The sequence below is a fragment of the Alosa pseudoharengus genome, unplaced genomic scaffold (genome assembly GCF_046254945.1).
Source record: "Alosa pseudoharengus isolate Yale_2024_CS ecotype anadromous, Long Island Sound unplaced genomic scaffold, YU_APseudo_1.1 YU_APseudo_1.1_scf_14, whole genome shotgun sequence".
Lineage (NCBI taxonomy): Eukaryota > Metazoa > Chordata > Actinopteri > Clupeiformes > Clupeidae > Alosa > Alosa pseudoharengus.
In genome coordinates, this window is record NW_027468609.1 from 37,631,092 (window position 1) to 37,907,582 (window position 276,491).

Sequence of the window (276,491 nt, forward strand, 5' to 3'; positions counted from 1 at the left end):
ACACACACACAGGCACCCACATACTATCGGTATTAGAACGGCCGATACATAATTACAAATTCAGTAGGATTAAAAGAAAGCCAAAATAAATATTCATCATCATCATCATGGCTGCATTTCCAGTATTGGCGATAAGTAGTCGTTTGTCCACTAGATGGCGCATCGTTGCAGTGAGACGTAATTTTGTTGGAAGTTAATCTTAAATGGGTTGGAAAGACACTATGCTTCCTACAAGGACAAGACTGTAGGCTACAGTAGTTTACCGCAGAGAACGTCTAAGGGTAGGATGATTTCTGCATGACATGTAATTCCCATTTCCTATTGAAGCCGAAATAAATCTGAGAATGTTTATCGGACTTGCTTGTTTTTTACTGCAGGTAGGCTGCGTTAATCCTATCAATAGCAGAACGTAGGTAAAATAATGTTACCGTTAGCATGGTTGAGTGATGGAGGCCAATTTGATTATTGATGTATTTGTAGAAAACCATAAATGCGTTTATAAGCTACCAAGCAAATCGATAACAGCACTAATTGTATCTTTCGACTGTCATCTCATTTGCTTATGACCATAACCTAGGCTACTAACAGGAGCTAAGTGAGTTAGCCACAACACGTTCGCTACGTGATGGTTTTTTAATGGAAAATATATAGGCTACCTGAAAGATAACCTGTCTATGATCCTGTGATGATCTACAATCTCCATTTAAACCAGATGTTTTAGAGCGCACGTTGAGATGTATTCAGGGCAGGGCTGTACCTACACATATTTGTTACACGTGCTACAAAAATCATTCTTTGCGATGAATGATTTAGTACCAACGTTACAAGGGTCAGATACAGTTTTGCCTATGGCTATTCCGTGAGACTGAGGCGCTTTTTGTTTGTTCGAAGTGCGTGTTTAGGGTGTGAGAGGGGAGTCGATGTGCTTTGATTCCAGCTTGGTAGTTGTAGTCTATGCGATTAAAAAACACGTGTGTGTGAAGTATCCAAACAATGATAACGCTTTCATTATGGCTGCTTTAGCCACAGACCTTGAGCTACTGTACAGTGGGTTGGGTTCCGTTTAGAAGTGTCCACTTCATTCGCCCTTTCCGTGATTCACAGCTACGTGAAATGTATTACTACTGATATGCAAAACTATTAACTTTTTCGCCAAGAGGTGGCAGCTTGATACTGTAAGGTGTAAGCCATTGGTTCCAACGGAGATTTTATTTGGGTCGCCAGCATAGCCTAGCGACAATTTGTGTTGTGTAATAGGCCTAGCATAGGGCCTACCTTATATAGCTTATAGTTTGTTAACAGTCACGGTTTTGTCATAACTCCCTCTATGCATTTTTGCATTTAGAATAGCTCTAAAACCGGGGGGCGAACACGTCGCAGGGGGGGCGCCAGTGCGTGGATATCTCAATCGCAAAATTAAACAATATTTCTATCGGGCGCCTACCATGGACTAGGCTGGGTGAAAATCAAAAGATTGCGTCAAAAGATTGAGCTTAACCATTGACCTCATGGTTGCAAAATGCAAGGGAACATGAATCAGCATATTATTTGCACAAACAATAACGGAGAGTAGCTCTTCAACTTTGCCCGTTAAAATGTGTATGAACAGTCTCGCAACGCATTTCATGAAGGCCCTTTGGACATGTCAGCTAGTTATTTGCACCACTGGGAAAAACGGCATTTTGTTTTAGACTACTGGTATTTCATTTGTGCATTGACAATAAAGCTGAATATCATTTGAACTAGATGACTAAACTTATGCATATGTAGAAGAAGAAACATTCACAAAAATCCATGACATGACCTCTCTTCTTGATAGCTGTTGAAAACTGCATGGAACTGACAGGGATTGTTTTGTTTAATAATAAATAAATAAATACATTATGCTGCTACCTTCTGCTTTTCCCAAATACAATGTAGCCTACAGGTGTACCTTTCATCAGTCCAGTTGCAATGGATGGACTGTGATGAACTGCCCTAATTGTGATTGTTTAGAGATTTTAAAGGTTTTATAACAATGTTACAGATTTTTTGGCCCAGAAACAAATCTATTCACCTTTGCAGCGCCAGTAGGCTACTTTGTGTGCGGAATGTGTGCAAACACACATTTCAAACAAGCATACACAAAAGTTTCAAGAGTGGGGAATGGAGTAGAAGATGGAGACAAATTCATTAATATGATTTATTTTCGCGGAATGGATGTGCAGGACTGAGCGGCGGTCATATTTTGTACCGCTACGCGGTACATCTAGTTATTGATATTCTCCTTAATGTAGTCTTACCATGTTATTGTTATTATTGATTGAATGGGCATTATTATTTATTATTGCTTTCCCCCCTCATTTTCATTGTTTATTTCATTAGGCTATTGATTGATCCCTGTTTTAAGTATTATATTGTTTTCTATTTGTTAAGGGTAACCATAACCATCATCATCATAATGTGGTATTTTCTTATGCACTTTAAACAAAGAATAAAAATGTTTCTTTAAACGTAGTACCACTTTAAACACATCACACACTAAACAGCAAAGTAGCTTCCTGATTATGTGTAAAATGTTTACAGAGTATCCTGATGTAGTAGGTCCATGTTCTCATATTTTTACGTCTACGGGAGGATTTACACATCACTGGCAAGACCTGATCAAACCATACCAATGCAAAATGCTTCTCCAGCAGTGCAATCGCAGGTAACAACGATACCTTAACGCATTTTCAGATACCGCTGTTCTGAGCATACTAAGCAAATTGCCCATTTGTAACTTTGAATCCCTCCTCACGTTAAGCTATGGTCCAATAATGTGTTCACTAAAACACAAGTAACGTTATTTGTCGGGCTGATTTATAAATGGGCATACCGAGGTTGTCGACCTAGCAGGCTAGGTGGCGTTTATTGCCATTCGCAAAACTAAGCAAGAGTTAACGTTAATGAAACTTAACATCGCCTTCTCCAGTGACTTAAGTGTATTCAAATGAAGTTGCAACGATGATGGCGGCAATCACTGGTTACGTTAAACCATTTGAAACAAGTAGGACTGTAAATGATGGTGACTATGGCTAATGTCACTTCGGGTCAATATAGCAGAGCCCTTTTACTTTACCTATCAACTGGCTAATGCTAGCATGATTTAGCATGCTATGAGCTAATATACTTAGCATCTACGAAAGAACAGCACATATCTTTTTTCACAAAGAATCTGTCACAACTAACAACGATGTCTCTTACAAACAACTACACAATGTATGACTATCAATATGTATTTAGTCATACTGTGATAACCTAATGATAATAACAGCAACACTTATTTAGGTTAGATTATGTGTCGAAATCAGGTGTCGTTAAAATAAGTGAGCGATGACGTGGTAGTGTCTGCAGCCTAGACGGTAAAACATAATGGACAAAGTGTCGTGTCTGCAGCCAGCCAGCTGTCAATCATAGGTGTAAACGATTTTTTAACGATTTGTTAATATAACATTAAAAAAAATAATTTCAGCGAGAAAAGAAAAACTGTGTGTATTGAAGCATCTTGAAAACTATTTTTTTGAATAAAAAGTTGTTGATACAAAAATTGTTTTAGGTGAGAAAAGTGACACGGAAAGTTGGCTACTTGGCCATTGAAATACATGGGGATGGGCGGAGTTACACATTGTACTGCAGCCAGCCACCAGGGGGCTCTGGACTAACACTCGCATCACTCTTAACAGACGGCACACTGTCCAGTTCTATATATACAGTCTATGGGTTAACACGATGACACAAAACATACAATGCTGCAAAACATAACACGTTGAAAACAGCAGCAAACAAAGACGAACGAGCAATGTGCTAGCTGGTAAATTACAAACTTGGCAAAATCGGAATATAACAAAGCCCTACAAGTGAAAGGACTTAAGGTTAAACCTCAAACCCTTGCATTACAACCACTAGGCCCATCATGAAACTGTAACATATTTCACTTACCTTTTCGTGAGATCGAATTCAAAACGTGTGTAATCCATTCAAGACTTCTTCCAGCGGTGTTCAAACAGAGTTGTGTAGTGCTGTGTGGTTGTGCATTGTTACTCTTTTTTTAATGAAAAGGCAGACATTAATATAAATGTTGTCTTTACGATAAATTTGCTCTTGTTATTGGGAAAATGTCATATTCATAAACTGGGGGGGAGGGAAACCTTGTTTTGCAGCCTTCAAAAACGAAGTCAAATTCTACATGGACACTATTGTTGGACTCAACAGCCGAAAAGCTGACAGAACTATATGTATATGTTCTGATATTATGTCCTCTTTGTGTTGAATTCTTGTACCCCTATTTGTTATAATTTGTATGGTGATTTTTGTATGTAATAAAAAAAAAAGGTGTTCAAACAGAGCACAACAGAGTCAGGACAAGACTTCAATCGATCACCTAAAAGCAGGCGCTGTTTTCCCCCTACTGGCGTGGGGGTAGGCCTACGTGTAAGGGTTAGAGCCTGTCTGATTGAACTGATAAGTCAAATGTGAAATGAAAGAAGTGAATTTTCTTAGTTGTGAAAAGTGTTCTATTGATAGATTCTTGTTTAAAGGTTTTTCACCTAATACGGTAAAAAAAGCACAATTTTTTTTTTTTATATTTAGTAAAATTGATATTAGCCTAAAATAAATATTATCTTGATATGATGTTTAGGCCTACGTTACTTAGATTTTATAAGACCAATAATTTGAGTGGATCTAAATCAAGTGACTGCAAACATTTGATATGTTACTTTAAAAAATGAAATGGAGCTTGTTTAAATAAACATTTCAAAACCGCACTCAGAACAACCAAAAAACAACCAAAGACAACCAAACGGGAACTTTGTGTGGAGGTACAGTGCAACCACAGGAGAACGTTTCAGTTGGTTGGTTCTCTTAACGTTTAGGGAACGTTATAACCTTTAGGGAACGTTCCCTAACCGTTAGTTTTTGGTTTGGTTCGAACTAACCTTTAGATAACCATAAACAAACGTTCCCTAAATGTTCTGTGTTAGTGGGGCAGTAGCCTAACCTGGTAGGCTAAATGTCTCCAAGAAGAGGAGGACGAGGGAAAAGGGAAGAATTCAAGAAGTCCGAAACCAAACCAGGACAGAAATGAATATAGGCTACACTAGACATTTCACTTTTTTTTTAAATTATTGTTGAAGTACAACCATTAACACATTCTCTGAAATAGGCCTACCAAGATTTGTCTATTAATATGCATTTATTAAGGCAATGGTTTTTTGTGGCAGTATAGGCGTTAGTCACACTACAGTGTAGGCCTATACTGTTTAATTCACCTTGCAAACAGCTACTATACATGGATTTCTATGCAACGTCACGAAAACATGCGTGCGCAACCAAGAGGCAGAAAGCACCATAGAACAGCATAGAGCAATGCAAAAGAGCACAAGAATAAAATGATATTTTGTGCTGAAAACTGCACCAATTCGAAAGAGAATGTTAAATATGTTCAATATCCTTAACGGATTGCATGTCTTCGCCAAAAATGACAAAATACGATGTTATATTAATAATGCAAATAAACGGCAAACTTTGAAATATAGTCTGAATTGAGATGTTATTATCATTGAGACAACAGGGGTATACAAAGCAATCCGATTGTAGCTTACAGCAGCCGACTATTTAGGTTAAGTTTATAACGTTGTGGACGGCCACCAAGCGTCTTCTGCCCCATGGCTGCGCGCGCATCTAGTTTTGTTGGTAAACGGGAAACCCGTGTATTGAATGCAACTCGACACTGAATGTAATTGACCATTCGCAAAACCCCGCCCATCGAACGCAGATGAGCCAATGGCAGTCCAGTAGCTTCCTGCAGGCAGACATGGCCCGTCAACTTCACCTTACGGCTCCATAGAAGCATTTTATGGGATTTTATAGTGATATGAGTTGAAAAGGACAGTCAAATGACATATGTGGGATTAACACAACACCGATACACAGAAAAATGCCTTTCAATCTTGATTACATTTTCTGTAATTATGTTAAATTAGATTAAATTATCTCGCCCCAGATCTCGACTATTTTAAAGCAAAGGGTTACTCCTTAGCAAACCATAACAAAACAGTGCTCCATCACATCTGTGGATTAAGCCACACAGTCAACTCAATGTAAGTAAGATAAATAAGTATGTTAATTATGACCGCCGCGCAGCGAACATGACCAAATTTCCGTCAAGGATTCCCGGGACATTGAAAGACCGGGGTAGACGAAACTTGGTGGGCATGTAACCCCATATGGATAGCATGGAACCATCGTTTTTCGTTTTGATCTGTAGCCCCCCCGCTGGACTGCACCCACCGAAAGGAGGGTAGGGCAGACACAGTTTTCTGTGAATATCTCGAGAACCGTAAGGTTTAGGAGGACCATTTTTTTTGTATGTTGATCTCAAGGGGCCATGTCAACCCATTCCATAACCACTCATTTCATGTATAGCGCCACCTAGTTAAACACAAAAAAGTAAAAATGAGGTGTTGTAATCGCAGGTATCTGTGACCTAACATAGTCAAAACTGCACGAAATTGGAAGTGTAGGATTCATTGCCATGGCGCCGCCGCGTTCGGACGCCTTTTTGGTTGCTCCGCCTAATTTGTGCTTATATTTACTCTTTTACCTTTTATTAACCCCTAATTTTTTGCACTTTTCCACTGCACTGATTACGTATGATGGCGTTACACTCAGAAACATCGGAAATGAATTGCCTTTTTTGTTTCGGGGTGTTTTAATTGACGATTCTACCTGGCCGACTGAGATTCTCCGAGATGCATCAGGGAACCATGGAGACGCATCTCGGCGCAGAAGGAAAAAACACCGAGGAAAACGAGCCGGGGCCCGTAACAGATTGAGGAATAGAGCTCATAGGCCTCCACTGCCTAGCATTCTCCTAGCCAATGTCCAGTCTCTTGTTAACAAGATGGATGAACTAAGAGCGAGGATACAGTTTCAAAGAGACATCAGGGACTGTAACATTCTATGCTTTACTGAGACATGGCTAACTGAACTTGTACCGGACTGTGCCATCACTCCGGTGGAGTTTTTCTCTGCTGCTCGCTCTGACAGGACTGAGGAATCTGGGAAATCGAAAGGTGGCGGTGTTTGCATCATGACGAACAGCAAGTGGTGTGATCCTAGAAATGTCACCGTTCTCTCAAAGTCCTGCTCGCCTCATCTAGAACATCTAGCGGTCGTCTGTCGACCCTTCTACCTGCCCCGTGAGTTTACTTCGGTAATATTCAACGCTGTCTACATTCCTCCACAAGCCAACACAGATGCTGCGGTTTCAGAATTGCAAGAAGTGTTAAATAGACAACAACACACGCACCCTGAAGCTGCGCTTATTGTGGCCGGTGATTTCAATCAAGTACATCTGAACCGGTCCATGCCTGAATTTATTCAACACATTCACTTCCCTACACGTGGTGACAACACACTGGATCACTGCTACACACAGTTCAAGAACAGTTACAAAGCTAAGTCTCTACCAGCTTTCGGAAAATCAGACCATGCCGCTGTTTTCCTTCTGCCTATGTACAAGCAGAGAAGTCAGACGGACCCCCCAGTGACGAAGGAGGTCAAGCGCTGGACTGACCAATCGGAAGCCAGGCTACAGGACGCCCTTAGCAACGTTGACTGGGAGATGTTCAAGACGAACTCTGCTGACATCAATGAGTTTACGGAAGTATCATTGAGTTACATCAATATGCTAACTGATTCCATCATCCCAACTGTAAAGATCCGAAGCTTCCCTAACCAGAAGCCATGGGTGGATAGAGAAGTGAGAACGGCATTAAAGACACGCACCATGACTTATAATGCTGGGCTTATTTCAGGGGATATGACGGATTACAAAGCAGCATCTTATAGTTTACGTAGAGCTATTAAAGATGCTAAGCGGCGCTATAGAGACAAAGTTGAAGCTGATTTCTTGGAGGGTGATCCAGCACGAGTGTGGAAAGGACTCTGAACCATCACTGGCTTTGAAAGAAAGTCCCCTCCTATGATGAATGTGAGTAAAGACCTCCCTGATGAACTTAATGCTTTTTATGCTCGCTTTGACATGAAAAACACAGACTATCTTGCACTAGCTGCAGCATGTGAAGCAAATGAGGATGCACCTTTCTGTGTCTCTGAGGTCGATGTGAGCAATGCCTTTAGGAGGGTTAATTGTAGAAAAGCTGCTGGACCGGATGGAATTTCTAACAGGATTTTGAAATCCTGCGCTGCTCAGTTAGCTCCTGTGTTCACTTATATCTTTAACACATCATTGACTCAAGAGACAGTTCCTACTTGCCTCAAGCAGTCTGTTATTGTTCCAGTACCGAAAAACAAAAGTCCATCATGTCTGAATGACTACCGCCCAGTAGCCCTGACGTCTACAGTGATGAAGTGTTTTGAGAAGCTTGTGAAAAACATTATCTGCTCATCCCTCCCTGCCTCCTTCGACCCCCTCCAATTTGCTTACAGAGCCAACAGGTCTACAGAGGATGCCATCTCAAACCTCATGCACACCACCTTAACTCACCTGGAGGAGGGGAATGGGAATTATGTGAGGATGCTGTTCATTGACTTTAGTTCAGCATTCAACACGATAGTACCTCTCACCTTGGTCACAAAGATGAAGGCCTTAGGACTGAACACCACCCTGTGTCACTGGATATTTGACTTCCTCACCAACCGTTCACAAGTGGTTAGAGTGGGGGGTCTGACATCTGACTCATTAACCATCAGCACTGGTGCTCCCCAAGGCTGTGTTTTGAGTCCACTGCTGTACAACATCTACACACATGACTGCAAAGCCAACAGTAGTCATACCTCCATCATCAAGTTTGCAGATGACACAGTGATCTTGGGCCTGATTAGTAACAACAATGAACAGCTCTACTTGGATCAGGTTGATGAGGTGGCACAGTGGTGTCAATCTAACAGCTTGACACTGAATATCAATAAAACCAAGGAAATGGTAGTGGATTACAGAAGGAAGCAGCAGAACTACAGTTACACCCCACTAATGATCAGCGGGCAACCTGTAGAGAGAGTCACAAGTTTTAAATACCTTGGTGTCCACATTACTGAAGACTTAACATGGACTGTTAACACTCAACATGTTCTGAAGAAGTCCAGACAACGACTCTACTTCCTTCGTCAGCTAAGGAAATTCAAAGTTTCTACATCCATCATGAAGGCCTTCTACACTTCAGCGGTTGAGAGTGTTCTAACTGGTAGCATCATCACCTGGTATGGGAACTCCACAGTTAGAGATTGTAGTACTCTGCAGAGAGTAGTGCGCTCAGCTGAACGTACTATAAGAACTCAACTCCCTGCTCTACAAGAAATCTATTCCAGAAGAGTACTCCTAAGAGCCCAAAAGATTCTGAAGGACTCTTCTCATCCTAACAATGGATTATTCCTACCGCTGAAATCAAGAAGACGCCTATGTAGTCACAAAGCCAGAACTGAGAGACTCAGGAGAAGTTTTTATCCCCAGGCCATCCGAACTCTGAACTCACACTATACTGACTTTGCACACATTCACTCCTCAGCACTCTCAAACATTTCCCAACTCTGAACTCACACTATACTGACTTTGCACTCATCCACTCCTCAGCACTCATGACCCCCCCCCCCACACACACACACACACACCTACATGACTTTTAGCACTTTTACATCCCTCTCCCTATGCTGCAGACCTTTTATTTATTTTCTTATTCATCACACGTCAAAACACACACACACACACACACACACACACACACACACACACACACACACACATATCTGACTTTCTCCAACTTTTGCACATCTCTATAGAACTTTTTATTTATTATTTTTGATTTCTCCTCCATCTATCTACCCATGTCCTTGATTGCCTAGCCTTTCTGTCCCCCCCCCCCCCCCCCCATCCCCAACACACACACACACAAAAAAAAAACACACACTCTTACATCATCACTGTCATCACCTCACATACATACAGCACACTGCTTGCTACAGTAAGCCTCCTCTACATACTTGCTGCACACTGCCCCCCCCCTCCCTACATACACAGCACATTGTCTTCAGGATCTTCTCCAACACACATCCTCTACTTACTTACAGCATACTGCCCCCACCTACCCACACACACACTATACACACACACACACACACAGTCACTGCTTCACTCCCCTCCCGCCCACACACACATCTTCACTGTCATCACTCACATACATCATACTTGCAGTACACTGCCCCCCCCCTCTCCCCTACATACACAGCACATTATTTCATCAGGAAGCTTCTCCAACACACATCCCCAACATACTTACAGCACACTGCCCCCCCCCCCCCCCCACATACACAGCACATTGTCTTCAGGATCTTCTCCAACACACATCCTCTACATACTTACAGCATACTGCCCCCACATACCCACACACACACTACACACACACACACACAGTCACTGCTCCACTCCCCTCCCGCCCACACACACATCTTCACTGTCATCACTCACATACATCATACTTGCAGTACACTGCCCCCCCCCCCCTCTCCCCTACATACACAGCACATTATTTCATCAGGAAGCTTCTCCAACACACATCCCCAACATACTTACAGCACACTGCCCCGGCCCCCCATTACACAGCACATTGTCTCATGAGGAAGCTTCTCCAACACACATATTGCACACTGCCCTCTCCCCACATACACAGCACACTATCCCATCTCCCTTGTCATCCCCCCAACACACACACCAAGACCCTTGGCAGTTGGGTTAGCCCCTTGAGCCGTGGATATGCCCAAGGTTTCTTCCTTGGTAAGGGAGTTTTTCCTTGCCCCTGTTGCTCTTGGGTGCTCCTTGTTGGTGCCCCCCCCCCCCAACCGCAATCCTCCCCCACCTTTCTTATGCAGCCCTTGCCACTTAATCTACTAAACCCCTCTTCTACTGCACTTTTTACCCCCCCATAAATGCACAAATAGGCTGACACCATACTTAATTTCACTGCATTTCTTACTTCCAGTAACTATATGCATGTGACAATAAACTTCCTTGTATCCTTGTATCCTTGTATTATGACACCCTCTGAATGCACGCCAAGTTTCGTGGAATTCCGTTCATGGGGGGCCACACAATAAATTAATTTATGTTACTATACACCAACTGGCCTGTAGGTGGCCGGAGACAGTTTTCTGTGAATATCTCGAGAACCGTAGGGAGGTCCACCTTTTTTTGTATGTTGGTCTTAAGGGGGCATGTCAACCCACCATCCCATTACCACTTATTTCATGTATAGCGCCACCTAGTTAAAAATTAAAAAGCAAAAAATTAGGTGTTTTCATCGCAATATCTCTGGCTGACATGGTCAAAACTGCACGAAATTGAAAGTGTAGGATCATTATGACACCCTCTGAATGCATGCCAAGTTTTGTGAACTTTCGTTCATGGGGGGCCTTACAATAAAATAATTTATGTGTACATTTAGTGACTGTACACCAACAAGAATTCCCGGGACACTGAAAGACCGGGGTACATGAAACTTGGTGGGCATGTAACCCCACATGGAAAGCATGGAACCATCGTTTTTCGTTTTGATCTGTAGCCCCCCCGCTGTACTGGACCCCCTGAAAGGAGGGTAGGGCAGACACAGTTTTCTGTGAATATCTTGAGAACCGTAGGGCATAGGATGACCAATTTTTTACGGATGTTTGCCTCCAGGGGTCATGTTAACCCATTCCATGTGCACACATGTGCATAAACAGATACACACGCACACACATACACTCACAGTAATCATACGTATGACACATACTCACACAGTAGACATATGTACGCATGCATGCACATGCACAAACACACATACGCAGGCAAACACACAAGCACGCACACACACACACACACACACCCACACACATAAACATAAATGTGTACCCACACACATGCACACAATTCAAGAATTTCTCAGAATTATGAACGGGCAAGATGGGGGTGGGGTTGTATAAAATGAATTTTACATGTGAAATCTATGAACTAATCATGTTTGGGTACTTGTTGTCTAGCAGATACCAGTGAGAATTGAGTGTGGATAATGCAATTTAGTGAGACCGTTAGAATCATATAGGCCTTTCAGCGTGATTTATTTTTGTGGAAAAAATGTGCTGGACTGGGCGGCGGTCATATTTTGTACCGCTCTGCGGTACATCTAGTTGTTTTCAGCATTGCCAGCATTGTATATAAAAGGAGTGTCACTTAGAGGAGACTTGTAGATAACTAACGTTAGCATAGTTGGCTAACCACTGCTAATAACGTGCTAGCTTCGTCACGTCAGAGAAGCATGGGGCTGTTATAGATCAGTGGGCTGTGCACAGTAGTGTAACATTTATTCACCATATAATAATAAAGTTGAAGTGGCTCTGCAATGTAGGCTATGTTTCCATTTTTTGGCAGCACCATGTTCCTTACATGACATGGCCCAGTGTCCTTGTGATATGCATGCAAGTCTATCTAGCACAGTAAGATTTTTGAGTTTGTCACCCAAAAAAGCTAGATATGAGTTTGTATACATGTGTCTCCATGTCATACTGCAATCTGTAAATTATTGTAAATATATATTTGGGTCTGTGGCTCTCTAAAAGAGCCTCTTGTGCTGTAACTTTTACAGAGTCTTAACAGCTACTGTACCATTGAATTTCCAGACAACTCGTTCTGAGTTTGACGGGCGTAGTAACAATAACTAGGGGGCGTGGCTTTTGCGAACGGTCAATACGTTAGACCGGCACATCTCAAACAACCCCTCTCATTAACTCCAGTCTCCCGAGTACGAAGACAACCCCACTCAGTGGCCAGAAGTGTCATACCCGGACATTTACTCGTATCTCATCGAGTCTCCAGGTAATAAATTGTTTTCCTGTATTTTTAATGTAGTGTAGTTGACTCACAGGCTTAGATGTAAAGTATGTTAGTTAGATAATTCCAAGATGTGATCATTTCTGTCATAGCCATTAAGTGTTTTAGATTTCTGTTTTCTTTGGTCTGATTCATTTTTGGTGTAACGTTAGTTGTTTGTCTTTTGAAGACTAATAAACGATATTATAATTTCATAAAGATTTAATAACTAGGCTAATATTTATTTTGCAGCAAAGCTGTAGCCTAACCCACCTGGATTAAGGTGCAGCAAGCATAACAAACTTACCAGGCTTAGCCTAGGCTACTATATTTGCTCAAATGTTTTATTTTGACATTACAGGAATTTACACAGCAAGCAGAATGAAGAATTTTAGATCTCTTGAGGCACACATATTTTTCACTGATGGATGGGTGCAGACAATCTATCATAATAAACCTGATGAATCAGATTGCACCATCTTTAAGACCCAAGTCAAGCCATCTTATAAAGTTACTGAAAAGTGTCACAACACCTGGGTTGCTGTCAGAAGTGACGGGAATATCCTTGCCGCCCATTGTGACTGCATGGCAGGGTGAGTGATAGAGGAAGAGTGATAGAGAAAGAGCAGTTTGGGGTCTTAGTAGAGGTAAAAAGCCTAAGGGCGAATGTATTTGATCAATAAACCTAATTATGATTGCTTTTTCAGACTTGGAGAAACCTGCTCACATGTTGGGGCAGTACTTTGTTGGAAGCCTGTGTCCGCCTGGGATACAACAAAGTTGCATGTACCAGTGTTGCCTGTGCCTGGAATGGTGTCTCAACCAAAACAATTGAGCCTGCAATGATTAAGGACATTGAATTCTACAGTGAGCAAGTCAAAAAAAAAGAAATGTTAAAAAAAGAAGACCCATTCCAAAAGCCTCAGCCGCACAGCAAAATCAATTCTTGCAAATGCTTTGTAACACCAAGGAGCTTCCCATTGGTCTCAGCTCTTTTAAAAGCTATGCTGATGTCTTTGCCCCTATACCCTGGTACAACTTACAAGGTTACAAGGTTACAAGGAAGTTTATTGTCACATGCATATAGTTACTGGAAGTAAGAAATGTAGTGAAATTATGTCTGGTGTCAGCCTATTTGTGCATTTATGGGGGGGGGGGGGTTAGTAGATTAAGTGGCAAGGGCTGCATAAGAAAGGTGGGGGAGGATTGGGATGGGGGGGGCACCAACAAGGAGCACCTAAGAGCAACAGGGGCAAGAAAGGCTAGGCAATCAAGGACATGGGTAGATGGAGGAGAAATCAAAAATAATAAATACAAAGTTCTATGGAGATGTGCAAAAGTTGGAGAAAGTCAGATATGTGTGTGTGTGTGTGTGTGTGTTTTGACGTGTGATGAAATAAGACAATAAATAAAAGGTCTGTAGCATAGGGAGAGGGATGTAAAAGTGCTAAGTCTTGTAGGTGTGTGTGTGTGTGTGGGGGGGGGGGGGGTGGTCATGAGTGCTGAGGAGTGAATGAGTGCAAAGTCAGTATAGTGTGAGTTCAGAGTTGGGAAATGTTTGAGAGTGCTGAGGAGTGAATGTGTGCAAAGTCAGTATAGTGTGAGTTCAGAATTCGGATGGCCTGGGGATAAAAACTTCTCCTGAGTCTCTCAGTTCTGGCTTTGTGACTACATAGGCGTCTTCTTGATTTCAGCGGTAGGAATAATCCATTGTTAGGATGAGAAGAGTCCTTCAGAATCTTTTGGGCTCTTAGGAGTACTCTTCTGGAATAGATATCTTATAGTACAGGGATTCCCAAACTGTGGTACGCGTACCCACGGTGGTACGCGAGCTGCTTCTAGGGGGTACGCGAGATGAAAAGGTCTATGGCGGACAGGTGTAAAATGAAAATTTGAAATCTTTTGTAATTCATGAATAAATACATAATTTCGAATCAGGTCATAATGATATGGAAACATGAAATTAAAGGATATCATTTATAAACTCTGTATGTGTTCATCAAAAAAAGGGCAGCTTATTAAACATGACGCCTGGAATAGCTAATAGAATGCGTTACTTTTGAATGCGTTGGATGGTCCGTGGTCCGTGGTGGGAAAGTTTTGCGGATATAACAGGTTTTTGAAAAAAACAAAAACAGAAAGGAGGGAAGGAGCAAAGCTAGGAGTTATTTCAGATGGGCAAGAAAGGTAACATTAAGCTAGGCTTTACATTTAACAAACTAAAGGTAGCCTAAGTTTAGCCTTTCTAGTCTGTATAGCCTAATGTCCAAATGAATACATCCTTGTCAGGCGTTGTTGTAGGCCTATTATAAGATATTGTATGTGGATGTAGTTAGGCTACTATGCAGGCTACTTTTCATAACTTTTTAACTGACCAAATGCACACACCTAAAACCGGGAAACGGACAAATATTGTCAACGCGGGGGGGATATAGAATGCATTACGTTTTTATGTGTTTATGTGTCGGATGGTGGGGGTACGCGAGCCGAGTCGGAATGTAGCCGGTGGTACGCGGGGGAAAAGTTTGGGAACCGCTGTTATAGTACGTTCAGCTGAGCGCACTACTCTCTGCAGAGTACTACAATCTCTAACTGTGGAGTTCCCATACCAGGTGATGATGCTACCAGTTAGAACACTCTCAACCGCTGAAGTGTAGAAGGCCTTCATGATGGATGTAGAAACTTTGAATTTCCTTAGCTGACGAAGGAAGTAGAGTCGCTGTCTGGACTTCTTCAGAACATATTGAGTGTTAACAGTCCATGTTAAGTCTTCAGTAATGTGGAGACCAAGGTATTTAAAACTTGTGACTCTACAGGTTGCCCGCTGATCATTAGTGGGGTGTAACTGTAGTTCTGCTGCTGCCTTCTGTAATCCACTACCATTTCCTTGGTTTTATTGATATTCAGTGTCAAGCTGTTAGATTGACACCACTGTGCCACCTCATCAACCTGATCCAAGTAGAGCTGTTCATTGTTGTTACTAATCAGGCCCAAGATCACTGTGTCATCTGCAAACTTGATGATGGAGGTATGACTACTGTTGGCTTTGCAGTCATGTGTGTAGATGTTGTACAGCAGTGGACTCAAAACACAGCCTTGGGTTGAGTCAGATGTCAGACCCCCCACTCTAACCACTTGTGAACGGTTGGTGAGGAAGTCAAATATCCAGTGACACAGGGTGGTGTTCAGTCCTAAGGCCTTCATCTTTGTGACCAAGGTGAGAGGTACTATCGTGTTGAATGCTGAACTAAAGTCAATGAACAGCATCCTCACATAATTCCCATTCCCCTCCTCCAGGTGAGTTAAGGTGGTGTGCAAGAGGTTTGAGATGGCATCCTCTGTAGACCTGTTGGCTCTGTAAGCAAATTGGAGGGGGTCGAAGGAGGCAGGGAGGGATGAGCAGATAATGTTTTTCACAAGCTTCTCAAAAAACTTCATCACTGTAGACGTCAGGGCTACTGGGCGGTAGTCATTCAGACATGATGGACTTTTTTCGGTACTGGAACAATAACAGACTGCTTGAGGCAAGTAGGAACTGTCTCTTGAGCCAATGATGTGTTAAAGATATAAGTGAACACAGGAGCTAACTGAGCAGCGCAGGATTTCAAAACCCTGTTAGAAATTCCATCCGGTCCAGTAGCTTTTCTACAATTAACCCTCCTAAAGGCATTGCTCACATCGACCTCAGAGACACAGAAAGGTGGATCCTCATTTGCTTCACATGCTGCAGCTAGTGCAAGATAGTTTGTGTTTTTCATGTCAAAGCGAGCATAAAAAGCATTAAGTTCATCAGGGAGGGCTTTATTCACATTCATCATAGGAGGAGACTTTCTTTCAAAGCCAGTGATGGTTCGGAGTCCTTTCCACACTCGTGCTGGATCACCCTCCAAGAAATCAGCTTCAACTCTGTCTCTATAGCGCCGCTTAGCATCTTTAATAGCTCTACGTAAACTATAAGATGCTGCTTTGTAATCCGTCATATCCCCTGAAATAAGCCCAAGTCATGGTGTGTGTCTTTAATGCCGTTCTCACTTCTCTATCCACCCATGGCTTCTGGTTAGGGAAGCTTCGGATCTTTACAGTTGGGATGATCAGGGCCGGATTAAGGTGGCTAGGGGCCCCTAGGCTATACAGTTATTGTGGGCCCCCCCAACGCCCAACCCCCATACACACCACCACTACCACACCCCACTGACTTCGCAACAATTCCATATAAAAATACACAGCAGCAATTGAACCAACCAGAATACTCATTTACTTGCACAACACAACAGCAACAACTACATACAAAAGAGGCCACAAATTAGACAGGTGCTAGCAAGTATGAACACCCCATGCTTGCACAGAGGCAACTGAACTACTCCACCAAATCAAATTAAATGTATATGGAAAACGGGGCTACTACCTGAGTCTTAAGCATTCAGATGTAAATAGAGTGGGGAGAGAGGAGAGGACAGGAGGGGAGGAGAGGGGAGGAGAGGAGAGGACAGGAGAGGGGAGGAGAGGAGAGGAGGGAGAAGAGGAGAGGGGAGGGGAGGAGAGGAGAGGAGGAGGGGGGAGGAGAGGAGGGGGGAGGAGAGGGAAAACAGGGAATAACAGAATGCTGGAGTGAGGGGCTCGATAGGCATCAGGCGTGTGTATTTGTGGAGCGTGTGTGTGTGTGTGTGTGTGGAGCGGGTGTGTGGAGGCATCAGGCGTGTGTGTGTGGAGCAACAACTACATACAAAAGAGGCCACAAATTAGACAGGTGCTAGCAGGTATGAACACCCCATGCTTGCACAGAGGCAACTGAACTACTCCACAAAATCAAATTAAATCTAATTAAATTAAACCAACATATAACCTTGTGTCCATAATAAAACAAATGTCATTTGATACAGCAGTAGATCATAATAAACATCAATGCAATAATGCAACAACAATCATAAACACTGTTAGATTCATTCAGAAGTCCTTCTTTCTGGCTTTTCTGACAGAGAAGTCATTGATAACACTTGAAAAATCCAATTGCCGCAGGACATCACTCTCAAGGGACATCATAGTTAGGTGATTCAACCTGGTTTGGCCTGTAGTGGATCTGAGCTTATTCTTAACCAGTCCCAGTTTCGAAAAAGAGCGCTCTCCGCTGGCATTGGTAACTGGAAGCGTCAAAAAGAGTCGCAGCGCAATGTCAACATTTGGAAACACTGACTGCAGTTTCCTTCCTCTCAACACCTGCAGGAGAGACCTTGCAGAGGTATCCTGGTCATCATGGATTTCCTTAACAAACTCTCTGAATTGCACAAGTTCTTCCACAAAATCTGCCTCAAGATCACCCGCATATTTTTCCTGGAAATGTGCAGCTTCGCTACGAAGATCTTGCAACGGCATGGATGCCATATTGTTCAAAAACCCAAAGGTTTGCTGAATGTTGTTGTAGGAGTGATCCAGTTCTGCAACGAGCCGATCAATTATAGCAATAAACACTGTTGCTCTAAATGTGTCTCGCCCTGATCGCTCATAGTCTGGTTCTGTTGATTCGTCTGCTCGTGTTGTTCTTTTTTTCTGTCTCTGTGTGTCTGCTTTGTAATTTTGAGAGACAGTTGGAGACATGTTTTTTGCACTACTCTCAAATTTGCCAAAATCATCCCTAAGGCTGGCCACATAACCCCTCAATGAGCTGACCAAGTTGATAGCATTGCATAAATCCAGTTCCACTGCCTGCAGAACAGCACTAGTTCTGTGAAAACGTTGCAATATGTTGTTCCATAGGTTACACAGCAAAGCGTTTTCTAATTGATCCATCTTTGAGCTAAGTGTTGTAGCTTCACGTTGTGTCGTAACATTTTGCTTGGGGTCAACACTCAATTCTAATAGCGACGCCTGAATGTTTGCATAGTTTTGGTGAAGCGCTTTCGTTGCTAGTGCGTGTGCTGACCATCTTGTATCAGAGAGACTTTTAAGAGTCTCTATCCTTTGGTTTTCATTAGGCTCCAACCCAGCTGTAATCGTCTGCCAGCGAGATGTGGATTTGGAAGCAAAATTAAAAAGCGTTTGCACAAAACTGAAAAATTCATCAGTTTCAAAGCAGCAGTTGACACTGTTGATCCCGACTAAATTGAGAGTGTGCGCAGCGCACGGTACCCATTCAACCAAGGGGTTAATTTGTCTGATTCGTGCTTGCAGGCCACTGTAAGTACCGGACATGTTTGCAGCATTGTCATAACACTGGCCTCGACAGTTATTAATATCAAGCTGCATATCATGCAATACACCAAGAACAGCCTGGAAAAGTGACTCTCCCGTATGACTCTGAATTGGCAAAAATTTCACAAAACGATTTGTGATGCGCCCATTCGTTGACACATATCGTATGATGAATGTAAGCTGGTCTGTGTGTGTAACGTCAGGAGTAGAATCTACACTGATGGAAAAATACTTAGCCATTTTTATCTGACTGATTATTTCAGCAAGGACCTGCTCTCCCATCACTTCGATAAACTCTTGACACGTCTGTGACGAGAGGTATGAAGGTGTTCCCTTGCCAGCATTGCCATTGTTCTTAATATGCGTTTCAAGGAATGCATCAAATTCGCTGATAACTTCCAGCGTTCCCATAAAGTTACCATTATCAGGTCGCCCAAAGATTTCAGTTTGTCCCCTGAACGGCAGTCCTCGCTCAGATAAATGCCTGATCACAACCACCACTCTCTTTAGAACGTCCCTCCAGTATGCACATTCATTATCAAACTGTCTTCTCAGTTCTGAGTCAATGCATCCAGCATCCACACGTCTAAGATAAGTCATCATTGCTTCTCTGTGGCACTCTGACCCTTCATGGTCTGACAAGCGCACACATGCATTTTTCCAATCACTGTATCCCGACGTCAATGCACTTTGACTATTTCTCCCGAATAATTTGCAGGCAAAACAAAAGACTGTACCCTTTGAGGGAGAGTAGAGTAACCACTCCCTTTGCACAAGTTCACCATTGCCTAGTTTCCTCATGAATAAAGATTTTGAAAAATACCTTTTCTGTTGCTTATGTTGCCTTTCTGATGCATCGACATTCAAGTCCTTATTACGGCATTTGTCTGGCCCGATTTTTATCCAGTATTTCCTCGTATTTTCATCAATTTCACCCCAACAACCAGGATCCGAATTCACATTAGCATCGACCTGGCTAGAAGGACGTTCTTGAGTCCCATCATCGGAGGCAGTAGGTGGGTGCGAGAGGTTAGCATTGGTAGAGCTTGAACATTCGGGAGTCCCTTCAAAAACAGTGGGTGACGTTAGATCCGAGAGGTTGCAGGACAATGTAGTGGTTGGAAGGCCATCATCATCATGGCTAATGTTAAAGTTGTCATTGACTGACACGCTGGTGGTGGCAGTGGCACATGATCTCCCAGTTGTTTGAGATGGTCCTTCCTCAGAGCTAGCTGCAGCCCCAGATAGCATAGTGGCGCTATCATCATCGTTATTGTTAACGTCTCTAATGGGTTCGACAGGCTTAAAAAATTCTGCTAATTTGGGGATTTTTTTCAGGAGAGTTTGATCCCTTTTCTCTTTAGATTTTATAGCCTTGCGTTTTTGAGCGCCGCTCTGGTACTTTCTTTCCGACATTTTGAACTGTAACGTGAATGAGGTTTGAAAACAAACTTGACCTTATGAACTCTGCCATGTTTACCCAATCAGCGTCTTACTACTACTTTAAATATTTATTTTGGACCAATGACGTTTAATGTTCATTCTTTTATGCAAATTTTAATAAAAAAAAAACAATTATGTCCAATAGGGGGCCCTCTGACACGTGGGGCCCCTAGGCTGCAGCCATATCTAGCCTATGCGTTGATCCGGGCCTGGGGATGATGGAATCAGTTAGCATATTGATGTAATTCAATGATACTTCCGTAAACTACTTAAAATACCGTAAAATACTTCCGATTGGTCAGTCCAGCGCTTGACCTCCTTCGTCACTGGGGGGTCCGTCTGACTTCTCTGTTTGTACATAGGCAGTAGGAAAACAGCGGCATGATCTGATTTTCCGAAAGCTGGTAGAGACTTAGCTTTGTAACTGTTCTTGAACTGTGTGTAGCAGTGATCCAGTGTGTTGTCACCACGTGTAGGGAAGTGAATGTGTTGAATAAATTCAGGCATGGACCGGTTCAGATGTACTACTCAGATTGAAATCACCGGCCACAATAAGCGCAGCTTCAGGGTACGTGTGTTGTTGTCTATTTAACACTTCTTGCAATTCTGAAACCGCAGCATCTGTGTTGGCTTGTGGAGGAATGTAGACAGCGTTGAATATTACCGAAGTAAACTCACGGGGCAGGTAGAAGGGTCGACAGACGATCGCTAGATGTTCTAGATGAAGCGAGCAGGACTTTGAGAGAACGGTGACATTTCTAGGATCACACCACTTGCTGTTCGTCATGATGCAAACACCGCCACCTTTCGATTTTCCAGATTCCTCAGTCCAGTCAGAGTGAGCAGCAGAGAAAAACTCCACCGGAGTGATGGCACAGTCCGGTACAAGTTCAGTTAGCCATGTCTCAATAAAGCATAGAATGTTACAGTCCCTGATGTCTCTTTGAAACTGTATCCTCGCTCTTAGTTCATCCATCTTGTTCACAAGAGACTGGACATTGGCTAGGAGAATGCTAGGCAGTGGAGGCCTATGAGCTCTATTCCTCAATCTGTTACGGGCCCCGGCTCGTTTTCCTCTGTGTTTTTTCCTTCTGCGCCGAGATGCGTCTCCATGGTTCCCTGATGCATCTCGGAGAATCTCAGTCGGCCAGGTAGAATCGTCGATTAAAACATCCCGAAACAAAAAAGGCAATTCATTTCCGATGTTTCTGAGTGTAACGCCATCATACGTAATCAGTGCAGTGGAAAAGTGCAAAAAATAAGGGGTTAATAAAAGGTAAAAAATATAGGCCTAAGCACAAATTAGGCGGAGCAACCAAAAAGGTGTCCGAATGCGGCGGCGCCATGGACTTGGAAGGTTTCACAGAAGAGCAGTGTTCTTTTGTGGAAGAAGAGACAAAAGGACAAGCAGCTTGGCATCGGCATCGCGTGGGCCGGATCACAGGTTCAACTGCACATAGGGTTTTACACACATCCCTTGACAGGCCATCAAAAGCACTAATTAATGACATCTGTAGTTGCTCATCCATCGTTCTTGGCATTCTGTCTTTGCAGTGGGGCAAGGACCATGAGGTGGATGCCATTAATACCTATAAATATGTTCTCGGTCTGTGCAGTGCTACACCCAACACGTCACCTTGCATCATTGTTTCATAGGACATTTCAAAACCCCACAATAACCTAAAGGTAGACACAGCTGGGTTTAGAATATCTCAGGAGAGGCCTTACATCGGGGTGTCATGTGATGGATATGTCTCATGTGAGTGCTGTGGAAATGGCGTGGTGGAAGCCAAGTGTCCCTTTAAGTGGGCAAATGAGGGTTCTACCAACTGGAAAGAGTGCCATCTGGACACATTGATCTCTTTTTAAAAAAATCATACATACTATACACAGGTACATTTGAAACTATGTTTTATCTGTTACACAGGTACATTTTAAACTTTGATCCTATGTGCTATGTCTAACAGTGGTTCACAGAGAAATGTAATTTATCTTACAGGTCCAGATGCAGATGTTCACCTGCCATGCAAAATATGCAGATTTTATAACATGGACCCCACAGCAGAGCAGTATCTTCCGTGTTGCCAGAGATGAGGATTTCATCGTGAAAAGCCTAGATGTAATAAGCAGGTCCTGGGCTGGACATATATACCCACGTCTGACAGGAGCCTCATCCACCACAATGGACCAGGAAGTAGTTTGATTTAAAAAAGGTAAAAGGTCCATTTATTTCCTTTTATAAGCAATTAATCAAGATATACAGTATTAAGAAAATAAGAAAACACTACTTCTAGGCAATTGATCTATATGGCTTTTATTGTGCTGATTCTGCATCCCCAACTCTGTCATGGTTGAACACCACGCTTGGTGACGTTTAATAAGGCAGCACAAACATGTACAATTGTATCAATTGTTGCAACCTCTTTGTTCTCCATTTCATCTCGCAGGGACTTCACGAACTGGACAGGAAGTGGGCCATCAAGAACATGGAACCTATTCTTCAGTGCACCAATGACGCGTTCTACAAGTAAAACAACATAGATGAAACCATGCTTGCATTCGAAATGTGTAGTGTTTGTACAGGAGTATGGGTATTTTGCAGTGTGTGTGTTGGTGGGGGCAGAAGGGTGGTGGATGGGTGGTAGAGAGGAATGTTGGGGTAGTGGGGGATGTATGAAGTGCTGAAAGTTAAGTGCGTGCATGTTAGGGGTGGGCGATATATATCGTCTGCGATAATATCGTGATTGTTGTTTTAACGATGTGCAAATTTACATTATCGAGTATTTAAATTACTTATGCTGAAAAAACACTCGAAATCACGCATTGAAACCCCATACATTAACTAAATCCAGGAGGTGTATGCAAGAGAAGCCCCATTGCAGCAGAGCAAGTGTCACATGATCGCTAGTGGGTCCACGTTGTCACACGCACACAAGATGAGCCTACTTGGGATTTTGTGCAGCTACTTCTGTTCACGTAGCATTGTCACATTTTTTCCTACATGGTATTATATGGAGAGAAAATATTTGCCTTTGAGTATTTTAATAGTGAGTTGTAAACAAAGAACTCTTCTCATGTAACCCTTTTGTAAATGGACTGAAGTTCGCTCTAAATATCTACGTGTATCGATTATGCTAACCGTTATCATATCTATGGGATTTCTCATATACATTAGCCATAAGCTAACGCATTAGTTTCTATTCTGTAACTTGGAATGCTAGCCTACATGATTTCTTTTAAACAAAACATTGAAGGAAATAACTGAGACGTACTCTGTTGGTCTGCTTAGTTTTACAGTGAATCCTACGTAAAGGAGCTTCAGACTTTCTCTTGGGAAACTGTTAGGCCTAGTCATCTTCTCTAATGTAGCTGGCTAGACCATGTCATTGCCACACACACAAGTGGGGGCAAAATTGGAAATGTGTCAAAGTGAATGCATTGTTGATTTGGTTAAAAAGTCACAGGTTAATGGTTATTATTGTATTGATGCTATTCATAAATAATGAGCTGTAAAGTAACTCAGACTTTTACCATTTTTTTAAAGGATATCGACTAATTATCGTTATCGTGAAAATCACAAAAAATATCGAGATATTATTTTTTGTCCATATCGCCCACCCCTAGTGCATGTGTATGTGCGCGCAGTGCATTGTGCTGATGATGTATGTGAGTGTGCAAAGTAGTGTGTGTTTAAATGAAAATGTCTTAGCGTGATGATCTTTACGTTTATTTATGATACGTCCAAAAAATACTGTATAAGTTAAACCCATGATATTGCACTATATCCTAATGTGTTGTTCCTTTATAGTTTGAAAAAAAAAGAAAACATTGTGAACAACTTACCGATATGAATCCGCACATTGGATTTCAGTCTGGATTCTTCCACTTCTCTTCCTGACAGCTGTTTCCTCCCCTTTGTAAATGCTGGAGTAATGAGATGTGCACCTAACAATGCAAAGTCCTCTTGAAGTGTAAAACCTCGATCAGCTAAGATCTGGAACAGGGCAGTTCTACCTATCCTCATTTTCTTCACTTCTGCAATGTGTTTAGATTGAATAGTGTACATTACCTGATCTCCAGGTTGGTGGTACAGGTGGGATATGAATCCTGACTGTCTAACAATCTTGACATCAGATGCTCTGCCACCCCATCCCTTCGATAAAAACGTGACACTCCCAGCTGGGCTACAAGCAATGAAGTACTTCACCGTAGCCCACTTCTTGTAGTGAGAGTACGTCTTTGCTCTGTGTAGAAGTAAAAAAAAAAAGTTTTTCATTACAAATCAATCAGTAAAGTTATGGTGCATTGTTTAACAATAAATACAACTGAAATACTGTTCACAATATTTATATTTACCTTGCCTTCAATTTCCTTGAATATTCGATGCGTATCTCAAAACAGTCAATGATAGATGTTAGCTGTGGGAATTTCCCTAACAGGAGGCATCGCAGTAAAGTACATTCCGTGTCTGGCCAATGAATGAGAAATGTTATTTTGGAATGCATGATATTGATCCATCTGGTTAGCATGTCAGTCACGGTCGAGGTTTTCATATCCAGGACATGACAGAGAAGGGAGATTGATGGGTTTTGTCGAAGTTTGAGCAATGTTATAAATAGTTGGTCTTGTGTAAGCTTCTTCCTTTTATAAACTGGAGTAAAAAATCGTGTAAACACACAAACACTGTCCAGCTGAGACCTGTCATAGCTTTGCATTTACGAGCACATAAGCGTTCTTGGGTGATGTTCTGGCACTCATCTCTGGCCTGGGGCCTCATTTATAAAAGGGTTGCGTAGAAACCATCCTTCATTTGATCTTAGATCATTTCTGAAATGATCGTACGTGTGATTCAGAGAAAACGAACGTACGCACAAAAAAACGTGCGTACACCATCCTTCCAGATGTGCCGATTATAAATCACAAATGAACGTCAACTTGTGCGCAGCCGGATGGTTTTAGGTCTCCGCCTTGTAAACACCCCCTCATCAATATCATTAGCATATGTTTTAATGATATCAATGGCCTAAAAGCTGTAGCCTATGTAAAATTATATATAAACACTGTATAGGCCTATGCCATCTGATGTTAACTAGCCCAGTGTTTCTCAAAGTGTGGTCCGGGGACCACTGGTGGTCCGCAAGCTATCCCAAGTGGTCCGCGAACAGACGTGGTAAAACATAATATAGATGAGTTGTTTGCAATATTGAACCAACTTGTATGTAAATCCAAACAGTTCTGCAACACTGCCTATGTAAGCTATGCCAATTTAAATCATATGAATCCTCTGACACAGTAAGCAAGGTGCAAAGACAATTAGCAAGGCGGTTCAGTGAGTAGGCCTATTGTGTCTATTAGATAGATAGATAGATACTTTATTGATCCCCAGGGGAAATTCAAGGTCTCAGTAGCATACAGACAATACACACACATTCACTAACAGCAGAAAAAGTAATTAAAAGTATATAATATAAACAACACAACTAAGCAATAAGTACAGTAGAAGATAAAGAATATAATACATACTAAAGTACAAATTATACTAACTAACACTTAATCTAAATCAATTCTAAAAACAGTATCCACATAGTGGGTGATAAATCAATCAAGAGGTGCTTGCAATGACTGAGGCAGGGACTGAGCCTGTGATTCTCTGTGCATAGTAAGGTAAGTTAAGGTGCTCTGTGTGAGTGAGTGTCATGGTGATAGTGCAAATGAGTAAATCCAACAGTGCAACAGTAACTATATTAAGAAAAGGTATAAGTGTGGCCACAGTTCGGCTGTGGCATGGAGGGAGGGGTTATGAATATGTGCTAATGTGCTAATATAGCACGCAAACAGTGAGGCAGAAAGACAGTGGTAAAAAGTGGCTAGTGGACAGACAGTATCCAAACATGGAGGGGGTGAAGAGGCAGACAGACTATGCAGAGAAGTCTATCTCTCCTCTTCCCTTAAGTGAAGCATTGAACAGTTCAATGGCCCTGGGGACAAATTACTTCCTCAGTCTGTCTGTTGTGCAAGACAGTGAGCGAAGTCTCCAGCTGATCAACTACAGTAGCTAGGTGGTCCGTGAGGTTTTTTTTACTGGTTAAGTGGTCCTTGGTCTGAAAAAGTTTGAGAAACACTGAACTAGCCTATATGCGTCAGTTCGAATAGCTTAACTAATTATGTTTTTTCCAGCAAAGCTTTCTGTCTATGTCCATTGTCCTCTGCTCGCTTTCATTCCTTTTGCTTGCAGTAATGTGAATAATCAGCATTTATGTTTAGGCCTACTCTGATTTAGCCTACAAAACAGAGGACTAAATTATAAGCGTGATATGTCATGTAGGCTTAACGTTTCTTTTAGGATAGGCTATGTTTTGCTGAAAAAGTAGCCTAGTTCGCCGGTCATTATTCATTCATTCTGCATATCTTTGCATATCGTTTTCTTTCAATAATGTCCAAAGGCTTAAACATTGTCCTTTATTGTTGCTTTAGGCCTACCTTTATATTTTAGCCTACATTATTCAACTCCCGTATTGTCATCTGATCTTGGGCACTGCCAGTCAAAAAAACAAACAGGTGCGCGCTCTGCACCTCTTTACGCAACTCCGATGCAACACTAAATATGAAGATGCCCTGCTTTCAGAGGATAACTTCCGTCCCTTGGTTGTGTAGGCTATATATGATATAAAATATCTATAGCCTACATTGTATAGCTTACAGTCAAATATTACCTTTCTGTTACGAAGCTGGGAATAGGCCTATGATCGCAAATTAGGACGTAGTGGAGGCTAAACGCGAGTAAACGCAGTTTATCCACCTCTGAAATTTCAGAAATAGAGTTTAGGCCTACCCACCTCTTATTAGAGTTTATCCACCTCAAAAAAGTTTATTCACTTTTAACATTCAAAACTGTATGATCAAATACTATCCTATATTCCCAATACTGCACAATAACCTCCAACATTATCAAACTGTTCGAATGCCTTTTTGAATGACTTCCTCTCCTAAACGAGAGCAATTGGACATTTGATGGTCAATATTAGATTGGTGAGAACACTAAATATACTAGATCACCTGTAAGAATGTTTCAATTATTCTATCGTAGGTCTTGGTGTTTTTTTTTTTTGATATTGTGAAATAAGTAAGCTAAAGGCTACGTCTTTTCACTTTCTTAAGTGGGCTATAGTTCTCATTAGCAGTTTTTTACCAAACCATGAAACATTAAGCTGCGTCCAAAAACGTCTTTAAAAATCTTCTGATATTAATCAGAAAGACATGATATCGTTGGTCTTGGAATTTTGAAAATGCATCGCACTTAGACCTCAGATTACTTGCAGTACCCCGGCATTACCACAAGGAAATGGTCGTATGTCAAGTTTGAACCTGACGTGGAGATAAGCACTTTTCCACGTCAAAGACGGTTTTTATAAATCTGAGCGTTGGCATGGATTTGAGCGTACGCACGGTCTAAGATCAAATCTGTGGGTAAGAACGCTTTATAAATGAGGCCCCTGGTCTCTCTCTCGTCTTAAAAGGTCGATCTCCGCCATCATTTGTGCCCTCTCGCTCTCCACCAGGGGCTTCGCGAAACCAGTTTCATTCACGCCATCACCATCACTGCATTCGGGTTCCCCAGGTGCATCGGATGAAAGAGACACCGCCACCGAGACACCGCCGTCACATGATGTTAGCTCACTGTTTTTCTGCTTAACACTCTTCTTTGGTCCCTGGGCTGCACGTTTCATGGCACTTTGGAAACGTTTAACTTTTGTCACCACAGAAACAGCCTGTCTCCGGTGGGGAAACATCGAGGGCACATAATCTGGGTGTAGGTGGTCGTTCACTTGTGACCCTGCATGCAGTAACGTTAAACGTTAACGTCAGCTAGCTAGGTCTAGTCATGGTAGTTAAGTGTATAGCTGTGTCAAGAATACATCACGATGGGCCTAATTTAAACGAGTAGTTTATATTGTTTAGCTATGCCATTTACACATCGCTAGCAGTAGCATAGGTTATGTTTTATAAATTAACCTACCAGTTACAAAGTGTTCTCCACACACATAAGTATGTGGTGATGCAGGGTCCCACAACGATCTTCTCTTCTTATGGCTTGTAGCCATAATTTTCTTCTGTCAGGATTTTTTTGAGGACATGGCAGGCAAAATAAACTCAGGGAGGGGTTGTTAGCTTTGTGGTTGGTAAACCCAACCACACAGCAACATTTCGGCATGTCTACCGGTTCACTTTGGCTTGTTCTGAGGGAATGTTTTCCCCTCAAAAGAGGCGTGGCGCAAACAACCTGCTCTGTGTGACCCAGGTCCGGTTGTAAGTATTACATGTAGTAATATTGTTACACGCATTGTTGAATAACACACTTGTTTTCCTTAAAAAAATAGACGTATTAGACGTCAACATACCACAGTAAGGACTTAAGGAGCATCAAAGAACAAAAATATAAAACTAAGACTTTTATAGGCTATAACAACATTCAGCAAACCACAGTCTAGATCAATAGGCTTTTATTGGGGAAGCAGAGGATACAGACAATGACAAGGGAAAGACAAGGGTAAGCACAATCATACACACAATACATTCATCCATTCATTCAACCTTTATTTATTCTCGGAGGTTCATTGAGGGTAGTCCTCATTTTCAGTGAAGCCGAGATTACAGTAACAATGCAATAACAAAAGATATCGTATAATAATTATGGTAAAAAAAACCAAAATAAAATAAATAATAAAATAACCTACATAACAGGAAGGGAAATAAAAATACATAAAACATTAAAAATAAAATAATAACAATAAAAAAATTGCATTTACTTAAAACAGGTACAATTTGACATAGGTAGGTTTGTGATTACAGATCTGAATTGATTATTGGAAAGTAGAGGGTTCATTTTCATATTACATTGGGGATTATTCCAGGAAATAGGGGCACCATAACAAAATGCCAACTTTCCCAACTCAGAATGCATACAAGGAACCTTGAGCATCAAACAGTCATTTGATCTGGTGTGATAGGGGCCACAATTCCAAACAAGCATGTTTGAAATATAACCTGGTAATTTCCCAACAATAACTAACTAGATGTAAACTAGATGTACTGCATAACGGTACAAAATATGACCGCCGCTCAGTCCTGTACATCATAATGAGTGCTATAGCCATCACCAGTAATGAATCTCAGGGCAGAGTGGTAGACTGAGTCCAGGGCTTTAAGTGAACAAGCAGTAGCATTTCTATATATCAAATCACCATGGCCTAGAACTGCCATAAAAATGCTTCAACAACTTGTTTCCTACTTCCCATAGGGAGGCTGGCTTTGTTTCTGTAGAAGAGACCATTTTTAACCATTTTTTAAAAAAACTAGGATGGCTATGGTGATTAAATGTGAGTTCCTTATCCAGCCAGATACCAAGATATTTGTATTCAGAGACTATATCAATGCTGGAACCATTTACAGTGGTTATTTGCACACCATTAATCTCAATGTTCCTTACTCTAGTAAATAGCATATATTTAGTTTCTTTTCATTTAGTACTAATTTAAGATTAATGAGGGCTTCTTGAAGAACATTAAATTAAAACAGTGGATTGTCAATGGAAAGTTAAACAGAGTCAGCAATACAATAGAAAATAGTATCAGCATAAGGGTGGACTTGACAACCATTTAAAGAAGAGACAATACAGTATCATTAATATAAATGGTGAAGATGTCGTGGGTGGCTATGGACAATGGTGGGTTGGGCTTGATTACTGGGTACTGATGTTATATTGTGTATATCCTGTTTAATGTTTACTGGCTTATTGTTGATATAATGACCATTTTGTGTATGATGGACTGCATGGTGACTCGCAATGTGACTGGGGCTTTTGTTTTGATGAACTAAACTGCGATCGTGTGGGACAGCCAATGATGTATGATTGCTTGATGGGTCTGAAATGAGCTCAAGAAAGTGATAGGTTCTCCCTCTCCATAAAAAGGGCATTCTGAAATGATGGGGAGAGCAGGGTTCCTACACATTTTCCATTTCAAAATTCCATACTTTTTCCATACTCAAATTTCCAAACTTCTCGGTAGATTTTTCTGACCATATTCGACATTGTGGCCACATCTGGTTTGGGATAACTCGGTGAAAACAAAAGTATGGACAACTGAAGTGAATTAAAAAATGACACTTAATATTCATAAATTTAGCTGGGTCATTTTTAGTTGTATCATAGTTGTATCTTGACGATGGGGACTGACAGTTAAAGGTAAACTATGCAGTATTGGCAATTTCCTTACTGTTTTCTCAGTTTTTGCTTCTTTTTCGCTGGCTCTGTCATGACGAATGTCTGAGAAACTCCATCGCTACCTTTTTCTAGCCGGTGCCTGGCGTGTATGTGTATTTAAATGCAGTAAAGCAATTCGTTACACTCGTTATACTTCCTGACACTGAGGCCGTCGGCCCACCTGCCCACAGTTGCAAGGGTGGTTTTTCCGCTCACAGGCGCTAGGGGGAAGGGAGACGGCCACCATTCAACCCGAAAAAAGTCATATAACCATTCCAATGACTCTGAAGCTGTTAAATGAAGGTAAATTAAGCTAAAAAACTTGCATATTAAGCTAAAAAACCTGCATAGTGTGCCTTTAAGCTACACAACAGTAGGAATGGTTCGTTATGACCTGAGTGAAGTGATTAGTACTGTAGATGCAATAGTCTGGAAAAACACATATTTCTCCATACCCTTGTTTCTTTTTTCCATACTTATCCAGACCTGGAAATTACTAAAATCAAATTCCATACTTTTCCAGGTTTTCCATACTGCGTAGGAACCCTGGGAGAGGGATCGCTGGCTGTCGCTGGCCGCTGACTGTGTGGACCTACTGGCAGACGGCCGAAAGGAGCAACGCCGTGGTGACTCAACGATTCAACGCGAGCTAAGTACTCTAAAAAGGGACGTGATTGTTGCGATATTGTGCATTTGTAACTGTGTGAAGAGCCGCAGTGCACAGCGGCTTGTGTTCTGAATACAGCTGTTTTGCAGTGGGGAAGTGTTGCTGGAGGAGGCCAACAGCTGACGAGGGGCTACACATTGGGAGAGGTGTGTGGACAGCGACGGGTGATCCGATCAACATCTTGGACCTGCGACGAACTGCACGTGATCTAAAAGGCTTTTTCAGCACGCTCTATTCCGAGGAAAAGGGAAGTCCTTCTTCTTAATCGCTTGACATTTAGCCCTTGATGTTTAGCTTGTAACCTCTGCCTACTGCTCGGTGAAGGCGTCGACTAAGCCACTGTTTGTTTGTTCCGCTTTAGCCGTAGGGCGGAGCCTGAACCACTATGCCTGCAGCCGTCGAGGGAGCGTTCGCAGAGGCCTGAACTGCACAACGTGGCCCATGTCCTCACTGGAGGCTGGACTGTGAACTTGGGTTGGTGGCCTAAATTGTGGGTTTGTCTAAATATTGTATTTGGCTGCCCCGAGCTTGGACTGTTTCTTTTATACTGGTCGGTGGGGACAGCCGACCAGTACGGACAATTTTTTACTAAGGGACTGTGGGGAGGGGACTTGTGGGATACTGGGGGTGTTTCAGCACCAGCTGCTGCCTAGGTTGGGGGCTTCCCCATTCCCCCCTTTGTGTGGATGGTGTCACTAGTGTGCATTGCTATTGAACTAAGTTTTGCTGGATTTGAACTGATTGCTGTGATATCCTCTGAAGTGTCTCCTGTGGGTGAATGCACTGTGTGTGTGTGTGTGTGTGTGTGTGTGTGTGTGTGTGTGGGGGGGGGGGTGTTCAACCTGCCTAGCCTAGTGACTGTTAGCAGGGTGTGTGACTGCCCCTAGTGGTGTCATTTTCTATCTGTCTGCTGACCTCCAGTCCTGTGTGCCTTTGTATAAATAAATAAAATAACAATCTAAACTAAACTGTGTTGCATGTGTCTTGGGTGGATCTGAGGCCTGTGTTCTGGGGAAGTTGAAGCCCCTTGTGCACGACAAAGAGAACTGGGCCCAAAACATACCTTTGTGGAACACCCTTTGTGATTGGCAAAAACTCTGACTTGACATTTCCTGACTTCACACACTGAAACCTCTGAGATAATTCCAAAACCATTCACATGCCTTATCATCCAAACCAATATTATGTAATCTTTGTAGGATGATCATATAGATGTTATGTGCCTTACTGAAACCTGCCCATTTGAATTATCATGTACCACGCCACACTGGCAGGGGAGGTGGAGTAGCTACAATCTATCAATCTAGTCTTCTCACATCTCCCAAGCTCACACACAAGTTTAAATCTTTTGAAGTTCTAGTCCTCAATTTTTTACCGCCAGACTGGAAAACTAATCAGCCTGTAACTGTGGTCACATTGTACAGACCCCCTGGCCCCTACACTGAATTCTTAGAAGAATTTTCTGATTTCCTTTCCACTTTAACTATCCAAACAGAAAAAATACTTATATTGGGTGATTTTAATATTCATATGGATAATGTGAACGATTGTCTCACAATTGCATTTCTATCCCTAATTGACCATGTCGGGTTCTGCCAAAATGTTAATTCACCCACGCACCGAGATAACCATACTATTGATCTAGTCTTGTCATACGGCATAAACATGGAGCAGTTAACAATCTTGCCACAACACCCGACCCTAACTGACCACCAGTGATGCCAGTAACGCGTTACTTAGTAACGCGTTAGTCTATTTTTACCACTTTTTTCAGTAACGAGTAATCTAACGCGCTACTATTTACAAACCAGTAATCAGATTAAAGTTACTTATCTAAGTTACTGTGCGTTACTATTTTTGTCATTTTCCTTAATAAAAAGATATATTCTTTGCTTTCTTCTTGTCTTGGGGATTAATGTCATGTAGGCTATGCTCACGTTTTCAGCATGAGGACAATTCACGTGCAGCGACACAAACGAAAACAACAATGGAGGGAGAGAGAGAGAGATGCACATTTCATCAGTCATTACTTTGAGTTTGTGTCAGCTAAACATGACAACATTAAGGTACATTGTACATTCTGTGCTGGCGACAAAGTGCTGTCTAGCTAGACATCCCAAGTCTCCCGAACTTTTGGGAGTCTCCCACATATTGATAGCGGCTTCCTGACGCCCGCAAATTACATAAAATCTCCCGGAACCTAGAGCGAACAAGAGCACGCAAGCCAGACCGGACTTCAAATCAAAGATAGAATCTTTGCTTCAAATCGCGTGTGCATAGCTTAATGCGCACACAAAGGAGAGGGAGAGAGAGAGGAGTGGTGCGTTTCTGACTGAAGCGCATCCAAGACAGAGATCATCCTGGTCTGTTTTGCTAAATCAACCAATCCGTTTTCAGTGTAAGTGCTTATATCTCTTTTCTCCCAAACATAATTAATCAGTTCAGTCAGTGTATCTAGGAACAGAAGCGTCATGGCAGCGTCAGTGCCCCTCAAAAAGGAAGATTTAAGACCCATTTCACATCAGACTACACAAAAGTGCACCCAATTGTCTCAAAAGATTAAAACATAATGATAATCTTGCACACTGCACTGTTTGTAACAGCAACTTTAGCATTGCTCACGGCGGGTTAAATGATTGCAAAAGACTTGTTGAGGTGAGTTTAACAAGTGTAATTTCATTTGCATATTACTCAGGCCTATAGGCTACAAGATGGCTAGTTGCCAAGGCTACATGAAAAAAAATCTACATATTTTACTATAACAATTTCTATCAATAGGCCTTCCTTATTTGGTGTACTTAGACATTATTGAACAAACATCTGAATTTCAGTATCTAAGTAGGTTAGGTTGGGATGTCTGCTATACATTGCTGTTAAAATGCACTTCCAGTATAGTGAGTATTGGCAAAACCGGTTATCATTTTTATGTTGAGGCGTTGGGGGTGTTGTCGGCAGCTGCTGAAAGTAACTAATAAAGTAACTTGTAATCTAACATAGTTACTTTTAAAATCAAGTAATCAGTAAAGTAACTAAGTTACTTTTTAAAGGAGTAATCAGTAATCAGTAATCAGATTACTTTTTCAAGGTAACTGTGGCAACACTGCTGACCACCATCTAATTACTTTTACAATGACATTACAACATGCAGTACCTAATTTAGCTGAATACTACAGCCGCGGCTTATCTGAAAAAACGAATACAGACTTTCTAGAAAAAATTTCGCTTACGCTTGCCCCATTCCGGACTCATGTGGTAGGCCTATCAGAAGGCCCTTTCCTTAATCCAGCCGAGGTCGACTTGTTAACTGATAATATGATGAACTCATTACGCTCAACCCTTGATTCAGTAGCACCACTCAAAAAGAGAATAAGAAAACAAGTAAGGCGTGCTCCATGGTATACCACACAGACAAAAACACTCAAACAAACAGCGCGTAAACTTGAACAAAAATGGCGTACCACTAAATTGGAAGTTTTTCGCCAAGCATGGAAAGATAGCCTTATCACCTACAAAAAAGCACTCAACGAAGTTAAGTCAACCTACTATTCCTCGCTGATCGAAGAAAACAAAAACAATACAAAATTTCTCTTTACCACAATCTCCCGCCTGACGAAGAGCCACACCGAAGTAACTGAATCTATCGCTATTTGCCTAAACAGTAATGACTTCATGAACACCTTTCAATGACAAAATTTAAACAATTAGAGATAAGATTAATAACCAATCAGTCTCACCAAATATTCATACTCCATTGCTGAACGGTAGCGAAAACATAATTGAATCACAGATGAGACGAACAACGTTGAGTTCATTTACACCTATTGACATATTAGACCTAACTCTCCACAATCACAGAGTAATGGGTGTGCAGTGTTGGTTTGTGTACATGACGTTAATATTTTGCAGTCACTTCGTCTGTTTTTATAAGCCAGAAAGATCGATATCCATGGTACCAATGGATAGCCCTGTTTCTCCTCTTTCATCTGATATGCTTGCCATATCTGTGCGATCACGGGTTCGCGAGTAATTCAAACGAGAGTATTGGGTGCGCAGGTGAACGCAGAGAAGTATAGACTAGAAATATGATGCAATTTGATTTAATTTCATGATTTTTTTTAATTTTCATACTTGATCGTACAGACAAGTGCGTAGTCTCTTTGGAAAGCCCCACTTCTTCTCTGTCATGCAATAAAGGTTTTATCTAGTTGCGATGAACAGTCGCGGAGCAATGTAACAGAGAAGAAAGGGTGTGTTTTTTGACGCACTTTGCGTCAATCGGGTTCTAAGGGTTAATGGCCAGGCACCAGAATATATTAAAGATCTCCTAGTCCCATATAACCCACCCAGACCGCTACAATCACAGAATACTGGCCTTCTTGTAATTCCAAGAATCTCAAACACTACAGTAGGAGGCAGAGCTTTCAGCTATCGCGCACCCCTATTTTTAAGTCTAGACTTAAAACATACCTCTTTACTGCCTCCCATAGTTAGGTATGGTGCGTGGAACTTCACCCACCAGCAGGGTTTTTTGGAATGGACCACCCTGCTGAGTCCTCGCGTGGCTGGCGGTCACTGACCATACCTGCGCTGGTGTCGACTACCCCTCACCATGCCTTAGTTATGCTGCTATAGCATAGTGCTGTCATGGACTTTTCATGTGTCACGCCATACAACCCCCCTCCCCCTCTCCCCTTCTCTCTCTCTCCCTCTCTTGCCTATTCTCACTATGGTATACTGTAACATTATATAGTACTACTGATTACTTATTGACATTAACCATTTTGATTTTCAGTAATACTAACCCACTCTACATCTCTCTTTCTTCCCCCTTACTGTACCTCACTTGTGAGGTATATCATCACCAGTCATCAACCATCCGTGTGTTGGCCCTCCTCTCACCCATCTCACCTGAAGTCCCTTCCTCGACTGCCCTATTACTGTCCCCCTATCTGGACTCCTGGCCCGTACAGCCTAGCGACCCACCACCTGCCTATGACAACTCTGCCTGGATTACTGGCCCGTCTGCCAACCCACCACATGCCCCTTGACAACTCCCTTCCCCTGGACAATTCCAACGCTGGACTATTTGAACTTTCTGTCACTAAATCAGGAATAATGAATTATCATACCGGATTAGGGCTGTAACGATACACCAACCTCACGATTCGGTTTGTATCACGATTTTTGACCCACGGTTCGATACGAATACGAACTCCCTTAAAACACCAGAGGATTACAATGTAATATATCTATTATTTTATATCTTGATATAAAAATATTTTTTCTGAATGACTGATATTTATGACAGCACACAATGCAGATTAGCCTATAGCCTAGGCCAGGGGTGTCAAACTCAAATTCACAGGGGGCCAAAATTAAGAACTGGGAGTATGTCGCGGGCCAAGCTCAACATTGAATTAAAACTGTATACACACACAAGAAAAAATAGAATGCAGGCCTTTCTGAATATAGCCTAATAGAAAAAATATATTGAATGATAGAAAAAATATATTGGCCTATTTTTGCAGGTGAACTATAAAACATTTAACAACTATCAAAATTGTAATTGTAACTATTAACAGTTCATGACAGTTCACGTCATGAACTCATGACAGTTCACGTCATGAACTCATGACAGTTCACGTTAGGGTTGCCAACCGTTCCGTAAAATACGGAATCGTCCCGTATTTGCAAGGAAAAAGATGTGTTCCGTATTGAACTGATACGGAACGCATTTTGTTCCGTATTATTGAGAATCAACTCCATGACAGATCAGTATTATAAGTTAGACTATGAACGAAAAATACACAATTTGTATGAAATAAAGGGAAACTTTGCTGCTGTCATTTATCCCTCTCAGTTTGTCTGTCATCACTATCCCAACAGAGAATGCACTTTTCGTTTGAGCCACTGCGAGTCACGTATATTACGCTGATAGCGTAGCGTGAGATGACATGTCTTGTCATGAGTTTCACAGTGCATCTGTGCAAGATAAACAAACAGGCTAGCCTACTTGCTGCAGAGACAGAAAAAAGCCAGAAATAAAATAAGGCTTCACCAAATTCAGAGCTTCTGGAGCTGTTTGTGATGTTCAATATATTTTTTTCTATGACAGCATATCCGCCAGTTCAGTTTTCAGAGTTTTTTGGTTTGAGTATAATAGGCTACAAACAGTTATTTCTTTATCAAGTGTTTTTGCATCGAAATGATTCTTGTTTTGCACCAGATAGAAAATTAGTAGGCTAGTGGCTATAGAATGTAGTATATTATGTGCGCATTTTAGTAAATAATAGCTCACAATTTTGTAAAATGATGCACTATTTAGTACAATAATACATACATAATTTCAATACCCCCCCACTAACTGAAGTGGATGCCGGTGTACTTACTGAAGTGTATTATCGAAACACCCCCCCGTTCCTTATTTTCATATCAGAAAGTTGGCAACCCTAGTTCACGTTCACGTCATGACAGTTCACGTTCAACGTGGTGCCGTTTTATGTTGTACTCTTTAGTGACAGCTACGGTGAATCCACATACCAAGCAAACGGGTTTGTCCTTGAATAATATGAACATATAATCGTTTTCCCACCTATCTTGAAAGCTCCGATTATCAATATTTCGCTTCGCCAGTTTGTCTGGTTGCATGGATACATGTTTTGTTTATGAACAGAAAAGGCGGCATTAACGATGCAACGCATTTTGGGATATGAAGTGTTATCGGTGTATGATACACTGTACAGTATGTAGCAACTTGATGGGCTGCGTTGCCCTGGGCTGCGCTCATGCGCTGAATAGAATAGCGTGCTGGGCCAGCTCTAACGCGGATGCGCTGAAGAGAATACTGTCGGGCCAGCTCAGATATGGATGCGCTGTATAAACTACGCGGCGGGCCACTTCTAATACAGATTGAATAATGACCGCGCGGGCCACAAATAAGCAGCCCCCTGAGTTTGACATCCCTGGCCTAGGCCTACTATTTTTATTACAACTCTACCTCTTTAATTCAGCTGTCTGGTTGAAGCCTGGAAATATTGTAAACAAAGTAGCATAGTTGGCTAGCTTAGCCTATCATAGTCTACTGATTGGACTGTTCCGTTTCCCCATGTGTGTTTAAGTTTCAAGGTAATACTTGTTCTCCTTGGGACAGGCCCTTTTGGGAAACGTTGGTATTGAGATGATCAGTCAACTTCAATGCAAGAGTTTTAAACAAATATGTGCAGCATGCTAATAATGCTAAGCGGATTTAATAGTAATTTAGCTAGTCGTCTTCTATGCGTCCTTGCTTTCACAATTGTGAATGTTTTATTTAAGTCGCGCGTGTTCATTGAGCAGGAGAGGGAGAGAGGCGCGAGAGAGAGCAGGGCAAGGAGAGGGGGTTTACTTCTACTGTTTGGTAAAGTTTCACACATAGTCATACAATGAAAGCAAGTAGAGGTATGAAATTATTATTTATTTGTTTTTGGACAACGTAGGCTACCGATAAGTAAAGCGGGAGATGCGGGTTGTTTTTGCGGCCGCGTAAACGGCAAAGCACTGCGTCGCGATTCTGCCTTTTCACACCGTGACACAGTATCGTGGATATGAATGTCGCGATTTCGGTTTCGAATCGTATATCGTTACAGCCCTATACCGGATACGTAATCATCCCACCTCTTGTAACTTTAAGCTCAAGTGCTTTTAACACCATGTCTTATTCTCTACACCTGACTATCATATGCATTTGTCATGTATACAGACCTTACTGTCATGTACTGACCCTAGGCAGATGGGTCAGGCCCTTGAGTCGTGGATCTGCTCGAGGTTTCTTCCTATATGTATCTCCAATTCTAGGGAGTTTTTCCTCGCCCCTGTTACCCATGGGCCTCTCTCTTTCTTTTCTTTTCTACCTTTCTTCTCTGATTGCCTACATTCTGTAAAGCGCCATGATACATGTGTAATGTTTTGGCGCTCTATAAGCACAATAAATTGAATTGAAATTGATCTATATCAAATGCTTTTGACAAATCGACAAAAAGGGCAGCACAGTCCTTCTTAATGTCTAAGGCAGATATTATATGAGGAACTAATGTGGTAGCTGTGATAGTATTGTGGAGAAGAAAACATTTAATGTAAGATAACATCAATAATTTCCATGGAATGAGATGAATGAGATCCACAGTTCATTTGTGGACATGGGAGAACTCGTACAGAATGACAACCATCAGTGCAGCTCAGTGCCTGGTTTCTCACACACACGCCGTTGGGAATTGTGGCCAAATAGTTCAGTCTTCGCTTCATCAGACCGGAGGATTTTGCTTCTTATGGTCGGAGAGTCATAGTATAAGTATAAGTATATACTCTTTTGATCCCGTGAGGGAAATTTGGTCTCTGCTTTTATCCCAATCCGTGAATTAGTGAAACACACACAGCACACAGTGTACAGGTGAAGCACACACTAATCCCAGCGCAGTGAGCTGCCTGCAGCGGCGCTCGGGGAGCAGTGAGGGGTTAGGTGCCTTGCTCAAGGGCACTTCAGCCGTGCCTACTGGTCGGGGTTTAAACCGGCAACCCTCCGGTTACAGGTCCGAAGTGCTAGTAGGCCAGTAGGCCACGGCTGCCCCCATTCAGGTGCTTTTTGGCAAACTCCAGGCAAAAAATGGCTTTTGTCTGGCCACTCTACCATAAAGGCCTGATTGGTGGAGTGCTGCACTAATGGTCTGGATCTCATTCATAGTGACCATTGGGTCCTTGGTTACATGTCTGAAGAGGCCATTTGTCTGCAATTATTCATTTTGGCTGGGCGACGAGATCTAAGACGACGGTTCTTATAAATATTTTCCATATTTAGGTCAGATCTGTCTTGACACAATACTGTCTCACAGGTCTACGGACAATTCTCTCAGCCTTGTTGCTTGCTTTTCACTCTGTCATACACCATCAACTGTGAGACCTTATATAGACAGATGTGTGCCTCTCCTTATAATGTCCAATGAATTAAATGAAGCACAGGTGGACTTTAATCAAGTTGTAGAGGCATGTCAAGGACCATTGATAGAATGGATTTTAGTTGTTTTATCGTAGTGCATAATGTTCAGATGGGTGTTCGATTCCATCTTCAGAGTCCCTCTTCACTTCACTATGATTAAGATGGAATAGAACACCCATCAAAACGTTCTGTGTGTTCCGGTGATCCTTTTCCCTATCTACATGATCGGTCCTCTCCTGTGATAACCTGACTCTTGCCAGATGAATTTCGTTACGCTTAGCTCCGCCTAGCTTCACTCACATCCATATAGGACCACTTCCACTGAGAGTGATTTCTGCACCAGATTTTATGGTACAGCCAATCAGGACGCAGGGCGGGAGTTTCATATATGTGACATAGCGTAGAAGCGACTGTGAGACTGTTATCAGCGTCACGGGTTGGCTTCGATGTGAGTGGTTGAAGTAGCCCGTCAATAGATGACGGACAAGTGGCTTATTCAATCATATGCAAGCATTTTTTGATTAGGCCCAGCCTTCTGAAGCGACTCTCCAATGGATTGGTCCCAGATGGATGAGTGGAGCTAGGCGGAATGAAATTCATCTGGCGAGAGTCAGGTTACTCCTGTGAAGCACCAGACTGGAATTCACAAGCACGGTGGAACCACCTTTTTTGACTATATACCTAGATTATGTTCAAATTGCAGTAGTAGTATGCTCAGTACGTCATTTTATGTAATTATGTGCATGCTGGATTGTTGGCATTACTGTATACAATATGTTACCAATTGATTAAACATGCATTGTCAGTATCATGCAAACACACAAGAACTGCACCAAGAGTATGGGTTATTGCTATTATAACAGCACAGTTACCTGGATGACAGGAATGGTTCACCCACAAAGAAACAGACATGCCCTCGAGCACACTATTTAGGGCAGGGGTGGGCAAACTGCGGCCCGCCAAGCACTTTCATCCAACCCGCCGAGCATTTCATTTGTTTATCAGGCTGCTCGCTATTTTTTTTCCTGCGATAGTTGGTTAGCTTTACTGCAAACTGCTTTTCACTCTCCTTAGAGAACGTTTACAATGTCAATGTCAAAACATCATGTTAAATAGAGATAGCATCATGTTAAACTAAGTTAACTCTTAGTTATCTCCTTTGCAGCAGATCTAACGTGAACATAATGCGATCCATTTAATTGGGAACGCGTCTGCACTCACGAGAGGGAGAGAGAGCCGCAGGTTCTGGCTTGTCATTGTTGATAAGTGATATGTCCTTATAAGAAACTTTTAAAAGGAAATCATGAAGGCAACAGTAGTTCCCACTACTGACCATTTAAAAACTGTGAGAGGGCACAGCCGTAGGTACAGCACTAGCCATAGCGGAGCAGGCAGAAGATCATTGAGAAATAAACGTGAATTAAAGCGACTGTCTTAAAGCGACAGTGCACAATTTGTACATTTGTTAAACAGCATAAAATGAGCAGTATTTTTAAGCAATTCACATTTTAAAACAAATACTTTTCATACTAAATTATAGGCTATAAAAAATTTATTTTTTTTATGTGTGTGTCGTGGGGGGGTGGGTGGGGGGGGGGTTGTTGTGCGGCCCGCCGGGCAATTTTCCAAACCCAATGTGGCCCTTGAGCCAAAAAGTTTGCCCGCCCCTGATTTAGGGGGATGCGAGAACACCACCAAAACGCCCCGAGGTGAAGCAGGCGTGGAAAGAGGTCACAGCGAGCGTGTCCTCATCTTCTGGCATCACCAGAACAGCTGCGCAATGCTGTAAATGGTACAATGATGCAGGGGCGTGCAGAGACCTTTGAAGAGGCAGGGGCTCAAATTTAAAAAAAGGGCACATGGAACAAAATTTTCAGAAAACGTGTTAACTTTATTTAAAACTTAATTTTGATTTCAACCCAATAGAGAATACATAGGCTACATGCAAATTCTATCAAAATAAAACATCTTCCATCACACTGTATCCACAAAATAAAAATATAACATTTGCAAAAAGTGCAGCATGGAATCTTGCATCATGCTTCAATAGGAGTGCATGTACTGTAGGCCTACTGTAGCCAGGGCACAGACAGATAGGTCTTTTCAGTTTTCATTAGGCTATTGTCTACACAGAGATCATAGGCTATAAGGCTACATCTTATTGATTAAATTCAAAGCTAATTTTAATAGCCTAGAAATCTAGACGCACCCTAGCAGCAGCAAATATGTTATTGCCTAGTCTGGCTATAATTTTAATGTTTATCACAGTGAACTACCACCATTAGCAAGCTGGTGTCTTGCAGATTCTCGTGCTTATGGAAAGCCGTTCAAGACAAAACGTCTGTCAAAATAACGCCTCCACGTGTAGATTTTTTACTTCTTCAGGAGTAAAAAATAGACGTCTGATCGTCAGACGTCAAATTTTTACGTGTGCCACGCGTAAAAACTTTGCGTCTGACGTCAGAGGTAAAAAAATGACGTCTGGGTGATTTGCTGCAATGCCAGAGCCTTTGTGCCAGAATAGACACGGCATTGGCTGCTGGAAACAGGAAATGCAGCCGCTATAGTTGCAGCAGAAGAAACAAGATGCCAGAGCAATGTGCAGCATATTCCTGCTCAAATCGGCGGACCATCGCAAACAGGGCTCGGGGGATTACTTTTCACAAGTAAGATTTAACATTATCGTACTATTGGTTGTATTTTGTGAATGCAATATTACCAGAGTTGAAAAGGAGCAAGGATCTTTGTTATTGTATGTAAATCGTAGCCAGCTAGCTAGGCTACTTGCTAGGTGTTCAGGGGTTCACCCGGCTATGAACTGAGACTTGATGAGTCATATTCCATAACACTGACTTACATTACAACTGACACAAGAATGCTATTGTAGAAATGGATCAAATATTACTAATATAACATTGGCCGGCGAATTTTACACAAGTTGCACAGACTGTAGCCTATTATCGGGCAGTTGCTACTTGTAGCTTAGCTAGTAATAAGTGTGTTGGTGGTAGCTTCACTATTTACTGAATAAAGTAACTTTTCAATAGCTTAACTTCTTTATATGAAGTAGCTTGGCCAAACAAGCTACACTTTTGTCATGTGAAATTAGCACAATTTAAAGTAGCTTCCTATGTAGTGAACTAGCCTACTGCTGTGTTTGTGTTACTAAGCTTGCTACATTTGACTGGGGAGGTAGTTTTGTGTAGTGTTTTTCATGGCAGAGTAACTGATAGTTTCGCTCACTACAATTCAAAAGTAGCTTGCCCAACACTGTATTATTCACATGTAATTCACCCTAACAAAAATAAGATGCATCTCAAATCCCTTTTTATTCATTTATTTATTTTATATCTCCCCAGAACAACTGCCTTGCTCAAGGACTACCACAAATGACCTGAACGGTCTCCTCACACCCCTGGAACTGAGGAAGTTGCAGCTCTACATTGCAGTACTGCAGGGCATCTGCTACAATGTGACTGAATATTTGATTTATGAGCTCCACCTTCATCACCTTTTTGGTATGGCAACTGCTCTGCCCATGACCGGAAAGCACTGCAGAGGGTGTGAAAACTGCCCAACGCATCACCGGTTCCTCACTCCCCTCCATTGAGGCCATCCAGGGCAAGCGATGCTTGCGTAAGGCGCGCAGCATCATCAAGGACTGTTCTCACCCCAACCACAGACTGTTCACCCCACTCCCCTCAGGGAGGCGTTACAGGTCTCTCCGCACCTGAACCAGCAGGTTCAGAGGAAGCTTCTTTCCTGCGATTGTCACCCTACTAAACTCTAGCTCTGCATCCCGGTGACATCCAATGAACTTAAGCCCCCATCCCCCCTCCCCCGCCTGATGCCTCCTTGTCTGTGCTTGTTGAGGTGTCCACGACCATGGTGACTCAAGGCTGCCATGGTCATAGAGTAGGCCTATATACTTATACTATACGACCATGGCAGCCTTGACAGGGACAACAAGGAGACAGACTTCCCCCACCCCACCCCCTCACAACTGGACTACCCTATCCCATCCATAGTGTCTATTTATTTACAAACTTATCCATAGCCATATTCTACTGCTCTTCATCCTGCACATACACTTATTCTTAATACTATTATAATGTTACTGTTTCTGCACTACAATGGTACTGTTACCACACTGCACATAGCTGTACATACTGTACATATCTGTTTATATGGTTTATACTAAATATCCATATTTATTCAGTATTCGGATTGGCAGTACCATTACTGTCTGTACATGTTGTTTATATTACATGGCCATATTTATTCTGCTCTTCTAAGGTTACTGCTAATACACTGCACAGACTTATATTTAATTTATACTACTCTAAACCAGTGTTTTTCAACCTTTTTTGTGCCACGGCACACTTTTGACACTTAAAATGTCCCACGGCACACTAACATCCTGTGTGAAGACAAAAAAAAGAAACATACCATAGCCTAAAATTTCAAATACACAGATATGGCCTTATTATGGCTTCTATGCAAGACCTGCTCAATAAAACAAGGGCCCTCTGTTTCATTTGTAAGTAACTATATCTAATTTAATTGTTGTTATGAACTGGATATGTGATGATTCTGTGAATACTGGATATGGGGCCCCCGTTGTACAATGCCTGTATACCACAAATAGTGCAATCATACAATCAATGAGAGCGTGTGGTTATGTGGTTATAAATTCTTTGATGCAACAGTTGCTTTTCTGGACCAGTGAGTGACATTTGGGTAATTTTCTGCGGCACACCTGATGATCTCTCACGGCACACTAGTGTGCCCCGGCACAGTGGTTGAAAAACACTGCTCTAAACCACCTTCTGAAAACAACTGTACTGCACTATATCTTTTGTCTGTCTATGCACCAACTACTTTGTATATCACATTGCACTTTTCTGCTTTTTTGCACTTCTGGTTAGACACAAACTGCATTTTGTTGTCTCTGTACTTGGACTCTGCACAATGACAATAAAGTTTAATCTAATCTAATCACCTGCATTCGCCACTCTGTCTCCCATTTTCCCACTGTCTGGATGACTTGGTCCTCTTTTATGGAGTTTACCCAGTTTCATTATGTACTGCCACCTGCTGTCTGTAGCACTTTTGTTCTCAGTCTAAGTGTATCTAAGCAATTTTAGCAAGGTGGACTGGGAACATACAAAATTACATGCACCAGTTGTGCATGTACTGTCACCAGCATGACAGTAACCTCTGTCTCACTGAGCCTGTGAAGACACTCCCAGATTCTTTACTGATTGCATTGAACAGGGCTGATCTCAGCCGTTTTTAAAATGTTTCTTAATAAACCGCTGTAGCAGGTAGCTCACTGCTCGGGGTTAGTGTGTGCTTCACCTCACTGTGTGTTCACTGTGTGCTGTGTGTGTTTCACTAATTCACAGATTTGGATAAATGCAGAGACCAAATGTCCCTCAGGGGATCAAAAGAGTGTATATATACTTATACAGAAAGGTTCCATAAACATTTAAATGAGATCAGCCATTCAGACACCTGAGGGGTAGGCTATTCCAAGTAGGCTACGTGGTTACGGGTGCAGAGAGACCTGTAACGCCTCCCTGAGGGGAGTGGGGTGAACAGTCTGTGGTTGGGGTGAGAACAGTCTTTGATGATGCTGCGCGCCTTACGCAAGCATCGCTTGCCCTGGATGGCCTCGATGGAGGGGAGTGAGGAACCGGTGATGCGTTGGGCAGTTTTCACACCCTCTGCAGTGCTTTCCGGTCATGGGCAGAGCAGTTGCCATACCAAAAAGGTGATGAAGGTGGAGCTCATAAATCAAATATTCAGTCACAGTCTAGCAGATGCCCTGCAGTAATGCAATGTAGAGCTACACCTTCCTCAGTTCCAGGGGTGTGAGCTCATTCGTGGTAGTCCTTGAGCAAGGCAGTTGTTCTGGGGAGATATAAAATAAATAAATGAATAAAAAGGGATTTGAGATGCATCTTATTTTTGTTAGAGTGAATTACATGTGAATAATACAGTGTTGGGCAAGCTACTTGGGAATTGTAGTGAGCAAAACTATCAGTTACTCTGCCATGAATAAAACTTCACTACACAAAACTAACTACCACCCCAGTCAAATGTAGCAAGCTTAGTAACACAAACACAGCAGTAGGCTAGTTCACTACATAGGAAGCTACTTTAAATTGTGCTAATTTCACATGACAAAAGTGTAGCTTGTTTGGCCAAGCTACTTCATATAAAGAAGTTAAGCTATTGAAAAGTTACTTTATTCAGGAAATAGTGAAGCTACCACCAACACACTTATTACTAGCTAAGCTACAAGTAGCAACTGCCTGATAATAGGCTACAGTCTGTGCCACTTGTGTAAAATTCGCCGGCCAATGTTATATTAGTAATATTTGATTCATTTCTACAATAGCATTCTTGTGTCAGTTGTAATGTAAGTCAGTGTTATGGAATATGACTCATCAAATCTCAGTTCATAGCCGGGTGAACACCTGAACACCTAGCAAGTAGCCTAGCTAGCTGGCTACGATTTACATACAATAACAAAGATCCTTGCTCCTTTTCAACTCTCTGGTAATATTGCATTCACAAAATACAACCAATAGTACGATAATGTTAAATCTTACTTGTGAAAAGTAATCCCCCGAGCCCTGTTTGCGATGGATTTGAGCAGGAATATGCTGCACATTGCTCTGGCATCTTGTTTCTTCTGCTGCAACTATAGCGGCTGCATTTCCTGTTTCCAGCAGCCAATGCTGTGTCTACTCTGGCACAAAGGCTCTGGCATTGCAGCAAATCACCCAGACGTCATTTTTTTACTTCTGACGTCAGACGCAATTTTTTTGCGCGTGGCACACATAAAAATTTGACGTCTGACGCTCAGACGTCTATTTTTTACTCCTGAAGAAGTAAAAAATCTACACGTGGAGGCGTTATTTTGACAGACGTTTTGTCTTGAACGGCTTTCCATACGTGCTGTGCGTGTGGCCACTGACTGAAATGACGCGTAATGTAGCCTACTGTAAACAGAGAACGACGTGTGGAGTTGGGTTAGTTAAACAACTACAGTAGCCTATGTCGTCGGCTTATGACGATTTAGAAAAGGTTTGCCTACTCTGTTTTATGAACTAGGTCTACTAACCTAAGCTACTATAACATAGTAACCAGAATATGTTATGAACGTTCAGCCTTAGATTTTCGAAGCTGGCAGGTTATTGAAATGGATGGACCATGACATGGTTAAAACGGGTTTGATAGCCTACTTCATTAAACATGAAACAACTTTAAACATTTTATTCTTATTATATCTCTAAGCTGAATACTATTGCATGTTCAGATAGGCTAACTGCCAAGTGACCTTACCGTGCTCCCAAACGTCTCCTGCAGCACTGTGCCTGCGTGCACCTTCTGAGAGTTCACTGAATGTATGACGTCACGGATTGGTGGCCGCAAGGCATTTAAATTAACACAGAACATTTTTATTTTTGTAAATTTCTAATTTCACAAACTATTAATGAGACATTTTAGCGAATATTCAAGTTGGAACTAGCGGAAGTATTACAAATTTTAAAAAGTAAAAAACGGGTCTTGTCAAAAGGGCACTTGGACATCAAAGGGGCAAAAGGGCAGGTGATAGAGCCCCTGTAGCCCCCCTTCTCTGCACGTGCCTGCAATGATGTCAGGAGAGAGGGAAAGCAAAAGCTCCCTTTGAACTGAAAACAGTTTTTTGAGACGGGAGGGGGATTGGGCAATATTGAGGATCTGACGCCAGTGGAGGACCTTGCTGCTTCTGCCCTCAGTGCAGAAAGCATTGAGGGATTGGAGGATTAGAAGTCGGCGTCCAACATCAAGGTCAGTCAATGCTTACATAGCATTAGGGGGTAGTGGTGTGAGCGCTCATTCAATGTGTGTGCGCATCTACACAAGAGAAACTGTTGAACCACCGGAGATAACGTGGGTAGCAGCAACAAACAACATAGCTTTGTGGATTCTTGCTGTCCATGAAAACAGCATAGAGACTGGCTAGATCTTTAAATTGACACTAGTCAATTTGACGCATGTTTAAGTCAGGGTAATGAACATGTTGCATTCTATATGGCCTGATTACGTCATTTTTTAAGCTACATAGCCTGTCTCCAGTTTTCCTCAACTTGACTAATTAAAGGGGAACTATTTCAACTTAATAAACCCGTTTAGAAATCATTTGGATGGTTAAATGACCTGTTCCAGTGAAAATGGTGACTTTCCCGCTGTGCCTAGCGTCACCAGACGGAAAACCAACCTTGCGACATTGAGACTACCGTCCCGGAAAGAGAAGTGAGAAACAAGAAACTCATTTTAAATCGTGTTTCTTACCTTGTAACATCCACATAGTTCTGCCAAAACTTACTAACCGTTCGCTAGCTTGTAAACAAATCCATGTGCTTTATCGTTACCTTTTCCCACAGTTTGAAATAGCATAATGCACAATTTCTCCAGCAGAGGGGGAAATCCTGCCAGGTTTCCCTTTAAGTAAGGGATAATGTATAGAACGCCGGTCATTATTGGGAAAATAAGTCCCGACAGGGCGAACCGGTCTTGTTCCGCCCTGAAGGGACTTATTTTCCCAATAATGACTGGCGTTCTATACATTATCCCGCTTATTACACGGCTACTTGCCAAAACGAAACAATAAACTCCCCACGATATGACTATTTAGCCTACATGGCCTAGACCAGGGCTCTTCAATTGCTGGCCCGCGGGCCGGACCCGAGGTCATTTGTACTGGCCCTTTAAAAAAAATTTAATCTCTAGCAAGCGCATGAGCTGTTCTCCATTCTTGCATCTCTCGCTCGCTTTAGTCCTGCAGCCACTGCACCTCAGCCCATTGAACAAGTTAGGCTACATTACAATTCATTACATTTGTACATAAGCTGAACGTAAGTGCCATACTGTAGTTTAGTTTCAACCTGAATTGCCACGTTGGAGTATTTAACAGGTTGCACCACACATAGTTTCTGTCAACAATATCGCAAAAAAACACGGGCACAATTTCTGCAAAACTTGGTGGAAAGGTGGAGCAGATCTGACTGAAAGGGAATTTCAAAGTATTTCTATATAGTAGCCTGGCTATTGCCGATGTCCTTCATTTCTTCACGTCTTACAACATAAACAAATGCAATAATAGTCTAGTGAAGTCAGAAATGAGCCTGTCTAAAGGCCTCTTGGAAATCATGTGGCATGTTACATTAAATGCGCACTCAATTGCGATTCGAAGCAAAAAGTATCACTGATAGCGAAGGTAAATTGCATATTTGTAAATGTGACGACGGCAAAAAGTTTTGTGGTTAAAATGAATCGTAGACTATAATAACCAAAGAAAGTAAAGGAGATTATTTCCGTTCACCAAATAAAGGCCGTGGTTGTGTTTCTACAATATGTTGGCACAAAATGTAATTTCTCTCAGAAACCAAGTAGGCTAAACGTTTTCATAGTCATCATGAACTATGATGATGCCCATGTTCAGTAGGCTATGTTTTTCATTTATTCAAGCAGTGACATAGGTTTAATGCATGGGGTAACGTGAGGTGCGTCAGAAATGGGCCTGTCCCTCTCAAAACATGTTAAAATAGTGTGATTAGCAACCAAAAAAGAAAAAAAATCACGGGGGAGACACCCCCGGACCCCCGTGTTATTATTATTAGGCTATTATGACTGGCCTGCACTGCTAAAAAAAATCTAGAGGTCACGGTCATCTCATTTAAATGGTGGGAACGTCAAATGTAACAAGTAGGCCTATAAGTCAGAAGAGCTACATATGCGACTGATTACACATTTAATTCACCTGAACAGTGTTTGAATCCTGTTTGTAGGCTACTCACTGAAAATCTTGGACGTGTGGAAATTGCAGTAAATCGCAAGAGACAATTTCTCACGTTGAGCACACGAATGCGTGTGTCGTTTATTTTGATAGGAAAAACACTGAAATCAAAAATGGCGCTGTCCAGCAACAAAACAGGCATGGGGCTACACGTCATCACACATTCATAACATTTAAAGGGACCGCGATTCCTGAACAGTTATACTTACATGAAGTAACTACAGACAGAACAAAGTGCTGTGTTTAATATGAACGGTGTGTAGAACCACACGTAATAACAAAGGTGAATTATGCCGGTCACATTCACTACAGACCTAACATTTACTGTGCAAAGCACAGATTCCACTTATCACAGATTTCATTCCATATTAGCCACCAACAACTGGGTAATAATGTTGTTATGCATGTACAAAATACAACATTTGAACACCCATATTGCTGCTGTTGTACTTCATTGTATACAGCTGTTAATGTGATTAGCCTACTCATATTTTAAGCCGCATTTCTCCGGCCCCTCAGTTGTGATGCTTTTCATGAACTGGCCCCCACTAATTGAGTAGCCCTGGCCTAGACTATAGCCTATTTGTTACCGTTCATCGTGGCTTTTGCTGAGAAACAAATAGTTCGCAACAACACACGCTGAACTTGAATCAAAACATTCTTTAGAACACAGCTGATCAACCGTCTGCTTTTCACTTTTGAATGAAGTTCCAGTAGTTGCGGAGTGATATTAAAGACCTGAAAGACCACAAACTCCGTTGGCATCGACAGCGGTCATTAATTTTTTCTGAGGTCCTCGAGTCGAAAATAATGACAGCTAGAACTTTGGGAAATCCCATTCAAGTCAATGGAGCGTTCTACTTGCATCGTGAAGAGCCGTGTAATAAGAAGCGATAATACAGTAGGATGTTTGACCGGCAGATCATAAAAATGTCCGGAAAATGAAACCTCTGCCAGTCACTTTGACCGGGACCATTTTTTTCAAGCGGAAACTCTGCTATACATACAGGCTTACTATACATACAGACCTCTTGTGAAATTGGTTTTGTTTAATCATTTTATTGTATCTCTTCACATTAATACCTGAAACAAAGCCATACAATAAATAAACCAAAATGTCCTGCAGCTCTGCTGGCTGAAGATTCTCCTGAGACCAGAACCAGTGGAGTGAAGCATGGTGCAGTTGTGGAGAGAGAAGTGCAACCAACAACATAGGGGAGCAATGCGCCGACCCAGATCACACTGTGGCAGCATTGGCCAGGAGGAGCATCCTTTTTTGGATCTCCACCTGACTTATCCAAACATCTGAAGTGAAAACTGGGGCCTGTACTACGAAGCGGGGTTTCTGGCTTATCTGGGTAACTTCGAGAGTAACTTGATCACGTGTGGCGTAACTTCCCGATTAACCCGTACTACGAAAGGTGGATAGGTTTTAACCGAGGTATGCTGCCATGGCAATTTACGCTGCATCTCAAACCTGCTCCGACCAGGTTATGTTCTTGGTTAACCCGAGGTTTCCGTTAACCACACCCTTTATAAGTACCACCCCTCCACTAATAATTTCTCCCGAGACATGTCGGCGTACCTGGATGATCCATACGACATTGGAGCGCAAATCGTGAGGGACTCTCTTCGCAGGGCGAGGGGTTTTAGAGACCGCCAGAAAATATATATAGCCTACCCGGACGATATTCTCTATGAAGATATAGATTGTCAGCCTAGGGAATTCGTTATCTTTGTCAGATGATCTAGGAAGACGTCTCATAGCAATGCCCGTACGTGGACATTCATGTATTCAATCGGTGATGCAAGAATACTGTATGTCCTAAAATAAATCGGACATAGGCCTACAATAAATCGGACATAGGCCTACAGTATAGGCCTACCTTTTTCTTGTTAGCTGTAAAACAGAGGCCAAGTGAAGGCTATAAGCATAGGCCTACATGTTTTCATAATGAAGAAATATTAATGCAAGCTATGACTATATAAACCACTATTCTGAATAATGTGTTTGTGTTTCATTTTCACCTGCTGCCATGTGCGTTTGGCAATGGTGTTGCATCTGAAATGTTCACACACTAAATCAGTCAATGGGGCTACTTAAACATTCAATTATCCTTATTACTGTAATCTATATGCCCACTTCTAAATTGTGTTGCATCTGTAGGCATTTCTATGAACTAAAAATAAGTAATTTAATTATTTCAACTCATTAAATACATTCCGCAAGCTATTAATCCTCCGTAGGCTATTTGAAGAACATGTGGAAATAAAACTTTACTTTTAGGCATTTAGGATCTGCAATACGTTGCCAACAGCCTTGCCAGCTTGCTTTGTTCACTGCCGACGTATTTGATTTTTGTCGTTGAGTGGGTTTTAATTCCTCATAACTTGTCATGAATAATTGTGCATTCCTCATCCGTAAAATAAGGTGAACGCGTCATCACTGAAAGTGGTGATTTGCGCCGCAACCCGCCCCTTTTATGTGAACGCGCACAAACTCCAATGAGGTTAACCCCGGCTCAACAAATCAACTTCATAATCAGCGTCGTAGTACCGATTAACACCACTAAAGATAACCAGGTTTTGTCAACCCCGGTTTAACAAAGTAACCCTGGGTTACATCTGGGTAGGTTAAGCTCCCTTCGTAGTACAGGCCCCTGGTCAGACAACAGTGTTTTCAGCTGTCAGCTGAAGGTTGCTTCAACTTCGCTGTAAGGACCGTTATAGAAAATCATTTATGTCCTGTCACTAAGGTCTTGAACCCGGGTCTCCGGTTTGGTAGCCCTGGAACAATCCCCTGAACTACCAGGAACTGAGTGTGACTCAATTGCGAAGCAACAGAAAGTATACTGTAGTTAAAGAGTTTATTCCACAAAACAGGTAAAGTCCCAAAACGCACAGAAGATCGTGTAGGGTAGACTGAATACAGTTGAGACACTTTTTGCCCACACAAAATAGATACTGAAAAGTGATTTTTCACATGATATTCCACATGCCATTTCCTTAGCTTGTAGACTAAAATATTATCAATCAGTAATACCCATAAGTAGTTTATATTTTTCGCAATTAGCTCATAAACATAAGGTACATTTTTGTCTCCACTGTACACATATTGAGTACAGTTGAGACAGTACCTGGTACAGTTCATGATGTATAGTTAACTAACCGTTCGTTGCAAAATTGAATAAATAAAAACATAGCAATTGCAAAGTGTTTGTAGCTAGAATTCATTCATTTCATTTAAATTAGCATTGGTTAAAAGGAATACATCATGAACAAAATATGTGACACAGGAACAGATATGGCGAACAGTACAAATGGAATTCAAGTAATAACACTATCAATACAATGTGTGTCTCATAGGGCTGTCACTTTACGTTCGAAAATCGATTGCACAATCGATTGGACCAAACAACACAAGTTTCGAAAACTAAAATGGGGAATCGATTTTAACCAAATATTTACACTATTAATTTTAAACGAAATAAACAAATAAAAAAGATAGATGTAACAAAATTCACAAACAAGAATATAAGAATATAAAAGAATTCCGAAGTGCAGTAAGCATTGCGAAAGCTAAAAAGAAAATTCCCACTAATTTTACGCACCGGGAACAGCTGTTTCAATCAGCTGCTGTGCTGCTCGTGTTTTGCCAAAAAATGGAGGACAACGCGATCAACCTGTGCGACATGTAGAGAGACGAGTGATAGGCCCTAATAACTTGAGGAGATGTGGAAGTACTTCGGATTTTTGGTATATCAAACTATGGAGAAGAACAAAGCGGTAGGCTACGCAAACTGTGCAATCGAGTTCTACGTAGGCGAAATTAGTTTGACATTTCTAATCGTAAACACAGACACAGCTACGTTGAAGCCTGCAGCCATGTCACTGATGTAATGGCAGTCCACTCGGCTTATTGGTTTTCGAGAATGTTGCACTTCTGTTTGTCATTGTGCACGAAACTTCACGCCAATAAATCATCAGAAATATTGCTGGCTTGCGTCTTCAAGCGCCCTCTTTACGTTCGTCCTAATGCCTGTTAGTTGTTTGTGGATTGGCCTATATTTCGCATTGAAAATGGAAGCGTCTTCAGACATAAAAAATCGATTTTACAATCGATTCAATGAACACTTACGTCTCAAAAATCAAACAGGATTTTTTCACAAAAGTGACAGCCCTAGTGTCTCAACTGTACCCCTCTAACCACCTCACACACATTCTCTAGATTTTGCAACGACCTTACATGACACAATGTCATGAAATATGCCAGTTTATAGGGAACAAAATAACGTTTTTTAATGATACCAGTTACATTTAAAGCAAAATTCCGGTATTTAGCACTTTGAGTCCCTTTACTGGTTTGTTTTGGATGAACTAGAGTGGTGGACACCGAAATTTTGACGATTGGTCCTGTCTCGACTTTTCTGACTCATTTTGAATCGCCTTTACTGCTTCAGAGTGGCTGCAACAGGCATGCACACAAACATGTCCTAAAACAACCCTTAACGTTCGTTTTCAAAACTGTGCAACTCACCGAGTGGTTAGTGGTGTTCGTTGATTATTAAAATCAAATATATCGGCGCAATGTATGATTTCCAGCCGTCTTATTTGCTATTGTGGAACTATACACCTCACAACCATGTAAACTTTGAATAGACGGTGGCACAGTAATGTCAACGTGCAATGAGTCTTCCAACAGAAATCAATGGGAATTTACAAAATGGCAAATAAAACACGACACAAACTGTATTTCGCTATGCTACTTGTTTTGGAACATCAACGAACATCACTAACCACTCGGTGAGTTGCACAGTTTTGAAAACAAACGTTAAGGGTTGTTTTAGGACATGTTTGTGCATGCCTGTTGCAGCCACTCTGAAGTAGTCAAAGGCGATTCAAAACGAGTCAGAAAAGTCGACACAGGACCAATCGTCAAAATTTCGGTGTCAAGGACTTTTACAGGCTTTTCCCAAATCACGGAAGAAACGTCGACGCAGCGGTATAGTAGCAGATAATCAGGCAAGTCTTATTTAAATAAACTCCTGGTGCACTTACAAACTTTCTAATGCCTCGTTATTAGACTAAAGGTCATAGTTGTACTACTGCAGAAGTTTCGCACCATTCAGGGCATTATTAGTGGGGTAATTTACGAGATAAAAGTTGGTTCCATCACGACTCCAGAACGTCATTAGTTTCTGACAGCGCTACTCGACCAGGGCTCGACCAAGGGAAAAAAGGTTCTGGGAGGGTGTTTGGCTCGGGGTCATGGTGCAAAGGACCCTAGGGTGAAATTACTCCGAACCATCGCTTTAAGGAATTTTACCGTTCAACGCCATCTTGAATTTAGTCACGATAAGTCGAGCGACGAGTACGAATGAACAGGTATGATAAGGGATCAGATTCCAAAAATAATTCAGTGGAAATGCATAGATTCCAGTTGCTGCTACTGGAAGCAACTGAATCCATGCATTTCCACGGAATTAGTTGTGCAGTGAGATTTTCAAATGCATGCTTGGTACTGCCCCTCGAGTTGGGCCATTACATTGTTTGTGGCCAGACCCTTAATCTTTCTAGATTACCAGGGTCTGGATTTTCCAGGCTACTTTTTGAATGGAATTACTGATATAAATCAACTTCTTGATGATATTCTAATTATATGACCAGCACCTGCTATGCCTTGTTTGTCAGAAGTGAGTGTAGTAAAGGAGTAGCCTACATCTCCAAACACACCATATGATAGCCTACCCACGCTGAAAACATGTAAACATTAGTTCAATATGCCTCTTTGTGGAAGAGTGAAATACATTTCAAATGCTTTATTTCTTTCTGTTTTTGTTAACTTATCAACCTATCATTGTGGAATAGTGGAATATTTTTTGTTAACTTCTCAGTTTAAGTAAACTTAAATAACTTCTCAGTTTAAGTTTATTATATAACCTTTACACATTTGTTGAACCATGGTACTAATAAAGAACTACAGGATAGTAAGAACTGAACTGTTGCTTAATTTATCCAATTTCCACCATGGAAAAAGTAGGCTGGTCTATGTGCCCGTATGTTTGTGTGAAAGAATGGCAGGCCCGCTGGGTGTTAATGACATTAATTAAGGATCTGATACTGCTACACTTTGACTGAACAACAGAAATGTCATAAAGGCATTACTTGCCCTAGCCTAGGCCTACTATTTCATGTGGTTGCTGTGAAGAGTCTTTAGTTCATTCAAAAAATAAATCATAATAAATAAATAATGATAGACATCTGATGACCTATGTGTATGTTGTAATTTTACTGTACATAACTGAACTCAGTATGAGCAGAATTTCCATTTGAGCCTAATAGTAAGGCTCTATGACGATTTTGAAAAATTGACATTTAAAGAGCCAAAAATTGGCAGCCATCTTGAATTTGAAGGTCAAAAATAGGTCAAATCAATAAATCTACATCATTTATGAATTTCTTGGCCCAAATAGTCTCAGAAACCATGTATTATACCACACTGTGGGCAAAACTGTTATAAAGTTAATTTCCAGCTTGGCTGACGGCAGTCATTTTGGATATAGGGCTCTCACAAAATTTCCTCACATTTCAGCTAATTTTTTTCTTTAACGGTTATAGGTTATATGACAAATCCAATGAGAAACAAAACTTCGCTCTCTGGTCACTGAACTGCCATACTAATATCTCAAGATTTAAGATATTAAAATATATTTTTAATTTAACAAATACAATGTGGTAAGATGTTTTATGAATAGTTATTTGCAATAATAGTTAAACACATGAATTAGTATTTTATTTTTATTACTTGCAACTGAAGTTGGAAATAGGCCTACATGGGGACATGGCATTTTAGAGTGCTTGTTTTACATAGTAGAAATGTGTTTCATTTTATAAACAAGCTTGAAAAAATGAGTATTTAAGCTATTTTTACCCAACTTATATTTGATCATGTCCAAGGGCGTCGTAGTGGTGGGACAAGTGGGAATAAATTACCCGGGCCCCAAGTGGGGGGAGGGCCCCTAAGGAGTTGAATTTTATTTTCCTTAATAATAAATAATTTCCTTAATTTAAAGATCTTAATAAATGTTATTAACTAATATAGATGCAAATATTTCGGGTAAATGCATCAGTTGATTGATATATTAAATTGTGTCCAAGCCAACATTGTTTGAGGGCAGGCACCCTCTCCCTTGCACGAAATGGTTCAGTCCGCCTTCCCCTGCTAGGCGCAAGTAACGTTCATTCTGCCGAAGCGGCAATGCAGACGGTCACGATGTGAAGATGTCTAAGGGCCCTATCATGACATTCTAAAGTGCATCGTCACTCGTCAAAAGTCTATTCAAATTTAGTAGGATGTCCAGTTCACATTGGGAGGGGTTTCGTTCTCAAAAGTGGAGCGCATGGCGTAACAAGGTGTTCCTAGGTCTTTTAATCAGTCAGATGGGTGTGTTTGGGGCGTAACATCATTTTAAACCAATGAGAATGACATCTGTCATTCCCTTTAACGGCGCAATGCGCGATATGTCAAATAAATGCATCGGTATTTTGGCATTCAACGGCGCATTTGAAGGAGGCTGCTTGCGAGACCGTATGGAATAGACATTCTTAAACCATGCTTTACTAAAACCTAGCATAGCCTTCACGCATTTGCACTCGTCTATTATTTGAACTCATTGGCAAAATGAAACTAACTTCACCAAGGAGTCAGTCAACGACAAGACAGTTATATGCAGTTACTTTCACTATTGACTGACAATGGGTTACCATCGAAAACATAGGCTGGAAAAAGCAACACTTACCCTAATGTTGCTCAAATGACTGAATAAAACAACATTTATCCTGCAGAGGAGTTGCTTATATCTCGTGACAGTGAGTCTTCAGCTGTGCTCCATACGTGTCTCTCGCCTCTCCCCTAATCACTTTTAACCGTCATTACCAATTTGCAAATGATGGTGAATAACTACTCATCATGAGATGTACAGTATTTCGTAATATCTTTATTCTAATTATGTTTACCATTGTAATCGTGCAATTTGTAATGCTTTGCATGGACGTGCGCTGGTGTGCATTCATGAATGATAGAAGGATGGTGCGTGCACCTGCCAGTATGACTGTTGACATGCGCTCTTAAAATAGCATATGAACAACTCGCCATTGACTTCTGACCAGGTTTAGGTGGTGTATGATAGCAATTTTTAGACAACGCGCCAGGTCCCTCCCTAGGTTGTTAATTGCCACACCCCTGGGCGCAATGCTTAAAAAATAAACGTGCAAAATAACGAATTCAACTTCGCGCCGGTGAATAACGAACGCCATGCGCTGGTGACCCAAAATACAGCCCTAAGTCTAAGAAAGCTAAATCCGGTTCCCAGAAAAGAAAAGAGAGGCAAGAAAGGGAGAAAAAAAGAAATGAGGGAAAACAAGTGTTAACAGCTTTCTTTCTCAAGAAAGGTGAGCCCAATGTGAAAGCAATAGTCTACAAATGAAATTAACTCCTGAAGGTTACAAAACACTTCAATACCACCGCGATTATCAGTGCTAAAAAAGCATTAACACAAAATTAGAAATAACATGATGCCTGATTTATAGCCTACCACAACATTTCAATAGCCTACTAATTCGAAAATTAAGTTGAGCTAATAGCTTAACTTAGTAGGCTCAATGTTATATAGGTTAATGAGGAAAGGCTGTCAAATTAGTAGCAAAGCTAACTTGTGAAACGCATCACACTCAGTTTCAGAAACTGTCACAGAGGGTGATGCAGCAGCAGCAGACCTCTCACCATCTGATGTGGACTTGAGACAAGGTGAGCCTATAGTTTAAAATGAAATCACACGAAAGGCTATACTGCAATGTATATTTAGCAACACTGCCATGCTCTGTCTTTCACTGTAGTCTAGTCTAATTAGAATAGACCATTTTTTTGCCACAACCATCAGAAAAATAAAATGTTCTTATGTTTTTATGAAGCAAATGAAAAATGAAATTTGAGGAAATTTTACACAGAATATTTAAATATTAAGCATGTTCAGTCACATCCATAAGGCTACATTGGAATTGCCTGCTAATATATCTATATGCTTATATGCTTGTAGAGGGGTCTGTCCAGGTAGATAGAGAAGATGTGATAGAGGATGAAGGAATTGAAAGCAGAGAAGGTTCTGAAAAAAGTGAAAGAGATGAAGAGAGGTCAGAAGGGCAGTGCTAAGGAGTATATGCCATTGCCTGAGAATCCAGCACTATAGCCAGAGAAGTTGACGAATGAAGAGAGAGACACAATAGTACGCAGATTGGCGAGCAAAGAAAAAACAAATAAAATCACAGCAAAAGACAGGGAAGGGAAACCATTTCCTAACTACCGAGTTGTTAGATTAATTCAATGTGTGATTAGATAGTAGTTAGTTGTGAACCTCATGCTTCATGCTTACAGCCGGTGGTTGGTTGGTTGGTTGGGGGGGGGGGGGCATGGCCACCACTTGTGCATAGGGCCCAGAATTTGGTGCTACGTCCCTGATCATGTCATGGGGACACATGGCACCATTTGCTATAAGAATGACCCACTCAGACATCTGATTTCACTGACTGACAACAGTGTTGTCAATTATTTAGGCTAGCTACATTTTCCGCAACTATTTCCATATTCTCGAAAATGCACTCTAGGCCCTAGTTTTCATCTGTGTAACGTTATTCAAGTCAGGAAAATCCAAATGATCCGGGTTGTTGTGATGACATGGACATATTTGTCTCTGCCTATAAAGCTCACTGGAATTTTATATCGTGATATCTGATAGGCCTAAATAATACAACTTCTATATTGTCCCAACTATTTATTTTTTTGTAGCTGTTTACTATATAGGCCACCTGTATCCAAACGTGGTTACGCTATTCGTCCTTCACAATATTTGTCCCTCGGCGTGTGCCGTCCGGAGTCCGCCAGACTGACGCAAGTTGGTGTTCCAGTATAGTTAAAATGGAGAGTGATACGACTGTTAGGAGAATAAAGCTGCACACCATACAAAATGACATATTCAAGGATAGTAATTATGCTCATAACCGACATGATAAGAACGGCTATGGGGATATAGAAAAGAAATCCGAAGTCAATTCGTACTTGCTACGCGAAGGAGTGGCCGCCTTACTTGTGGTGGCATTTATTTTAGTGTTGTGGGGACTAGTTCATTTATCTTTACAGCAGCTTGTCTTAGGGAGATCTACTGGCGAATTCAATGCACTAAGAGCCAGGTAAGTCACTCCTTTAATTTCATAGTTTGTCATTGTATTGTCTCGTACATTTGACATTTAACCCGATGCGAGAACCTGCGGTGAACTAACGTTAGCTTAAACTGACTACGATCATGCAAAATAAGCAGACGCGATGGCATGGAGTAACCTTAATGTTTGGATGCCTTTTCTGTAGCGAAATAAACCTTTAGGCCTAGGCTACTAATTCTGACATCGAACGGACAGTAAATCATTCCTGTTTTTTCTCATGCCAAGTGAAGGAGGTGTCCTATAACTTTCGATAATGATTTGCTTTTTTTTTTTTTTTGGTGTAGGCCATGTTTTATAACCCAGACACTAAGTTATTGCTGTTGTAAACACAAGGCTGATTGTCATCACCATCCCAAAAACATAGCTTAGCTGCAAGCAGCAATGAGGGGGCCAAGCCGCCAAGTTGGAGTTGCCATGGCAACTCAATGCTGTTCCATCAGACATATGGGCACAAGTTACAGCAAGTTTCATGTCTAGCAACCAAAGATTGCCGTAGATATACACTTCCTGTTAGGCGGCCTCGCCACCAATTTCGACTGGCTGTGAAGGGCGAGCGTTTTTGAATATGGCTTTAAAAAGCAAGACAAGGATTAGTCTGAAGATCATGTGCCAAGTTCCGTGACAAACGGACAAAATCTGTGACCTGTGAAAATGTTTTCGCGTTTCGGACAAAATCCAAGATTTGGCATGTGTTGGTCTAAGGACCACCCACAGTATTAACAGTAGGGCTGTCACTTTCTGCACAATCGATTGGACCAACCAACACAAGTTTTGAAAACTAAAATAGGGAATCGATTTTAATCAAATATGTACAATATTAATTTTAAACGAATTAAACAAATAAAAAAGATAGATGTAACAAAACTCACAAACAAGCAGAAAAAGAAAATAAAGAATTTCGAATGTGCAGTAGGCATTATGAAAGCTAAAAAGAAAATTCCCACCAATTTTACGCACCGGCAACAGCTGTTTTAATCGGCTGCTGTGCTGTTGGTGTTTTGCCAAAAATGGAGGACAATGCTATCAACCTGTGCGACATGAGAGAGACGAGTGATAAGCCCTAATAACTTGTGGAGTTCGATATGGAAGCACTTCGGGTTTTGGGTAGATCAAACTATGGAGAAGGACAAAGCGGTATGCAAACTGTGCAGTCGTGAGTTCCTATGTAGGCACTCCTGTTTGTCATTGTGCACGAAACTTCACCGCAATAAAATCATCAGAAATATTGCTGGCTTGTGCGTCTTTAAGGGGTGGGGTGGTATTAAGATCGTGGTAGTGTATCTAGGTCTAATTGAGTGCCTGTCTCTTTTTAAGACGTTTGGGGGAACCCTTGCAATTGTAACACAGTTGAAAGGCTGCTGATGTGTGGATGCAATTCATAACGTTTTCTACATAGTTAAAATAAAGGTTCGTACTTCTCCTTGGGACAAGCTCTTTTGAATTTTGGAAAACACTTTTCCATTTACATCGGGATTTTCCAAACATTCAGTGTCAGAGTCAATAAAATGAGCCCTTCAACGAAATTGACAAGCAGCTGTAAGTAGGCTAAGCATGCTAAATTCGACATCCAAACAGTATTCTAACGTTAGCTTTGAGATACTGCTTGATTTCATAACTTAGTTTAGTATCTTCAATGTAGCCTACTATGTTGTGATAAGACTTTAGCAGAGTTCACTTCAATGCAGCAGTTTTGAACAAATTTGCGCAGCATGGTCACGATGCTAAGCGGATTTAATAGCAATTTAGCCAGACGTCTTCTATGTAATGCTTCTATGTGGCAACAACAATCCTTCAACAATCGTGAATATTTTGTTAACCCTTTAGTGCCCGTGCCGAACATTCCATTTTTGGTGCTGAATGACCTCCTCACACAAAAAACGTATTTCTTGAGTATAATACATACCATCAATGGGATATACATACCATTGTAATCAGAAGGATCAGTTCTATGAAATGATGTAAAATACATATGGTAATGTTGATATAGTAATGAACAGTATTTGAAAATCCTCTCCAAATGTATATCTGGAATTTGTCAAAATGTAATTTCATTCACATAAAAATGAATTTTCATCATATTTCTCTACAAGATAGAGAAAATTATAGAGTGTATGAAATGTTCAGCAAGTTGTGGGCTATTTAACAAAAAGACTGTATTGGAATATCATTAACCTTTCAAAAGTTATGATAATTTTAGTGATCAGTGTAAAAAAGATGCAGGAAACGGAATTTAGAATGTTGACAGAATTCACATTCACTTTCTCACCAACAACATAAAAGTATGCATAAAAACTAATAATCAAGTCAGAAACAATGGTTTAGATGTATTTGGTCTATAAGAATAAACCATTTATTTGTATATAAGCAAATGCTACAGTCAATAAGAATGACACAAAAAAAAACATACTGTACCTTACCAGTAATACAGGAAGTATACTGTATTCATTGAAGACCATTTCGGAAAAGAGACATAAAATACATTTGATTCAACAAATACAACTTCCTTATATAAATCAGTATAATATGAAAATGATATACATGTATAAAATGTATTATTATTCATGAAAAGCTAGGAATACAATCAACATCACTCAAAACTCAATGTGTTCTAAACATTTGAAAGTGGATTACATACTTAGAACAAGCCTGTGGAGGATAAACACATACACACATATACACACAAACTCATACCCCCCACACACACACACTTACAGAGGAGGATAGGGAAAGGTGGGGTGGGGAACCTGAAGGTTGAACACAGAAGAGCTATGACTCATTACTAAACGCATCCCCTTTTGCAGAATGCCAAATCTGACAGCAATTTGTTTATCAATAAAACAAATTCGCCTTCCGTTACACTCCAGGGCCATACAAGCTACATTAGTTTTATTATGTACGTTTTTTTATAACAAGCTCCTGCTGTACAGGAATATGTACTTGATGGAAAGACGACAGAGTAGTAGTTGGAGCAGCTGAAGGTGAGGCTGAAATTTCAACGGAAATGCCTACCAGCTGTTGTGATAGATTTCCTCCAAATTCTTTCTGGTTGTAGCTACCAAACCTAGGTTCTGCATTGCATTGTCAAACTTGAAATAACAAGAAGCTACTGACAACTGCAATGTCAACGGAGAAAAAGTGCTTTCTGGTATTCTGCGTTTTTTGGAGTACACAATATGTATTCATCATTTGGTCAATGTCCCCTGATCCCTGCCAAGACTTGGATCCCCAGTAGCAATGGATATTAGGGAGGGAAGTGAACCCCATGTAAATGATCAATCCCAGAAACCTGTGAAACTCTTCTGGGGTCTTTGTCCCATGCCCCTGCACTGTTTGCATACGATGGCCTACTAAGCACAAGCTCCCATTCCTTCCGGTTGGTAAAACCACATATGCCTGGGCCAACAATGTGAGTAAAAAAGAACATAACAAGTCTATTTCAGTTTTTTTAGTCTGCACCATCCTACGCACGGCACATAAATCTATACCTTCTTCCTCCATCCCCTCATGGTCTTCAGCATTGTGAGCGCATGAGCAGTCAGCTACCTCTTCAGGCTTGCGAGAAGGTCTGTGTAGGTCTTGTCATCCTCCATCTGAAACAAGAGTGAAATCATACAAATACCTTTATTAATGTAAAAAATAAAATCACAAAACTACAGATTTGTGCATGTATGCACACAAAAGAAGAGGTAGCCTAAACTATTGAAGCATCCTCAGAATATAACTCGAAATATTTCTAAGTAGGCCTATGAAAAGTCATTGTATTACACATGGGTTTAGCTACCCTAAATCTGATTGCCTGGCTGGCATCAAGATAAAGACAGATTACATTTCACCTAGTAACAAACTGCTGAAATGCAATAATGACATTTCTGACCGAATATGTGATTTCACATCATGTTTTCTATAACTAAATATTGAGAGGAGTTGTGCTTCATCTATTTCAAGTCATGCCATCTTAGAAAATGTTGAGACAAGCACGTCTGATGTTTTTCATTTAGAAGTTAGCAAGCTAAAATAGTTCACTACAGACTGCACTACAGATAACAACCGGAGGAAAGGCAATAAGTTAATTACATTTCTGACAGAATATGTGATTTCACATCTTATTTTCTACAACTAACGTTACATATTGAGAGGAGTAAAAATATCGCTCAACTTATTTCATGTAAGAGAACGCAACTTAGAAACGCGGCGCCCATTGATTTATTCAGCTTTGCTTTGGTATACGTCTTGCCAATATAATGCTTACCTAACAAGCAAATTGGAACTAGAAAACAAACTTACCTACAGGTTATATACTAACAGGTTTTTAAATGAAACTGTCAAATGAAAATAACTGACATCAAAAGCAAACAATAATATTGCAAGCAGTTCAGAATTATACAGTTAGCTAAAGTTACGTGACGATGCACTAGCCCCCCCGCTAAGCCATAATGTTGACGCTGATGAGAAAGCATGAGAAAGCATATTACTGTCAAATAACATGATTTAAGGACTTCAAATTAAGATAAACCATAACTAAAACCGATGTAAAAACAATATTACCTCAGTTTATCCAGCTGTGTGGTTTCCAGTCGAGGTAAACTCCAACTTAAGTGCAGGTGGCATCCGGCTTTCCACGTCAAATGCACCGACTCAAGTGAAAATATTTTTTCAAGACTCATCTTCAAGTATCCAAAACATTTCGCGCCATAAACCCCTTAACCAATCATATCAAATTGAAGCTTATGTTGTCAGCATTACGGGGAGGATTAAAAATAAAAAATCAGTCATTGGACAGCTGAGATATGAGACGATTGGCCATCGTTACTTTTGTAACGAAATTAGAACGGTCGGGCTCGTAAGGGTTAAATGCACATGCAGAGGAGTGGCAGCGGGCTACGAGAGAGAGCGGGGCGGGGCAAGGAAAGGCTGCGTGCGTAAAAAGCGCAGCTCAATGGCAATGCAAGGATTTGACCTTATCGTCGCTGCCCGATGAAACTCACGTATGTCCAAAACGGTTACTTTTCAGGAAGTAAAAAAAAACACCATAATTTCAAAGCAGTTGAACGTAGCGTTGTCAAACTTGGTACGGCATCTTTAAATGTAATCATATTCTTGCCAGTGTAATGATATAATCCATATTTTACCAAAATCGAGTTTAAATGGACATACGTGTATATTTTACAGTAACGGTGGTCGATACGCGTTTTTCCGATCATTAATTAGAATGGCCAAGTCTCGTTTCATATTGACAGATGAATAGCCTACGCTGTTTATTAAATACGTCCAAAGGACAGATGTATGTTGCTAGTGACAAAATATTAACTTTCAGTGTTTTACGATGTCTTTGCCATGGGGAAGTGTTTTTCCCCATGCATTTATTCTAGGTTACTGTCAGTGACTGCCGTGAGAGAAGCGGGTTCTGTGTTTCGTTCATGTCAGTGACTGACGCGAGAGAAGCGGGGTCTGTGTTGTGTTGCTTTGCGTTAATTTATTTTCATTGGGCATGCTGTGCCGTGCCGTCCACAGCTCTTCAGTTCTGACAAAGCCAAAATTACTCCTTTTGAAACAATGAGTGCAGGAAGCGCGTTTGTATGGTTATATTGCTTGACGGGGGGATCCCAAGCAGCTTTCAGCCATAAGGATACTTTGAGAACATTTCAATTCACCCGACACTAATATTCAGAATGTTGGAAACTATTTCGGCATAGCCTATAAAGCAGTTTAATTAAATGGAATGTTAGTTGTAAACAAACGAGCTACTTGGTGAGGCTTGGCCTCACAGATGCGCTCGTGCCTTAGATGGCAGGAAAAATCTTCACGATAGGCCTATTAACTAACCACCCGATTCACGTTGGCTGGGGGGAAGGGGGGCCATCAGACATTTGTGCCCAGTTAATCTGGCCCTGCCCCCAACAAATCACACCTTCCCACCTCTGACAGCTTAAAAGAAGTCAAGAGGACTCCTTACTCACAGACCTATTCACAAACCTGCGGCATTTTGCCGTGTTTTGAAATCATGCAGCTACAGGAGCTTCCAATCGTGAGGAAGCAATTTTGCATTGTAGGCATAACTAACATGCAATAACGCCACCAACAACAACCAAAACTAGGCTAATCATTGTCAACATTAAATGTAACATTATTGTGAATCAAATTAAAATGTTCTATTTTGCAAACGTAGGCATAGTAACAGAATAATTTAATAATGTTACAAAGATACTACATCAATCCGTATGTTTCATTAGGCTACTAGGCTATTTGTTTTGCCTTGATTCATTTAGGCTAGGCCTTTTTATTCAGGGGCCATATTCACAAAGAAGGCTAAAAGTAGCTCCTAACCAAAGATAATGAATGCGTAGCCCTAACTGGCGAATTTAGGAGCAACTCCTAAAAATAATGGGCGTGCCACTCCTAACTTTTTCACAAAAAGTAATTCACGAAGCATTTTAGACCTAAAAGTAGCACCTAAGTCTGGGACAGCTTAAGTCGAGAGGACTCCTAACTCACTAAGACCTATTCATAAACAGCTTTTTTGTGGCATTTTACGTTGCGATGTTTTGAAATGCGTAGCCTATGCGCAACATGAGCTTCCAATCGCGAGGGAACAATTTTGCATTCATAAAAGGGATGCAATAACGCCACCAACAACAACCAAAACTCATTGTTAACATGTAAATGAAATGTAACGTTTCATTGTGAATCAAATTAAAATGTTCTCCTCTTTGCAAACGTAGCCTAGGCATATGGTGACAGATTAATTTAATAATGTTGCAAAGGTAGGCTACTGCATCAATCCATAGGCCTATGTTTCATTAGGCTACTAGGCTATTTGTTTTGCCTTACTCTTTTCATTTAGGCTAGGCCTTTTTATTCAGTTATTAATCATCTTCCGTCCTTCGCACTACTTGTGTAGCGCACGCATTCTCCGACCTGTCACCTGTCACTCATCATCGGAAGAGAGGTGTTTGGAATTCCCGCGTTACAATCGTCAGCCAATCAAGGTGGTCACTTCAGTCAAGCTCGTGCATGAGTAATGACGTCATCCATAGCCACGAAGACTCACTCCTAGTTTAGGAGTTGTCTGAAAGGCTTTGTGAATAACTTTTAAGAGAAAACATTATGCGTGACTCGGACATCTAACTAAATGCAACAGGCTCATATCGTCCTCGCATTCGCAAAATGAGGACCAGTGTTTTGTCAAATTGCAAATAGCTATTTGTTTTAACAAATTTTTATGATAGTATGAAGTGCTTTTTGTATAGGCTACTATCTTAATCTTGGAATATGGGGAGGGAAGTGGCGCGTCTGCAGTCAGCCAAATATGAATGTAATTCTGCGGCATAAAGCAGATGTATTTGTTTATTGTACAGAAAAATAAAAATGACATGTCAAGCAGTCAATTGACTACATTGCAGTCAAGAAGTAGGGCAAATTAAGACACTGTTTTGATTTGCGTAGTTGCGTTACCCCCAACACTGACAATAACAGCAAATTAAGATATTTTTTCGTTTTGTGGAGCGGCACCGGTAGGCTATCAAAAGCAGATTTCGCTACCACCGTGTAGTCAAGCCTTAAGCCATACCCAAGTAGCCTTAATCGAGGTAATGTTTAATTACGATTTATTTTGTTATTGAATTCGTAGGCTGGGATTCCTCTCGGTAACAATTACCACTGACAGAGCGATGTACAGTGGCAGAGCGACGCACAGTGGCTGAAAGTGGTACTAAAGCTTCACGCAACTTCACACCGCGTAATGCGCGACTGAAGTGGCCATTTCAAAGCGATGCCCACTGTATAGCCTAGGCATAAAAAAAAAAGGTTTGGTTCCTGTTGGTTGTCAGTTGAGGCCATGGGTCGGTAGGGATTTTTTCCAGTGGCAGTAAGGGATAGGTAGAAAATCAATCCCTCCAGGATTTCGTGAGGTTTTTTGAGAGTGTTGCGACCTAAAATGCCTGGATGGAAGTTGCGGTGATTTTAGCTGTTTCTTGTGGAGAAATTGCGGGAGGAAGTGAAAATTGCAAAAAATTGTTTAAATTTAGGGCAATTAAGGTTAGTAACACCAAAATCACACTGATAATCTTGATGCTTATTAAAAAGGATAATCAAAGGTAAACAGTAAGGATTACAGAAAATCAAAGTAGGCCTACTTTATTTGTGAAAATGCTTTGACTGAGGTAATTCACAAAGCAGTATAGTAGAACTGTCCAAAAAAGATAGTCACCTAAAGAGATGGCATCATGTCATATGTTTCAATACATTCATATATTTTGTAATTCATATTAAGTTCATATCTTTTTAATAATTAATAGTCTGTGGCCTGCATAATTACTAATATCCAAGTAAGTATCTAGTAATTTCATATTGATTTAAACTATTTGACTACACTTCTGTTTAATGTCATTACATTGGTGGTGTACGTCTAATTGACTGCCTGCCCCTTTAAGGTAGCCTAATTACATTTCTGAGTGGATTGGAAGGCTTGCATCTCACTGTGTTCGGCTACGAGTGTAAATCACTTTTTGCATAGTGCATTACCATATGTGGATGCAATTGGGAATGTCTTCTATGTCATTAGTTAAAATAAATGTTAAAAAAACCAACTCGAATAAAAATCATTCTTGGATCATAGAAGAGGTAAATGTCTTGCAATTTTATTAATTTCTATGATTTTGGTAGCACTACTCAAACTAAGCCCACAAGCTAGCAAACATAAGCTTGACATAAACATGACATAAGCTAAAAGGACATATCCAGGTAAATGTTTGCCAATGGGTTGCATAGCCTACTCAAATGTCAGTAAACCAAGTAGGCCTTAATTAACTTATTTTCATAGCCTAGGTAGGTTAGGCATAAAAAAAAAAAAAGGTTTGGTTCCTGTTGGTTGTCAGTTGAGGCCATGGGTCGGTAGGGAATTTTTTTTTTTTTTTTTTTTTTTCAGTGGCAGTAAGGGATAGGTAGAAAATCAATCCCACCAGGATTTCGCGAGGTTTTTTGAGACTGTTGCGACCTAAAATGCCTGGATGGAAGTTGCGGTGATTTTAGCTGTTTCTTGTGGAGAAATTGCGGGAGGAAGTGAAAATTGCAAAAATAGTTTAAATTTAGGGCAATTAAGGTTAGTAAGACCAAAATCACACTGATAATCTTGATGCTTATTAAAAAGGATAATCAAAGGTAAACAGTAAGGATTACAGAAAATCAAAGTAGGCCTACTTTATTTGTGAAAATGCTTTGACTGAGGTCATTCACAAAGCATTATAGTAGAACTGTCCAAAAAAGACAGTCACCTAAAGAGATGGCATCATGTCATATGTTTCAATACATTCATATATTTTGTAATTCATATTAAGTTCATATCTTTTTAATAATTCATAGTCTGTGGCCTGCATAATTACTAATAGCCAAGTAAGTATCTAGTAATTTCATTTTGATTTAAACTATTTGACTACACTTCTGTTTAATGTCATTACATTGGTGGTGTACGTCTAATTGACTGCCTGCCCCTTTAAGGACGTGAGAGTATCCTAAGTACATTTCTGAGTGGATTGGAAGGCTTGCATCTCACTGTGTTCGGCTACGAGTGTAAATCACTTTTTGCATAGTGCATTACGATATGTGGATGCAATTGGGAATGTCTTCTATGTCATTAGTTAAAATAAATGTTAAAAAAACAACTCGAATGAAATTATTATTGGATCATAGAAGAGGTAAATGTCTTGCAATTTTATTAATTTCTATGATTTTGGTAGCACTACTCAAACTAAGCCCACAAGCTAGCAAACATGACATAAGCTAAAAGGACATATCCAGGTAAACGTTTGCCAATGGGTTGCATAGCCTACTCAAAAATCAGTAAACCAAGTAGGCCTTAATTAACTTACTTTCATAGCCTAGGTAGGTTAGCAACACCAGGTTGAGAGATGCAAGTAAGCAGATCATTAACGTTAGCCTTCTATTTATTGTCATCAAAACTGTAGAGGAACGAACACGTTAGGGCAGTCTTTGGTGTCATATGCAAAAGGTGCAGAAGTAAGTGTGCCATCTGGCTCAATATTCTGCGCGAGGGACTGTTGCGGTAGGTGACATTTCACAGTGAAACTACGATGATTGGTCAAATTTGCGAAAAACAAGTGACTAAAACAATCGTCTTCGTGAACAGCGGTGCATAGGCTACTTTGTAACAGAGAGAATACGCTCATCCTTATACATAACGCAAGGGGTAATTAATGTAATTATAGTTCACCTTTTATTTGTGGATTTATTTAATGTAGCCTAGACTATTTAGTGTTATTTCTTCCCCAAGCTCATAAAATAAATTTGGGTCGCACATAAATTGACAGTGTCGGTCGGAAACCGGAACCCAAGAATTTTTTTTTTTATGCCCTATTTCTTTATGCAAAGGCTCACTGACTGCCATTAGCTCTGAATGAAGAAATAAAGCCCCAGCTAACAATTTATGGTTCCAGAACGTTCCCTGAAGGTTAGATTTTGGTTAGGTTTTGGTTCCCATGGGAAGTTGCAACCTTTGGGAACCTTTAGGAAACGTTCCCCTAACGTTGCCTAAATGTTGCAACCTTTAGGGAACCTTCCTCTAACATTGCAACCTTTGCATACCAATTTTATTTTTACTTTAACCCTTAGAACCCGATTGATGCAAAGTGCGTCAAAAAACACACCTTTTCTTCTCTGTTACATTGCTCCGGAACTATTCATCGCAGCGAGATGACACCTTTATTGCGTGACAGAGCAGAAGTGGGGCTTTCCAACGAGACTATGCACTTGTACTTGTACGATCAAGTATGAAAATTAAATTAAATTGCATCATATATACAGTCTATACTTCTCTGCGTTCACCTGCGCACCCATTACTCTCGTTTGAATTAATCGTGATCGCATACATAGCAAGCATATTAGATGAAAGAGGAGACACAGGGCTTTCCATTGGTACCAAGTATATCGATCCTTCTGGGTTGTATAAACAAAGTGACTGCAAAATAATAACGGCATACAAAAACCATGCTGCACACCCTTTACTCTCGTTTGAATTTCTCGCGAACCTGTGATAGGATAGATAAACTTATGCCATGCATTTCAGATGAAAGAGGAGACACAGAGCTATTATTGATACCATCATTTGAGTACATCCTTCTGGGTTATAAAACAGATTAAGTGACAGCAAAATAATAACTTCATATAAGCTTAGCTCAACTTACCCCATGTTTTGTGTGTTTTTGTGGCAAAGCATGTTTATAATCCAACGCTATCATGTGTTTCTCTATGGCAAAGCATGTTCATAATCCGGTTTTGAGATCCTAGCAAATTCCTGCATGGCATCCAATTCAAGGCTCACATTGCATCCCAATTTGTATGACAAAGAAACACTCCATTTGTCTTTACTTTGTTCATGGCAATGCAGTAAAAACTTGTTGTAGAGACATACGTTTTGCACACGTTTTTTCCTACGCGGTATTATATGGAGAGAAAACATTAGCCTTTGAATATTTTAATAGTCAGTTTCAAACAAAGAACTATTCTCATGTAACTCTTTTGTAAATGGACTGAAGTTCGCTCTAAATATCTACGTAAACCGATTATGCTAACCGTTAGCATCTTTATGGGATTTCTCATATACATTAGCCGTAAGCTAACGCATTAGTTTCTATTCTGTAACTTGGAATGCTAGCCTACATGATTGCTCTTAAACAAAACATCGAAGGAAATAACTGAGATGTACTCTGTTGGTCTGCTTAGTTTTACAGTGAATCCTATGTAAAGGTTTGAAAGGAACTTCAGCTAGACCATGTCATTGCCACACACACAAGTGGGGGCAGAATTGGAAATGTGTCATAGAGTGACAATGCATTGGTTGATTTGGTTAAAAAGTCACAGGTTAGGTTATTGGTTATTATTGTAATGATGCTATTCATAAATAATGAGCTGTAAAGTAACTCAGACTTTAACAAAAACAATTTTTTAAAGGATATTGACTAATTATCGTTATCATCAAAATCGCAAAAAATATCGAGATATTATTTTTTGTCCATATCGCCCACCCCTAGTACATATGTACTTAAATTATACTTACTTATGTATGTACTTATTTTAGGAACCAAACTGACCCAACTTTTGTCTGTGCTCCTATGTTTTTGGGCGCCCAATAGCTCCTGGAAAAAAAAAAGTCAGCATAAAGACCTGTGACCCAAAGTCTTTAAATCTGACTTAAAACTATTAATAGCGGGATAGGATTTGATGTGGGATGGGACAAATTCTAAATTAGTCAGACATTCAGTTAGTCAAATTTGTGTGAGAGATCATTTTATAAATAATTTTGGAATTAACTGGTCTATTGTCACATCTGACAGAAATATTTGGGTGTCCATGGACATGTACATGGATGTACTTTTGCTCATATACTTTCTGCCAAACCTGGGCACTGTAGGACTTCACCCCTTCCTTTCAGTGCAGTGCCATATTAAAGAAACTGAGGGCTGTATTTTGCACACTGGTGCATGGCGTAAAACTCGTTTTCCACCCGACGCGAAGTTTAATTCCTTATTTTGCACGTTTCATTTTTAAACAATGCGCCCAGGGGTGTGGCAATTAACAACTTAGGGAGTGGCTTAGCGCATTGTCTAAAAATCGCTATTGTACACCTGGTCAGAGGTCTATGGCGAGTTGTTTATATGTTATTTTAAGAGCGCATTGTCAACAGTCATATTGGCGGGGGCACAACGCACCATCCTTCTATCATCCATGAACGCACACCAGCGCACATCCATGCAAAAAATTACAAATTGCACGATTACAATGGGAAACATAATTAGAATAAAGATATTACGAAATACTGTACATCTCATGATGAGTAGTTATTCACCATCATTAGCAAATTGGTAATGATGGTTAAAAGTGATTAGGGAAGAGGCGAGAGACACGTATGGAGCACAGCTGAAGACACACTGTCACAAGATATAAGCAACTCCTCTGCAGGATAAATGTTTTTTTTATTCAGTTATTTGAGCAATATTAGGGTAGATTTAGCTTTTTCCAGCCTATGTTTTTGATGGTAACCCATTGTCAGTCAATAGTGAAACTGCATATAACTGTCTTGTCGTTGACTGACACCATGGTGAAGTTAGTTTCACTTTGCCAATGAGTTCAAATAATAGAGAAGTGTAAATGCGTGAAGGCTATGCTAGGTTTTAGTAAAGTATGGTTTTAGTGGAATGACTATTCCATACGCTCTCGCAAGCAGCCTCCTTCAAATGCGCCGTTGAATGTCAAAATACCGATGGATTTATTTGACATCGCGCTTTGCGCCGTTAAAGGGGATTGACAGATGTCATTCTCATTGGTTTAAATGATGTTACGCCTCAAACACACCCATGACTGATTAAAAAAACCTAGGAACACCTTGATGCGCCATGCGCTCGAAGAAAACCCTCCCAATGTGGACTGGACATCCTACTATATTTGAATAAGCTTTTGACGAGTGACGATGCGCTTTTGACTGTCATGATAGGGCCCTGAGCTAGGATAATCATCCCAGAGACACTTAAAGGGATATTCCACCATTGGGGGAAATACACTCATTTACCAACTCCCCTTAAGTTAAACAATTGAGTTTTACCTTTCCCCAGTTCATCCAGCCGTTCTCTGAGTCTGACAGTAACAGCAAGGGAAAACTCAATTGTTTAACTCGAGGGGAGGTGGAAAATTAGTGTATTTCCCCAAATGGTGGAGTATCGCTTTAACGGAGAGTTGTTATTGCATTGATTATTAGATTATAAAATCAGGTATCAGGCTCTATTTTTAATGTTAAATCAGGGGTTTGATGTTAAATTTGTAGATGTGATGGTATGTCATTGTTCATGTGTCACTTAACTGCCTATGCATGTCCTGGTTGCAGAAAACACCTGGAAAGCATCACCAGTGTGGGTCCTCGACCAGTGGGAAGTGTGGAGAATGAGGTCATGACTGTGGGTTACCTGCTGGCTGAGATCGAGCACATCCGGGAGGAGAGCATGGCTGGGCCCCATGCCATTACTGTGGATGTGCAACGGCCCACTGGCTCCTTCAGCATCGACTTCCTGGGTGGCTTCACCAGCTACTATGACAAGGTCACGAACATTGCTGTCAAATTGGAGCCTAAGAATGGCGCACAGCACCTCATGTTGGCCAACTGTCATTTTGACTCTGTGGCTAACAGCCCAGGTACAGTGCAGACTGGCAGTAGATTCTGCATAATCTATATGTTCTTCATACTGGAATTTCTGTTTTGCTGTCATAGCTTACATTCAGTGTTTATGGAAATAATCATGTAATTTATTAATTTACAGTGGGTGCCATTTAGAAGAGGCCACTTCATTCACGCTTTCCGTGATTCACGCAGCAGCGGAAATGTATTACAACCCATAACGTACAACGTATTACAACTTATAATGTATTACAACTTATAACGTACAACTTACAATGTATTACTTGTGGTTGTTTGGGTCATTGCAGCTTCACTGGGGAAATATAAATAAAAAACGTGTGATTCACGCGTTAGGTCCTGTGAGAATCACGCGTGAAACCGGGCAATTCCAAGTGGTACCCACTGTATATAAACACTCAGGTAGTACATAAGCCAAATTTTTCATTAAAATGCTTAATTTGTGAAAGCATGACGTGTTTTCACATTTGCCTGTGCATTCTTTGTATATTTTTGCCTGTTTAAGACTATCAGTGACATTTCTCTTATCCGAAAAATTATAAAAAAAAAAAAATATATATATATATATATATATATATATATATATAAAGCATAACACAGTAGGTTCTGCATCATGATGGTAATTTTGAAGACCAAGTCAGACCAATGGTAGAGAAAAAAAATCAGGAACAGATTTGTATTTACCATGATGCGCATCAAAGGAGAAGCAGAATGACTTCCCCTAAAGATCCACCAGCTGCTCTAACTAGACAAGGAAATAGTTAGGGTTTAAGTATCCTTCCAGGTTAATGGAAGATTGCGTTCGATATCCCATCTTACATGGCCCACAGTGAATCAGACTGGCAATTCAGAGCAAATTTCTACTGACGCAGGGGATGCTCCAATGCAGAATAGTAAAACATTGCATAATATCTCTAAACACATATACACAGACGGGGACAGTACAGAAACAGAATGAAACTAGAAAAGCATTTCCTGAAGGAAATACAGTGCATGAAAATGCAAAAAATATGATGTAAAATATCATACAGAGTAAAAACAAACTATATTGGTTGCTAGGTAGATGAGGTTTAATATAGTTGGAATGACTGAACAGTTAAATAGGTGGATAGTTTATATGGTTAAATGATTTGCTTGGTAGATAAGGTTTAATATAGTTGGAATGATTGAACGGTTAAATAGGTGGATAATTTAAATGGTTAAATTATTTAGGTAGAGAATTGACGATAACTGACAGTTGGAATGGATTTTAATGTTTGCTAGCAGTTATGTTAACTATGTTATCAAAAATAATAATGTTAACCAAGTTACTTAACTTAGTTAACTTAGCTAATGTTTTCATTTTTAGTAGTTATGCTAACTAGCATGTTAGCAATGCTAACATGCTAACTATGTTAACCATGTAACTTAGCTAACATAGCTAATCATTATTAGTAGTCATGCTAACTATGTTAATTAGCATGCTAACATGTTAACATGCTAACTATGCTAACCATGTTACTTAGCTAACTTAGCTAATCATTTTTAGCAGTTTTGCTAAAAATGCTAACTAGCATGCTAGCATGCTAACTACGTTAACCATGTTACTTAGCTAATCATTTTTAGCAGTTTTACTAAAAATGCTAACTAGCATGCTAACATGCTAGCATGCTAACTATGCTAACCATGTTACTTAGCTAACTTAGCTACTCATTTTTAGCAGTTTTGTTAAAAATGCTAACAATGCTAATAATGTTAACATGTTAACCATGCTAACCATGCTACCATTGATACCATTGAGAGAGACGATGATTAGTGAGAGTAGCAGCTAGTGAGAGAGTAATATAGATATATAAGTAAATATAAAGATAGCCTAGATAGATAGATATATAGAGATAGATAGATAGATAGTGAGAGAGAGATAGCATAGATAGATAGTAGTGAGAGATAGCATAGCATAACATAACATAGATAGCTGATGGAGAGAGGGAGAGAGTAGATATATAAATAAATAGATAAAATGGTTTACTACTGTGTTTGTGCCAGGTGCAAGAACTCCAGCAAAACTGGACTTAGGGTCCATTGCTTCCCCAAGGACAAAGGGATCTTCCGAAGCTAGGTGCAATTTGTCAAGGTTACGTGGGCAGATTTTTCAGCTAGCTCCGTCACCGCCTTCTCGAGAATATGTAGCGCGCATTTCAAGGAGGAGGATTACCACTCAGGGGATGCCAAGATGGTCTCACTTGGTTTAAAGAGTGAGAGGAAGTTAATTCCTACCGCTTTGCCGTCTGTGCAACCTCTCTGCCTGCCCTGTCCCGAGGTCCAGAGACACCGTCTGCCGCAAGCGAGATATTGCCACGGTAAGCATCATGCTAATGTTTACAAGCTGCTCGTTAGCTAGCTCTGTGTGTATTTTGCATACCATGTTCCCTTTGACACAGCTTCCACTACAATCATGATCAGTCTGACATTAGAGGATATTTCGTGATTCACGAATATGAGCCAAAACAAAATTGCGCTGAAGTAAATGTCCATATCGTCATGAAAGCATCATGGCTAGTGTTGGGATCAGTGGTGGTGATCATCAAGCAGCCTTCACAACTAAACAGTGTGTTTGCGTTTTGTGTTAGACTGCTACGGTTCTCTTTCACATATATTTGTCCATGACCGTGTCACCAGGGCTGTAGTGGAGGCTAACGCAAGTAAACACAGTTTACCCACCTCTGACATTTCAGAAACAGAGTTTATCCACTTCTCACTTCAGAGTTTAGCTACCTCCCAATACAGTAAATGCACTACCTCATAGAGTTTATGCACCACATGCACTCTAGACATGTATTACCACTAGTATTGATGTAAACATTTAACAGTAACCTTCAACATCATCAAATATGTTCTGAATGTCTTTCATGTATTTTTGAATACATCGAGTAGCGCATATCAGGGTCCACTGTACTGTAATCTTTTTTCTCTTGTGTACCCTCTTCGCTGACCTTTTTTATATTTGTTTTCACAAGATGTTGACAGACGCCTCACAGCAGGAGACCATGGACACTGTGATACTGGGGATCAGCCCTTGCCCACCTCCACTTCTGATGCTGGGACACAGGTGTACCAGGCTGGCTTTAGTCTGTTGGTTTGTGATATCATATTTGAGTGTTATACTGTATTGGTTATGTAAGTGGTAATAATTGTCGCTGTACCCCATTCAAGGGGTGCTGCATGTCTGCTCCTCTGTGTGCTTGGATTTTCTTTTTTGTTGTTATTTGCATGACATTTCTTGTATGTAATTCAAAATAATTTACCAATCATTTTACCTGTGCCTTGTCAACCTGTGTGCGGTGTTGTCTGGGCTCACTGTGTGTCTGCTTGATGTGCTTTTGCATGTATCACTGCATGTACAGTATGCATGCATGAAATATCATGGGTTTGTGTGTGAGAAAGAGAACCATCAGCTGACCCTCAGGTAAGACCACACTATTGCAGGCCAAAGAAACAAGGTGCAAACGTTTCGCGTCTAGCCCTTCATCAGTGTTCCTTGTATGTGTACCCCCCCACCCCACCCCCATCCCCAACACACACACAAAAAACACACACACTTACATCATCACATTCATCACCTCACATACATACAGCACACTGCTTGCTACAGTAAGCCTCCTCTACATACTTGCTGCACACTGCCCCCTCCCCCCTCCCTACATACACACACACTACACACACACACACACACACACAGTCACTGCTCCACTCCCCTCCCGCCCACACACACATCTTCACTGTCATCACTCACATACATCATACATACAGTACTCTGCTTGCAATAGTAAGTCCCTTCACCATACTTGCAGTACACTGCTCCCCCCTCTCCCCTACAGACACAGCAAATTATTTCATCAGGAAGCTTCTCCAACACACATCCCCAACATACTTACAGCACACTGCCCCCCCCCCCCCCCCCCATACACAGCACATTGTCTCATGAGGAAGCTTCTCCAACACACATATTGCACACTGCCCTCTCCCCACATACACAGTACACTATCCCATCTCCCCTGTCATCCCCCCAACACACACACCAAGACCCCTGGCAGTTGGGTTAGCCCCTTGAGCCGTGGATCTGCCCAAGGTTTCTTTCTTGGTAAGGGAGTTTTCCCTTGCCCCTGTTGCTTATGGGTGCTCCTTGGTGCCCCCCAATCCCAATCCTCCCCCACCTTTCTTATGCAGCCCTTGCCACTTAATCTACTAAACCCCTCTTCTACTGCACTTTTTACCCTCCCCCCCCCCCATTAATGCACAAATAGGCTGACACCAGACATAATTTCACTGCATTTCTTACTTCCAGTAACTATATGCATGTGACAATAAACTTCCTTGTATCCTTGTATGTTTTGTGCCTAACCATTTTTTTTTATAGAGATTTGTTTACTTCCAACCTGTGTCTTTGTCCTTGTTCAGTAAATGTTTAAATGTTCAGTAACCATTACAAGCAATGCCAATAAACTTTTTTTTTAAATCAAAATTCATGTGTTCTGTGTACTTTATAACATTTTAAGGGCAATGGAGCGATCACAACAGAATAAGCATAACAATTCTTTTTATTCATTTTCATCTAAACGAGGCCATTGAAAGCCCTGATAGGTCTGGTCACCACTTTGGAATTGTTGTCTGATGGTGAAATCACACAAGAGGGTAGAGGCTTCCTTATACTCCTGCCTAAAACCCCATAAGCCCAGCGTATAGCCTGCCTGTACACAGTGTACCGGTATTGCATAGGGATAAGTAGGAAAGATTGTTCAGTTTAAAACTCTGTAAGTAGGTTGGAGACGTCATTTTAAGCCTGTGTCTTATGCATGTTTATTGTGTATGCGACACATCTCCTCTCTCCTTTAACTGTTGGTTCAAAGAACTCAATGTAAAAAGATTGGTAAAGTAAACATAAACCATGAACATACTCGTGCGTGCTGGCTTGAAGGGGACCATGATCTTGCCTGGAGTGTGAGTATGCTATGTGTAGCACAAACGGATTCAGGCAGCATGCCTCAAATCCAGGACGCTGTGTTAGGCACGTTATTTGCTGGCCGCGGGGTGAGCTCCTCAGCGACCAAAACGCCCTCACCTCCCTACAACACAAGCTCTCTTCCACAGTTTCCATGGGACGACACCGCCCACACAGACACCTGCCAATTTGCCAAACACAGCGACACAGAAACGCTTATTACTCTTTCCCGGTAAGCGGTACCCTGACGGTGTCAATGACAATGTCAATCACGGGGAAAACTAGCACTATAATCACACTGAAGACACGACCAGCCTACTCGGCGTCGGCTACGTGTGCAAACAACATTTTCACCGGAGAAAGGTAGCTTGAAAGCTTAGAAATAAACATAGGGGTTCACAGGTGGGTCAAGCTACATAGCTAGCATAATATGCCTTCTATTTCTAGATCTTCTGACTAAGTTTAGGGTACTTATCTGAGCCAACGACATAATCACTGTAACTAGATATAAAGAAAACGTTGACTTTCACTCGACAGTAAAAAAAGTTGTTATTGTAGGCCTACCCACTGCTATTCATAGACTAGCTCCAGCGCTCATTGCTGCGCTAGCAACTCACCAGGACACTTCACCAACTCTCCAGTGATTCTCCTCTGACCATGCATTTATTTCTCTTTGATGGCCATCAGCTCTCGGTATTTCCCCATTCGCCCTCTCACGTCTAACCGGTTCAAATGTTAACTGTGGGTCTTGTCACCTCTTCCTCATCCCAGTTAGACACCAGTGCTAGTTCTAGTAGCTGCTATAAGGCTGAGGCTACTTCCACCAAAGATCTTTTTTATATTTATAGTATAGTATATTTTTTGGGCTTTTTGCCTTTATTTGTATAGGACAGTGAATAGTGAGACAGTAAGTAAGTGGGAGAGAGAGATGGGGTGGGACAGGGATATGACTGCAGGTCGGATTCCTTCTTATCTCTGCTTCCACCCATAGACTGTAAAAGATAGCTTCCACCACGTCTACCTCATATGACGTCATCGCCGAATTGCGTAAAAAATAACCGTTACTAACAAAAAATTACAAAAACTGGACTTTAACACCATTTTGGAGACATATCTAACTTTATATACATATCTTGAGTGCTTAATGTACCCATTAATTGCATTGCATGTAAATGCAATGGTCTATTATCGCTGTTCTTCTTATAATTATTATTCTGCTTCCGACCAAATTTGACGTTCAAAGGCTCTAAAACCACTGAACCGTTTGACATCATTCAAACACTCCTACAAAGGTCTTGTAACGGACAATTGTACAATGTCTTTTTACATTTGTGAACTTTATACTTTTTGAGATATTTATGATAAAAGAGCAAGAAATTCTCATAGAGTTAACATTGACGGCCGTGGCGGCAACTTTTGGCATTATGACGTGATCTCCAGCTGAAAGCAATCAACAGCTGAGCAGAGCTATACCAGGAGCTGTGAATCTGGGAATCTGCTGAACGTCTTGGCCTGCTGTGCCATGGTTTATTTGCTCGTGAAACTCATTCAGAGGCACATTTCTCTAATTACAGACAAGGTAAGTGTTGCGGTTTTTGGTATTTGAGTCATTATGTCGTCAAACATGATGTAACGTTAGCGTATGAAACAAATAAACTTCACTAACGTTATAACGTTAGGTAACGTTTTAACATTAGTTAATTATTTGACGTTAGCACCTTGCTACGTTGATTATGTAAGGAAACCCACTGTTAATCAACGTTAATATGTCGTCAACTTTACATTGACCGGTTAGCTGTAGGTTTCGATAGATAACGACAATCAAACGTAGGCCTGCACTAACGTTACATTTGTTCATTAGGCCTACTAACCAGCAGCGTTTTAACTAGAACGTTAACGTAAACCAGAGAAGTAGGCCTACAGATAGGCCTAATATGGCTCTGATTTTATTCGACATCAGGTCACTTTACACGGGTGTATAGAATCAAGCACCTAGAATAGATTATGAATACAGACTGGTGCTTGATTATACTGTGTGAAGGAACCTGATGAAACCCATCATGGGTGTCATGAAGGGCATGAATAACGTGACTCATTGTTGATGGTCATAACGTTATATCTTCCACCGTTCACATTTTAGTTAAAGCTAACAAATATGCTCCTGTTTTTATTTTTACCAAATTTGTAACGTTGTTCACCGCTTGTTTGTGTATCAAATAGGCCATGGCTACGTTTTCATTCTATGCTCCTGATTCTTACGTAGCCTAAGTAAAGTTGATGGGTTTCATCAGGTCCCTTTCCACTGGTGTATACAATCAAGCACCTTATGAATGCATTTGGTGCTTGATTATACTCCTGTGGAAAGGGACCTTATGAAAGCCATGAATAGGCTACTGTTAGGACAATTGCAGACATTCCTTGTATTGTTTTGGCATAACTGTTAAACTTGTTTGCTTTTGTCTTTTAGGTTCCAGACCAGACCAGTGGTGATGACCATGTATGACATTACGTGTGTGACTGTCTGTGCACACCTGTCAACCATACATCTCTGACAATGTTGCTAGCAACATACCTACTAACATATATTCTTACAAACATGTAACCATATCTGTGCACATACCATTTAACCATACTGAGACTTATCTGAGATCTACACTGAGACATTCTGAGAACTATATTGTTGTGTGAGGACTATACTCACTAACTATATGGAACATGTATACCTGTGAATCATATTTGTCAACCAATACCTTTGAATCATTCCTGTGCTGTAACATCTGTGAAACATAGCTGTGCTGTTAGACCTCTCTTTTTAGACCTGAGCTGTGCTGTGTGAAAAATAAGATTCTAACCTAAGTTCTGTCTAAAACTGATCATCTGAAGGGCTGACTCTTTTATTCTTCAGTGCACAGTATATATCACCATCAAATTTGACCTAATACCATTAACTGAGGCCTCTAGCTGTTGCTGCCAGTTCAGAGTTACCACTGATAAATAAATCTGTTTTAGGATAATATGATTGGCATTATCAAGTTCTGTGTGTATATATACTGTGTATATATATACACAATTGTGATTTTTACTTCAAGCTTACATTGGTAAGTGTTCATTAGTGTATTCTGAGTATCATTCTGCTGTATTAAAACAAAGAATGTTGATCAATATTGAATTGACCATTTATTTTTACTGGCTGTCATATACTCTAAGCTAACATCTAGTCTTAACCAAATGGTTTTCAACAATACTGTAAGACTGAAGATCATACTGTAAGTAATATAATGTTATACACAGCAACTTTTTTGCATTTACATGCAATGGTAATTCCCTGGAATTGCATTTTCTAGTTGAAAGTGTTGTTTAACCTGCACCACAGGCTTTAAAGCCTGAGACTGGCAGTTGGGCCAGGTGGCCTGACCACCTGCCATAGGATTCTAATTGCTGTGATGTCATAAAGGGTAATGTTAAGTCGATGGGGAAATTTTGATAGTTTTTAATTAATAGTTTAAAAAGTATAAAAGTTACAAAGTTGAAAAATAGATTGCCCGGGTGTCCTAAGTAAGATCTACGTGACAAAGTTTGAATGAAGTTTCTACGTTAAACGGTTGAAGCTGCATTAAATGCGTTAGAAGAAGAAGAATAAGAAGCATAAGAATAAGAAGCCTAAGAAAGAACAGTACAGTGCATTTTCATGCACTGTAATAAAAACAGTCATCTAATATTATATATATACATACAGTGCCCTCCAGAAGTTTTGGAACACATGCTAAAGTTAAAATCTTTTGGAAATTGATCCTAATACCTTAATTTAAAATGAAATGAGGAAATATTCAACCTTTAAGGACACCAATTTTCTTTGTGAATGAATAATGTATCGTAAATAAATAAATGTTCTTCATTAAAATATAGGGTGCATAAGTAAACGCCTATGTTAAATTCCCATAGAGGCAGGCAGATTTTTATTTTTAAAGGCTAGTTATTTCATGGATCCAGGATACTATGCATCCTAATAAAGTTTCCTTGGCCTTTGGAATTAAAATAGCCCCACATAATTACATACCCTTCACAATACATAGAGATTGGCATGGTTTTATTTCAGTTAGCCTATTAGCTGGGAGCCTGCCGGCCAATTTTCAAAACCCATTGTGACCCTTGAGCCAAAATGTTTGCCCACCCCTGCCCTAATGTAATGATAATTCAGTCTGCAGACAACTCCTTGACAATGTGAATTAGAGGAAGGCTACACATTTTGGTCTATTTTTTGGTAAGACCCACCCTAACATCTGTGTTTTTCTGTATTTTAAGTCAAAAAGCCCTATTTTGATGACATGCTTGGCCTGAAGTAGCCTGGAAAATCCAGACCCTGGTAATCTAGAAAGATTAAATAATACCGGTTTTATTTCGTTCCTCAAAGTTTTCGTTGCCTAATTAACTAACTAAAAAAAGTAATTATTTTCCTGCGCACGTTACCATGACGGCTGAGGTTCACTTCCTGTGTGACATCACATCAGAAATTCGCTGACTGAATGGAGAGAGAGCGGTAGATTACAAAGTCTCCACTCCACATCTTAAATAAGAGGTAAATTACGATCCATCGTTAATTAAAACGCTCATTCCAAACACAATATCAATAGCTATATTTGTCGACTCCACGTTAATGATGGACTAGCGAACATTTGGCTAAATGGCCTTTCCCCCGACAGTTGGAATTTGTTGTTGCCCGAGTGGCATAACCACGTGTCTTAATAATGTGGTTACGTTTGTGTGGAAATTTTCTCTTTTAAAAATAAACTACACATTTGAAATAATTGTAGGCCTATTTAATTATTATTATTAATAATAATATAACTATTATTATTTAATAATGGTTGTAATATTATTACATTTGGTTTAAGCTGGATGAGAAAGATGTGACATAATTCTATAGCATTAAACAGCTGACAGGAATGAAATTAACCGTTCCGGGAACAGTATTTTTTTGTTCTAACCGGTTCGGGAACGTCAGTTTATTGGTGGAACTCATAACCGGAAACGTTATAATTCCGTTTCTGTTCGGAACGAACCGATTGGAAAAAAAAATCGGTTCAAAGCCCTGCTGCAAACTGCTTTTCACTCTCCTTAGAGAACGTTTACAATGTCAAAACATTATGTTAAATAGAGATAACATCATGTTAAACTAAGTTATCTCCTTTGTAGCAGATCTAACGTGAGCATTATGCGAATTTTCGAAACCCAATGTGGCCCTTGAGCCAAAAAGTTTGCCCACCCCTGCACTAGACCATGTTTACTCTGAATGATTTCGGACTTTGACGCAATCGGATAACACTACGACTAATGTGTACTGTCCTCCAACGTTGCAGCGCTGTCTTCATCAGTTTAGCTGGTTCCCAGGAATGTGGGGTAAAAGTAACGTGCATCATTGTTCATTGCCAGAGTGTCACGCAGAGACAAATCCATTGTGCTCTCGCGAGAACTCTCGATTTCCAGGGTAGGCCTGAAGCGCATGTTTTAGGAACATTTAGGGTGTGTTCAAATCCTCTTTTCTTAGTTTGATGGCAGAATAAATCAGAGGCCTGGTGTATACGCACAACATACAATAAACCAATGAGTTCCATTTCCAATTTGCATTGTTGTTAATGATGAATTTGTTTAGAACACATCTCAGGAATCTGTTGGTCTTGATCATTTACGCATTAATGAATATTCTACCAAAATGTACACGTTTTCTGCATTCTGCACCCGCGCAGACATTGCGATATAGACAATATTGAGCTATAGACAAAAGGGATGCACCGATACCATCGAGTACGAGTATGGGTATTTACATTTGTGTGCTCGCCAATATCGAGTACCAATACCAATATTTATATTAGGCTATTAGGCTTGGAACACAGGTATTATTTTATTTTCTGCTCTGGTTGTTACAATAAGCCTAAAAATAAATTATAATTAGTATCAAATTCAATTAATAATTTGAACCTAACCAAAAATAGACAACTTTTCTTGTAAAACAAGCCTCATTACTGACCCTGTCTCCACATTTCAATTAAACAAATAATCTATTCAGTGTTTCCTCTACGTTTATTTTAGCATGGCAGCCCGCCACGGTTTAAATTAATACCGCTTTTTAAATAATCCTGCCGACGTATCCTCCCCTGCTGGCTGTCGCTCACATTGCAATTTAATAATAAGTAGCCTAAACCTAGTCAGAGGTTATTATGGCCCGTCCAGTTTCACTTCACATATTATATATTGTATTAAAGCAACACCAAAGAGTTTTTTGTACCTTAAAATAATGTTTCCAAAATTGTTTCCGTGGTTCATCAACTCGTAACAGGGTGAACTGCACTTCTGCATTCGCTTCGCGGCCCTCTATCGGCTATAACCGCATTATGTAAGTTTGCCAGATCGGGTAGCGGGCTTGTAGTTTGATGGAATGAGACATAAGAAACTACACATTTGACTTGCATGATCTCGCAATACATAATACTTTCATAAAATCATGCAACATATTCTACCTTGTCTATGGACATTGTTATTTGCAAAGCCGTTGCTGGATAAACAAATAGCGTGCGTGCAGCAGAGGAAAAGTTCTTTGGTGTTGCTTTAATGTAGCCTTAAATGTAGCCATTTAAAACATTAACTTTCTTCTCAGTGTTTCCTCTTCATTTAGCGGAGCCACTGCTTCAGAATTAGGGGAGACGCACAATATTGTCCAGACGCATAGTAGGCTAAATGCCCTCCGCTGGCTGCTGAAAATTGCAGTTTAACAATAAACAGCAATGCTAATCTGAGGTACCTGTCTAGTTTTATTCCGTAAATATATTGTTTTTATAGACGTTAGTGGCAGCTATAAAGAGCTTCCATACTACGCATGTTTGTCAACATCGCAAAAACTAACATTTTTGCACAACTGGAAAGGTGTAGCACAGGCTAAGGAAAACCCATTCAATTCTAGTGCTGATCGTATTGAAAGTATTTCCCATATCGTAGCCTAATAGCTTGCTCGCAACAACAGCAAAAATGGAACATGGAGAGTGGATGTCTCCACGGAGACACCGCTGTTACATTAGATGCGCATAGGGTTGGCAACTTCCTCAACCCCAAATGAGGGACACTTTCAGTGCTATGTAAATACCCAGATAGCAAAGGGGCGTTGAATCCACGTTGAATCAACCTCCGCCGCTTCAAACAAACGTGGATTCAACGCCCCTCAACGCCCCTTTGCTATCTGGGTAGAAGAGCTATCTGAGAGGAATGTATTTTGGCATATCATGTGCTTCATGTATATGCTTAGTTTTAAGGGAAACAAATTATTGAAGACTTCAAGACTCACCAATTCCATTACACAAAAGCAAAAACCACTCTTCATATTCTATTACAGTCCAAATGGTCAGTGGTGGGAACTGGATAACTCCGAAATCTCCTAGCGTTGTTTTTGTTGTCCTCATGATTCTCATGGTCCTCATGAGAAATCAATTATCAACAATGACAAGCCAGCTGGAACCTGCCTCCATCTTGTGCGCTCGCAGACGCGCTCCCAGTTAAAACGAGTAGCATAACGTTCAAGTTAGATCTGCTGCATAATAGAGACTGAGAGAGGACCCAAAAAGTATCATCCTTATGTAAGATGCTGTTGGTGCATTTTGACATTGTAAACGTTCTCTAAGAAGAGTGAAAAGCAGTTTGCAGTAAAGCTACTCTGGCTAAATTTTGTCCCCTCCGTCCCTTGGTGCTCTACGCACAGTGCGAGATGTGCGTGGTGGTAGCGGCGAGACTGGACCCTTTGTTCCAGGTGCGTTTACAGTAGCCTACTATTGGCCATTGACAACTTGAGAAGGTTGATGAGGCTGTGGTTAAAATTCGGGACTGGAGCTGTCCCTGACGGGACAAATCAAAATCACCCAAAATACGGATGTCCCGGGCAATTCAGGATGGTTGGCAACCTTAGATGCGCACTCAATCGCAATTCGACACAGTAAAAAATCAACGACTGGTAGTAACGAAGGTAAATTGGATTAAAGCAAAACTTGGCCAAAAACACTTTGTATGCACTAGCCTAGTAATGTGAATCGCGGACTATAGCCTAACCAAAGAAAGTAAAAGAGATTTGCTTTAAATAAAGGCAGTGTTGTGGGTTGTGTTTCTACAACATGTTGGCACAAAAATCTTAATTTCTGTCATAAACAAAGTAAGCTAAGTGTTTTCTCTATTGTCAACGTGAACTGCCGGTATGTTCAAGCAGTGACATGTGGTTTAATGCATGGGTTAATGTGACGTGAGTCAGATAGAAGATGGGCCTGTCTTTAGTTCCTGAATCCTGTCCCTCTCAAGTCACGTTAGGCTAAATGGTGTGATTAGCAACTAGAATAATAAAAAAAAAATCCCGGGAGTGACACCCCCGACCCCCAGTTTTCTCATACTGTAGCCTTGTAACCTTGGGGTGGGGGGGATGGCCTGCCACCACTTTAAAAAAAAATCTAGCGGAAACATTGATTATTAATTAAGACTATTTTACACTGTCCGCAGACTGTAGACATACTCTTTGCTGTAGAGACCCTTTTAAAAGTGCTGTGGCTCCTTTATGGAATGATAGAGTGAGCGAGAGAGAAAAAGATGGAAGCTTGCAACCAGCAGTTAGTGAAGGAGACTATGCATAGTTTAAACTATTGAATAAAGTTGCAATTGCATCTGTTGTTCACAAACTGCAGCTGAATATAAGCAATCAAATTACAAATTAAATTTATCTAATAACATAGGCTATTTCTCAATCAAATTTACAAAATGTATGCTTTCAAATTACAAATTAGACTGATCTATTAAATTTATCTACTGAGATGTCCACGGGGTTAGCACATACACTCAACAAAGTGTATTCCACTTGTATAGGTTAGGTGAACTATAGATTCAACGGTGAACCATTTGTGCAATGATAATATGTTGTAGATTCAACTCAGATCCATCCGTCTTGCTAATTAACCCCCCCCCCCCCCCCAAAAAAAAAAAAAAGAAAATCTGATCGTGAGTTATGGATTATTAATTTTATGTAAATTTATGTAAACAAATGGGTTTTCCAAGGCAACTAGGAGCTTCTAAATGATTACATGCTTGTTCCATGTAAACACAGATTATTTAGCGCTCATATAAACCGGTCGGTTGGAATCTTTAATCAGATTAATTTCAATCGGATTGATACAAAAAACGTCCATGTAAACGTGGCTAGTGTAATAAAGTGGTATTGGTGTGCAGCATCAGAGATTTTTTTTCACAGCAGTATCGACCCGATGCCGGTAGCGGTGCATCCCTAGGCAACTACAATATAAGGTTTTAGATTTAGTCTGGAGTGTTGCTAGGGTAGACATGGTGGTTGCTATGCTAATTAAAGTGGTTGCTATGCTGGTTGCTACAGTAATCATGTTGGTTGCTCTTGCTGTTGCTAGGTTGGCATTGTGGTATTGGTTGCTAGGCAGTTGTTAAGGTAATTGAGACGATTGCTAGGTTGTTGTTAGAGTGAACTTGGTGGTTGCTATGCTAAATATAGTAATTGATATGCTGGTTGCAAGGATAATTGAAATGGTTGCTAGGATGTTGCTAGGGTGCTATGCTAGTTGCTATGATAATCATTTTGGTTGCTATGCTGGTTGCTAGGTAGATGGATGAATGGATGACCGATGGACAGCTAGATGTTGATAGATAAATGAATGAATGGATTGATGTCAATTGATGGAGAGGTGGATAGATGGAAGGTACCTTGTATCAATAGTAATAGTTCCTATTTGAATGGAGAGAGACACATATCCCTTTTCCACCAACACACTTCCATTGCTGGTTTGGAGTCGGTGCAGTGTTTCCCACAGAATTAAATTCTATTTGTGGTGGTAGGTTTGCAGAATTAAATTGAATGCAACAGTTTTTAACAAATTAGCGCAGCGTGGTTATGATGCTAACCAGATTTAAGCACAATTTAGTACAACCTGGAAAATCATTGTGTGGGTGTTGATATTTTTACTGCCATATTTATCTTAAGACCCAGTCAGGACGATGGAATATCAGGATCCAGGCTTTTATTCTTTTCAATGAGGGGCCAGTGCCCCTCAAGGGAGAGATGCATGTTTGTGTCACCCAATCATGGGTTTCACCAGGATTCTCTAACTATACAGAAACAAATCTTAACCTTATAAGTTGCACACAAAGAGGAGTGACCTCTAGTATGCAATATAAAGGTGTGGGGATGTGGTCTCTTGTTGTTGTGTCATCAGGCCTGGTCAGCTTTATTATGACCGCCGCGCAGCGAAGCGGCGGTCATATAGGTTTAGTCAGAATGTTTTTTTTTTTTTTTCGCATGCCCAAATTTCCGTCAATGAGTCCCGGGACACTGAAAGACCGGGGTACACAAAACTTGGTGGGCATGTACCCCCACATGAATAGCATGGAACCGTCATTTTTCGTTTTGATCTGTAGCCCCCCCGCTGGACTGGACCCCCCGAAAGGAGGGTAGGGCAGACACAGTTCTCTGTGAATATCTTGAGAACTGTAGGGCCTAGGATGACCATTTTTTTCCGTATGTTTGCCTCCAGGGGTCATGTTAACCCATTTCATGTGCACACATGTGCACAAACAGATACACACACACACACACATACATTCACAGTAATCATACGTATGACACATACTCACACAGTAGACATATGTACGCTTGCATGCACAGGCACATACGCAGGCACACACACAAGCACGCACACACACACACACACTCACACACACACACACCCACACACATAACATAAACATAACACAAACAATCAAGAATTTCTCAGAATTATGAACAGGCAAGATGGAGGTGGGGTTGTATAAAATTAATTTTACATGTGAAATCTACTAACTAATCATGTTTTGGTACTTGTTGTCTAGCAGATACCAGTGAGAATTGAGTGTGTATAATGCAATTTAGTGAGACAGTTAGAATCATATAGGCCTTTCAGCGTGATTTCTTTTTGTGGAAAAAATGTGCTGGACTGGGCGGCGGTCATATTTTGTACCGCTCTGCGGTACATCTAGTTATTCTTTAATTAAGCTTCAAAGGCCTGGCCACATATTGTTTTAACACCCCAACTTGCTCATGGCCAAATGGTGACAATAGGAGGTCTGCTCCCCCCATCCTTGCTCCCTAGTCTATACAATAGAGAGTCACACCTGAGGATAAGCCAAAAGGTCCCTAGACCAGGGGTGGGCAAACTGCGGCCCGCGGGCCGGATCCGGCCCGCCAAGCACTTTCATCCGGCCCGCCGAGCATTTCATTTGGTTATCAGGCTGCTCGCTATTTTTTTCCTGCGATAGAGACGACGTTGGTTAGCTTTACTGCAAACTGCTTTTCACCCCCCCTTAGAGAACGTTTACAATGTCAATGTCAAAACATCATGTTGAATAGAGATAACATCATGTTAAACGAAGTTAACTCTTAGTTATCTCCTTTGCAGCAGATCTAACGTGAACATTATGCGATCCATTTAATTGGGAAAGCGTCTGCACTCACGAGAGGGAGAGAGAGCCACAGGTTCCAGCTGGCTTGTCATTGTTGATAATTGATATCTCCTTTTTATAAGAAACTTTTAAAAGGAAATCATAAGGGCAACAGTAGTTCCCACTACTGACCATTTAAAAACTGTGAGAGGGCCCAGCCGTAGGTACAGCACTAGCCATAGCGGAGCAGGCAGAAGATCATTGAGAAATAGACGTGAATTATAGCGACTGTCTTAAAGCGACAGTGCACAATTTATACATTTGTTAAACAGCATAAAATTAGCAGTATTTTTAAGCAATTCATATTTTAAAAGAAATACTTTTCATACTAAATTATAGGCTATAAAAAAAAATATTTTTTTTATGTGTGTGTAGTGGGGGGGGGTGGCTGTTGTGCGGCCTGCCGGCCATTTTTCAAAACGCAATGTGGCCCTTGAGCCAAAAAGTTTGCCCACCCCTGCCCTAGACAGTGCCTACTGAATTCTAATCATTCAAGGATAAACAATGGATACACTGCATACAGACCAAAGACACACACAGGGTACACATGGGTACCAAAATCACAAATGACCATAACACAGTATGTACATTTACAGAAATTATTCTGATTCACAACACTTTCATGGTCAATGTTGATATGGTGGTGGGCCGCCACAAGTAAGTCAATGTATGGGAAACACTGCAGTGACAAACCCTGAACCAGTTCTTTGGTTTTCCACACAGATAAACCTGGCTCTGGGTCAGGAAAACGGGTTCCAGCTCAGCACCAACTTTATGCTGGTCTAGCATCTAGGAATAAGAACCGGTTTTGTCAGGTGCTGGGGGTGGGATTATCATGGCATACCTAAAAGAAAAACGCTTGCAAAATTTGCATGCACTGTAATAAGAAGCTTATGAATAACAGTACTTGCATGCACTGTACTAAACAGTGCTAGGTAGATGGATGGATTTTTCCATGCACTGTAATAAAATAGCAACACTCACTAAAATTCCTAAAGTTGTTTAGCCAAGTAGAGACTCAGCTGCCTCAAGATGAGCCTGGTCACATCTCATTTTGTGATCAACATACTCACAGGCTGTATGACTGCAAATATGTTTACTATTTAACCTTTAAACACTGTTCATTGCTACCCCCCTTAATTTACTGTTCGCGGTCAAATTTGACCGGACAATTTTAACTGCTCTTAAATACCAATACCATGACAAAAAGTATTATTTAATAGAACATTATTGTAAACAGACCCTTATTAGAACATTAACATCTACATTATGTGTGTTTGTGTGTGTGGGTGGGTGTGTTTCTGTATGTGTGTGAATGTGTGCGAACACTGGTGGTTCACATGCACAGTGGCAACATGACAACATGAACTGACAACATGAACTGTGTGTGTGTGTGTGTGAGAGAGAGAGAGAGAGAGAGAGAGAGAGTGGGTGTAAATGTGTGTGTGTGTGTGTGTATGTCTGTTTGTGTGTCTGTTTGTGTGTGTGTGGGTGTGTGTTTCCGTGTGTGTACATGCATATGTGTGCAAACATTGGTGGTTTTCCTGCACATGTGGCAATATGACATCATGAACTGACAACATGAACTGTGTGTGTGTGTGTACATGTGTGTGTATGCGTCTGTGTGTGTGTGTGTTTCTGTGTGTGCATGCCTGTGTGTGTGAAGATTGGTGGTTCACATGACAACATGAACTGAAAACATAAACTGTGTGTGTGGGTGTAAATGTGTGTGTGTGTGAGTGGGTGTACATGTGTGTGTGTGTGTGGGTGGGTGTGTTTCTTTATGTGCGTGAATGCCTATGTTTGTGAACATTGGTGGTTCACACGTACAAGTGGCAACATGACAACATGAACTGACAACATGTACTGAGTGTGTGTGTCTGTGAGTGGGTGTACATGTGTATGTACTGTATGTGTGTCTGTTTGTGTGTGTGTGTGTGTGCTTCTGTTTGTGCATGCATGCATGTGTGTGGGAACATTGGTGGTAGGAGTGTGTGTAAGGAGATGTCTTTTATCTCCTGGATGAAAATTATTCTCTTTCCCATTTATTTCCTATGGCGGTCATTTTTGACTGTAAACAAAAAAACTGTTTCTACGTTGAATAAATCACTCAAAATTCAAAGAAAGTAGTCAAAATAAACTCTATGTGTTCAAAAGCCTTTTGTGAAGGATATCATAAGATCTTGAGGCAATCTGATGAAAAATGCCATATTTATGGTACAGGGAATGTGTAAATCTGTCATTTTTGACCGGAACAGTGTTAGAAGGTTAAGCAGTGTGTGCACTGAACAAGAAAATGATAACTGTTGGTCTCAAACTTCCGAAAGACATTTGCATCCCTTGTGGCGCCAACCACACGATAGGGCTAATAGACTTGTAATTCTCCTTCCCCATCTCTGAAGGAGGTTTGAGGTTTGAAATTTCATGGCCATTGTTCGAAAACACCTTTATATTAACCAATATGTTAACATTGCCTGGATAAACTAAATAAAACTTAAATATACTGGCCCTAAGGATACTGTTTATTTCATACTCGAATATCATTCCTGGGTGGGTATGTTTATGTTTTCATGTTTTCACAGTGTGGCTGTGTGTATGTATTTTTAGTTTGTTGACAATTTACTTTGTGTGTTTGTATGTTTTAGGGGCAAGTGATGATGCTGTAAGCTGTGCAGTCATGTTGGAGGTGCTGCATTCCCTTGCTAACCTGTCCACTCCACTGCTGCATGGAGTTGTGTTTCTCTTCAATGGGGCAGAGGAGAATGTTCTGCAGGTGTGTGTAAATTTAGTGAGACTGTGAGGGCCCGAATTTTGGAGAGATGGAAGCTACGTCAAGACGGGGACTGTGAAATGGGCGAGACGTCTCTGCTGAAGTGAATTTAAACAAACCAATCACATGCAACCAGCATTAAATTCTGATCTATCTATCAGCAAATAAATGCTAACATCCCTTTATTGTATAAGAATGGGACATTCTGCCGTCCTATGTGAAAAACTAAGCAGGAGAGTAGGCTATAGCCAAAATACATAGGCAATATTGGCTGCAAATAGCTATCATTAACACGTCATGGCAGGGTGTCCAAAACAGTACAAATATGTCATTGTATCATAAAAGTAATTTGCTGAATTGATATTTGAAGTTCAGAGAGGTTACACTTCATTATTCAAACTAATCTCTAATCTCAACTTCATGCATGACAATTGTTAATTAAATAGCCTTGCCCTATCCAGGGCTCCAGATTAACTTTTTTCACTAGGAGCACAGTGGCACCCAACTGAACATTTTAGGGGCACAACCAGAAAATGTAGGGGCACACACCGTAAATCAACATGCTAACCAAATATTCACATTTCTACTAATGTCCACTGTATTACTAATAAATACTTTGATAATGGATGCAGATATTACAATGTGCTGTTTCAAATTCAGTGTCACATTTTATTGTTCACTTTTGAAGCTGAATCTGATTTAAAGCCTCTTGTCTTCTAAAAGCAACCGGCAGTGGCTTTTTCATTTATTAACATGTCACGGCATACTCTATGCTTGAGGCTAAGATTGTGTTTAACTAGTGTATTGTGTTTAAACTGCGTACCGCACACACTCATCTTCTCACACTCATTGGCCTGACACAAATACCGGATTCATTGACGTGCCACTTTCAATGAAAAAAAAAAGGAGGCAAATTTACTGGTCGCACATGTGCGACTGGATGTAAAATTCAGTCGCACACTCTCAAATTTTGGTCTGGAGCCCTGCTATCTAACCAAACTGACAGTTCCGGTTCATGAGAACACAGCCAGTCTTCTTATTGTAGCCTACTGGTTGCTCCTGCTTTATTAGTAGCTTATACGCCCACCCTCTGTCTCCAATATAACTTGAAACATGAACTTCTTTATTAAAATATTTGAAAAAAAATAAAAAGACATACAAAACATGTGCAATAGAGCATAGAACAACATAATAAAGTGCAATGAATGGACATAGTGCAACAACTAGTGTCCCCAGATACATTACAGACGTCCAGAAATGTACTGTAAAAACAACAACAGTGCAAAACAAAACAATGGATATAGCAGTGCAGCCATTCCACCAACAAGATGAACATGTTTTTTGCAAAATTGCATAATTTTTCACAGCATTTCACACCACACCTTTTCTTCGGATCTTCATCTGTGCTAAGTTCTAGCATTTTGCTATATACCAGGAACTCACCATTTAACTATTGTGTGGAGAGCCCTGCTTGAGATGATGTGTCATCACTGCCCTTCTTCTCTCCTTAAATGGCTGAAAGCAGATGCTTCAGATCAGTCTTTGACTTTTTTGATGGCCTGCTTTGGCTCGAGTTCTCTGCTCCTATTGCCATGGGGGTTTCAGATGTACCAGCTCCATCATCGGTATTCCCCACTTGCTCAAGGAGACTTTGCTTCACGCCATCCTCCAGAGCAACAAAACTGTCCTTAAATCTTGGATCTAGGTAGGTGGCAGTGTTTAGCAGAAGCTGCACCTCCCTATCCTCATAACGTTGGTTGATGTTTTCCCTTACTACTCGCTTCATTTCAGTAGAGAGTCATCCTCCTTATCACTGAGACAAGAGAGCATCTTCCATAACAGCGGTAAGACAGAGGAGTGTAGTGTGTTTCTTACCACTGAGTGCATCTGTAAAAGGACTCAGTGGCTCAAGGACTTCTTTTATGTTTCTAGGTTTGTGATGTCATTGTCTTTTGGCATCAGGTGCCATTTTTTTCTGTCCTCTGCCAGGACTGCACACAGAGCTTGGAAATCTCTCCACCATATCATATAAGGAATTCCAACGGGTGGGTGCATCGTGTATCAAATTGTGTTCTGGGAGTCCAAGGTGTTTCTGTTTTGTTTTGAGTTGTCGTGACCACTTTGAGGACCTGGTGAAGGCAGATACCCTGCAGATGTTGATGGCTTTGTTAACCGCCAGGTGCAGGTTGTGGCCAAAGCAAGGAATCCATATACTCATCTTTAAAGCGAAGGTTCGGAGTAATTTCACCCTAGGGTCCTTTGCACCATGACCCCGAGCCAAACACCCTCCCTAAACCTGTTTTCCCTTGGTCGAACCCTGGTCGAGTAGCGCAGGACTTTTACGGGCTTTTCCCAAATCACAGAAGTAACGCCGACGCAGTGGTACTGTAGATAGCAGCAGAGAGTAGAATCCATCAGGCAAGTGTTATTTAAATAAACTCCTGGTGTACTTACTTTTCAATGCCCCGTTTTATGAGTACAGAACATAGTTCTGTAGAAGGGCATTATTAGTGGGGTAATTTACGAGATACTCTATAGGTTCCATAAGCGCCTGCAGAAAGTCATTAGTTTCTGACAGCTCTACTCGACCAGGGTTCGACCAAGGGAAAACAGGTTCCGGGGGGGTGTTTGGCTCGGGGTCATGGTGCAAAGGACCCTAGAGTGAAATTACTCCAAACCATCACTTTAAAGGCCTTTTGGTTGTTGGATGCATTGTCTGTTGTGATGCCTGCTAGTTTTGCAATGTCCAACTTCCACTCCTCAGTAACTACTTTGTCAAATGCCTCCCTGTTTATCCCTGAATCCCTGTTTAATAAGGTTTTGCATGCAAGCAGATTCCTAATATCAATCTAATAACAATCACTGGAGGCCAATGGAGAAACAGGTGTCTTTGATTGGAAATCAGAGAGGTCTCTCTGATTGTCGGCAAGTGTTGCCCATAGACCAGGGGTGTCAAACATAAGGCCCTGGGGCCAGATCAGGCTCGCCAGCAGGTTTCATACCCCCCCCCCCCCAGATGTTTTAGGTAGGAAGGGGAAATTAGAAGAAAAAAAAGATATTCACATCCAGTTGTCTTCAACAATGTGTATAAGCAATATCTATATGATATGATAAATTGATTAAACCCAGCACTACAAACCATCCTCAGGAAGGAAGAAGTGGAAAAACTAACATGGAAGTAGGGCATTTCAAGAAAGAGCAGTATATGACAGCAGCACATTATTTGTACTTGTTTGCTCATAAGTGATATCATCAAATAAAACTCTGATATACCCATGCAGAAAAATGATAATGACCATGACAATGACGGCTCCCCCACGAGGTCTCATTCCAACAAATCTGGCCCACTACCTAATATGAGTTTGACACCCCTGCCATAGACTGTAAGGTGTTTGCCCTCGGCAATATGACGGCTGCATTCACGTAGCTTACGCCACTTAATAGAACTTGACTGACAATGCAATGTCTAACTTTCTAATATCTATGGGTGAAAAGATTTAAAACAGCGATGGATAGGCCTTCTTGAAAAGGGAAAATGCAGACTGAACTGAACTGTAAACAAATGGAGAGACTAACCCTTACATAAATTTCAGGTTTCTGGCGAACAGTTGCAGCAAATTTGTAGCAAGGTCATATTTTCACATGCAAATTAGGTTTCTGGCAAACAGTTGTGGTTAACTTTTGGCTATGTTACAGCAAATTTGCAGCAATGGCATATACAAATTAGGTTTGTCACCAGAAGTTCACTGGAAGTTTGCCATTTTTGGCTAAGTTTGCTGGCAAATCACTAGCACACACATTTGCAACCAGTTGCAAACTTCTCATTGTTGCCAGAAATTTGCTGGAAGTTTTCCTCTAGCGGCCAACATTGGCAAACTTCGGGCAATATTTTCTAGTGAACTCATTTGTTTCCCACAAATCACCCACATGTTTTCTGCAAATCTGCCGCACACATTTAATTTTTATAAGGGAAATTGACATTATTTTTGCTGTATTAGGCTACAGTGTGTAATTTTGTTACGTTTTTGGTTGGTGGTGTGCTGCGGAATATTTTTTTTAATGTAAAAAATGTAATGTGGCTCAAAAAAGGTTGAACAACACTTGTTTTTAAGGATGTTACGCCCCTTATCATTTTGTTTTTTCTCTCCATCTCCTCTTTAGGCGAGTCATGGTTTCATTACCCAGCACCCCTGGGCTAAGAAAGTACGAGCCTTTATTAACCTGGAGGCTGCAGGTGTCGGGGGAAAGGAAGTAGTCTTTCAGACAGGTATGCCAAAATTGTGTTTTATTTGTTTAGTTTGGTGCATATTTTTATCTGCCTCTTAGGTGTCAGTGTATTTGTGTTTCTGTGCGTGGGAGAGAGGTCAATTTATTTTATAGCACACATCACATCACACAGACAAACACACACACACACATGTACATTAGAGATGCGTGGTTCACGGTTACAGCCACGGGCTCCGTGGCGGATGACGTGAAGAAATATATTTTAATTAAATTCGGGCGGGTGGCGGTTGAACCAATCAAATGAAAAAAATATAGCCTATACATTGTTAAATTGTGTTACCTACATCCAAAAAAAACGAGCACACTTTGAAATAGTCAAATTTTCATCAGGCAGTAATTTGGCCTAGTTGCTTTTATGCATGCTGCTTTGTTTAGGCCAGGGGTCTCAAACTCCCGGCCCACGGGCCAAATCCGGCCCGCGTCCGGCCCGCGACGTATGTTAAAATAATAATGTAATCCGGCCCTCGAGGGTATTTGTAATTGCGGCAAACAACGATACTGATTAAAATAGACGATAGATCCAAGTACGGTGACATCTCATTTGTACTCTCCTCCACTATTTGCTAGGCATCCAGACCTTGATTCAAACCCAAAATCGCTGCACAAAGTTTTCAGGAAATACTTGTTACATGTGAATACAGGCTACACGTGAGAAACACGAAGACGTGCATTTTTAATGACGCGGAAGCGATGCAGGCCATAGTTTTGCACAAATCGAAGCAGAAATAGGCCTACACCAAATGTTGAAAAATGTTTGCGTCTGATGAAGTCTTGTTCTTATTTGTTGTTATGTTATTCACCTATTCTGATTCTGAAGGAGAATATCCTTTTGGAGATTATGATCGATCGTCTATTGACAGTGATAGTCACAGTGCGTCTGTAAATGGAGGTGCGTCTTTGCGTGTATAATAAGACGGTGTCCACTAAGCATACCATGCTTATTTCGACCCTCTGCCCAACATAGCTTGGAGGTTGCAGTGGTAATCGTGATGATAGTGTACGTAATGGACGTGGTACAGACAGCTGGGCTAGTAGAAATAGGGCTCTGAAGAAGCTGTGGTGCTGTGGTGCTGTCGGGGGTGCAGAGCGGGAGTTAAATTGAGGACTAGGCGTCGGGAGAACAAAGTGGCAACACAAGCCCTCAGTTCCTTCGATGGTTATGGGAAACGTGAACTCACTGGCCAACAAGACTGACGAACTTGCTGCCCTGGTAAGAAATCAGAAGTTGTACAGGGATTGTAGTTTGCTATGCTTTACGGAGACGTGGCTAACAAGCCATATCCCCCCCAGCTAACGTTGAGCTGCCCGGCTTCAGTGTAGCTCGTTTGGACAGAGACAATAAACTTTCTGGCAAAAAGAAGGGAGGCGGACTGGTGCTATACATAAACAACAGATGGTGCAATCCCGGACATGTTACAGTGAAGGAGACTGTATGCTGTAAGGATGTGGAGTTACTAGCGGTCAGTCTACGACCATACTACATGCCGAGGGAGTTCTCGCACGCCACTGTTGTTTGTGTCTACGTTCCGCCTCAAGCCCTCCCGGACACAGCGTGTGATGTCATTCACTCTACAGTCGCTAGGCTCCAAACTCAGCACAGTGATGCCTTCTTTGCGATCTCTGGTGACTTCAACCACATTACACTGGATTCCACCCTCACAAACTTTTACCAGTTTGTTGACTGCCCAACTAGGAAAAACAGGACAATAGACCTCATGTATGCAAACGTGAGGGATGCTTACAGTGCCACCCCCCTTCGCCCACTGGGGAAGTCGGACCATAACCTCATTCATCTTCAGCCAATGTACAAGCCAAAAGTTCAGAGGCTACCAGTTGCCACGCGCACCTTCAGGAAGTGGACACAGGAAGCGGATGAGGCTTTGAGAGACTGCTTTGAGTCCACTGACTAGAGTGTGCTACTGAATGGAGAGGACTTAGAGGAGGTCACACATTGCACTACTGACTATCTGAACTTCTGTATGGACATTGTTGTTCCCACAAGGACTGTACGCTGCTATCCAAATAACAAGCCTTGGATAACCAGTAATGTCAAGACCCTTCTCAATAGGAAAAAGATGGCGTTTAAGGAGGGGGACATGGCAGAGCTGAGGCGAGTACAGGGGGAACTCAAGAATAAGCTGAAAGAGGCTAAGGAGGACTACAGAAGGAAGATGGAACAGAAGTTGCAAGAAAACAACATGGAGGTGTGGGACTGTATGAAATCCATCACTGGCCTTAAGAAGAGCAGCAGCTCTGTGGAGGGAGACCTGGACAGGGCGAACCAGCTGAACCACTTTTACAACAGGTTCGATTGCCCTGCACCAGCTCCAGGTACTGCTCTTGGTTGCGTGCCCGCCCCACCCCCACCTCCCAGTCTCCCAGTCTCTCCAGCTCTGCATCCCGGGGACATCCAACGATCTGAGCCCCCATCACCCCCCGCCTGGTGCCTTCTTGCCTGTGCCTGTTGAGGTGTCCAAAACTCTTGCAACCTTGATGGGGACATCAAGGAGGTGGTCATCCCCCAGCCCCCACCCCACCTCATTACCAGTGCAACACTCACCCCACCATCACTGTATATTGCACCCATCCCCCACATGGCGACCACGAACAACAAGGTGACAACGACTTCAGTCAACAGCCATCAGACACACAGACCCCAGATGCTATCCCCCTCCCCTCCCCTCCCACCCTCCATCATCACTGCTGATCAGGCTATCACACCTCTCCCCCACATGGTGACCACGAGTAGTGCGGCAACAATGGCTTCAGCCAACGGCCATCAGTCTCTAGCCACACGACAACCCTCTTAGAAGCACCCCTCCTCCTCCTCCTCCCCCTCCACTCCCCTCATCCCCCCCATCATTACAGCTGATCAAGTAAGTTATCTTTTAAAAAAACTTCATCCTCGTAAGGCAGCCGGGCCTGACAGACTGTGTCCAAGGCTGCTCAAGGCCTGTGCTGCTGAACTGGGGGAGCCACTGAAGCACATCTTCAACTGGAGTCTACGTCTCGGACAAGTTCCAGCACTGTGGAAGACATGTCTCACCCCTGTCCCCAAGAAACCACACCCCAGTGATCTTAATGACTTCAGGCCTGTCGCTCTAACATCACATGTGATGAAAACAATGGAGCGACTGGTCTTAGGTATGCTCAGACCCCAGTTACACCATGCACTAGACCCGTTACAGTTTGCTTACCAGGAGAAAGTGGGCGTGGACGATGCTTGGAAGATCACTTATCTTTTACACAGGACACATTCTCACCTAGACAAGGGGGAAAGTGCTGTGAGAATCATGTTCTTTGATTTCTCAAGTGCTTTTAACACCATCCAACCCCTCAGACTGGGAGACAAGCTCTTGCAGATGGGTGTGGATGCTCACCTGGTAACCTGGATTACAGATTACCTGACCGAGCGACCACAGTTCGTCAGACTGAAGAACTGTCTCTCTGACACTGTGATCAGCAGCACCGGAGCGCCACAGGGAACTGTGCTCTCTCCAGTCCTGTTCACCCTGTACACATCTGACTTCTGCTACAACACCGAGTCATGCCACATGCAGAAGTTTTCTGATGATACTGCAATTGTGGGGTGTATCAGGGACGAGCAAGAGGAGGAGTACAGGAGCCTGGTGGAGGACTTTGTGCATTGGTGCAAACTCAATCACCTTCAACTCAACACTTCAAAGACCAAGGAGATGGTGGTGGATTTACGCAGGTCTAAGCCCGCTCTGCTACCAGTCTCCATTGATGTGGTCAATGTGGAGGTGGTAAGCACCTACAAGTATCTGGGTCTCCACCTGGACAATAAACTGGTCTGGTCAGCCAACACTGATGCACTCTACAAGAAAGGACAGAGCAGGCTGCACTTCCTGAGGAGGCTGCGGTCCTTCAATGTGTGCAGCAAGCTCCTCAGGATGTTCTTCTAGTCTGTTGTGGCCAGCGTCCTCTTCTATGCAGGGGTATGCTGGGGAGGAAGCACAAAGAAGAAGGATGCTGGGCAACTTGACAGGCTGTTAAGGAAGGCTGGCTCTGTAGTGGGAGCTGAACTGGAGTGCATCACGTCAATATCTGACAAAAGGACCCTGAACAAACTGATCAACATCTTGGACAATGAATGTCATCCACTCTACAGCACTATTAAAAAGCAAAAGAGCTTGATCAGCTGGAGACTTCGCTCACTGCCATGCACAACTGAAAGGCTGAGGAAGTCATTTGTCCCCAGGGCCATTTAACTGTTCAATGCCTCACTAAAGGGAAGAGGAGAGAGAGACTTCTCTGCTTAGTCTGGCTGCCTCTCCACCCTCTCCATGTTTCAGTACTGACTGCCCACTACTGCTTTACTACTGTTTTACTACTGTTTTACTAATGTCCACAGCCTAATGTTTTCACTACTGTTTTACTGCTACACTGTTTTTCATGCTATATTAGCACACATGATCAATGGCTGCGGGTCAGGCTTCTGCTACAATACTGAATGAATCAATGGCTATAACCCTATTACCTCAACCTGTTCTTGCACTGACATAGTTTTTTATATTACCTTGTCTACATTATACTTTACTCTCCTATTTGTCCATAGTATAATACTGGTCTCTAGACCTTATTCTTGCACTGTTGCACTGTTGGACTAATGTTGGACTACTTTTTGCCCCTTCACCATGACACTCACTCTCTTGAGCACCTTGCCATGCACACATAACTAAAGGACTATGGTTGGACTACTTTTTGCACCTTCACCATGACACTCACTCCCTTGAGCACCTTACCAGTCCCGGCCCTGTCACTACAAGCGTCTTATGCTTGATCACCCTCAAGCACATTGGACCTTTTAAATTTAATTTATATAGTGTATTTAGTTTTGTTAGTTTTCTTATCTTCTACTGTCTTTATTGTACAGTGGAGTTTAGTTATATGTTCATACTTATACTTATGTTTAACATTTCTGCTGTAAGTGCATGTTGTGTGTGATGTCTGTATGCTACTGAGACCCTTGAATTTCCCCTTGGGGATCAATAAAGTATATCTATCTATCTATCTAAGCACCGGAATCGTTCAGTTTTTGCAGAAAGCATGAAACTTGGCACAGTTATACTACTACCCCTTGTAATCAAAAATTGAAATGGACCCCAACACATAGCGCCCCCTAGTGGCTGCCATCTTGAATTCAAATATGGCTACCATTCTTAATAGAATTGTTGATACAACTTCAAAATTAAACAAGATAAAAAAGTATTTTAAGTTCTAACACTCAATTTTTAGGGTCATGATTTCCAAACAAACTTGATGTTGGCCATTTTGAAATCCAATATGGCGGATACCAAATGTGAAAATATAGACCATCTCTATTGTTATTCATGATAGAAATATCATTCAAAAACAATTTCAGAGTTTTTTGAACAGTCATTTTATCACATGACAACCTCAATAATATATGAGGCATCAAGTATAATCTGGTAAGATTCCAATATGGCCACTATGTGTAAGAAAATAAGCCAATTATTCTATATCTTGGTTAATTGAAGTAACTACCTACATCATCAATAAATTCTTATTCTACCTTCTTCTCTTTCTGAGCAAACCTTAACTCTTACTATACACTGCTCAAAAAAAGTTTACACTTTAAAAAATAAAACACATCAGATCTCAATGGGGAAAAAACATCATGCTGGATATCTCATTACATTACATTTGGCTGACGCTTTTTTAGCCAAAGCGACTTACAACCTGGTAAACAGTTTAACGCTTTTAAAACAATTCTCTCAACAATTCTAGAACAATTTAAAACAATTCATTAAGGTAGAGTACAATAGGGAAAAGTGCATCAGTGAGTGCTGTTTTTATACAGTCAAGTCAGGTGGTAAGTGCTAGAATTAGCTAGTTGTAAGTAGTGCTACGAGAGAAGATATTCTCTGAAGAGCTGGGTCTTCAGGAGTTTTTTGAAAATGGAGAGGGATGTCCCTGCTGTAGTAGGAACTGGTAGTGCGTTCTACCAACGAGGAACAACAGATGAAAAAAGTTTGGATTGACCTGAGCGTACCGGTGGCAGAGCTAGACGATGTTTGTCTGAAGAGCGCAACGGTCGGGGGGTAGCATATATGCCTGTAGGAGGGCATTCGAGTAGGTGGGAGCAGAAGGTTTAGCTGGGAGGACCAGCAGTTTGGTTTATGAGTGGTTTAGCTGGAGGTGGTGTGCCTTCATCCATGTAGATATGTCTGAGAGGCAATCCGAGGTCCGTGCTGAGACTAAGGGGTCATCAGGTGGAAAGAACAGATAAAGCTGTGTGTCATCTGTATAACAGAGAAGCTGTCTGAATGAATAATCTGCCCCAAAGAAGTGGTGTGGATAGCAAAGAGAAGGGGGCCCAGTACTGAGCCCTGGGAGAAGCCTGTGGTGGGATGGTGAGGTGCGGACAGCTCTCTAAGCCATGATACATTAAACGAGCATCCTGTGAGGTAGGATTCAAACTGATATGGACTGGGTATTTTTTGAGGTGATAGCAGTGACGAACTCAGATCTGCGGTAGGGGTCACGTGACCACGTGACCACGTCCCAGCCCTATTCACATACATATACACACACACACACACACACACACACACACACACACACACACACACACACACACACACACACACACATTCCGGCATACACACACACACGCATATACACACTCACCTTCACAGACACAAACATGCAGAAACAAATGTACACATACACAAACAGATATTCACACACACACACACAAATTTAAATATACATAAACACACACACACATACTAAAAGACACGCACGCCCACACACACATACATGTGTGTGTTTCACAGCAAATAAAAATATTTTCCTCTCATAACTTTTTTAAACCTGGCAAACTAGGCGTCAGGGTTAATAAAGCAACACCATTGGATTTTTATATCAAAATTTCAAAATTTAAATATACATAAACACACACACACATACTAAAAGACACGCACGCCCACACACACATACATGTGTGTGTTTCACAGCAAATAAAAATATTTTCCTCTCATAACTTTTTTAAACCTGGCAAACTAGGCGTCAGGGTTAATAAAGCAACACCATTGGATTTTTATATCAAAATTTCAAAAGGCCATGGCTTGAAAGTGGTCAGAGATAAAGTCCTACTGTAAATGTAAAAATCTTTGAGTATAAATAAAAGTTTATGAAGGGGGTAAATGTACCTTATCTAATTTGCCACTGGATGGCAAGCACCTCAAATTATGCACCTTTCAGTAAATACTGGATGAACATATTTGGGCAGGTTTACTTTCTTTTTTGTCATATTACCCACATACAAATTAACAGGAAAACACCTAAGATGTACTGTATAGGCTACCAACAATAGTAAACTATTACTAGCCTATAACCACAAGGCCTACAATAAAGTATCCTGGTCAAATCAGTTCCTATCGCGGGTGACTTTGTAGTATTTTGACATACGTCGAGGGCCGGAATTGGGCCGGATGCGGACCGGATTTGGCCCCCGGGGGAAGGAGTTTGAGACCCCTGCTCTAGCGCCTGTGAGTGGAAAAACCACCCTTGCAACTTTGGGCCGGCGGCCTCAGTGTCAGGGAATATAACGAGTGATACGAATTGCTTTACTGCATTTAAATACACATACACGCCAGGCACAGGCTAGAACAAGGTAGCGATGAAGTTTCTCAGACATTCGTCAAGACAGAGCCAGCGAAAAATAAGCAAAAAGCGAGAAAACAGTGAAGAAATTGTCAGTGCTGCATAGTTTCTCTTCAATGATGGGGTTTGAGGTGTGAGTTGCCATACAGTCATGAGTGTACAACGAGTACAACAGGGGCCTTAACACACATCCCTGAAGGGCACCAGCGCTGAGTGTTAGAGTGGATGAGATGATGTTACCCAGCCTGTACACAGTCCTGTCAGTCAGGAAGTCAAGGATCGAACTTCACAGGGAGGAACTGATTATTTTTAGGTCTCCGTTTCATGATAAGCCTGAATGCTGTTTATATGTGACATGTAGATGTTTACATGTGACGCACCTACACATGACACACGCCGCAAAAAATTAGTCACCTCGGAAAACTTAAATTTACAGAGCCTGGTCATCCGTCTTGTCCGTCTATCCGTTTTGTCCGGTCATCCGGTCAGCCCGGTCATCCGTCTTGTCTGACTATCCGTCATAGTGATGCAACTGTAATAGCAGGATTAACCTGACCCATGACTTGGAATTTCACAGGGCCAGAGAATCCTTGGCTAGTGCAAGCCTATGTCCATGCTGCCAAGCATCCTTTTGCCTCTGTGGTAGGGCAGGAGGTGTTTCAGAGTGGCGTGATCCCCTCTGACACAGACTTCCGTATCTACAGGGACTTTGGCAATATTCCAGGTATGAGTATCATTCAGTGCTAAAGCTGACATTTAAAATGTTTTAAGGTTTTGCTCTTTCTACCCACATAACCTTCTCTCCACCACACAGTTATTTTTTTTTTTTTGTATCCTTTACTGTCCTCAGGCATAGATCTGGCTTTCATTGAGAATGGCTACATTTACCACACCAAGTATGATACAGCAGACCGAATCCTGACAGACTCCATCCAGAGAGCAGGTGAGAGAGTGTGTATTGTATCTGGTTTTTGAATATGCTGTTTACAGCTGGGGAAATATGATATCTTGAATATATCTTGATCTTAATGATCTTGCATAGATACTTAAAGAAGAAGTTCAGTGTGATATTGACCTAAAGTGTGTGATGATACCGAGTGTGAACTTTTGTCTCATAGCTCATCTCGGCTTGTCCCCTGCACTCCGAAATCTGGTGCTAGTTAGCCAATGCTACCAACAGGTTTTCGATGGGGGTGCCTCGGGTATCGGCCTAGCCATGCAAATAAATCACTGTTTTACACCATTTACGAGGCTCAAAGTAGCTCCACACTTCATTGGTAGACTTCCAAGGGCCCTGAGATTTAAAAAGATATATTGAGAACTTTGAAAAAGCACTGTAGGTCAGTGGTCCCCAAACTTTTTCTTCCGAGGGCCAGCTCACTATGCCTGGCTCAAAGAGAGGGCCAGAGACTCGGAGTATAAGAGTAACCATAAATAGCTTAGTGCTGTGAACAACAGCAGTCTACCTTAGTTGAATATCCCATTACATTTAATCTACTGCAATTTAAGGCTACTGCAATTTAATACCATTGTTAGCTGTGTTTATGTTGCCATCATGCCATATCAGTGTAAAATGTAGCTCAAATGAAATAATACTAATAAAAAGACTTTAGCATTGCCAAAAGTATTAGCAGGGAGTTCCAAAAGTATATTTTATTAAAAATGTGTAAACTCTGTGTCTTTGCATACACAGCTCAAGTTGTGAACAAGCAATATCCTACAAATAATTTAAAGTTCTCAAACTTTGAGAGCTGGCAAAAACATCTGAAATGACCACCATTCTAACTTTCACTCACCTGATGAGAACTTTTGAACGAGTGAATAAAAAACAGAAATAATTATCCCAGAAAGTCCCAGAAATATGACTTGAATAGAAGTTAGTTAGTTATTAACAATTAATTGATAAACTTTTAGAATACTTTGAGCACTGATGCAGTTAGCATAGGCCTCTTACATTGTTTGCAGGTAGGCCTACTATACAGTACATTTCATTCCGTTTTCGATGGCAAGCGCAAAACAGCACCAAAACAACCACCAGTGGACAAAAAGAATGTTACATGTGTACTGTTAAGACTCGCCATAGAGAATGAATGGGGGAATTACAGAGGTTATAGTTTGATGATGTCGTACTGCCATGCGGGCCGGATGCTATATACCACGGACATGTTTTGGGGGGCCACCCAAAATGAGGTGGCGGGCCGTAGTTTGGGAACCACTGCTGTAGGTGATAACCAACCTGGCAACATTTTAGTTTCGGGTAGGAAACTGTTTTTGATGCTTGTGTTCTCTTGTATTTAATACATTTGACACGTTGATGTTTTGTCATGTACATGTGTATCTATGTTTGTGTGGCTCTTCATATCCTTTGGCTTGGCAGGGGACAATATCCTAGCCGTACTTAAGCACCTGGTTATGTCTGAGAAGTTGGCTGATGCTTCTGAATATCGCCATGGAAACATGGTGTTTTTTGACCTACTGGGCTTGGTTGTGGTGGCATATCCAGCACGTGTTGGTACCATCATCAACTGCATAGTTACCATGGCAACATTCTTTTACCTGGGGAAGAAGTGCATGCTGCCCAGCAATATGGGTAGGTAATAAGATTTCCTTAAAGATATATACGAATTAGGGTAGTGACAGGGCTTGTAGCAGCCAATAACACATACAAATTTGGCTTTTTTTAACAACAGAATAATATTTCTGAACCATAATGTAGTAATTTATTGCCAACAACATATTTGCCTGGTTATTAAAGTACTACCTTGGTTAAATAACTGGAGTTGATAATGTAACTAGATGTACGATGTCCCCTTAATTGGCATTTGACGATGTGTACAGTAAAATGTTTCTAGGCCAAGTATACTTGTGTATACAAGGAATTTGGTATCTGCATTTATCCCATCCGTGAATTAGTGAAGAGACAGAGCACACAGTGAACACACAGTGAGGTGAAGCACACACTAACCCAGAGCAGTGAGCTGCCTTGCTACAGTGGCGCTCGGGGAGCAGGGTCATTCCGTGTGAAATCACCCAATTTCAGCACAATTTGGCAGGTGACCCTCTCCGAAAAAATCTGAGGTGTTTGTAGACCAAATCCATGCATAGATCTTAAATAGTATATCTGGATAACTAATCGTTGCAAAACTACAGCCCTTTGAAACGTCAAGTTATTTTAAGCATTGTGGTGAACAATCCTTTTTGTTCAACTTCCAGCATTATTGGCTCTTTTGGTATTTCACACACATTAGTGAAACTATGTGAATAGAAGTACATTTTCCTGTTGAATTAAAAAATCCAATCGGATCAGACGTATCTTGTGTACTTTCCCCTCTGCAAAGCTCTGAAAATGGCTATAAATTCATAATGTGAAAAGACATCATCACTTTTGAGGGCTTCTCATTCAGAAAGTATGTGACACAAATTCATCAGATTTTTTTCCTACACATATATGTATTATAAGGTCCTGTCCATGCATTAACTTTGGTTGTTATCATTTTCATATTTTCAGAGCATTTTTTTAAAATTGGGCCTGATTTTCAAAAAGCCTGTTTTCATCTTCTCATTTCACCACGTGGACAGTTAACAGGATTTTTAAAAAATTGACCATATATCATTCTGTATGTGAGGATCATCTGCCCAAAATTTGGGCTTGTTGCTGAGTTTCTTCATTGAGATAAGATTTTTTTAAATATTGTCTATAAATCCACTGAATTTGTACTGGATCTGCAGTACCACTTTGCACCACATGTAGTGCTCTTTTAATACAATGGAAGTCAATGGAAGAGTAAGAGAGTCACTTGTTTGCTGCACATATCCAATCTAAACACACAGTTTATGGTTCATAGTTGAATTGGTCCAAATAATTATTGCAACATGAACAACATACTACTCATACATAAATCTTATTTAGAGAAAATAAACTGATCAAGTAAATTATACACACATAAGTCTGACTGGTCATCATACATGCAGCAAGAGGATTTAGCATAATTACCATCTTTGTAATGAGTTTTCTACACCAGCTTTAACCTATCATTGCCTATGTGAGTACTTTAATAATTACTAGCCAACTGGTTAGGCAAAGTCTATATCCATCGTCATATGCATGGGATGCAGTCCTCTGTGATACATAGACAAAGAGCATCAAGATGGAGATCAGTGCTTTGTCTCCATGTGATCTGGGAAAGAAGTTGGAAAATGAATGTCATAAAGGAACATATTCAAGAAACAATGGGTTTCTAAAATTCAGTTATTTTTTCAAGGTATTTCACTTGATGAAGATGACCATGTGTGTTTTCATCACAAGTATTCATAACAAGGTTTGAGGACTCGTGCATCCAAGAGGCATTTGTAAAAAGATGATAAATCGTTAGTATTGATTTTTATGCATCTGACAACGCACTGAATTTTAGAAACCCCTTTTTACTTGAACCATATGAACCATAAACTGTGTGTTTAGATTGGATATGTGCAGCAAACAAGTGACTCTCTTACTCTTCCATTGACTTCCATTGTATTAAAAGAGCACCACATGTGGTGCAAAGTGGTACTGCAGATAAAGTACAAATTCAGTGGATTTATAGACAATATTTGTAAAAAATCTTATCTCAATGAAGAAACTCAGCAACAAGCCCACATTTTGGGCAGATGATCCTCACATACAGAATGATATATGGTAAAATTTAAAAAAATCCTGTTTACTGTCCACGTGGTAAAATGAGAAGATGAAAACAGGCTTTTTGAAAATCAAGCCCAATTTAATAAAAATGCTCTGACAATGTGATAATGTTAACAACCAAAGTTAATGCATGGACATGGCCTTATAATCCATACATGAGTGGGAAAAAAATCTGATGAATTTGTGTCACATACTTTTTGAATGAGAAGCCCTCAAAGGTGGTGATGTTTGTTCACATAATGAATTTATAGCCATTTTCAGAGCTTTGCAGAGGGGGAATTACACAAGATACACCTGATTTGATTGGATTGTTAAATTCAACAGGAAAATGTACTTCTATTCACATAGTTTCACTAATGTGTGTGAAATACCAAAAGAGCCAATAATGTTGGAAGTTGAACAAAAAGGATTGTTCACCACGATGCTTAAAATGACTTGAAACTTCAAAGGGCTGTAGTTTTGGAACCATTAGTGATACATATATACTATTTAAGATTTATGCATAGGTTTGGTCTACAAACACCTGTGAGTTTTTTCAGATTTTTTGGGAGAGGGTGACCTGCCAGCTACTGGGTGATTTGACACGGAATGACCCAGCAGTGAGGGGTTTGGCAACCTTTCAGTTACAAACCCGAAGCAATAACCAGTAGGCAAACCAGTAATTTTATTGAACAAACCTCCCAATGATAACAGTATTTTTTTCAAAAATAAAAAACTCAAAATGCACTGTTCCAAATTATTATGCGACATTTTATAGGTTGTAAAGAACTAAAAATGGTCATTTGTTGAATTTGCAGCATTACGAGGTCATATAAATTAAATCAAAAGTTATTTCAATCAAGAACATCTTAACAGGCCAAGTTACATGGTACCAGGACCCCTTCCTTGATATCACCTTCACAATTCCTGCATCCATTGAACTTGTGAGTTCTTGGAGAGTTTATGCTTTAATGATGTCAGAATAGCCTTCCAGAGCTGCTGCATGGATGTGAACTGCCTCCCACCCTCATAGATATTTTGCTTGATGATGCTCCAAAGGTTCTCAATAGGGTTGAGGTTAGGGGAAGATGGGGGCCACACCATGAGTTTCTCTCCTTTTATGCCCGTAGCTGCCAATGACCCAATAGTATTCTTTGCAGCATGAAATGGTGCATTGTCATGCATACAGATGATGTTCTTCTTTTTGTACCATGGAAGAAAGTGCTCAGTCAGAAACTCTACATACTTTGCCAAGGTCATTTTCACACCGTCAGGGACCCCAAAGGGGCCTACCAGCTCTCTCCCCATGATTCCGGCCCAAAACATGACTTCGCCACCTCCTCGCTGATGTCTTAGCCTTGTTGGGACATGGTGGCCATTCATCAACCATCCATTACTCCATCCATCTGGACCATCTAGAGTTGCATTGCAGCCATCCGTAAACAAAACTGTTTGATAATTAGTAGGGCTGTCAATCGATTAAAAAATGTAATCAAATTAATTACATACTCTGTGATTAATTCATCTAAATTAATCGCATATATCATTTTTGCTGTGAAAGTATTTTAAATATTTAAATTCAAATACATCATTGAATAATCAGCATTAGTGACCTTAAAGTTCAAAAACTCTTTTATTATTATTTTCACTGTTCAAATAATGGCCATAATAATATATGATATGACCTAATATGCTGAGGAAATAAATTCAAAAGTACTTCGGGAAGAAGTTTTTTTTCACATACAAGGCATTTCAGGCCACAGATATAACCTAGGGGACACAATGAAAAAAACACTCCCCTCAATGTCAACACTATTTCTTTGCATTGATGTGCGACTTTAGAGTTGACAAACTCCGGTGATATGCAAAATCCTTGCTGCAGACATTGCAGAGGACTTTATTTTAATCAATACTTTATTTTTATCAACACCATCAGGCCATTATTTTAAAGTAAATGTTACAATCAATGATCTACTGTAGGCAGCACATTTTCTTCTTTCTCCTTCATTTTACAGTCTAATGGTTACTGACTAGAACGGCTCGGGGTCAAAGGTCATCAGGGTTGCCAACTCTCACGCATCTGGTGTGACACTCACGCTTTCAGCACCCATCTCACGCTCTCACGCACACGCAAGAAATGTCACGCCAAGTCCATTCTTTTTTTTTGCAATCCGTTCTTTTTTTGTTGATGACTAGACTAGACCACAGCATTGTTTCTAAATGACAGGATACGAGTTTAAGGCATACATATGTCTAGACCAGGGGTGGGCAAACTGCGGCCCGCGGGCCGGATCCGGCCCGCCAAGCACTTTCATCCGGCCCGCCGAGCATTTCATTTAGTTATCAGGCTGCTCGCTATTTTTTTCCTGCGATAGAGACGACGTTGGTTAGCTTTACTGCAAACTGCTTTTCACTCTCCTTAGATAACGTTTACAATGTCAATGTCAAAACATCATGTTAAATAGTTTAACATGATGTTATCTCTAAGTTAACTCTTAGTTATCTCCTTTGCAGAAGATCTAACGTGAACATTATGCAATCCATTTAATTGGGAACGCGTCTGCACTCACGAGAGGGAGAGAGAGCCGCAGGTTCCAGCTGTCTTGTGATTGTTGATAATTGATATCTCCTTATAAGAAAGTTTTAAAAGGAAATCATGAAGGCAACAGTAGTTCCCACTACTGACCATTTAAAAACTGTGAGAGGGCCCAGCCGTAGGTACAGCACTAGCCATAGCAGAGCAGGCAGAAGATCATTGAGAAATAAACGTGAATTAAAGCGACTGTCTTAAAGCGACAGTGCACAATTTATACATTTGTTAAACAGCATAAAATTAGCAGTATTTTTAAAACAAATTAGCAGTATTTTAAAACATACTTTTCATACTAAATTATAGGCTATAAAAAATGTATTTTTTTATGCGTGTGTCGTGGGGGGGTGGGATGTGCGGCCCGCCAGCCAATTTTCAAAACCCAATGTGGCCCTTGAGCCAAAAAGTTTGCCCACCCCTGGTCTAGACCAACAGCTGGTAGGTCTAATATCCGCCTACAACGTTCTCAGCGCAGTTTTCTCTGATTGTTGATTCGCTGACTAGGCTATTTTAATCCGGTCCGCGACACCTTCACGGAACACGCTGCTATTTAGACATGAGGCAGACCGACATAAAGTGTGGCCGCCCATTCTTCTCTAGGAACTACTCGCGAAGTAGCCTCACAGACATCACATGAAATAACTTTTTCTCATCTTTTATAAGGTGCTATAGCCGCTATTTGCTGCGGTAAACGGTTTGCGAGAAAATTAACTTTCAAGAAATAATCATATTAGGCTGCTATAGCTCTGCGCTTATTTCAATTCATATAGGTGGAATATCTCACAAACTTTTCGTTCCACACATGACAAACCGTAAACCAGAATAAACAGCAGACCTTACCGAACACAAAGGTGTAATGCAATCCCCTGAACAATAAGCCGTTCCAAAGTAATCCGGTTTTGAAATGGTAGCAAATGTATATATGGTCTCCAATTTTGGGCTTTAAGTGTCTTAAAACTGAGCTGTGCTTAACTCATTGAGTGCCAAAAATGTAATATTACGTTTTTCCTTCCCATGCGTTGAGTGCCAAAAACGTAATATTATGTATTAGCTTTTTTTTTAATTACGAAACTAGACACTCTAACACACCTTATATGTGATTTTGGGAACTCTGTGATGAATGGAAATGAATTATATGATGATCGAAAACTCATGAAAACGCACAATCTGGACATTTTATCTGGACATTTTATCATAACTCGGTTGCCGCTTTGGGTCGAATCAGTGACCCATGCACGTCAGCTCAAAACCAGGCCATTTTCGTGGGTCTATCACTAAGTGGCAGTCTCGCCAGGTCTCGCTAGGTCACTTCCCGGAACTTTACAGGCAACACGACGTTATACCTCCATTTCTAGAAAAAAAAACAGCGATTTTGATGAAAACTAGCATGTAGAAATACACGGTTTGCACCCACTGAGAGCTTATAGTCTCACCTTTCAAACGAGCCATTGTATGTGTTCATAGCTATAACACAGAATATGCTGTGGCTGTACAAAAATCATCAACAACGGTCTAGATTGCTCGCACTCTAGGACAAAGCTTCTGAAAACAGCTTGGCATTCAATGAGTTAAATACCTACATATGTGTAAATATTAAAATCAGAGGATATACAGCTCATGGCTAAGAGTTTGTCGATGTAGCCATAATGATTTGTTTTCACAAAATGCTAAGCATGCATGTATTTAAGTGTCTTAAAAAAGTGTGCTTATATTGGTCAATGCATAATTTCATAACAGGCCAAATAGAAAATAAATGTTAAATGTAGCCTAGACATAATATTAAAATCAGATGATGTAGGATAGTATAGAGTTAGATAAAGTTGGATGGCTCCAGAACTCACACCAGTGGATTGGGTCTTAAAGGAGCCACACCACTTTTATGACGATATAGCTGTTCTGTTGACCTTTAGATTTGTTGCTACTGGGCATGAAGGGCAGGCCAATTATGAGTTCTGTCCAACATTGATGGTAGGTTTAGAAAAAAAGTCAGCACATTTTAATCATATTGCAATAATACCAATAACCGTGATGATTTTGGTCATGATTTTTCATCAAATGTCCATACTGTATCTCTAGTGGCTGGTAGACTTTGGAATCCACCAGCCACAATGGTAGGTGAAAAAAAATATTTTAGACTATTTCCATCCCTGATACATACGTACACTCATACACACATTCATAAGTCTCAATCTGTCCATTTCTTTCCACAAAACTCGCCAGAAGTCATCATTTATGGGGTTAATTTTCATTTTTTTCTACTGAGCTACTACCTTTTTTAGGTGGGCAGGGGGGCTCATAATCCTTCTATGCCAGGGGGTTAAAATACTGGTCTTGTTTTCAAGTGCAATCAATAATTTAATTGTAAATTTTTAAGAAACTTTTCCATTCTATTAGGTTTTTTTTTTTTTTTTTTAAACATAAATCAGGGATTATACTGTACATAGTAAAAAAGCCAGGGGACAGACATTTTTAAAATTAGGTTTAGGGAAAAATTTAACGCACACGCACTATGACTTCACAAAATCTCACTCCAGCCAAACACCCAAAGTTGGCAACCCTGAGGTCATACAGAATCGATTAATCTGCACTACTTTTTTTAATCAGTTATTTTTTCTCAAATTAATTAATCAAAATTAATCAGTTATTTTGACAGCCCTAATAATTAGTCTTCATGTATTCCTGAGCCCACTGCAACCATTTCTGCTTGTGAGCATTGTTTAGGGGTGGCCGAAAAGTAGGTTTATGCACACTTGAAAACTTGTTGAGGATCCTACACCTTGAGGTTCGCGGGACTCCAGAGGCACCAGTGGCTTCAAATACCTGTTTGCTGCTTTGCAATGGCATTTTAGCAGCTGCTCTCTTAATCCTATGAATTTGTCTGGCAGAAACCTTCCTTATTATGCCTTTGTCTGCATGAACCCGCCTGTGCTCTGAGCGACAAATTTCTTCACACTACGATGATCACGCATAAGTTTTCGGGAAGTATCCAGTGTTTTCATACCTTATCCAAGGTAGTGCACAATTTCACGCTTTTCAGCAGCAGAGAGATCCTTTTTCTTTCCCATATTGCTTGAAACCTGTGACATGCTTAACAATGTGGAACATCCTTCTTAAGTATTTTTTTTTTTTCATTTTTAACTAAGTGGTGCTATACTGCAAATAAGGTTATGGGATGGGTTGAGAATGGCCCCTTGAGCCCAACATACAAAAACAATTGGTCCGCCTAGGCCCTACGGTTTTTGAGATATTCACAGAAAAATGTGACCCCTCCTTTTGGGGGTCCAGTGCGGTTTGCTAGCTTGGCGGTCATAATAAATAAGGGATACTGACAAGCTGTCCCGATATAGAATTAATGGACCAGGCGGAGGCAAAGAATAGTGTTAATTTATGTTGTATATCGGGCCACCTCGAAGGCCATTATCCCACTTATACCCCAGTTGCCACTAATGTACAGTACCCTCCAGAATTATTGGAACCTCTGCTAAAGTTGACTAAAAACCGGTATAAAAAATAATCTGTTCATGATTTATTGTAATCTCACAATTAAAACAATTAGGAATTACATTAATACACAGGATTAGATGTTAAAATCCCTTGTGCCAAAATCCAAGGTAAAAACACATTCAGAAGCCCCTGCTCAAGTTTAACTTTAAAAAGCACACTACCCACAAATCCGCCAACAAATGGTCACAAGCACAATGCAAATGGCCTATCCAACAGCAGTAGCCTATATAGTATGCGGCATGTCATTGGGGTTATCAAGTGGGCACCCTCATTCACCGATGTTTCGTTAAGTTAGGCCCACGACACCTCATGAAGGCTTAACAGTGAAACCAGCGTCCTGGAGACACTCCCCTCCATGCTACCACCATATTACCACATTGAAATATCCAATACTCAAAATACTCTTAACCAGCCCAGGCATGGTCTAAGTTGGCTAGGTCGGTCCGTCCCGTTGATGTGGACTGAACCATAAACCATAAAGAACCTTAGCCAAGTACCATCACCCTAGGCACAGCCCATCACAAACACAAAACAAATTAGCCAGTTAGCTTAGCCCATTATCTTAGGCCCCATCCCAAACACAAAACAAATTAGCCAGCAGTTAGCAGTTAGCTTACGCCCCATGCTGCCCCATATTACCACAACAAGCATCCAAATACCCTTAACCAACCTAGGCATGGTTTAAGTTGGCTAGGTCGGTCCGTCCCGTTGATGTGGACTGAACCATAAACCATAAAGAACCTTAGCCAAGTACCATCAACCTAGGCACAGTCCATCACAAACACAAAACAAATGAGCCAGTTAGCTTACCTTAGCTTGCGCCCTAGGAAGGGTAACTTCTCCTTACCCACGACCAAAACAAATGAGCCAGTTAGCTTACCTTAGCTTGCGCCCCAGGAAGGGTAACTTCTCCTTACCCACAACCATTCGCTTGCGCGTTCTGCTGCTAAGGACATGTTACTAACCACCTGCCTTAGACTTCGACCACAAATGCCCAATTCAGACAGCAAGCCAATAGCAGATCTGGCCACAAACCCACGTGCACCGATTTCAATAGGCCTTAATCGTGCACTCCAACCTCGCTTAGCTGCCTCCTCTGCTATTTCAGTATATTTAGCTCTCTTCAGCTCATTGGCCACTTCCACTCTGTCTTCCCAAGGAACAGTGAGTTCAATGAAGTAAACTATCTTCTCTGAATCCGACCATAGAATTACGTCAGGACGTAGCTTAGTACTCACTATATGCGAAAAATCCAACCTTAAAGGGAAGGAAAATCTCATAAAGAAATAAATATTTTTAACTAAAACACGTTGCTCACAATTATTGGCACCCCTTAGCATTTTCCTATCTAATTTCAATTTATTTAAGTTAATCAGAGTGTCTGTGAACTTTCAGAAGTAGTTCATGACTTCACTAAGGTATGAAAATAAAGTGACACAGAGGATAAATCCTCTAGTCATTTTTCAACATCACAAAGACAAAAGAATACAATAAATTTAAATAAAAAGAAAGTGTGCTAAGATTTGTTAGATAGGGAATGTCTATATAAACTAGGTACTTTGTTGAAAATGCCTATATTTAAAACAGTTTTTTTACAGTTAAAACAATGATTAAATGGTTCTAATCTACTGGAAATGTGACAAACATGCTTGGACAAAGACCCAAGGTTATCTTGCCCCCACGTACAGTATGGAGGATGGTAAGATAGGCGAAAAATTCCATAAGAACCACTGTTGGAGAGTTACAGACAAAGGTGTCATCTTGGGGTCACCAAGTCCGCCAAAAAATCTTCAAAAGTGACCTAATTGCTAATAGCTTATTTAGAGGGCATGCTAGGTAGCAGCCTGTCCAGTCATTTAATTACCAAGGTAAACAGCAGGAGTTACTAAATGATACAGTGACTGTCTGGAAGTGCGGTCTATTGTCAGATGAAATGAAAATTGCGCTCTTTGGCTAGAAACACGTTAGGTGTGTTTGGCATATGTAGAAGAATGACTATACTGAAAAGAATCCAATACCTAATGAGAATTATGGTGGAGGCGCTGTGCTATTGTGGGGCTGTTTTTATTCCTAAAGGCCTTGGGAATCTAATTACATGGTTTCCTAAACAACAAGAAAAACCTGAACATTTCAAAGACACTAAAAGTTGAACCAATCAATGAACCAAAACAATCGTCCAGATCAAAACAAATATGGTTTACTGAACACAAAATCAAGCTTCGGCCATTGCCATCTCAGTCCCCTGATCAAAACTCCACAGAAAAATAGTGGGGTGAGTCAAAGAGGAGAATGCACAAGTGTGGACCTAAGAATCTGGACAATCTGAGGAGATTTTGTAAAGACAGACGGTCTTAAATCTCTTGCTTTGTATTCTCCAACTTTATGGGGTGTCATAGGTGAATATTACAAGCTGTTTTATTGGCAAAGGGAGGCTTAAGAAGGTATTATAAGCAGGGGTGCTAATAATTGTGAGCAACATGTTTTTGTTAAAAATATTCCAAATTTCTTAATGAGATTTTCCTTTTTCTCAAAATAAATTTGCTTCATGGTTGGATTTGTACCTATTTTGTTCATTGTGAGATTATAATAAAACACCAACAAATTATTTTTTATACCTGTTTTTAATCAACTTTAGCAGAGGTGCCAATAATTCTGGAGGGTACTGTATGTAGTAGGGGTGTAAAGATTAACCGATACGTATCGGTATCCGATTTTAACGTGTAAGATACGGCTACATCGATATGTGAAGCCCTGTATCGGAATAAAACTGAAATGAACCGGTCGTATCGATTTACTTGTTATGAATCGGTTCACAACCTATTCTGCTCGCTCACTCTCATTTACGTTCCAAGCAGCGCGTTCATCCCACGTCCGGTTTTGAAACTATACGTGGACGTGACGGAATTGTGGGTAATGCAGTTCGTTTTTGGCTACATTCATTGCCCAAAGTTGTCAAATGACCTCATTACCCATACATCTACTGCAACTTAAGCACGTGACAACTCGCACTCGGTCGTTTGTTTTACAGTTTTTACTCTTTTTCAAAATCTAGCGTGAAATTAAACACTAAACAGCAACGATAGTCTGTAGAGTATAGCCTTACGTTTGATGAAGGGATTTCCTTAATGTTAAATAATAATTTGGCCCTTGCTAAAACGATGCACAAATGATTAGCCAATTATTTTGTTCATATTCACTCAGACTTGTGGCATTATAAGTCTACCGTTGGAACAAAATAAACCCAGAGAGTTCATTGATATGTAGGCCTATTTTATTCTTGTAGGCTATATGAGAAAAGTCTTAAGAGTGTCTTAAGCACTGTTTTATTTTATTTCGGTATTGTCTTACCTCAACAAGGCTACAGCTCCATGAAAACAATCAGACATAACTCTATAAAATCTATAAAGTCTATAAAAAAAATATGTTGTATTTGGCTGCTGCTTTGACTGAAATGTAGACTATTCTTTTTTCATTTCAATACAGTATATGAAACAAACCTCAGTTTAGATAATCATATTCACACATTTTTTTTTGCCTAATTGACAACCATGACCATGATAACTGATAATATAAAATGAATGTGCACCTTGAGCAAATGATAAAAAATCTTTCAGAATGCTTTCCATTCTTGAACTGCATCGAATTGCATCGAATCGGATCGCATCGAATCGTACTGAATCGTTTTTTATAAACATGTATCTTTTCTTGTATCGAATCGTGCCCATGTATCTCGATGCGAATCGTATCGTCTTTTACATGAGAGATTCACACCCCTAGTATTTAGGCAATATTTATAGCACATAAACGTTCAAATTGTTCAGTTTGTTGTACTACTTTCTTTGGTTACTGACAGTGGTAACGGTGGGTGTTTAGCTTGGTTATACTTGATTCCATTGTTGCAAAGCCTGCTTCCTAGTTCAACCATTGTTAACAATTTCTTGTCTCCGGGGAATAATATCACTGTATTTATTGGATATTAAGTGTCACACTTCCATGTCACACTTACTTTGGTCTAATTCAAATAGCTGGGACCTGACCATACACACATACAGTATACGCACACACAAACACACACACACACACACACACACACACACACACACACACCTACATACACATTATCACTCTATTGCTGGGAATTATGGCTGTATTAATTTATTTTAGGTTTTATATAATAGCTTTGCAAATTTATTGCAAAAAGACGTTTCGCCCCTGACCTCACCCACCCCATCCCCGTCATACATATTAGAGTGATATTAGTGTATCATTACATATCGGCTGCAGTTATTACATTATTAAAGGATTCTTTAAAAACCCAGCATACATTATTGGCAAAAAGTTATTACCTGGTTGGCAAGTTATTACATTATCTGCTTTATTACATACAAATGAGCAGTTATTAGCAGTTATTGCATTATTGGCTGCTACAAGGCTGTTAATAAGATTTTGGAACTGAACAGAAATAAAAACTGTGGATACACTTTCTTATTCTGAATGTTAATTTTGTTATAAATGAGAGGCTTTTTAGTTGAGGGATAGGCAGGTGTATTGCCATCAATAACAGAATCAATATCTCTATGTATGACAATTGTATACATTAACCATGTGTTGTGTGTAGGGGGGCGATATATCCGGGAGCTGGTGTATGCAGTCGGTGTGGCGCTGCTCAGCTGGCTGGTGACACTTCTGTCAGTGCTAATTGTGGCACTGCTAGTGACTCTGTTGGGCCGCTCAATGTTCTGGTACAACCACTTCTATGCTTCCATCTGCCTGTATGGGGCAGCATCTACTGGCAAAATGATCCTTATTCACACTCTGGCCAAAAATCTCTATTACGGGGTAAGTGCACTGGCACACATTTATGTGCATGTATGCAATCACTGACTTAACTAACTGTAGATACATGTACAATCAGCACACCCAAAAGGCTTTTCATGGTAATTGATTCTACTGTTTTTAACCCACACAGTATACTCTGCAGACTGAATGCTAAAATGTGAAAGTTTGGCAGGATCACATTTGAGAATAGGATTATTTAATGTGTCCAATGTTTTATTGAGCCAGTAAGAATAATGACTATTACAGTAATTATGACCGCCGCGCAACAAAGCGGCGGTCATATAGGTTTAGTCAGATTTTTTCTTTTTTTTTTCTTTTTCGCATGTCCAAATTTCCGTCAAGGATTCCCGGGACACTGTAAGACCGGGATACACGAAACTTGGTGGGCATGTAATCCCACATGGATAGCATGGAACCTTAGTTAAAAATTAAAAAGCAAAACATTAGGTGTTTTCATCACAATATCTCTGGCTGACATGGTCAAAACTGCACGAAATTGAAAGTGTCGGATCATTATGACACCCTCCGAATGCATGCCAAGTTTCGTGGACTTTCGTTCATGGGGGGCCTTACAATAAAATAATTTATGTGTACATTTAGTGACCGTACACCAACAAGGATTCCCGGGACACTGAAAGACCGGGGTACCATAAAAACTGGGTGGGCATGTAACCCCACATGGATAGCATGGAACCATCGCTTTTCGTTTTGATCTGTAGCCCCCCCGCTGGACTGGACCCCCCGAAAGGAGGGTAGGGCAGACACAGTTTTCTGTGAATATCTTGAGAACCGTAGGGCCTAGGATGACCAATTTTTTGCGTATGTTTGCCTCCAGGGGTCATGTAAACCCATTCCATATGCACACATGTGCATAAACAGATACACACGCACATACATACATTAACAGTAATCCTACGTATGACACATACTCACACAGTAGACATATATACGCATGCATGCACATGCACACACACAGGCACATAAACAGGCAAACACACACATGCACGCACACACACACACCCACACACACATAAACATAAACATGTACACGCACACGCACACATGCACACAATTCAAGAATTTATCAGAATTATGAACAGGCAAGATGGGGGTGGGGTTGTATAAAATGTATATTACATGTGAAATCTATGAACTAATCATGTTTTGGTACTTGTTGTCTAGCAGATACCAGTGAGAATTGAGTGTGTATAATGCAATTCAGTGAGACAGTTAGAATCATTTATGCCTATCAGCGTGATTATTTTTGTGGAAAACATGTGCTGGACTGGGTGGCGGTCATATTTTGTACCGCTCTGCGGTACATCTAGTTTTCTTTGTATTAATCACATTGTGTATAAACCGCCGGACAGCATTTTATGCAAATCAAAACCATATTAATACCATATTAACTGCCCCTGTGTATTAACCTCGTAGCTGAAGAAATTTTGCATTATCAATGTATAAACTTCGGCTAATAGTTGGGAGATGACGGTAAAATATTATGTATTGCTCTGCACATAGCCACATACACACGCTTCCATTTTCACAGCCCCATGGTTTATTGTTTTAAAGACCAATGACCAGTGTTGGGAAGGATACTTTCAAAACGTATTCCGATACAGAATACATGCCCAAAAATGTAATTTGTAACGTATTCCGTTACATTACTCAATCTGAGTAACGTATTCTGGACACTTGGATTACTAGTGGTGTAAGTTTTGGAGTGCACCAGTGAAACATCAACATAGGACAAGGGTCCTAACCATAGCCTCCACATTTGGCGAGTTTGGAGTGACACACAAATGAGAAGGGCATTACTTACACTTGAGCATCATTGAACTTTCTCACCCAATTAAAGCTTACTATGTATTGCTATTGTATGAGCGCCAATGCAGTCACTTTAGACCAACCTTCTTAGGGTTGTTTTAGGACATGTTTGAGCATGTCTGTTGGCAGCCACTCTGAGTACCGTAAAACTTCAAATAATCGCCGAGTCCCTAAGAGACGCCTGTCTCTTTTAAACGCCTGGCATGGCTACAGGTTTGGGTTAAAGGCCGGTCTCCAGTAGAGGCCTGGTCTGTTTTTTAGTTTCGGGTTGTATTTAATGTTCTAAAACCCGTCAGATCGTCTGTTTATAGATTCGCAATGACACGAAACCGTTACAGAAAGGAGGTTACAGCAGTGTGAATTAGATGTTGCACGTCGTTGCAAGCCGTTGCAAAGCATTCACATGTCTGGTCACAGTTGCAAGGTTTTAGAATGTTGCATCAAGTTGCTGCTCATCTCGTTGCGAATCTTGGGTGTGATTTGGGCTTATGGCGCAGACTGCGCACGTTATGATTAGATGGCATTAAAAGACTGAGGTGGGGAAAAGCTAGAGTTCCAAATTGTATAACTTTTTTTCCAATATGAACTATGCCTATACTGCCCTACAAAGCCAAAAGGCAGTAACTGCATTTTTGGTCAAAAATTAGTTAATGTCATTTTTGGGATATTAAAGACTTCCTTTATCATGTGGATAAATATCTATACTCAATTTGACTGTTTTTTTTAAAAAAAATAGAGGGTTGTGTTCACTGTAACTCCCAAAACCATACAAGCAACCATGGCAGAGAGCCACAACTGCAGTTACTGTTCTTTGGCTTTGTTCTTCGACGTGCAAGTGCAGTTACCATACTCTGCCTTTGGTAGCAAATATTGATTATATGTCAGTTACTGCCTTTTGCCTTTGCACGACTCCTTATTTTTAGTACATAATACAAAGGCAGAGTACAGTATCTGACAAATAAGGGTCAAAGGTCAACTTTGAGCACAAGTTTTTTTATATACACACATTTCCTCATCAGGGCAACAATTCACCAGATTTCATTGCTCTACCTATAATACATTTGTGTAGACAAAACAAAAAACTTTAAAGTCATTTTTCTCAGTTTGACACTCTGGTCAGTTACTGCCTTTTGCCTTTGTAGGGCAGTATATGTCCGACTTCGTCATCGTTCAATTCATCCCTTGTGTTAATTTGTGGATAGGCCGATGGTAAGCTTGTTTTTATGCTGGCAACAAAACCAGGACGGTTCACGAACGTTATTCTTTATTCTAAATGCCATGGCGATAAAGAGAAAAAAGTCAGAAAAGGAATTTACCTTAGACTAGGCTATATCAGAGCCCGTCTACGGACATTCTCTGGCTATATAACCTGCTGAAATAGGTAAATGATGTAAAGTCAAGTGCGCTTCTATGGGACTGGTGTGTGCGCGCACAGTTTTTATTGATGAGTCGGAGTGGCAAGTGCTGCGCATAGTTGCAGTGGAATGTGGCTGCCCAGGGCATTATAAAACTTCTCACTCTTAGACCTACTCATACGGCGTGAAATGGCGTATTTAGCTGTCTAAATTCGAATCATATGCTGGGGGAGAAATCGTCGGACATCCATGATTATTTTGTTATTCAGCACCCCTGGTCAAAAATATATTCCCGCGCGCCTGGAAGTAGGCTATGATTTGAATGTAGACTGTTGTCAAATTTGGCAAATACAAAACGGGAGAAACAATATGGTTCATGCTCTCTCATGCTGTTTCATTCGTGCCGAAAAGGAGGGAGAATGAAACATTAAGTTCCACTTTTGCATAAATAATTCCTGAACGGTTTTGGTCAGGGCTGATAATGCAACTGTATTTGACAAAGGACCGATATAGGCTATTTGCTAGTGACAAAATATGATCTTTCAGTGTGATACGATCTCTTTGTAGATTACAGTTAATTAAAACGTGTTTCATCTGTTCTGGCTATCCCCGCTATTTGGATCTTACTGTATCTTACTCAATGAACAACATCTCAACGCTAAATGAATGATGATCCGTAATTGTCATCAGATAGCCTTGTCATATAGGTAGACATTCAGTGTGTTTGAAATAATTAATTCGATAATATTTTCCATCTTTGCAGAGGAAAAGTTTTGTGTAAAAGGAATTAAAGGCCTGTCTCATAGACGCCTGTCTCTAATACTAGCCGGTGCAGTTTGGCGATTTGGGAAAATAAAAGCCCGGGCTATTATTTGGAGTTTTACGGTAGTCAAAGGCGATTCAAAACGAGTCAGAAAAGTCGAGACAGGACCAATCATCAAAATTTCGGTGTCCACCACTCTAGTTCATCCAAAACAAACCAGAAAACGGACTCAAAGTGCTAAATACCGGAATTTTCCTTTAACAACCACAAAGCATAGTTCACAGTTCAGAAATGGTCAAAAATGTGTGTACATTTCAGCACTCCAAGACATTCTGCAGAAGTAGTCACCTGTGCTATTCAGCTAGTTAATCTAAAATAAGATCTTGGTCATTGTAATGACCATCTAGCTCAGTGTTTCCCAAAGTCTGGGTCGCGACCCACGGGTGGGTCGCAGGAGATTTTATTTGGGTCGCCAGCACAATTTATGTTGTGTTATAGGCCTAACTGATACCATTTGTCATTTGATACCAGGAAAGCTAACAGTTTTCTATTAGGATGTAGATTGTTAACTACCACAGTCACGGTTTTGTCATAAAAGCTCATGAAACTGGCGCATGAAACTGGGGGACGAACGCATCGCAGAGGGGATGCCAGCATGGATATCTACCTCTCAAAATGAAACCGTTCTGTGGGGCGCCTGCCATGTACATCGCAGTTGCAAACGGCAAGGGACATGAATCCGCCTATTTGCACGAACATTAATAGATACCAGCTCCTCAACTTTACCGATTCAAATCTAGTGACCGCGCTGTCAACTAAAGCAGACATCCATAGACCGGACATAAGGCCATTCAATTTGCATACAGTTTCGATTGCAGATGCAATCTTTAAAGTTAATAGCAACCTCCTCACATTCTTATTTCTGATTTAAAATGCACAACAGTGCATTATAGTCTATAATTTAAATGGGCATTTTAAAATTCCTCTCGTTTTCTACCTCGCTAACTCCAAAGTAAAGGCGCATTCTTCCGGCTATTGCGCAAACGCCTCTTGTTCTGATATAACGACTATACAATATAATATAACACAACAATACAATCTGATCTAGCTTATACGCTCTATCAGGGATACCCATATTTGGGAACGTATGATGTGATAATATTTGCATATGGCTTATATATATATATATATATATATATATCAGGCTTTATATCAAGAAAAATGTATTTGTGTCTCATTATTTAACCCTAACCATAGTAATCACAAAAATATAAAGTTACATTAACAGTAAACAATTTAAAAAGTTGGTGAGACTACATTAAGGAAAATAGTAATAATAAATTAAATTCAATCAATAAAAATAGTAAAAATAGTCAATGATCTCAGACTGGCTACTGACTCAAACAAAGTCTCAATCCTTATTCTTCTGGATTTGAGTGCGCCATTTGACACCATTGATCATAGCATCCTAATTCTCCGCCTTGCGAAGTGGGTGGGTCTCTCTGATAATGCTCGAAACTGGTTTCAAACCTACATTACTGGCAGAGATTTTTATATCAGTCTAGGAGATCATGTATCTGAAAAACATGACTTGCCTTTTGGTGTGGCCCAGGGGAGCTGCCTTGGTCCCCTGCTATTTTCCCTATATATGCTTCGTTGGGAAACGTCATATGACAAAACAGAGGTACTTTTGGTTGGACCAAAACTAGAGCGAGATATTGTTCTTAGTAATCTGGGGAACTTGGCGCACCAGGTCAAACCAAAAGTAACAAGCCTCGGTGTCATCTTAGATGCAGAGTTAAGTTTTAAGCCCCATATCAGTAAAGTTACTCAGACAGCCTATTTCCACTTGAGAAACATTGCCAAAGTGCGGCCCTTTTTAACTCAACAAGATGCAGAAAAACTAATTCACGCCTTTATCACTAGCAGGTTAGACTACTGCAATGCACTTTTCACTGGTCTTCCCAAAAAACATCTAAAGAAATTGGCACTCATACAGAACTCTGCGGCTAGACTTTTAACTAAGACCAAGAAGAGAGAACACATCACCCCTGTGTTGGCTGAACTGCACTGGCTCCCTATTTCCTATAGAATTGATTTTAAGGTTATGTTAATTACTTACAAAGCTCTGAATGGCATAGCACCTTCATATATCTCTGAGCTTTTAATATCTTATCAACCACAAAGGAAACTTAGATCATCCAATTCTAATCTTTTAATCGTACCCAAAGTGCTCCACAAACAAAGTGGAGAAGCTGCTTTTATCCATTATGCCCCCAAACTTTGGAACACCCTGCCTCTGTACATCAAGCAAGCGAGTTCAGTAAATATTTTTTAAAAAGATCTGAAAACTACGGAGCCCTCCGGGTGACATGGGGAAAAAAACATGGGTTAGAAAAAAAAAAAAAAAGTTGTGGGGGAAAAAAAAACATGAAGAAGAAAAAAAAAAAACAATGCACTTTTGCGGGATCTCATTGCGGGATCTCGCTAAGTTTTGCGAGATCTCGCAAAAACTTTTGCGAGATCTCGCAAAACTTTTTTTTCTACTTTTGGAACTTGCTGGGCTTCCTACTTGACCCCAATAGGCCCACAAATCACTACCGCCAGATGGCAATCGTATCATGATACTCTGATTGCTCTATCACTGTTGCGTGTTGTGGGTTTTCTGGACACATTACATAGGCCTATGACAAGGGAGGGAGAGGGAGACACCTGCGTGCAGACACGCACACACAGCAGGCTACAATAAATTGCCTAACAGACAGCAGCCTAATTTCGAGGTATCACCAGGGTGCGATTTGTAGGGGGGGATGGTGAGGATTTCCCCAACTCTGGTTTTCCTATCCCTACCTCTGCTAAATAATTTTTATCTCCGGTGGGGACAAGGATTAAACCCCTTGATAGCGATGAATGCAACTTAACTGCTAGCCTACTTAAACTCTTGAAATCTAGCGATCTTCAGTGTCAATACATCAGAGTAGGCTATTCAGTAGCCTTCTGGCAGACGGCGCATATTTCTGAATGTCATCGAACACAAAAACATTGTAACATTTTCAGTCCCTCTCAACATTTTAGTGCGGGAACTTCCGCAGGGAAAACAGCGCTGAACCAAACATGAAACGCACTCAGAGCAGCATATCGTCTTACTTTAAACACCTAGTAGTTTGCGGAGGACGAACGAAAATAATCGTTTATCGTTTGATAAATCAGCCAGTAGGCTAGGCCTAGTAGACAAATAACTTACAGAAATAATCTGTACAGCAAAAACAAATGTTGGTGGCGGGTATTTAAACTATCTAGCGGGTGTTTTAACAGCTGCAAGAAATAGAAGCTTATGGCCCATATGTTCTGGTTCGTAAATTATTTTCATAAAACTTCAAGTTGCCCTATAACTTCTCTCCAAACTCTTCACTGCACTGTAGCCAATTAACTGACAGTATGATAGTAAGCTATTTATTTTCTGTAGGCTTCAATAAACACATTTATTTTTTTAACTTTTACAATATTACGCACTTGGCTACTGAACGCAAATCTGCAGGAGAGAGAATGCACGCAGCCTACGCAGCGTGTAGCGCAATGTGTAGGCTATTTGTATACCAACTAACACTGTTAGCCAATTCACTAACTCAAGACTTCAGTGTCATCATATACAACATTTTACATAACAAATACAGAAAGGATGGAGGCAGCAAAGGTAGAGGAGTCATTTCAGATGGGTCAAGAACAAGGTGAATTTGTATGTTTCTCAAAACGTAGTTCAACCCTGCATTAGAGGAGCTGAGCACACTCGCTGTTTAAAGTCATACACAACGGTAAACTAAAACTAAGCTAAAGGTAAATGTTACAAAGTTGGCAAAATTAATATAGGCTATTATTAGCTATGAAATTACTAGGCTATGAATCGTTCGTTCATTTTTTTTTTTGGGGGGGGGGGGTTACAAACATATTCAAAATCCCCCCCCCCCCTCTGTTTTTTACACAAATCGCACCCTGGGTATCACTAATACCTATTAAATAAATGTAAAGGACACAGAACTGTAAGCTCAAATTCAAAAATATTTGAAGTCTACCCAAACATATGCAAAGGAAATATATATAAATTGTGTTGCATATAGCCAGCTTAATTAATGTCAATTTAAAGATTATGATTAGCAGTTTCTATGCATTTTTCCATTGATAGTTACAGGAAGCCACGTTGTTGTTTAAACTATTGTTGCTTCTAGCCCACGTTACCTCCAGTTTCACTTGCTGCAGGGACGCACACATTGCATGATCGATCATAAGCGTTCTATCTCCGATGTTGAACTCAAATGTGTCTTGACGCCGCCGTTTGTAAGATCAGATTAAATAAAACGTTCTAAATGGAACGCAATGTAATTAAGCTGTTCCTTTCCAAGCGTCTTGGAGACGTAATGTATGTGTGCTGACTGGGCTATGTCTATATAGTTGATGACACCAAATGAATAAGTATTGTAATTATGTTATTGGTAGTCGGAGGAGAAGTTACACACACACACACACACACACAACTCGGGATTTACTTTTCACAGTTTATTCACAAGAATTAATTAATACACCACTACCTCCCTCATACAACCCACTTAAACTAGCCCTCTCTATGGCCGAGTTAAACTAGGGAAGGGACTGGTCATTAACCCCGGCCGGGGGCTAAACTCAAAGCGCGCACACACACACACGCGCGCGCACACACACACACAGTAGGCCACACTAGACTGCAATAACAAGGCAATGACTGAGCTAGATCACAGGGTCCTATGACCGGCTTTGAGAAAGTACTGGTTTAGTCCGTACAGCAGCTCCAGCCTGGAGCATTATGAGACTGACCGTAAGTGTCCAGAGATAATTCAGAGTCCGCAAGTAGCCTAATCCACAGAGTTCGCAAGTATCCACAGTGTTTGCAAGTAATCCACAATGTTCACAAGTAATCCACAACGTTCGCAAGTAATCCACAACGTCTGGCGTGCTGCGGAATGCCCCCCGTCCAGCCGAACTAATCAACACGCCGAGAGTCCTGTCGTGTCCAAATTCAGCCTCTCTTTATCTCCCCTTTACCAGCAACAATCACACGCCCCTAAGCCACAGGTGTCCCACCTCACCTGCAGCCTACTGCAATTAATCCACAAGGTGGGGGCGTAGCCGTCGTGGCCAATAAACGCCATTCACTACAGTATGCTGCAAATGAGCAGATGTGTGAAGCACCGGGCATAACTTAATTTCGCGGCTACGTGGAGCAGTAGTAGGTTCATTGTTGAGGAGGCCCATAGTTTGAGAAAAGCTGCAGATCATAGGCAGAGAAAGCATAATGCTCTGATAACAGTAGCCAAAGGTTTTCCTGCAGAAACAGGTGCCTTGGTGCACGCACCCCGCTTTCACTTTGACTCCCTGCATTGTGGCAAAAACTGTCAGTCAGACAGTGAATTTTGGTTTACTAAATTAGCATAATGCGGTAACAATTATCATTTCAAATCTATCTGAAATCTGCTCACTGCAGACGTTACAATGCAGACCCAAGCAGCAGCCTTGAAAGACGTACACTTTGAATTTGATCAGAGCGGCTCTGGTTCATCACCTAACTTGGTGTGATTGGCTGGATGACCGTTCAATCAAATCAACAGACCTATTTGTGTCTCTGTGTGTTCGTTATAGATACGGTTCCAACTCTTTACGGGAGCGTTTATTTCCATATTTTACTTTCAATTTAATCTGACAAAAAGTGTGGGGGATATAATCGTGTTCCAGCAAAACTGTGTACATCAGGGATTCCCAAACTGTGGTACGCGTACCCCCGGTGGTACGCGAGCTGCTTCTAGGGGGTACGCGAGATACAAAGGGCTATGGCGGACAGGTGTAAAATGAAAATTTGAAATCTTTTGTAATTAATTCATGAATAAATACATAATTTCGAATCAGGTCATAATGATATGGAAACATGAAATTAAAGGATATCATTTATAAACTCTGTATGTGTTCATCAAAAAAAGGGCAGCTTATTAAACATGATGCCTGGAATAGCTAATAGAATGCGTTACTTTTGAATGCGTTGGATGGTCTGTGGGGGGAAAGTTTCGCGGATATAACAGGTTTTTGAAAACAACAAAAACAGAAAGGAGGGAAGGAGCAAAGCTAGGAGTTATTTCAGATGGGCAAGAAAGGTAACATTAAGCTAGGCTTTACATTTAACAAACTAAAGGTAGCCTAAGTTTAGCCTTTCTAGGCTGTATAGCAATGTTGTCCAAACGAATACATCCTTGTCAGGCGTTGTTGTAGGCCTATTATGGTAAGATATTGTATGTGGATGTAGTTAGGCTACTATGCAGGCTACTTTTCATAACTTTTTAACTGACCAAATGCACGCACCTAAAACCCGGAAACGGACAAATATTGTCAAGGGGGGGGGGGGGGGGGGGTATAGAATGCGTTACGTTGTTATGTGTTTATGTGTCGGATGGTGGGGGTACGCGAGGCGAGTCGGAATGTAGGCGGTGGTACGCGGGGGAAAAAGTTTGGGAACCGCTGGTGTACATTATAACACCCACATCCCCCACGCTTGCTACGCGCCTGCGTGTGTGCGTGTCTGCACGCAGGTGTCTCCCTCTCCCTCCCGTGTCATAGGCCTATGTAATGTGTCCAGAAAACCCACAACATGCAACAGTGATAAAGCAATCATAGTATCATGATATGATTGCCATCTGGCGGTAGTGGTTTGTGGGCCTATTGGGGTCAAGTAGGAAGCCCAGCAAGTTCCAAAAGTAGAAAAAAAAATTTTGCGAGATCTGACAAAAAGTTTTGCGAGATCTCGCAAAACTTTTTGCGAGATCTCGCAAAACTTTGCAATGAGATCCCGCAAAAGTGCATCGTTTTTTTTTTCTTCCTCATGTTTTTTTTCCCCACTACTTTTTTTTTTTTTTTTTCTAACCCATGTTTTTTTTTCCCATGTCACCCGGAGGGCTCCGTAGAAAACATACCTGTACAGGAAGGCTTTTAGTTAACTCATCTTATCCTGTAGACTACTTTTTCAGATTATTCTACATCTGCTGCTATTGGAGGGCGCAGCCAGCCAGAAGCAGATGGGCTCCCCCTATTAAGTCAGGTTCTGCTCAAGGTTTCTTCCTGGAATATGGGAGTTTGTCCTTGCCACAGTTTCCATATGGCGTGCTTGTGGGGGGTAAAGGGTTAAGGCTGCCAGTCTTATGACATGTTATTTTCTATATATTTTTCTATATCTATCATAAACGTCCCCAGCAATGAAGAAAAGTGATTGATAATGACTGACTGACTATTATTGTGTTACATGCTTCAAATGTAAAGCACTTTGAGCTGCATTCTGTGTATGAAAGGTGCTATACAAATAAAGATTATTATTATTATTATTATTATTATTATTATTATTAATAGGCTAATGTAAGTAAATAATAAATACTGTACTATACAAACCATAACCAAAAGAAATGCTTAATAAACTAAGTGCATGTTGAACAGATATGCCTTTAGACCCCTCTTGAAAGACTCAAAACTATGACCGGAACGGAGAGCACTAGGCAACTCATTCCACCAACAGGGAACCACTGATGAAAATAGTCTTGAATTTGACCTAGCGTTTATGGCTGTCAACACAACAGAGGGTCATCAGAAGACCGCAGTGGGCGGTTGGGGATATATATCTTGATTACTGAATTAAGATAGCAGGGAGCAGATCCAGTCCTATAGGCCAAAGTGAGAGATTTATATTTAATTCTGGCCTCTAAAGGGAGCCAGTGGAGAGTTACTAGGAGAGGAGTTACGTGTGTCCTCTTTGGCTGATTGAAGACCAGGTTTTTCTACATATTTTTTCATTAATGTCACTAGGAAGCATGCAAATAGAAATATATTCATATCTGTGTAAGTGGGATTGGTTGGAATCTGACAATATAACAACCATGATAGTGGGATACTCTATGGCTGAGCAATTACAAAAATGCATACTGAAATAGATTACATTAGAATACAATTCGGCCCAAAGTTGGAGACTATGTAGAAATGTATTGCAACTTCAACCGCTTATTGCACAGAAGAATGCTTTATATCCTCGTATTCGGTAAGTTTTGCTGTTTATTGTGATATGGGGTTTACCATATGTTGAGTGAAGGGTTAGTGAGGTATTTCACCGAGAGTAATGGGTGTGCAGAACTGTGTACAAAATGCAAATATGATTTCTCGCAAACCATTTATCACAGCAACTTGGCACTAATATAATTAGAAAGCTTAGATTCCGCTCGTTCACATGATGTGTAATATCTGTGTAAGATTTCGTTTCGTTGAACCTCATCTGTCAGGTATTTGACACTTCAGCGTGAGAAATACTCAAATACTCAAAGCATTCATACCTGAAGCCGGGGTATTGCGGGCCTGGGATGGCTTGTGAAGTAGCATCGCAAATGTGAGATATTTCTAAAATTTGTTGTGCATAATAATTTGGAACAGTGCATTTTGAGTTTTTTTATTTTTGAAAAAAATACTGTTGTCATTGGGAGTTTTGTTCAATAAAATTTGAATTATACTCTAACGGTTGATGACTTGAAAATTATACTGACTGTCATTTGCCTCAACTATTTAGGAAAATCTGAGAAAAATGTAATTTGCATAATAATTTGGTACACATTTAGGTAACATGACTTATGAATGTTTTTAAAAATGGAGACATAGTGTTTTGGAACCAAACTCTTCATATGAAAGCCCTTTTCCAGGACTTGGGAAAAAAGTTATGAGATATTAAGTCATAATTATGAGATTCTTAACCCAGAAAGTAAACCCAGGAGCTCCATTAAAGCTCATGTTGTGTTGCTGTGTTCTGCTCAGCTTAGGTTCCTAGCAAGCTATGGGTGTACTGTATTAGTTGAAGTCATAAATTGGTTACCATTTGTATCAGACTGCAATAGTTTATTTCAGCAATATGTCTCTATAGGTGTAATCAATGTGCACACTCTTTCGCTTTCTTTCGGGATACCATCCCTACAGACAGAGTGCGAATTACCCCACCATAATTGGGGGGTACTGCTCCTTCACTTCTTCTATGACCATCATGGTCCATATCAGATATCAATCCCCATCGTGATCGATCGCCAAGTGCAACATGTGTTGTGCAACACACATACAAGGTGTAAACATGCGACAAACTGATAATCAGTTGGCTACAGAATATGTCATTGTTATTATATCCAAAAGAGAACTGTTTTGATCAACTCTCAAAAGTTAGAAGTTAAGTGGACTGAAATACCATTCTAATTACTAGTAAAAGTACTACCTTTACAAGAAGCCTATTGCTTATTTCGTATTTTCGACATATTGATTTGGTTTATTTTTAGATTTCATAAGACCTGGAGGTAAGATCCAACCCTCTAATATAGCCTAGCCTACTGTATAAACAGAAACCAAATTTCCATTATAGTCTATGGTAGTCAGTGTCAAATCAACACAATTGCCTAGAGATATGTGAAACCTAAGCAATCTTTAATGTGATTAAGGAGCATATAGCCTTATATGAAAAAACATACTACCACATAAGAACTAGGCTACAGAGCAGTAACCTACAAGAATCCGATAACCAGAATGTAAAAACAATAGGCCTACTAACCAATTAAAAACAAATCCAAATACTAGCATGTACTATTTAGCCTAGGCTACTTGGCTATTTATGTTTCCACAGGTTTCACTTATGTTATGTAGGCTTAGCTACATCAGACCCTCTTGTGCATAATAAAAACAACACAGGATCTGTGCCAAACTAATTTCAAAAGGGCACAATCATTTATTCAAGATAAAATGAGAATCAATTGACACCTAGGCTATGGACTGGAGTTCATCATCTACAATCGATTTTACCTCACCACAATGTAAAATAATAAATGATTTAAATAGAGAATTATCTTGCTAACTAACTTTGGTAACTAACCAAGGTCCACTTTACTAGCCTCAGTGGGTAAGTAAGTAGCAGGTATAGTAGCCGGTAATTAAATGTATGAAGACATGACATGAGCTATGAAAGAACAAAACACGTTAATACATGAAGGTTGTAAAATAGCACATTTTCAACAAGCTAGACGTCTACTAGCAACTTACATTTACCCATGCACGTCAGCAGCAAACCGAATTTAGGCTACTGGAGGAATCTAGCGTTTTGTCATTCAACGTCGTTGACACTTGCTTGAGAAGTTGAAGTCGTTCTCTATCTCTTTTAGCACCACGGTGGTTAAAAATGGTACGGTCCATAATAGGGGTGTCTGAAATTGCTTTACATTAAACTTTTCCTAGTGAAAATAGGAGTTGACTTGTATTGTAGCCAACTGTAATGATATTTTTTCACAATATGAGAAAAAATATCTGACCCCCCAAAAACTGATATTTCTGTCTCTTTGGGGGGTACTGGGTCTTCATTGGGGGGCATAGTACCCCCCAGTACCCCCTGTAATTCGAACTATGCCTACAGACTAGAGGCCTCTTCCTCCAGCCTTTCCCTGCTGGTCACTTGCTCGTTATAAATGTGTAGAGCCTATCAGACATTATTTGGTCTATCTTACATGATTTTACATGACAAATATGTTGTATCCATGAAATTCAGAATAAATATTCTGAATAAATAAAGATATATAAATATATCTTTTATATAAATAAAGCTTAATAGCCCAGGAGTGCTAATTAGGCTACACATTCAGAAAATGAGCAGGTAGCTAATAATTTATCTAGTTCATGGCACCTTGCATGACACTTTACCTCCCAGCTCTTTTTCTGTCTTTTTAGCGCTCCTTTTTTCCCCGGGAATGGATACTTTGCATCTCTAAAGCAGCTGTACATGTCAATACTCTAATTGGTGCTTTTACTTGTCACACGCACACCAGCCATGTTGCTACATATATAGAATAATGTAACACTGGCCCGCATTTCCTGACACCAGTCTGCACCTGAATGTGTGTGCCTCCAAAGGAAGTATGGTGGTAGTGTGGTGCCACCTAGTGAGTCACAGTGTAAAATGTCACACCCAACAGGAAGTGAGTAAGTATATCCAATTTATAAAATTTGACACTGACACTCCACACCACATGTGAGTGCATTTTTGATTTCCGAAATGGCACGGGTCGCAGAGCCACACATGATCGGGCCGGTCATTGCCGCTTGGGGTTATATTTAGGGCCCGAGCACCAATGGTGCAGGGCCGGGACACCACCAACGTGCAAAGCCCTATTGTTTTTGTAAGGATTCTTCTTCTTCTTCCTTTCTTTTGGGACCATACTTTGCCTTGTTTGAGGTGGTTCCCATGGTCGAAAACTCATGAAATTTGGTACACACGTCAGTCGTTGCACCCACTACTCGGGGTCAAAGGCTTGGCCCCAGGCGTGGCCCAAGAACTCGCTAGCACCCCCTTATGTGATTCATTCCGTGGTTGGCATAAGCTCAGTGGTAAAATGTAACGAAGTACAAATACTTTGTTACTGTACTTAACCCTCTAACCGCCCATGTCGCAATATTGCGACAAGCATCATTACTGAATAAAACAGACGATAGACGCGAGTACAGTGTAAAATCTCATTTGTACTCTTGACCACTAGTTGGCAGACACCCAGAGCTTCGATTCAAGCTCAACCTTTTTTTTTCAAAGTTTTCCGGAAGCATGCGAAAACACGCGAGAAACACACGAAGAAGACGTGCATTTCCTCCATAACGCGGAAGCGATGCGGGCCATAGTTTTGCACAAATTGAAGCAGAAATACACCAAATGTTGAAAAAAAAATTCACGTGTGATGAAGTCTTGGATCTGTTATTCACCTATTCTGATTCTGAAGGACAATATCTGCCTTTTGGAGAATATGATCGATCGTCTTTTGACTGATAGTCACGGTGCGTCTGTGAATGGAGGTACGTCTTTGCGACAGTATCCACTAAGCATACCATGCTTATTTCGACCGATTTCGACCCTCTGCCCAACATAGCTGGAGGTGGCAGTGGCAATAGTGATGATAGTGTCCGTAATGGACGTGGTATAGACAGCAGGGGTTGTAAAAATAGGGCTCTGAAGAACTACAAAGTCACCCGCGATATGGAACTGATTTGACCAGGCTACTTTATTGTATAGTAGCATAGGGTTTGTGATTATAGTAATAGTTTACTATTGTTGGTTTACATGTGACTGTATTCCTGTTCATTTGTTATGTCGGTGAAATGACAAAAAAAGAAAGAAAAACTGCTCAAATATGTTCAACATCTAGTATTTACTAAAATGTGCATAATTCACGGTGGTTACCATCCAGTGAAGTCATAATATGCAAATTAGATTAGTAAATTTACCCCCTTCATAAACTTCTGTTCATACTAAATGATTTTCACATTTACAGTAGGACTTTATCTCTGACCACTTGCAAGCCATGGCCTTTTGAAATTTTTATGTACAAATCCAATTTATTCTTTTTAAACCCTGGCGGCTAAAGGGTTAAGTACATTTTCCACGTATTTGTACTTTACTAAGTAGAAATCTATAGTGCATACTTTTGACTTTTACTTCATTACATTTTTCAGCAAATATCTGTACTATTACTACACTACATTTCTATAACACCATCGTTCCTTTATGTTACATTTTATGATCAGTTTTTTTTTTCCTCAGACAAACACATTTGTTTTACCAGTGGTTGGGTTGCTACCAAAAATTTGAGAGCGATACGTGCCCCGCTTCTAAATCTTTGAAACATAGGCCTCTATGGAGTTAGATTCAGGGGAGATTAAGTGCTCATTTGCTGCTGAAGTCCAATTCTCATTGGCTGCTGAAGTCCACAACACCTAGCGTCATTTACTAGTGTCAGTGGGAATCAGGAAAGAAGGAACATTGCACGCCACACAAAAATACTTTTTATATTTGTATTATTTGTTAACCCTTAGAACCCGATTGACGCAAAGTGCGTCAAAAAACACACCCTTTCTTCTCTGTTACATTGCTCCGGAATGGTTCATCGCAGCGAGATGAAACCTTTATTGCACGACAGAGCAGAAGTGGGGCTTTCCAACGAGACTACACACTTGTCTGTACGATCAAGTATGAAAATAAAAAAAAATCATGAAATTAAATCAAATTGCATCATATTTACAGTCTATACTTCTCTGCGTTCACCTGCACACACATTACTCTAGTTTGAATTACTCGCGAACCCGTGATCGCATCGATATGGCAAGCATATCAGATGAAAGAGGGGGCACAGGGCTATCCATTGGTACCATGTTTATCGATCCTTCTGGCTTATAAAACCAGACGAAGTGACTGCAAAATAATAATGTCATGTACACAAACCAACGCTGCACACTCATTACTCTCGTTTGAATTACTCGCGGACCCGTGATCGCATAGATATGCCACGCATGTCAGATGAAAGAGGAGACTTAGAGATATCATTTGATACCAAGTACATCCTTCTGAGTTATAAAACAGACGAAGTGACAGCAAAATAATAACTTCATATAGCTGGACTTACCCCAATTTTTTGTCTGTTCTTGTGGCAAAGCATGTTTATAATCCAATGCTATCATGTGTTTCTCTATGGCAAAGCATGTTCATATTCCGGTTTTGAGATCCTAGCAAATTCCTGCATGGCATCCAATTCAAGGCTCACATTGCATCCCTATTTGTTCAACAAATAAACACCTTTTTGCCTTTACTTTGTTCATGGCAATGCAGTAAAAAGTTGAGAATTATTATGACTGCATACACACAGGCACGCAGGCTAACACGCAACCTCGGGTCAAGTCAAGTCAGATCAGTTCGTGTCACAGATATGGAGCGCAGAAAGGTCATTTTTCATCACTAAATAAAAAATGCCATTTATTTCCGAAAATCACACAGCAAATATTTCTGTAAATTGCTCAGCCCCAGAGTATCCCTCCAACATGGCAATTATATAGCCCGATTCAGGACAGTCTGCCCTATACACACATGAAATGCATGTAGAGCTGTGAGCTTGCTGTGGTGAGATACATGTCGAAATATAAGAATTTTTATAATACACTTTTTATATTTTAATTCTTTAAAAATCAAAATAAAATCAATGCTAGTATTAATACATGAAATGATCTGAATAGCCTAGACTCTCCTGAAAAAAACAATATATAATATATGTGTGTGGCACTTACAATGACCAGAATAAATCCTTATGAATAAAGGTAGTGAAAATGCCCTAAAAACAGCTTAGGGTCCTAAGGGTTAATTCGTTTGTTGTATGTCTTGGTGTCACGGGTACGCTGGCGACTACGCTGCTCCGTCTGGCAGCTTTTGTCTTGTGTGTCATTTGTTATTTTGTAAATTTGTTTGTCATGTCTTGGTGTCTCTGTTCAGCATCTTTGTCCTGTGTGTCAATGTCTTGTATGTTGGAGCGTTTTGGGTTGCCCTCTGTGCATACAAAAATGCACTATATAAATAAAAGTGATTTGACTTGAATTTGACGTTACGACATTATCAAACGTGTTTGATAATACTGCAAGTCTTGGCTCATCATGCAAATAGTGACGTGAACAATATAAAACCAAAGAGTGAGCTCTCTCCAGCACCAAAGAGGAAGGGGTAAAGTAGTTTGCAGCTGTAGCCTATATGATTATTTGTTTTTTGCCCTGATGAAGACTGATTTGCAGTCGAAACGCGTAGGCGTTATCCCTTAAAAGAGCTTTTGTTAACATTGTCAACATAGTTTGATGCTCCAACCATAACTCCATGGTCCAAAACTCATGTGAGATGGACTAATCAAAATTAGTAATTCTTTATGGATCTCATGGACTCTGCATCCTTCAGGCTAAAGAGGAGAGGAACCATCCAACATGTTATTGTACAGCTCAAAAGCCAGCTTCTAAAACTGATAGTTCCGGTCCTTGTTTGTAATTGGCTGAATCACGTTTGATGCCGTTGTAAAATGCAACATAAACATACACCTTGACCGCATTTCGACTCCACTAGCGCGTCGTGCCTAACAACGCCCCTTAGCTGTTGTAGAATCAGTGTAACCTACGGCCTCTCGGGGCTTATTGCTTAATCTATGATAGCATGGGGTGCATTAGTGCCTTTGACATGAGCAGCTTGCATACCTGGAAAGGCACAATTAATGCTGAATGATTATTACAGGTTTTTAGCAACATATGGGGTGTGCCACGACGAAATGAGTTCAGTTCGACAAAGTACAAAAAATGGGTTTATTGGATATTGATAATCCATAGACCTTATGGTTTAAAACAAGGGGTAATTTGTTCAATTCCATTTTGCCAACCCAGAGATATTGGCCAAAATGTGAAAGCTCGTTCATTTTCGTCTCAGCAAAAAAACAAGTTTTGAGAAAATCAGCTTTAAAGTTTGTGAAGTGTAAATGAGCATATTATGTGTATTTCCTCTCAACCAATCGCCACAAGACTATGCATCCTGATAAAGTTCCCTTAGCCTTTGGATTTAAAATAGCCTCAGTGCTGTCCCTGTCAATCTCTGTTGACTGTTCTACAAAGAAATCCGTAGCCAAAGATTGAATTGCTTCAGGATCTCTATTGTTTAATCCGAAAAGATCCAAACTTTTAAATGTTCTTTTCACGCAGGCAGTAAAACTTGAGGCATTCGTATAACATGTGAGGTAACCTATAATGTTCGATCAACTTCTGAAGACGACAAGGACAACAATAGCCTAATGCTTAATGCATAGCCTAATGTTTTTGTTTTTAAATAGGACTCCAACTCCAAAACAAATTAAATCAGACCAGTCGGGTGCAATCTCTGTGAGGAATCTGGTCAGCAAAAATTGTATGGGTTGCTGTTTCTCCTACTGAATCTCTTGGCTAAAATAGACATTTTGTTCAGAATAATTACGAGTGGATAGCCTATTTTTGATGACTTGAGGCCAAAAGCCGAAACACAAAGTTATCAGACCAAAGAAAACTGAAACTTTCCTGTTCTCACAGCAAGTCTCTGAACGAGGAAGAAAAACGTCAACTTTTTTATCCAAACTTTAATGCACAGCTTACACATGTGGCCTTCAAAATGATATTTCTAGGTCGTTTTACAATGAGCATCACAGATAAATGAGTTATTTTTCAGCCCTCTCTGCATTCAAATGGCTATATCTGGAAATGGATTTCCACGACACAGGACTCATTTTGTCATGGCACGCCCCATATGTTGACACGCAGAACAGATATCTTCAATATTTCAGGAAAACAATGCCTAACTGCAACTGCATTCATCATATATTACAACAGTGTAGCTCCATTGAATAAAAGTTCATCATCCACCTGTTTACCTCATCACTTCTTGTCAATAACTTGTCAATCCTCCCTCCCTTTTCCTGTGTTTTCTATATCCAGAGGCTATTCTTTTCTGTTCTCTTTTTTGTAATTTCCTCACACCCCCTGTATATATTCTTCTTTCGATGCATCACCCTGGCTTTGTTATTGTCATCCTAGAATGTGCAGCGTTTGGAGCTGGGAGAGTTGTTTTTCGACGTAAGTCTTGTGCTGTGGTGCTGTGCACTGGTCTACCTCACCCAGCAGGGCCTGTGTTCTGCCTATGTGCCAATGCTGATGGTGGCCTTCCCCCTGACCACAAAGCTGCTCTTATCCAGAGAATTCAAACAGAGAGGTTCGTACATTCTAGCTCCTCTTTTCTCATCCTCCATACATCTATCAATATACTGATCACTCGATCAGTATTTCTTCTGTGTATTTGCTTTTCAAGACTGCTGCAATTATGCAACATGTATCCTCAGGTGCATCAGTGAAATACTCAATCCTGTACCTGGTGGGATTGGCTTTGCCTTATGTGCACTTCATGTTCCTAATCTGGGTGGTCTTTGAGATTTTCACTCCAATCCTGGGCCGCAGTGGCACCGAGATACCCCCTGATGTGGTACTCGCCTCACTCATCACCCTTGGAACTTTCCTCCTCTCCTCATATTTTGTAAGTTATGCTTTTAAATGCACCCAAGCGGAAAAAAACATACTGGTCAACTGAATTTAGCTGTCACTCTACTGTTTTTTCCACTCTATTTCTGTTCTTTCTCTATCTATCTATCTATCTATCTATAGATGCACTTCATCTACCTGGCCCGTAGTACTAAATGGATCTTGACAGTTCTGGGGACTGTCTTTGTGGTGGTCTTCATTCTGGTATCATGTGGAGTGTTCTTCCCCTATTCTTCCAACTCATATAGCCCCAGACCAAAGCGAGTGTTTTTGCAGGTACAGCCTACAGCTTTTCTCAGATATGAATAATGAAATTGTGTTTGTGATGGTTAAAGGATGACCTATGTCGTTTTTTTTACCCCATATCGGCCGTCGATTGCTTCAACTGTAACGGCCGTGGCTGGCCGCGATTCTTAAAGAGACATCCGCGACAGTATAACCTTCATACATGAAATAATACAGAGTTTTATTTTGACACACTGAAATGGCTAGGTCACTATTGACATTTCTCTTGTATTTTTGAGTTTAGCCTACACACGCTGTTGACTGAGGAGTTGCGGTGCCTCTGGAGTTATGGCTTCTAACAAGTGCCCGCGTCTGTTCTCATTTGATGAGATATATGTGCATCCACCATGTTTTGATGTCCGTGCCGATCAGATTGATTTAAGAAAATTACAAAATAAAAATATGAAAGAGTAATATATTTAACATTAGCGTCCTCCGGTTTATCATTACCCAGCTAACAATTTATGGTTTCCAAAACGTTCTGGGAACCATAGTTTTTGGTTTCGGAAACGTTAGTTTTTGGTTCCCAAACGTTGCCCGAAGGTTAGTTTTTGAGTAAGTTTTGGTTCCCATGGAAAGTTTGCTGAATGTTCCGGAAACGTTAGTTCTTGGTTATATAAAACGTTCCCCTAACGTTATCTAAAAGTTGCAACCTTTAGAGAACCTTCCCCTAACGTTCCCTAACCGTTGCAAACTTTAGAAACCTTCCCCTAACGTTCCCTAACTGTTCCCATAACGTTCCCTTAACGTTGTAACATTTAGGGAACGTTCCCTTCCCTAAATATTGCAACCTTTAGGAAACCTTGCCTTAACAATGCAACCTTTGCATACCAATTGTATTATTACTTTAAACAGCATGAGCAGGAATGCATTATTATATATTAGCAGGAAAGAATGAACAGGCAAAATCGATGGAACTTATAACTTTAATATAAAATTATCAAAAGACAAAAAAAACAATATAAAAGGCCTAACAATATATATATATATAAATTAGACTTAGTGTTAGCTAAGTATATTAACATAAGGCATTTGACTTTGGTAGGTGCTCTATACATTCAACAAATAGACAGACATACTGTACAATAGAGACAACAATATACATTGTGGCAGATACCAACACAATATACAAAACAACTATACAAATAAGACATAATACCAATATAAGTACACATGGAGTGTGATGTAGAGTGCAAAGTAATAGTGCAAATGTAGTGTGCAAGACACATATTGGAATGATAAAGTATGTAATGGGCAGGTAAACGGTCAAAGTGGGGATGACCCCACTTATCTGCAGTTCAGGAGAGTGACGGCAGTGGGAAAAGAGTTGTTCTTGTGTCTGGTTGTTTTTGTGTGCAGGGATCTGTAGCGCCTGCCAGAGGGGAGGAAGTTAAAGAGTGTGTGTGCAGGATATGTGGAGTCTTTGGTGATGGTCTCTGCCCGCTTAGGTCCCAGAGTACAAGTCCTGGAGGGAGGGCATTTTGTTCCTCCTCTCCTGCAGCTCAGTGACTGTCGAGCAGGACGACAGCAATATGTCATCGACTGGAGCAGAGGGAGGTGACTGGGAGCTCCTTAAGAGCATGAGCAGCTCATCCATCTTCTCCTCAAATGCGTCCATTCGCTGTGCCATGCGGTAATGGTTGTCCTTATTGCTATGGAAAAATGGATGGTGTTAGTTTTAGTTGTTGAATACATTATATACCTGCATATGTGAACAAATTAAGTGAGTCTTCTTACCTCTTATTTCCGTCTCCATGGCCAAGCCACCTCCCTCTGTGTGCTGTTTACAACAAAAAAAAAGTTAGTTACTCTCAAGTTCCTTGTCATGAAATTGTATTTACTTGGAAATGGAAAATTCAAAGACACTGTACCTTCAACTGGGTCCCAAGATGAAGTGGCAGGCGTTATAATAGACCCATCCAGCTCTGGGCAATGAGCTGGTTGCCTGTGTGGTGTTGACTCATCTAAAAAGAAAGTAAATATGAATTTTGGTCAGTTCATTTATGGCAGGTTTCTTGCACATGACATTTGCAAAAGATAAACCTATGCTGTTACATTAAACAATCGCTAAAAAGAAAAACTCACATGTAGGTGGTGGAGGCAGTGACATCTGCTGACCTAATAAAAGGCAGGAAGAGACAAATACATCAGAACAGTAACATGATATGCACCAGGTTAATAAACATGAATGTCAGTAGTTCCATGGTAGGAAATATGACTGAACTGGTTTTCTTAAATAATACATGTATAAATGTTAACTTACAGACAGGGCTTCCAGGCACACGCACCATCCTGGAATGCTTTCTTGCTTGCAGAACGGAATCATCTGAAATAAAAGACCATACAATCTGCACTGATTGCAAAAAGAATATTTGAATTGTGCAAATAATGTAGTCTGTATTTAAGAGGTCTTACCATCACGTGACCATGCACTGCCTTTTGTGGACGCTCGCATCTTCTTCCGCCTCAATGCTAGAAGTGTCCATCAGCCGCTGACATTTTTCCATAGCTTTGGTGTATGAATCTACGTTAAGAGAACAAAGTTTTTGTGAGCCAGTAGTAGAGCAAAGCAATATTTCCATATAGAGAAAACTATTATTGATAGTATTGCAGCAATCAGTCATCTGTACACAACCAGATTTTCTTGACTGGATATTTGGCCCAGCTTTTGACTTGATTTTTGTATTGTAGCCCAGAGAATTTCTAACAGTATGGCAGCTGTGTATAGCCTACTACACACATTCCGCCCCTTCCTGTATGCTTCCCAACAGACCTCTGAAGTTCGCCTACAAAAAGGAACCAAAACTGCCATCTTTGCCTATAAGGAGATCAGGGTGTTAATTTAACCTAACTACCTATGACAAGTTACATTGCAAGTTAGGTCTGGGGTAGCAAAAATCTAAGTTGCTGTCTTAACGTAGGCCTGTTGAAGATCACAGTTAGCCTACCACTCGAAGGCAGAGGACAAACGTGTGTTGAGCAAAATGTCTGCATTTCAGACTTCTTCGTCCCCGGGAGAGTGCAATAATTCTCTCCCCATGTTATTTTCCCATAGCAAAAATTGCAAGATAGGCTACCGGATCTCAGCTTTTTGAAGGCAAAATTCAGAGGTCTATTCACTTGAATCGTCTATCCGATCAACTGTGTTACAAGATGGCCGCCGACAGTGTATACATTATCTATAGCCATCTCTATGGCTCTAGTGTAGCCTACATATGCAGGACTGTTCAGTAGGTTATACCCACTTAAAAAGCATCACCATCTCAGTATACCCACTTAAAATAGACTAGGATACATTTGGGGTTGATCACAGTATAGCCTACCCACTACAGCTAACTACTAGCCTACATCACAGTAGCCTAGATCCAGCTAGATACAGTAGGCCTATATCCACTAGCCTACACCACTGCTGCCGAGTGACTTGCCTAAAAGGACTGACTGTACACTAAAACTAATTAAAAGAAACGGTAGCCTAGTGCTATTATTTGTAACATCAACGCGAGCAGGTTAACACGATGACACAAAACATACAATGCTGCAAAACATAACACGTTGAGAACAGCTCAAACAAAGACGAACGAGCAATGTGCTCTGGTAAATTACAAACTTGGCAGAATCGGAATATAACAAAGCCCTACAAGTGAAAGGACTTAAGGTTAAACCTCAAACCCTTGCATTACAACCACTAGGCCTACATCATGAAACTGTAACATATTTCACTTACTTTCGTGAGATCGAATTCAAGACGAGTGTAATCCATTCTAAGACTTCTTCCAGCGGTGTTCAAGAATCACGGAATTCAAACAGAGCCCGTTTACGGAATTCAGGACAAGACTTCAATCGATCACCTGAAAGCAGAGGCGCTGTCTTCCCCCTACTGGCGTGGGGGTAGGCCTACGTGTAAGGGAGAGCCTGTCTGATTGAACTGAAGTGAATTGTGAAATGAAAGAGGTGAATTTTCTTAGTTGTGAAAAGTGTTCTATTGATAGATTTTTGTTTAAAATTCATTCACCTAATACGGAAAAAAAAAAGCACAAAAGTATATATTTTTTATTTAGTAAAATTGATATTAGCCTAAAATAAATATTATCTTGATATGATGTTTACCTTACTTAGATTTTATAAGACCAATCATTTGAGTGGATCTAAATCAAGTGACTGCAAACATTTTGTATGTTACTTCAAAAACCGAAATGGAGCTTGTGTTAGTGTCGACTAGCTGTTATTGTCTCCAGTTTCTAAAGCTGATAGAGGCACAATCAATCACACAATGCCATATAACACATTTAACACGGCATGGAATTGGAATGAATAGAGACGCATTACCATTGACGTCATTGCCACCTAATCAGAAGCCTCGAATGCAAATAATGTAAAATGTGTGAATGTAAAATGGTAATGGTAGGCTACAGGAACAAATTAAACATGTTCTGAATGTATTCTAGTGATAGCAGAAAACTATTATAAAAATATTTTATATTTTATTTACCGAAGTATTATTGTTTGTTTAATCCAACGTCCATTTTCACTTCATACGGTTACAAAACTGAAATCAAGCACAAAAGTATTGTTTATAGCAAAATTGATATCAGCCTAAAAATAAATATATTCTCTTACTCCTTATCTTAATTTGATTTCATAAGGGCAATTATTTTTAGTGAATATCAAGTGACTGCAAACCTTGTATATGCTAGGCCTACTTCAAAAACTTAAACGGAGCTGGTTAAAATAAACATGTCAAAACGGCACTCAGAACAACCAAAAACAACCAATAACAACCAAACGGGAACGTTGTGTGAAGGTACTGTGCAACCACAGGAGAACGGGTTGGTTCCCTTAACGTTTAGGAACGTTAAGGAACCCTTAGGTAACGTTCCCTAACCGTTAGTTATTGGTTTGGTTCGAACTACCCTTTAGGGAACCATACACTAACGTTCCCGAACGTTCCCTTAACGTTTTGTGTTAGTGGGGTACTAACTTAGCTGCCTCTCTCTGGCATCTTCGTATGGCTGTCACTGTGAAAGTCAGTTAGAGTTTAGCTAGCACCAGCAAAATATAGACATAATTCAGTGATTGGTCATAGCCCAATTAACCATAATGTTTATGAGGCATACATTTTTTTTTTTATTGGGTTCCGGTTTCCGACCGACCCTGTCAATTTATGCGCGACCCAAATTTATTTTATGAGCTTGGGGAAGAAATAACACTAAATAGTCTAGGCTACATTAAATAAATCCACAAATAAAAGACGAACTATAATTACATTAATTACCCCTTGCGTTATGTATAGGGATGAGCGTATTCTCTCTTTTACAAAGTAGCCTATGCACAGCTGTTCACGAAGACGATTGTTTTCGTCACTTACCAAGGCACTCGCAATTTTGTCCAAACACCGCAACTTTTTCGCAAATTTGACCAATCATCGTAGTTTCACCGTGAAATTTCACCTACCACAACAGTCCCTTGCGCAGAATATTGAGCCAGATGGCACACTTCTGCATATGACACCAAAGACTGCCCTAACGTGTTCGTTCCTCTGCAGTTTTGATGACAATAAATAGAAGGCTAACGTTAATAATCTTCTTACTTGCATCTCTCAACCTGGTGTTGCTAACCTACCTAGGCTAAGAAAGTAAGTAAGCAGAGTACTGACATTTGAGTAGGCTATGCAACCCATTGGCAAACGTTTACCTGGATATGTCCTTTTAGCTTGTCATGTTTGCTAGCTTGTGGGCTTAGTTTGAGTAGTGCTACCAAAATCATAGAAATTAATAAAATTGCAAGACATTTACCTCTTCTATGATCCAAGAATGATTTCATTCGAGTTGTTTTTTTAACATTTATTTTAACTAATGACATAGAAGACATTCCCAATTGCATCCACATATCGTAATGTACTATGCAAAAAGTGATTTACACTCGTAGCCGAACACAGTGAGATGCAAGCCTTCCAATCCACTCAGAAATGTAAATAGGCTACTCTCACGTCCTTAAAGGGGCAGGCAGTCAATTAGACGTACACCACCAATGTAATGACATTATACAGAAGTGTAGTCAAATAGTTTAAATCAATATGAAATTACTAGATACTTACTTGCTATTAGTAATTATGCAGGCCACAGACTATGAATTATTAAAAAGATATGAACTTAATATGAATTACAAAATATATGAATGTATTGAAACATATGACATGATGCCATCTCTTTAGGTGACTGTCTTTTTTAGACAGTTCTACGAAAGGTTTTATACTGCTTTGTAAATTACCTCAGTCAAAGCATTTTCACAAATAAAGTAGGCCTACTTTGATTTTCTGTAATCCTTACTGTTTACCTTTGATTATCCTTTTTTAATAAGCATCAAGATGATCAGTGTGATTTTGGTCTTACTAACCTTAATTGCCCTACATTTAAAAAAAAAAAAATCACAACTATTTTTGCAATTTTCACTTCCTCCCGCAATTTCTCCACAAGAAAAAGCTAAAAACACCGCAACTTCCATCCAGGCATTTTAGGTCGCAACAGTCTCAAAAAACCTTGCGAAATCCTACCTATCCCTTACTGCCACTGGGGAGGAAAAAAAAAAAAAATCCCTACCGACCCATGGCCTCAACTGACAACCAACAGGAACCAAACCTTTTTTTTTTATGCCTGATAAACCCATGCCAGGTTTATTTGCAGATATATCTTAACACATAATGCAGGGCTGCCAACTGTCATGCATTGGACATAAGCATTTGATTGGTTTCACAAGCTCACTCACCACACCCCCAATTTCTCACGCTGAAGTGTCAACCCGGTCGGTCAATTGCCTGAAAAATGAGTTTATCTATAGATCTACCTGTTGAGCCACTCGTTATCAACTAGTTATGCTTTCAGAGACGGTGAGGGGGTTGAAGAGTGCCCCGTATCTGTGGAATTTTTGAAATTTTCTCACATTTGCGAAGCTACTTCACAAGCCATCCCAGGCGCATTTCCCGCCCGCATTACCCCGGCTTCAGGTATGAATGCTTTGAGCATTTGATTGGTTTCACAAGCTCACTCACCACACCCCCAATTTCTCACGCTGAAGTGTCAACCTGGTAGGTCAAATACCTGACAGATGAGGTTCAACAAAACTAAACCTTACACAGATATCACACATCATGTGAACGAGCGGAATCTAAGCTTTCCAATTATATTATAGACAAGTGCTATTCCAAGAAAAAGTCCTTGTATATGGGTCTAGAGGCATTTCTTAGTAAAAGTTGGGAACAGGACTTTTTATCATAATTAACATGTGCTGAATCCAACTAGCCCTGTTCCCAAGCAGAATTTTGAGTTTTTGACCATCTAATTAGCATAAACAAAATGGCTGCCAAAATGGCGATTTTGGGCACTTTCTTCGGACGGGCATCATTATACCATGTAAATAAATTAATATTGTTCACATCTGTGCATCTCAGAAATCTCCCGTGGGCAATAAATAAAAAGTAAAGGCTATGAAAAATATAAAAATGCAAAAAAAACTATTATTATGCTAATTAACCTTATTATCACCTTATTATACTCTTGAATATGTTTACGGTCCTCTTTGGCAAAGAGTGTGGCCTGACTTCATTGGTAAACATCTTCTTCGTGGTGGGGAGACACATGTTTGGAGTTTAAAATCATTGGAGTTCCTTTGAACTAATCACGAACAACCGTTAACTAACAAGCTAGCATCATATCCTTGATTCCAAATGGGAAAGATGGCCAGCAGTCACATGTTTCATTTGATTAGATTATCTTAAATTCAACTTCATTGTCATTGTGCAGAGTACTGAAAATATATAAGTGTATGTGCAGTATGAACAGTATAAATATCAGTAGAATATTGCTATGTTTAAGTGTAATAAAGTGTGTACATTTATAAATATAAATAGAATACTATGGGTGGGATAGGGGCAAAATGTCCGCCTCCTTGTTGTCCCTGTGAAGGTTGCCATCGACATGGACACCTCAACAGGCACAGGCAAGGAGGCACCGGGGGGGGGGGGGGGTTGATGGAGGGGTGTGAGGAACCAGTGATGCGTTGAGCAGTTTTCACCATCCTCTGCCGTGCTTTCCAGTCGGAGGCAGAGCAGTTGCCACCATACTGTGACAGTTGGTGAGGATGCTCTCAATGGTGCAGCGGTAGAGGTTTAGAAGTTCACCAGGATCTAAGGAGAGAGGTTGTGTTCTTTAGTCTCTTCAGGAAGAAGAGATGCTGGTGAGCCTTCTTGATCAAGGTAGAGGTGTTGAGGGTCCAAGAGAGGTCCACAGAGATGTGGACACCCAGAAACATGAACTGGTGACATGCTCCACCTCAGTCCTGTTGATGAGGATGGGGCTTTGTGTGCTAGCTTTTGAATTCCTGAAGTCCACAATGAGGTCTTTGGTCCTCTTGGTGTTGAGAGCCAGGTTGTTGTCGGTGCTCCGCGATGTTAGGTGCTGGACCTCCTCCCTGCAGGCTGTCTCATTATTGTTGCTGATGAGAGCAATCACCGTAGTGTTGTCTGCAAACTTGACAATGGTGTTAGAGCCATGTACAGGTATGCAGTCGTAGGTGAAGAGGGAGTAAAGGAGGGCTCAGCACACGCCGGTGTTCAGGGTAAGGGTTGAGTGGGTGAGGTTATCTGATCTAACAGACTGCGGTCTGTTGGTTAGGAAGTCCAGAATCTAGTTTCAGAGGGAGGTATTGATGTCCAGTTCACTGAGTTTGGTGATCAGTTTGGAGGGGATAATGGTGTTGAATGCTGAACTGAAGTCAATGAACAGCATTCTCACATAGGTGTTGCTATTGTCAAGGAGGGACAGGGCAGAGTGAATTGCCGTAAAGATGGCATCCTCTGTGCTCCTGTTCTGGCAAATTCTCTTGAAGCACTGTATACTGCAAACAAAATCTACCTCTGGGTACAACTAAAGTAACTTGAACTTGAACTTGAACTTGCACTAGTTATAAAGTTATTAATCTAGCTATTAATTCATAGGACATTCAATCATTTTAACACAAAGGTTATAAAGAAATATGGGTAACACTTTATAGTAAAGGTACATGAATTATCATGAATTCATGCATGAATTAATTCATGATTTATGCATTACTTCCTTTATCCTTTATATCCTATTAATCATCAGGAATTGACATGAATTCATATACTCTCATTCGTGATGAACTCATGTATGAACAACACATCAACTAAAGCATTAGGTGTGATGGGTATATCATTGTGATTTAAGATTTCTTAGCATGATCATCATGATTACATGAATTTTAGGATAATTGCTCATGCATTCATCATGTCTGTGGCCCCTCAACTAAAGTAGTGAATAATGACATGTGTTTAGAGAACTCCAAAGTTATGAGAATTTGAGCAGTGATGACCACATTTTTGGCAGAAAAATAAAGTCATGATCATACTTAATACATCATAATTCATAATGATGTGCCCATCGTACCTAATACTTTAGTAATGTGTTCATGTATGAGGTCACAAATGACAAACTATGGACTCATTAAATTCCTGATGATTAATTAGATATTAATGAATGAACCCTTACCGTAAAGTGTTACCGAAATGGGTAAAGGCCTGTGTAACTTAATCCGAGACTACATACATTACCAACCTAATTCGCTTCAATTATGTAAAATTTAATGTAAATCAGGTTTTATGGCCAAGTATACTTGGGTATATGTGAGGGACCGAGGCGACCACCCCACAGCAGTTCCATACAAAAATATAATTTATTTAGTCCATAGACAAGCAGGCAGATCCAGGAAGCACAATTTAGAGTCCAAACATGAAATCCGGGGATCTTCAGTAGACAAACAAACATGTACCGTGCCATTAAACTAGGCACCAGGAACCTAACTTTTCTAGGCTTCCTGTCCAAGCAAGGCGACCTTGCAACTTTGGACCTACTCTCCCCTTGCCTCACAACAAGCAAGGGTTAACTTTACATGAAAACAAACAAACATTTAACTTCCCTGGCCCTGGATCTCTGGCACTCCCATTTGTCCTCCTGTTTCTCCTGCGTCTCCAGTCTATTGTGTCTCTCCCGTGTGAAATAAGCCTGCCTTTAAAGGAGAATTCCGGTGTGATATTGACCTAAAGTGTATTGAAATATGATACCGAGTGTGAACGTATGTCTCATAGCCCATCTCGGCTTGTCCCCTGCACTCCAAAATCTGGCGCTAGTTAGCCGATGCTACCAACAGCTTTTTCAATAGTGGTGCTTCGGCATCGGGCTAGCCATGCAAATAAATCACTGTTTTACACCCATTTACGAGGCTTAATGTATCTCCACACTTCATTGGTAGACTTCCGAGGGCCCTGACATTTAAAACGAGACATTGAGAACTTTGAAAAAGCACTGGTAGTTTACTTACAAGACGATTTATACAGACGGTATCTTCACGAAGTTTAGCGTTTGCAGCCATCTTGAATTTAGTCACGATAAGTCGAGCGACGAGTAAGAATGAACAGGTATGATAAGGGATCAGATTCCAAAAATAATTCAGTGGAAATGCAGGATACAGTGGATACATTGAGCCTCGTAAATGGGTGTAAAACAGTGATTTATTTGCATGGCTAGCCCGATGCCGAAGCACCACTATTGAAAAAGCTGTTGGTAGCATCGGCTAACTAGCGCCAGATTTTGGAGTGCAGGGGACAAGCCGAGATGGGCTATGAGACATACGTTCACACTCGGTATCATGTTTCAATATACTTTAGGTCAATATCACACCGGAATTCTCCTTTAAATAGGCTAGGCAATTACCCAATTAGGTCTGGGCTAAACCATTATCGGGAATGCGGGGGTGGTGGTGGTCTGTACCATTAACCCAATCACAGTTAAAATCTCCCAGTATAAAGACATACATACACCTACATACACAAGACATAAACAGCAATAAAACAAACTGAGTGCAGGTGAGTGTGTTTGGCTGCAGTCCATGCAGGTGTGGCACAAGGCAGTTTTTCAAATGTTTGTACTAGGGGAAAAGGAGAGGACTCCTTTTTCACAGTATACAAGGAATTTGTCTCTGCATGTATCCCATCCGTGAATTAGTGAACACACAGGTCACACATTGAAGCACACATTAACCTGGAGCAGTGAGCTGCCTTGCTACAGTGATGCCCGGAAAGCAGTGAGGGGTTAGGTGCCTTGCTCAATGGCACTTCAGCCGTGGATGTGGGCATGGAAGACTAGTGCTCAACCTTTCCACCACCCACATATTTCCTACTGGTCGGGGATCGAACCGGCAACCCTTTGGTTTCAAGCCCGAAGACCTAACCAGTAGGCCACAATTTTAAACTTTACATTTCATCACTACACATCTTTCTTGACCCTCAAAAAACATAAGTCTCATTCGTCAAATACCGTGTACCTGCTCAGTTATAACATTTTAACAATTACATTTTTCAAAGGTTTTTTCAGGTAATTAACATAGGCATAATACTAGATTTTTTTATTTTTTTCACAGCCTGTATCCTTGATCTATTGGCCAAGGGAGATTTCTGTGAACAATATGAATTAATTTACATGGTATAATGACATCCGCCCAATGAAAGTGCCCAAAATCGCCATTTTGGCAACCATTTTGTTTATGCTAATTAGATGGTCATAAACTCAAAATTCAGCTTGGGAACAGGGCTAGTTGGATTCAGCACACCTTAATTATGTTAAAAAGTCCTGTTCCCAACTTTTACTAAAAAATGCCTCTAGAAAGCACATATCTCAAAAATATCACCTGTCTATTAGTGCCAAGTTGCTGTGATAAAATGGTTCGTGAGAAATCATATTTGCATTTTGCACACAGTTCTGCACACTCATTGCTCTCAGTGAAATATCTCACTAACCCTTCACTCAACACATGGTTACCCCCTATATCACAATAAACAGCAAACCTTAGTGAATACGAGGATATTAAGCATTCTTCTGTGCAATAAGCGGTTCCTGAGTTATCCGGTTTTGAAATTGCAATACATTTCTACATAGTCTCCAGCTTTGGGCCGAATTGTATTCTAATATAATCTATTTATGTCAGTACATGCATTTTTGTAATTGCTCAGCCATAGAGTATCCCACTATCATGATTCTTATATTGCCAGATTACAGCCAATCCCACTTACACAGATATGAATATATTTCTATTGGCATGCTTCCTAGTGACATTAATGCAAAAATATGAAGAAAAACCTGGTCTTCAATCAGCCAAAGAGGACACATGTAACTCTCCTAGTTACTCTCCATTGGCTCCCTTTAGTGGGCAGAATAAAATACAAATCTCTCACTTTGACCTATAGGACACTGACTGGATTTGCTCCCTGCTATCTTAATTCAGTGATCAAGATGTATATCCCCAACCGTCCACTGCGGTCTTCTGATGAGCCTCTGTTGTGTTGACAGCCATAAACGCTAGGTCAAATTCAAGACTATTTTCCTCAGTGAATCCCTGTTGGTGGAATGAGTTGCCTAGTGCTCTCCGTTCCTGTGATAGTTTTGAGTCTTTCTAAGGGGTCTAAAGGCATACAGTATCTGTTCAGCATGCACTTAGTTTATTAAGTGTTTCTTTTCGTTATGGTTTGTATAGTATAGTATTTAATTATTTACATTTGCCTATTGATTGAATTTAATTTATTACTGCTATTTTCCTTAATGTAGTCTTACCAACTTTTTAAATTGTTTACTGTTAATGTAACTTTGTATTGTTGTTATTTGTATGGTTAGGGTTAAATAATGAGACGCAAATATATTTTTCCTGATATAAAGCCTGACATAAGCCATATGCAAATATTATCATATCATACGTTCCCAGATATGGGTATCCCTGATATAGCGTATAGGCTAGATGGCCATTACAATGACCAAGATTTTATCTTAGATTAACTAGCTGAATAGCACAGGTGACCACTTCTGCAGAATGTCTTGGAGTGCTGAAATGTACACACATTTTTGACCATTTCTGAACTGTGAACTATGTTTTGTGGTTGTTAACTTCTTGCAGTATCATCATAACTATTCCACCTGTGTGTGCATGGTTATAGGATGTAGGTGTAGGATGATTTGTAGCTGTAAACCGATTCATAGCCATAGAATACATTTGTAAGTGTAGGGCATATTTGTAATATCAACAACTACTTGTACAGATCATTTTTACAGTTACAAATAATTTCTAGTTTCAAAACGTGATACACACATACAAAACATTTGAGTCTAATTTAATTCCATAGTATAGAGCAGTCATATTCAACCGGGGGTCCGCGGAGGTACTGCAGGGGGTCTGCTAAATTATTTCATCTGAAGCATTTTTTTTCCTCTTCAGAAATATTAAAAACGTCCTATAGGCTACATAAACATAAACAGAACATAGAAAAGATTATTTGTATACGTTTATAAAATATTATATAGACTACATATGAGTCTTCATGCAATCATGTGATCTGTGGGAACATGCACATGTTATATTGCGTCAAAACCAAAACAAGTGACGTCCAACTGCCCCAGAATCTGTGCCACTCACCAGGGTCAGACGACCTCTCCATTGTTCAAGCTGTGATTGTTAACTGTATAGCTGATGATACACCGGGCAATTTTTGGGCAGCACAGTACAACTAATGAGGACAGCAGACAACTAGCAACTTTGTTAGCAAAACCACCCCTATTTAGCTAAATCTCATTCAATCTTAATGGAGTAATGGCAGCTAACATTTTACTGGAAAAAAACAATGTCTTCTTAACAACTTTAGCAAGTAAAAATACAGTGGGTGTCGCTTTCAAATGGCCACTTCAGTCGCGCATTATGCGGAGTGAAGCTGCGTGAAACTTTAGTACCACTTTCAGCCACTGTGCGTCGCTCTGCCACTGTACATCGCTCTGTCAGTAGCCTCACTGCCGCCCCTTCTGAAAAAGCAGGAGGCTACCTTTAAACATAATTGTTGCCGAGAGGAATCCCAGCATACGAACTCAATAACAAAATAAATCATGCATAATTAAACATTACCTCGATTTAGGCTACTTGGGTATGGCTTAAGGCTTGACTACACGGTGGTAACAAAAATCGAAATCTGCTTTTGATAGACTACCGGTGCCGCTCCACAAAACGAAAAAATATCTTAATTTGCTGTCTAAGTTATTGTCAGTAGTGTTAGTGTTGGGGGTAACGCATCTACGCAAATCAAAACAGTGTCTTGTGTGATAATTGAGCCAGTAGAGAAATAACTGTTCAGAATTATCTGTAGTCTTGGCTTCTGCAGAAAACTAGTTACAATGTTGTTGGCGATTTAATACTATCAGGCTAGAACAGATCCACGTTAATTTGCCCTACTTCTTGACTGCAATGTAGTCAACTGACTGCTTGACATGTCATTTTTATTTTTCTGTACAATAAACAAATACATCTGCTTTATGCCGCAGAATTACATTAATATTTGGCTGACTACTGCAGACGCGCAAAAAACACTACGACTTCCTTCCCCATATTCCAAGATTAAGATAGTAGCCTATACAAAAAGTACTTCATACTATCATAAAAATTTGTTAAAACGAATAGCTATTTGCAATTTGACAAAACACTGGTCCTCATTTTGCGAATGCGAGGACGATATGAGCCTGTTGCATTTAGTTAGATGTCTGAGTTGTAGCATCAGCCACATAAATGAGTATATTATTCGATTAAGACAGATCTTATTTATTGTTACATATCAGATTTGTCTATGAGTCATTGTGTTATTATGATATTTAGTAGGCATACCTCTAAGTTTAGGTCTTAAATCTGCATTTTCAACAGCATTTCTATCTACTGATTTCATGCAGGAAATTGAGGAGCGATTGCGTAAACATATTCAAACTCCAAATGAGTCTATTAGGGACTTTGCCTATGATTACAGAGCCCTCTGTCTAAAATGGAAACCTAATATTGAGGAGGTGACCGTAGTGCAGCGCATTCTTAATAACGCCAATCCAAAGATTGCATCCGGCCTACGTGGGACAGTAAAGACCGTAGCTGAACTTGTGAAGGTTGGCAGTATGATTGAGAATGATCTGGCTGCAATGAAGAGTTACTGGACCAGGGTTAACAATGACAAAGGTCCTAGACAACCACAAAGGACACAAAGGGCTGAATTAAAAGTTGTAAAATCTGAGGCCCACTCCCGCATTCCTTCTAAACATCCCCTATCTCTCCTTGCGGTTAAGCTTTCCATCAGAGGCCTTCAGGGACCTGCTCTGCTGGACACAGGGAGTACATTCTCCCTGATGCGAAGTAGCTTGTGGCAACACATTAAGAAGCCCCAGGAAACCCTGACACCTTGTGGTAACCAGGAGTTCGCTCTAGCAAACGGAACGGCCAAAAGGGCAGTAGGGAAAGTTCCGTGTACTCTTGAACTCCATGACAGCTACTGGACTCATGCCTTGTATGTTCTTTCCGATGAAGATCTTGCATTCTCTGTTATTTTAGGATTAGACTTCCTGCAAAAAAGCGACTTGCATCTAGACTTCATGCAAGGAACCTATGGTGTGAAAAGTGGGGGGAAAATGACATACTATCCATACACTGACCAGAGAGAGTGGGAGAAAGAATGGTATCCAGTAAAAGGTGCAGGGAAGCTTAATATTTATTATGCTCTTCCCCTTAGGGATACAACCTCCGAAACACTCAAAATCTGCCCATCTAAGCATCCTCTCTGACTTACCTGTAGAGCCTAGGCCTGTGCTACTGAATCTGATGAATGAATGGCCATCTGTCTGTTCCGGGAAACTGGGAAGAACATCCGTGGTGGAACATACTATCCGCCTAACCGATGAAATGCCTATACGTTGTCCTGCTTATCGAGTGTCCCCTTTCAAGAAGGAAATCATTCAGCAGCAGCTGAAAGAGATGGAAGCTGATGGAATTATTGAGCCTTCTTCTTCTCCTTGGGCTTCTCCAGTAGTCTTGGTGCCCAAACCTGATGGAAAATGGCGGTTTTGTGTTGACTACAGACGCCTGAACAAAAAGACTCTGTTCGATGCCTATCCAATGCCCAAAATCCATGACATCCTCGAGTCTTTTTCTGGGGCGAGTGTGTTCAGCTCCTTGGACTTGCGATCTGGATATTGGCAAATCGCCATGGACCGGGCCAGTATTGATAAAACAGCATTCATCACACCATTTGGCCTTTACCATTTCCTCTCCATGCCTTTCGGCCTGGAAACGGTCTTGGCTGAGTTGAGGGGCTTATGCTGTTTTGTTTACATAGACGATATAATAATCTTCTCAAAATCAGAAAATTGTCACCTGACCCACTTGAGGAAGGTGTTCGAGAAACTCCATTCAGCTTCTCTGACTCTCAATCTGAAAAAATGCCACTTCTTTAAGTCTTCTTTGACATTCCTGGGCCACCAGGTTTCTAGCCAAGGTGTTTCAGCTGATCCAGAGAAACTCAAGGCCATAGATGAATATCCAAGGCCTCAAAACATCAAAGAGCTCCAGAGGTTTCTTGGACTAGCCGGCTGGTACCACAAGTTTATCCAACATTTTTCCAATCTGGCAGCCCCGCTGAACAACCTCAAGAAGAAGGATGTTGTCTGGAAATGGACCGAGGATTGTGAGGAAAGCTGGGAAAAGCTTAAAAGGGCAATGCAATCTCCTCCAGTCTTGGCTCATCCAGATCTTTCAAAGCCCTTCAAGGTCTCTACCGATGCCAGTGATGTTGGTCTAGGCGCAGTACTGACTCAGGAAGATACTGATGGAGAACATGTAATTGCTTTTGCATCTCGCCTGTTAAATGGAGCTGAGCGAAATTACTCTGTCTCTGAAAAGGAGTGCTTAGCTGTTATCTGGGCTGTAGAAAAATGGCAACACTACCTAGAGGGAGTACAGTTTGATGTAATTACGGATCATGCAGCACTGTCATGGGTCTTTAATACTCCCAAAACCTCCTCACGTCTTGTACGATGGGCCCTGAGACTTCAACCCTTCTCTTTCACTGTTCGGTACAGGAAAGGTACTCTAAATGTTGTCCCCGATGCTTTGTCACGGATTCCAGTGTCTCCCCCTGGTGCTGTGGTGGCATCAAACCTTGCTGTGTGTTGTAGGAGTTCCAAGACGGTTGTTGATCTCCCCCACACATTGCAAGAAATTGCTGCCGCCCAGACAAGAGACAATTATGTTCAGGGGGTCCGTGAGCAGCTGCCTCCATCTAATTATCTTCCTTCAAACCGAATTACCTTTGTTGACCAGCAGGGATTGCTATACAGGAGAGTGCCAATTGCACAGGATGGGTACAAATACCAACTGGTCATCCCAGAGGGCCTACACATTGTATTTTTGCAGTATTTCCATGACAACCCACTAGGGGGGCACGTTGGGCGCCTGAAGACACTCCTTCGTTTGTTGGAGGTTGCGTGGTGGCCAGATATCCGAAAAAACACCTGGAGCCACATCAAAGAGTGCTCAATCTGCCAGCAACATAAACCCCCCAATTCCAAACCCAGTGGCCTGTTGCAATCTACTCAAGTCTCTGAGGTGGGAGAGATGTTGGGTATTGACATCATGGGCCCATTCCCTCGCAGCCGAAGGGGTAACTGTTTTTTAGTTGTCCTTGTGGATTATTACTCTAAGTGGACTGAGCTGTTTCCTGTTCGTGATAGCCGGACACCGAAGTTAGTGAAGATTCTCACGGAAGAGATGTTCACCAGATGGGGAACACCAAAGTACCTCCTATCCGACAGATAGGCAAGAATGGCAAGAATCTACAGGTTTTCCGCCGGCAACTCTACATTTGGGACGCGCTCTTAAAGGCCCACTTGACCAACTCCTGTCCAATGCACTTAAGCCCACATCTTCAAAGCAAGTGGCTGAGAATGTGAAAAAGGCCCAAGACAAGCAGGCGAAATATTACAACCTAAAGAGGAAGAATGTGGAACTCTCGGAGGGGAATGTGGTGTGGGTCAAAGCCCATCCATTATCCGATGCCTCAAAAGGGTTCACTGCCAAACTGGCACCTAAGTGGACAGAACCATGTACTGTACAGAGGAAGTTAGGGCCCCTAAATTATAAAGTCCTTTTCCCTGATAACTCCACAGACACTGTGAATATAGTCAATTTGAAGCCTTACTTTGGTCCTGCTCCCACCATGTCCAGTCTGGGGGGGGGGGACTATGTAGCATCAGCCACATAAATGAGTATATTATTCGATTAAGACAGATCTTATTTATTGTGACATATCAGATTTGTCTATGAGTCATTGTGTTATTATGATATTTAGTAGGCATACCTCTAAGTTTAGGTCATCTCTCTTTATGCTGTTTAAAACCTGGCAGTTTTGAGCTCTTTTAGCTCTATTTCTATACTTTTGTAGATCTTAAGCTATCTAGATTATGGGCGTCAGTTATCCAGGACAAGTAAGCCTAAGCAGACGATAGGGTCCAGAACTGTCACTCACCTTTTCACTCACTCGCACCCATTTTTCCTGTTCTTGCCCTATGGCTGCGCTCACAGAGTCACGTTATGTTTTTAAACGGGACGCGGGAGAAAGCCGGGGGGGAAAAAAATGAATGAATGAAGGAAGGGGTAGAGGTCTAATGGCGTTCTGATATCCTCTAATCGCTTCATGGAATATACACTCGCATACACCCGTTACATGGAATATCTGACTCTACAGCTGTTTTTTCAAGGAGGTGAGATCGATCCTTTTTTTCGCTGGAGTTTCTTTGCTGGAGTTTAAAAGACTGTCTTACGACAACCTTGGACTCATGGAATACAATGTTTTTTGGGACTGAAAGAAGATACGGAGTTTTTGGCGTTGTTTTTGTTTAATGGACTGAGCGCATCGCTTGATGCTTATTTTTTGTTGTGCCGCATCTGCGGCGTTTGGACGATATCTCTCTCTCTCTTTCTCTTGCACTCTCTTTCTTTTCCTCACCCTCACGAGAGTGCTCTAAATAAAGCCAAGCATTATAGAGATCATTCTTGAATGCGTGTTTTAATGTACCCATGACGTTAATTTGTTGACAACAATTTGAGTTTGTTACAGAGTCACGAATAATATTTGAAAACCACTGGCTCGTAATCACAATTATTTAACACAGTGGTCCCCAACCATCGGGCTGCGGCCCGGTAGCCTAAGACATGAGTTTAAAAAAAAATGCATGCAAACTAAACTAAATTTAATTCGCAATAATGTCACGTTTTTACATGGCATAGGCCTATATGCAGTTGTTTGATTGCACGCATGTTTGCATTTTGCAAGGTCTATTTTCAACACTTTTACATAGAGTAGGCCTATTGCCTTCAGCGCTGCGCAGCCTCAGGTCAGCTCACTCCACTTGATCAGTTCTTGGCGAACGGTAGTGTCACACGAAGTTAGCTAAACTGCTAGAATGAGCAACAAAAAACAAGCATCTTTAGCAGGTCACTGGCCAGAGTGTTTGAGTTGCGAGAGCTGCTGCAGAGATTTCTTACAGAAAAAAAGTCACCGTTAGCTGCACATTTTAGTTATGAGGACTGGGTGTCAAAACTCGCTTACCTGTGTGACATATTCGAGTTGCTTAATGACCTCAACCTGTCACTCCAGGGAAGAATGACGACTGTCTTTAAATTGGCAGATAAAGTCGCTGCATTTAAAGCCAAGCTTGATTTGTGGGGACAACAAGTGGACCGGGGTGTATTTGATATGTTCCTAACAGTACAGGGGGTTTTGGGAGAGACTGAGGCAGGGCCCTCTCTCTCGCAGCTGGTGCGCGATCACCTTGTTGCGCTTTCAAATGAGTTTGAGCTACTTCCCATCCTCCAAAGATCCACGGCAAACCAATGAGTGGGTCCGCAACCCATGTGTCAATATCCCGAATAGTCCTAACTTGTCAGCGCAGGAGGAAGAGCAGTTGATCGAAATTGCAAATGACGGTGGTCTTAAGAGTGTGTATAAGGAAACCTCTCTGGCGGGTTTTTGGATCAAAACCAAAGCAGAATATCCCGAGATAGCCGTAAAAGCGCTGAAAACGTTTCCCACCACGTATCTATGCGAGGCCGGGTTTTCGGCAATGACTGCAACTAAGACCAAATTGCGCAATCGACTGGACATTTCAAACACACTGAGGGTGTCACTGTCTTCCATCACCCCCAGATGGAAGCTTCTTGTTGCAGGGCTCCCACTGATTATATTCGTAATGCACGTTTTGTTCCCATGTTTTGTTCCCATATTTTGTTATTCATGTTCACACTTACAGATGTAGCTTCAAGTTGTTCAATATTCATAGTTCATATTCTTCAAGTTCACGTTTTTCACAAGAGATCGTTACCTTCACTGTTCATACATAACTGGAGCTAGTTCTTTTCAAGTAATGCATGCACAACACATATGGAACATGGAACCCCCGAACGCCCACCCCCCCCCCCTGCCGGTCCGTGAAAAAAAAATAGGAATCAAACCGGTCCATGGTACATAAAAGGTTGGGGACCCCTGATTTAACACATGACAGTTGGATAGCTAATTCATCATGTTCCCATGCCTACATTTTGGTGAGTAGCATAGATATCGTTAAAAACAACGACCTTAGTATGGCTCTCCGTTTGGGACATCGAAAACTTATATTTTTAATAGGGTAGACTACCGTCGGAGATGCTGACTTGCAAAGGCCTCGGGATAACACGTTATCTCCACTATCATCAATAATGCCCCTTGATCAAAGTGGGGAATGAAATGAAAGTTTGAGAACCACTGGCTTAACAAGTTACCTGCAGTCCAGAACACACAGAATCTGTTGCAATATTCTGATGATATCGGCAAATGTTTGTTTTCCAAAGTGAGAATTTCACTTCACCATGCACCTTCGACAATGAATAGCTCATTACGCTTGTTACTGTTAAACGTAGGCCTAACTGGTATCATTACAAACATTATTCTGTGTCCTAAAAACTGGCATATTTTATGGCATTGTGTCATGTAAGGTCGTTGCAAAATCTAGAGAAATGTGTGAGGTGGTCAGCGGGGGACAATTGAGACACACATTGGATTGTGTTATTACTTGAACATTCCACACTATCCACAGCTGTGGTATCGGGGGCAGGAGGATTACTGTTAGCGCAGGCTTTATATAAAATTCTTCAACAGAAGGCCTGCCTCGAATGCAGGCTTGCCCAAAATAAAGGCCTGTGGTTTTCGCAGCCTACAGTAAGTAGGTTAAATAACAGACCCGCCACAATGTGCGGTATGATGCTTTTTTACGAGCAAGATGTTTTTGGTGCCCTACGCACACTGCATGTTCTGAAATAACAATGATCATCAGTAATATTCAACCATTAATTTGTGTAAATGGGCTATGCATTGGGTTAGACACCAGGGGTCATATTCACAAAGCCTTTTATCTTACCACTAGGAGTAGGCTACTCCTAAATAGCAATAAAATATTTTAGCTAGGAGTTTCTCTTATTAAGTTATTCACAAAGCCTTTCAGACCTACTCTTAGTAAGGAAAAATGACAACTCCTAAACTATGAGCAAAGATTCTGGAGCAGAGCGCTCTAGAATCTTTGACCAAGAGTGAGTGAGTCTTCGTTGCTATGGATGACGTTATTACTCATGCACGAGTTTGACTGAAGTGACCACCTTGATTGGCTGATGATTGTAACGCGGGCATGATTCCAAACACCTCCCTTACGATGAGTGACAGGTGACAGGTCTGAGAATGCGTGCGCTACACAAGGACGGAAGATGATGAATAACTGGGGCCGTAGGCTATTCACAAAGCCTTTTATCTTACCACTAGGAGTAGGCTACTCCTAAATCGCACTAAAAGATTTTTGCTTGGAGTTTTCTCTTAAAAGTTATTCACAAAGCCTTTCAGACCTACTCTTAGTAAAGAAAAATGACAACTCCTAAACTAGGAGTGAGTCTTCGTTGCTATGGATGACGTCATTACTCATGCACGAGCTTGACTGAAGTGACCACCTTGATTGGCTGACGATTGTAATGCGGGAATGATTCCAAACACCTCCCTTACGATGATGAGTGACAGATGACAGGTCTGAGAATGCGTGCGCTACACAAGTAGTGCGAAGGACGGAAGATGATTAACTGAATAAAAAGGCTTAGCCTAAATTAATAAAGAGTAAGGCAAAACAAATAGCCTAGTAGCCTAATGAAACATAGGCCTACGGATTGATGCAGTATCTGTAGCTGCAGCCATAGGAGTTTAATGGTTTCCACTCAGCCTTGCATATTTTGCAGGTATTGCAATTCTGAAGTTTATCTATCTTGTTATAAATAAGGTTATAAATAATGTTCAAACACTTATTATATTGTAGTTTACTGTAGTGCTACATACTGATACAACATTACAGCATTTTAATAACAAACTAGAAATGCAATTCCGAGGAATTACACGAGGGGATGCAGTCTGCTGGTTAGGGTGTTGGTGGGGCTGTTGAGCTTGCTGCTAGCTGGTTGGTAGGGTAATTGTGATACCTGCAAAGGTGCTTTTGGAGTAACCAAATTTGAATCTTGTGTGACATGGCATTCTTGAGATATCATACTCAAGGTGTTTTTGACCTTGACATTTGATCTTCAACCTCCAACTTCAACTCACTTCATCTTTGAGTCCATAAAAACACTCGTACCAAATTTGAAGCATGTACGTCAAGCCGTTCTGGAGATATAATGTTGAATGCATGAGATATGGCTGGGACTTTTATTTTGACACACAGGAAACACTTTAACAGGATGTGTAGTTCAGGTAGAGCTAGATTGTATGCTTAGAAGCTGAGACAGTTGAATTCCTCACAGGTGACACCTGTGCCAGTGTTCTGATTAGCCTGGGAACTGCTCTGAGAACTACTTAACGAGCGCAGCTGGCTCTATTATGACATCACAGCCCCCATTCAAGTCTATGGGGGAAAAAAACACTTTTAATTACAAATATCTCAAAAAGTATAAACTTCTCAAAAATGAAAAACGAATAGGACTGTAAAGCCTTGGAAGATCTTCCAAGGCTTTACAGTCCTATCCGTTTTTCATTTTTGAGAAGTTTATACTTTTTGAGATATTTGTAATTAAAAGTGTTTTTCATTTTTGAGAAGTTGAGTGCTTCAACCAATGGTTTGGGCTGAATGCATCCCCTCTAATTAGTTTTTTATTTCATGCACAATTATTATAACATACAGAAAGTTAAAAATGTCAGACTCTAGTGAAACCACATTAAAGTACACACAAGAAAAGGCAGATCTCCCTGTCCAAGAAGACTTAAACAAGGGACCGATTAATGAGAATGCACAAGCTGAAGATTTGGTGCAAGTTCAACAGCCTACAGAAATTCAGACAAACGAAGATGCAGAGATCGGCGATTCTATTCCACATGACATTCGGAGAAGTCAACGTACACGCGTCCTCTCAGAAAAGGGAAAGCAATTGCAAGATGCTAAACTGAATGATTTGAAAAGAGCCTTTGAACGTATGTATAAAAGGTGGAAGTACCATATCAATGGGTTGAAGAGATCAATGAAACACAAAGAAGATCCAGAATTTGTTACTGAAATTGTCACTGCTGTTAATGCCCATCAGACTGATGTAAATGCCATTTATGATCGAATCAGAGCCATAGCAGTCCCTGATCTTGAAATTAGGAGAAAGAACGATTCATGTTATGCTATCACTAAAACGGCAAACGAAAAGGCTCAGTGTTTCATCACTGCTGCAGGTGATCCAGAAGATATACCCTGGCCTGAGGCTGATTCGGTGTTTGATCCTACAGAGTCTAGTGTTGTCCCCGTGCGATCTTTTGCGGCATCTAGACCTTCCAGTTGGGCCTCTCTTAAGTCCGTGCAGAAAAGGCAGCAAGCTGCAGCTGAAGTGGCAGCAACTCAAGAGGTAATTAAAATCATGAAATCCCAACACCAATGTGAAGAGGAGATCCGAGAACTGGAAGCAGAACAAAAGAAGGTGACAGCTGAGCGAGAGGTACAAGAAAGAGCAATGGAGGCAGAAAGGGCAAGAGCTCGCTTCACAGCGGAAGGCACTGAAAGGAAAAGGAAATTGGAGGAAAAGAGGTGGAGCAGTTAGAGGAGTTAAAGAAGCATAATGCTGCACAGGCCAGACTACAAGTTTATGCTGAGGAAGACCCACAAGACCTTCTTGCGTCAACCTCTCAAGGTAGACTGGGCGCCCATGTTACTGCAGGCAACATGTCCGGCCCTGTCGTCACTTGTGTCTTTGCAAGGTAAGGTCCCACCTAGTAGATCTTCTTCTACCCTCCCACAAGACTCCGGCGTTGAGGCAGTAGTACCTCAAGCAAATACTCAAACTACTTCACATGAAGCCACCAACAACCTTGTGAAAATGCTTGCAGAGGCAATAACAGCAAACAGGATTCCAATTCCGGAGCCTCAAAGTCAAAGTCTGCTTTATTGTCAATTTCTTCACATGCCCAGACATACAAAGAGATCGAAATTACATTTCTCACTATCCCACGGTGAAGACGAGACATATTTTACCAATTAAGTCCACAGACAAACATAACATTCAAGTAAACAATAAAAAGTAAATAAGAAGGCACATACAATGAAGAAATAAGAGCAGCAAAATTGGGTGGAAATTGTGCAATTGTGCATAGACAGTCAATATAAGAGTGCAAAGTCAGGCCAATAAATGGCTGAGGTAGTTCTGTTTGACCTAAGTAAGCAAGTATAAGTATATAAGTATATATACTCTTTTGATCCCGTGAGGGAAATTTGGTCTCTGCATTTATCCCCATCCGTGAATTAGTGAACACACACAGCACACACACAGTGAGGTGAAGCACACACTAATCCTGGCACAGTGAGCTGCCTGCATCAACAGCGGCGCTCGGGGAGCAGTGAGGGGTTAGGTGCCTTGCTCAAGGGCACTTCAGCCGTGGCCTACTGGTCGGGGTTCGAACCGGCAACCCTCCGGTTACAGGTCCGAAGTGCTAACCAGTAGGCCACGGCTGCCCATAGTGGTGGCATAGTGGTGCAAGTTATGTAAGAGCAGCAGAAGTGTTGTGTTTACAGGACAACAGGACAGCAACAACAAGTTGCAAAGTGTGAAAGTGGAGTAGTGCAAGGCAGCCATTGTGGGTCCAAAGTCCAGGATGTTATGTAGCTGAGGGTGGAGGGGGGAGAGAGGGGAGAGAGTTCAGCATCCTAACAGCCTGGTGTATGAAGCTGTTGGTGAGTCTGGTGGTGCGGGAGCGCAGGCTTCTGTACCTCTTCCCAGAGGGCAGTAGATCAAACAAATTGTGAGCGGAGTGACTTGCATCACTCACAATTGTGGTCGCCTTGCGGGTGAGGTGGGTGGTGTAAATGTCCTTCAGGGAGGGGAGTGAAGCACCAATAATCCTTCCAGCTGTGTTCACTATGCGCTGCAGGGCTTTCCTGTTGTATTCAGTGCAGCTTCCGCCCCACACAGCGATACAGCTGGAGAGGATGCTCTCAATGGTGCCTCGGTAGAATGTGGTCATGATGGCTGGTGGAGCACTTGCTCGCCTGAGTTTCTGCAGGAAGTAGAGGCGGCGCTGAGCTTTCTTCGCCAGTGATGCAGTGTTGGTGGTCCAGGAGAGGTCTTCACTGATGTGTGCACCCCCAGGAATTTGGTGCTACTCTCTCCACCACAGCACTGTCGATGGTCAGTTTTGGGTGTGACCTCTCCGGAAGTCAACAACAATCTCCTTGGTCTTGCTGACGTTCAGCAGGAGGTTGTTGTCCCTGCACCACGTGGTCAGAAGGTCGACCTCCAACCTGTATTGAGTCTCGTCGCCCTTGGTGATGAGACCCACCAGAGTTGTGTCGTCAGCAAATTTCACTATATGATTGTTGCTGTAGGTTGCAGTGCAGTCAGCCTGCCATATTTTTTGGAGATCCATTGCAGTATACAGACTGGAAGATGTCCTTTCACACCTTAATTGATCGCAAGAATTTGCCAGCTCAAGAAAAACTCTTCTTTCTGCGAAAGTATGTAGGAGGCGTGGCTAAGAGAGCTATCGAAGGATACTCCTTAGTCGGAACAGAGGATGCCTACTGTGCTGCGTGGGGCATACTTGATGACCGCTTTGGAAATTACTTTATAGTTGGCAAAGCATACAGAGACAACTGTATCATGGCATAAGATTTCCTCTAAAGATAGCAAAGATCTTCGTGAGTTTGCTGATTTCTTAACCACTGTCACAACTGCCATGCCTTATGTTCAGGGCTTGCAAACGCTAAACGACTGTGTTGAAAACCAGAAAATTGTAGCCAAGCTGCCTGACTGGTTGAGCTCCCATTGGAACAGAACAGCTACAGTTTTCCAAGATGAACACAATGCCTTTCCTGACTTCAAGCTGTTTGTTCAGTTTCTCAACAAAGAGGCCAGAATCGCCTGTAACTCCATTTCCTCACTCCAAGCATTGAAGTCCACAGAACAAGAAAACTTTAGACAGAGTGATCCAGATCACAAGCTTCACAGAAATCGTAACTCCACTGCTAAAACGTTCACCAAGTGAGAAGACCAACCCTGTGTGTGTGTTTTGTAAAAGGCATGGACATTCTTTGCACAAATGCAGGAAGTTCATGGAAAAGCCAGTTGAAGAGCGAGTGAAGTTTGTTCATTCTGAGAAATTATGCTTCGGTTGTCTCAAGATTGGGCATAGCTCCAAGCGGTGTATCTCCAGATGTGTCTGTGAGAAATGTAAAAAATGTCATCCAACCTGTCTACATCAAGACCGGGGGAAAACCCCAAGACTTGAAGGTCGTCAGATGCAGTCCGCTGTCAGCCAGGGATCTGCAGAAAGTAAATGTGAGCAACCCAATAACTATCTAGAGACACAGCTGGCAACTTCCAACAGGGTCATTCATACGATAGAAACACCCACACGTCATCAATTCTCCCTGTGTACGCGTCAACAGCAGCTAATCCTGAGGAAGATATTTTGGTGTACGCCTTGCTAGACACTCAGAGCGACACTACCTTTATTCTGAAGGACATAGCTGATCGGTTGCATGTAAAGCAAGATCCTGTGAGGCTCTCCACAATCACATCAAGGACAATGGTTGTGTCAAGCAATAAGTTGTATGGACTACAAGTAAGAGGTTTGAGGTCTGAAGAAAGAATCAACCTTCCAGTTACATACACTAGATAATATATACCTGCAAATAAATCTGACATACCCACCCGTAACACTGCAAAAGGTTGGCCTCATTTAGAACACCTAGCTGATGAGATGGCACCTGAACTCGATTGTGAAGTAGGATTGCTGATCGGCTATAACTGTCCCCAAGTCTTGCTTCCCAGAAATGTGGTCAGTGGCAAGGAAGGTCAACCGTTTGCTCAGAAATATGTGTTGGGGTGGAGCATTATTGGCTACAGCAACCTTGACAATGAGTTTGCAGATGAAATTGGGATCAGTCATCAAATCATTTCAAGAGAAGTCTTTTCAGCCACTCGATCACCTCAGCCACTTAAGTCTGAAGTCCACTTTGTGTATCGAACTAAAGTGAAAGAAATGCTTACTCCAGCGGACATGTTGAAAATCTTTGAGTCAGATTTCACAGAAAGGACTGGTGAAGATGTAGCCATGTCTCAAGAGGACCTTCGTTTTTTGGCCAAACTGAAACAGGGCATCAAGCAAAAGAATGATGGCCATTTTGAGATGCGAGGATAAAGAGGAAAGACCAGCTCTGCCAAACAACATAACTTGTGCTGAACACCGGCTCCAGTGCTTGTAGAGACGCTTCAGGAAAGATGAACAATACTTCAAAGATTACAGAGCCTTTATGATGGACATCATTGCTCGTGGCGATGCAGAAAAGGTTCATGATGGGAGGGATTAACAGTCAGCCTGCCTGGTACATCCTGCATCATGGAGTTTATTACCCTCAGAAGCCCGGCAAGATCGGGTGGTTTTTGACTGCTCCGCAAGATTTAAGGGCACATGCCTGAATGAACATCTATTGATTGGGCCAGACCTCACAAACACCCTCATAGGAGTCCTGTGTCGTTTCCGCAAGGGTCAAGTAGCCATTATGTGCGATGTGGAACGCATGTTTCATCAGTTTCATGTTGCCCAAGAAGATCAAGACTACCTCCGGTTCTTGTGGTGGGAAGGTGGTGAGCTGGAAGCACGACCATCAGTATTCCGCATGCATGTTCATCTCTTTGGAGCTGCCTCCTTGCCTGGATGCACAAACTTTGGATTTAAGCATCTCGCTGCTCAAGGTGAGGGTGAGTTCAGTCAAGCCGCTGCAAGGTTCATCTAACGCAACTTTTATGTCGACGATGGTTTGACAAGTGTTGAAAGCGACACAGAGGCCATTCAGCTTGTGAGAGAAGCCAGAGACCTCTGCAAGTCTGGTAAGCTTCACTTGCACAAGTTCGTCTCCAACAGCAAGCAGGTGATTGCCTCTCTTCCAACAGAAGAGTGCGTGGAAAGTGCTGCTGACTTGAGCCTCAACTTAGGACAGGCCAAGGTAGAACGGGCACTAGGAGTACAGTGGTGTGTGGCATCTGACACATTCCAGTTCAGAGTAACTGTAAAGAAAAACCCATTCACCAGAAGAGGTGTTCTTTCCACAGTGGCTTCAATTTTTGACCTGCTAGGGTTTGTGGCACTCTTCATTCTGATTGGGAAAAGGATCCTGCAAGCCATGTGTAGAGATAAGGTAGGCTGGGATGAGCCGCTTCCAGAAGACCTCAAGCCGCACTGGGAGGTCTGGCTGGACTGCACTTTTAGACTTGTCCACTATAAAGGTATCACGTTGCTATGTGCCACCAGTATGTAAAGATGTCCAGTGTTATGAGTTGCACAATTTCTCTGATGCCAGTGTGACCGGTTATGGAGTCTGCTCTTACCTTAGGACAGTGACGGTGAACGGGGAGGTGCATTGCACACTCTTCATGGGGAAGGCAAGAGTGGCCCCAACGAAGGTGACAACCATCCCGAGACTGGAGCTCTCTGCAGCTGTTGTTGCCACCAGAACAGGTGATCTGCTTAGAAGAGAACTGGAGTTGGATCAACTCAGTCAGTTCTATTGGACTGATTCCAAAGTTGTTCTGGGCTATATTAATAACGAGGCAAGACAGTTTCAAATCCAATAGGATTCAGAAGATCAAATCCAGCACAGAATCTTGTCAATGGAGGTATGTGGCCACAGAACATAATCCAGCTGACCATGCATCCCGTGGGATCACAGCAAAGGAACTTATGGAGTCTAACTGGTTCACTGGGCCAAGTTTTCTGTGGCAAAGAGAACTCCCCAAAGATGAGGTCAAGGCAGAAGTAAGTGATGGCGACCCAGAGCTCAGAAGGACCCAAGTCGTCACAACCAAAGTGACAGAGCAGACGCCTCTGTTGAATCGTTTGCAGAAGTTTTCAGACTGAGGAAGGATGGTGAAAGCCATATAGCAAGACTGAAGTGCTGGGCAAGGAATGTAAAGGGGCTAAGAGAAAGATCAGAGTCTACAACACTTGATGAAAGGAAAGATGCTGAACTATTTATAATCCGCCTAGTCCAAGAAGACATTTTCAGTGGAGAAATCAAGGCTCTCAAAGAAAGGAAAGAGGTGAAATCAAATCAGCCCTCCAGACTGCACAAGCTACGCCCATTTGTAGATGAGCACAATATTCTGAGGATGGGAGGAAGATTGACCAAAGCGGCACTCCATCCCCATGTCAAGTACCCTGCTATTCTTCCAAAGGGCCATCATGTGTCCCGGCTCCTCATAAAACATTTTCATGAACGAATTTGCCATCAACAATGAACAATGACAATGAACGAGATCCGATCCAAGGGCATTTGGATTCTGGGATGTAGCAGTGAAGTATCCTCAATCATCTACAAATGTGTAAAATGCAGGAAGTTTCGTAAAGGCACTTAAGAACAAGTTATGGCTAATCTACCGCCTGAAAGGTTAGAGACTACTCCTCCATTTACGTACTTTCGGACCATTCTATGTAAAGGATGGAAGAAGAGAATTGAAAGATACGGCCTTCTATTCACTTACATGTGTTCGAGAGCGGTTCATATTGAAGTGCTTGACGACCTCAGTTCTGATGCATTCCTGAATGCTTTGCGTTGCCTTATTTCCATCCGTGGCAACGTAAGTCAACTTCGTAGCGATCAAGGCACTAACTTTGTTGGTGCGAAGAAAGAGTTCATGGACCTCATGGATGGACTCAATCTCCTATGATGCCTATATCTATGTCACTTCCTGTCAAATGTTTGAAACCTAATGAATGAGCTCGTGAGGCTACAAGCGGCTACCTGTTTAATGCGCTGCAAGTTTTTATCGTTTCTAATGCTTACAAGAGTTACCTCAAGTTTTATAGCACCTTATGTCCAACTCAACAACAACAACTTGTAACATCCTCTCTTGGTCTACAAGCCGGCAAAAGTGGTATTTTACGCTTTGTTTGGTTATTGTTTTAATAACGCTCAAGGTTGTGTTTGTGTTTATGAATGTATGATTGACTGTTGTATGTTTTGTCTTGTTTGTGTAGTTCTACGTTGTTTGTTGGAGAAAATAAACATCAATGTTAAGAACCTGGCCTTGGATTTGTGACTAAGGGCGACATAGTATCTTTGCAACATGATTAAATTAATCTGTCACCTTATGCCTACGTTTGCAAAGAGGAGAACATTTTAATTTGATTCACAATGAAACGTTACATTTAATTTACATGTTAACAATGAGTAGTTTTAGTTGTTGTTGGTGGCGTTATTGCATCCCTTTTATGAATGCAAAATTGTTCCCTCGCGATTGGAAGCTCCTGTTGCCGCATTTCAAAACATCGCAACGTGAAATGCCACAAAAAGCTGTTTATGAATAGGTCTTAGTGAGTTAGACTTCTTTTAGAATTCTTCGACTTCTTTTAAGCTGTCCCAGACTTAGGTGCTACTTTTAGGTCTAAAATGCTTCGTGAATTACTTTTAGTAAAAAGAATTAGGAGTCCTAAAGTTAGGAGTGACACGCCCATTATTTTTGTTGCTCCTAAATTCGCCAGTTAGGAGCTACTTTTAGCCTTAAAATTCTTTGTGAATACGGTCCCTGAATAAAAAGGCCTAGCCTAAATGAATCAAGAGTAAGTCAAAAGAAATAGCCTAGTAGCCTAATGAAACATACGGATTGATGTAGTATCTTTGTAACATTATTATATTAATCTGTTACTATGCCTACATTTGCAAAAGAGAACATTTTAATTTGATTCACAATAATGTTACATTTAATTTACATGTTGACAATGAGTAGCCAAGTTTTGGTTGTTGTTGGTGGCGTTATTGCATGTTAGTTATGCCTACAATGCAAAATTGCTTCCTCACGATTGGAAGCTCCTGTAGCTGCATAGGATTTCAAAACACGGTGAAATGCCACAAAAACAGGTTTGTGAATAGGTCTGTGAGTTAGGAGTCCTCTCGACTTCTTTTAAGCCGTCACAGAGGTGGGAAGGTGTGATTTGTTGGAGGCAGGGCCGGATTAACTGGGCTAACCGGATTAACCGGATCAAATGTATGATGCCCCCCCCCCCCCTGCCGCCCCCCAGCCAACGTGAATCGGGTGGTCAGTTAATAGGCCTATATCGTGAAGATTTTTCTTGCCATCTAAGGCACAAGCGCATCTGTGAGGCCAAGCCTCACCAAGTAGCCCGTTTGTTTACAACTAACATTACATTTAATTAAACTGCTTATAGGCTATGCCGAAATAGTTTTCAACATTTTGAATATTAGTGTCAGGTGAATTAGGAAATGTTCTCAAAGTAGCCTTATGGCTGAAAGCTGCTTGATCCCCCCCTGTCAAGCAATATAACCATACAAACGCGCGGCCTGCACTCATTGTTTCCAAAGGAGTAATTTCGGCTTTGTCGGAACTGAAGAGCTGTGGACAGCACGGCAGGGCATGCCCAATGAAAATAAATTAACGCAACGCAACACAACACAGACCCCGCTTCTCTCGCGTCAGTCACTGAAATGAACGAAAAGTTTGCCTTTAGGCAAGGAAAACAATGATTTGAATACATCTGTTTCGTTGGAAGGGCAAGGGGGTAGCAACAGGGCAACACAGAGACAGGCCCGATGGCAGGGCTGTTATGGGAGTATTAAAATGTGGGATATTCTACGGGAAAACATTAAAAAGCGGCAAGACAGCAGGGGAAAGTTAAAATATGTGATAAACACGGAAAAAGTTGGCATGCATTGTTTCGGTCCCCGTGCACAGGGATTATTTGTCATATTATTAATCACATATGATTATTTGTGAAATTGTGCAAACAGGTGCAACACATTTGAAAAGGAAGGACTGGTAGCATGCAAGCTCACGGGAAAGATTGATTTAATCACAGTGTGTGGCTGTGGCGCAAAGCAGCGCGGGCGGAAGACAGCGACAATTGGCAGGGGAGGGTCATGTCTTTTTTTCTGTCGGAGGGTCATTGAACAATTTCTAGCAGGCAAGGGAGGGTCATGCAACTTTTGACTGAAGCACTCAAAATTCCTCCGGTGGCCCCTTCAATAAATAACGAACAGTCCCTAGATTGCTGCTGGGCTATATGTCTTGGTTCATGTCTGTTAACAACTCATTGCCATCAAACACGTATCTCGCGGTTGCATCCATTACAAACAAACATGCAATGTGAACGTCTGGGATTGGGGAGAGCACTAAATGCTCCACTGAATAAGCATGAAGTCAAACCTTTAAATGAAAAACACTCTTTAATAATCAAAAAATAAATTGTGACCATCAAAAATCGTTTATCGCCTGTAACTCTGTGATAACAGGACGTAACAGGAAGGCATTTGGCTGAGCAACGGAGGTTAATATGCTCTATATTTTGTCCAAATGATGTCTGTCTATCACCGTTGCACTCGGAGAAAACCAGAATGTTTCATTTGTCTTGCGTTTCTTCTACGGCTGCATATTTCTGGCTATTAAATTATTTCTAAACCAGTCTGCTAAAGTCTGTAGTGAAGTCTGTGTAGGGTTTTCCAGGCTCCATTTCTTTTTACAAGACACCCTGCTCACTTGAGACATCTGCCGGTTGTTTGGGTTGTTGCAGCGTCACTGGAAAAATACAAATTAAAGTTGCATGATACCGCACGGGAAGCTGGCCATATCGAAGCACTGCCCACTGTAGATGTTAGTTGGTATTTTAAGCATTTGATTAAGTAAAATGTCCATTTTGGGTTTCAACATAAACACAGCGGAGTAAAAAGATATACGAAGCTTCTCTTTTTCCCTCGCTTCACTATTGTGACCCTGGTATCTTTATTGAACTTTCAGAAGCTCACAGATGGTTGGTCATGTGATTCATTGCTAGCACTCTGGTCGGATGGTCTCGTTGCCCATAAGTAATAAACAGAATAAATTGAAACATGTTCTATAAATTACCCATGTTACAGATAATGTACATGTTAACATGTGTAGGGGTGTGTGTATGTGTGCGTGTCTGAGACTTAGTTCCAAATATCAGGCCTAATGTTTTTTTATATATAAATATGCTGCGACTCTATAGTGGGAACTCTAGATTCACCAAAATACCTGGATCTGCATTGGATACCATTAAAATTATTGTATTATTTTAGAGTGTTTTAAAAAAATAAATGTAAATGAACTGTATCTTTATGTTCCTGTTTCACGCACACATTTACGGTTGACATTAGAAGATTTAGGTTCAAATTGGGTGAATGCTCATGCATCGTGGCTACCACTGCTCATCTCAGACACTTATCTTGTTTGTTTGAACGAAAAATGTTGTCTTGTGAACTTACTGTAAATCTCACTGATGCTTTTAAATTGCTGTAGATATCTGTAGAGCATTCCATATTGTATATTATATTGTAGTTCCTTGATACAGTATCCTGTGATAACCTGCTTTGTGTTATTTCAGCACACCACGCGTACCTTCCATGGACTAGATGGTCAGGTAGCATACAAAGACTCAGGACTCTGGATCAACAGTTTTGACTACACAGCTATGAGACACATAACACCTCACATCCCAGAGATCAACGACACTATCCGCAAACACTGCCAGGAAGACCTGCCCTTCTGTGGTTTCCCCTGGTTCTTGCCCGTGAAGTTCCTGGTAAAGTGAGTATCAGCCCAAATTTTAGATGATGAAAGTGCAAAACTGAATTGTTGTAAGAGAAAGTACTCTTGTCAGGTACAACTAGGGGTGCCCTGATCTAATATTAAGATCAGATATCGACCCTGATATTGACAAAATAGCTCGATCGGAGATCAAAAATGGGCTGATCCCTCTACTTAAATGTCAAAGACTGAGCCATATCGTGCCCACAGTGTGCAACCAGCCATTTGCTCCCTCTATTTCTTCTGGTGTTTGTCATTGTTATTACAATTTGCCCGGCTTTATATTTCTGGTTTACTATCCATGATGTTATTAAATATTAGTTTATTGTAGGGAAACCAACGGACTGTACCACTATGTAAAAACTGTGTTCAGTCCAGGGTCTAAAAATGGCAACAAAAATAACTTGGTCCAGCCTGGACCATAAAATCATAACAGACTTTTCCAGGCAATCACCAACGAGATGCGCGTTTAGGAAAGTTTCAATTGTATGGGAGGAAGGGGGAGGAAGTAGCGAGCTAGCTCTCTGTTTTGTTTGAACGTCAACAGAAGTGACTATACTCAACATCGCTTAGAGCACCCTTAAGCTACAGCCACTTAAAAACACGTCAACTAAACTCGAAGTTCTCTAGATAGTCCAAAATTACTTTAAGGCATAAAACGCACATGTAACGGATGCCGGCTAGCATAGCTGTGCATGTAGAATGCGTCAAGAGCAGTGCTGGCTTCGTGGGATCGAGTCCGGGCGTGTGCAGGGCTGAATTGTGCAGGGTCAACACAATGCAGGTTACACACATTAACAGTGTAATATTCCGTGAACACTAACCTTGTGTCTCTTCGGAGTGTGCTATGACAATCAAGTTATCATTCTGTGTTATTTCATTTTACTATGTTCATGTCTGTGTTTATGTCTATTCTGTTTGGTAGCTCACGGTAGAAATGGTTTCAAAATAAAAAAGTGGTTTCAAAATTTAAAAAAAGGCAAAAAAGGAAACAAAAAAGAATACATTAATATTTTGAGACTGATACACTGACACTTCAAACCAGAAATCCTCACAAATGATGTTTACAGAGGTTGGGGTGCTGTGTAAAATGTCAATAAAAACAGAATGTGATAATCTACAAATCACATAAGCTAATTTTTCGTTTCAAAAAAGAACATAGACAACATATCAAGTGACAAATTGTATACTATTTTATCATATTGAATTTGATGCCAGCAACATGTCTCAAAGAAGTTGGGATGAGTTCAGCAAAAGGCTGGAAAAGACAACCATGAATATTTCACAATTAAGTAGTAATTGGTACCATGATTGGATATAAAAAGCATCCTAGAAAAGCTTATGCTGGTTTTACCCCATACAATTTTCAAGTGATTTCACAGTCGGATACTTAAATTCCAGTCGGGATGAAATCATGGGAGTTTTACTGAAGTCGTGGCACGCTCACGTTATCTAGATTGTTTAATGTAAGGTGGCAATCGTAGCGGTTTTAAGTCAGTCCGAGACAGTCTTTTTCTAGTGTTGATGTTATGACAATACTGCAAGTCTTTTAGTCTTGGCTCATGCAATTAGTGACAAATGCTCGTTTAGTTTCAATTGCACGGGAGGGAGGGGGAGGGAGTAGTGAGCTAGCGCTCTGTTTTGTTTGAACGTCAATGGAAGTGACGTTACCCAACATCGCTTAGAGCACCTTTACGCTACAGCCACTTACAAAACAGGTGTGGAAATATTTGGAAAAAGGAAGCAAAAAATAATGCTTTAATAGTAATATAATTTAAAAAAAGAAGATCGAGGACTTGGAGAATCGTGAAAAATGGGTACGGGCAAATGCACGTAACGTTAACATTGACATTAACTTTACTATTTCAACTCGGTAATGTTATGCCAGTGATACTATCGCTAGCAAAAATAATGTTAATGTAATTTTTCATGTTACACTGATGCCTTAGCTAACAGTAAACTTATTAACTTGACGTCACCTTAGCATGGCCCTGGGTAACGTTAACGTTAGCTAATGTTATGCCAGGAAACACCAGAGGTAACAGCAGGTATTATCTTTATTTATTTAGATAACGTAATGTTATTAATAACCGAATAGAATTAGCATTAATCTGTTGTCTCTTTCCTAGGGCTCAGACTGGACTCTCAGTCCATGTGGGCCTACCTCTCTCAGGAGAGAATTGAAGCAGTCCAACAGGCAATTTCCCAAATTCGGTTAGGGTTCAGTGTCAGAGAGCTTTAGGTCTGATGGCAGCAGCGTCAATAGACCTTCCACTTGGCTTTCTCCACCTAAGGCCTTTTAAAAAATTGCTCCCGGGACACAATAGAAAGATGTCTGGGACAACTATGGGACAGTTGAAAAAATGTCAAAGCAAATTAGGTATTTTTTTCTTAACTGTTCACAAGGGAATATAAACGTTTCTTTATTGTCTGAATAAAATAATACAAAAAAACATTAACAGCGTAAATACAACAGGTTTTGACACTTTCTTTTTATAGAAATTAATATTAAGAGACACATAGGCCTACACGTAAAAGTGTGAAAATAGGGCACGGTGATAGGTAGGTAATTTTCCGATAGCCATGAAAGTTAATGAACTAGGGCAACCATACCTAACTAGCAAGCAGGCTGGGAAATTACATTTGTTTTCATGACATTGTGAACATTTTTGCCTGATGGTGTAAGGTTATGGTGGTGTTCTAAAAAAACAAGATGACAGGCTATTCAAATTTCAAGTTTCAAGTTTATTTATCACATACTCAAGTATACAGGTATAACCAGTACTGAAATGCTTAGGTGTCCAGTTGTGCACAGTTAGAGACAATACCCACTTACAATAACACACATGACAATACCCACATAAACCACATAAATAATAACTACACATAGCAAAAGGGCAAGTGACATGTGAAACACCTGTGATGGCAGCGTGTTCCAAAGTGCAAGATGGCAGTGTGTGTGTGAATGTAAGTTGGGGGGGTCTCATGGCCTGAGAAAAGAAAGACCTCTTTCTTTTGTGTTGGCCCTGAGCAGGCGGTAGCGTTTCCCTAAAGGGCAGCAGGGAAAACCGTCTGTTGGGTTGCTGGGGTCCTGAGCAGTCCTTCTGGCTTTTGATCTGCAGCACTTGATGTAGATGTCTTGCAGATTGGTAAGGGTAGTCTTGATGGTCCACTCAGCTGAGTCAACTCAGCTGAGTGGACCACCTTCCTCAGAGCCAGTTCCCGCTTGGTGGTGTTCCCTATCCAAGTGATGATTCTCCCACTCAGGATGGTCTCTACAGTGTGAGTGTGAAAGTTCCTGAGCACCCTGAGGGGGAGCTTAAAGTACCACAGCCGTCTGAGAAGACACTGGTTGGCCTTCTTTACCAGGGTGTTGATGTGGTAAGACCATGACAGGTCCTGAGAGATATGGATGCCATTCCTGTCTCAGGATACACGGATATTGAAATGTGCTACTGAGTGCTTTTTTATTCAATCGCATGGGACAATACAGCCTCTGGTGTTTAGATGGCGGATCTTGTTGTTTATTTATAGATTACGTTGTCTTCATGGACATGTTCTGAGCTGGGCAGTTGATTTCAAACCCATACCAATAGGCGTACTTCTGTATATGTCCTGATATTATCGTAAACTCCTTTTGTAGAATATTTGCTTGTAGTTTACTTAATTGTTGATACTTACATAGTTTAAAATTTAGAAAGAGTTACATTTATGCCTTTTGATTTTAGGAAAAACTGGTACCTCCCAGCAGAAGAAGTATCTCCAAAGTTCCCTATGGAGTTTAAACTTCTGTCAAAATACAAGACAGAGTGGGGCACTATTAGAATGTCTTTTGAAGCAAAAGGTGAGGAAACTAGCCTAATCCATAGAGGTATCACTTAATCAATTTGTAAACAAAATGAAATATTAAAGATTCAATTTGGCAAATAGTTAATATTTATCTGTGTTTCTTTGTGTTATGTCCTTCAGGCCCAAGCCATATGTCCCTATACCTGTTTCCCCACAGTGGGGCAACACTGACCAGCTGGTCATTTGGCGATGGCATTCCACAATTTGATCTCAGTGGGGAGTACTTTATATTTTACTCACATGGTCTGGAGGCTCCTGCTTGGAACTTTTGGTTGGAAATCCAGGTGAGGATTTGTTTCCCAAGGAGTGTAACCAAATGCTTGTGTTACTGACTATATATGGCTTTCCCCTGTATTCATCACTGAAATGTGTTAGTTGGTGGGTTTCTTTAATATATAGGTGTCAATTTAATGTGTTTGTGTATGATCATGTACATACTGTGTCATGTCCAGCCTTCAAGCACAGGATCAGAAGAAGGCATGATCTCGATGGCCATCTCATCTCATTACTTTTTTGGGGAGGACAAGCTAACACCCCAGCTGGAAGTGATGCTGCAGCGCTTCCCTCTCTGGGCCTTCCCTTCCTCTTGGGTTAGCACTTACAACTTGTACCGCTACTAATGAGCTCTCACATACATACAGACTCTCATACAAGGGTTTGAGAATTTCTAAAGTTATTACCCAAACAAAATATCACATCCCCTCTCACACAGTCATTTACAAGCACACACACACATATTCACTCCCAATTTGCTGCTGCACAAACCTCCACTGGATAAGTCGACCTTACATGGATGCACAACAAATATACTCACAAACTTGTACAGTGTACATATCATTACACTCTTTCTGATGCAAATGCAAAAGTCACTGTGTCGACAGGCCAAGTTTATTTATTGAGGACCAACCAACATTTTTTCTACTCTCCAGTGTGGTCTCTCTTCTGTCACTCTTGCATTTTATTTTGTCACTTTTTGTTTTAATCTGTCTCTGTGTGAATTGCCTTGGGTGATCGCCCTGCTTCATATTATGTTGCTTGGTCTGGTAAGGTTAGGGTGAAAAGTCATGGAGAAAGAGTTGACTGAGGAGGCAAGGTTCACCAAGCCCCCTTTTTCTGTTCCTTGGACTCTATCCTACCAGATGGGCTGAAGTGGCTCAATCAAGACTCAAGTGCTTTACATTTCTACATAGGCCGCCTTCTGTTGTCAGTTGGATTGTTGCTACAGAACAGGGATGTCTTAGCACCCTCAGACCCCTCTTAACCACATGACTTCAAGACAACAAGAATGCTGAAGCAGTGATGCAGCTTTTCATATGTATTCATGGTGACAATTGTTTTAGATGAGACAAGACAATGTTGACACACCATACAACTTACACTTACTTAATGCATGTTTATTTCGAATCACAATTGCACACAAGTGGTGCTTCTCACATTAACCTGAGCCTTAACCTTGAGTGCTCAGAGCAGCTTTTATTAACTTCCTCACTTCCTGATTCTGCTCTTGTTTCAGAGGTTCAGTGCTCTAGGTACATGTCCGGGTGCATTTTTATTCTTCAGTTAGTGGGGATGTTCCACTGCATTCAATTGGACATCTATTGTGGAGCTTGCTTTTGGTGAAACAAATGTGAGATTGTCTAAAGACGCTATCCTGATACTTTACTGCTATCTATTGCTGACATTCTGACCAGCATTTGCATTTGAGTAAACTGCAGTTTTTTTAAGTATGTTTTTGGGGCTTTTGCCTTTATTTTAGATAGGACAGTAGAGAGACTGACCGGAACCGAGTGGGGGGGGATGGGGATCGAGAAATGACCCAGGTCGGACTCAAACCCGGGTGCCCGTGGGCACTTGGGCCCAATTGTAGTACGGGCGCTGTAGTCAATTGCGCCACACCCCAAGTGTCTGTTATTTCCTTGTTTCCTTGCAGGTGTAAGTCCTCAACATGGGGCCTAACTGGATCTTCACTACTAGCAAAATGTTTCTTGATTTTTGAAATCTTATCACATTAACTATGGAGCAATAGACTTAAGTATGGGAATTTGTGTGGGAATTTAATAGCTATATAGGTTGCAGATTACCACTGCTATTATTGTTGTTGTTCTTTTGGGAGAACACCACTGTGTCTCACTTTGAAATGTCATTTACTATTTAGATTTACTGTAAGTCTCTGAATTTGCTACACAGGAGCATTCATGCATTTGTCCAATTGTTTTGGCATAGTGTGTAATAAACAGGAATGCTTTTTTAATTTGAACAAAGCTTTTAAATGTTATGGGTTATTGTTAAAGTTTCCTGGCAGAATTTCCTGTGTGGTCTCTGGGCAAATCCTGTGTGTCAAACATGCATAATTCAAACTATGCAAATTATGTCTCGGCTTGTGTATGCGGAGCGTAGTCACAATAGCAAGCAGTACATGACTAAAACATTAACATTCCCACTCCAGTTTGTTTGTCTGCCCTGTCCTTTCAGAACAATTCTTGTATAGTTTGTGAAATGGTACCCTGCAGGTACTGTAGTTGACCAGTGAGTTAACCTCGCCCCTGAATAGCATCCATGGGTTTAAACCCATTTGCTAGCATGCTCACCTTCCAGTTTTAGGTGCTGCAAGTTTGCTGGTTTGAACCCAAGTTGATTTGGGGCTGACTGTGCAGTCAACACAACACAGGTTACATTTGTGCAGGTAGAAATCTCAGAAATTCTTAAGGGGCTCCTAGTTCCATGACCATAGGCTTTTGAAGGCCTGCTGTTCTACTGGTCACGATTAGGGTCTGGTGTTTATTTACCAGCACACTTTAGCTCTTCCACAGTAAGTCAGGTTAGGGGATTGTGTAGAAAAGGTTAAGATCACCTTACTGACATTGCAAATGATAACATGTTTCAGTAAACCAGGAATGGGAACACGTCTACTTTGGATACTTTGAAATAGTCAAAACAAAAGGACTGCGTCCAAGCATGGGGCCGTATTTACAAAGCCTTCTATTTTACCACTAGGAGTACTCCTAAATCGCACTAAAAGATTTTAGCTAGGAGTTTTCTCTTAAAAGTTATTCACAAAGCCTTTCAGACATACTCTTAGTAAGGAAAAATGACCACTCCTAAACTAAGAGTGAGTCTTCGTTGCTATGGATGACGTCATTACTCATGCACAAGCTTGACTGAAGTGACCACCTTGATTGGCTGATGATTGTAACGTGGGTATGATTCCAAACACCTCCCTTACGATGATGAGTGACAGGTGACAGGTCTGAGAATGCATGTGCTACACAAGGACGGAAGATGATGAATAACTGAATAAAAAGGCCTAGCCTAAATTAATAAAGAGAAAGGGAAAACAAATAGCCTATAATGAAACATACAGATTGATGCAGTATCTTTGCAACATTATTAAATTAATCTGTCACCATATGCCTACGTTTGCAAAGAGGAGGAACATTTTAATTTGATGCACAATGAAACGTTACATGTTGACAATGAGTAGTTCTAATTGTTGTTGGTTGCATTATTGCATCCCTTTTATGCCTACAATGCGAAATTGTTCCCTCACGATTGGAAGCTCCTGTAGCCGCATACGCATTTCAAAACATCGCAACGTTAAATGCCACAAAAAGCCGTTTGTGAATAGGTCTTAGTGAGTTAGGAGTCCTCTCGACTTCTTTTAAGCTGTCCCAGACTTAGGTGCTACTTTTAGGTCTAAAATGCTTCGTGAATTACTTTTAGTGACAAAAATTAGGAGTCCTAAAGTTAGGAGTGACACGCCCATTATTTTTAGGAGTTGCTCCTAAATTCGCCACTTAGGAGCTACTTTTAGCCTTAAAATTCTTTGTGAATACGGCCCCTGGTCATTTTTGCCAAACACCACTTTTCTAGTTAAGTTTGATCATATACTTCTATTAAACGGTTGCGAGTTATTCAGTTACATCAATTTGTTAAATTATTTTAGAGCTTATTAATTCTTCGGCCAATCATTCACAGGTCGTAAAGTTCTCAGGCATTGTACTGAAATTCAGGCGTGGGCCAAGCCGTTTATGATCTGAAAATGCATAATTTATATCACTTTTTTTGAAAATGGGTGTTATCAGGCACAGATTTTTTCTTTCCTTTAATTCCTGCATTAATTTTGACTTTCATTAAATGTGCATTATATTTTCAGTCCCAAATTACTATGGATTATGAGCAGTCAATGTGTGTGGTTTAGTTTATTCCCCATTTAAAATGTAAAACTCTCATTGCATATTTTCCTAGTGTTAATGTATTATTTATCATATAAAGGTCATATCATTCTCAAAAACTGTTTGAGAAATTCCATAAATGAAACGATCATTTTTGTTTTTTATTTATGATGTAAGTACTGTAATTTTTGCAGTAACCCTAAGACTATATCAGATAAGTCACATTAAATCACATTACTGTATAGCAAACTGCTCTGCTATCTGTGCCTAACACTGCTTTAGACCCAGAGCCTCACTCATCTCCTGTTATCTTTTATCTCCCATGAGCAATGGGATGATATAAATTTGGGTTAAGGCCCTACCTTAATTAATGCTGTGAAGGGTCTCCTTGTGTGGACTTTGCACATGGACTGGAAAACTGTTGTAAACCATGGTAAACTGGTAAACCATGTCTTCTCTTTGTTTTGCTGCCACTCTCAAAAGTATCTGAAGTTCTTAATACACCCTTAAATGTAGTCCCAAACATTTGGTGGCAATGGTTTTAAAGGAAATTAAAACCAAAGGGATTTGAAAACATTCACAAATAAATCTTAATTTGTTGACTCATCTAACTGAGTGGAATACATGGCTGTTCTGTTGTGCTTTTAGAGGTGCACTAAAATGTTAAACTCTTTGTTCTTGTCATAACTCTTCCTGAACATTGAATAAAATGCAAGTTTCTATGACAAAATCAGAACATATTTTTGTATTTTTTTCCAATCAAAACATCTAAATGAAATACCATTCAAGAAATATATAATTTGATCCGTTGACACATTTGACACATGATTGTGTTGCTGAATTGAAGTAAATGTATTAAACAGGTTGTGAGGTAAAGCAGGATGATGTTCCTAATACGACTTGTTAGCTTGTGAAAGGAATTGCCAAAATTATTACTAGTAATTATTACAAAAATTCTACCACTCTTAGACTATGTCCAAGATGTGCTGTTTTATTTTTTTTTAGAAAAAAGACAAGCCTCCAATGTGCCTCAAAAAAAAAAATCTGTAGCTAAACCTAGCTAAAAACAATTACCAAAACCTGTAGTAATTTAAGGCAATTTATTTTGCAGATCATGTAGAGGAAAAACATAGAATCATTCAATCTTCAGGAAAAAAATATAGAATCACAAACCTAAAACATCATAATTAATACTTTTTTTGCACCTTCTGTTTTTTTCACAGCTTGATTTCTCAGGCATAGACTTCACTAAGATATTCTTGATCAATCACATTCCAACTTTGTCGAATGGCAGTTGACGGAACAGCTGTGCAGGATGGAGCCTTGTCATGCACCATTTTCTACAGTTTCCACCATCAAGTGGAAATTGTGTCCAAATTTTAATGTATACTTGTGCATTTACTGTAGAAATAATGATTGCCATCTCCCCCCATCCTTTACCTGACATGCAACCCCATATCGTCAGTGACTGGAAACTTTGTTGTTTTCTTCAGGCAGTCATCTTTATATGACTTATATGAAGCTGCGAAGGCACCCATTGAGTTAGCTTTTCCTATTATTATTCCTCTGCCATTGGAGTCTATGGCAGCCCATAGAACGCCTTGGTAAAAAGTGCTGAAATTTGGCAGTTTCAGGACTCTCCACTGACCACACACTCATTTGCGGATCTCTAAACCCAGCCATCTAGCGCCACCAACAGGTCAAAATTTGGCCAAGTTTTCAGGAAATTGAAAAAACCTTGTAATTTTTAAATAATTCAACATCGTGTTGTCAAAGTTTGTATGATGACTTAACATATTATCATATACTTCCAAGTTTTATTATTTTATCAACATTTTTCCAAAATCACATTTAAATGGTTTTACCAAGCCAAACTTGGTACAGGGACTCGGTACTTGATTGTGAGAACGTGCTATAACTTGGCCTCTAGGGGTGGTGTAATAAAGTAAATGAGCTTATATCTCAACAATTCTTATCCAATTGCCATCAAAGTTGCTGTGAGTGCTTGCTCATGCCATGGCAACGGCATTCGGCTAGTACTGCTAGGCCCCCACATTGCTGATTGCAGCTATATTTGGGGGCCTAGCAGCGAAGGCATCCATTGAGTTACTAGTTTTTCCTATTATTATTGGGGGCCTAGCAGCGAAGCTGCGAAGGCACCCATTGTTTTACTAGTTTTTCCTATTATTATTATTAGGGGTCCGAGCAGCATAGCTGCAGGACCCCTATTGTTTCTGTACCGTTCATTTTTCGCCAAAATTCTGTAAAAGTCATACTACAGCCTAAATTGGGGCAACTGCACCCAAAGGTGGCGCTATTGGCAAAAAAAGTTAATTATGCTTATTTCTCCATTGTCAGTGGCTCAGTGGGATAATGCCTTGCACAGTGTTTCTTAGGTTGAGAGTACGAATCCCAGCTGGAGCATTAGAATCAAGCTGCACATGCTATTGGTCATTTAAGATTCACATTGAACAGCACCTGAATGACATCAGGCAATCAACATTCACACTCATCAGATTCCAAGAATCAGAATGCCGAGACACTAGGGGAACTTCTTTGGTTACTATTTTTCCTTCATCATTAAGTCTATCATATGTATATTTCATCCATTAGTGTTCTTCTCTACAAATGTCTAATTGCACCAGAATTTCAAAAAGTTTTCAGGTGTACTCTTTTAGAAAAGCCCTTCATTTTATTGTCATATGTATGTGTGGGCAATGGGACTTCATTACCCAGAGTCACGTAGTATAAAATGACATCCGCTGGAGTAGAATGCGCATTGGAATCAGCTGTCAGGCAGGGGGAGTGGACAAGAGTGGAAACGCGGTAAGCTTGAATTGTTTGGTGTTGCTGTTAGATGTCGCTAGTGGTATCACAATATATGGTGTTTATTTGAAATTTGGTTCTCATAGATTTTCAGCGAGTACATGCTGGGTTAGTGCACAGGCGTGCAGTGATTTTGGAGAGTGGCCCGAAACAGCGGCAACTTGCAACCTAACGCCGGTGTTGTGTGCCTTCTGGTTTCTCCACCTACTGGTTTCCTTGCGCGTGCATGCGCTGCAGCAGTTGTCAGACATTCACAAACAAGTTGTTTTTAGGCGGTTTGAAGTCGCTTTTCATATACGCCATGAGCGCTCGGCTACATTACAGCCACTCGGACAAAAGACGTAAAAAAATATATGTTTTGAAAACTAGCATTAAACTGGATTCGATACCGCAAAAGCAATACATGCACGACTCTCTCCAGCCTGATTCCCTACTCCTTGAGCCAACTAATACCTGGATGTTACGCGATACAATTAACTATTGCAGGCTACCATTAATTAAGAACGTAGGCAACACCCAGGTAACATGTTGTCCAGGCTATCTGAAACAAGTGGTTGCCCTAGGCTGCTACGGCCGTCAGTGCACTGTGCACAGTATGCTACTCTTTGTGGTTGATCAAATAAAAATAAATTGGTGATGACGTTATTGTAGGTCTAGTAGTAGTAGTAGTAGTCTAGTAGACCTAAATTCTTAGAAATTAAATGGTACGACAGAAGAAACGATCTACATTTTAGCGCACCAGACCGCGATGTCTTCAAGGGTTGAATGAAGGGAGTTTGCAAAAATTTTCAAGTCAATAAACATTCTTACAAATGTCTTTGTCAGGGAACATTTGACTTTTCAAAACCATAGGCCTGATAGTCGCTCAGACAAGGAGATAAAGGCAATACCATTTGTGTCACCTAATGCAAGACAAAATGTTGCTTGTGTGGTTAATTAATAGGTGATTGATGACGGTTTTCAGCGAATTGGAGTGGCTCAAAGAGATAATGCGCTGAATAGGTCGGTTTGGTTCATAGGTGTGCGTATTTATTGCAGGTTCGAATCCATTTTAATGCTATAAAGTGCAAAATGATAGCCTTTATTTTACATGTATTTTGTACGAGTGATTGTAGTGTAATGATAATGGGATAGATATGAAATGCGACTTCAAATCCGCCGAAAACAACTTGTTTGCGAATGTTTGACAACTCCTGCAGCTGTGGTGAGCAACGCGAGCACGCGCAAGGAAACCAGTAGGTGGGAAAAACCAGAAGGCACACAACACCGGCTTTATCAATGGTATGTATTCCTGCCAAGTGCTTTGATGTGATGTGAGCCTCGTAAAAGGGGATTATGTGATTTGACCACAAGCTATTTTGTAGAACTTAACTGGCGACTGAGCAGAAGCAATTCGAACGATTCTCGCTGAGACCGCCAACCACTAAGGTGCGTATAACTTAAGTGTTTTGAAATGGTAGCCCCGGTCAGCCGGATTGGGATACTTATGTTTCTTGCCCTTAAACAGATCAACTTTGGCGTTGCATCGCGAATGCTAAACTGGCTTGTGTGCTTGGGCGGATCTCCTCGTAAAAGTAGGTAGGCTACCCGTTGGTTTACTAAGCTGTCACCAGATTCCAGTTTGGTAATGCCTTAAATGCGCGTTTATTGTGTGAAGCCCGTGATTTCTCTGGGTCTGGCTTCAGTGACGGAGCCGCGCACATTAGAAGCCCTTTGGCCTTGAGGCCCGTTGATTGTGAGTGTTTGGTTTATTACTGGTGAGTAAGTGTGACTGATCGTAGCCTGTAATATCGCATAATGGGAGTAAATGAGTTATGACTGCACGACTGAATAAATGTGTGCTTTAATTTCTCTTGTAGGATTGCGGATTTTGAAGGACGTCGCAGCCACTGTTTTCCCATACCGTGAATTATCATGTGTTTTAGCTTTTGTATCATGCCGTGCTTATGAAATTATTAGTGTCAGGACAGAAGTGCAATTCCTCCTTTTACAAGGGCATTTGTAAAGGGTTTCCCTTTTTTTGGGGGATTGGGCATTGCGCAATTTGGCGAGGTAATCAGCAACGAAACCTACTCCTGCTTGTTATGTCGAACATTAATTTATTTGTATAGTGTGTAAATTCTAGCATATCCGTTGACTCGGGATCTGAGGTGGACAGCGGGCACTTCTCGGATGTGATAAGGTGACCACTTGGCTGCTGTGATTTGTAGTGGAGATAAACACAAGTTAATGCTGTGCTGTCACGTTTGCTGTGGAAATTGTAGCCTCTTAGACTTATAAAATAAATTGTTTGTTTAACAGGTGGTTCACCGTTTTACACCGAGAGCTGCGTGCTGTCCATATTCCCTATAACTCTATTGGCTGTGGATCCATAATCACCGTTTGTTTTAGTCTTTGACCTGATATACTGATGATGAACAAGAAAATAAATTACATTTTAATGTGAATATTAATAAACTGTTTCTGTATTGCTTTTGCACATCAGCCTCCAGCTTGTTTCATTTTGATTGATAGCGTGGGGAAAGTCTCTAGTCTGGTGGGCAAATAGGTTCTTCCACACCTTTCAGATAAGTGGGAGTGGCGTAGTCACGTATAGGCCACATATGCTTGGAGTTTTTCCTTGTTGTGTTTTTACGATGTGAGTGTGACTAGCCAACATGTAGGATTGTCAGTGGCTCAGTGGGATAATGCCATGGAGGTATTATATATAACTGGAGAGAGTGACTAAGTCCCGCCCTCCATACAAATGAATGGTGGAGGCTAGGCTAGTAAATCCGGCCAATTCATAGTCAACGCCATCTTGAACACTGGGGTTCGGATCCAGCGCCAGTCGGCTCTGACCATGCGCCAAGTTACAAAGCTGGAAATGACTCCTGCACCAACGTCGATTTTTATTGGATATTCTGTAAAAAGAGTCGTCCTCCAGTAAGAGGGTGGCGATAATGCACATAAAGTCCTTGCCTCATAACAAGAAGAAGAAAAAGTTGCTCGGGAACATGCATGGAGTCCGAGTGGAGTCGCCCTGAAGCACAACTTAATTTCATTGGATAACACAGCGGCTCTAACTAAGAGCGGTCTGCCTGGTGTCCTGCTGCAAATATGCATTCGAACATGACGTGAAATATCCGTAGTCGAACTATAAATAAACTATTCGGTTTTTAGTGCCAGGTGTAGTGCATTTTTACAGTCTATGATTAGTTTGTTTTTTATTTTGTTTGCCATCTCATAGCGGGTGCTCTAAACGTATTCTAGCGTTGGCCCATGACCAAATCAAGCCAATAATAGCCAGTAGCCACAATAATGACTGGAGCCAGAGCCCTCGATAGCCACCCTGTTTTGAAAATAATATTGAAGATATTCAATATTATTGAAGATAGTATTGAAGATAACGCACAGAACGGTCAGCCTGAGCGGACAATTACGTCCCCAACTCATCTAAAATGTGGTGTCTTTACTTTGAGTTATACACCGCAGATGGTAAAGTAACGGTTAAAGAGAATGTTGTCTGCGGACTCAGCAAAAAACAGTTTACTTACGCATCCACGACATCCAATCTTCGCGCTCACCTGTGGAGTTACCATCCAAATGAGGCAGTGGTGTCAGAGGCACAGTAGACGGCCAGAGCATCGCCAGGCGTCCAACATCATATGATTGCATACTTTCCGTAAATCCTAAATTATGTCCAGGGTCTGCTATTTACTTAGGCTGCAAAGCACAGGTACTATTTATTTGAGGTAGGCTTATTCGAGGCAGACCTTTATTTCTTACATTGTACGTTATTGTGAGACATGCGTTTTGTTTGGAGCGGCATACCAGGCTATCAAACGCAGACGATTTTCGGTTTTGGTATGGGATTTAATTTACTTTTTGACTTTAATTATATAGTTAAATGTTGAGACTGATGGGCATTTAAATCTAGAGGGTATTTGATCACTGTAAAGTTTCGTGTAGTTGAAAAAGTGTTGGAATTTCCAGCTGTTTATTGCGAGACAAGGCCTTTCCTTCATTCATTGAACGTGCGCTGTCCTCTAATGGAAACCTTATTGCATAGCGAAGTAGCCTAAATTGAGTTTTTTTTTTTAATTATGCATGGTTTACTTTTTTATTAAATTCGTAGGCTGGAATGCCTCGCGGCAATAATTGTGTTCTGGCAAGCTCCAAAGGGGGCGGCTATAGGTTGAGAGCTGTTGGAGACCCATGGTGTAACGAGACAAGGTCTTTATGCCGCTGTTGTGTAATTTATTGTCTTTAATCATGTTTAGGCTATGTTTGTTCGGGACAAACAACAACGAAACAAGATCAATACAATTTTCTTTATTTGTCATATGATGAATAAACAACCATAATATGCACGTCTTCTCATAGGCTCCTCAAGAAATACGCACTGAATAACGTTTGGCTGTAGCCGCCGGATAGGTACCCGCCCACCAACATGTACGCGCATGAGAGCTCGTGCCCAACACGGATTTTCGTGCATGGAGCTGGTTCCAAATGCTCCATGCAGCGCCATATTTGAAAATGGCGTATGCTAACATGCCGAAGCTAATCTGCACGCTCTTGACCCCCTGGATAATGCCTTATACTGGTGTTTCTTAGGTTGAGAGTTCAAATCCCCGCCAGAGCTTTATGATCAAGCTGCATATGCTATTGGTCATTTAACATTCACATCATTGAACAGCACCTGAATGACATCAGGCAATCAACATTCACGCTCATCAGTTTCCAAGAATTGCTGAGACACAGTATGGCATTAAGGGGAACTTCTTTGTTAACCTTTTTTTCTTCATAATTAGGGACTGTTCGTTATTTATAAACGGGGCCACCGGAGGGATTTTGAGTGCTTCAATCAAAAGTTGCATGACCCTCCCCTGCCTGCAAGAAAATTTTCAAAGACCCTCCAGCAGTTTTTTCAAAAAAGACATGACCCTCCCCGGCCAATTGTCGATACCTTCCGCTCACGCTTTTAAGCGCTATGAAAACACATCGACTTAGGCTACCGTTCTAAAATCAACCTCTGCTTTCTGATCTTACACATCACACTTCACCAAGATGGTGGCCATTTCAGTAGATTTACTCACTAACATTGTTGTGGAAACACAATAAGCATGGAAACTAAATGCACACTTCCTGCAACTGCATTAGCCTATACTTGAAATAAGTTACTCCTCTAGTAAGTATTCACATGAAATAAAACAATAAAACATTGAGACCATTCAACAAAGCACACTATAACAATAACAAATTCAACACATGAACTTGTTGCTATGGACTCGTCTCTAGGCTTCCTCAGTCATTGTAAAGCTGCCGAAGCTGAACATTATCCAAAACTCAATTTCTCAGACGAGCGTCAATTTGGGAGCTTGTTACACTCCTTCCTTCTCAAATGACTTGAAAAGGCCGTTTGCACAATTTCACAAATAATCACAGGGACCGAAAAATACCTAACATGCCAACTTTTTCCGGGTTTATCATTTTAACTTTTCCCCGCTGTCTTTCCGTTTTAATATTTTCCCGTAGAATATCCCATATTACTGTAATACTCTCATAACATTAGTCCTGCATTCTGGCCTGTCTCTGTGTCGTCCTGTTGTTACCCCTTGCCCTTCCAGTGAAACAGATGTATTCAAATTTTGCTTGCTTGAATGCGAACTCAGAGTGATGTTAACCTAGTAGCTAGGATGCAATTCATGAAAATTGGGCACTTCTGGATAAGTTTTTGGCAGGGTGTTAGGTATAGGCCTAAGGTTTTCAAAAATCCATGGATACAAGTTGGGGTGGCCCAAATCCAAAATGGCCCCCACCAAATAGAGAAAAGGTTATTTTTCAGCTTCCTTTAGTCTTAAATTATTGTATAATGTATTTTCTCTACTTTGTTTGATACAAGGAATCCAATTTTGATATGTTCTTATTTTAAGTCTATTTCCATGTTAAATCTAGTATCATAGTCATATTTAGCTCATAAACGGTCAATATCTCTGAAAAAGTCACATTGAAATACTCTGGTCCCTAGACCCATACTTTTACCTCCAAGGTATGCTTTTCTTTGTTGATTGGACAGGTCACTATCACTATAGTGTCAAAAATCATGTTGTGACCAAAAGGACCATTGTTGAGGCCTTAAATAAACACAACTTCAGAACTATGCCACAGTGAAAAGTTATATTAGGCTTTTCACCATGTTAAGGATCAATATTACATTTTAGTCAAATAACACAAAAAAAACAATTCATACTTAAACATCATGTATTATTCAAAGATTTTTGGTTTCACTCTTCATCATTACAGCCTTCCTCACACTTGCACAATGTGGTACAGCAAAGTCCAGCTCAGTGGCACTTACAGTTGCCCATACAGGCAACCACACAGCCACAGTTGAGGAGGAGTGAGCATCCCTTGCTGGCATCTTCCAGATCTGTCCAATATGGCACCCAGACTTTGGTTCTGTCATTCCATTCCCAACCCCACTCACTGGTGTCTGGAATCTCTGGAGTTTTGGAGAGGGACTGCTTCCAGAGAAAATCTGCAGTGTGCAGGGCACGCTTTCCATGCTGGAATAAGGCATGATGGGTCGGGGGGATTGAATCCAGGGATTTGAGGCCATGAGTGAAAAGAAGCTTCCGGGTTTCATTGACTGACTCGACACCGCAGTTTTTACTATGGAAGATGCCAGCAAGGGATGCTCACTCCTCCTCAACTGTGGCTGTGTGGTTGCCTGTATGGGCAACTGAAAGTGCCACCGAGCTGGACACTGCTAGACCACATTGTGCAAGTGTGAGTGAGGCTGTACTAATAATGATTAAGAGTTGTGATGGTCGCCATAGCGGCCACACACCGAAAGCACTAACTCTCCCTTTTTCATTAAATCTTAATTATATGCTCACACTTTGATGTCTACATATTTACATTCATATTCACGTACGCTCTACATTTAGCAACACTACGTGGCAACCAAGTAAAAACGCAACACATAGACTTTTGATTTCATACAACAGAGGAGGCTTTTATAAGACTACAGGTGAAGCAGTGCTTCACCAAAAAAAAGTAAAAAACAAAACACAAAAAAAATCTTACAATTATCCCAATTTTACTCCTTTGAAACAGAAATACAGTCACTAACACGAGCTGTTTTCCTGAAATCAGTTCTGTGAGTGACAACAGCGCCATCGCACCCGCGGTGGAACAGAGAATTACAGTGAATCAGACTGCTTCACCAACTTTTCGTTTTGCTTCACTACCATAGATATCTTTCCCCATTGACTTCAATGTAAATCGAGTGAAACCCCAGTAGTCCGGCAGCCAAATGGCATAATTTAGGTGAACCTGGTTTTGTCGGTTAAAGTTTTTTTTTTTGCTGTTTCTTGTTGTCAAGGGGTAACTCAATAAGATTAGAGAGGGTGCCCGGTGATATCTCTTGGGCAATTCTCGATATTAAGCCTTTCTTGTCCAATGTGTTGATATAAAGCGAGGCACCACAGGTGAATAGGGTAAAAAAAATTAACTAGCAGATATCACTATGAAACTTCCCCAGTTGATTACTTACATTAATATGGAAAAAAAATGTATTACAAATTATCTGTAATATAAAGTTTAAATATGCAAATTAAGCATAAACAAATTAAATATGGGCTGATTTGCATAAACTACAAAAAACTAAATCGGAACATTGGATGAAGCCAGGTTCAAAATTACTTTTTCATTGTGTTGACATATTAGATGAAAAGTATTTTACACAGGGAATTTTAGATATCTCTTTTATTTATTCCGTAAATCAGAAAGTACTGCCAATAGCCTTAAAAAAATACATTTTTCCATGTTTTTAGGAATAAAATGTCATATATAAAGGCTAGGAATAATATATCAACAAACCCCTCTGTAGAAGCCTTCTAAATATAGTTAGGTATAAGACTGGAAAGTTTGGTGTAGGTGCTTCTGAAGTGCAGATTTCATTCTCAGAGTGGGAGAGGAAACTAATCCATGGGTGCTACATGCTAGCATCTCTCACTAGCACGTCTCTTAGGTGTGGATGGAGGTTTACCAGAGACTTTCTAATGAGGAGTCACAGCACTCAAAAAATCCTCCATAGAAATGCATGGGGTTAGTTTGTAACGCCAATATGGCAGTTGTCTACACATATCCCGCCCCTTCCGCGGCAAAAAAGTCAACATGTGAATACATTGTGCCAATCATGTGGTGTGTTGTGAATACATCGTGCCAATCATGTGTTGTGATCTCACTGCTGGAGCAAGGTTGGTGTTGTGAAGTCTTGCGCACACCGAAATAGTTGCCTGTTAAGTGCCCAAAAAGCGCTACAATATGGCTGCTGAGTGGAAGGACTTGCCTAAAAGGACTTTGGGTTTACTTACTGCACAGCTATGTAAATGACTACTGTTAGCCTAAACTGCCCTCTTTTAGCTGATTTCTACAGGGTGTCTGTTCTACTGTTCTAATATGTATAACATATACATTTATTTTAATTCTTTATTGCAGTAGTAGTCCATGCTCAGAGCCTAAACTCGTCATTCAAAAAGAGAATATTAATTTTTAAGTATTGAAGTATTTGGAGCCTGAATCAAAGGAATACTTCAGTTGGAAATGCAACTGCCATTTGAAGAAAGATTCATTGATTCATTACTGAGGCCAACCAGTCTACCAGAAAATGTCAAACTTGCACCAAACTACATTTTGGAGATGATCAGATGTGGCTGCAAGAGTGAAAATCCTTGTAGCTCTAACAGATGCAGTTGCCAGGTAAATGGTGCCTTGCACAGTGTTCTCTGCATGTTTTAGGGTAGGATGAGCTAGAACTGGACAATTATCAGAACTAATACTAGAGGAAAAGTGCACATATTCAGAATTATTATTATCTGAAACTATAAATTCATTATTTGACATAGAAAAGGGTTACATTTTCCCAATTTGAATGCATGAAGTATTGTCTGAATAACGATCACACTGCAAACAGTATTTTAATACATTCTATTTGAGTTGATTATTTGCTTTTCCTATTTTTTTTTTCTTCATGATTTCAGAACATATGGCTTTAAAGGGACACCAGGCAAGCCTGATGCTTTTTCTCTACGAAACTCCCCCTCGCTCGGTCTGAAGCTCTTTTCCTTTTCTTTGCATCTTCCGTCAAGGGTTTTCGCTGCTTCTTCGCCGGCTCTGCCATTACACACGTTTGCAACAATCGCTAGCGTTTCGTTAGCCTCCCTCTGTGCTGTGGATGCAGGATGGAAACTGAAACTGCTTCGGTCACCAGGTACGATACACTGAACTTGCAAGCGGGATATTCTTCCTACAGGCAGTAGGGGTGGGTGAGAGAGTCTTCATTCGCCCTGTAATGAGTCATTTAACCATATAGCGACTTAATTAACACGAAAACGTTGCCTGGTGTCCCTTTAATGGTTAATGTAGGACATTGCCCAAGGGATATCACACTGGGCACCCTCCTAAATATTAAAGAGCCACCCCAAGTCAACAAGTCTAAGCAAAAATGAATAAATAAATAACCCACAAAAACAGGTCTGACCCCATGGCTCCCAGGCTGGCATTATCTGAAATATAGAAATTCATTAATTCACTGAGTAAAGGGTTAAATTGTCCAAATTTAAATATACTGTCTGACAAACTATCACACAGAACACTGTATTTTAGTGCATTTTATTTGAGTTGATTTGCATTTAATATGAGTAGGCCTACTCATTTTGAAATTAGAGGTATATCCTATTTTTTCATGATTTTGGCACATTGGGCTTTTTCATATTTAAACATTAAATTACAGAAAACTTGTAATACAAATTTCCTGTGTAAAATACTTTTCATCTAATATGTAAACACAATGAAAAAGTAATTTTGAACCGGGCTTCATCTAATGTTCAGATTTTTTCTTTTTAAACTTTATGCAAATCAGCACATATTTAATTAGAGTATGTCTAATTTGCATATTCAAACATTACATTTCAGATAACTTGTAATACATTTTTTCTCCATATTAATGTAAGTAATCAACTGGGGAAGTTTCATAGTGATATCTGCTAGTTAATTTTTTTTGCCCTATTCACCTGTAGTGTCCTTGTATTCAATACATTGAACAAGAAAGGGTTAATATACAAAATTGCCCAAGGGATATCACTGGGCACCCTCCTAAATCTTAAAGAGATAGGCTACCCCTAGTGGACAAGATTCTGCAAAAAAAAAAACTTTAAACGACAAAACCAGGTCTGACCCCATGGCTGCCGGACAGGGGGTCAAGAGCGTGCAGATTAGCTTCGGCATGTTAGCATACGCCATTTTCAAATATGGCGCTGCATGGAGCATTTGGAACCAGCTCCATGCACGAAAATCCGTGTTGGGCACGAGCTCTCATGCGCGTACATGTTGGTGGGCGGGTACCTATCCGGCGGCTACAGCCAAACGTTATTCAGTGCGTATTTCTTGAGGATCCTATGAGAAGACGCGCATATTATGGTTGTTTATCCATCATATGACAAATAAACAAATAAATTAAATTATATTGATCTTGTTTCGTTGTTGTTTGTCCCGAACAAACATAGCCTAAACATGATTAAAGACAATAAATTACACAACAGCGGCATAAAGACCTTGTCTCGTTACACCATGGGTCTCCAACACGTTGCTCTCAACCTATTGCCGCCCCCTTTGGAGCTTGCCAGAGGCTAAAGCACTAGGCTACTACACAATTATTGCTGCGAGGCATTCCAGCCTACGAATTTAATAAAAAGTAAACCATGCATAATTAAAAAAAAAGCTCAATTTAGGCTACTTCGCTATGCAATAAGGTTTCCATTAGATCACAGCGCACGTTCAATGAATGAAGGAAATGCCTTGTCTCGCAATAAACAGCTGGAAATTCCAACACTTTTTCCACTACACGAAACTTTACAGTGATCATCAAATACCCTCTAGATTTAAATGCCCATCGGTCTCAACATTTAACTATATAATAAAAGTCAAAAAGTAAATTAAATCCCATACCAAAACCGAAAATCGTCTGCGTTTGATAGCCTGGTATGCCGCTCCAAACAAAACGCATGTCTCACAATAACGTACAATGTAAGAAATAAAGGTCTGCCTCGAATAAGTCTACCTCAAATAAATACCTGTGCTTTGCAGCCAAAGTAAATAGCAGACCCTGGACATAATTTAGGATATACGGAAAGTATGCAATCATACGATGTTGGACGCCTGGCGATGCTCTGGCCGTCTACTGTGCCTCTGACACCGCTGCCTCATTTGGATGGTAACTCCACAGGTGAGCGCGAAGATTGGATGTCGTGGATGCGTAAGTAAACTGTTTTTTGCTGAGTCCGCAGACAACATTCTCTTTAACCGTTACTTTACCATCTGCGGTGTACAACTCAAAGTAAAGACACCACATTTTAGATGAGTTGGGGACGTAATTGTCCGCTCAGGCTGACCGTTCTGTGCGTTATCTTCAATACTATCTTTAATATTATTTTCAAAACAGGGTGGCTATTGAGGGCTCTGGCTCCAGTCATTATTGTGGCTACTGGCTATTATTGGCTTGATTTGGTCATGGGCCAACGCTAAAATACGTTTAGAGCACCCGCTGAGATGGCAAACAATAAAATAAAAAACAAACTAATCATAGACTGTAAAAATGCGCTACACTTGGCACTAAAAACCGAATAGTTTATTTATAGTTCGACTACGGATATTTCACGTCATGTTCGAATGCACATTTGCAGCAGGACAGCAGGCAGACCCACTGATCTATAATAGATCAGTGAGGCAGACCGCTCTTAGTTAGAGCCGCTGTGTTATCCAATGAAATTAAGTTGCGCTTCAGGCCGACTCCACTCGGACTCCATGCGCGTTCCCGATCAACTTTTTCTTCTTCTTGTTATGAGGCAAGGACTTTATGTGCATTATCGCCACCCTCTTACTGGAGGACGACTCTCTTTTTACAGAATATCCAATAAAAATCGACGTTGGTCCATGCGTCATTTCCAGCTTTGTAACTTGGCGCATGGTCAGAGCCGACTGGCGCTGGATCCGAACCCCAGTGTTCAAGATGGCGTTGACTATGAATTGGCCGGATTTACTAGCCTAGCCTCCACCATTTATTTGTATGGAGGGCGGGACTTAGTCACTCTCTCCAGTTATATATAATACCTCCATGCTGCCGGACTACAGGCGGCTCGTGGATTTTTTCCGTTTCAATTGATCCTTATGGCAGATAAGTCCCACCCGTGAAGCAGTGACCGATTGGGCAGAATTTCACACTTCCTGCCGTTGAATATGATTGAGGCAACACTCTGGCCAATCACTGTCTCCATTAGCTTGCCATCACTTTTCAGTTGCCTTCAGTGACCTTACTGGAGTTTCATTATAAATTGTGTAATTCATTCGCATAGTTTGTTTTACATTCATTTTGTAAGGTACATCGGATTTTTTTCTGTGTAGGGGAGAACGTTTTATTTAGGATTATTGTGTGTAGCTCTGTGTTTTCTAACATCAGCTAGGGGTCTCCCCCACCAGTCAGCTAATGTTAGTGACTCGCTAAGTCCTAGCAAGATGGATTCGACGGAAGTTTCAGGCGATGAACATCGTTGACCGCAACTTACAGGATTCTTTACAGTTTTTTGAAATGAGGACATATGAGTGAATGCAGAGGGGAGACCAAGAGACTTCCTGTGGGTGCTACTTTGGCTACGGTAAGGATAAACTTGATAAACTGTAGGCTACAGTAGCAGCTAGGAGGCTATGCATTAGCTTCTAGAAAGTGCAGCCTCTCAACGTAGCACTAGCCATCCTGTAAGTTCATTGATGTGTTATGATAACATTGGCCTATGTTATGGATGTGTTATAGGCCTAACGTATTGGCTTCCCATTTTAAAACCTCAACTTTGTCAAAGACAATTCAGAACAATCTGCTTGAAGCTAAATTTCAACTACCATTTAAAAACGAAATAGACACTGATTGATTTAGAAAAAAATCTAGGATTCTTCGATGTATCAGGAGGCAAATGCTAAGTGGATTTTTACTTCTGTATAGAAGGAAGGCAGTGACAGAAACAAACTGGTTGGTCAAACATATGCCAGAGCAGCAGTCATGGTATAATTTCTTAATATATCCCAGAGGCAAGAATGTGTCTCTTAATAGGCTACTGAATTTGACATTGCTTATGGGGCATAATTAGAAGCTTAGAATATTGGAAGGTTGTTGTTTCAAGATGTTGTGGACATCAACAACTTGGCATTAATACACTGCAAAAACTTACCTAGTCACTAATAAGTGCTAAAGTGGAGATGCTCTTTTTTGGGGGCATGACCATAGATAGCATAGTCTCTGCAAGCAATATGTCTAACAACAATATGCAAACTTATAATAATAATAATAATAATAATAATAATACATAAACCTTGTTTACTGTCTTGTCCAGTCTTAGGCCTACTACACCCCATTTGTGGCCTGTACTTCGAGATGGTGGTAAACAGGTCTTGATTTCTCAACAAATTACTCTGAGCTCTCTGACTGATCAAACAACATAGCCTTTGTTTATGCTATTGCAGACAGTTCAATGTCATCATGTGTCTCATACATTCAACCTCACCAACTTTGGCAGGTGTGTTAGGCACAATGTTCGTTTCCGTGTGTGTGTGTGTGTGTGGGGGGGGGGGGGCATAATTTCATAACTGCTTCACTAGAAAAAAATACCACCAGCCGCCACTGTCATACAACATACAGACTTTATTGCTTAGTTCAATAGTACGTGATTGTGTGGTTGAGTGCACACAACTTATCAATTGTGTTCTGTTGTTAATTAGCTTAAGTTTGTTATTTAATGCATTTTGTTGATTTACCATGTATCATGTTTGTGGCGTTCCTGTTTGAGTGCGGCCGACTCCGGGAGCTGTGTGCGTCATGGTATTTGTTCCGGGCGGACTTCCTGACTGTCAAGACGGAGCGGCAAGTTCCGCTGGTTTAAATTATCTGGTCACATCCATTTCACGTCTTTGCCATGGGGGAAGCCTTTCGTGTTTATTGTCTGGAGCTTTCTAGTTGGATTATTCTGTGTTCATGCCCAAATGTCTTTGTGTAGTTTGTTTATTGCTAGCATTATGTGTGGTTATCTTTTTGAATGTTTTGGTAATGTCTGAAAGTTAATGCTGTGTGTTCATGTCCGAGGTTTGCATCGGAGGTTAATGTTTATTCTGTTTAGATACCCTTATTTTGGGCACAGAAATGTATTTAAAAAAGTAATTTATTGATTTTTGGTAATAAAACCATTTTTGCGGAATTTGCAATCCTGGCTCCCTGTGTCGACTGCTCGATCCCTCACAAGAGTGAAACCAAAAATCTTTGAATAAATACATGATGTTTAAGCTAAGTCCTTCTAGGCAAGTCCCTCCACTCGGTGGCCATATTGCAACGCTTTTTGGGCACTCATCGGGCATCTATTTCGGCAGAAATGCGCGTGCGCAAGGCCTCACGACACCAATCTTGCTCCAGCGGTAAGATCACAACACATGATTGGCACGATGTCTTCACAACACACCACATTATTGGCTCAATGTATTCACAACACAGCACATGATTGGCTCAATGTATTCACATGTCAACATTTTGCCGCGGAAGGGGTGTGATTTGCGTAGACAATTGCCATATTGCATTTCTATGGAGGATTTTTTGAGTGCTGTGTCTCTTCATTAGAACGTCTCTGGTTTAAGTATGAATTGTTTTTTTTGTGTTATTTGACTAAAATGTAATATTGATTCATGGTGAAAAGCCTAATATACTGTAACTTTTCACTGTGGCATAGTTCTGAATTTGTGTTTATTTAAGGCCTCAACAATGGTCCTTTTGGTCACATGTGATTTTTGACACTATAGTGATAGTGACCTGTCCAATCAACAAAGAAAAGCATACCTTGGAGGTAAAATATGGGTCTAGGGACCTGAGTAATATTTGAATGTGACTTTTTCAAATATATTGACAGTTTATGAGCTAAATATGACTATGATACTAGATTTAACATGGAAATGGACTTAAAATAAGAAGGACATATCAAAATTGGATTTCTTGTATCAAACAAAGTAGAGAAAATACTTTATACAACAATTTAAGACTAAAGGAAGCTGAGATATAACCTTTTCTCTTTTCGGCGGGGGCTATTTTGGATTTTATGGATAACTGCCACTAGGGGGGCCCAACTTGTATCCATGGATTTTTTTAAACCATAGGCCTATACCTAACACCCTGCAAAAAATTAAAAACTTATCCAGAAGTGCCCAATCTTCATGATTTTTCACATATTCCTTCCCAGCTATAGGCCTATTTAAGTTAACGACGTGGTTGTCGTGAGAGCACGATTCATTGGCGCTTGCAGTGTTCGGCCGTAGGCTATGTCTACGTGCGCACCTGCCAGGCTACTCAGCTACGAGTAGACAAAGAATTCCCCCTGTATATTCACTCCAAGTTGGCCTACCATAACTTACCAACTCTACACTGTAGACCATAAACTGGCTATTTATATGACCAATGTATTTGTTCAACTTTATGAAGCAGAATTACGCACTGCTACTTGGAACGTAACACATTTTTGTTGGCAGGAGAGAGAATGACAGCGATTAACAAATTGCACTTGTTGCTGGTTGCCAATAAATAGGGCCTACTATATATTTTTTTGCAAACAAAAACAGAAAGGATGGAGACAGCAAAGCTAGAGATGGGCAGGAACAAGGTCAATTGGTAGAAATGCTTGTCAAAACGTTAGGAGCTGGATGTGTGGATGAATGAAGCACAAGTATGCTTTATGTTAAGCATACACACTGTTTAAAGTTAGGCTACAAGTAAACCAAAGTTAAATTTAGCTTTTTTAGGGCTGGATAAAGTTGACCAAATGGATATAGGCTGTTAGGCTTGAATAAAGTAGGCTACTTTGTTGCTCCAACCCTTCCGACGTTAATGGGGACGAATGTTGACATTTTCCGTATTTTGCGTGAGAAACCCGGGAAATCTCCCTTATTTTCATTGTTCAACGTTGACAGAGCTATGAAACGAAAGAGAACGTTATATGGCGACAGAAATCAACAATCAAACAAGCCACTTTGATTTTTTGCTGTTTTCATTTATACAAAAGATGGGTGACCCCCCCCCTCCTAGACAAAAAAAAGTTAGGTGACCCTCCCCTCAACAAACAATAAAAAAGACATGACCCTCCCCTATTTTCCTCCGATGGCCCTGTTTATAAATAACGAACAGTCCCTTAACTGTTACATTTATATTTCTTCCATTAGCGTTCTTGACTACAAATGTTTAATTTCCCCAGAATGTCAACAATTTTTCAGGTGTACTCTTTTAGGAAAGGCCTACATTCTATTGTGAAATTTGGGCTTTTGAGTTTTCTTGATGTCATGTTTACATGCTTACCAATACACATTTTCACCATGTGAATGTGACTTGAAAAGTTTTGGATTGACTGTGGCTCAATGGGATAATGCCTTGTACTGGTTGAGAGTTCAAATCCCACTTGAAGCATTATGATCTAGGTGCACAAGACTTGCTGTTGCTCATTTAAGATTCACATCATTGAACAGCACCTGAATGACTAGAATAGAGTACTGTTAGATTACTGTTGGGTTGTGGAGGTTAGCATACTAGAATAGAATACTGTTAGAATACTGTTGCGTTGTGGACGTTAGCACACTATAACGTTACAGCTACTTGTCAATATGGACTTGTCGTGCAAGGCAAGTATAACTGTATAATTAGGTGTGCTTGCAAAGCAGCACACTTATTGTTCTTCTTAAGTTTTTTTATTAAGTGTGCTTGCAAAGCAGCACACTTATTTTTCTTCTTAAGTTTTCTTATTAAGTGTGCTTGCTGAAAGCAGCACACTTATTGTTCTTCTTAAGTTTTCTTATTCCTGTAAGCCCAATTTTTCGTCAGCTCCTGCTCCTAGACCTTTTGAGATATTGCCACCGGTCCAACTCTAGAACGTCCGGCCGGAACCGGTGTAGTGTGGAAATTGAAAAGGATGTCACTGACCCTTGTCATTCTAAAGTTTCACAGGTCACAAATTTGGTCCGAACTTCACGAAACTTGACGTACATGATCCTTGGACCAAGCTTCACAAAAGTTACAGAAAGGATTTTTGATTTTCAAAAGCATTTGCCCGTCACAGCCAAACGAAATCGGCGGCGAAACTCCGAAACAGGAAGTCGTCCATATCTCAGGAACACTGTCACATATCGATACCAAATTTTGTATATGAACTGGGGACTCCAATGTGAGGGTGCATAAGCTAAATAATAAAAAAATAATATTCCAAAAGTTTCCAGCATTTGGCATACCACCCACAGGTATTCGGTAACTATCACTTTTCACCTTTGCAGTTGCACTTCTATCACAATGTCTTCCAAGTATGCACAATGTCTCTGGGCAGCCACAATGTCTCAGGGCAACCTTGCCCAATCATGAAATCCTTGCTCTGCCATGGGATAGTATGGACTTACGAACTGAAATAGCAAGGAGAACAGTAGCTATATATAGCTTACATAATAGAGTTGTTTTCACATTGACGGTATTCAAATTAAATTTTTCATTATTGTTAAATATCATGATGGGAGAGTATTATTAAAAATGTTACAAGTATGCAAATGCATATGTTTACAGGCATTTAGGTTTTACTGTGTTGTTTTGTTATAAAGACATGCAAGGCATTCTGGGCCGTAATGAACAGTGGTCGGCAGCACTCCATAGGCTACGTATTAATATGAATAGGTGTTTCTGTAAACCTAGGGACAATAAACAGCTATCTCTGTTACAAAAACGAGCTGGTAATCGCTCATTGAAGAGGGAACTATGATAAAAAGATTGTTTTCCTAAAAGCATGGAGTTGACGAAAGAATAAGCAAGCAATGTCACGTTAATGTTAAATAGCCTACATGAACGCTAGGTGGCAACGTTGTATTACATTTCACTAGTGTAGCCTACTTGAAATACGGTGTGAGATTCACAAGTAAGGAAGGTGCAAATATACATGGATTTCTATGGAACGTCACGAAAACATGCGTGCGCAACCAAGAGGCAGAAAGCACCATAGAACAGCATAGAGCAATGCAAAAGAGCAAAAGAATAAAATGAGTTTTTGTGCTGAAAACTGCACCAATTCGAAATCACGATGGTTAGAGAATGTTAAATATGTTCAATATCCCTAACGGAATGCATGTCTTCGCCAAAAATGACAAAATACAATGTTATATTAATAATCCAAATGAACGTCAAACTTTGAAATATAGTCTGAAATGAGATGTTATTATCATTGAGACAACAGGGGTATACAAAAAAATCCGATTGTGGCTTACAGCAGCCGACTATTTAGGTTAAGTTTATAACGTTGGTGACGGCCACCAAGCCTCTTCTGCCTCAAGGCTGCGCGTGCATCTAGTTTTGTTGGTAAACGGGAAACCCGTGTATTATGTAATTTATCATGGGAAATTATTGGAAATGTTATTTCTTGTTTATTCTAATTGCAAACCACACACATCCATTCGTAATCACACGTACACTTTTAATACCTTGAAAAGATTCTCATTTCGTTTATTTGATGTTGCCTAGCAACGGAGCGTTCAGAGCAAAGATTCTAGAACAGAGCTTCAGAGAGACACGTTTTGAGTTCGTGGCCAAGTACCTAAAATATCGGTTTCCATGTGTATGTGCTGGATGGCGTGCTTCCTTTATGAAAGTAAGTGTTTTATAGAGTTACAGACATAATGAGTCATGTTGTAGTGGTCAACATAAATGTGCCCCTTCTGTTATTAGAATGCTAAGCGGAGATGGTATGTAGTTTGTAGCAGATTTTGAAGTTTTTCTACAGTAAATGTATTCCCTACGGCCTACATGTCATTTTGCATCGGATTTTTCAACACATTCTAAAACTACACTCTCTCCCCTTTCCAATGCCACCCCACTTGTGAAATTCTATGGTGGAAAATGGGATATTTAGCCCCTCTGAAAATATAATATGTATTTGTGAAATTGCAGATTTTCAGCACTAGAACCGCGACAGATAGCCCATGAAGGATTTTGCAAGGGATGTTTCACCACATTCTGAAACTACACCTCCTCCCCTTTCCAATGACACCACACTTGTGAAATTCTATGGTGGAAAATTGCATATTTTGCCCCTCTGAAAATACAGTATATATTTTGTGAAATTGCAGAATTTCAGCACTTGAACAGGGACAGATAGCCCATGAAGGATTTTGCAAGGGATGTTTCACCACATTCTGAAACTACACCTCCTCCCCTTTCCAATGACACCACACTTGTGAAATTCTATGGTGGAAAATTGCATATTTTGCCCCTCTGAAAATACAGTATATATTTTGTGAAATTGCAGAATTTCAGCACTTGAACAGGGACAGATAGCCCATGAAGGATTTTGCAAGGGATGTTTCACCACATTCTGAAACTACACTTCCTCCCCTTTCCAATGCCACCCCACTTGTGAAATTCTATGGTGGAAAATGGGATATTTAGCCCCTCTGAAAATATAATATGTATTTGTGAAATTGCAGATTTTCAGCACTTGAACAGGGACAGATAGCCCATGAAGGATTTTGCAAGGGATGTTTCACCACATTCTGAAACTACACTTCCTCCCCTTTCCAATGCCACCCCACTTGTGAAATTCTATGGTGGAAAATGGGATATTTAGCCCCTCTGAAAATATATGTATTTGTGAAATTGCAGATTTTCAGCACTTGAACAGGGACAGATAGCCCATGAAGGATTTTGCAAGGGATGTTTCACCACATTCTGAAACTACACCTCCTCCCCTTTCCAATGACACCACACTTGTGAAATTCTATGGTGGAAAATTGCATATTTTGCCCCTCTGAAAATACAGTATATATTTTGTGAAATTGCAGAATTTCAGCACTTGAACAGGGACAGATAGCCCATTAAGGATTTTGCAAGGGATGTTTCACCACATTCTGAAACTACACTTCCTCCCCTTTCCAATGCCACCCCACTTGTGAAATTCTATGGTGGAAAATGGGATATTTAGCCCCTCTGAAAATATAATATGTATTTATGAAATTGCAGATTTTCAGCACTAGAACCGCGGCAGATAGCCCATGAAGGATTTTGCAAGGGATGTTTCACCACATTCTGAAACTACACCTCCTCCCCTTTCCAATGACACCACACTTGTGAAATTCTATGGTGGAAAATTGCATATTTTGCCCCTCTGAAAATACAGTATATATTTTGTGAAATTGCAGAATTTCAGCACTTGAACAGGGACAGATAGCCCATGAAGGATTTTGCAAGGGATGTTTCACCACATTCTGAAACTACACTTCCTCCCCTTTCCAATGCCACCCCACTTGTGAAATTCTATGGTGGAAAATGGGATATTTAGCCCCTCTGAAAATATAATATGTATTTGTGAAATTGCAGATTTTCAGCACTAGAACCGCGACAGATAGCCCATGAAGGATTTTGCAAGGGATGTTTCACCACATTCTGAAACTACACCTCCTCCCCTTTCCAATGACACCACACTTGTGAAATTCTATGGTGGAAAATTGCATATTTTGCCCCTCTGAAAATACAGTATATATTTTGTGAAATTGCAGAATTTCAGCACTTGAACAGGGACAGATAGCCCATGAAGGATTTTGCAAGGGATGTTTCACCACATTCTGAAACTACACTTCCTCCCCTTTCCAATGCCACCCCACTTGTGAAATTCTATGGTGGAAAATGGGATATTTAGCCCCTCTGAAAATATAATATGTATTTGTGAAATTGCAGATTTTCAGCACTTGAACAGGGACAGATAGCCCATGAAGGATTTTGCAAGGGATGTTTCACCACATTCTGAAACTACACTTCCTCCCCTTTCCAATGCCACCCCACTTGTGAAATTCTATGGTGGAAAATGGGATATTTAGCCCCTCTGAAAATATAATATGTATTTGTGAAATTGCAGATTTTCAGCACTAGAACCGCGACAGATAGCCCATGAAGGATTTTGCAAGGGATGTTTCACAACATTCTGAAACTACACTTCCTCCCCTTTCCAATGCCACCCCACTTGTGAAATTCTATGGTGGAAAATGGGATATTTAGCCCCTCTGAAAATATATGTATTTGTGAAATTGCAGATTTTCAGCACTAGAACCGCGACATATAGCCCATGAAGGATTTTGCAAGGGATGTTTCACCACATTCTGAAACTACACCTCCTCCCCTTTCCAATGACACCACACTTGTGAAATTTTATGGTGGAAAATTGCATATTTTGCCCCTCTGAAAATACAGTATATATTTTGTGAAATTGCAGAATTTCAGCACTTGAACAGGGACAGATAGCCCATGAAGGATTTTGCAAGGGATGTTTCACCACATTCTGAAACTACACCTCCTCCCCTTTCCAATGACACCACACTTGTGAAATTCTATGGTGGAAAATTGCATAGTTTGCCCCTCTGAAAATACAGTATATATTTTGTGAAATTGCAGAATTTCAGCACTTGAACAGGGACAGATAGCCCATGAAGGATTTTGCAAGGGATGTTTCACCACATTCTGAAACTACACTTCCTCCCCTTTCCAATGCCACCCCACTTGTGAAATTCTATGGTGGAAAATGGGATATTTAGCCCCTCTGAAAATATAATATGTATTTGTGAAATTGCAGATTTTCAGCACTTGAACAGGGACAGATAGCCCATGAAGGATTTTGCAAGGGATGTTTCACAACATTCTGAAACTACACTTCCTCCCCTTTCCAATGCCACCCCACTTGTGAAATTCTATGGTGGAAAATGGGATATTTAGCCCCTCTGAAAATATATGTATTTGTGAAATTGCAGATTTTCAGCACTAGAACCGCGACAGATAGCCCATGAAGGATTTTGCAAGGGATGTTTCACCACATTCTGAAACTACACCTCCTCCCCTTTCCAATGACACCACACTTGTGAAATTCTATGGTGGAAAATTGCATATTTTGCCCCTCTGAAAATACAGTATATATTTTGTGAAATTGCAGAATTTCAGCACTTGAACAGGGACAGATAGCCCATGAAGGATTTTGCAAGGGATGTTTCACCACATTCTGAAACTACACTTCCTCCCCTTTCCAATGTCACCCCACTTGTGAAATTCTATGGTGGAAAATGGGATATTTAGCCCCTCTGAAAATATAATATGTATTTATGAAATTGCAGATTTTCAGCACTAGAACCGCGACAGATAGCCCATGAAGGATTTTGCAAGGGATGTTTCACCACATTCTGAAACTACACCTCCTCCCCTTTCCAATGACACCACACTTGTGAAATTCTATGGTGGAAATGGGATATTTTGCCCCTCTGAAAATACAGTATATATTTTGTGAAATTGCAGAATTTCAGCACTTGAACAGGGACAGATAGCCCATGAAGGATTTTGCAAGGGATGTTTCACCACATTCTGAAACTACACCTCCTCCCCTTTCCAATGACACCACACTTGTGAAATTCTATGGTGGAAAATTGCATATTTTGCCCCTCTGAAAATACAGTATATATTTTGTGAAATTGCAGAATTTCAGCACTTGAACAGGGACAGATAGCCCATGAAGGATTTTGCAAGGGATGTTTCACCACATTCTGAAACTACACTTCCTCCCCTTTCCAATGCCACCCCACTTGTGAAATTCTATGGTGGAAAATGGGATATTTAGCCCCTCTGAAAATATATGTATTTGTGAAATTGCAGATTTTCAGCACTTGAACAGGGACAGATAGCCCATGAAGGATTTTGCAAGGGATGTTTCACCACATTCTGAAACTACACTTCCTCCCCTTTCCAATGCCACCCCACTTGTGAAATTCTATGGTGGAAAATGGGATATTTAGCCCCTCTGAAAATATATGTATTTGTGAAATTGCAGATTTTCAGCACTAGAACCGCGACAGATAGCCCATGAAGGATTTTGCAAGGGATGTTTCACCACATTCTGAAACTACACCTCCTCCCCTTTCCAATGACACCACACTTGTCAAATTCTATGGTGGAAAATTGCATATTTTGCCCCTCTGAAAATACAGTATATATTTTGTGAAATTGCAGAATTTCAGCACTTGAACAGGGACAGATAGCCCATGAAGGATTTTGCAAGGGATGTTTCACCACATTCTGAAACTACACCTCCTCCCCTTTCCAATGCCACCCCACTTGTGAAATTCTATGGTGGAAAATGGGATATTTAGCCCCTCTGAAAATATAATATGTATTTGTGAAATTGCAGATTTTCAGCACTAGAACCGCGACAGATAGCCCATGAAGGATTTTGCAAGGGATGTTTCACCACATTCTGAAACTACACCTCCTCCCCTTTCCAATGCCACCCCACTTGTGAAATTCTATGGTGGAAAATGGGATATTTAGCCCCTCTGAAAATATAATATGTATTTGTGAAATTGCAGATTTTCAGCACTAGAACCGCGACAGATAGCCCATGAAGGATTTTGCAAGGGATGTTTCACCACATTCTGAAACTACACCTCCTCCCCTTTCCAATGACACCACACTTGTGAAATTCTATGGTGGAAATGGGATATTTAGCCCCTCTAAAAACAGTATATATTTTGTGAAATTGCAGAATTTCAGCACTTGAACAGGGACAGATTGCCCATGAAGGATTTTGCAAGGGATGTTTCACCACATTCTGAAACTACACCTCCTCCCCTTTCCAATGCCACCCCACTTGTGAAATTCTATGGTGGAAAATGGGATATTTAGCCCCTCTGAAAATATAATATGTATTTGTGAAATTGCAGATTTTCAGCACTAGAACCGCGACAGATAGCCCATGAAGGATTTTGCAAGGGATGTTTCACCACATTCTGAAACTACACCTCCTCCCCTTTCCAATGCCACCCCACTTGTGAAATTCTATGGTGGAAAATGGGATATTTAGCCCCTCTGAAAATATAATATGTATTTGTGAAATTGCAGATTTTCAGCACTAGAACCGCGACAGATAGCCCATGAAGGATTTTGCAAGGGATGTTTCACCACATTCTGAAACTACACCTCCTCCCCTTTCCAATGACACCACACTTGTGAAATTCTATGGTGGAAAATTGCATATTTTGCCCCTCTGAAAATACAGTATATATTTTGTGAAATTGCAGAATTTCAGCACTTGAACAGGGACAGATAGCCCATGAAGGATTTTGCAAGGGATGTTTCACCACATTCTGAAACTACACTTCCTCCCCTTTCCAATGCCACCCCATTTGTGAAATTCTATGGTGGAAAATGGGATATTTAGCCCCTCTGAAAATATAATATGTATTTGTGAAATTGCAGATTTTCAGCACTTGAACAGGGACAGATAGCCCATGAAGGATTTTGCAAGGGATGTTTCACCACATTCTGAAACTACACCTCCTCCCCTTTCCAATGACACCACACTTGTGAAATTCTATGGTGGAAAATTGCATATTTTGCCCCTCTGAAAATACAGTATATATTTTGTGAAATTGCAGAATTTCAGCACTTGAACAGGGACAGATAGCCCATGAAGGATTTTGCAAGGGATGTTTCACCACATTCTGAAACTACACTTCCTCCCCTTTCCAATGCCACCCCATTTGTGAAATTCTATGGTGGAAAATGGGATATTTAGCCCCTCTGAAAATATAATATGTATTTGTGAAATTGCAGATTTTCAGCACTTGAACAGGGACAGATAGCCCATGAAGGATTTTGCAAGGGATGTTTCACCACATTCTGAAACTACACTTCCTCCCCTTTCCAATGCCACCCCACTTGTGAAATTCTATGGTGGAAAATGGGATATTTAGCCCCTCTGAAAATATAATATGTATTTGTGAAATTGCAGATTTTCAGCACTAGAACCGCGACAGATAGCCCATGAAGGATTTTGCAAGGGATGTTTCACCACATTCTGAAACTACACCTCCTCCCCTTTCCAATGCCACCCCACTTGTGAAATTCTATGGTGGAAAATGGGATATTTAGCCCCTCTGAAAATATAATATGTATTTGTGAAATTGCAGATTTTCAGCACTAGAACCGCGACAGATAGCCCATGAAGGATTTTGCAAGGGATGTTTCACCACATTCTGAAACTACACCTCCTCCCCTTTCCAATGACACCACACTTGTGAAATTCTATGGTGGTAAATGGGATATTTAGCCCCTCTGAAAATATAATATGTATTTGTGAAATTACAGATTTTCAGCACTAGAACCGCAACAGATAGCCCATGAAGGATTTTGCAAGGGATGTTTCACCACATTCTGAAACTACACCTCCTCCCCTTTCCAATGACACCACACTTGTGAAATTCTATGGTGGAAATGGGATATTTAGCCCCTCTAAAAACAGTATATATTTTGTGAAATTGCAGAATTTCAGCACTTGAACAGGGACAGATAGCCCATGAAGGATTTTGCAAGGGATGTTTCACCACATTCTGAAACTACACTTCCTCCCCTTTCCAATGCCACCCCACTTGTGAAATTCTATGGTGGAAAATGGGATATTTAGCCCCTCTGAAAATATAATATGTATTTATGAAATTGCAGATTTTCAGCACTAGAACCGCGACAGATAGCCCATGAAGGATTTTGCAAGGGATGTTTCACCACATTCTGAAACTACACCTCCTCCCCTTTCCAATGACACCACACTTGTGAAATTCTATGGTGGAAAATTGCATATTTTGCCCCTCTGAAAATACAGTATATATTTTGTGAAATTGCAGAATTTCAGCACTTGAACAGGGACAGATAGCCCATGAAGGATTTTGCAAGGGATGTTTCACCACATTCTGAAACTACACTTCCTCCCCTTTCCAATGCCACCCCATTTGTGAAATTCTATGGTGGAAAATGGGATATTTAGCCCCTCTGAAAATATAATATGTATTTGTGAAATTGCAGATTTTCAGCACTTGAACAGGGACAGATAGCCCATGAAGGATTTTGCAAGGGATGTTTCACCACATTCTGAAACTACACTTCCTCCCCTTTCCAATGCCACCCCACTTGTGAAATTCTATGGTGGAAAATGGGATATTTTGCCCCTCTGAAAATACAGTATATATTTTGTGAAATTGCAGAATTTCAGCACTTGAACAGGGACAGATAGCCCATGAAGGATTTTGCAAGGGATGTTTCACCACATTCTGAAACTACACTTCCTCCCCTTTCCAATGCCACCCCACTTGTGAAATTCTATGGTGGAAAATGGGATATTTAGCCCCTCTGAAAATATAATATGTATTTGTGAAATTGCAGATTTTCAGCACTTGAACAGGGACAGATAGCCCATGAAGGATTTTGCAAGGGATGTTTCACCACATTCTGAAACTACACTTCCTCCCCTTTCCAATGCCACCCCACTTGTGAAATTCTATGGTGGAAAATGGGATATTTAGCCCCTCTGAAAATATAATATGTATTTGTGAAATTGCAGATTTTCAGCACTAGAACCGCGACAGATAGCCCATGAAGGATTTTGCAAGGGATGTTTCACCACATTCTGAAACTACACCTCCTCCCCTTTCCAATGCCACCCCACTTGTGAAATTCTATGGTGGAAAATGGGATATTTAGCCCCTCTGAAAATATAATATGTATTTGTGAAATTGCAGATTTTCAGCACTAGAACCGCGACAGATAGCCCATGAAGGATTTTGCAAGGGATGTTTCACCACATTCTGAAACTACACCTCCTCCCCTTTCCAATGACACCACACTTGTGAAATTCTATGGTGGAAAATGGGATATTTAGCCCCTCTGAAAATATAATATGTATTTGTGAAATTGCAGATTTTCAGCACTAGAACCGCGACAGATAGCCCATGAAGGATTTTGCAAGGGATGTTTCACCACATTCTGAAACTACACCTCCTCCCCTTTCCAATGCCACCCCACTTGTGAAATTCTATGGTGGAAAATGGGATATTTAGCCCCTCTGAAAATATAATATGTATTTGTGAAATTGCAGATTTTCAGCACTAGAACCGCGACAGATAGCCCATGAAGGATTTTGCAAGGGATGTTTCACCACATTCTGAAACTACACCTCCTCCCCTTTCCAATGACACCACACTTGTGAAATTCTATGGTGGTAAATGGGATATTTAGCCCCTCTGAAAATATAATATGTATTTGTGAAATTACAGATTTTCAGCACTAGAACCGCAACAGATAGCCCATGAAGGATTTTGCAAGGGATGTTTCACCACATTCTGAAACTACACCTCCTCCCCTTTCCAATGACACCACACTTGTGAAATTCTATGGTGGAAATGGGATATTTAGCCCCTCTAAAAACAGTATATATTTTGTGAAATTGCAGAATTTCAGCACTTGAACAGGGACAGATAGCCCATGAAGGATTTTGCAAGGGATGTTTCACCACATTCTGAAACTACACTTCCTCCCCTTTCCAATGCCACCCCACTTGTGAAATTCTATGGTGGAAAATGGGATATTTAGCCCCTCTGAAAATATAATATGTATTTATGAAATTGCAGATTTTCAGCACTAGAACCGCGACAGATAGCCCATGAAGGATTTTGCAAGGGATGTTTCACCACATTCTGAAACTACACCTCCTCCCCTTTCCAATGACACCACACTTGTGAAATTCTATGGTGGAAAATTGCATATTTTGCCCCTCTGAAAATACAGTATATATTTTGTGAAATTGCAGAATTTCAGCACTTGAACAGGGACAGATAGCCCATGAAGGATTTTGCAAGGGATGTTTCACCACATTCTGAAACTACACTTCCTCCCCTTTCCAATGCCACCCCATTTGTGAAATTCTATGGTGGAAAATGGGATATTTAGCCCCTCTGAAAATATAATATGTATTTGTGAAATTGCAGATTTTCAGCACTTGAACAGGGACAGATAGCCCATGAAGGATTTTGCAAGGGATGTTTCACCACATTCTGAAACTACACTTCCTCCCCTTTCCAATGCCACCCCACTTGTGAAATTCTATGGTGGAAAATGGGATATTTTGCCCCTCTGAAAATACAGTATATATTTTGTGAAATTGCAGAATTTCAGCACTTGAACAGGGACAGATAGCCCATGAAGGATTTTGCAAGGGATGTTTCACCACATTCTGAAACTACACTTCCTCCCCTTTCCAATGCCACCCCACTTGTGAAATTCTATGGTGGAAAATGGGATATTTAGCCCCTCTGAAAATATAATATGTATTTGTGAAATTGCAGATTTTCAGCACTTGAACAGGGACAGATAGCCCATGAAGGATTTTGCAAGGGATGTTTCACCACATTCTGAAACTACACTTCCTCCCCTTTCCAATGCCACCCCACTTGTGAAATTCTATGGTGGAAAATGGGATATTTAGCCCCTCTGAAAATATAATATGTATTTGTGAAATTGCAGATTTTCAGCACTAGAACCGCGACAGATAGCCCATGAAGGATTTTGCAAGGGATGTTTCACCACATTCTGAAACTACACCTCCTCCCCTTTCCAATGCCACCCCACTTGTGAAATTCTATGGTGGAAAATGGGATATTTAGCCCCTCTGAAAATATAATATGTATTTGTGAAATTGCAGATTTTCAGCACTAGAACCGCGACAGATAGCCCATGAAGGATTTTGCAAGGGATGTTTCACCACATTCTGAAACTACACCTCCTCCCCTTTCCAATGACACCACACTTGTGAAATTCTATGGTGGTAAATTGCATATTTTGCCCCTCTGAAAATACAGTATATATTTTGTGAAATTGCAGAATTTCAGCACTTGAACAGGGACAGATAGCCCATGAAGGATTTTGCAAGGGATGTTTCACCACATTCTGAAACTACACTTCCTCCCCTTTCCAATGCCACCCCATTTGTGAAATTCTATGGTGGAAAATGGGATATTTAGCCCCTCTGAAAATATAATATGTATTTGTGAAATTGCAGATTTTCAGCACTTGAACAGGGACAGATAGCCCATGAAGGATTTTGCAAGGGATGTTTCACCACATTCTGAAACTACACTTCCTCCCCTTTCCAATGCCACCCCACTTGTGAAATTCTATGGTGGAAAATGGGATATTTTGCCCCTCTGAAAATACAGTATATATTTTGTGAAATTGCAGAATTTCAGCACTTGAACAGGGACAGATAGCCCATGAAGGATTTTGCAAGGGATGTTTCACCACATTCTGAAACTACACTTCCTCCCCTTTCCAATGCCACCCCACTTGTGAAATTCTATGGTGGAAAATGGGATATTTAGCCCCTCTGAAAATATAATATGTATTTGTGAAATTGCAGATTTTCAGCACTTGAACAGGGACAGATAGCCCATGAAGGATTTTGCAAGGGATGTTTCACCACATTCTGAAACTACACTTCCTCCCCTTTCCAATGCCACCCCACTTGTGAAATTCTATGGTGGAAAATGGGATATTTAGCCCCTCTGAAAATATAATATGTATTTGTGAAATTGCAGATTTTCAGCACTAGAACCGCGACAGATAGCCCATGAAGGATTTTGCAAGGGATGTTTCACCACATTCTGAAACTACACCTCCTCCCCTTTCCAATGCCACCCCACTTGTGAAATTCTATGGTGGAAAATGGGATATTTAGCCCCTCTGAAAATATAATATGTATTTGTGAAATTGCAGATTTTCAGCACTAGAACCGCGACAGATAGCCCATGAAGGATTTTGCAAGGGATGTTTCACCACATTCTGAAACTACACCTCCTCCCCTTTCCAATGACACCACACTTGTGAAATTCTATGGTGGTAAATGGGATATTTAGCCCCTCTGAAAATATAATATGTATTTGTGAAATTACAGATTTTCAGCACTAGAACCGCAACAGATAGCCCATGAAGGATTTTGCAAGGGATGTTTCACCACATTCTGAAACTACACCTCCTCCCCTTTCCAATGACACCACACTTGTGAAATTCTATGGTGGAAATGGGATATTTAGCCCCTCTAAAAACAGTATATATTTTGTGAAATTGCAGAATTTCAGCACTTGAACAGGGACAGATAGCCCATGAAGGATTTTGCAAGGGATGTTTCACCACATTCTGAAACTACACTTCCTCCCCTTTCCAATGCCACCCCACTTGTGAAATTCTATGGTGGAAAATGGGATATTTAGCCCCTCTGAAAATATAATATGTATTTATGAAATTGCAGATTTTCAGCACTAGAACCGCGACAGATAGCCCATGAAGGATTTTGCAAGGGATGTTTCACCACATTCTGAAACTACACCTCCTCCCCTTTCCAATGACACCACACTTGTGAAATTCTATGGTGGAAAATGGGATATTTAGCCCCTCTGAAAATATAATATGTATTTGTGAAATTACAGATTTTCAGCACTAGAACCGCAACAGATAGCCCATGAAGGATTTTGCAAGGGATGTTTCACCACATTCTGAAACTACACCTCCTCCCCTTTCCAATGACACCACACTTGTGAAATTCTATGGTGGAAAATTGCATATTTTGCCCCTCTGAAAATACAGTATATATTTTGTGAAATTGCAGATTTTCAGCACTTGAACAGGGACAGATAGCCCATGAAGGATTTTGCAAGGGATGTTTCACCACATTCTGAAACTACACTTCCTCCCCTTTCCAATGCCACCCCACTTGTGAAATTCTATGGTGGAAAATGGGATATTTAGCCCCTCTGAAAATATATGTATTTGTGAAATTGCAGATTTTCAGCACTAGAACCGCGACAGATAGCCCATGAAGGATTTTGCCAGGGATGTTTCACCACATTCTGAAACTACACCTCCTCCCCTTTCCAATGACACCACACTTGTGAAATTCTATGGTGGAAAATTGCATATTTTGCCCCTCTGAAAATACAGTATATATTTTGTGAAATTGCAGAATTTCAGCACTTGAACAGGGACAGATAGCCCATGAAGGATTTTGCAAGGGATGTTTCACCACATTCTGAAACTACACCTCCTCCCCTTTCCAATGACACCACACTTGTGAAATTCTATGGTGGAAAATTGCATATTTTGCCCCTCTGAAAATACAGTATATATTTTGTGAAATTGCAGAATTTCAGCACTTGAACAGGGACAGATAGCCCATGAAGGATTTTGCAAGGGATGTTTCACCACATTCTGAAACTACACTTCCTCCCCTTTCCAATGCCACCCCACTTGTGAAATTCTATGGTGGAAAATGGGATATTTAGCCCCTCTGAAAATATATGTATTTGTGAAATTGCAGATTTTCAGCACTAGAACCGCGACAGATAGCCCATGAAGGATTTTGCAAGGGATGTTTCACCACATTCTGAAACTACACCTCCTCCCCTTTCCAATGACACCACACTTGTGAAATTCTATGGTGGAAAATTGCATATTTTGCCCCTCTGAAAATACAGTATATATTTTGTGAAATTGCAGAATTTCAGCACTTGAACAGGGACAGATAGCCCATGAAGGATTTTGCAAGGGATGTTTCACCACATTCTGAAACTACACTTCCTCCCCTTTCCAATGCCACCCCACTTGTGAAATTCTATGGTGGAAAATGGGATATTTAGCCCCTCTGAAAATATAATATGTATTTATGAAATTGCAGATTTTCAGCACTAGAACCGCGACAGATAGCCCATGAAGGATTTTGCAAGGGATGTTTCACCACATTCTGAAACTACACCTCCTCCCCTTTCCAATGACACCACACTTGTGAAATTCTATGGTGGAAAATTGCATATTTTGCCCCTCTGAAAATACAGTATATATTTTGTGAAATTGCAGAATTTCAGCACTTGAACAGGGACAGATAGCCCATGAAGGATTTTGCAAGGGATGTTTCACCACATTCTGAAACTAAACTTCCTCCACTTTCCAATGCCACCCCACTTGTGAAATTCTATGGTGGAAAATGGGATATTTAGCCCCTCTGAAAATATATGTATTTGTGAAATTGCAGATTTTCAGCACTAGAACCGCGACAGATAGCCCATGAAGGATTTTGCAAGGGATGTTTCACCACATTCTGAAACTACACCTCCTCCCCTTTCCAATGACACCACACTTGTGAAATTCTATGGTGGAAAATGGGATATTTAGCCCCTCTGAAAATATAATATGTATTTGTGAAATTACAGATTTTCAGCACTAGAACCGCAACAGATAGCCCATGAAGGATTTTGCAAGGGATGTTTCACCACATTCTGAAACTACACCTCCTCCCCTTTCAAATGCCACCCCACTTGTGAAATTCTATGGTGGAAAATGGGATATTTAGCCCCTCTGAAAATATATGTATTTGTGAAATTGCAGATTTTCAGCACTAGAACCGCGACAGATAGCCCATGAAGGATTTTGCAAGGGATGTTTCACCACATTCTGAAACTACACCTCCTCCCCTTTCCAATGACACCACACTTGTGAAATTCTATGGTGGAAATGGGATATTTAGCCCCTCTAAAAACAGTATATATTTTGTGAAATTGCAGAATTTCAGCACTTGAACAGGAACAGATAGCCCATGAAGGATTTTGCAAGGGATGTTTCACCACATTCTGAAACTACACCTCCTCCCCTTTCCAATGACACCACACTTGTGAAATTCTATGGTGGAAAATGGGATATTTAGCCCCTCTGAAAATATAATATGTATTTGTGAAATTGCAGATTTTCAGCACTAGAACCGCGACAGATAGCCCATGAAGGATTTTGCAAGGGATGTTTCACCACATTCTGAAACTACACCTCCTCCCCTTTCCAATGCCACCCCACTTGTGAAATTCTATGGTGGAAAATGGGATATTTAGCCCCTCTGAAAATATATGTATTTGTGAAATTGCAGATTTTCAGCACTAGAACCGCGACAGATAGCCCATGAAGGATTTTGCAAGGGATGTTTCACCACATTCTGAAACTACACTTCCTCCCCTTTCCAATGCCACCCAACTTGTGAAATTCTATGGTGGAAAATGGGATATTTAGCCCCTCTGAAAATATAATATGTATTTGTGAAATTGCAGATTTTCAGCACTAGAACCGCGACAGATAGCCCATGAAGGATTTTGCAAGGGATGTTTCACCACATTCTGAAACTACACCTCCTCCCCTTTCCAATGACACCACACTTGTGAAATTCTATGGTGGAAAATTGCATATTTTGCCCCTCTGAAAATACAGTATATATTTTGTGAAATTGCAGAATTTCAGCACTTGAACAGGGACAGATAGCCCATGAAGGATTTTGCAAGGGATGTTTCACCACATTCTGAAACTACACTTCCTCCCCTTTCCAATGCCACCCCACTTGTGAAATTCTATGGTGGAAAATGGGATATTTAGCCCCTCTGAAAATATATGTATTTGTGAAATTGCAGATTTTCAGCACTAGAACCGCGACAGATAGCCCATGAAGGATTTTGCAAGGGATGTTTCACCACATTCTGAAACTACACCTCCTCCCCTTTCCAATGACACCACACTTGTGAAATTCTATGGTGGAAATGGGATATTTAGCCACTCTAAAAACAGTATATATTTTGTGAAATTGCAGAATTTCAGCACTTGAACAGGGACAGATAGCCCATGAAGGATTTTGCAAGGGATGTTTCACCACATTCTGAAACTACACTTCCTCCCCTTTCCAATGCCACCCCACTTGTGAAATTCTATGGTGGAAAATGGGATATTTAGCCCCTCTGAAAATATATGTATTTGTGAAATTGCAGATTTTCAGCACTAGAACCGCGACAGATAGCCCATGAAGGATTTTGCAAGGGATGTTTCACCACATTCTGAAACTACACCTCCTCCCCTTTCCAATGACACCACACTTGTGAAATTCTATGGTGGAAAATTGCATATTTTGCCCCTCTGAAAATACAGTATATATTTTGTGAAATTGCAGAATTTCAGCACTTGAACAGGGACAGATAGCCCATGAAGGATTTTGCAAGGGATGTTTCACCACATTCTGAAACTACACCTCCTCCCCTTTCCAATGACACCACACTTGTGAAATTCTATGGTGGAAAATTGCATATTTTGCCCCTCTGAAAATACAGTATATATTTTGTGAAATTGCAGAATTTCAGCACTTGAACAGGGACAGATAGCCCATGAAGGATTTTGCAAGGGATGTTTCACCACATTCTGAAACTAAACTTCCTCCACTTTCCAATGCCACCCCACTTGTGAAATTCTATGGTGGAAAATGGGATATTTAGCCCCTCTGAAAATATATGAAGGGTTCAGATGCAAAAGCCTCTAAATGCCACCTATGTCAAAAATGAGATAAAGATGGTGAGGGGATGCTCTCCACACATACTATACCCTAATCAAATAATTTAACTTCTAAACCCACTAAATACCACTCTCATCCTGGTCTGAAATATCGATTTATAGGCAAAAACCTATAGGAGCCTGCATTTAAATGCTCATTTAAAAGAAAAGTAGTCAGACGGATTTAGAGGGTTTTGCATCTGAACTCTTCATATGTATTTGTGAAATTGCAGATTTTCAGCACTAGAACCGCGACAGATAGCCCATGAAGGATTTTGCAAGGGATGTTTCACCACATTCTGAAACTACACCTCCTCCCCTTTCCAATGACACCACACTTGTGAAATTCTATGGTGGAAAATGGGATATTTAGCCCCTCTGAAAATATAATATGTATTTGTGAAATTACAGATTTTCAGCACTAGAACCGCAACAGATAGCCCATGAAGGATTTTGCAAGGGATGTTTCACCACATTCTGAAACTACACCTCCTCCCCTTTCCAATGCCACCCCACTTGTGAAATTCTATGGTGGAAAATGGGATATTTAGCCCCTCTGAAAATATATGTATTTGTGAAATTGCAGATTTTCAGCACTAGAACCGCGACAGATAGCCCATGAAGGATTTTGCAAGGGATGTTTCACCACATTCTGAAACTACACCTCCTCCCCTTTCCAATGACACCACACTTGTGAAATTCTATGGTGGAAATGGGATATTTAGCCCCTCTAAAAACAGTATATATTTTGTGAAATTGCAGAATTTCAGCACTTGAACAGGAACAGATAGCCCATGAAGGATTTTGCAAGGGATGTTTCACCACATTCTGAAACTACACCTCCTCCCCTTTCCAATGACACCACACTTGTGAAATTCTATGGTGGAAAATGGGATATTTAGCCCCTCTGAAAATATAATATGTATTTGTGAAATTGCAGATTTTCAGCACTAGAACCGCGACAGATAGCCCATGAAGGATTTTGCAAGGGATGTTTCACCACATTCTGAAACTACACCTCCTCCCCTTTCCAATGCCACCCCACTTGTGAAATTCTATGGTGGAAAATGGGATATTTAGCCCCTCTGAAAATATATGTATTTGTGAAATTGCAGATTTTCAGCACTAGAACCGCGACAGATAGCCCATGAAGGATTTTGCAAGGGATGTTTCACCACATTCTGAAACTACACTTCCTCCCCTTTCCAATGCCACCCCACTTGTGAAATTCTATGGTGGAAAATGGGATATTTAGCCCCTCTGAAAATATAATATGTATTTGTGAAATTGCAGATTTTCAGCACTAGAACCGCGACAGATAGCCCATGAAGGATTTTGCAAGGGATGTTTCACCGAAAATATAATATGTATTTGTGAAATTGCAGATTTTCAGCACTAGAACCGCGACAGATAGCCCATGAAGGATTTTGCAAGGGATGTTTCACCACATTCTGAAACTACACCTCCTCCCCTTTCCAATGACACCACACTTGTGAAATTCTATGGTGGAAATGGGATATTTAGCCACTCTAAAAACAGTATATATTTTGTGAAATTGCAGAATTTCAGCACTTGAACAGGGACAGATAGCCCATGAAGGATTTTGCAAGGGATGTTTCACCACATTCTGAAACTAAACTTCCTCCCCTTTCCAATGCCACCCCACTTGTGAAATTCTATGGTGGAAAATGGCATATTTAGCCCCTCTGAAAATATAATATGTATTTGTGAAATTACAGATTTTCAGCACTAGAACCGCAACAGATAGCCCATGAAGGATTTTGCAAGGGATGTTTCACCACATTCTGAAACTACACCTCCTCCCCTTTCCAATGACACCACACTTGTGAAATTCTATGGTGGAAATGGGATATTTAGCCCCTCTAAAAACAGTATATATTTTGTGAATTGCAGAATTTCAGCACTTGAACAGGGACAAATAGCCCATGAAGGATTTTGCAAGGGATGTTTCACCACATTCTGAAACTACACCTCCTCCCCTTTCCAATGACACCACACTTGTGAAATTCTATGGTGGAAAATTGCATATTTTGCCCCTCTGAAAATACAGTATATATTTTGTGAAATTGCAGAATTTCAGCACTTGAACAGGGACAGATAGCCCATGAAGGATTTTGCAAGGGATGTTTCACCACATTCTGAAACTACACTTCCTCCCCTTTCCAATGCCACCCCACTTGTGAAATTCTATGGTGGAAAATGGGATATTTAGCCCCTCTGAAAATATAATATGTATTTGTGAAATTGCAGATTTTCAGCACTAGAACCGCGACAGATAGCCCATGAAGGATTTTGCAAGGGATGTTTCACCACATTCTGAAACTACACCTCCTCCCCTTTCCAATGACACCACACTTGTGAAATTCTATGGTGGAAATGGGATATTTAGCCCCTCTAAAAACAGTATATATTTTGTGAAATTGCAGAATTTCAGCACTTGAACAGGGACAGATAGCCCATGAAGGATTTTGCAAGGGATGTTTCACCACATTCTGAAACTAAACTTCCTCCCCTTTCCAATGCCACCCCACTTGTGAAATTCTATGGTGGAAAATGGCATATTTAGCCCCTCTGAAAATATAATATGTATTTGTGAAATTACAGATTTTCAGCACTAGAACCGCAACAGATAGCCCATGAAGGATTTTGCAAGGGATGTTTCACCACATTCTGAAACTACACCTCCTCCCCTTTCCAATGACGCCACACTTGTGAAATTCTATGGTGGAAATGGGATATTTAGCCCCTCTAAAAACAGTATATATTTTGTGAAATTGCAGAATTTCAGCACTTGAACAGGGACAGATAGCCCATGAAGGATTTTGCAAGGGATGTTTCACCACATTCTGAAACTAAACTTCCTCCACTTTCCAATGCCACCCCACTTGTGAAATTCTATGGTGGAAAATTGCATATTTTGCCCCTCTGAAAATACAGTATATATTTTGTGAAATTGCAGAATTTCAGCACTTGAACAGGGACAGATAGCCCATGAAGGATTTTGCAAGGGATGTTTCACCACATTCTGAAACTACACCTCCTCCCCTTTCCAATGACACCACACTTGTGAAATTCTATGGTGGAAAATTGCATATTTTGCCCCTCTGAAAATACAGTATATATTTTGTGAAATTGCAGAATTTCAGCACTTGAACAGGGACAGATAGCCCATGAAGGATTTTGCAAGGGATGTTTCACCACATTCTGAAACTAAACTTCCTCCACTTTCCAATGCCACCCCACTTGTGAAATTCTATGGTGGAAAATGGGATATTTAGCCCCTCTGAAAATATATGTATTTGTGAAATTGCAGATTTTCAGCACTAGAACCGCGACAGATAGCCCATGAAGGATTTTGCAAGGGATGTTTCACCACATTCTGAAACTACACCTCCTCCCCTTTCCAATGACACCACACTTGTGAAATTCTATGGTGGAAAATGGGATATTTAGCCCCTCTGAAAATATAATATGTATTTGTGAAATTACAGATTTTCAGCACTAGAACCGCAACAGATAGCCCATGAAGGATTTTGCAAGGGATGTTTCACCACATTCTGAAACTACACCTCCTCCCCTTTCCAATGCCACCCCACTTGTGAAATTCTATGGTGGAAAATGGGATATTTAGCCCCTCTGAAAATATATGTATTTGTGAAATTGCAGATTTTCAGCACTAGAACCGCGACAGATAGCCCATGAAGGATTTTGCAAGGGATGTTTCACCACATTCTGAAACTACACCTCCTCCCCTTTCCAATGACACCACACTTGTGAAATTCTATGGTGGAAATGGGATATTTAGCCCCTCTAAAAACAGTATATATTTTGTGAATTGCAGAATTTCAGCACTTGAACAGGGACAAATAGCCCATGAAGGATTTTGCAAGGGATGTTTCACCACATTCTGAAACTACACCTCCTCCCCTTTCCAATGACACCACACTTGTGAAATTCTATGGTGGAAAATTGCATATTTTGCCCCTCTGAAAATACAGTATATATTTTGTGAAATTGCAGAATTTCAGCACTTGAACAGGGACAGATAGCCCATGAAGGATTTTGCAAGGGATGTTTCACCACATTCTGAAACTACACTTCCTCCCCTTTCCAATGCCACCCCACTTGTGAAATTCTATGGTGGAAAATGGGATATTTAGCCCCTCTGAAAATATAATATGTATTTGTGAAATTGCAGATTTTCAGCACTAGAACCGCGACAGATAGCCCATGAAGGATTTTGCAAGGGATGTTTCACCACATTCTGAAACTACACCTCCTCCCCTTTCCAATGACACCACACTTGTGAAATTCTATGGTGGAAATGGGATATTTAGCCCCTCTAAAAACAGTATATATTTTGTGAAATTGCAGAATTTCAGCACTTGAACAGGGACAGATAGCCCATGAAGGATTTTGCAAGGGATGTTTCACCACATTCTGAAACTAAACTTCCTCCCCTTTCCAATGCCACCCCACTTGTGAAATTCTATGGTGGAAAATGGCATATTTAGCCCCTCTGAAAATATAATATGTATTTGTGAAATTACAGATTTTCAGCACTAGAACCGCAACAGATAGCCCATGAAGGATTTTGCAAGGGATGTTTCACCACATTCTGAAACTACACCTCCTCCCCTTTCCAATGACGCCACACTTGTGAAATTCTATGGTGGAAATGGGATATTTAGCCCCTCTAAAAACAGTATATATTTTGTGAAATTGCAGAATTTCAGCACTTGAACAGGGACAGATAGCCCATGAAGGATTTTGCAAGGGATGTTTCACCACATTCTGAAACTAAACTTCCTCCACTTTCCAATGCCACCCCACTTGTGAAATTCTATGGTGGAAAATTGCATATTTTGCCCCTCTGAAAATACAGTATATATTTTGTGAAATTGCAGAATTTCAGCACTTGAACAGGGACAGATAGCCCATGAAGGATTTTGCAAGGGATGTTTCACCACATTCTGAAACTACACCTCCTCCCCTTTCCAATGACACCACACTTGTGAAATTCTATGGTGGAAAATTGCATATTTTGCCCCTCTGAAAATACAGTATATATTTTGTGAAATTGCAGAATTTCAGCACTTGAACAGGGACAGATAGCCCATGAAGGATTTTGCAAGGGATGTTTCACCACATTCTGAAACTAAACTTCCTCCACTTTCCAATGCCACCCCACTTGTGAAATTCTATGGTGGAAAATGGGATATTTAGCCCCTCTGAAAATATATGTATTTGTGAAATTGCAGATTTTCAGCACTAGAACCGCGACAGATAGCCCATGAAGGATTTTGCAAGGGATGTTTCACCACATTCTGAAACTACACCTCCTCCCCTTTCCAATGACACCACACTTGTGAAATTCTATGGTGGAAAATGGGATATTTAGCCCCTCTGAAAATATAATATGTATTTGTGAAATTACAGATTTTCAGCACTAGAACCGCAACAGATAGCCCATGAAGGATTTTGCAAGGGATGTTTCACCACATTCTGAAACTACACCTCCTCCCCTTTCCAATGCCACCCCACTTGTGAAATTCTATGGTGGAAAATGGGATATTTAGCCCCTCTGAAAATATATGTATTTGTGAAATTGCAGATTTTCAGCACTAGAACCGCGACAGATAGCCCATGAAGGATTTTGCAAGGGATGTTTCACCACATTCTGAAACTACACCTCCTCCCCTTTCCAATGACACCACACTTGTGAAATTCTATGGTGGAAATGGGATATTTAGCCCCTCTAAAAACAGTATATATTTTGTGAAATTGCAGAATTTCAGCACTTGAACAGGAACAGATAGCCCATGAAGGATTTTGCAAGGGATGTTTCACCACATTCTGAAACTACACCTCCTCCCCTTTCCAATGACACCACACTTGTGAAATTCTATGGTGGAAAATGGGATATTTAGCCCCTCTGAAAATATAATATGTATTTGTGAAATTGCAGATTTTCAGCACTAGAACCGCGACAGATAGCCCATGAAGGATTTTGCAAGGGATGTTTCACCACATTCTGAAACTACACCTCCTCCCCTTTCCAATGCCACCCCACTTGTGAAATTCTATGGTGGAAAATGGGATATTTAGCCCCTCTGAAAATATATGTATTTGTGAAATTGCAGATTTTCAGCACTAGAACCGCGACAGATAGCCCATGAAGGATTTTGCAAGGGATGTTTCACCACATTCTGAAACTACACTTCCTCCCCTTTCCAATGCCACCCCACTTGTGAAATTCTATGGTGGAAAATGGGATATTTAGCCCCTCTGAAAATATAATATGTATTTGTGAAATTGCAGATTTTCAGCACTAGAACCGCGACAGATAGCCCATGAAGGATTTTGCAAGGGATGTTTCACCACATTCTGAAACTACACCTCCTCCCCTTTCCAATGACACCACACTTGTGAAATTCTATGGTGGAAAATTGCATATTTTGCCCCTCTGAAAATACAGTATATATTTTGTGAAATTGCAGAATTTCAGCACTTGAACAGGGACAGATAGCCCATGAAGGATTTTGCAAGGGATGTTTCACCACATTCTGAAACTACACCTCCTCCCCTTTCCAATGACACCACACTTGTGAAATTCTATGGTGGAAAATTGCATATTTTGCCCCTCTGAAAATACAGTATATATTTTGTGAAATTGCAGAATTTCAGCACTTGAACAGGGACAGATAGCCCATGAAGGATTTTGCAAGGGATGTTTCACCACATTCTGAAACTAAACTTCCTCCACTTTCCAATGCCACCCCACTTGTGAAATTCTATGGTGGAAAATGGGATATTTAGCCCCTCTGAAAATATATGTATTTGTGAAATTGCAGATTTTCAGCACTAGAACCGCGACAGATAGCCCATGAAGGATTTTGCAAGGGATGTTTCACCACATTCTGAAACTACACCTCCTCCCCTTTCCAATGACACCACACTTGTGAAATTCTATGGTGGAAAATGGGATATTTAGCCCCTCTGAAAATATAATATGTATTTGTGAAATTACAGATTTTCAGCACTAGAACCGCAACAGATAGCCCATGAAGGATTTTGCAAGGGATGTTTCACCACATTCTGAAACTACACCTCCTCCCCTTTCCAATGCCACCCCACTTGTGAAATTCTATGGTGGAAAATGGGATATTTAGCCCCTCTGAAAATATATGTATTTGTGAAATTGCAGATTTTCAGCACTAGAACCGCGACAGATAGCCCATGAAGGATTTTGCAAGGGATGTTTCACCACATTCTGAAACTACACCTCCTCCCCTTTCCAATGACACCACACTTGTGAAATTCTATGGTGGAAATGGGATATTTAGCCCCTCTAAAAACAGTATATATTTTGTGAAATTGCAGAATTTCAGCACTTGAACAGGAACAGATAGCCCATGAAGGATTTTGCAAGGGATGTTTCACCACATTCTGAAACTACACCTCCTCCCCTTTCCAATGACACCACACTTGTGAAATTCTATGGTGGAAAATGGGATATTTAGCCCCTCTGAAAATATAATATGTATTTGTGAAATTGCAGATTTTCAGCACTAGAACCGCGACAGATAGCCCATGAAGGATTTTGCAAGGGATGTTTCACCACATTCTGAAACTACACCTCCTCCCCTTTCCAATGCCACCCCACTTGTGAAATTCTATGGTGGAAAATGGGATATTTAGCCCCTCTGAAAATATATGTATTTGTGAAATTGCAGATTTTCAGCACTAGAACCGCGACAGATAGCCCATGAAGGATTTTGCAAGGGATGTTTCACCACATTCTGAAACTACACCTCCTCCCCTTTCCAATGACACCACACTTGTGAAATTCTATGGTGGAAATGGGATATTTAGCCCCTCTAAAAACAGTATATATTTTGTGAATTGCAGAATTTCAGCACTTGAACAGGGACAAATAGCCCATGAAGGATTTTGCAAGGGATGTTTCACCACATTCTGAAACTACACCTCCTCCCCTTTCCAATGACACCACACTTGTGAAATTCTATGGTGGAAAATTGCATATTTTGCCCCTCTGAAAATACAGTATATATTTTGTGAAATTGCAGAATTTCAGCACTTGAACAGGGACAGATAGCCCATGAAGGATTTTGCAAGGGATGTTTCACCACATTCTGAAACTACACTTCCTCCCCTTTCCAATGCCACCCCACTTGTGAAATTCTATGGTGGAAAATGGGATATTTAGCCCCTCTGAAAATATAATATGTATTTGTGAAATTGCAGATTTTCAGCACTAGAACCGCGACAGATAGCCCATGAAGGATTTTGCAAGGGATGTTTCACCACATTCTGAAACTACACCTCCTCCCCTTTCCAATGACACCACACTTGTGAAATTCTATGGTGGAAATGGGATATTTAGCCCCTCTAAAAACAGTATATATTTTGTGAAATTGCAGAATTTCAGCACTTGAACAGGGACAGATAGCCCATGAAGGATTTTGCAAGGGATGTTTCACCACATTCTGAAACTAAACTTCCTCCCCTTTCCAATGCCACCCCACTTGTGAAATTCTATGGTGGAAAATGGCATATTTAGCCCCTCTGAAAATATAATATGTATTTGTGAAATTACAGATTTTCAGCACTAGAACCGCAACAGATAGCCCATGAAGGATTTTGCAAGGGATGTTTCACCACATTCTGAAACTACACCTCCTCCCCTTTCCAATGACGCCACACTTGTGAAATTCTATGGTGGAAATGGGATATTTAGCCCCTCTAAAAACAGTATATATTTTGTGAAATTGCAGAATTTCAGCACTTGAACAGGGACAGATAGCCCATGAAGGATTTTGCAAGGGATGTTTCACCACATTCTGAAACTAAACTTCCTCCACTTTCCAATGCCACCCCACTTGTGAAATTCTATGGTGGAAAATTGCATATTTTGCCCCTCTAAAAATACAGTATATATTTTGTGAAATTGCAGAATTTCAGCACTTGAACAGGGACAGATAGCCCATGAAGGATTTTGCAAGGGATGTTTCACCACATTCTGAAACTACACCTCCTCCCCTTTCCAATGACACCACACTTGTGAAATTCTATGGTGGAAAATTGCATATTTTGCCCCTCTGAAAATACAGTATATATTTTGTGAAATTGCAGAATTTCAGCACTTGAACAGGGACAGATAGCCCATGAAGGATTTTGCAAGGGATGTTTCACCACATTCTGAAACTAAACTTCCTCCACTTTCCAATGCCACCCCACTTGTGAAATTCTATGGTGGAAAATGGGATATTTAGCCCCTCTGAAAATATATGTATTTGTGAAATTGCAGATTTTCAGCACTAGAACCGCGACAGATAGCCCATGAAGGATTTTGCAAGGGATGTTTCACCACATTCTGAAACTACACCTCCTCCCCTTTCCAATGACACCACACTTGTGAAATTCTATGGTGGAAAATGGGATATTTAGCCCCTCTGAAAATATAATATGTATTTGTGAAATTACAGATTTTCAGCACTAGAACCGCAACAGATAGCCCATGAAGGATTTTGCAAGGGATGTTTCACCACATTCTGAAACTACACCTCCTCCCCTTTCCAATGCCACCCCACTTGTGAAATTCTATGGTGGAAAATGGGATATTTAGCCCCTCTGAAAATATATGTATTTGTGAAATTGCAGATTTTCAGCACTAGAACCGCGACAGATAGCCCATGAAGGATTTTGCAAGGGATGTTTCACCACATTCTGAAACTACACCTCCTCCCCTTTCCAATGACACCACACTTGTGAAATTCTATGGTGGAAATGGGATATTTAGCCCCTCTAAAAACAGTATATATTTTGTGAAATTGCAGAATTTCAGCACTTGAACAGGAACAGATAGCCCATGAAGGATTTTGCAAGGGATGTTTCACCACATTCTGAAACTACACCTCCTCCCCTTTCCAATGACACCACACTTGTGAAATTCTATGGTGGAAAATGGGATATTTAGCCCCTCTGAAAATATAATATGTATTTGTGAAATTGCAGATTTTCAGCACTAGAACCGCGACAGATAGCCCATGAAGGATTTTGCAAGGGATGTTTCACCACATTCTGAAACTACACCTCCTCCCCTTTCCAATGCCACCCCACTTGTGAAATTCTATGGTGGAAAATGGGATATTTAGCCCCTCTGAAAATATATGTATTTGTGAAATTGCAGATTTTCAGCACTAGAACCGCGACAGATAGCCCATGAAGGATTTTGCAAGGGATGTTTCACCACATTCTGAAACTACACTTCCTCCCCTTTCCAATGCCACCCCACTTGTGAAATTCTATGGTGGAAAATGGGATATTTAGCCCCTCTGAAAATATAATATGTATTTGTGAAATTGCAGATTTTCAGCACTAGAACCGCGACAGATAGCCCATGAAGGATTTTGCAAGGGATGTTTCACCACATTCTGAAACTACACCTCCTCCCCTTTCCAATGACACCACACTTGTGAAATTCTATGGTGGAAAATTGCATATTTTGCCCCTCTGAAAATACAGTATATATTTTGTGAAATTGCAGAATTTCAGCACTTGAACAGGGACAGATAGCCCATGAAGGATTTTGCAAGGGATGTTTCACCACATTCTGAAACTACACCTCCTCCCCTTTCCAATGACACCACACTTGTGAAATTCTATGGTGGAAAATTGCATATTTTGCCCCTCTGAAAATACAGTATATATTTTGTGAAATTGCAGAATTTCAGCACTTGAACAGGGACAGATAGCCCATGAAGGATTTTGCAAGGGATGTTTCACCACATTCTGAAACTAAACTTCCTCCACTTTCCAATGCCACCCCACTTGTGAAATTCTATGGTGGAAAATGGGATATTTAGCCCCTCTGAAAATATATGTATTTGTGAAATTGCAGATTTTCAGCACTAGAACCGCGACAGATAGCCCATGAAGGATTTTGCAAGGGATGTTTCACCACATTCTGAAACTACACCTCCTCCCCTTTCCAATGACACCACACTTGTGAAATTCTATGGTGGAAAATGGGATATTTAGCCCCTCTGAAAATATAATATGTATTTGTGAAATTACAGATTTTCAGCACTAGAACCGCAACAGATAGCCCATGAAGGATTTTGCAAGGGATGTTTCACCACATTCTGAAACTACACCTCCTCCCCTTTCCAATGCCACCCCACTTGTGAAATTCTATGGTGGAAAATGGGATATTTAGCCCCTCTGAAAATATATGTATTTGTGAAATTGCAGATTTTCAGCACTAGAACCGCGACAGATAGCCCATGAAGGATTTTGCAAGGGATGTTTCACCACATTCTGAAACTACACCTCCTCCCCTTTCCAATGACACCACACTTGTGAAATTCTATGGTGGAAATGGGATATTTAGCCCCTCTAAAAACAGTATATATTTTGTGAAATTGCAGAATTTCAGCACTTGAACAGGAACAGATAGCCCATGAAGGATTTTGCAAGGGATGTTTCACCACATTCTGAAACTACACCTCCTCCCCTTTCCAATGACACCACACTTGTGAAATTCTATGGTGGAAAATGGGATATTTAGCCCCTCTGAAAATATAATATGTATTTGTGAAATTGCAGATTTTCAGCACTAGAACCGCGACAGATAGCCCATGAAGGATTTTGCAAGGGATGTTTCACCACATTCTGAAACTACACCTCCTCCCCTTTCCAATGCCACCCCACTTGTGAAATTCTATGGTGGAAAATGGGATATTTAGCCCCTCTGAAAATATATGTATTTGTGAAATTGCAGATTTTCAGCACTAGAACCGCGACAGATAGCCCATGAAGGATTTTGCAAGGGATGTTTCACCACATTCTGAAACTACACTTCCTCCCCTTTCCAATGCCACCCCACTTGTGAAATTCTATGGTGGAAAATGGGATATTTAGCCCCTCTGAAAATATAATATGTATTTGTGAAATTGCAGATTTTCAGCACTAGAACCGCGACAGATAGCCCATGAAGGATTTTGCAAGGGATGTTTCACCACATTCTGAAACTACACCTCCTCCCCTTTCCAATGACACCACACTTGTGAAATTCTATGGTGGAAAATTGCATATTTTGCCCCTCTGAAAATACAGTATATATTTTGTGAAATTGCAGAATTTCAGCACTTGAACAGGGACAGATAGCCCATGAAGGATTTTGCAAGGGATGTTTCACCACATTCTGAAACTACACTTCCTCCCCTTTCCAATGCCACCCCACTTGTGAAATTCTATGGTGGAAAATGGGATATTTAGCCCCTCTGAAAATATAATATGTATTTGTGAAATTGCAGATTTTCAGCACTAGAACCGCGACAGATAGCCCATGAAGGATTTTGCAAGGGATGTTTCACCACATTCTGAAACTACACCTCCTCCCCTTTCCAATGACACCACACTTGTGAAATTCTATGGTGGAAATGGGATATTTAGCCCCTCTAAAAACAGTATATATTTTGTGAAATTGCAGAATTTCAGCACTTGAACAGGGACAGATAGCCCATGAAGGATTTTGCAAGGGATGTTTCACCACATTCTGAAACTAAACTTCCTCCCCTTTCCAATGCCACCCCACTTGTGAAATTCTATGGTGGAAAATGGCATATTTAGCCCCTCTGAAAATATAATATGTATTTGTGAAATTACAGATTTTCAGCACTAGAACCGCAACAGATAGCCCATGAAGGATTTTGCAAGGGATGTTTCACCACATTCTGAAACTACACCTCCTCCCCTTTCCAATGACGCCACACTTGTGAAATTCTATGGTGGAAATGGGATATTTAGCCCCTCTAAAAACAGTATATATTTTGTGAAATTGCAGAATTTCAGCACTTGAACAGGGACAGATAGCCCATGAAGGATTTTGCAAGGGATGTTTCACCACATTCTGAAACTAAACTTCCTCCACTTTCCAATGCCACCCCACTTGTGAAATTCTATGGTGGAAAATGGGATATTTAGCCCCTCTGAAAATATAATATGTATTTGTGAAATTGCAGATTTTCAGCACTAGAACCGCGACAGATAGCCCATGAAGGATTTTGCAAGGGATGTTTCACCACATTCTGAAACTACACCTCCTCCCCTTTCCAATGACACCACACTTGTGAAATTCTATGGTGGAAAATGGGATATTTAGCCCCTCTGAAAATATAATATGTATTTGTGAAATTACAGATTTTCAGCACTAGAACCGCAACAGATAGCCCATGAAGGATTTTGCAAGGGATGTTTCACCATATTCTGAAACTACACCTCCTCCCCTTTCCAATGACACCACACTTGTGAAATTCTATGGTGGAAAATGGGATATTTAGCCCCTCTGAAAATATATGTATTTGTGAAATTGCAGATTTTCAGCACTAGAACAGCGACAGATAGCCCATGAAGGATTTTGCCAGGGGTCTTTCACCACTTTCTGAAACTACACTCTCTCCTCTTTCCAATGACACCACACTTGTGAAATTCTATTGTGGAAAATGCCCTTTTTTGCCCTTTGAATATATAGTATGTATTTGTGAAATTGATGAATTTCAGCACTTGAACAGCCATACTCATCTCAGGAAGGATTTTGCAAGGGATGTTTCACCACATTCTGAAACTACACCCTCTCCTCTTTCCAATGACACCCCCTATATGAAATTATATCGTTAAGAATGGCCCTTGAAAATAAAATGTATTTGAGAAATGTATTATTTTCAGCACTAGATTTGGTCTAGACTTCCCATTTGTCATGGCAAATTTATTTTGGCCTATTTTTCTGATTATACATTTTCAGCACTACATTTGGTCCCTATCACTTAAAAGTAATTTGCCATATTTCTGTCATTTTTGGGGCCATTAGTGTTTCTACCTTGTCTTATTGGGGGGCAAGCATTGAAGCTGCGTAGGGACCCTATAGGGCTAGTAGGATTTGTTATTATGCTTCTTTCTAGTGCCATGGGAGTCCATGGCAGCACATACAAATGTACATAGTAAAATGCTCAAACTTTGCACACTTATTCTACTCAGGCCACTTATTCACTTCAGGCCACTTTTCACACCTATATGTATCTCCACAATTGGAGATACATATAGGAAGAAACCTTGAGTGGATACAAGACTCAAGGGCCTGACCCATCTGCCTAGGGTCAGTTACAGGGCAGTAAGGTCTGTACTGTATACATAATAAATGAATAGGTTAGTTAGGTGTACAGAATAGAACACAACAACCTGAGGTATGTTACAAAGAGTTAAAATGGTTACATAACCAGTACGATGTATGCATGAATCCTATTTAGTGTCAGGAAATTCAAATAGTCCAATGTAGGGCATGTATTGTCCATAGGGATTAGGAATTGTCATATGTCAAGTACTGGGTAGCTAGGCTGCACGGGCCAGGAATCCAGACAAGGGGACTGCAATAGGCAATGGTAAGTGTTACGGCCAGCTCGTTCCCAGACCGAAACATAAAGAGGGACACGGACAACAAGGTTCAAACCAAATATATTAATTTATTAAAGTAAAGCACAAGGTTACCAATAGCAAAATGTCTAGGGGGAAATGAATGGGAGTGGTGGCGTGCGTGTATGAGTGTATGGATGTATGGATGCAAAGAAGCTAGTGAAGTAGGCCTAAAGACAAAGAAAGAGAACGAGATGTAGAGTTCAAAATGAGGGGAGAGAGCAAAGTGTGAGAGAATCAAAGTGAGTGCCTGCAAGAAGTAAGAAAAATGCCTAATCAGAAAGATAGGGAACCCCTAATATAGCCCCACCCTAACCATAGGTGTAATCAATGAGGGTATTAGCCCAACCAGGCCCAGCCCTGCCCGTGCACTGACAGGAGAAGGCCTGAAGGGGCACAGGGTTATCACATAGGGCAGTCATCATAGGGATGGGACTTCAGGTGCGATGAGGGCCAAACACAAGGATGGCTGATGACTGGTAATAGTTTATCTCACAAGTGAGGTAAGAGGGAAGAAAGAGAGATAAATAGTAGGTATTACTATAAGTCATGATGGTTAGTATTAATAAGTATATCAATGGTATTATATAGTGTTATACTATAGAGACAAAAGGCAAGAGAGGGAGAGAAGAGGGAGTTGAACTTGCCTAGGAGAGAAGAGGGAGTTGAATGGCAAGACAAAGACAAGAGGTAAGAGGGGGGAGTTGAGAGAGAGAAAGAAGCAGAGTTGTACGGCGTGACACATGAAAAGTCCATGACAGTGCTATGCTACAGCAGCATACCTAAGGCATGGTGAAGGGTAGTCAGTTGCCACCATGACACGCATGACTAGGGCGCCAGTCACATGAGGACACAGCAGAGGTGGTCCATTCCAATAAAAACCCGGAAGTTCCACACTACACCATACCTAACTATGGGAGGCACTAAAGATGTATGTTTTAAGTCTAGACTTGGAAATAGGGAGGGTGTCTGCTAATAAAATTGATGGAGAGAGTTATTTCCAGAGGAGGGGTGCGCTGTAGCAGAAAGCTCTGCCTCTACTGTTGGGATTACAAGAAGTCTAGTATTCTGTGATCGTAGCAGTCTAGGTGGGTAATATGGTACTAAAAGATCTTTAATATAGGTGCCCATCCATTGATGGCTTTGTATGTTATTTCTTAAGAAGTGCATCAAGTCAGTCGGTTGAAGTCCAGCGACAGGAAGAAACCCACAGTTCGCAGGACATCAGTACCCCTGTTGTTGAGGTAAGTTCTAGCACTGAGGCAGAGAGAGAGGCCAGTCAGCCAAGGAGGGAGAAGATTAATGGTCATAGGCCTGGGGTTAGATGGCCAGGCGCAGCAGAATGTAGAATGTGGGAAGATGTTAATAGTGATTTGGTCAGTATCCTGGGTCAGCTCAAGGGGACGGCTGAAAGCAAATTAGAGAAAATGGGAGACATTATTTATAGCTATGGTAAGGAAAGATTTGGGACTATTGAGAGAAGGACAAAACGGCTACATGAGGTAGTTAAATCTAGGCGCCAGCAGGAGATAGATAAACTTATCAAGGAGAGGAGGCAGCTTAAGAAGCAGTGGAGAAAAGCTACAGATGATGAGAAGGAAGGTATTGACTGTCTACAGGCAGATGTGAGGGAGCGGTTAGTAGTGCTAAGAAGAGCTGAAAATATTAGGAAAAATAGGAAGAAGAAATCACGAGCCCGACTAGCATTCTATAAAGACCCATTTAAGTTTGTTAAGTCTTTATTCGTAATGCAGAAGAGTGGTAGTCTTTTGGAACCTAAGCAGAAGCTTGAGGAGTATTTAGAGGGAGTGCACAAAGATAGGGAGAGGTTCAGGGAGATGGTACTTCCTGCTGATATCCCACCTATTGGTGAATTAACCCTTAAGAACGTAGGTTTTATTTAAACCAACCTACTCCACTGGGTGAGTTTTTTGGGCTGCGTCACTAGCGTTCTACACTGACATTCTATAGTCATTATTAGGTGGCCTACAATCTATGCAGTGCAGCATGGCCTGATCTGTTTTATTTCACGTGAATATTGCAAAGTACCACACACATACATGCTTTCATCATGTGATCACATGTGTTGCATGCATGCACCTGATTACGCAAATGAAGTCGCGCTGACAACGTGTTACAATTGTCACGAGGATAACAGGACACGCGAATATCTCTGCTCTTACCTCAGACGGATGTTCAATATGTTAGATGTAAAAATAACCCTGATCTCTTCATCAGTAAGCTGACGCCTTTTCAAATGTGTCATGACTAATATTATCGATGAATTTGTATAGCGTCTGTAAACTACGGTTGTTTTCTGAATGAATGAACTTCGAGATGCCGGTCGCTGTAATGTTTTGCATTGACGGACTTGATGGATGCACTGCTATTGCGCAAATAAAGCTGTGATTATAATGGGACAAGATAAAGATGTATGCGCATTTCTTGTGCGAGTTTTAATGTCATGAATGTAGCAAACTATGTGCGTGCGTTACTCAAAGCTACATAGCTCGTGAATGAACGATGTTTGTTTCCAGCATTCCGTACATTTCGCGGTCATTTTGATTTTCATCTTATCAGTGGCCATGAGATTTGACTAAACACTGAATAACATCATAATTTATTTTTTTAAAAAGCACTAATTTTGCTTGTTTTATTGTGCTTGGTGTAATGACTGACATTCAGAAATATGGCAATACATGGCAGTGAAGCTAGCAACATTTGCAGCCTCCTGTAAGTAAACGTCTTCCCAATACTTGCCACTTCCGTGGATTTTGTCATGTATAGCCCGACCACACAATCATAATATAAACTAGATCTGCAAAATGTGGACATAACAAAATGGTAGTGGCAAAGTGATTTGCGAGAGATCTTTGACTTTGAGAATGTACAATGTCAGCCCATGTTAGCCAACAAGTGGTAGCCCATTGTTAAGCAGCAATTAGAATACTTATGTAGCAACATTCCAAACACAAAAGTGTGACGGTACGCTTTTACGGATAGTTAACGGCCGTCACACCAGTGTGACGGTACGTTCTTAAGGGTTAAGTAGCCAATGCGACGATAGTCCACCAAGGTGGAAAGAGGTGCAAGAAGTAATAAAACGTGCAAGGGCCTCTTCAGCCCCGGGACCTAATGGAGTGCCCTACCGGTTGTATAAGAGTGCACCAGATGTTTTAAGATTTTTATGGCAATTAATGAAGATAGTTTGGAAAAAGCAGAGTATTCCCAAGGCTTGGCGGAGGGCTGGGGGAATATTTATTCCCAAAGAAAAGGACGCAGTGGAGATTAATCAATTTAGGCCAATTAGTCTACTGAATGTTGAAGGGAAGGTTTTCTTTAGTGTGGTGGCACGGAGACTGACAAATTACCTTGAAAGGAATAAACTAATTGATACCACGGTGCAAAAAGCTGGAATTCCTGGCTTCTCCGGGTGCTTAGAGCATACCAGCATGATTTGGCACCAAATTCAATTAGCAAAGCGTGAGAAGAGAGACCTGCACGTTGTGTTCTTGGATTTGGCTAATGCTTTTGGGTCTGTGCCGCATAGTCTGTTGTGGGAGGCCTTTGATTATTTCAGAATCCCAGGTAGCATTAAAAGCCTAGTAAAAGCATACTTTCTGGATATTCAATTATGTTTTACTACAGCTGATTACACCACAGGTTGGCAACAACTTGAGATAGGAATCATGGCCGGATGTACCATCTCCCCACTTGCTTTTACAATGGCAATGGAGGTCATTATTAGGGCCTCAAAATGGGTAGTGGGCGGGGAGAAGTTGCAGGGAGGGCCACGCCTCCCCCCGATTCGGGCTTTCATGGACGACATGACAACCTTGACGACAACCGTTCCATGCACCAACAGGTTGCTGGGTAAGTTAAATAGTAATCTGCAATGGGCCAGAATGAAGGTGAAACCAAGTAAGTCTAGGAGTCTCTCAATTATTAAAGGGAAGGTAACAGATAAGAAGTTTGCTAGAAATAAGGAGGTGATTCCCACAGTTCTGGAGAAACCAGTAAAGAGCCTGGGAAGGTGGTATGATGCAAGCCTTAGTGATAAATCACAGGTTGAAGACTTGAGACAGGTCACTAGGCAAGGTATTGCAAAAATTGACAAGTCGGGGCTGCCAGGTAAGCTCAAGCTGTGGTGTTTGCAGTTTGGTTTGTTGCCTCGGCTAATGTGGCCATTGACAGTTTATGAAGTTCCTCTGTCAAAGGTAGAGAGGTTGGAAAAAATGATCAACTCCTTTGTCAGAAAATGGCTCGGAGTCCCACGCTGCTTAAGCAGTGTAGCCTTGTATGGGAAGGGTATTGTAGAGTTGCCAATATCTAGTCTGACAGAGGAATTTAAGTGTGCTAAGGCTAGATTGGAATTGACTCTTACTCAGTCCAAGGACCCAGTGGTGAGGAAAGTTGCACCCTCAGTTAATGCAGGGAGGAAGTGGAACCCAGAGCAGGCAGTTAAGCAAGCTCAATCAGCATTGAAGCATAGAGATATAATGGGCCATGTTCAGCACGGGCGGGGGGGTCTAGGGGTGGGTGCAAGTAAACCCTTGTGGAGTAAGGCTTCTGCAGGAGAAAAGAGGAAAATGGTAGTGGAGGAAATGCATAGACAGGAGGAGGCTGTAAGATGTACTAAGGCAGTGTCGCAGGCAAAACAAGGGCAGTGGGTGAACTGGGAAGGGGTGGAAAAAAGACAGATTAAATGGAAAGATCTATGGGGCATGGAAGCTAGTAAGATCAGATTTATGTTAGGTGCTACATATGATGTGCTCCCATCTCCCAAGAATTTAAGTCAATGGTTTGGTGAGGATGATAAATGCATACTTTGCTCGTGTGTGGGCAGTCTCCACCATATCCTATCAGGATGCAAGGTAAGTCTCACCCAGGGGCGGTCGGTATACGTGGCGTCATAACCAGGTATTGAAATGTGTGGCAGCGGCAATAGAGGATAAAAGAAGAGAAGTCAATTCATTAGCAGCTAGTAAAGGGGTAAGGCAAATTAACTTTGTACGTCAGGGGGATAAACCTTGTTCCGCGAAGGCCAGGTGCAAAACCGGCCAGTTGAAAAATGGGGCGGGCTGGGAAATGAAGGTTGATCTTGGCCAGCAGATGGCGGTACCTCCACATATAGTGAGTACTAAGCTACGTCCTGACGTAATTCTATGGTCGGATTCAGAGAAGATAGTTTACTTCATTGAACTCACTGTTCCTTGGGAAGACAGAGTGGAAGTGGCCAATGAGCTGAAGAGAGCTAAATATACTGAAATAGCAGAGGAGGCAGCTAAGCGAGGTTGGAGTGCACGATTAAGGCCTATTGAAATCGGTGCACGTGGGTTTGTGGCCAGATCTGCTATTGGCTTGCTGTCTGAATTAGGCATTTGTGGTCGAAGTCTAAGGCAGGTGGTTAGTAACATGTCCTTAGCAGCAGAACGGGCAAGCGAATGGTTGTGGGTAAGGAGAAGTTACCCTTCCTGGGGCGCAAGCTAAGGTAGGCTAACTGGCTCATTTGTTTTGGTCGTGGGTAAGGAGAAGTTACCCTTCCTGGGGCGCAAGCTAAGGTAGGCTAACTGGCTCATTTGTTTTGGTCGTGGGTAAGGAGAAGTTACCCTTCCTGGGGCGCAAGCTAAGGTAAGCTAACTGGCTCATTTGTTTTGTGTTTGTGATGGACTGTGCCTAGGTTGATGGTACTTGGCTAAGGTTCTTTATGGTTTATGGTTCAGTCCACATCAACGGGACGGACCGACCTAGCCAACTTAAACCATGCCTAGGTTGGTTAAGGGTATTTGGATGCTTGTTGTGGTAATATGGGGCAGCATGGGGCGTAAGCTAACTGCTAACTGCTGGCTAATTTGTTTTGTGTTTGGGATGGGGCCTAAGATAATGGGCTAAGCTAACTGGCTAATTTGTTTTGTGTTTGTGATGGGCTGTGCCTAGGGTGATGGTACTTGGCTAAGGTTCTTTATGGTTTATGGTTCAGTCCACATCAACGGGACGGACCGACCTAGCCAACTTAGACCATGCCTGGGCTGGTTAAGAGTATTTTGAGTATTGGATATTTCAATGTGGTAATATGGTGGTAGCATGGAGGGGAGTGTCTCCAGGACGCTGGTTTCACTGTTAAGCCTTCATGAGGTGTCGTGGGCCTAACTTAACGAAACATCGGTGAATGAGGGTGCCCACTTGATAACCCCAATGACATGCCGCATACTATATAGGCTACTGCTGTTGGATAGGCCATTTGCATTGTGCTTGTGACCATTTGTTGACGGATTTGTGGGTAGTGTGCTTTTTAAAGTTAAACTTGAGCAGGGGCTTCTGAATGTGTTTTTACCTTGGATTTTGGCACAAGGGATTTTAACATCTAATCCTGTGTATTAATGTAATGCTGAAGCTAGCGTAGGCTAGTGACTGCTGTGAATAGGGCAGCTGGCAACTAGGGAAAGACCTTGTGACAGCACGGAAAGACGGCTGACAGGAGGGAATAGACCCCGCCGGGGCTACAATGGGTTAGCAGCTCATTGTGGCAGTAGCCCAGGCTTCACTAAGCTATGGGCTGCACCCTACTAAGCTACAGTACGACATAATGAAAAAATACCCCTAGAGTCAGCGAGAGCAGGGGCGGAAGATGACTCACTTGTGATAGACATGGTTACTGACCCTGGAACGAATTTGATTACGAGTAAGGAAAACATGTTTGTGGAAGCCACTAGTTCAGAGAAAACTGAGAAAAAGCTGCAGATGTGTGTGTGTGGTTGGCAGAAGGTTACAAGTCTAAAGGGCCTGAAAATTCATCAAGGGAAAAAGAAGTGCTTGGTAGAGGGAACACAGGGTCCCCGCATTGATAGCTATTTCTTAAGAAGTGCATCAAGTCAGTCGGTTGAAGTCCAGCGACAGGAAGAAACCCACAGTTCGCAGGACATCAGTACCCCTGTTGTTGAGGTAAGTTCTAGCACTGAGGCAGAGAGAGAGGCCAGTCAGCCAAGGAGGGAGAAGATTAATGGTCATAGGCCTGGGGTTAGATGGCCAGGCGCAGCAGAATGTAGAATGTGGGAAGATGTTAATAGTGATTTGGTCAGTATCCTGGGTCAGCTCAAGGGGACGGCTGAAAGCAAATTAGAGAAAATGGGAGACATTATTTATAGCTATGGTAAGGAAAGATTTGGGACTATTGAGAGAAGGACAAAACGGCTACATGAGGTAGTTAAATCTAGGCGCCAGCAGGAGATAGATAAACTTATCAAGGAGAGGAGGCAGCTTAAGAAGCAGTGGAGAAAAGCTACAGATGATGAGAAGGAAGGTATTGACTGTCTACAGGCAGATGTGAGGGAGCGGTTAGTAGTGCTAAGAAGAGCTGAAAATATTAGGAAAAATAGGAAGAAGAAATCACGAGCCCGACTAGCATTCTATAAAGACCCATTTAAGTTTGTTAAGTCTTTATTCGTAATGCAGAAGAGTGGTAGTCTTTTGGAACCTAAGCAGAAGCTTGAGGAGTATTTAGAGGGAGTGCACAAAGATAGGGAGAGGTTCAGGGAGATGGTACTTCCTGCTGATATCCCACCTATTGGTGAATTAACCCTTAAGAACGTAGGTTTTATTTAAACCAACCTACTCCACTGGGTGAGTTTTTTGGGCTGCGTCACTAGCGTTCTACACTGACATTCTATAGTCATTATTAGGTGGCCTACAATCTATGCAGTGCAGCATGGCCTGATCTGTTTTATTTCACGTGAATATTGCAAAGTACCACACACATACATGCTTTCATCATGTGATCACATGTGTTGCATGCATGCACCTGATTACGCAAATGAAGTCGCGCTGACAACGTGTTACAATTGTCACGAGGATAACAGGACACGCGAATATCTCTGCTCTTACCTCAGACGGATGTTCAATATGTTAGATGTAAAAATAACCCTGATCTCTTCATCAGTAAGCTGACGCCTTTTCAAATGTGTCATGACTAATATTATCGATGAATTTGTATAGCGTCTGTAAACTACGGTTGTTTTCTGAATGAATGAACTTCGAGATGCCGGTCGCTGTAATGTTTTGCATTGACGGACTTGATGGATGCACTGCTATTGCGCAAATAAAGCTGTGATTATAATGGGACAAGATAAAGATGTATGCGCATTTCTTGTGCGAGTTTTAATGTCATGAATGTAGCAAACTATGTGCGTGCGTTACTCAAAGCTACATAGCTCGTGAATGAACGATGTTTGTTTCCAGCATTCCGTACATTTCGCGGTCATTTTGATTTTCATCTTATCAGTGGCCATGAGATTTGACTAAACACTGAATAACATCATAATTTATTTTTTTAAAAAGCACTAATTTTGCTTGTTTTATTGTGCTTGGTGTAATGACTGACATTCAGAAATATGGCAATACATGGCAGTGAAGCTAGCAACATTTGCAGCCTCCTGTAAGTAAACGTCTTCCCAATACTTGCCACTTCCGTGGATTTTGTCATGTATAGCCCGACCACACAATCATAATATAAACTAGATCTGCAAAATGTGGACATAACAAAATGGTAGTGGCAAAGTGATTTGCGAGAGATCTTTGACTTTGAGAATGTACAATGTCAGCCCATGTTAGCCAACAAGTGGTAGCCCATTGTTAAGCAGCAATTAGAATACTTATGTAGCAACATTCCAAACACAAAAGTGTGACGGTACGCTTTTACGGATAGTTAACGGCCGTCACACCAGTGTGACGGTACGTTCTTAAGGGTTAAGTAGCCAATGCGACGATAGTCCACCAAGGTGGAAAGAGGTGCAAGAAGTAATAAAACGTGCAAGGGCCTCTTCAGCCCCGGGACCTAATGGAGTGCCCTACCGGTTGTATAAGAGTGCACCAGATGTTTTAAGATTTTTATGGCAATTAATGAAGATAGTTTGGAAAAAGCAGAGTATTCCCAAGGCTTGGCGGAGGGCTGGGGGAATATTTATTCCCAAAGAAAAGGACGCAGTGGAGATTAATCAATTTAGGCCAATTAGTCTACTGAATGTTGAAGGGAAGGTTTTCTTTAGTGTGGTGGCACGGAGACTGACAAATTACCTTGAAAGGAATAAACTAATTGATACCACGGTGCAAAAAGCTGGAATTCCTGGCTTCTCCGGGTGCTTAGAGCATACCAGCATGATTTGGCACCAAATTCAATTAGCAAAGCGTGAGAAGAGAGACCTGCACGTTGTGTTCTTGGATTTGGCTAATGCTTTTGGGTCTGTGCCGCATAGTCTGTTGTGGGAGGCCTTTGATTATTTCAGAATCCCAGGTAGCATTAAAAGCCTAGTAAAAGCATACTTTCTGGATATTCAATTATGTTTTACTACAGCTGATTACACCACAGGTTGGCAACAACTTGAGATAGGAATCATGGCCGGATGTACCATCTCCCCACTTGCTTTTACAATGGCAATGGAGGTCATTATTAGGGCCTCAAAATGGGTAGTGGGCGGGGAGAAGTTGCAGGGAGGGCCACGCCTCCCCCCGATTCGGGCTTTCATGGACGACATGACAACCTTGACGACAACCGTTCCATGCACCAACAGGTTGCTGGGTAAGTTAAATAGTAATCTGCAATGGGCCAGAATGAAGGTGAAACCAAGTAAGTCTAGGAGTCTCTCAATTATTAAAGGGAAGGTAACAGATAAGAAGTTTGCTAGAAATAAGGAGGTGATTCCCACAGTTCTGGAGAAACCAGTAAAGAGCCTGGGAAGGTGGTATGATGCAAGCCTTAGTGATAAATCACAGGTTGAAGACTTGAGACAGGTCACTAGGCAAGGTATTGCAAAAATTGACAAGTCGGGGCTGCCAGGTAAGCTCAAGCTGTGGTGTTTGCAGTTTGGTTTGTTGCCTCGGCTAATGTGGCCATTGACAGTTTATGAAGTTCCTCTGTCAAAGGTAGAGAGGTTGGAAAAAATGATCAACTCCTTTGTCAGAAAATGGCTCGGAGTCCCACGCTGCTTAAGCAGTGTAGCCTTGTATGGGAAGGGTATTGTAGAGTTGCCAATATCTAGTCTGACAGAGGAATTTAAGTGTGCTAAGGCTAGATTGGAATTGACTCTTACTCAGTCCAAGGACCCAGTGGTGAGGAAAGTTGCACCCTCAGTTAATGCAGGGAGGAAGTGGAACCCAGAGCAGGCAGTTAAGCAAGCTCAATCAGCATTGAAGCATAGAGATATAATGGGCCATGTTCAGCACGGGCGGGGGGGTCTAGGGGTGGGTGCAAGTAAACCCTTGTGGAGTAAGGCTTCTGCAGGAGAAAAGAGGAAAATGGTAGTGGAGGAAATGCATAGACAGGAGGAGGCTGTAAGATGTACTAAGGCAGTGTCGCAGGCAAAACAAGGGCAGTGGGTGAACTGGGAAGGGGTGGAAAAAAGACAGATTAAATGGAAAGATCTATGGGGCATGGAAGCTAGTAAGATCAGATTTATGTTAGGTGCTACATATGATGTGCTCCCATCTCCCAAGAATTTAAGTCAATGGTTTGGTGAGGATGATAAATGCATACTTTGCTCGTGTGTGGGCAGTCTCCACCATATCCTATCAGGATGCAAGGTAAGTCTCACCCAGGGGCGGTCGGTATACGTGGCGTCATAACCAGGTATTGAAATGTGTGGCAGCGGCAATAGAGGATAAAAGAAGAGAAGTCAATTCATTAGCAGCTAGTAAAGGGGTAAGGCAAATTAACTTTGTACGTCAGGGGGATAAACCTTGTTCCGCGAAGGCCAGGTGCAAAACCGGCCAGTTGAAAAATGGGGCGGGCTGGGAAATGAAGGTTGATCTTGGCCAGCAGATGGCGGTACCTCCACATATAGTGAGTACTAAGCTACGTCCTGACGTAATTCTATGGTCGGATTCAGAGAAGATAGTTTACTTCATTGAACTCACTGTTCCTTGGGAAGACAGAGTGGAAGTGGCCAATGAGCTGAAGAGAGCTAAATATACTGAAATAGCAGAGGAGGCAGCTAAGCGAGGTTGGAGTGCACGATTAAGGCCTATTGAAATCGGTGCACGTGGGTTTGTGGCCAGATCTGCTATTGGCTTGCTGTCTGAATTAGGCATTTGTGGTCGAAGTCTAAGGCAGGTGGTTAGTAACATGTCCTTAGCAGCAGAACGGGCAAGCGAATGGTTGTGGGTAAGGAGAAGTTACCCTTCCTGGGGCGCAAGCTAAGGTAGGCTAACTGGCTCATTTGTTTTGGTCGTGGGTAAGGAGAAGTTACCCTTCCTGGGGCGCAAGCTAAGGTAGGCTAACTGGCTCATTTGTTTTGGTCGTGGGTAAGGAGAAGTTACCCTTCCTGGGGCGCAAGCTAAGGTAAGCTAACTGGCTCATTTGTTTTGTGTTTGTGATGGACTGTGCCTAGGTTGATGGTACTTGGCTAAGGTTCTTTATGGTTTATGGTTCAGTCCACATCAACGGGACGGACCGACCTAGCCAACTTAAACCATGCCTAGGTTGGTTAAGGGTATTTGGATGCTTGTTGTGGTAATATGGGGCAGCATGGGGCGTAAGCTAACTGCTAACTGCTGGCTAATTTGTTTTGTGTTTGGGATGGGGCCTAAGATAATGGGCTAAGCTAACTGGCTAATTTGTTTTGTGTTTGTGATGGGCTGTGCCTAGGGTGATGGTACTTGGCTAAGGTTCTTTATGGTTTATGGTTCAGTCCACATCAACGGGACGGACCGACCTAGCCAACTTAGACCATGCCTGGGCTGGTTAAGAGTATTTTGAGTATTGGATATTTCAATGTGGTAATATGGTGGTAGCATGGAGGGGAGTGTCTCCAGGACGCTGGTTTCACTGTTAAGCCTTCATGAGGTGTCGTGGGCCTAACTTAACGAAACATCGGTGAATGAGGGTGCCCACTTGATAACCCCAATGACATGCCGCATACTATATAGGCTACTGCTGTTGGATAGGCCATTTGCATTGTGCTTGTGACCATTTGTTGACGGATTTGTGGGTAGTGTGCTTTTTAAAGTTAAACTTGAGCAGGGGCTTCTGAATGTGTTTTTACCTTGGATTTTGGCACAAGGGATTTTAACATCTAATCCTGTGTATTAATGTAATGCTGAAGCTAGCGTAGGCTAGTGACTGCTGTGAATAGGGCAGCTGGCAACTAGGGAAAGACCTTGTGACAGCACGGAAAGACGGCTGACAGGAGGGAATAGACCCCGCCGGGGCTACAATGGGTTAGCAGCTCATTGTGGCAGTAGCCCAGGCTTCACTAAGCTATGGGCTGCACCCTACTAAGCTACAGTACGACATAATGAAAAAATACCCCTAGAGTCAGCGAGAGCAGGGGCGGAAGATGACTCACTTGTGATAGACATGGTTACTGACCCTGGAACGAATTTGATTACGAGTAAGGAAAACATGTTTGTGGAAGCCACTAGTTCAGAGAAAACTGAGAAAAAGCTGCAGATGTGTGTGTGTGGTTGGCAGAAGGTTACAAGTCTAAAGGGCCTGAAAATTCATCAAGGGAAAAAGAAGTGCTTGGTAGAGGGAACACAGGGTCCCCGCATTGATAGCTATTTCTTAAGAAGTGCATCAAGTCAGTCGGTTGAAGTCCAGCGACAGGAAGAAACCCACAGTTCGCAGGACATCAGTACCCCTGTTGTTGAGGTAAGTTCTAGCACTGAGGCAGAGAGAGAGGCCAGTCAGCCAAGGAGGGAGAAGATTAATGGTCATAGGCCTGGGGTTAGATGGCCAGGCGCAGCAGAATGTAGAATGTGGGAAGATGTTAATAGTGATTTGGTCAGTATCCTGGGTCAGCTCAAGGGGACGGCTGAAAGCAAATTAGAGAAAATGGGAGACATTATTTATAGCTATGGTAAGGAAAGATTTGGGACTATTGAGAGAAGGACAAAACGGCTACATGAGGTAGTTAAATCTAGGCGCCAGCAGGAGATAGATAAACTTATCAAGGAGAGGAGGCAGCTTAAGAAGCAGTGGAGAAAAGCTACAGATGATGAGAAGGAAGGTATTGACTGTCTACAGGCAGATGTGAGGGAGCGGTTAGTAGTGCTAAGAAGAGCTGAAAATATTAGGAAAAATAGGAAGAAGAAATCACGAGCCCGACTAGCATTCTATAAAGACCCATTTAAGTTTGTTAAGTCTTTATTCGTAATGCAGAAGAGTGGTAGTCTTTTGGAACCTAAGCAGAAGCTTGAGGAGTATTTAGAGGGAGTGCACAAAGATAGGGAGAGGTTCAGGGAGATGGTACTTCCTGCTGATATCCCACCTATTGGTGAATTAACCCTTAAGAACGTAGGTTTTATTTAAACCAACCTACTCCACTGGGTGAGTTTTTTGGGCTGCGTCACTAGCGTTCTACACTGACATTCTATAGTCATTATTAGGTGGCCTACAATCTATGCAGTGCAGCATGGCCTGATCTGTTTTATTTCACGTGAATATTGCAAAGTACCACACACATACATGCTTTCATCATGTGATCACATGTGTTGCATGCATGCACCTGATTACGCAAATGAAGTCGCGCTGACAACGTGTTACAATTGTCACGAGGATAACAGGACACGCGAATATCTCTGCTCTTACCTCAGACGGATGTTCAATATGTTAGATGTAAAAATAACCCTGATCTCTTCATCAGTAAGCTGACGCCTTTTCAAATGTGTCATGACTAATATTATCGATGAATTTGTATAGCGTCTGTAAACTACGGTTGTTTTCTGAATGAATGAACTTCGAGATGCCGGTCGCTGTAATGTTTTGCATTGACGGACTTGATGGATGCACTGCTATTGCGCAAATAAAGCTGTGATTATAATGGGACAAGATAAAGATGTATGCGCATTTCTTGTGCGAGTTTTAATGTCATGAATGTAGCAAACTATGTGCGTGCGTTACTCAAAGCTACATAGCTCGTGAATGAACGATGTTTGTTTCCAGCATTCCGTACATTTCGCGGTCATTTTGATTTTCATCTTATCAGTGGCCATGAGATTTGACTAAACACTGAATAACATCATAATTTATTTTTTTAAAAAGCACTAATTTTGCTTGTTTTATTGTGCTTGGTGTAATGACTGACATTCAGAAATATGGCAATACATGGCAGTGAAGCTAGCAACATTTGCAGCCTCCTGTAAGTAAACGTCTTCCCAATACTTGCCACTTCCGTGGATTTTGTCATGTATAGCCCGACCACACAATCATAATATAAACTAGATCTGCAAAATGTGGACATAACAAAATGGTAGTGGCAAAGTGATTTGCGAGAGATCTTTGACTTTGAGAATGTACAATGTCAGCCCATGTTAGCCAACAAGTGGTAGCCCATTGTTAAGCAGCAATTAGAATACTTATGTAGCAACATTCCAAACACAAAAGTGTGACGGTACGCTTTTACGGATAGTTAACGGCCGTCACACCAGTGTGACGGTACGTTCTTAAGGGTTAAGTAGCCAATGCGACGATAGTCCACCAAGGTGGAAAGAGGTGCAAGAAGTAATAAAACGTGCAAGGGCCTCTTCAGCCCCGGGACCTAATGGAGTGCCCTACCGGTTGTATAAGAGTGCACCAGATGTTTTAAGATTTTTATGGCAATTAATGAAGATAGTTTGGAAAAAGCAGAGTATTCCCAAGGCTTGGCGGAGGGCTGGGGGAATATTTATTCCCAAAGAAAAGGACGCAGTGGAGATTAATCAATTTAGGCCAATTAGTCTACTGAATGTTGAAGGGAAGGTTTTCTTTAGTGTGGTGGCACGGAGACTGACAAATTACCTTGAAAGGAATAAACTAATTGATACCACGGTGCAAAAAGCTGGAATTCCTGGCTTCTCCGGGTGCTTAGAGCATACCAGCATGATTTGGCACCAAATTCAATTAGCAAAGCGTGAGAAGAGAGACCTGCACGTTGTGTTCTTGGATTTGGCTAATGCTTTTGGGTCTGTGCCGCATAGTCTGTTGTGGGAGGCCTTTGATTATTTCAGAATCCCAGGTAGCATTAAAAGCCTAGTAAAAGCATACTTTCTGGATATTCAATTATGTTTTACTACAGCTGATTACACCACAGGTTGGCAACAACTTGAGATAGGAATCATGGCCGGATGTACCATCTCCCCACTTGCTTTTACAATGGCAATGGAGGTCATTATTAGGGCCTCAAAATGGGTAGTGGGCGGGGAGAAGTTGCAGGGAGGGCCACGCCTCCCCCCGATTCGGGCTTTCATGGACGACATGACAACCTTGACGACAACCGTTCCATGCACCAACAGGTTGCTGGGTAAGTTAAATAGTAATCTGCAATGGGCCAGAATGAAGGTGAAACCAAGTAAGTCTAGGAGTCTCTCAATTATTAAAGGGAAGGTAACAGATAAGAAGTTTGCTATAAATAAGGAGGTGATTCCCACAGTTCTGGAGAAACCAGTAAAGAGCCTGGGAAGGTGGTATGATGCAAGCCTTAGTGATAAATCACAGGTTGAAGACTTGAGACAGGTCACTAGGCAAGGTATTGCAAAAATTGACAAGTCGGGGCTGCCAGGTAAGCTCAAGCTGTGGTGTTTGCAGTTTGGTTTGTTGCCTCGGCTAATGTGGCCATTGACAGTTTATGAAGTTCCTCTGTCAAAGGTAGAGAGGTTGGAAAAAATGATCAACTCCTTTGTCAGAAAATGGCTCGGAGTCCCACGCTGCTTAAGCAGTGTAGCCTTGTATGGGAAGGGTATTGTAGTTGCCAATATCTAGTCTGATAGAGGAATTTAAGTGTGCTAAGGCTAGATTGGAATTGACTCTTACTCAGTCCAAGGACCCAGTGGTGAGGAAAGTTGCACCCTCAGTTAATGCAGGGAGGAAGTGGAACCCAGAGCAGGCAGTTAAGCAAGCTCAATCAGCATTGAAGCATAGAGATATAATGGGCCATGTTCAGCACGGGCGGGGGGGTCTAGGGGTGGGTGCAAGTAAACCCTTGTGGAGTAAGGCTTCTGCAGGAGAAAAGAGGAAAATGGTAGTGGAGGAAATGCATAGACAGGAGGAGGCTGTAAGATGTACTAAGGCAGTGTCGCAGGCAAAACAAGGGCAGTGGGTGAACTGGGAAGGGGTGGAAAAAAGACAGATTAAATGGAAAGATCTATGGGGCATGGAAGCTAGTAAGATCAGATTTATGTTAGGTGCTACATATGATGTGCTCCCATCTCCCAAGAATTTAAGTCAATGGTTTGGTGAGGATGATAAATGCATACTTTGCTCGTGTGTGGGCAGTCTCCACCATATCCTATCAGGATGCAAGGTAAGTCTCACCCAGGGGCGGTCGGTATACGTGGCGTCATAACCAGGTATTGAAATGTGTGGCAGCGGCAATAGAGGATAAAAGAAGAGAAGTCAATTCATTAGCAGCTAGTAAAGGGGTAAGGCAAATTAACTTTGTACGTCAGGGGGATAAACCTTGTTCCGCGAAGGCCAGGTGCAAAACCGGCCAGTTGAAAAATGGGGCGGGCTGGGAAATGAAGGTTGATCTTGGCCAGCAGATGGCGGTACCTCCACATATAGTGAGTACTAAGCTACGTCCTGACGTAATTCTATGGTCGGATTCAGAGAAGATAGTTTACTTCATTGAACTCACTGTTCCTTGGGAAGACAGAGTGGAAGTGGCCAATGAGCTGAAGAGAGCTAAATATACTGAAATAGCAGAGGAGGCAGCTAAGCGAGGTTGGAGTGCACGATTAAGGCCTATTGAAATCGGTGCACGTGGGTTTGTGGCCAGATCTGCTATTGGCTTGCTGTCTGAATTAGGCATTTGTGGTCAAAGTCTAAGGCAGGTGGTTAGTAACATGTCCTTAGCAGCAGAACGGGCAAGCGAATGGTTGTGGGTAAGGAGAAGTTACCCTTCCTGGGGCGCAAGCTAAGGTAGGCTAACTGGCTCATTTGTTTTGGTCGTGGGTAAGGAGAAGTTACCCTTCCTGGGGCGCAAGCTAAGGTAAGCTAACTGGCTCATTTGTTTTGGTGGTGGGTAAGGAGAAGTTACCCTTCCTGGGGCGCAAGCTAAGGTAGGCTAACTGGCTCATTTGTTTTGGTCGTGGGTAAGGAGAAGTTACCCTTCCTGGGGCGCAAGCTAAGGTAAGCTAACTGGCTCATTTGTTTTGTGTTTGTGATGGACTGTGCCTAGGTTGATGGTACTTGGCTAAGGTTCTTTATGGTTTATGGTTCAGTCCACATCAACGGGACGGACCGACCTAGCCAACTTAAACCATGCCTAGGTTGGTTAAGGGTATTTGGATGCTTGTTGTGGTAATATGGGGCAGCATGGGGCGTAAGCTAACTGCTAACTGCTGGCTAATTTGTTTTGTGTTTGGGATGGGGCCTAAGATAATGGGCTAAGCTAACTGGCTAATTTGTTTTGTGTTTGTGATGGGCTGTGCCTAGGGTGATGGTACTTGGCTAAGGTTCTTTATGGTTTATGGTTCAGTCCACATCAACGGGACGGACCGACCTAGCCAACTTAGACCATGCCTGGGCTGGTTAAGAGTATTTTGAGTATTGGATATTTCAATGTGGTAATATGGTGGTAGCATGGAGGGGAGTGTCTCCAGGACGCTGGTTTCACTGTTAAGCCTTCATGAGGTGTCGTGGGCCTAACTTAACGAAACATCGGTGAATGAGGGTGCCCACTTGATAACCCCAATGACATGCCGCATACTATATAGGCTACTGCTGTTGGATAGGCCATTTTCATTGTGCTTGTGACCATTTGTTGACGGATTTGTGGGTAGTGTGCTTTTTAAAGTTAAACTTGAGCAGGGGCTTCTGAATGTGTTTTTACCTTGGATTTTGGCACAAGGGATTTTAACATCTAATCCTGTGTATTAATGTAATGCTGAAGCTAGCGTAGGCTAGTGACTGCTGTGAATAGGGCAGCTGGCAACTAGGGAAAGACCTTGTGACAGCACGGAAAGACGGCTGACAGGAGGGAATAGACCCCGCCGGGGCTACAATGGGTTAGCAGCTCATTGTGGCAGTAGCCCAGGCTTCACTAAGCTATGGGCTGCACCCTACTAAGCTACAGTACGACATAATGAAAAAATACCCCTAGAGTCAGCGAGAGCAGGGGCGGAAGATGACTCACTTGTGATAGACATGGTTACTGACCCTGGAACGAATTTGATTACGAGTAAGGAAAACATGTTTGTGGAAGCCACTAGTTCAGAGAAAACTGAGAAAAAGCTGCAGATGTGTGTGTGTGGTTGGCAGAAGGTTACAAGTCTAAAGGGCCTGAAAATTCATCAAGGGAAAAAGAAGTGCTTGGTAGAGGGAACACAGGGTCCCCGCATTGATAGCTATTTCTTAAGAAGTGCATCAAGTCAGTCGGTTGAAGTCCAGCGACAGGAAGAAACCCACAGTTCGCAGGACATCAGTACCCCTGTTGTTGAGGTAAGTTCTAGCACTGAGGCAGAGAGAGAGGCCAGTCAGCCAAGGAGGGAGAAGATTAATGGTCATAGGCCTGGGGTTAGATGGCCAGGCGCAGCAGAATGTAGAATGTGGGAAGATGTTAATAGTGATTTGGTCAGTATCCTGGGTCAGCTCAAGGGGACGGCTGAAAGCAAATTAGAGAAAATGGGAGACATTATTTATAGCTATGGTAAGGAAAGATTTGGGACTATTGAGAGAAGGACAAAACGGCTACATGAGGTAGTTAAATCTAGGCGCCAGCAGGAGATAGATAAACTTATCAAGGAGAGGAGGCAGCTTAAGAAGCAGTGGAGAAAAGCTACAGATGATGAGAAGGAAGGTATTGACTGTCTACAGGCAGATGTGAGGGAGCGGTTAGTAGTGCTAAGAAGAGCTGAAAATATTAGGAAAAATAGGAAGAAGAAATCACGAGCCCGACTAGCATTCTATAAAGACCCATTTAAGTTTGTTAAGTCTTTATTCGTAATGCAGAAGAGTGGTAGTCTTTTGGAACCTAAGCAGAAGCTTGAGGAGTATTTAGAGGGAGTGCACAAAGATAGGGAGAGTTTCAGGGAGATGGTACTTCCTGCTGATATCCCACCTATTGGTGAATTAACCCTTAAGAACGTAGGTTTTATTTAAACCAACCTACTCCACTGGGTGAGTTTTTTGGGCTGCGTCACTAGCGTTCTACACTGACATTCTATAGTCATTATTAGGTGGCCTACAATCTATGCAGTGCAGCATGGCCTGATCTGTTTTATTTCACGTGAATATTGCAAAGTACCACACACATACATGCTTTCATCATGTGATCACATGTGTTGCATGCATGCACCTGATTACGCAAATGAAGTCGCGCTGACAACGTGTTACAATTGTCACGAGGATAACAGGACACGCGAATATCTCTGCTCTTACCTCAGACGGATGTTCAATATGTTAGATGTAAAAATAACCCTGATCTCTTCATCAGTAAGCTGACGCCTTTTCAAATGTGTCATGACTAATATTATCGATGAATTTGTATAGCGTCTGTAAACTACGGTTGTTTTCTGAATGAATGAACTTCGAGATGCCGGTCGCTGTAATGTTTTGCATTGACGGACTTGATGGATGCACTGCTATTGCGCAAATAAAGCTGTGATTATAATGGGACAAGATAAAGATGTATGCGCATTTCTTGTGCGAGTTTTAATGTCATGAATGTAGCAAACTATGTGCGTGCGTTACTCAAAGCTACATAGCTCGTGAATGAACGATGTTTGTTTCCAGCATTCCGTACATTTCGCGGTCATTTTGATTTTCATCTTATCAGTGGCCATGAGATTTGACTAAACACTGAATAACATCATAATTTATTTTTTTTAAAAGCACTAATTTTGCTTGTTTTATTGTGCTTGGTGTAATGACTGACATTCAGAAATATGGCAATACATGGCAGTGAAGCTAGCAACATTTGCAGCCTCCTGTAAGTAAACGTCTTCCCAATACTTGCCACTTCCGTGGATTTTGTCATGTATAGCCCGACCACACAATGATAATATAAACTAGATCTGCAAAATGTGGACATAACAAAATGGTAGTGGCAAAGTGATTTGCGAGAGATCTTTGACTTTGAGAATGTACAATGTCAGCCCATGTTAGCCAACAAGTGGTAGACCATTGTTAAGCAGCAATTAGAATACTTATGTAGCAACATTCCAAACACAAAAGTGTGACGGTACGCTTTTACGGATAGTTAACGGCCGTCACACCAGTGTGACGGTACGTTCTTAAGGGTTAAGTAGCCAATGCGACGATAGTCCACCAAGGTGGAAAGAGGTGCAAGAAGTAATAAAACGTGCAAGGGCCTCTTCAGCCCCGGGACCTAATGGAGTGCCCTACCGGTTGTATAAGAGTGCACCAGATGTTTTAAGATTTTTATGGCAATTAATGAAGATAGTTTGGAAAAAGCAGAGTATTCCCAAGGCTTGGCGGAGGGCTGGGGGAATATTTATTCCCAAAGAAAAGGACGCAGTGGAGATTAATCAATTTAGGCCAATTAGTCTACTGAATGTTGAAGGGAAGGTTTTCTTTAGTGTGGTGGCACGGAGACTGACAAATTACCTTGAAAGGAATAAACTAATTGATACCACGGTGCAAAAAGCTGGAATTCCTGGCTTCTCCGGGTGCTTAGAGCATACCAGCATGATTTGGCACCAAATTCAATTAGCAAAGCGTGAGAAGAGAGACCTGCACGTTGTGTTCTTGGATTTGGCTAATGCTTTTGGGTCTGTGCCGCATAGTCTGTTGTGGGAGGCCTTTGATTATTTCAGAATCCCAGGTAGCATTAAAAGCCTAGTAAAAGCATACTTTCTGGATATTCAATTATGTTTTACTACAGCTGATTACACCACAGGTTGGCAACAACTTGAGATAGGAATCATGGCCGGATGTACCATCTCCCCACTTGCTTTTACAATGGCAATGGAGGTCATTATTAGGGCCTCAAAATGGGTAGTGGGCGGGGAGAAGTTGCAGGGAGGGCCACGCCTCCCCCCGATTCGGGCTTTCATGGACGACATGACAACCTTGACGACAACCGTTCCATGCACCAACAGGTTGCTGGGTAAGTTAAATAGTAATCTGCAATGGGCCAGAATGAAGGTGAAACCAAGTAAGTCTAGGAGTCTCTCAATTATTAAAGGGAAGGTAACAGATAAGAAGTTTGCTATAAATAAGGAGGTGATTCCCACAGTTCTGGAGAAACCAGTAAAGAGCCTGGGAAGGTGGTATGATGCAAGCCTTAGTGATAAATCACAGGTTGAAGACTTGAGACAGGTCACTAGGCAAGGTATTGCAAAAATTGACAAGTCGGGGCTGCCAGGTAAGCTCAAGCTGTGGTGTTTGCAGTTTGGTTTGTTGCCTCGGCTAATGTGGCCATTGACAGTTTATGAAGTTCCTCTGTCAAAGGTAGAGAGGTTGGAAAAAATGATCAACTCCTTTGTCAGAAAATGGCTCGGAGTCCCACGCTGCTTAAGCAGTGTAGCCTTGTATGGGAAGGGTATTGTAGTTGCCAATATCTAGTCTGACAGAGGAATTTAAGTGTGCTAAGGCTAGATTGGAATTGACTCTTACTCAGTCCAAGGACCCAGTGGTGAGGAAAGTTGCACCCTCAGTTAATGCAGGGAGGAAGTGGAACCCAGAGCAGGCAGTTAAGCAAGCTCAATCAGCATTGAAGCATAGAGATATAATGGGCCATGTTCAGCACGGGCGGGGGGGTCTAGGGGTGGGTGCAAGTAAACCCTTGTGGAGTAAGGCTTCTGCAGGAGAAAAGAGGAAAATGGTAGTGGAGGAAATGCATAGACAGGAGGAGGCTGTAAGATGTACTAAGGCAGTGTCGCAGGCAAAACAAGGGCAGTGGGTGAACTGGGAAGGGGTGGAAAAAAGACAGATTAAATGGAAAGATCTATGGGGCATGGAAGCTAGTAAGATCAGATTTATGTTAGGTGCTACATATGATGTGCTCCCATCTCCCAAGAATTTAAGTCAATGGTTTGGTGAGGATGATAAATGCATACTTTGCTCGTGTGTGGGCAGTCTCCACCATATCCTATCAGGATGCAAGGTAAGTCTCACCCAGGGGCGGTCGGTATACGTGGCGTCATAACCAGGTATTGAAATGTGTGGCAGCGGCAATAGAGGATAAAAGAAGAGAAGTCAATTCATTAGCAGCTAGTAAAGGGGTAAGGCAAATTAACTTTGTACGTCAGGGGGATAAACCTTGTTCCGCGAAGGCCAGGTGCAAAACCGGCCAGTTGAAAAATGGGGCGGGCTGGGAAATGAAGGTTGATCTTGGCCAGCAGATGGCGGTACCTCCACATATAGTGAGTACTAAGCTACGTCCTGACGTAATTCTATGGTCGGATTCAGAGAAGATAGTTTACTTCATTGAACTCACTGTTCCTTGGGAAGACAGAGTGGAAGTGGCCAATGAGCTGAAGAGAGCTAAATATACTGAAATAGCAGAGGAGGCAGCTAAGCGAGGTTGGAGTGCACGATTAAGGCCTATTGAAATCGGTGCACGTGGGTTTGTGGCCAGATCTGCTATTGGCTTGCTGTCTGAATTAGGCATTTGTGGTCAAAGTCTAAGGCAGGTGGTTAGTAACATGTCCTTAGCAGCAGAACGGGCAAGCGAATGGTTGTGGGTAAGGAGAAGTTACCCTTCCTGGGGCGCAAGCTAAGGTAGGCTAACTGGCTCATTTGTTTTGGTCGTGGGTAAGGAGAAGTTACCCTTCCTGGGGCGCAAGCTAAGGTAAGCTAACTGGCTCATTTGTTTTGGTGGTGGGTAAGGAGAAGTTACCCTTCCTGGGGCGCAAGCTAAGGTAAGCTAACTGGCTCATTTGTTTTGTGTTTGTGATGGACTGTGCCTAGGTTGATGGTACTTGGGTAAGGTTCTTTATGGTTTATGGTTCCGTCCACATCAACGGGACGGACCGACCTAGCCAACTTAAACCATGCCTAGGTTGGTTAAGGGTATTTGGATGCTTGTTGTGGTAATATGGGGCAGCATGGGGCGTAAGCTAACTGCTAACTGCTGGCTAATTTGTTTTGTGTTTGGGATGGGGCCTAAGATAATGGGCTAAGCTAACTGGCTAATTTGTTTTGTGTTTGTGATGGGCTGTGCCTAGGGTGATGGTACTTGGCTAAGGTTCTTTATGGTTTATGGTTCAGTCCACATCAACGGGACGGACCGACCTAGCCAACTTAGACCATGCCTGGGCTGGTTAAGAGTATTTTGAGTATTGGATATTTCAATGTGGTAATATGGTGGTAGCATGGAGGGGAGTGTCTCCAGGACGCTGGTTTCACTGTTAAGCCTTCATGAGGTGTCGTGGGCCTAACTTAACGAAACATCGGTGAATGAGGGTGCCCACTTGATAACCCCAATGACATGCCGCATACTATATAGGCTACTGCTGTTGGATAGGCCATTTGCATTGTGCTTGTGACCATTTGTTGACGGATTTGTGGGTAGTGTGCTTTTTAAAGTTAAACTTGAGCAGGGGCTTCTGAATGTGTTTTTACCTTGGATTTTGGCACAAGGGATTTTAACATCTAATCCTGTGTATTAATGTAATGCTGAAGCTAGCGTAGGCTAGTGACTGCTGTGAATAGGGCAGCTGGCAACTAGGGAAAGACCTTGTGACAGCACGGAAAGACGGCTGACAGGAGGGAATAGACCCCGCCGGGGCTACAATGGGTTAGCAGCTCATTGTGGCAGTAGCCCAGGCTTCACTAAGCTATGGGCTGCACCCTACTAAGCTACAGTACGACATAATGAAAAAATACCCCTAGAGTCAGCGAGAGCAGGGGCGGAAGATGACTCACTTGTGATAGACATGGTTACTGACCCTGGAACGAATTTGATTACGAGTAAGGAAAACATGTTTGTGGAAGCCACTAGTTCAGAGAAAACTGAGAAAAAGCTGCAGATGTGTGTGTGTGGTTGGCAGAAGGTTACAAGTCTAAAGGGCCTGAAAATTCATCAAGGGAAAAAGAAGTGCTTGGTAGAGGGAACACAGGGTCCCCGCATTGATAGCTATTTCTTAAGAAGTGCATCAAGTCAGTCGGTTGAAGTCCAGCGACAGGAAGAAACCCACAGTTCGCAGGACATCAGTACCCCTGTTGTTGAGGTAAGTTCTAGCACTGAGGCAGAGAGAGAGGCCAGTCAGCCAAGGAGGGAGAAGATTAATGGTCATAGGCCTGGGGTTAGATGGCCAGGCGCAGCAGAATGTAGAATGTGGGAAGATGTTAATAGTGATTTGGTCAGTATCCTGGGTCAGCTCAAGGGGACGGCTGAAAGCAAATTAGAGAAAATGGGAGACATTATTTATAGCTATGGTAAGGAAAGATTTGGGACTATTGAGAGGACAAAACGGCTACATGAGGTAGTTAAATCTAGGCGCCAGCAGGAGATAGATAAACTTATCAAGGAGAGGAGGCAGCTTAAGAAGCAGTGGAGAAAAGCTACAGATGATGAGAAGGAAGGTATTGACTGTCTACAGGCAGATGTGAGGGAGCGGTTAGTAGTGCTAAGAAGAGCTGAAAATATTAGGAAAAATAGGAAGAAGAAATCACGAGCCCGACTAGCATTCTATAAAGACCCATTTAAGTTTGTTAAGTCTTTATTCGTAATGCAGAAGAGTGGTAGTCTTTTGGAACCTAAGCAGAAGCTTGAGGAGTATTTAGAGGGAGTGCACAAAGATAGGGAGAGGTTCAGGGAGATGGTACTTCCTGCTGATATCCCACCTATTGGTGAATTAACCCTTAAGAACGTAGGTTTTATTTAAACCAACCTACTCCACTGGGTGAGTTTTTTGGGCTGCGTCACTAGCGTTCTACACTGACATTCTATAGTCATTATTAGGTGGCCTACAATCTATGCAGTGCAGCCAGGGGCGCCTTAATACCACCCGAGGCCCCTGGGCTATATGTTTTTTAAGGCCCCCCCCCCCCCCCCCCCCCCCAACCGCAAATATTAATTATGATTAAATGATACCCGGCCCGCTATCTGACCCGACACATAGCGTGCGCTTTTGGTTAATAACATGCAGTGTAGCCTATCATCAGCCTATGTAAAACCTTTACATAAACAGGAACAGAAAGCCCTCGAATCACGTCAGCCTACCCATGACATCGCTTATCAAAAAGGCTAGCCTACTGCACGAAACACTGGCTGTAGGCTAAGTTAAAAGATGGGTAGGCTACACATATGGACGTTTAAAAGCTTTTCAAAAGTGCATGTGTTTGTCGTGTCGGGGGGTTCCCCAGGAGTTTTTTTGGGAGGGACAGAAATACTTTTAGCCTACAGAACAAGCTGGCTCATGTGACGTGAACATGACCTTATGCATTATCACTACACTATATGGAGACATATCTCACGTTAACGTTGGAGAAAACATAACATAGCCTAGACTATTATATGTGCGAATGGGTTAGCACAAACTTAGCTGTTGATGAACGGAGATGCAGATCACTAATTCATTTCTTTGCGTCACAGCCCATGTTCTGCGTTCACTCCAATGAGACAAGTGAAATACATGTTTTTAAAGCCGTTTCATTTCCAGGCTATTTGCTACGATATTTACCTGCTATATGCCTTCTGTTTTCATGGACAGTTACAGGAATCCACGTCATTCGTTTATCGTTGCTTCAAACCTACCCATGTTATCTCCAAGTTTTGTATGATAAGTTTGTCAGTCAGTTTCAGCCTCTCCTCTAGCTCCTCTACACCCGTTGGGATTTATTACGTTTTGTTACATTTTGTTACACTTTAGAATTGGAGAAAACAAAGGGGGCCTCTGCATGGATGTAATTGTAGAGCAGTACGATGTGCTCAATTATTTAGGCTAGCTCCAGTGTAGGCTAATGACGCCGCGAATACGGACACACCGTTTATTATTATTGATTATCATTATTATTATTAGGAGGCCCCTCATTGGTCGAGGCCCCTGGGCTGAAGCCCAGGTAAGCCCCTGCATTAAGGCGCCAGTGAGTGCAGCATGGCCTGATCTGTTTTATTTCACGTGAATATTGCAAAGTACCACACACATACATGCTTTCATCATGTGATCACATGTGTTGCATGCATGCACCTGATTACGCAAATGAAGTCGCGCTGACAACGTGTTACAATTGTCACGAGGATAACAGGACACGCGAATATCTCTGCTCTTACCTCAGACGGATGTTCAATATGTTAGATGTAAAAATAACCCTGATCTCTTCATCAGTAAGCTGACGTCTTTTCAAATGTGTCATGACTAATATTATCGATGAATTTGTATAGCGTCTGTAAACTACGGTTGTTTTCTGAATGAATGAACTTCGAGATGCCGGTCGCTGTAATGTTTTGCATTGACGGACTTGATGGATGCACTGCTATTGTGCAAATAAAGCTGTGATTATAATGGGACAAGATAAAGATGTATGCGCATTTCTTGTGCGAGTTTTAATGTCATGAATGTAGCAAACTATGTGCGTGCGTTACTCAAAGCTACATAGCTCGTGAATGAACGATGTTTGTTTCCAGCATTCCGTACATTTCGCGGTCATTTTGATTTTCATCTTATCAGTGGCCATGAGATTTGACTAAACACTGAATAACATCATAATTTATTTTTTTAAAAAGCACTAATTTTGCTTGTTTTATTGTGCTTGGTGTAATGACTGACATTCAGAAATATGGCAATACATGGCAGTGAAGCTAGCAACATTTGCAGCCTCCTGTAAGTAAACGTCTTCCCAATACTTGCCACTTCCGTGGATTTTGTCATGTATAGCCCGACCACACAATCATAATATAAACTAGATCTGCAAAATGTGGACATAACAAAATGGTAGTGGCAAAGTGATTTGCGAGAGATCTTTGACTTTGAGAATGTACAATGTCAGCCCATGTTAGCCAACAAGTGGTAGCCCATTGTTAAGCAGCAATTAGAATACTTATGTAGCAACATTCCAAACACAAAAGTGTGACGGTACGCTTTTATGGATAGTTAACGGCCGTCACACCAGTGTGACGGTACGTTCTTAAGGGTTAAGTAGCCAATGCGACGATAGTCCACCAAGGTGGAAAGAGGTGCAAGAAGTAATAAAACGTGCAAGGGCCTCTTCAGCCCCGGGACCTAATGGAGTGCCCTACCGGTTGTATAAGAGTGCACCAGATGTTTTAAGATTTTTATGGCAATTAATGAAGATAGTTTGGAAAAAGCAGAGTATTCCCAAGGCTTGGCGGAGGGCTGGGGGAATATTTATTCCCAAAGAAAAGGACGCAGTGGAGATTAATCAATTTAGGCCAATTAGTCTACTGAATGTTGAAGGGAAGGTTTTCTTTAGTGTGGTGGCACGGAGACTGACAAATTACCTTGAAAGGAATAAACTAATTGATACCACGGTGCAAAAAGCTGGAATTCCTGGCTTCTCCGGGTGCTTAGAGCATACCAGCATGATTTGGCACCAAATTCAATTAGCAAAGCGTGAGAAGAGAGACCTGCACGTTGTGTTCTTGGATTTGGCTAATGCTTTTGGGTCTGTGCCGCATAGTCTGTTGTGGGAGGCCTTTGATTATTTCAGAATCCCAGGTAGCATTAAAAGCCTAGTAAAAGCATACTTTCTGGATATTCAATTATGTTTTACTACAGCTGATTACACCACAGGTTGGCAACAACTTGAGATAGGAATCATGGCCGGATGTACCATCTCCCCACTTGCTTTTACAATGGCAATGGAGGTCATTATTAGGGCCTCAAAATGGGTAGTGGGCGGGGAGAAGTTGCAGGGAGGGCCACGCCTCCCCCCGATTCGGGCTTTCATGGACGACATGACAACCTTGACGACAACCGTTCCATGCACCAACAGGTTGCTGGGTAAGTTAAATAGTAATCTGCAATGGGCCAGAATGAAGGTGAAACCAAGTAAGTCTAGGAGTCTCTCAATTATTAAAGGGAAGGTAACAGATAAGAAGTTTGCTATAAATAAGGAGGTGATTCCCACAGTTCTGGAGAAACCAGTAAAGAGCCTGGGAAGGTGGTATGATGCAAGCCTTAGTGATAAATCACAGGTTGAAGACTTGAGACAGGTCACTAGGCAAGGTATTGCAAAAATTGACAAGTCGGGGCTGCCAGGTAAGCTCAAGCTGTGGTGTTTGCAGTTTGGTTTGTTGCCTCGGCTAATGTGGCCATTGACAGTTTATGAAGTTCCTCTGTCAAAGGTAGAGAGGTTGGAAAAAATGATCAACTCCTTTGTCAGAAAATGGCTCGGAGTCCCACGCTGCTTAAGCAGTGTAGCCTTGTATGGGAAGGGTATTGTAGAGTTGCCAATATCTAGTCTGACAGAGGAATTTAAGTGTGCTAAGGCTAGATTGGAATTGACTCTTACTCAGTCCAAGGACCCAGTGGTGAGGAAAGTTGCACCCTCAGTTAATGCAGGGAGGAAGTGGAACCCAGAGCAGGCAGTTAAGCAAGCTCAATCAGCATTGAAGCATAGAGATATAATGGGCCATGTTCAGCACGGGCGGGGGGGTCTAGGGGTGGGTGCAAGTAAACCCTTGTGGAGTAAGGCTTCTGCAGGAGAAAAGAGGAAAATGGTAGTGGAGGAAATGCATAGACAGGAGGAGGCTGTAAGATGTACTAAGGCAGTGTCGCAGGCAAAACAAGGGCAGTGGGTGAACTGGGAAGGGGTGGAAAAAAGACAGATTAAATGGAAAGATCTATGGGGCATGGAAGCTAGTAAGATCAGATTTATGTTAGGTGCTACATATGATGTGCTCCCATCTCCCAAGAATTTAAGTCAATGGTTTGGTGAGGATGATAAATGCATACTTTGCTCGTGTGTGGGCAGTCTCCACCATATCCTATCAGGATGCAAGGTAAGTCTCACCCAGGGGCGGTCGGTATACGTGGCGTCATAACCAGGTATTGAAATGTGTGGCAGCGGCAATAGAGGATAAAAGAAGAGAAGTCAATTCATTAGCAGCTAGTAAAGGGGTAAGGCAAATTAACTTTGTACGTCAGGGGGATAAACCTTGTTCCGCGAAGGCCAGGTGCAAAACCGGCCAGTTGAAAAATGGGGCGGGCTGGGAAATGAAGGTTGATCTTGGCCAGCAGATGGCGGTACCTCCACATATAGTGAGTACTAAGCTACGTCCTGACGTAATTCTATGGTCGGATTCAGAGAAGATAGTTTACTTCATTGAACTCACTGTTCCTTGGGAAGACAGAGTGGAAGTGGCCAATGAGCTGAAGAGAGCTAAATATACTGAAATAGCAGAGGAGGCAGCTAAGCGAGGTTGGAGTGCACGATTAAGGCCTATTGAAATCGGTGCACGTGGGTTTGTGGCCAGATCTGCTATTGGCTTGCTGTCTGAATTAGGCATTTGTGGTCGAAGTCTAAGGCAGGTGGTTAGTAACATGTCCTTAGCAGCAGAACGGGCAAGCGAATGGTTGTGGGTAAGGAGAAGTTACCCTTCCTGGGGCGCAAGCTAAGGTAGGCTAACTGGCTCATTTGTTTTGGTCGTGGGTAAGGAGAAGTTACCCTTCCTGGGGCGCAAGCTAAGGTAGGCTAACTGGCTCATTTGTTTTGGTCGTGGGTAAGGAGAAGTTACCCTTCCTGGGGCGCAAGCTAAGGTAAGCTAACTGGCTCATTTGTTTTGTGTTTGTGATGGACTGTGCCTAGGTTGATGGTACTTGGCTAAGGTTCTTTATGGTTTATGGTTCAGTCCACATCAACGGGACGGACCGACCTAGCCAACTTAAACCATGCCTAGGTTGGTTAAGGGTATTTGGATGCTTGTTGTGGTAATATGGGGCAGCATGGGGCGTAAGCTAACTGCTAACTGCTGGCTAATTTGTTTTGTGTTTGGGATGGGGCCTAAGATAATGGGCTAAGCTAACTGGCTAATTTGTTTTGTGTTTGTGATGGGCTGTGCCTAGGGTGATGGTACTTGGCTAAGGTTCTTTATGGTTTATGGTTCAGTCCACATCAACGGGACGGACCGACCTAGCCAACTTAGACCATGCCTGGGCTGGTTAAGAGTATTTTGAGTATTGGATATTTCAATGTGGTAATATGGTGGTAGCATGGAGGGGAGTGTCTCCAGGACGCTGGTTTCACTGTTAAGCCTTCATGAGGTGTCGTGGGCCTAACTTAACGAAACATCGGTGAATGAGGGTGCCCACTTGATAACCCCAATGACATGCCGCATACTATATAGGCTACTGCTGTTGGATAGGCCATTTGCATTGTGCTTGTGACCATTTGTTGACGGATTTGTGGGTAGTGTGCTTTTTAAAGTTAAACTTGAGCAGGGGCTTCTGAATGTGTTTTTACCTTGGATTTTGGCACAAGGGATTTTAACATCTAATCCTGTGTATTAATGTAATGCTGAAGCTAGCGTAGGCTAGTGACTGCTGTGAATAGGGCAGCTGGCAACTAGGGAAAGACCTTGTGACAGCACGGAAAGACGGCTGACAGGAGGGAATAGACCCCGCCGGGGCTACAATGGGTTAGCAGCTCATTGTGGCAGTAGCCCAGGCTTCACTAAGCTATGGGCTGCACCCTACTAAGCTACAGTACGACATAATGAAAAAATACCCCTAGAGTCAGCGAGAGCAGGGGCGGAAGATGACTCACTTGTGATAGACATGGTTACTGACCCTGGAACGAATTTGATTACGAGTAAGGAAAACATGTTTGTGGAAGCCACTAGTTCAGAGAAAACTGAGAAAAAGCTGCAGATGTGTGTGTGTGGTTGGCAGAAGGTTACAAGTCTAAAGGGCCTGAAAATTCATCAAGGGAAAAAGAAGTGCTTGGTAGAGGGAACACAGGGTCCCCGCATTGATAGCTATTTCTTAAGAAGTGCATCAAGTCAGTCGGTTGAAGTCCAGCGACAGGAAGAAACCCACAGTTCGCAGGACATCAGTACCCCTGTTGTTGAGGTAAGTTCTAGCACTGAGGCAGAGAGAGAGGCCAGTCAGCCAAGGAGGGAGAAGATTAATGGTCATAGGCCTGGGGTTAGATGGCCAGGCGCAGCAGAATGTAGAATGTGGGAAGATGTTAATAGTGATTTGGTCAGTATCCTGGGTCAGCTCAAGGGGACGGCTGAAAGCAAATTAGAGAAAATGGGAGACATTATTTATAGCTATGGTAAGGAAAGATTTGGGACTATTGAGAGGACAAAACGGCTACATGAGGTAGTTAAATCTAGGCGCCAGCAGGAGATAGATAAACTTATCAAGGAGAGGAGGCAGCTTAAGAAGCAGTGGAGAAAAGCTACAGATGATGAGAAGGAAGGTATTGACTGTCTACAGGCAGATGTGAGGGAGCGGTTAGTAGTGCTAAGAAGAGCTGAAAATATTAGGAAAAATAGGAAGAAGAAATCACGAGCCCGACTAGCATTCTATAAAGACCCATTTAAGTTTGTTAAGTCTTTATTCGTAATGCAGAAGAGTGGTAGTCTTTTGGAACCTAAGCAGAAGCTTGAGGAGTATTTAGAGGGAGTGCACAAAGATAGGGAGAGGTTCAGGGAGATGGTACTTCCTGCTGATATCCCACCTATTGGTGAATTAACCCTTAAGAACGTAGGTTTTATTTAAACCAACCTACTCCACTGGGTGAGTTTTTTGGGCTGCGTCACTAGCGTTCTACACTGACATTCTATAGTCATTATTAGGTGGCCTACAATCTATGCAGTGCAGCATGGCCTGATCTGTTTTATTTCACGTGAATATTGCAAAGTACCACACACATACATGCTTTCATCATGTGATCACATGTGTTGCATGCATGCACCTGATTACGCAAATGAAGTCGCGCTGACAACGTGTTACAATTGTCACGAGGATAACAGGACACGCGAATATCTCTGCTCTTACCTCAGACGGATGTTCAATATGTTAGATGTAAAAATAACCCTGATCTCTTCATCAGTAAGCTGACGCCTTTTCAAATGTGTCATGACTAATATTATCGATGAATTTGTATAGCGTCTGTAAACTACGGTTGTTTTCTGAATGAATGAACTTCGAGATGCCGGTCGCTGTAATGTTTTGCATTGACGGACTTGATGGATGCACTGCTATTGCGCAAATAAAGCTGTGATTATAATGGGACAAGATAAAGATGTATGCGCATTTCTTGTGCGAGTTTTAATGTCATGAATGTAGCAAACTATGTGCGTGCGTTACTCAAAGCTACATAGCTCGTGAATGAACGATGTTTGTTTCCAGCATTCCGTACATTTCGCGGTCATTTTGATTTTCATCTTATCAGTGGCCATGAGATTTGACTAAACACTGAATAACATCATAATTTATTTTTTTAAAAAGCACTAATTTTGCTTGTTTTATTGTGCTTGGTGTAATGACTGACATTCAGAAATATGGCAATACATGGCAGTGAAGCTAGCAACATTTGCAGCCTCCTGTAAGTAAACGTCTTCCCAATACTTGCCACTTCCGTGGATTTTGTCATGTATAGCCCGACCACACAATCATAATATAAACTAGATCTGCAAAATGTGGACATAACAAAATGGTAGTGGCAAAGTGATTTGCGAGAGATCTTTGACTTTGAGAATGTACAATGTCAGCCCATGTTAGCCAACAAGTGGTAGCCCATTGTTAAGCAGCAATTAGAATACTTATGTAGCAACATTCCAAACACAAAAGTGTGACGGTACGCTTTTATGGATAGTTAACGGCCGTCACACCAGTGTGACGGTACGTTCTTAAGGGTTAAGTAGCCAATGCGACGATAGTCCACCAAGGTGGAAAGAGGTGCAAGAAGTAATAAAACGTGCAAGGGCCTCTTCAGCCCCGGGACCTAATGGAGTGCCCTACCGGTTGTATAAGAGTGCACCAGATGTTTTAAGATTTTTATGGCAATTAATGAAGATAGTTTGGAAAAAGCAGAGTATTCCCAAGGCTTGGCGGAGGGCTGGGGGAATATTTATTCCCAAAGAAAAGGACGCAGTGGAGATTAATCAATTTAGGCCAATTAGTCTACTGAATGTTGAAGGGAAGGTTTTCTTTAGTGTGGTGGCACGGAGACTGACAAATTACCTTGAAAGGAATAAACTAATTGATACCACGGTGCAAAAAGCTGGAATTCCTGGCTTCTCCGGGTGCTTAGAGCATACCAGCATGATTTGGCACCAAATTCAATTAGCAAAGCGTGAGAAGAGAGACCTGCACGTTGTGTTCTTGGATTTGGCTAATGCTTTTGGGTCTGTGCCGCATAGTCTGTTGTGGGAGGCCTTTGATTATTTCAGAATCCCAGGTAGCATTAAAAGCCTAGTAAAAGCATACTTTCTGGATATTCAATTATGTTTTACTACAGCTGATTACACCACAGGTTGGCAACAACTTGAGATAGGAATCATGGCCGGATGTACCATCTCCCCACTTGCTTTTACAATGGCAATGGAGGTCATTATTAGGGCCTCAAAATGGGTAGTGGGCGGGGAGAAGTTGCAGGGAGGGCCACGCCTCCCCCCGATTCGGGCTTTCATGGACGACATGACAACCTTGACGACAACCGTTCCATGCACCAACAGGTTGCTGGGTAAGTTAAATAGTAATCTGCAATGGGCCAGAATGAAGGTGAAACCAAGTAAGTCTAGGAGTCTCTCAATTATTAAAGGGAAGGTAACAGATAAGAAGTTTGCTATAAATAAGGAGGTGATTCCCACAGTTCTGGAGAAACCAGTAAAGAGCCTGGGAAGGTGGTATGATGCAAGCCTTAGTGATAAATCACAGGTTGAAGACTTGAGACAGGTCACTAGGCAAGGTATTGCAAAAATTGACAAGTCGGGGCTGCCAGGTAAGCTCAAGCTGTGGTGTTTGCAGTTTGGTTTGTTGCCTCGGCTAATGTGGCCATTGACAGTTTATGAAGTTCCTCTGTCAAAGGTAGAGAGGTTGGAAAAAATGATCAACTCCTTTGTCAGAAAATGGCTCGGAGTCCCACGCTGCTTAAGCAGTGTAGCCTTGTATGGGAAGGGTATTGTAGAGTTGCCAATATCTAGTCTGACAGAGGAATTTAAGTGTGCTAAGGCTAGATTGGAATTGACTCTTACTCAGTCCAAGGACCCAGTGGTGAGGAAAGTTGCACCCTCAGTTAATGCAGGGAGGAAGTGGAACCCAGAGCAGGCAGTTAAGCAAGCTCAATCAGCATTGAAGCATAGAGATATAATGGGCCATGTTCAGCACGGGCGGGGGGGTCTAGGGGTGGGTGCAAGTAAACCCTTGTGGAGTAAGGCTTCTGCAGGAGAAAAGAGGAAAATGGTAGTGGAGGAAATGCATAGACAGGAGGAGGCTGTAAGATGTACTAAGGCAGTGTCGCAGGCAAAACAAGGGCAGTGGGTGAACTGGGAAGGGGTGGAAAAAAGACAGATTAAATGGAAAGATCTATGGGGCATGGAAGCTAGTAAGATCAGATTTATGTTAGGTGCTACATATGATGTGCTCCCATCTCCCAAGAATTTAAGTCAATGGTTTGGTGAGGATGATAAATGCATACTTTGCTCGTGTGTGGGCAGTCTCCACCATATCCTATCAGGATGCAAGGTAAGTCTCACCCAGGGGTGGTCGGTATACGTGGCGTCATAACCAGGTATTGAAATGTGTGGCAGCGGCAATAGAGGATAAAAGAAGAGAAGTCAATTCATTAGCAGCTAGTAAAGGGGTAAGGCAAATTAACTTTGTACGTCAGGGGGATAAACCTTGTTCCGCGAAGGCCAGGTGCAAAACCGGCCAGTTGAAAAATGGGGCGGGCTGGGAAATGAAGGTTGATCTTGGCCAGCAGATGGCGGTACCTCCACATATAGTGAGTACTAAGCTACGTCCTGACGTTATTCTATGGTCGGATTCAGAGAAGATAGTTTACTTCATTGAACTCACTGTTCCTTGGGAAGACAGAGTGGAAGTGGCCAATGAGCTGAAGAGAGCTAAATATACTGAAATAGCAGAGGAGGCAGCTAAGCGAGGTTGGAGTGCACGATTAAGGCCTATTGAAATCGGTGCACGTGGGTTTGTGGCCAGATCTGCTATTGGCTTGCTGTCTGAATTAGGCATTTGTGGTCAAAGTCTAAGGCAGGTGGTTAGTAACATGTCCTTAGCAGCAGAACGGGCAAGCGAATGGTTGTGGGTAAGGAGAAGTTACCCTTCCTGGGGCGCAAGCTAAGGTAGGCTAACTGGCTCATTTGTTTTGGTCGTGGGTAAGGAGAAGTTACCCTTCCTGGGGCGCAAGCTAAGGTAAGCTAACTGGCTCATTTGTTTTGGTGGTGGGTAAGGAGAAGTTACCCTTCCTGGGGCGCAAGCTAAGGTAAGCTAACTGGCTCATTTGTTTTGTGTTTGTGATGGACTGTGCCTAGGTTGATGGTACTTGGGTAAGGTTCTTTATGGTTTATGGTTCAGTCCACATCAACGGGACGGACCGACCTAGCCAACTTAAACCATGCCTAGGTTGGTTAAGGGTATTTGGATGCTTGTTGTGGTAATATGGGGCAGCATGGGGCGTAAGCTAACTGCTAACTGCTGGCTAATTTGTTTTGTGTTTGGGATGGGGCCTAAGATAATGGGCTAAGCTAACTGGCTAATTTGTTTTGTGTTTGTGATGGGCTGTGCCTAGGGTGATGGTACTTGGCTAAGGTTCTTTATGGTTTATGGTTCAGTCCACATCAACGGGACGGACCGACCTAGCCAACTTAGACCATGCCTGGGCTGGTTAAGAGTATTTTGAGTATTGGATATTTCAATGTGGTAATATGGTGGTAGCATGGAGGGGAGTGTCTCCAGGACGCTGGTTTCACTGTTAAGCCTTCATGAGGTGTCGTGGGCCTAACTTAACGAAACATCGGTGAATGAGGGTGCCCACTTGATAACCCCAATGACATGCCGCATACTATATAGGCTACTGCTGTTGGATAGGCCATTTGCATTGTGCTTGTGACCATTTGTTGACGGATTTGTGGGTAGTGTGCTTTTTAAAGTTAAACTTGAGCAGGGGCTTCTGAATGTGTTTTTACCTTGGATTTTGGCACAAGGGATTTTAACATCTAATCCTGTGTATTAATGTAATGCTGAAGCTAGCGTAGGCTAGTGACTGCTGTGAATAGGGCAGCTGGCAACTAGGGAAAGACCTTGTGACAGCACGGAAAGACGGCTGACAGGAGGGAATAGACCCCGCCGGGGCTACAATGGGTTAGCAGCTCATTGTGGCAGTAGCCCAGGCTTCACTAAGCTATGGGCTGCACCCTACTAAGCTACAGTACGACATAATGAAAAAATACCCCTAGAGTCAGCGAGAGCAGGGGCGGAAGATGACTCACTTGTGATAGACATGGTTACTGACCCTGGAACGAATTTGATTACGAGTAAGGAAAACATGTTTGTGGAAGCCACTAGTTCAGAGAAAACTGAGAAAAAGCTGCAGATGTGTGTGTGTGGTTGGCAGAAGGTTACAAGTCTAAAGGGCCTGAAAATTCATCAAGGGAAAAAGAAGTGCTTGGTAGAGGGAACACAGGGTCCCCGCATTGATAGCTATTTCTTAAGAAGTGCATCAAGTCAGTCGGTTGAAGTCCAGCGACAGGAAGAAACCCACAGTTCGCAGGACATCAGTACCCCTGTTGTTGAGGTAAGTTCTAGCACTGAGGCAGAGAGAGAGGCCAGTCAGCCAAGGAGGGAGAAGATTAATGGTCATAGGCCTGGGGTTAGATGGCCAGGCGCAGCAGAATGTAGAATGTGGGAAGATGTTAATAGTGATTTGGTCAGTATCCTGGGTCAGCTCAAGGGGACGGCTGAAAGCAAATTAGAGAAAATGGGAGACATTATTTATAGCTATGGTAAGGAAAGATTTGGGACTATTGAGAGAAGGACAAAACGGCTACATGAGGTAGTTAAATCTAGGCGCCAGCAGGAGATAGATAAACTTATCAAGGAGAGGAGGCAGCTTAAGAAGCAGTGGAGAAAAGCTACAGATGATGAGAAGGAAGGTATTGACTGTCTACAGGCAGATGTGAGGGAGCGGTTAGTAGTGCTAAGAAGAGCTGAAAATATTAGGAAAAATAGGAAGAAGAAATCACGAGCCCGACTAGCATTCTATAAATACCCATTTAAGTTTGTTAAGTCTTTATTCGTAATGCAGAAGAGTGGTAGTCTTTTGGAACCTAAGCAGAAGCTTGAGGAGTATTTAGAGGGAGTGCACAAAGATAGGGAGAGGTTCAGGGAGATGGTACTTCCTGCTGATATCCCACCTATTGGTGAATTAACCCTTAAGAACGTAGGTTTTATTTAAACCAACCTACTCCACTGGGTGAGTTTTTTGGGCTGCGTCACTAGCGTTCTACACTGACATTCTATAGTCATTATTAGGTGGCCTACAATCTATGCAGTGCAGCATGGCCTGATCTGTTTTATTTCACGTGAATATTGCAAAGTACCACACACATACATGCTTTCATCATGTGATCACATGTGTTGCATGCATGCACCTGATTACGCAAATGAAGTCGCGCTGACAACGTGTTACAATTGTCACGAGGATAACAGGACACGCGAATATCTCTGCTCTTACCTCAGACGGATGTTCAATATGTTAGATGTAAAAATAACCCTGATCTCTTCATCAGTAAGCTGACGCCTTTTCAAATGTGTCATGACTAATATTATCGATGAATTTGTATAGCGTCTGTAAACTACGGTTGTTTTCTGAATGAATGAACTTCGAGATGCCGGTCGCTGTAATGTTTTGCATTGACGGACTTGATGGATGCACTGCTATTGCGCAAATAAAGCTGTGATTATAATGGGACAAGATAAAGATGTATGCGCATTTCTTGTGCGAGTTTTAATGTCATGAATGTAGCAAACTATGTGCGTGCGTTACTCAAAGCTACATAGCTCGTGAATGAACGATGTTTGTTTCCAGCATTCCGTACATTTCGCGGTCATTTTGATTTTCATCTTATCAGTGGCCATGAGATTTGACTAAACACTGAATAACATCATAATTTATTTTTTTAAAAAGCACTAATTTTGCTTGTTTTATTGTGCTTGGTGTAATGACTGACATTCAGAAATATGGCAATACATGGCAGTGAAGCTAGCAACATTTGCAGCCTCCTGTAAGTAAACGTCTTCCCAATACTTGCCACTTCCGTGGATTTTGTCATGTATAGCCCGACCACACAATCATAATATAAACTAGATCTGCAAAATGTGGACATAACAAAATGGTAGTGGCAAAGTGATTTGCGAGAGATCTTTGACTTTGAGAATGTACAATGTCAGCCCATGTTAGCCAACAAGTGGTAGCCCATTGTTAAGCAGCAATTAGAATACTTATGTAGCAACATTCCAAACACAAAAGTGTGACGGTACGCTTTTACGGATAGTTAACGGCCGTCACACCAGTGTGACGGTACGTTCTTAAGGGTTAAGTAGCCAATGCGACGATAGTCCACCAAGGTGGAAAGAGGTGCAAGAAGTAATAAAACGTGCAAGGGCCTCTTCAGCCCCGGGACCTAATGGAGTGCCCTACCGGTTGTATAAGAGTGCACCAGATGTTTTAAGATTTTTATGGCAATTAATGAAGATAGTTTGGAAAAAGCAGAGTATTCCCAAGGCTTGGCGGAGGGCTGGGGGAATATTTATTCCCAAAGAAAAGGACGCAGTGGAGATTAATCAATTTAGGCCAATTAGTCTACTGAATGTTGAAGGGAAGGTTTTCTTTAGTGTGGTGGCACGGAGACTGACAAATTACCTTGAAAGGAATAAACTAATTGATACCACGGTGCAAAAAGCTGGAATTCCTGGCTTCTCCGGGTGCTTAGAGCATACCAGCATGATTTGGCACCAAATTCAATTAGCAAAGCGTGAGAAGAGAGACCTGCACGTTGTGTTCTTGGATTTGGCTAATGCTTTTGGGTCTGTGCCGCATAGTCTGTTGTGGGAGGCCTTTGATTATTTCAGAATCCCAGGTAGCATTAAAAGCCTAGTAAAAGCATACTTTCTGGATATTCAATTATGTTTTACTACAGCTGATTACACCACAGGTTGGCAACAACTTGAGATAGGAATCATGGCCGGATGTACCATCTCCCCACTTGCTTTTACAATGGCAATGGAGGTCATTATTAGGGCCTCAAAATGGGTAGTGGGCGGGGAGAAGTTGCAGGGAGGGCCACGCCTCCCCCCGATTCGGGCTTTCATGGACGACATGACAACCTTGACGACAACCGTTCCATGCACCAACAGGTTGCTGGGTAAGTTAAATAGTAATCTGCAATGGGCCAGAATGAAGGTGAAACCAAGTAAGTCTAGGAGTCTCTCAATTATTAAAGGGAAGGTAACAGATAAGAAGTTTGCTAGAAATAAGGAGGTGATTCCCACAGTTCTGGAGAAACCAGTAAAGAGCCTGGGAAGGTGGTATGATGCAAGCCTTAGTGATAAATCACAGGTTGAAGACTTGAGACAGGTCACTAGGCAAGGTATTGCAAAAATTGACAAGTCGGGGCTGCCAGGTAAGCTCAAGCTGTGGTGTTTGCAGTTTGGTTTGTTGCCTCGGCTAATGTGGCCATTGACAGTTTATGAAGTTCCTCTGTCAAAGGTAGAGAGGTTGGAAAAAATGATCAACTCCTTTGTCAGAAAATGGCTCGGAGTCCCACGCTGCTTAAGCAGTGTAGCCTTGTATGGGAAGGGTATTGTAGAGTTGCCAATATCTAGTCTGACAGAGGAATTTAAGTGTGCTAAGGCTAGATTGGAATTGACTCTTACTCAGTCCAAGGACCCAGTGGTGAGGAAAGTTGCACCCTCAGTTAATGCAGGGAGGAAGTGGAACCCAGAGCAGGCAGTTAAGCAAGCTCAATCAGCATTGAAGCATAGAGATATAATGGGCCATGTTCAGCACGGGCGGGGGGGTCTAGGGGTGGGTGCAAGTAAACCCTTGTGGAGTAAGGCTTCTGCAGGAGAAAAGAGGAAAATGGTAGTGGAGGAAATGCATAGACAGGAGGAGGCTGTAAGATGTACTAAGGCAGTGTCGCAGGCAAAACAAGGGCAGTGGGTGAAC

At 41.3% G+C, this 276,491-nt stretch overlaps 1 protein-coding gene across 4 annotated transcripts; it reads left to right on the forward strand.

Moving 5' to 3' along the window:
• The first annotated feature begins 60,196 nt into the window (after positions 1–60,196).
• Positions 60,197–190,020, forward strand: ermp1 (endoplasmic reticulum metallopeptidase 1). Of its 4 annotated transcripts, XR_012986829.1 has the most exons (17): positions 60,197–60,500; positions 74,419–74,723; positions 93,865–93,992; positions 98,151–98,256; positions 106,507–106,653; positions 106,780–106,872; positions 108,307–108,519; positions 121,299–121,519; positions 141,929–142,103; positions 142,231–142,421; positions 142,550–142,702; positions 176,559–176,761; positions 180,490–180,605; positions 180,731–180,894; positions 181,063–181,200; positions 186,006–189,036; positions 189,116–190,020. XR_012986829.1 is itself a non-coding variant. In XM_076284892.1 (16 exons), exons 1-16 carry the CDS (start codon positions 60,229–60,231, stop codon positions 186,078–186,080), a joined length of 2,700 nt encoding a protein of 899 aa, XP_076141007.1. In that variant the 5' UTR covers positions 60,197–60,228; the 3' UTR covers positions 186,081–190,020. The 4 variants fall into 4 exon arrangements, 3 of the variants coding, with proteins under 3 accessions (XP_076141007.1, XP_076141009.1, XP_076141008.1); XM_076284892.1 differs by having other exon boundaries at positions 186,006–190,020; XM_076284894.1 differs by lacking the exon at positions 108,307–108,519 and having other exon boundaries at positions 186,006–190,020.
• Positions 190,021–276,491: the final 86,471 nt, after the last annotated feature.

What these genes read in the sequence shown, in the direction of transcription:
- ermp1 (XM_076284892.1), top strand. Translation starts at nt 60,229, where the DNA reads ATGGAGAGTGATACGACTGTTAGGAGAATAAAGCTGCACACCATACAA. An exon ending in CCAAAAATCTCTATTACGGG is followed by an intron (nt 121,520 to 141,928) that starts GTAAGTGCACTG and finishes TTGTCATCCTAG; the next exon opens with AATGTGCAGCGTTTGGAGCT. An exon ending in TCCTCCTCTCCTCATATTTT is followed by an intron (nt 142,422 to 142,549) that starts GTAAGTTATGCT and finishes ATCTATCTATAG; the next exon opens with ATGCACTTCATCTACCTGGC.